Source organism: Cibotium barometz, chromosome 28, assembly GCF_041138505.1.
Source record: "Cibotium barometz isolate CiBa-2024 chromosome 28, ASM4113850v1, whole genome shotgun sequence".
NCBI lineage: Eukaryota > Viridiplantae > Streptophyta > Polypodiopsida > Cyatheales > Cibotiaceae > Cibotium > Cibotium barometz.
The window spans coordinates 39,648,166-39,926,133 of record NC_141073.1 but is presented as its reverse complement, the minus strand read 5'-3'; the positions used below and the strand labels follow the sequence as shown (position 1 = coordinate 39,926,133).

The window sequence follows — 277,968 nt, the reverse complement described above, 5'->3', positions numbered from 1 at the left end:
TAGGCATACATGTGATCATCCAAGTATGCATGCTCACTATACATATGGCAATCTCCATCATCAAGCATAAAGCATGCATCATCATAATCATCCCCATCCCCATGATGGATGGTAGTAAAATTATAATCTAGCAAACCCTCCATAGGTATGACTCTCTCTATGTCATCCTTTTATGTAATAAGCTTAGCACCTATCAATCTGTCACATCATGTACAAGGAGAGTCGAGATACACATCACGGAAACAAGAAACATCTCCAATAGGTGTGTGCAAGGCATCACTATAATGCATAACACTCTGATCAATCATCATGTGCATAACTATCACCACATGTGACCTATGTAAGGTACAATCCTCTAGACCATCATAAACATGATCCCCATCAAGACTAGGCTCCGATAAGGCATCCACACATGAAGCAGTCGCATAGAGATCACAATCATAAACTTTCCACTCTAAGCTTAAAAAGGCATCATAAACTAGATTCACGAATGTAGTTAGTTCATGGACCATCCTTCAAAGCATCCATAAGTGAATCCCTAGTATGGCTGTCCACACCAATTAATGTATGTGTAACACCTACCATAGGCTGTTCAAAAGAAAACTTGTCCACACTATGAGTATCACACATGTCCACATCATGAGCATCACACAAAGTAGATGTACAACTATTCAATCTCTTGTAAACATAGGCATCCCTCTCTTCCGCAAAGTCATCATGCCCATAGATACATGCATCAATAGAAGGTGTAGTGCCTAAAGAAAAACCATCCTCCTCCATAACACATATGGATTCCATCATCTCATGCATATCCATATCTCTTCAGGATGACTCCATATCAACCCAATGAAAAGATAAGTAACCATAAGAAACTTGGTACCAATCCACATGTGAACAAGCTATAAATTTCCAGCCATCACAAAGCTCATCATTGGCTCACAACAATGAGCGGCTACATCAACAAATATGGATGTTTCCAAACAGAGGGAGGAAAAGATCTATGCATATCGGAACAAAATCGGCACATGATATAATGTCCAAAACTTCTTGCACTTGAGTGTATGGTTTCCCGATCACTTGCTTTTTTAGAATTTTCAGCAAGTGTGTTGAACCTAAGGATACCCTCAATGAACTCACACATAATCATAGTACATGCAATGACCAAAAGGTTGAGTAAGCATGTAACCTCTTTTATCCCTTTTGATATTCAAATATTTCAACATGATTTGAAGCATTTGATCCCAAATAAAGAATAAAGTATAGCCAAGAATGGGTACTACCAACTCATTCATTTCCATCTTCCTTAGCTCAACAAACTTGCCCTTGTGATTGACCCTTTGGGTATACATGCGCACAAGTCCCATCAACACCATGATCTCATCAAGACCAATGTACTCATAAATTTCCAAAATACTTTAAGATACTTGCATGAAATCTTTTTGTAATATTTGCACAAAACCCTCTATACTTTCCTTCTCTTTAATGTTGGGAACAAAGAAGGAAAGATACCAATATCTCTCCATATAACTAGATAGAGAGTCCTGATTTGAGAATACCATGCATCGATCTCTAAAGCACTTTTTCCTTGGGTGGTCACAAAGTATTACACAACATCATATGCCAAATTCAGTCAATCCCAATTATAGTTGTGCATTTCCTTCAACCACCAAGATCTAGCTCTTCCTTTGAAATTAGGAGTCGCTTTCTTCACTTTGGCAAGCTCGCCATAAGGAAAGGCATGAAAAAAGGCATCCCAATTACAAATCTAATCCTTGAGTCCCATGATGCAAGTGAGTCTTTCACCATCAAATGCAAACAATATTTGTGCAAATTGCTCTCCTCTTTTGAACCATTAAGTACTCACTTGAGTAGATACCATATAATCAAGAAAAGCTTGCACTTTCATTGATTCCGACAACCTTGTATGCTCTCCTTTTTTGAACCATTAAGTACTCACTTGAGTAGATACCATATAATCAAGAAAAGCTTGCACTTTCATTGATTCCGACAACCTTGTATGCAAAAGTCCATACATCATGGAAAATATAAATCTTGATTTTGCATCATAATGTTTCATAATACTTATGGCTTCAAAAGCATATTGTCCTTTGTCTTGACTCTCAATATTGATAAAGGCCTTTGATAGGCATTTCTATCCATTGCCTTTGAAAATGAAAAATCTCCGGTTGGCCTTGCTTGAGAGAAGCCTTGTCCATTTACACCATATATGCTTGAAGAAGGTTACTTGGTTGGTAAAAACATTGCTTCTTGCTTACATGTCATCAAAATACTCTTCATCAATATCCTCATCAATCGAGTTTATAAGATCACTCTCAATTGGGTTCCAATCACCATTGCTAAGAGTAACCTCATAGGAAGAATCGTAGCCACCTGCGTTGAGATTCAACTTCATCCAATCATCATTGCTATGAGTGATCTCATAGGAAGAATCATAGCCAATTTGATTTTTGTAAGTATAATAATCTTCCATATCTTCCGAATTCCCTTGAAAATCATACTCACATTAATCATCCTCCACACATGTTGAATCTTCATGATTGCCTTGATTCTCATTGGAAGTATCCTCTTCAATAATGCAATCTTCCTTATCTGTGGTATAACTTCCATTGCAAATAATATCATTAGTATAATATTAATCTTCATCTCCATAATAGATTTCATCAACCTCACTATCATAATCATCCATGACTCTCAAATAGTATACCGAACGCAAAATTGGTCAACTATGCCCCTAGTACAAGATTTAATCAACTATGCCCCTAGTACAAGATTTAATCAAAGTTGTGATTCCAAAATCTGATTGACGAGGTTGAAAATGCCCCTAGTACAAGATTTAATCAAAGTTGTGATTCCAAAATCTGATTGACGAGGTTGAAAGCTTGTCATGAAGCTTATGGGATAAGGATTGAAGCACAATGATTGCTTTCAAAACATCCATAAACCCTCTTGACTGAATTAGGGTTTAGCACTCTACTCGATGAGATCAAAAACTACCAAAACACCAAATAAGCCCTATTTTGCTCAAATGGACTCCAAATTTGATGACTTTAGTTTTTCACATCTGCAATTGAGAGAATAAAGTGTGTGCCACCCTAGATCCCACTTTGGATGAGCGCTTTACCTCTCTGCTTTTACGATTTGTGTCGCACGGCCATTTTCTACTACACCACTCAAATGAATCCCAATTTGTGTGATCTTTGGGTCATTGGAATGCTCTTGATGATTAGATCAATGATGCGTGAAAATAGATCTAAAAAGTCAAGTGTCCTCTGTTAACCAAAGTTGACTAGTGGAAAAGTCAACTGCCTTTGAGTTGACCGGTCAAACAGTCTCCGAACCAGACATGTTTGGGCTTGATGGTAATATCTTAATATGTAATTTCATGCTATATGATAACTTCTCCACAAACTCAAAGCATTTATGACTGGGCCAAGGTTTTGTCTGCCCCAAAATAGTGCGGTGGAAAATGCCAAAGTTCACCACCTTTGCAAATTCTGATTCAGGAGTTCTAATGCTTGTTAGAAATCTCTTTAATAGTTCTATCCAACACTCCAAACCCCTTCAAAACATCCTGCACCATTTGTGACTGAATTAAGCTTTTCTACACTACTTATGTGTAGTCAAAATTGTCCACTAGTCTCCAATGCATCAAGCTTGACCACAAATGATCTTACCAATGTCAAATAGCATGTATTTACTCAAGATAAGCATTTGGCATTATATTTTAAAGAGATTTCGGCATGACCTTTAGGAAATTTCTACCAAATCTCAATCCAAAATTGACCACAAATAATGCCCAAGCATAGGTAATATGCATGTACCCAACAATTATAATCGTTTCCACTTTGATTGTGCCATTGCTTTGCTCCAAATGCAATTACGAAATTAATGATTATCGCTGAAGCGTGTTCTCTTATCCAAGCTCTTCCAACCCTTTTACCCAAGTTTACAATCCAAGGACAAAGGTTTGGGCCATTTCTTCATCACCATGTACCTAATCCCTCACTGTACCACTTTACCAACGCCCTCATGACACGGTGAGTTTAAGACACACTCTCCTTAGCCTCTTCTCCTTATTGCCGAGGTACCCTCACCACATATCTAGCTTTCAACTTATGCAAGAATCAAATGAAAGCTTAGGATGGATGAGAGTGTAGATAACTTACAATTGAATGCATGAAGTCATGCTATACAAAACCATGTCATATATCATACGATTCCCCTTTTGGTCCATAACATGATCCATGTAATGTAGCACTCCAATAACCTCCCCAACATCAGCCATATGCCTTTACCATGGCATCCATATGAGTATAGGCAATTTAATGAATAACCATCATTGCATAAGCATCGAGTATATGTGTCCATTAACATCCCAAACATGTTAGAAGCTTTGAACATCATGAAATCCAATTGTAATGGCATTTGGTACCCAAGAATAACATCAAAGAGCCAACAAATAGCATAGGCCTCTTGCTAAATGTTCATGTACCTCTTGCTAATGTTCATGTACACCACATTTGACAATCCATATGGCCATGGATGCTTTTAAAATAGCATATGAGATTGCCCAAGCTTCATACAACCATGCATTTATTTAAGGCATGAATTCACTCCAATGGCATGCTAATAGGTCAATGTTTGCCAAAAATGGTTCAAATGAAGGCATGGATGAACATTAAGCCATCAATGGAAATTTCCAGATCGTATGCATGCTTAATGGCAATGGAAATTGATTTACGATGCAAGAAATTAGGGTTTCAAGCAAAAACCCAAAATCAACGAAGAGGTTAAATCATGGATTAATCATCATTAGAGACTTAATCAAGAATTCTATTCCCATGAGACTTTAAGCACAGCCCGTTTTTCTCTTCATTTAAGCAAAATTAGTGCTAATCATCACATTTAGCCATTATACATCTTCTTTCATGGGAATAAGACATGGCAATGCAAAGCATTATAGCAAATGAAGAGCTTAGGGTTTGCAAACAACCGGGATAGAGGCAGCGCAGCTCACGACAGTTTATGGATAGAAAAACGTCGATGGCACCCTTTCCAGCCCATTGAGGCACCAATCTTCAACATTAAACCCATGCTTAAGGGGATATGGCCTTGAAACATTGCTCAAAAAGCTGATGGCAGAGTTGTGAAGATCTCTTGAAGAATCCAGTCATAAACAACGTCGTTCGCAGCCATTGAGCATCTATCTTGATCATAGGAGTCTCCACAATGTCTACTTATGCTTTCAAGATGAGAAAACAAGCTCCAATTCTTCCCTAGAATCAAAAATGTGAGAGAGAAATTGGGGAATAAAATGTGCAGGTCCACACCACGTAAACCCTGTCCATTGCCCACTCACTTTGCCCAAAATGTGTCCGCTTGTCAAAAACTTGTCCAATGGCTCAAATTTGAGATAAATTATGTCGAAATGCCATGGCCAGCAATCGCCCTAAATTTTAGCATCAACATGAGTGATTCCTCTATGTTTGTACCAAAATTTCAAGAAAATTTTGGAAAATTTCAAGAAACTCAAGAAAGATCAAGAAAATTAAGAAATCCAAAAAATTCTCAAATTTTCTTGAAATCAAGATGAAAATGGATCAAAAACTAAGCTCTAATACCACTTCAAGAAGGAGACCCACTCATTACATGGAGCAGACAACACCATCCTAGAATCTCATGTGGCAGAAGCTCACCATGGATGCTTGCTCTCAAGGCAAGAAGATAACCATATGGTCATGTATCAAAGATATCCAAAAAGGTGTACAAACTATCTCATAAGTGACTTATATAGTCACTTACTCCTAGGACCTTTCACACTTGTTTCCTACGAACCCAAGTCTATGCCCCATATCATGTCCCTAATCCCTCATCCTACATGTGCACATAGTTTCCTACACTACAGTTTAACAGCAAGAATATTGATGTGGTTCTTGGAAAATAAGGAGACAGACAACGCGACGAGAGAAAAGCGTGCTCATTTCAAACCATTTTCAAGATTTTTTATAGTGTGCTAGTAGCCCGTCTAGTAGCTGGGTTAGTAGAGCGGAGCCAAAATGCCAAGCGAGTATCACACTAAGAAAAAAATCAAAGAGCAATTAAAGTACACATAGTTATAGGGCACTACGTGCCTAGCTACTAACCCATCAATCTTGCCCAGCTATGCCTCCTTTGTGTTGTAGTGTATGAAGATGTATAATATATATAACTCATTTACTCTACTTCAAAATGTCTAGACATGTTTATTGAACTCAATAAACCCCCTAGAGAACAACCATATAGCTAACACATGTCTGATATCTTACGATGCGCAAATAGACGCTCGGGGAGAAATTTTAAAAAACATACATACGCATGCATAGACACGTTTATAGATGCAATTATAAAGGTGTTTGTAGACGCGCAAATAGACGCTTCTTGAACAGACGGACGCGTATATAGACGCGTTTATAGACGCGCTACAAAATATTTTTAAATTTTGTGTGCTTGAACAGAATGCTGTATATGTTGTGTATGCTATGTAGTTACAGGAATCCCATTTCCACATTGTGTAATTCAATTCTTACACGCAACCGCATTTTAATTAGCACTCTTGCAAGCACGTCTATAGCTGACATTAATTACAATTCCAAATAAAACATTACAACTCCAAAACGTTTAGTTAGAAGGCATTAATTGATAGCTCAAAAAGTGCTTGTATGTACATATAGCACGAAGCTAAGCCACGTCCTGTGGCTTCAAGTACCAAAAATAAGAGGAGTGTATATACAAGAGGCACGAAGCCAAGCCAATGGGCTAAGTACAAAAAAGAGTAGCTAGCACTACTCCTCGCTCCCTTCTCCGCCTCCTTCTTCCTCGTCTTCTTCCTCATCTTCTTGTGCAGGGTCTTGTAAACAAGGGACAACATATATCAATGTATGAAAAATCAAATCTTATTTATAATATTGACATTATTTAATTACTTTCAAATACCTCGGGGGACTCTCCAGTAGCCCGGATATACTGCTCCTCAGTAATCAACCCATCATTTTAGAAGTGCCTCCATATATCTCCTCTGTGATGGTGGTGGTGGTAGGCTGTCTCGACAGGAGTAGGGTACCTACCCACGATATCAAGCTGCTGCAAGATGACACAATTTGCGGAGGGGTTAGTACAAAGAAACAACCTCCTAATAAACTACATAAACAATATAATTTGAGATCGATACTTACAAACTAGGCCTCCCATGATTCAACACCTCCTGTTCCAAAATGCACGCTTCCATATTGCTCCATTTGGATCCTTCGTGCCTCCACGTGCTTTAGACTGGGTTCCTCCTTCGCTGACTTCATTGCTTTCTTCCACTCACGCTTGTGAGCGGTGTGGGGCAAGCCCCTTGGTGGTTGACCTCCTTGGAGCTTGGCAAGCTCCGCTGGTGCATGCCTCTTAAGCGAAGATCTTTTATTGCTAAGTATCGAAAAAATCTTTGACTTGGCCCATTTATCTGTGAACTGAACATTGGAGGGGTTAGGATACCTAGAGCGAACAGCAACGAGGGTCTCATCAGCCAACCTCTTTGGTTGATCTTTGTAGAGTGAATAAAGCAATCTCTGTAATTGTTAGCAATTACAGAGCGCATGAAGGCCATGTCCTTCCCCCGTGCATCCATCAAGATGCCTCTTGTCTGAGTGATGTCATAGTAGATCGTACCATCACCTGGAGGCACGTTCTCGTCCCCACCACTACCCCTCCCGAAGCACTGTGCCATGCATCCCCCACCGCTCTCCCTGCTACTACGCCTACTACTGTGTCGTGTCGAGCTAGTACGCTGGCCACCTGTAGCTGGAGAACCAAGTCTCGACTGCACGAGAGTACGTTGACAACTCTGCGAGGCAGAAGGGCCTCCTGACGGCATGGGGAAAGGGGCATAGGACGGCATGGGGGAAGGGCCTCGGCTATGTAGCCGGCTGGGCTGTGTTGACTCCACTGGGGTAATCTCAAAAGGTGTGGGGTTGGGTGGTTTGGAGTCTGTAGTGCCGACTCCTGGGGGGTGTTTAGAGTACCCGTCATGTAGCCGTATAACTCCCCATGACTGGGAGGGTGCCCCAAAAGGTTATATAAGTCCCGAAAGATGGTTTCCCAAAGATCAGGTGCGCTTGAAGAGCTTCCTAGCCACATGATGAACTGGAAAAAAGAAAAAAAGAAGATTACTGTGATGAACTGAGAAGAGAAAAAGAAGAGAAAAAGAGAGAAAAAGAGAGTAGAAAAGGCATGCATAGCGGGGATAAAAGAGAAAAGGCATGCATAGCGGGGATAAAAGAGAGGAGAAAGGAGAGGAAAAGAGAGGAGAAAAAGAGGGGATAAAAGAGAGAAAAAGAGAGGAGAATAGAGGAAAAGAGAGGAGAAAAAAAGAGAGAAAAAGAGAGGAGATAAGAGAGAAAAAGAGAGACGAAAAGAGAAGGAAAGAGAGGATAAAAGAGAGAAGGAAAAAGGGAGGAAAATATAGAGTGCAATCCATTTTTTCAATCATGCTTTCCCTTTCCATCATTCATGCAATCCCCTTCTTCAATCATGCAATCCCTTTCCATCTTTCATGCAATCCCTTTCTTCATTCATGCAATCACTTATTTCCATGAAAGGAGAGGAAAAGATAGGAGAAAGGAGAGGAAAAGAGAGGAGAAAAAGTGGGGATAAAAGAGAGGAGAAAGGAGAGGAAAAGAGAGGAGAAAAAAATACAGAAAAAGAGAGGAGAGGAAAAAAAAGATAGAAAAAACACAGCGTCTATCTTCGCGTATAGCAGCATGTCTATAGACGCGGCTACTTGTTTCCAACACAGAGTAGACGCATCTATAGACGCGCTCTTAGATGCACTTTTAGACGTTCTCTCAGATGCGTTGACTCTGACAGACATACTATTCTAAAAACTCGAAAAGTACATGCGCCCGACGCGCCCGACACAAAAGCACAACAGCTGTACCAAAAACATTCATTTCAAAGAGAGAAAAGGATGAATCCAAAGAGAGCAACTTTCAAAGAAGATCAACCCTAAAGAGACTTACCCTTGATAGAGGTATGGAAGCTTCTTGTCCTTCTTCAAAGCTGCTTCTCTTTCTTCTCTTCCTTGTTCACCCTTTGCTTCTGTTTCTTCTCTTCCTTGTTCACTCTCTTCTCTTGTGTGCTTGGAGATGATTGTGTAAGCATGGAGATAAGTGTGGGTGCTTGAAGATAAGTGTGGATGCTAGGCTGTGGATCTGTTAATAACAAAGCAAGCCCGTTAAAAGTATGTGAAGAAAAGCAAGCGCGCTAAAAGTAGGTTTGAAAATGAAAATTGCATCTATAGGCGCGTCTAATGTCGCGTCTAATATCACATCTAAAACTGCATCTGTTCTGTGTAGTGCACGTGTATACACGCATCTAAATGAGCATTTAATTACACGTTTACAGCACGGTTTAGACGCGCACCACACAGAATAGACGCGGTTTTAAACGGGGTATTAGACGCGCCACAGAGTTTTTAGATTAAATATTTGATACAAGAGCAAATTTTTTTGGGTTGTTTATTTGTAGGATGTCTTCATCTTCAACAAGTAGCTCCAGTGAGGATGAATCCCTCCATATCCACCATCGCGAAATGTGGTTAGAGCAAAAAATCAAATGTATGTGTGATTGATGTCGAGGAAACATGTATCGTGCACGCAGGATTACATTCAATCACATCTCAAAGTATGGAGAATGGGATGCGACTGTAAACCTAGTAAGTGTTAAAGAGTTAAGGTTGATTGAGATACCTATGGGTGTTCATATGTTTGAGTTATGATCCTGTTTTAATTTGATACAGGATGCAATGCCACACCCGCATATGTTGCCCTATGCTCGTCGTGAGGAGGCAAAGCGTCGGCGATATGAGGTGGGATCTTCAGGAGGGACCGTTACGGATGCATGGAGTGATGGTGATAGTAGCCCTCCGCCATCACCTCATGAAGCCGTGGAGGAGGAGGTGTTTGATGATATGGTGCGGGATTTATATGTCCATCAATCCGAAGGGAGGGATGATAGCATGGAGCAGGACAATCTTTTTACTGCAACATCGACTGCACTGTTTGAGGGGTGCACATTCTCTGTTCTACGTGCCTCCCTTGAGTTACTAAACTTGCAAACCATCTATGGATGGATGATAGCATGGAGCAGGACGATCTTTTTACTGCAACATCGACTGCACTGTTTGAGGGGTGCACATTCTCTGTTCTACGTACCTCCCTTGAGTTACTAAACTTGCAAACCATCTATGGATGGATGATAGCATGGAGCAGGATGATCTTTTTACCGCAACATCGACTGCACTGTTTAAGGGGTGCACATTCTCTGTTCTACGTGCCTCCCTTGAGTTACTAAACTTGCAAACCATCTATAGATGGAACATTGCTCCATCTATGGATGGAGCAATGCAAGTTTGAATGCATTACTCAAGTAAGCTTTAAAGTCTATTTTGCAAACATGGTGAATTATGCTAGTGGGTCAATTACTCGAATGCTTTTCCTCATTTATGGTCTTCACGTGCAGGCTATTGTGTAAAATGCTTCCAAGGGAGAATAATTTACCGACCTCAAGAGATATGGCAAGGCAACATGTGACCTCTCTTGGAGGATTAGATTATAAGCGCATCCATGCATGCGTCAACGATTGCGTTTTGTTTCGTGGACTACATAAGGATGCAAGAGAGTGTCCTACTTGTGGAGAGGCAAGATATAGAGCAGATCTCAAAACTTTGGACGTGCCTCGTAAGGTTCTGCGACATTTTCCCATAATCCCTCGCATCCAACATATGTTCAAGTGCAAATCCATTGCAGAGCTCATGTCATGGCATTCCTCCCATCGTCAACCGATGGCAATTGGAGAACTCCCGTAGACACTCTTGCGTGGAAACATATTGAAGACACATGGCCAAGCTTCAAGGAAGAACCTAGGAGCTTGAGACTTGGATTGGGTATGGACGATGTGAACCCATTTGGTCTCAAAAGCACCTCTTACAGTGTATGGCCACAGTGTATGGCCAGTGATATTGGTGAATTATAATCTTCCACCCTCTATGGCGATTAAGAAAGGACATGTTATGTTATCCCTTCTAATTCCAGGGAAACATAAAGTCAAAAATCCTGATGTTTATTGATTGACGAGCTAGAGATACTTTGGAGAGGTATCGAGGTGCATGATGTGAGCAGGCCTCCCTCGTCTCACGAGACTTCAACTGCAGATTAAGCAATCTTGATGTGGACGATGCATGACTTCCCAGGCTATGGCGAGTGTTCAGGTAAGCATTGCACTTCTAATTATGAGTAGGCAAAGGATGTGGCACCCTAAACCCACCTTGAACTCTTAATTGCGTCTATTGTTCAGGTCTCACTACATCAGGTTACCATGCATGTCCTGTTTGTGGTCCTTCGCTTGTTGCCTCACGGGCAAACGCATTGAATAAGGTCATCTATGAGAATCACCATCGATTTCTCCCACCTGATCATCCTAGATATGTTGCCCCTTGGAATGAAGTCCTCCCACAATCACTCACACAGCGGGAGATTGGATGAGAAATTGGGACGGTTCCACGACTCCTCCACCACTTGGCATGAGCCGGTAAGGGTTTGTAACTATTGTGTGCTATATTGGCTAGAAATAAAGATTGCCCGCTACTAACACCAGCTTTTGTTTAGATACTCCATCTTTTATCGTTTACCGTATTGGTCCCACCTCAAGATCAATCACCTGCTTGATCCCATGCATATCTTCAAGAATGTGGCATCTACCATTTGGGAACATTTGAATGGGACACGAGATTCCGTAGTAGACATAAGGGAGGATCTACGTACCATAGGGAGGATGCGTGAAGCTTGGCCACAAGAGAGACCAAATGGGCGTGTTTTTTTACCTCGTGCACCGTGGAGGTTATCAAAGCTAGAGATGGTGGCGGTGAAGCGTGCTATTACTAGAATTCGTACTCCCACTGGATGCATGAGGTGTTTGAAGGGGGCCTTTACAAAGAGCAAGAAAAGAGGTGTAGAGCAATTATATGGCTTGAAATCTCATGATTGGCACAAGATGCTCCAAGTAAGTATTTTATGTGCATAATATCTTTTTCCTTTCAAATTTGTGAGTGTATTAGAAGCAACTAATCAACCATTCCTCGTGTGTTTAGTTCATACTACCTACTAGCATTTCTCGTAGTGCATCAAAGGACGTGAAAGATTGTATTTACAAGATGGGCGAGCTTGTGAGGTACTTTACATGATGATACAAAATGCATGCAAGGTGTTCATATTGCTAATATGGTGTAATTTTTCATTTCTAGGTATGTGAGCTCAAAGGAAATAGATCCCACCACGCTTGAGAATGCTCGAGTTATGTCAGTGGAGGTGGTTTGTTTAGTGGAGGAGACATTTCCACGTTCTATTCTCACAAGCCAACTACATCTCATAGTGCATTTGGTGGATGAGATTGCTATATGCGGTACTATACATGCACGATGGTTGTTCTTCCTCGAGCACTTCATGAAGACCTTGAAGGGTTTTGTGAGAGAAAATGCAAGACCCGAAGATAGCATGGTCGAGGGTTGGTTGGTACAAGAGTCACTTGTAAATATTTCTGAGTTTCTTGTTGATGTGGATAGCTCTCTCCCACGACTATGGAGAGATGATGAAGACCTAAGGATGACCTCTATTGTGCTGCCTCAAGGGAAAGGATGCAACAAAGTACTCCTTCTCCCTGCTAAGTGGCTTTGTAAAGATGTCTGCCACCTGCTCATCAGTCTTCACATACTGAAGATCAACTGTACCATCCAGCACCTTTTCTCTGACAAAGTGATAATGGACCTCTATGTGTTTGGTCCTCGCATGAAACACTGGATTCTTGGCCAACTGTATACTGCTCATGTTGTCACAATGAATGACAACTTTGCCATTAATAGGCTCACATAAATCTGCCAAGAGACCCTTTAACCATACTGCCTCACAAGTAGCAATGGCTGCACCCCTGTACTCAGCCTCTGTACTAGATAGAGCAACTGTAGGTTGCTTCTTGCTACTCCAACTCACCACGGCACTTCCAAGTGTAAAAGCATATCCACTAGTAGACCGCCTGTCATATGCGCTACCTGCCCAATCAGCATCTGTGTAGCCATGTATGTCCAAGCTTTTACCACTCTCATAAAGTAGACCATAATGTGTTGTGGTCTTCACATATCTCATGATGCGTCTCACTGCATCCAAATGTGGTTTTCTGGGGCTCTGCATAAACTGGCTTACTAGCCCCACAGCATAACTCAAATCCGGGCGTGTGATAGTCATGTATATGAGACTACCAACCATCTTCCTGTACATAGAAGGATCATCCAATTCCTCGCCATAATCAGCTCGCAACTTCACATTTTGCTCCAATGGTGTACTCATAGGCTTACACCCTGTCATGCCATACTTTGCCAACATATCCAATGCATATTGCGCTGTACTACCCATGTACCTGCATGATCTTTGACCACTTCAATTCCAAGAAAGTATCTCAACTCACCAAGGTCTTTCATGTCAAATTGCCCACTCAAAGCTTTCTTGACATGCATCACATCTGCACCATGATCACCTGTGATAATCAAGTCATCCACATAGATGACGAGTAAAACAATCCCATGCTCTGTCTTCTTCACATAGAGTGAAGAATCTGCTGTAGAAATCTGAAAACCAAGTGAGATAAGATATCTGCTCATCTTATCACTCCAAGCACGAGGTGCTTGCTTCAGACCATACAATGCCTTTTTCAATCTGCATACGTGAGTGGGATATCTAGGGTGGACATACCCTTCTGGCTGTGCCATGTACACTTCCTCTTGTAGATCTCCATTTAGAAATGCATTCTTGACATCCATTTGATGCATTTCCCAGCCATTAGCTGTAGCCATAGCAATGACTGCTCTCACTGTGCCCATCTTAGCCACTGGACTAAAGGTTTCATCATAGTCCAAACCTTGGGTCTGTGCATAACCCTTTGCTACCAATCTCACTTTATGTCTCTCAATAGAACCATCAGATTTGCACTTCACTTTGTAAACCCATTTACATCCAATAATATTCTTGTTCTTTGGTAATGCAACCAAGTCCCATGTGTCATTATGGACCAATGCGTCCATCTCTACATCCATTGCTTTCTCCCATACATGCTCTCCAATAGCCTCTGTATAGCATGTAGGTTCCACATGCTTCACCATAGATGTCATATATGCATAGTGCATAGCAAAATCTCGATATGTCAATCTGTCAACGGGATATCTGACTCTCTGGGATCTCCGCAATGCTTGCGGGTCACTCTGAACACCTGTAACTCTAGCATGTGGTGGCACATATCTATCCTGCCTAGCACCAGGTGTGCGTAAAACAGGTATGCCAAGCTCCTCATCCAAACTCTCAGAACTAGATGACTCATAACCTGTGATTCCAATTCCTTCGACTTTATTCTTGCCTTTATCCATAGCACTACTCCCAGTGCTCACACTCTCATGCCTCAAACGTCCTGACCATGGACGTACACTGCTACTCTCAGCTTCTGTTGCTGGCCCAGACATAGTAGTAGAACTAGAACTTGCTTGTGATGGCAAGTTCACATGCACATCAGCCTCAAGTGACTCAATGACTCCCTCATCTTTTGCTTTGTACCAACTAGCAAGCTCATCAAACACTACATCTCGTGAGATGACCACTTGTCTAGTTTGTGGATTATAACATTTGTATGCCTTTTGATCCTATGCATATCCAACAAATACACATTTCTCTGCCTTAGGATCCAACTTCCTTCTTCTTTCATTAGGCACATGTACATAAGCTATGCATCCAAAAACTTTAAGGTGTCCAATGTCTGGCCTATAACCTGTAAGCCGCATCTCTGGCATGCTTCCATGAATGGCTGCTGTAGGTGTTTTGTTCAATATATATACTGCAGTAGCACATGCTTCTGTCCAATAGTAATCTGGCATGCTCTTTTCATTGAGCATCGCTCTTGCCACTTCACATATGACTCTATTCTTTCTCTCAGCCACACCATTTTGCTGAGGTGTATACCTGCAAGTCAATTGTCTTCTTATTCCATGCTTCCTCAAGAAATGCTCAAAAGCCTTTGAGGTGTATTCACCACCTCCATCTGTCCTCAAACATTTAATCCAACAGCCATATTGCTTTTCTGCAAAAGCTTTGAAATCCATGAACTTTTCCAACACTTCACTCTTCTCTTTGAGAAAGTATATCCATGTCATCCTGCTGAAATCATCTATGAATGTAACATAGTATAAACTGCCTTTGATAGATGGGTTTTGTGCAGGACCCCATACATCACTATGTACGATCTCAAGTGGCCTGCGACTCATATTTCCTTCTCTAGGAAACCTCAATCTTGCCTACTTTCCAAACTGACAGGCTTCACAAACATGTATATTTCCATCATATTTGAATCTAGGCAATCCACTGACAATGTCTCTTGTTTGCATGTTCTTTAATCTCTGTATATTGACATGTCCAATCCTCTTATGCCACATATCAATGTCCTGTACCACATTCCTGCTTTTGGAGAACATGGCTGATTTTAGCTCAGGAATTCCAGCATCCAGCTTAAACAATCTGCCTTCTTTCTTGCCTTTAGCAATGACTCTACATCCATGTTTAAAGTCCTCAACGAAGCAACCATGCTCGTTGAACCTAACCTGTAATCCCTGTTCCACCATTTGGGCATTGGATGGTCCTGGCATGTCCGGCTCAATGAGCCAATCATCTCTAGACTCCCTTGCTCTGGAAAGCTTTGATAAGTCTAAGAACTCGCTTTTAGAGAGCTCCCCTAATTTGTCTACATTCTCTGGATGATAGGTGACTTCGTAGCGAACACCATCTCCACCCATGTACATGTTACCCTGGTCATTGACTAGAGGTGCTCTATCAAGTTCTGAGAAAAAGTCTGCGATCTTAACAAGATACCGTTGTTGTGGATCCCTAAAGATCTCAGCTCCTTGAGCATTCGTATAGACATATTGAAGTCTCACATTGAGTGGTAACCCCATGGTGTCGGCTTCAAATGGATTAAAAGATCTAGTGGGTGTCCTATTTGGGGCTAAGGGATGACTATTTGACGGCCCTAGATTGTCCATGGACAATGAGCTAGTTGTTCTGGAAAGGGTATCAGATTGGGATTCGGAAAAGGTTTCAGCAATATCTGCCAAATTTCCTACCGATTGGGTCCCACTTTCCTGCGTAGGTACTCTAGAAGGTGCCCTAGGTCCTATGGCAGTGTCTATATGACGTCCCGACCGCAAGTGCATAAGGTCCAATTTTAAGTTTTTTTTTGGTTTTTGTTTTGTTTTTTGTTTTTGTTTTTTTTTTGTATAATTGTAACTAACCTGAATATGTGTGTAACTATCTATCCTATTTTTTTATTTTTTATTTATATATTTTTTTATTTTTTACTAATTACACAAAATTACTAATTATGCACAAAATTACAAAAAATTAAAAAGATGCAAGTTACACTAATTATGTAAAAAATTTATAAAAATTTTAAAAAAATAAAAAATTACAAAATATGCAAAAAATGTGGACTCCTAAAATTACAGATTTTTTTTTCTTTCTTTCTTTCTTTTCTTTTTAAAAAAAAATTATTTTTATTGTTTATTTTTTTTATTTTTTTATTTTTTTTAAAATGCAAACAACATAAAAATTAACAAAAAAATAAAAAATAACAAATAACAAATTAAAAAATAACAAAATAACATACTAACCTTTTTTCCTGGCGCTTTCTCTGCGGATTCACCGGGCTCTTCACGACGTGACTCCTTATCTGCAGCCAGTCGTCCTTCACTCTTCACCTTCGGCGGTTACCTAGCCACCACCGCCTTCAATGGCTTTCACGTTCTTCGGCCACTTCGCCTTCTACACGGCCACCTCTTTCGCCTGCAGCCGCCTCTTTTGGCCACTTCGCACCCAGGCGCCCTCCACGCCGGCCACTACCTTCGCCTGTCTCTCGCCGGCCAGTTGCCTACACGCCGGCCACACGGCCTCAGATGCAACCGCATGGGCTACCACCTTCGCAGCTGCCGTCGGTCGGTCACCTTCACGCCGGCCACTACCTTCGCCTGTCTCTCGCCGGCCCAAGCTCTCACCACCCGACTACTCGTCGCCGGCCCCTTCACCTAAGTCGCCGGCCTTGCCCTTCGTTTTTTTTTTCCCTTCAGCCACCTAACCGCTGACGCCAACCACATCTTCGCCTCTACAGCCACCGCCTCCTTCACACTTCGCTGCCGTCTGCTACTGCCACCAGGCCTCTCTGGCCTTCGCTCGTCTCCATAGCTGTGCTTTTGCTGACGCCTGCTGCTGCGGACCCTCACCTCCTTGCGGCCTTCGCCGCCTTGACCTTCGCTGCCCGGCCTCTGCTGCGAGCTTAAGCTTTCTTTTGCTTTCGCTGATGCCTGCTGCGCACCCGCCGACCACCTTAGCCTTAGATGTAGCCGGCTACTCTTCTTGCTGTCGTCTTTGATGCTTTTGTCTGCTACAGCCACCTTCCACACCCCTTCTTCGCAACCGCCTCTCTCCACGCGGCCGCCTTCCACTGCTGCAGCCGGCTAGTCAACTTCACTGTTGATCAGCCTTTGCAGTTGCCTCCACTTCCTTCGCCACCAGCAGCTCTTCACCAACGCCTGCAGAAGCTGCAGTACCGCCTTTTCTCGCTTGCGCTTCTTTTATTTCTTTTATTATTTTTTACTAATTACATGTTAGCGAAAAGCATGAAAGCATGAAATGACAAAAAACAATGAAGGTAAGCATAATGAACGGTACTTGAAAAAGCATAAGAGCAATAAAACATAAAAAACAATGCGGGAGAAACCTCAACCGCTCAATGGGTTTTTCTTATCCTAACCTTATTCACTCACAACGGGATCGCACACCTGAACTTAACCTAATCACTCAATGGTTTTGCAACCAAAAGAGGAAATAGCGGTGGTTTCCACACACTCTCAACCGGATTTGAGTCTTCTCCCCGGCAACGGCGCCAATGGAGAGACGGAAAACTCTCTCACTTGTAGCAAGAGTAGCATGATCCACGTGTAGCTCAATCCAATGGGATTTGCATCCCTTTCGGAGCTAGGGATTCAACCCGTACCGGTGCACAAAAGCTTATCCACAAATGGAGAGAATGCTAAGAATACTACTACTATTGACATAGACTTAACACACACACAAGCTCAATCTTGCCATTGCTCACTCACTCATCATCCCACTCATTCATGCATCCAATATAAGAAGAAAGCTAAGCTAGTGCATACACAAGCTCAAAGCATACTTCATTCTCAAGCACTTACTTCCCTAGCATGCACACAAACCTTGAAGCTATCAACAAGAAACATGCACACTAGAGAATAGACATGAGAAGAGAGACAAACATCATATCATTGCATGGAATTAAAAAAAAGAACATTGCTCTTATAATAATGTAGATGGGGAGAGAGAAGAGCTTGCACCTCTATGGAAAAAGAGGGAGAGCTAGTCTCAAGAGAGCTCAAACATGAGTTTAGCCCAATGTGTCCATAAGCTCTCAAATGAGCCACTTTTTATACAAAAACTCTAAAACTCCCAAAACTTCCCATGTGGGATTATTCTTAAGCCTACTCCCACACTCATCTACAACTTGGAACTCTTTACAAGAGCCCTAAATAAGCCCGTCACGCAACAGTAGATGTCCAGTTTGAGAGACTAAATGCCCAATCTTCATCTGTGTACCCATATAGCTCCAATGGTACACCTACTACATAAAACAATACATAATCACTAGTGGCCCTCAAATACCGAAGTGTGCTCGTTGCACACTTTCAAGATGTGTTTTGCATGCAACCTGCATAAACCGGCTCTGTAAGCCAACAATGTAACTCAAATCTAGTGCGTTGATCGTGACATAGACCAAACTCCCACAATCTTCCTGTACATAGTGGGGTCCTCCAACACATAAAATGCATCTGCACACTGAGCTTGCCATTTTGATCTAATGGCACCGATATTTTCTTACAACCACCCATCCCATACTTGGACAACATGTCTAATACATATTGTCTCTGTGCTGGTGACAGCCAAATACCATGAGGTGTGTGAATGACCTCAATGCCCAAAAGTAGTACAAATCTCCCAAATCCTTCATGTCAAACTTCCTTTTGAGAAGACTTTTCACATAATCTCTTCTAAGTTGTCACCCTCAATAGTAAGATCATCTACATAGATGGTGATGATCATAATACCCTTATCACTCTTGCGCACATACAAAGAGTGATCTGCATCTACCATATGAAAATCGATAGTGACAAGATACTTAGCAATCTTATCATGCCATGCTTGTGGACCTTGCTTCAGCCCATACAAGGCCTTACGAAGCTTACATATATACTCTGGGTGACCTTTATCCTAAAAACTAGGTGGCTAATCCATATACACTTTTTCTTGCAAGTCACCATGCAAGAACACATTTTTAACATCCACTTGATGTAAAAACTAGCTTTTATCTGTAGCCACCGCAATCACAACTCTCAAAGTTGCCATGTTTGCAACTGGGAAAAACATTCTCATAATCAATCCCATGTGTTTGTGTATATCCTTTGGCTACCAATCTAGCCTTATACCTGCTTATGCTACCATCATTGTTATGTTTCACCTTATACAGCCACTTACATCTAATAGCTTTCTTGCCTTCAGTCAATGGCACTAAATCCCATCACTGTTATGTTTCACCTTATACACCCACTCACATTTAATAGCTTTCTTGCCTTCCAAGGCAGTGGTACTAAATCCCAAGTCTCAGTTCCATACAATGCAACCATTTCTTTATCCATGGATTTCTCCCAATCTAAATTCCCAACAGCTTCTTCAAAACATGTGGGTTCAACATCTTGCACAACTTTAGCCATATATGCATAATGATGAGCAACATAACCATCATATGTCAACCTATCAACAATTTTTCTGAATCTCCCTAACCTGCGTTGTCCATGATCACTACTTAGCATTTTTGCAGCTTCTCTTTCCTTTATTACATAAATTTTCTAATAGTTGGAATCCCAAGCTTATCATCAAGGCTCTGCTCCGAGCCACTAGACTCTCCATCAACATAAGAATCCCCATAGAAATGTCGGGCATACCAAGAGGCTCACCAACTTTCTCTTTGTCTTTCCGTATTATACCAATTGCATTTTTCAGGATTGGTATTTTGATGTAGCCTTCCACTCTATGGTTTATCAATAGAACCAACATAAGAGGACTCTCCAAGTCCACTCAATGACTGTGATTGTTGACTTGCATTTTGTGCAATCACATTTCTAGTTACATCAACCCCAACAACATCTTTTTCAACAGCATACCAGCTATCATTTCATTAAACACAGCATCCGTGCTTACCCCCTCAACTCACGTGTAGTAGGGTTATAGCATCTATATCCCTTTTTCTCAAGAGATTATCCAATAAACACACATTTTTCATCCTTTGGAGATGAGCTTTAGATCCAGCTTCGTACGCAACTCATCTGGCACATGCACATATGCAATACATCCAAAAACTTTCAAGTGAGAAAAATCAAATTTCTTGCCCCATTGAATTTCTCCTCTGGCATTACATCATGTATGGTTGTAGTAGGAGTCCTGTTCATGATATAAACTACTATAGAAACAGCTTCATCCCAATAGCTATACGACATATTCTTCTCTGTCTTATCAATGCTCGTGCTATCTCTACAATGTGCGTGTTTTTTTGCTCAACAACTCCATTTTTTTGCGGAGTGTATCTACATGTAAACTGTCTCTAAATGCCATTCTTCTGCAAGAAATCAAAGAACTCATTCGAGAAGTACTCTCCCCATCCATCTGATCTTAGGCACTTTACCTGCTTCCCTATCTGCTTTTCAGCCATCACTCTGAAATTTTGAAAATGAGTGAAAACTTTGTGTCATCATCCACACTTGGTCGTGCCATTGCCTCATGAAGGCCATATGTCTGGACATGCTCAATTGTTATACGACGTTGTCATATATATTGGCTCTTGTATCGATCACACAACGAATTGTTTCTCTCGACCATGACTCGGAACCGACTTCCAGTCCTTTATGATCACTGTCAAACATCTTTAACCTGGCCAAAACTCATTTAGGTTTTCTCTGCTGCACAACAAAAACAACATCGTTTTTTCGTTGCCCAACAGTAAAATATTGTTGCTCAGTAGAGCGACATTTCGCTGCTAAGTGGTGACCATTGTGACTCCCACTTAAATCATCGCCAAACGGGTGTAATTACCTACCTGCTTCCCCTATCCTGCACATGCACAGGCTACCCCTGTAGCCTAACTATTCCTCCCACCACACCTCTTTTCTCAAGGTTTTTGCATCAATTAACTCTCCCTCTCCAAGGTAAGCCCTCTTTCTTGCTTTCTTTAAGCTTTAATGGAAAGCTTCAATATTTACATTATTCCAAGCTTTCATGGAAAGTTTGTTCATAGCTCAATGTGAGCTTTTCTTCCCCTTCCTCTCATCTCTTTCCCCTTTCTCCCTTCCCCTCTCTTTTCTCTCCCATTTCCTAACTCTGGCCTAATGCATAGAGCTCTAATAGAGAGCTTTGATGGAGAGCTCTCCATCAAAGCTTTCTATTAAGCATTCTATGCATAATAGAGAGCTTTGATGGAGAGCTCTCCATCAAAGCTTTCTATTAAGCATTCTATGCATAGAGCTAGGGTTTAGGGTTAACATAAACTAATTTTTTCATTCACTTATGCATTATGAGTAGGGTTTAGGGTACTCACCTCTTTTTTCTCTTGTTCTTCTTGGTTGCTATAGGTGTCACTTTTTTATTTATTATGTTTCTTTTTTTGTAGGTTTATTCAAGTGAACAAATGTTTGGGCATAGGCTCTCATATGGTAAGCCCTCTTTCTTGATTTTGGCTTATGCTTCTTATCTTTGTGTTTTGCATCCTTGGGTGCCGGGGATTACGGTTAGGTCAATAGGCCTCTTGCAATAGGGTAATGCATAGCCCTTATGCATAATCCCTATGCAATAGGTTTATGCATAGCCTTATGCATAGGGATTATACATAACCCCTTGAAATAGGTTTATGCTGCATAGCCTTATGCATAATCCCTATGCAATAGGTTTATGCATAGCCTTATGCATAGGGATTATACATAACCCCTTGAAATAGGTTTATGCTGCATAGGCTTATGCATAGGGCTTATGCAATAGGGTTTATGCAAAAGCCTTATGCATAGGTTTATGCATAGCCTCATACATAGGGATTATGGATAAGCCCTATGTAATAGGTTTATGCATAGCCTTATGCATAAGGCTTATGCAATATCCTTATGCATAAGCCCTATGCATAGCCTATTGCATAAGCTTTATGTATAAGCCCTATTATGCATAAGCTTTATGCAATAGGGCCTATTTACATAAGCCTTATGCATAGGCCTTATACATAGGCCTTGCATAAGGCCTATTTCATAATATGTTAAAATGAACTTATTTTATGATTTTTTATGATAATCGTTTGTAGGTCTATTCAAGTGAACAGCCACCAAGGATTTAGGCCACGGGCGGCTCATAACGGATTCGACTACAAGAGGTAAGCCCTCTTTTTTCATTCTTTGTTTATGCTTATTCTCTTTGTGTTTTTTCACCCTTGGGTGTGCTAGGGATTAGGGTATAGTGCCTATGCATAGGTTAAGCGAATGTTTTGATTTATTATGATAATATTTTGTAGGTTATTCAAGTGAACAACCACCAAAGGGTTCCAGACACGTAGTGGTTCATACAGATTCGGCTAGAAGACGTAAGCTCTCTTTTTTCATTCTTTGTTTATGCTTCTTATCGTGTTTTTGCACCCTTAGATGTCGGGGATTAGGTTTAGGTCAAGAGCCTACGGTTCCTATGCATAGGCTATGCATACAGATCAGGCAAGAAGAGGGAAGTTCTATTTTTTGCACCCTTGGATATGTCGGGGATTAGGTTTAGGTCAAGAGCCTATGGTCCCTATGCATAGGCTATGCATACGGATCAGGCAAGAAGAGGGAAGTCCTCTTTTTTCATCCTTTATTTATTCTTCTTCTCTTTGTGTTTTTGCACCCTTGGGTGTCGGGGGTTAGGTTTAGGTCAAGAGCCTATGGCCCCTATGCATAGGCTATGCATAGATTATGCATACGCTATGTTTAGGGTATGCAGGCTATGCATAAGATATATACATAAGCTATGCATAGGCTATGCATAGGCTATGCATAAGATATGAATAGGGTATGCATAGGCTATGCATATGGTATGCATAAGCTGTGCATAGGGTATGAATAGGCTATGCAGCATAAGGTATGCATGGGTTATGCATAGGTTATGCATAGGCTATGCATAGGGTATGTGTGGATGCATACGCGAGGCATACACTTGGATGAGTCCGTTTTGGGGACTCAAGCAGATGAGGTAAGCGAGGCATACACTTGGATGAGTCCATTTTGGGGACTCAAGTAGATGAGGTAAGCGAGCCTAAACTATTCTCTTTTCTACATCTAATTGTATTTTAATGCCCTTGCTTACCTTGCTCTTGATGGCATGTATGTAGGATGAAGGGGAAGATGAACATAAGGATTCTCATTATGAGTATGAAACAATAGAAGCAAGTGAAGAGGATGAGGAAGACAATGATGATGAGGAAGACAATGATGATGATGAGGAAGACAATGATGATGATAACTCGAAATCCGATGAGGATTCCGGTTAGATACCTCTTCATTGTAAAAATTTAATGTATATATGGCCAAAGCCCCAACACTTTGTGAAATATAATAAAATTTGGGCTCAATTTCATTCTCCACAATCTATGTGTTTCTTGTGTTTGTGTTTGTGTCATAAAACTGAAACTATGACTCTGTTTTAATTTTAAAAACAAGCTCGGGCAGACTGGGGAGTGCAGACTCCCCAGTCCCTTAGCTCTTTTTTTGCTGTGTAGAGCAACGAACCCGTTGTAATGAAAATGGTAGTGTTTCTAGCAGCAAAAATAGCTCAACATCTTCCTACCCTTCTAATTATAAAAACATTGCTATTTTTGCTCTGCTACACCGTCATTGTGTTGTAGTGAGATTGATATCATTCTTTTTTCCAAGAGGTAAATAACTACTAGAATCTAATTTGACCTAAAAAAGATGTTAATGCATTACCATACTAATGTATATCTCCCTCTCCACACACACATATATATGTATGTATACATGTGTATATGTATATATATATATATATATGTATGTATGTATGTATGTATGTATGTGTGTGTGTGTGTGTCTGTATGTATGTATGTATAATGTATGTATACATACATACATATATATATGTGTGTGTGTGTGTATGTATACATATATACGTGTATACATGCATATTAGCATACACACACACACACATGTACATATACATATACATACATACATACATATATGTATATATATATATATACACACACACACACACACACACACACACACACACACACACACACACATATACACACACACACATATATATACATACATATACATATACATATACATATGTACACACACACACACGCATGCATATATATGTATATGTATGCCTATATGTGTGTGTATGTGTGTGTGTGTGTGCAGATTTGATGGCTATCTCTCTCCAACGTTGTATATATGTGTGTGTGTATTGTGTGCACGTGTGTGTGTGTAGGCACACACACACACACACACACACATATGTATGTATGTACGTATGTATGTATGTAAGTATATAAATATACATGTGTGTGTGTGTATACACACTCATACAATATACATTTACAATATTGGGGAGGAGATTAAAGTAGCAACATACACATAGATACAAGCAAGGAGATATATAGAGAAGCATAACACTCAAAGTATATTAATGAGAATAAGTAAAGTACAAGTGAAGTGTCATGAGATAAGGTCACTTACACACACTCATAAGAGAACGCACATATGCTCAAGGGAAAAAACACATAGAGTAAAAAAGTTATCATGCCCATTATTAGCCTGCGTCCACATATCACTACCATATAAATAGCTAACCGCCGTAACTTGACGATGCTTATAAACATTAAAATTGTAATGTGCCATTGTATACTTACATGCTTTGAAAACACGGTTCCATTTTAGGTCATGGCCTTCAGTTCCATCTTGGCAAACAACATCATGGTTTTGTGAGCCCACATGTAGTGGTACTCATCTTGCATGTAGCCCCGTCGGGCTACATTCAACTTGGATTAGAGAGAGCATTGCATAATATTTTATTAAGTATATAACAAAATTAGAGATCTTCACTTACAAAGTATGAACAAAAGCGTTGGCACCACCAATACCAAGATGAGATGACTCCAAAACCTTCCAATCATGCTTCAGTTACCTCTCAACACTGATGCTTGAACTTATTGGGAGTCTCACATAGCTCAACCTCCTTAACCTTCTTTCAGCCAATTGAGTGGAGTGAAGGAAGCTTCAATTTTTCCTCCCAAATGTTATCACAAACCTCACATCGGCGGTGGCTCATGAGTTCCCTCGTATGTGTAAGGTTCCTACTAAACTTGTCTCTCTCATATGGCATAGGAAACTCTCTGTAGAGCTTCTCATCATTGTCCTTAGTGGAATGTGTTAACCCAATTCTAGGGTTAACAAGATATACCACCATTATCTTACAACAAGGAGTCACAATAGATACATCATACACCAAAGGGTCATACATCAAGATATGAAGTAATAATGTCCAAAGCTACAACTTGGATGGGCGTCGTAATGGTGTGACGGAGTATTTATTGGCAATTCCCGCTTCAAGAGCATGTGGTAGCAAGTTAGGATGAAGTCCTAAGTGATGTAATTCATACATATATTATGAGAGTAGTCATTGTAATAGCATTAGGCCTCTTATGAGCCTAAAGTGCCCGGCTAGCCACAATTTAAGTAAGTGTGAACACTTATGGCCATGTATATAAAAGTGAATATCTCTCATAATACAACATACTCTCCCATTATGCAATTGAGTCTTTATCTTCCTAGTGAGTGTGTGTGAGTGAAGTGAGGTGAGGGACGAGCACCCGGAGTGTAATGTGGTGGGGTGAACGCTCACGGAGGCGTGTTGGAATTGCTTCTCAAGGAGTTATAGAGCTTGCAGACCTCAAGGGTTACGCTCGGCCATTGGAAAGATCCTCAACGATAGTTGCGGTTCACCAAGTAATCTCTTGTTGGATACATGTGTTTCAAGGGGGATTAGGGTGAGCCATAACATTTTTGGTGCCACTGCCAGGGAGCTATCCCTTAGCTTTTTCCATTGTGTTTTCTCTAATCTACGCATTACCCATTACCCATTGCCAATTATCTTGATTAATGGCTTCCCATGAAAAAGATTTGGATTTGATGTGGTGATTTGTGTAGCTCTCTTTTTTGTTTTTGTAAAGAATGCTTTTTGCTTAATTTTTAGCCTAAATTGTTATTTTTGTTGTTGTTATTGTGGTTTTTCATGTTCTTAGGGCTTGCACATAGTTTGTATTAGGCTTAGTTTAATCCTTCAAAAAATTTCTTAAAACCATAAAAAAACCCTTGAATTCGATTAATTTCTCTTAATGGACTGGTTTTTGTCATCAAGGGTCATTAATCTTGTTCCAAGAGGATTATAAATTAGAAAATGTGTTAATTGGGATCTAAATTGATCATGTGAGTAGTCGAAATTAGTGTGTTTGATTGTTTTGAGAGCATCTAGATGCATCAAAACACCTAATTATATCAATTGGAGAATTTTGACTCTCTTTGCTTCATTTTGCCTTAAAAGATGAGACCAAAATTAAGAGTCTAATTAATCTCCTATTTTAGATTAATTTACACATTTGTTGATACACATAGATTAGTATTCCCTTGCTCTATCCAATGATGTGCTCAATTGTGTGAGTTAATTAGGGATTAGTGGTTAATTAGAGTCCTTCATTAGTGTAAAAGAGAGAAAGATTAGTGAAAGGATTAATCTTTGATTAATTTATAATCACTTTTTTACATAACTCATTAATACTAATGAGCATTCAATGCATAGATGCTCTTGAGTTGTCAAATTGTCCATTTTGGGAGGTCGTTTATGAAGGGTGTAAGGGGTGTCATAAAAAGGTTGACTTTTTTGATTCCCCTTACCTTTTTGGGAAAATGCCAATATCTCCTTAAATTTAAATTCAAAAAAATCCCCCCCAAACATGGAAATTCGTATTTCCCACTAGACTCAAAGAAAATTAAAAAAATTAAAAATTTATTTCTTTTCTAAAAAAAAAAACTTGTGAGACAAGCCTTTGATGGCCGAGAGTTTCACGGTTCTAAGCCATTTTACGGAATTATTCTCCACACAATTACATTTCATGGAACTCCATTTCACGGAATTACCCTTCATGGAATTCCATTTGACGGAATTACATTTCACAGAACTACTCCATTTCACGGAATTACACTTCACGGAATTCCATTTCATGGAATTACCCTTCATGGAATTCCATTTCACGAAATTACTCGTCAACGGAATTCCATTTCACGAAATTATCCCACGGAATTCCATTTCACAGAATTAGCCCATTTCACGAAAAGCGTTTCACGACCAAGCATTTCACAACTAAGAGTTTCATGGCCAAGCGTTTCACGACCAAGCCTTTCACGGCCAAGCCTTTCACGGATTAAGGGTCTCACGCTTTAAGACCTCATGCCATTAAAAAAAAACACACCCCTGTTGGGAGGCTCGTATCTCCTAAGCCGCATATCCGATAAAGGCGCTCTAGGGCTCATTAGACAGCTGACATCGAGCTCTTGAACTTTGGTCTTGGTGGTCTGAAGTCAAGATCGATTGTTTTTGCCTCCAACCAGTAGCCTCAAAATTCGACCCAAAAATCGAGGTAAAAAACAACCTGAAAAGCACGAAAACTCGTAAAAAACAATGCGGAGTCGACATCGAACCATATTCAGGATACTTTTTAAGGGCCTAAATGACAAAGTCTCGAATGACTCAGCGAGACAAAGTTATAGTACTCCAAAAATACTGTAACTCTCATATACCGAGTTTTTCAAAATTCCTTTAAGAACACCCTAAAAAATGTTTTGCGAAACCAGAAACAAATTCCAAAAAAAAATCATCTTGAGACAATGATGGAAAATAGGTTTTAGACCTCTTCTTCCATCTGGGAAGTTACTAGCATGCACTTTTTCTAGAAAAATATCTCTAAAGAGGTCATTCACGTGGTTATAACGCCTAAGCTAATTAAGGAGAACGAACACCCGTTTGACCCAATGAAGAGAACACCAGGCCTCTTGAGGCTATAAAGGGCTATGAGAAAATATATAAAAAGTAAATTTAAAAAAACACATGTGTGCTTGCTCATTAAGGAGCAATTACGCAATAAAAAATGGCAACGATAGAGGGATTGCCCGGAATCACACAAGGACTAAACCCAATGGCTTATCTCTTCAAGCCATTTAGATCTATGCCGTAAATGCACCTTCCAATACCATTGTCCAGGCCTATAACAAGAGTGTCGTCAGGTTCTACACCCCTTGTCACTTCAATTCCATCGGGCTTTGGTCCCTTACATAACATTCCCACCAATCTTATAGGTACCAACCCTTTTCAACCCCTTGATGCCCACACCTTAGATATACTGACTAGTCTCGGAAGGGGGATTGCCCAAGGACTCAGTGAGTCTCTCCCAAGAAGAGCACTCACATACGGCCTTAGTGACTCATACATAAATACGTCGTACAGATTTCCAAAATTACGGGCAAATACAATGGAATAACAAACCCTGTTCAATTCATTCAAATGTTTAAACAGAGATGTGAAGCCTTTGGAAATCCCAATTGTCCCACCAAGATACATGCGTTAAACTTATTCTTAGAGGGAAAGGCTAGTTGATGGTTCATCACATTGATGCCGACAATCAAGACCAACTTTAGAACCTTGAAAATAGCCTTTATCCATGGCATCTCTAGACAACGTGATCAATGGAGTGCAGCAAAAGAACTTTATTCAATTGAGCGTAAACCAAATGAATCCATTAGAGACTTTATCCTATGGATAAAACTCTTGGACTCACGATATGATTAATGGAAAAAATGAAACGATTTTCAATTGAACTAGTCTCACAAAATATAACTCTTAACATCTTAAATGTACAAAATGGAAAATTATCCACGGTACCCTTGAATGTGCTTACACGCTTACAATTCAAGGCATGAGAAATGGTCAAAAAGAATGAAAAAGACAATACCTCCAATACCTCAACATGGGTAGAAGAACATGCTTTAAAGTAGAACCCAAAACAAGAAACAAAACCTTCTAAACCTAAGAAAAACAAGTGATAACAAACTATCGAAGCCAAAGTTGAATTAAAGGAAATGTAAAAGGAGCCTATGAAGGACATAAACCCAAAAGGGGACATAAACACAAAAGAGCCAAAAGATACACATGATGTAGAAGAATCCACATCAAAAGCCACCACACAAACCACAAAACCCACATGTGTGACACAGGATACAAAAGCCCAAAAGAAAATTTGATCTCGTCGCATGGACAAACATAATGAAAAGCTAACAATCCAAATAAAGTCAGAGAATGAAACAAGTTCTAGTACATCATTTAGTGAGGATGAATTTTGTTGAAAGTAACACTTTGATAATCAAAAAATTCCCAATATGCATCTTTCTATGCATAGAAATTAATTCTAATGAAAATAACACTTTTATAATAAAATATTTCTAATATGCATTTTTCTATGCGAATAAAAATAATGAGGATGAAATAATTTTTGACTCCTCACTAAGTGTACTTCACATACCAAAATGAAGAAACTAGAATGCACCCAAACCACCCCAAATAGAAAATCGTGATCATATGACATATGCGGGACGTAAAAAGCAAGCTCAGGAGAGCATGCTTAGCTTGGTTGAGTGTCTTACAGGATCACCAATTGTGATTGAGCCTAATAATACCAAACCTTAAAAGAAACCAAAATACAAAACCCAGAGAAGTACCTCTTACCCTTTCAAGAGGAAGACATACTCTTTATAGAGGAGTCATTTGAACATAATGCACAAATTATGCGGTTAATAAAGCATGTGAGGAATTCACTAATTCCCTTACAAAATTAAAGCAATCTCTCAAAACATCATTTGGAGGAATGCTCTTCTCTCATGGTGGTGAAGCCAGCATTACATCAGCACTTACACCTTTAAGGGATCAGCATGAGTTATGCCAAGACATAAAGAGCTCCATAAAATAGGACTGTCAGGATTTGCAAGTTTCCAAACTGACCTCATTTCGAATTGTCAGAGGGCCAAGTGTGCCAGTGTACGCATTGGGAACTCTTGAAAAAGATGAGAGCCAAAAGGAGGATGAAAGTGAGTGAGAATATGAAACAGAAATGGGATCTGAAGCTGAAACAAAAACTGAAACATCCATGGTTCCTCTAGAAGATTCTATCATGGTATGGCTATATTTCCCTACACGCAATGATATTAAGCGCAAACGTGTGTTGATTAGCCCTCAAGCTAGTCATAACATCATGACAATTAACACTTGGGTGTCATTTGGACAACCTAAACTTAATTGCTATTATGGGAGAACGAGACCATAGAGGAGCTGGAACTTCCAACATATCTTACTAAAAAAGATCCCTAGGATTTTGGTTGGATTAGAAATTTTAAATAAAATCACCACAGCTCAAGCACAGCTTTATCCAACATGAGAACACAATCTCATGATCCTCGAGCTATGAGATTTGTTACGTCAACCGACACTCACGGCTCATCCTGAAAGAATTCCCTTTACATGACTTGAACATGCCATGTTTGGGGTACTTTGAACATACAATGTATATTGAAACTAAACCCCATACAAGTTTTTTGTGGTTGAGTATGTGTTGGAAGCAGATTTGATCTTGGGGCATAAATGGACTATTACTCCCCAAGCACCACTATGCTTTGCTAGCGATAGATTCATCATGATGGTCGACAAAAAGATGACAATACCATATTGCAAGGAAGAGGATCCAACTTTAATGGATTTCTATGATGCTGAATGCAAAAAGTTACAAGCCTCTTTCACAGAAGCCCCTCTACACAATGACCAACCATCTGCCAATGATCGACTTTGATAAAGCATCTACTCCTTCAACCCTATGCTCACCAACAAAGTTTGATGCCAAAACCTCGTTATCAATAGCCATTCTTGAAGAAATTTCCCTAGCGCAACCATCTATCTATAACAAGGAACTCAAAGGAAAAGCCCTGGAGCCTATGCCTCTTCATCGACATACCCCACCAAACAAAACAACCGCATGCTTGAAAGCCTCATCATCGACAGTAACTCCACAAGAGACTCTAGCCTCATCATCGTCAACAATGGCCATGAGTCTCAAATCTGCAGCCTCCTCAGTGCCAAGCAATGTGAAAGAGGGCCCCAAACCTTCTGTATCACCCAAAAAGAACACTCCACTAAGATAGCCAAGATCAAGGTATCTTAATGATATTAAAATGTGGGTGTAAAAGCAGCTATTTGTAGCCCAAGGCTACTATGAAGGTGCCAATCAAATTTGGGTTCCTCAAGAGTCAAAGCCTCTTCCTCAATGTAGAACTCAAAGGCCAAGGAAAAAGAAATGTACTCCATAACACCGTCCACAAACGCCTATGCAAGTTCCTCAAAGAACTCCACAAAGTCATCAAGTGTAGGTACCAAAAATATTACCGCAAGCACAAGGGTACTACCAAAGTAATTCCCAAACTTGGATTCCCAAATGCATCACAAAGTCCCCTAAGCTTGCACAAACAAGGAAACCTGAGCACCAAGGCCATTTGCCCCACCAATTTATAATGTTCATCAAAAAGATGGGTGCCTATGCATGTGCTTCAAGAATACTATGATGGTAATCCCATCATATGGTTGCCAAAATCGAACAACGTGAAGACACCCTGCCACCCACTGACTTCAACCTCAACATCTTCACCTAAAGTTTGACAAGAATGGAGGCCCAAGAAACACCAAGTAAGTCACTCAACCACTTTCGTGCATTTAGCACCTACACAAGAGCTTGTGTATTCAAACAACCCCAATGGTAACCAACCAGCAGTCTTATCATCACTGCCTCGACAATATGTCAGCTAAAAATTCATGAATCAATTCCCACTTCTGCAAAACGGAGACTTATGAGTGCAGCAAAGACAAACTCACAATGCTCTTGTCACCCCTCTAGATGTGAAGCATAAGTGCACAAGTACCTGTTGCTCGCACGTCATGCCCTAGCTAACCCATAGAATCATTTCAAATAAAAAACCATTGAGATAAAAAACTGCAACTTCATGGGGTAACAACCGGTAATTTTATGGCCTGCACTTCCATAGCCTTAGACCATTTCACGGAATTACCCTTCACAAAATTACCCTTTCATGGCCTGCACTTTCAGAGAAACAGCATTTCACGGGATTAACTTTCACGGGCTTAGACCATTTCACAGAATATCCATTCACGACCAAAAAATTTGCAATCTCACGAGTTCAAGTCTCTCACGAATTAATATTCTCACGGCTTAAGAACTTGTACTTTTTGGATTTAAGCCATATCCTGGATTAAGCCATCTCACACATTAACACTTTCCCGATGATCTTCAATAGCCATTATATGTTTGTTAAGCTTATAGCTTACTATTCATTTGGCTAAATTAATGTACCACCTACTCCATGAGTACATATCCATACTCATGCATTGGAGAACATTTGCAGCAAAGCCTCACCATCGACAACTTCCAGGTACATCTCTAGATGGGGTGGCCATGGTGGGAAAAAGCGTCGTCAATGGTACAACCTATTGCCTAGAATTTTTCTTCAAATTCCAAACCTCTCCAAACGACAAAACCATCTTCACAAATCAATGATCTTTAGTCTTAGTAAAGATATCTATATTAGCCTTGCAAGTTGACGTAATTCTTTCAATCCTTAGTAAAGATATCTATATTAGCCTTGCAAGTTGACGTAATTCTTTCAATCCTCCCCAACAAGTGGCAACTTAACCACAGAGCAGTTCAATAAGAGTGTATATATGACTCAATTCTTGTACTTCATGTATATCTCCTTCATAAGAGCACTTAAATATACATCAAAACATAAAAAACACATGGGTAGAAGAAAGCGGGAATAGATCCTACTCAACAATATTTGACAAGAATCCTGCCATTTGACAAGAATCCTACCACACAAAGGGACATCATTGAAGGCCAATTTCTTCAAATGATGAATGTTACTTCAATGAATCAAATGAGGAACTGAGAAATCACCATCTCATTCTGATGATTAAGTCTACGTTCCTTCGGATCCTTCCTTCTCTTCTCTCCCATTATTAACATCTCTTAGTATTTCCACTAACACAAATCACATGTAACCTTGCTTATGATTGCCAAAAACAAAGTGACAAAAAAAAGGCTCACACAAATATAAAAATGTAATAATTCGTAAAAAAAAATCCCACCCCCACCCCGTTAGAAATTCCCAATAAACCACTAACCTTTTCATTCACTAACTAGCTTTTCTTATTCCTTCCGGAGGGACAAAGATCATTAATCAACATCAAAGCCATCGATAAAGCTTGTCCATTCTCCCCACACAAAGGTCTTCAACGCGATCATGCGAGGATGCGACCACCATCAGGAAGGGGGGGATGTTAACCCAATTCTAGGGTTAACAAGTTCTACTGCCATTATCTCTCGTCAAGGAGTCACGATAGATACACCAAAGGATGCGATCATCCTCACGAGGGCGCGATCACCATCAGGAAGGGGGGGATGTTAACACAATTCTAGGGTTAACAAGATCTGCTGCCATTATCTTACATCAATGAGTCATGGTAGATACACCAAAGGGTCATACATTCAAGATATGAAGAAATAGTGTCCAAAGCTACAACTTGGACGGGCGCTCATAATGGTGTGATAGAGTATTTATGGTGATTTCCGCTTCAAGAGCATGTGGTAGCAAGTTAGGATGAAGTCCTCAAGTGATGTACTTCATGGATATATTATGAGAGTAGTCATTATAATATCATTAGGCCTCTTATGAGCCTAAAGTTCCCGGCTAGCCACAATTTAAGTGAGTGTGAATACTTATGGCCTTGTATGAAAGTGAATATCTCTCATAATACAACATACTCTCCCATTGTGTAATTGAGTCTTGATCTTGCTAATCCTCTTGCTAATCTCTCTCCCTAATGCATGCTAATGAGTGTGTGAGAGTGAAGTGAGGTGAGAGGAGGGACAAGCACCTGTAGTGCAACGCGGCGGCGTGACAATGCTCGCACGAGGTGTGGTGGAATTGCTTCTCAGGGAGTTGTAGAGCTTGGAGACCTCAAGGGTTACGATACAAGGCCTTATCAAGCTTACATATATACTCTGGGTGAACTTTATCCTAAAAACTAGGTGGCTGATCCATATACACTTTTTCTTTGTAGGTTAACATACAAGAACACATTTCTAACATCCATCTGATGTAAAAACCAGCTTTTATCTGAAGCTACACAACTGGGAAAAATTTTCTCATAATTAATCCCATATGTTTGTGTATATCCTTTGGCTACCAATCTAGCCTTGTACTTGCTTATACTACCATCACTGTTATGTTTCACCTTATATACCCACTTACATATAATAGCTTTCTTGCCTTTAGGAAATGGCACTAAATCCCATCAATGTTATGTTTCACCTTATACACCCACTCACATTTAATAGCTTTCTTGCCTTCAAGCAATGCCACCAAATCCCAAGTCTCATTTCCATACAATGCAGCCATTTCTTTATCCATGAAATTCTCCCAATCTAAATTCCCAATAGCTTCTTCAAAACATGTGGATTCAACATCTTGAACATAACCATCATATGTCAACCTATCAACAACTTTTCTGAATCTCCCTAACCTGCATTGTCCATGATCACTACTTAGCATTTTTGCAACTTCTCTTTCCTTTCATAAATTTTCTAATAGCTGGAGTCCCAAGCTCATCATCAAGGCTCTGCTCCGAGCCACTAGACTCTCCATCTCCGCAAAAATGTCGGGCATACCAAGAGGCTCACCAACTTTCTCTTTGCCTTTTCGTATTATACCAATTGCATTTTCAGGATTGGTATTTTGACGTAGCCTTCCACTCTATGGTCTATCAATAGAACCAACACAAGAGGACTCTCCAAGTCCACTCAATGACTATGATTGCTAACTTGCATTCTGTGCAATCACATTTCCAATTACATGAACCCCAATAGTATCTTTTCAACAGTATACCAGCTATCATTTCATCAAACACAACATTTTCGCTTACCCTCAACTCAGGCGTAGTAGGGTTATAGCATCTATATCTCTTTTTCTCAAGGGAGTATCCAATAACACACATTTTTCATTCTTTGGATGAGCTTTGGATCTAGCTTCATACGCAACTTATCTGGCACGTGCACATATGCAATACATCCAAAAACTTTCAAGTGAGACAAATCAGATTTCTTGCCACTGAATTTCTCCTCTGGCATTACATCATGTATGGTTGGTATAGTAGGAGTCCTGTTCATGATATAAACTAATATAGAAACAACTTCATCCTAATAGCTATATGGCATATTCTTCTCTTTCATCCCAAAAGCTATATGGCATATTCTTCTCTTTCATCAATGCTCATGCTATCTCTACAATGTGTCTATTTTTCCGCTCAATAACTCCATTTTGTTGTGGTGTGTATCTACATGTAAACTGTCTCTGAATGCCATTTTTCTACAAAAGAAATCAAAGAATGCATTCGAGAAGTACTCTCCCCCTCCATCTGATCTTAGGCACTTCACGTGCTTCCCTGTCTGCTTTTCAGCCATCACTCTAAAATTTTAAAAATGAGTGAAAACTTCACTCTTCTCCTTCATGAAATACACCCACACTTTCCTCATGTGGTCATCAATGAATGTTACATAATACCTACAGCCACCCATGGGCGTAGTTTTTGCAGGATCCCATACATCTAAATGCACAACATCTAGTACATTCCTGCTCACATTTCTGTCATGTGAAAATACATACTTTGTCAGCTTTCTAAATTGACATGCTTCACACACTACAATAAAACACCATGCTTAACATCGCTTTCCTAACGTCACACCCAACCATGTACTCAAATAACAAAAGAATCTAGCAGTTTTTTTCTCCATATGATGGGAGACGTTAAATGTCAGGACAAAATGACATTTTTATTGGCGTTTAACGTCATACTATTTACGTAAACATATTTACGTCACTAATAACGTCGTAGCAAAGTGCTTTTTCAATAAATTTTACGAGAGATTCAATTTTTTTTCTTCTTATGACGTTTTACGTCACTAAAGTTAAGTAACTTTTAACATCAAAATGTTTATTACATGTAGATTAATTTTTTAAAATTTTAGTGACATTAAACGTCACTCCAAATAGTGATGTTTACAGTCACTTCAACTTTTCATGAATTGGTGACGTTGAACATTGTTTGTTTTATGAAGAAAACCTGCCATAAGAGCCCCCTGCTTGAATTCAGGAATCACAGTTCTCTATTTGCTGTACTTTTCTTTGCTCTTGTTGCATTATGCTTACCTAAGTGCTGTATCCTATTTGCTAGGGTTTACCTCTTGGTTGCCGAGAGTTTGTCTCTCTTCTCTTTCACATATTATTTTGCCAATACTCTTTCTCACATGGACCCAAGAAAAAAACTTTTGCTTGTTCTTCTCACCCAAATCTTGCAAGACTTAGGGCTTGATGGAGACACATTAAGAGATTCATTGACAGCTATGCAAGATGCCACTATCAAAGAGATCCAAGCATCAGTAGACATGATGAGAGAGAGGCTAATCACAAGGGAAGCTCCCTTGACCATACGGGAATTAGAAAGAGTCGGAGATGCACCTCCAACAAGTGGAAAAGGCAAAGCGGTGGTTATAAAGGAGCAACAAAAGAAGAAGCTTTGACCTAAACGATTGTAAGTTCTCTTTTTATGTAAATTTATTGATTTAATTATTTTTTCATGCATAATGAAGTACATGTATGGTTTTCTATACATGCACATATAACATAAGCAAAAGCTTATGTATGTATTGGCTTATCAGGCTATGATTGATTTGTATTACTTTTTATGCTTATGCATATATAGCATAAGCATAAGCTTGTGTATGTATGTGCTTATGAGGCTATGCATGTTTATGCACAAGCATAAGCTTATGCATATACATGAGCTAAAGCTTTTGTACATGCATATACATGCATTGTTCTTTAGAGTATCCATATTGCTTTTTTATTGCTTAGGAGGCTATGTATGTATATGCACAAGCCTTGCCCGGATGGTCGAGCTCTATAGATTCCAATCCCATTGTCATGACACGGTAGCTACCGGCAATTGTCAGTAGCACCCAGGAGCTAATGGCATGCACCGAGAGCTCCCAATGTCAGCTACCGGCATGCTTAGGGAGCACCCGGCATGCATTGGGAACTTCTGGTGCATGCCATTAGCTCCCAGGTGCTACTTGCGCTTGCCGATAGCTATCCGCGTGCTTAGGTAGCACACAACATATTTTGGGAGGTCCGAGTGCATGCCGGTAGCTACCGGCATGCTTGAGTGATATGTGTTTTTATTTACTATTAAAGCATGCATTAAGAGCGACCATCATGCATTGATAGCTCTATTGGCATGCTTAGGTATCTATCAGCATGCTTAGCTAGGACCATCATGCATTGACAGCTCTATTGGCATGCTTCGATAGCACCCGGCATGCTTAGGTATCTATCGGCATGCTTAGCTAGGATCCCACACTCATTGGGAGTGCCAAATGCATCCTTAGGTTGTACCGGCATGCTTAGCTAGGACCCCGCATGCATTGGAAGCTCCAAGTGCATGCTGTTAGCTACCAATAAGTGTCAGTAGCACCCGAGAGCTAATGGCATGCATCAAAAGCTCCCAATGCATGCTAGTAACTACTGGCATGTTTAAGTAGCACCCCGCATACATTGAGAGCTTCGAGTGCATGCCAGTAGCTACTGGGGTTCTTAGGTCACACTGGGTATGCATTGGGAAGTCTAAGTGCATGCTAATAGCTTTTGCCATGCTTAGGTAGCACCCTGCATGCATTGGGAGCTTCTAGTGCATGCCGATAGCTATCGGCATGCTTCGGTAGCACCCGGCATGCATTGGGAGGTCCCGGTGCATGCTGATAGCTATCGACATGATATTTTTCAGAATATTTTATCATGGGAGTGAATCCAATTAATTGTGTGATGCATGGTTCATATCTGAAGCATGGTAGTGTGAATGATTTGCATTTGTTATTTAGGGTTATTTTTGTGAGTGATTCCAAAGTAAGTGTGATCTAACATTTTGGACTATGTTGAGTATAGATCATGAGTTTGGAACAACCAAGGTGGACATTGGACGAGATTATCTAGCCGAGCACATGTGTGCTAAATACTTGATTTTGTATGATTTGGCCCATTGTACATATATTGGGTAATGTTTATTTTTTATGAGATGCTTTAAAAGCATTGGACTAAGGTTCAATTTTGTAAAATACCAATTTTGAAAAAGCTATGCTATTTATGACTCCAAGGGAAAATATCGCGTGTGGGAGTGGAGCCACACACGTCGGAGGGAGGAGGGAGATTGCACCCAATCTTGTGTTCTTTGATTTTGATGTTTTTGTTTTATGCTATGGTGATGATGGTTTATTTCTTGTATTATTCAATTTGTGAAATATTCTAATCTCCATGTACCATGGTCCTGTAACATTGCAAAAGGCAACAAAGTGAGCAGAATGTTTATAGTGAATGTAAATATGCCTGAATTAGTGATGTAATGTTTGCAAATGGATTAGGAGTTTTTGCAAATATAGAAATTTGGCATAAGAGAATTGGGCATGTAAATATGCAAAGAATTGTTAGAAAACATGGGAGCTCAAGGATGGATTGAGCACATGATTAGAGCAAGGATTAAGAACTAGGAAGCAAGACTATGCTTAAGCATGGCTAGATTAGCTAAAGACAAATCATATGAGCATAGTGACAATGTGAATAAGACAAAAACTAAAGTATATTCTTCATTAGATGAGGAGCCTTTAAATAGGCTGAAGTACAAAAGGACTAAGAAGGAGATTAGGATCTAATCCTAATCAAGATGCTTATCACTTGCCTAGAAGTGAGCACCAAAGCCTAGAGTAATGAGCAAGAAGTAGAGATTCTTCACCACTAAGGCATATAAAAAAGCTGAAAATAGGACCATCCAAAAAGGAGCTACTAACCCTTAGAGAAATAATCTGCTAAGGTCCAAATCTAAAGTCAAGCTACTAAACCTTAGAGAAATAATCTACTAAGGTCCACTACTAAAGCCATGTAGAGGGGCCATAAATTCCAATACCCTCCCTGGACCTCAACATGGCCTGAAAATAAGGCAAGAGCGTCCAAGAAGTGTGAAGGAATACCAAAATACCCGCCCATGTTCCAAACACTAAAACTATGGGACTAACCAAAAAGATTTGCCCTCCCAAGAGGCAAATGTCTAAAACGTTACATGAGGTACATCATGTGGTGCTCAGAGGTAACCATACAAAAGTCCCACTACTACTACTAAGAAAGTTACATGAGCTACATCATGTGGTGCTCAGAGGTAACATACATCAAAAAAGACTTCAAAAAGCCCAATCAGAATCAATAGAAGCAAAATTTGCTTCTTCTTCCTTTGTCAAAACTTCTTTTTCCTCAACCAAGTGTGCTTTATACTTCTTTTTAAAGCAAAAATTCTCTGAATGATCTTTAAGACCACAAAAACTGCATATCATCTTCAACCTGCATGTGTCAACTTTGTGTCTTGACTTTCCACAATGGGAGCAGGATACTTTTGATTTGCCTACTACCATTGCATTGTCAACTTGAAAGATTTGGCTTTCTTCACGGCTTTAATATATTTGACATACTTTGCATTGTTGGACTCACATGAAGAAGGCATGTTGAGCTTACAAAAAAAAAAGTGATTAATATCCACTAATCACTCATTAGTGATTAAGTTCACTATTTTGAAAAACCAAAAAACTGGGCCACCTTGGAGTGAAAGAATGGATGCCTTTCAACATTTTCAAAAAAGCTTCAACATGCTTCAATAGCAATGTGTCCACATGATAATCATCACCCTAAACACTTGATTAAGCAAAGAAATCATTAGTTAATCTCTGTTTTGACCAAAGTTCCTTTTGTAGTTGCCACAGTGCTAGAGGAGCTACAAGCAAACATTTTCAGCCAGATCTGATGCTACACGTGTGTTTGCCATGCCCAAAAACCCCTAGGGCTAAGAGGAATTAGATCAATTCGTGGTGATTGGCTCAATTTTCGCAAAAAGCCAAAATTTTTCCTTCAGGATGGCGATGGCGATTCCGCCTGTTTTGTGAGCATCGTTTTGCTTCGAGCCTCCACATAGAGGGTTGCCTAGGGGTTTAGCTTGAAGCCCCTAAGAGGGCTTGATCATTGTTGAAGTGGTTTGTGCACAGCAAGGCAATGTTCAACTGTGGGTGCAGATGGGCTATGGTGAGAAGAGGTAAAAGTGACTTAATTAATGAGGGATGATTAGCAAATGAGATTAGGGACTACACACAGCTTGAGGGTTACTTACACAGCTCTGATACCATGTTAGAAAACATGGGAGCTCAAGGATGGATTGAGCACATGATTAGAGCAAGGATTAAGAACTAGGAAGTAAGACTATGCTTAAGCATGGCTAGATTAGCTAAGGACAAATCATATGAGCATAATGATTGTGTGAATAAGGCAAAAACTAAAGTATATTCTTCATTAGATGAGGAGCCTTTAAATAGACTGAAGTACAAAAGGATTAAGGAGGAGATTAGGATCTAATCCTAATCAAGATGCTTATCACTTGCCTAGAAGTGAGCACCCAAAGCCTAGAGTAATGAGCAAGAAGTAGAGATTCTCCACTAAGGCATATAAAAAAGCTGAAAATAGGACCATCCAAAAAGGAGCTACTAACCCTTAGAGAAATAATCTGCTAAGGTCCAAATCTAAATTCAAGCTACTAAACCTTAGAGAAATAATCTACTAAGGTCCACTACTAAAGCCATATAGAGGGGACATAAATTCCAATAATAATGAAGTCTATATAGACTAAAGAAATTGTGACAGGGCTGCCTAAGTTTAAGGTTGATGGTATGAAAAAAGTATGTCACTATTACAAGAAACGAGGGGTCTAAGTGTCACTCCAAACGTCTCCCATGTAAGTGTAAAACTTGCGCGAGTTACGGGCGTCATTAGGATGACGCATCAAACACGTTGCTCAATGTCATCCTAAACGTCACTTTTTATGATGTTTAATGTCATAATGAAGAGTGACGTTAAGTGTCACAAAAGTGACACTTGGAGTGACACTAAATGTCAATTTTGTGACACTAGGAGTGACGTTTAGTGTCACAAAAGTGACACTTAGAGTGACACTAAACGTCACTCCTAGTGTCACAAAAGTGACGTTTAATGTCACTCAAAATCCCGTTTTGTGTGACATTAAACGTCATGTATATTATTATTTTTGTGACATAAAACGTCACTCCATTTCACCGTAAGTACAAATGACGTTATGTTTAACAATCATAAACGGCTCTATTCCCGCATAAAATCTTCTTCTTTGCTCTCTCTCTCTCTCTCTCTCTCTCTCTCTCTCTCTCTCTCTTTGTGGCTAATTCATTTTATGCATATCTTTGGTGCTCACACTTGGTGATTTGCGTATTGTGATTTACAAGGAGGATATCAACAAACACATAGGTTAGTCATCAATGTTAATGCCAAGCTTCAGTTATGTTAATTAAAATTTGTTTAAATATTCAATAACCTTGTATGTAGAAGAGACTCAATATTACAATAATGATCAATATATATGTGTATACGTGCGTGCGCTTTCAAAACGCATCATCTGGATGCAAGTATAAAATATATTATAAGTAGAGAAAAATATATGTAAAAAAGGCATCATCATGAGGTAAGTACAAAATATATAAGTAAGGAAAAATAAACATGTGTACAAAATGCATCATCATGATGCACGATACAAAGTAGAGAGAGTAAATACATCTACAAAATGCATCGACATGATGCAAGATACAAAGTATGGATAAATACATCTAGAGAAAGCATCATTCGTGATGCAAGATACAAAATGTAGTACAGATTAATACATTGACTACAAAATACATCATTCATGATGCAAGATACAAAATGTAGTAGAGTCCTATACTAGTGATACTCCTCTACCAGATCCATCTGACTCTGCATCATCAACCTCCACGATCATTCTCTCCATGGCTTGCCTCATCTTGACCCAAAGATTCTCCTCCAGTTTTCTACAATGACACATTATGATATTTAACATCAAATATTTACTATATATATATATATATATATATATATATATATATATTTGATTAATCATAATTAAAAGTTAATCCATGATTAAAAATTAATCCCTATTAAGAGGAGTTCACCCGCAGGAGAGGAAAATAGAACGAAAAATGAGAATTGAGAGGCGACGAGGGTCCCACGCACACGGGAGAGCATTCCATGCATCAATACGCGGCCCCTACTGCATTTTAGTAGAAAATTGGCAAAAATTCAATCGCATACCCGCGGAAAAACGCGCAAAAATGTATAAATAAATACATTTTTAACCATAAAAATGCTCAAAAATTTTCTAAAAAACTAGGAAAAAATTCCTAAAATTTCTAGAAATTTAGGGAATCCGTTCTACCAAAAATATCCACAGTAGAATATGCGGTATGTTTTAAAAATTTCCATTAATGCTTATTTTAAACCATAAAAAATAGGAAAAAATAGCATTTAAACTCACGAAATTTCCTCGCAACGTCGATTCGTTCATTGAAAAGTAGTAACACGCCTTCCAATCGCCATATCAACGATCCACGTGGAGCAAATCATCAACACAAATCAATTAAAAAAATATTTTTTCTTAGTAAATATTAAAAGTTACTTTAAAAAAATACCAAAAATTGTAATAAAAAAGAAGAATCAACAACACTTAACTAGAAATTACTCTGATACCACTGTTAAAATCCTAAGATCTCTCTAGATAATTGTTATGCATAAACATGCATAAATCAGGCATAAACTCATCCACTCGACCATCCCCGAGCCCAAGGGATGCATAATACATGAATTATAATGAAGTACATCGTACCTTTACCTTGATGTCCCATACCATCAAGAGGTATAACTCCAATCCAGTAGCATGTAGCTATAGTGTGAAATGGTAGGTGAGTAGTTATGATCCTCTACACAAGATAACATAACATAACCTAGCCTCAAGATAACATCAAGAGACCATAGCCTGAGTATCAAGATAACATAGCCTTGGCCTCCCAAGCCTCAAGCCTCCTCTTGAGTGTGCCTCATGCCCCTATTATATAAGAGGGCCCTCAAGTGACTCTTAACTCTCCATTTCCCATGTGTGACCCTTAGATGCCTGACCCTAACCTTGACCCTTAAGTTTAGTCCTAACCCATGCTCCAGTAGAGCTTGTTCCCATGCTCACAAGCCTAATGTGGGTTAGCCTCCTAGAGAGTGAAGAATTTGCTGAAGAAACCTGAAATCCAATGGAGATAAGATATCAGCTTATCTTATCACTCTTAGCACAAGGTGCTTACTTCAGACCATATAATGCTTTCTTTAACTTGCATACATGAGTGGGGTACCTCGGGTGTACATATCCTTATGGCTGTGCCATATAAACTTCCTCTTGTAAATCACCATTTAGAAATGCATTTTTCACATCCATTTGATGCATTTCCCAATCATTTGTTACAGGTGTAGCAATGGCTGCTCTCTCACTGTTCCCATCTTTGCAACTGGACTAAATGTTTCATCATAGTCTAAGCCTTGGGTTTATGCATAACCCTTAGCTACCAGCCGCACTTTATGGCACTCAATGGAACCATCTCTGATTTGCATTTCACCTTATAAACCCAGTTGCAACCAATGACATTCTTGCCTTTTGGTAAGGCAACCAAATCCCAAGTTTCATTATATGGACCAATGCATCCATCTCAACATCCATTGTCTTCCCCCATACATGCTTCCCAATAGCTTCTGCATAGCATGTAGGTTCCACATGCTTCACCAAAGAGGTCATATATCCGTAATGCATAGCAAAGTCACGATATATCAATTTGTCAACTAGATACCTAACCCTTTGGGATCTCCACAATGCATGCGGATCACTCTGAACACCTGTCACTCTAGCATGTGGAGGCACATATCTATCCTACCTTGCACCTGGTGTGCGTAAAACTGGTATTCCAAGTTCCTCATCGAAACTTTCTGAACTTGACGGCTCATAACCTGTAATGCCAATTCCTTCAACCTCCTTTTTTTAGTGCTCACACTATCATGTCTCAAGCATCCTGACCATGGACGTATACTGCTACTCTCAGACTCTACTGGCCCAGACATAGAAATAGAACTTGTTTGTGGCAAGTTCACATGCACATCAGCATCAATGGAATCAATGACACCCTCATTCTTTGCCTTGTACCAACTAGCAAGTTCATTAAACACCACATCTCATGAAATAAGCACTTGCCTAGTATGTGGATTGTAACATTCATATGCCTTGCGATCCTGTGCATACCCAACAAAAATGCACTTTTCTGCCTTAGGATCTAGCTTCTTCCTTCTCTCATCTAGCACATGCACATAAGCTATGCTACCAAACACTTTGAGGTGTCCAATATCTCGCCTAAAACCTATAAGACGCATCATAGTAGCTGTGGGTGTCTTATTAAGTGCATACACCGCTGTGGCACACGCTTCTGCCCAATAATAGTATGGCATGCTATTTTCATTGAGCATTGCCCTAGCCACATCACCAATGACTCTATGTAACACCATTTTGCTGAGGTGTGTACCTGCAAGTTAACTGCGTTCTTATGCCATTCTTTCTCAAGAAGTTCTCAAAAGCATGTGAGGTGTATTCACCACCTCCATCTGTCCTCAAACATTTTATCCAAGAGCCATACTACTTCTCTGCAAAAACTTTGAAGTCCATAAACTTTCCCAACAATTCCCAACACTTCACTCTTCTCTTTGAGAAAGTAAATCCAAGTCATTCTTCTGAAATCATCAATGAATGTCAGGACCCCATACATCACTATGAACAATCTCAAGTGGCATGCTACTCATGTTGCCTTCTTTAGGAAATGGCAACCTTGCTTGCTTTCCAAACTGGCACGTCACATACATGCATACTCCCATCATACTTGAATCTAGTCAGCCCACCAACAATACCTCTTGCTTGCCTGCATGTTCTTTAACTTTTGTATGTTCACATGTCCAATCCTTTTATGCCACATTTCAATGTCTTGTAACACATTTTGGCTTTTAGAGAAAATAGCTGATTTCAACTCAGGAATCCCAACATCCAATTTAAATAACTTGCCTTCTTTCTTGCATTTGGTAATGACTCTACATCCACTTTTGAAATCCTCAATGAAGAAACCATGCTTGTTGAAACGAACCTATAAACCTTGCTCAACCATTTGACCAACTGAGGCCAAACTCTTTGTAATAGAAGGCACATATAAGATGTGTGACATAGACTTCATTTCACCATTGTGCATCACCAATGGCACACTCCCAACATGAGTGATAGCATGCTGAGAATCATCACCTGTCGCCACATAGCCTTTCCCATCCATTGGCTTCATATGTTTAAACCATTCGCCATGACAAAGTCATATGGTTTGATGCTGTAGAGTCCATATACCAAGTGTCATCACTGTCACCATGTGTCATCATAGACCCCACAACATGTTTCATGGCAAACAAATGATTTGCACTACTATCATGACTGCTTGATGCAAAATTTCCACCATGTTGTGCTCCAAAATTTCCACTATTTACATAATTTCCACCATGTTGTGCTCTACCCCCTCTTAAATCATTTTGTTTGCGGTAATAGTCACGTGCCATATGACCAAACTTTCCACAATAATGGCATTCCACATTTTGCATAGATGCTTGTTGGCCTTGCCAACGTCCTCTTCCACGAGGATTACCTCTACCTCTTTGAGGTGTATATCCACAACCACCTTTAGCACCATATGAAGGTTGAAAATTCTATTGTGGTGACCTATCCTGCCATCCACGACCAACACCACGACCTCGTGATGCAAATATCCACCTGCCTCTAGATCTCCTTTGTGAATAGAAAGCCTGATTCCTAGCATGATCATCATGGCTAGTAGATGCATCATAAAAAGGGTCACTGAGTTTGATTTCCTCAACAAGCAAGAGTTAAACCAACTCATCAAAATCTCGTAAACCTATACTCTGAGCAGAGATAGATGTATCAAAAGACTTGTACTCCTTGCGAAGACCACGCAAGGCAACGTCGGGGCATTGATAGTTGCCAATGCATCTGCATCCTTCTTAATCTCTTGTACATAATCATGAATACTCCTTCCTTTCCGCTTCACATTGTGAATCTGTTGTCTCAAACAACTAAGACTTACGAGCACTAGTATGTGTATCAAATAGCTTTACCAAAGTATCCTATGCATCCTTGGGATTCTCAGCATCATGTATATGTATGCGTATAGCATCCGAGATACATATAGACAAGTAATGCAAAATTTTATATGCTCTCTCTGACCATTGTTTATGAGCTACAACTTGTTGTTGTGTAGGTTTTCGGGGTAGATGTGGCTCGGGCTCCGCACATGTAACAAGGTTCCAAATCCTTTTCCTTTTAGAAAGCTTTTGATCCTGTACTTCCATGCCTGGAAGTTCTTTCTATCCAACATCTCACCCACAATCTGTACTAGGTTGTCTGACATATTTGCTTAATGCAAATGCACCTTCTACACACGTTCAATCCTGAAAATGAGCCTTCCTCAGCTCAACCACACTCTAATAAGTGTCCCAGATACTCCAAAGTACTCAACCAACTTCACTGTTGATGTAGAAAATCACACTGAGCGCATTCAAATTGAACTAGCATATGTAGTCCAAAATACCCTATTTTGGTGCACTTTCTAAGGCTTCCAAATGCTTTAAATTATAATATAATGGTTCAATCAAGTGTGGATAACTTGCATTGATACTCGAAAAAGCTCAATGTTGCATATTAACACCAACCAAGGTGCATACATACCAGAAATATCAAATTTCCTTCTCTGTTTTGAGAAAAACCAATAAAACCAATAGGAAAAGTGCTCTAATTTCTTCAATTCTTGTCCAAATTGAGGGAACATGCATTCATTAGCTTAGCAATGATGTCTACTAACTCCATGTAAAAGTAATTAGACCAATTTTAAAAATTGAGGGAGTAATTAATCGATTAACGTCCCTCTGTTTCTCTAATCACAATTTACAGCATTCTTAATCAACTCATAATTGGCTCTCAAATACATAATTTCTCCAACAAACCACGTAGCATCCTTCTCCTTAGTGTGTATCACAGTATTGCTAAGAAAACTGTGTAGGTAATCAATCACCCAAGCTAAAATTAGACCTCAACCATGTAAAAAGAGGTAAAATCTGCTCTGTTTTAGCCTCCAAGCTGCGTCACCTACAATTAAGGAAAATTGAAGGCTTATGTGTGGCTAATGATGGTATATGGGAGTTGCCAACACCCCTAGGCATGCACCCAACCCACCAATCTTATGCTTTTTGCAAAAAACCAGCTCCAATTGCATAAAAAATGAGCCTCTATTCACTGTTTTGTGAGGGCTTCAAAACAAAAATTTTCCAATCACTTCAATGCATCACACTTGCTCCAAAATCAATCTAGGGCTTGCACATGAGTTTCCAACACATTTCCATTGCCATATACATGAATCTTTACCAGATTTGCAACCATTTGCATCATACATTCACCACTATCAAGCAAGGTGGTAAGGAAAGAATGGTTTTCAAGGCCAATATATAGGCGTGAGGCGGAGATGAAAGGATTTTTGCTTTGGACGATGCATGACTATCTCTCAGGTTCTCAAAGTGCTCAAGTACCTGCTTGAACCTTATATGCATAAGTCTTTAACCTTTAAACTTTAAGTTTACATCTCTATCTCAATCATCTCAATTTTTTAATAGGTTTGGCAACCTCTCGACATCATGCATATCAAATTATGGACCATCACCTGTTTCTGAAAGACCCTCTACACTTAAGAAGGTGGTTTATGATAAACATCATCGATTTCTCCGTCCACATCCCAAGTATCATCCACATGATGTCTCACCACTTGTGATGAGAGATAGAGATTGGTTTGAGGCATGGAGAAGCACTCCCAATCCACCACCCAATGGGATGTCTAGAAACTCAATCTTCTTTCAACTTCCATATTGGTGTAACATGAAGATAAATCATCTCTTAGATCCCATGCAGATTTTCAAGAATGTGGCAACAAATATTTGGGACCATTTAATTGGTAAACGAGACACAAAGGGTGCAAGGGATGACTTACAAAACATTGGATGCCTTCAAAGTGCATGGCCAATTGAAAGTGAGCGTGGCAACATAGTCCTACCAAAAAAGGCACCATGGTACTAACTAAGAGGGAGCACAATAAGGTGAAAAGTGTGATTGCCTCTTTTCGTAATACACAAAGGCGGGAGTAATGCATTCATTGAAGAGTGCCTTCACAAAGACCAAAAAGAAAGGAGAGGAACAATTATATGGTCTCAAGACACATGATTGGCACACAAGATATTACAGGTGTATAAATATTCGCTTATTAATTTTCTCTTTGTGGTTCATAATTTTCTCTTTGTGGTTCATAATTTGTAAGCTCATATACTAACTTTCATTTTTCTCTATGCATAGTTTATTCTTCTAATTGCTATAGTTGGTTGTGGAGACAAGAAGCTGAGAGAGGCTATTTTACAAAATGGGAAGCTTGGTGAGGTATGAATATTCTCTTCAATTCACTAAGTTATATTGCTTATTTAGTATTCTCATGCGCTCACAAGTTATGTATCGGTATAGTGCACATGGTTGCTATGTATGTAGGTACATATCCTTAAAGGAGATAGATCCTACATCCATTGAGATGGCTCAATGTTATTAAGATGGATTCTATATCCATTGAGATGGCTTGTCTCAATGTTATTGAGATAGATTCCACATCCATTGAGATGGCTCGTCTCTCAATATTATTGAGGTAGTGTGTATCGAGGATAGCTTTCCCAGAACAATTCTCATTATAGCCAATTGCATCTTGTGGGGTGCATTTGGTTGATGAAGTGGCGTTGTGTGGTGTTGTTCATGTTTAATGGATGTTTTTCCTTGAAAGCTTCATGAAAACCTTAAAGGACTTTGTGAGACAACGAGCAAGGTCATAAGCAAGCATGGCAAAGGGATGGTTGATCCAAGAGTCTCTTATGTATATCTCAAAACATCTATCTTGCATAAATCCTTCCATGCCAAGACTGTGGAGCAATGAGGAGGATGATCCCCGACTAATCACTAATGTGCCTCAGGGAAAAGGAAGGCAACGAAGACTGGATGAAGCATTACGCCACAAGGTGAATACATTCTGCATTCTAAATAGTCCCATCATGGAGAAGTGGATTGGGAGATATAAGGATGCAATCAATAGATGAAAGGATGAGAGAAGAGCTTTCAGAAGAGCAAATAGACGCTTGCCATTCCCGCCTGGTTTGGAACCTCTACCAAATGTGATCAATATAGAATGTCTTCGTATGGCAATATCAATGTCATCGCAAAATGGAGAGAGGATCACAAGAGAAGAGCATGAGTATGCAAGAGAATGTCACCCTCAAGTAAGTACATTCTTCATCCTTATCTCACGTATATACTTTGTTTAATGCACTATACTAAATGTCATGCTTTTGTTTAATGTTAGAATAAACTATATAATGCAATATGGTCAGAGGGAAGGCACTTTTGCATGGATAGTGTGGATTTAAAAAAAACATATTTTATTGTGGTGTGATGGCAACTTTTGAGCAAGAAAGTCAAACTAGTAGACATGTTACCAATGTCATAGAGGACAATCTTGAGTATTGTGGAACTATTCAGGATATTCTTAAGGTTAGATTTAGAGCATTTAGTTCATTCATCTTTGATGTCAAATGGTTCAAGGTGATATATAGAGGTGCTCAAGCAATCGTGAGAAGAAACATCCGAATGCGTTCTTTCAAATTGATTCCACCAAGTTTTGGAATGATGAGAAAGATACTTTTTTACTACCTCAACACTCTCAATAGGTTAGTAACCCAACCAATTCCAAATTAAATCTTGATGTAGTATAATAAAAGTGTAACCCCTTTGCTTTGTGATATTAGGTTGTGTTTTATGTTGATCGAATTGATCCAAAGTGCTGGTTTGTTATACAAGTTCCCCCCCATGTTCAAAACATATCTTTCAAGATCAAGATATGGAGGCCAAATCTTTGGATGAGGTGTAATTACTAATTGGCTCATTGGAAGAAGACGTTAAGAAAACATTTTGGAGGGACCCAATCAAGAGCATGAGCAACATCAATCCGAAGAAGATGATGAGTCACCTATCCATCATGACAATGTTTCATTGGATCATGATAGTGATATTGATATTGATATTGATATGGAACCCCATCGTTTCATTAAGCTTCCATCGTTTCATTGATATGGAACCCCATTGTTTCATTGAGCTTCCATTAGATATAGGCATTGATGAAGTAACACATATGGATTTATTACAAGATGGGATAGATTCATGATCTTGACATTGTTTCACTTCTTAAAAGTTTTCAACAAATTATCTTTTTTTTTTCTCGAAACATGGGTCCAAGCATTCTAATGGATATTTTTTTAAAACCATACATCATTTTTTGTGTGTATGTGATATGTATTTTTAAAATTCAGCATCCAACAACTCTCTCGAATTTCATGCAGCAAAAATATCAATGTAATTTTGCTGCTATTTTTGTTGTACAACAACAAAGTTACAGTATACCAGTGAAATTTTGCTGCTATAGGTGCTGCCCACCACCAGACAAAATTTCGCTACTACTAGAAGCGCTGTTGAGCAACGAATGGAATCCCTGACATCCTAACAAAATAAACTTTGCTAAAAAATGTTGCTATGCCCCCAACGTGTTGTAGTGTCTATTTGGAAAAAGAATGCAATTGGCCACTTGGATTCTAGTAGTTATACCTCTTAGAAAAAAGAATGACATTTGGTGAATTCAGTACTTGAAACTAATGATTAAATCAATAAAAGCACATAGGTGTTCAATTCAATGAAACCAATGATAATTAGTGAATTCAATATGTGAAACCATTGTTCAAATCAAGCACAGATGCGGTTGTAAAGGTATATGAATAGACAGTTAGCAATTATTGAGCTTTTTCTTGTAATGGTGAACCCTGTATAATCAATAGAGTTTATTGCTTGTAAGAGGGAAATAAAATATAGTTTTCTTTTTGGAAAATATATTTCGATACTATAATCGTATTTATGTATATAGGTTCCCAAGTAGACTATATCTTTGAGGTTTTTTTTCAATCCCAAAAAGTATGAGGCAAGAACAAAACCTTTAGTACCCATTTTAAAAGAAAAGATAAGGATAACTCTTTACTTTTTATGGTTTATTGTGTTCTTGTATTTTAGTTTTCAAGTTTAGAATATATGTACTTTTGCTTTGAATTAACTTTTTTTCAAACCATCACCAAGAAAGAGTGAAAGATCTACCATTGAAGGCCATATACCATAATTTCCCTCCACAAACAAGATAGGCACAAAAAATATGGCACAACAAACAAGGGTGACCCGCCAATAGTCCATGAGCAAAAATCTCAACATAAGCAATCCGAAAATGCTTGATAATGACTCAAGTACAAAAGATGAAGATGGACAAACATAATCAAAAGATTGTGACATATTCTCTTTGTCTGCCCCAAAGCAAACAACTTCTTGTAGCTTGATTCATATACGAAGTGAATTCGTTAGCTGTAGACACTGTCTTAAAGTTGCTTGCGGGTAGGTACTTGTAGCTTATTAAGAAAATGTGAAATACCTTGCTTTTTCAAAAGATTCATAAAAAAAGATTTCAGCTTGTGCACATGAAATGAACCGTGGACTAGGATGTAGCATCAAAAAATAAATAAAAAAGAGAAGAAGATATTTATTCTTCTATTATAGACTCAATAAGAAGGTAAGTTGGGCAAAGAGAGAAATGCATGATTCTGTGTGAATGTTGAATTCTCATATTCTCAAAATCATTATGTTTATCTTTTATCTAAGGGCAAGAAAAAAACTATTTTATGATTTTTCATATATAATAAGTTTCTTTAACATCAAAAGGTTTTTCCATTTACCATTTTTAAAAGGTATATCCCCCCATCCTGTTAGGATAACATAAGGGTGGCTCAAAGCTTGCAAGGTACATAGACGTTGTTGCATATTTTATGTTTATCACATGATTTGAAACCACACATTTACCTTGTCCCCTTGTTCTTTGTTGTTGTAAAGGAAGCCTTTAATAAATGCCCTAGACCTACAAGGTTAATTAAAATGAAGATACATAGATATTTTCACTTTTGAAGGTGTCCGATAAAGCTATCATAGATTGGTTGTAATACTACTTTGAAAATCCATCTATACCCACAATATGGTATAACTTTTAGGCTTCTATGCCCATCTTTTTTTTTTTGGTAAAGATTTAATTTTCTAAACAAACTCTCCTTTTTTCCCCTTTAGTCTAGACGTGTTTGAAAGACCAAAAAATAAGGAAAATAGTTTTTCGAAAACATACACACTAGTAGGATCGAAAGTTAAAACGTATGAAATTTGTCAAAATTACATTATCTATGTCTCTTTATTAACTACAATTTACTCCTGCTCCACCGAGCCAACGAGATCAAAGAGAAAGGATGATTTTTGGATTTTTAAATTTAAAATAAAGGTATAATTTTTCATCCTTAGGTCACGTTTAGAAAAGTTTTTATATATATATAAAGAAACTGGCTGGAATTAGAAAGAACAACACGGCGTGTATTTTTTATTGTACCCGAAAGGGGGAGAGAAAAGTATTTTTGTATTCTAAGGCCCAGCCCGAAACGAGCGTATTGCTACTCTAAATTTAGAAATGCACGGCTACGTGTAGCTCGATTTGAAGGGTGATGTACGTTAGTGGCGTACCTTAGTGCCACTGTGTGGTGACTGGACCATGCCACGTTCAGAAACTTTTCGCTGGTTGGCCAGGGCAGGCTATAGGATAGGGTATTCACAATTACAGAGAGACTTTTGGGTACTCAAGAGAGGGGTTGTTGCAACTTATTGGAGACCTGTCGCCCGTACTGTGTATACCCCAAAATACGAGCTTTGCCTGTGCCTGTGAGTGTGGGAGTTTATAAGTAACGTCCTTGGGTGGGTGAACACATGTGATGAGCTGTTCGTCTCCTAACACACACACACAGTGGAGGACTACAGGAGTGTCCGGACGCAAAAGAAAGCTGTGGCGGTGGACACTGCACAGAGACTGAAAGCGGGGGGCAAGCCGAGACACTGCCGTTTAGGTTTTTGAAGGGGCAACCGGCAGAACACGGAAAGGGGAGGGTGGCGATGGAAAGCGACGCTGGCAGTGGGTTGAGCTGAACGTGTTAGGCTTTGAGGAGAGCTTTGGAAAGGGAAGGGTGGTGATGGAAAGCGACGGTGCGGGCCGTGCGGCAGTGGGTTGAGCTGAACGTGTTAGGCTTTGAGGAGAGCTTTGGTTGCTATCAGCCCATCGTGACCAGATCCTTCCCTTTCTTGAGAGAGACATTGGCGTGGACAGTACATTGGGTGCGCGGACACACCAGAAACATCATCGGGCCTTCTATTTATAATCACCTCAGTGCGTGTCCTCTCCTTTAAATAGGCAATTTTGCAATCTTAGTAAAACTACGCGGACTCCACGCTGCAACATTGGGCAGGCCCCGTCTCCATCACCACCAGACCGCCAGCTGCCGTCGTCACCACCACAGACTCCACTCCCGGAGAACACAAGTCTTCCACCATTAGCCAATTGTTGGGCAGCCATTAGCCAATCCTATATTCAACTGCGAGCTTGTGAACTCTATCCTCTTAGCTCTCCTAGCACAGCTTTGTGACACCCGCAAGGCCGACATGTCGCCCGCCATCGTAGATACCACTACTTCCGACATGGAGCACACCGCTGCAGCCGCCATGGCCCCTCCCCTGCAGCTTCTGGCTGAACCCAGTCTGGAAAACAGCCAATCGTCGAGGCGGCTGTCCTTACCCCAGTGCCGCGGCAGCATCCCCATCCGTCGGATCGAGAACCGCACCAGCCGCCAGGTGACCTTCTCCAAGCGCCGCAACGGACTACTCAAGAAGGCTTATGAGCTCTCCGTTCTCTGCGATGCGGAGGTGGGCGTCCTGGTCTTCTCCGCCACTGGAAAGCTCTCCGAGTTCGCGAGCTCCAGGTAGGCCTTCGGTAGTGCGCCTCTTTTGAACCGTCGATTATATCTTGAACTAAAGAGTATCTTTAAACACCATTGGGAGCACAAGCTTAAGTAAGCAGTCATCCCTACAATATATAGGGAGTACAAGCTTAAGTAAGCAGTTAACTACAATATCCCTTTCACTCAGCGCGGTAAGACAATTAGATTTTCCTCCTCCACAGCGATAATGCTAGCTACTAGGTTCAGCGCGGACTATAAATCTAGCTGTGCAGCAAAACCATTATTGACAATTTTATTTGCGAACTCTTCTTCAGTCGTGAGCGCGGTCCAGTAGGAGTATTAGTACGAAGGGGAGAGAAACCTATGAGCAAGTCGTCCCGCAGCACTCCCCTTCCGCGCTGCGCCAGGCCCTCTGTTGCCTGAGTTTGGAAATTGCAACGCTCTGACAGGGCCCTTGCTACTCCGGAAAGGACCGCACGCCTAACACCGCCTATGATGTAACCTCAAAACCACCAGTTTGGCCCCAGAATCAGAATGACTGCACATGTGAACATGGATCGCGGTTTTCAAGGTGGGATTGATTGACAAGTAGTTTCTTAGACTCTCTATGATGCCTTAAGTTAAGCTGCTAGGATTGTTTCTTATGTATTAGGGTGGTGTTCTCTTTACTTGCTGTGAGTGCTCTCTCCTTGAAATTTCATCTTTTATGTCGTGCAATTGTGTCTTTTAAAAAAAAAGAGAGTTCTACCTAGGGGAAGACTTCAATACCTCTTTATACATCTTCCTAAATTTGTCAACGTAATATTTATAGTTAAATTAACTATAATTCAACGGGCCAACCCTCAAGGGGTGCGACCCTCCGATAGCCTATAAAGGGGTGCGACCCTCCGATATAGCTTATACGCTGTTTTTTTCCTAGAAGGGTGTATTTATGTGCCGTGTGCTGCCGTAGACATCGAACTTGGCCTCTAACCTTTAGGCATAGAACTCAGGTTGTCATCATGAAACTAACGGTTCTACCGGTTGAGCTACCTCACGTTTCATGACGGTTCTACTAGTTGAGCTACCAGACAGATCGAATTCGGGTTCTCATCGTAAAACTGACGGTTCTACCAGTTGAGCTACACGTCCGTTGGATATAACTTTTAAGCATTGAACTTGGGTCCTCATTGTGAAACTGACGATTGTACCAGTTGAGTTACACCACTGTTCGAAAAAAACTATTTTCCCAAAAAGTAAAAAACCTTCATCTAAAAATTGTGAAATTATTTATAAAGAAAATTTTCAAATTTTGAAGGTTTTTGTTCTACAACCCCTCAAAATATGCAAGTTTTTGTACCCTTAAGTTTCAAATTTGAAGGTAATTTTAAAAATCCGCAAGTGCAAATTACACTATACCCGGGTTTTTTTCGAACACTGAGTTACACGCCTATGGTGTATAACCTTTAGGCATCGAACCTGGGTCCTCATGATGAAACTGACCATAATTTGTACCAGTAGAACTACTCACCCATCAGTAACCTATAGACTTCTCTAACACTGATTAATTCAAGAAAAATACAATCGTATTTCAGACTACATCGTCTCATCCTCTCTCTACTCTCCTGTGGATACTGTGTGTCTCGTATTAAGTACGTTTTGAATATGTTACATGGTATCATATGCGTAACAGCCCTTTGTACCCTGGGATCAGAAAACACCACAACTTGGACACCCGCCTACAACACATTATCAATATAGATAGCATCATTTCGCTAGGACGATATGACACATTGTAATGCTTTGGCGAGCATAACTAGCAGACCCAACAACAACTCAACGATGCCTACAATTATACCTGATAATCAACGTAGTAGCTTGCTGCCCCAACCGCAACGAATTGAAGAGGAGCACTAGGAGCCACTGCTTCGAAGCTTCATACAAAGATCTTGCATAACCAATGTCTATGTTCAATATAGATGTAAAAGAAAAAGGAAAATCTCAAGAAAACAACATGGAAAGACAAAGACGCTCGTGATCCAAAATATGGTACTAAGATTCAAAAAGAATAATATCAAATAAAATTAAATTTAAACTTCAAAAAAATTAAAATCAGAAGGGGGAGTTGTCCACAAGATTTAATAATTAAATTAATTATAACTCAACGGGAGTTGTCCGATAGCTGGCGGGCTTCTTAACATTGTAATCAATTCAACGAAATACAATGGTATTCCAGTACCTAGTCTCATCATCTCTCTGCTCTCTTGTGCATACTCTGCATCTTGTATTAAGTATTAAGCACGTTTTGGATAGTTTATAAAATTTACATGCATGGGATTGTCAAGAGCTTCTTCAGTGATGACCAAAAAAAAAAAAACTTTTTGAGAGTGACAAAGAGAGAGAGTGAGAGATAGAAGATAGCAGGTAAACTAGAGATTATAACACGGTGGCTTCTCCTTATGTACCAAGAGTAGTTATTCCAAAAAATTCAAATATAAGTTTTAACTTTAGGTAGTGAAAGGATCTCAATTGATAAGAAAGCAACCACAATGCTTATTTAATAGACAGCTTACTATTTTTCAAATGGGACCAAGTATGCTTGTAGAAGTAGCTAGATGTGCAAACATTGCATTGATTCTTGCTCCACCATAACATGTAATAAATATCACTTCACAAAAGCTCGTTGCTAAGTGTCTTCAATCTTTTCAAATGAACTAGGTAGCTATTGATAAAGTTTGGGAGCTTTGTAAAAAGTAATATAGTTTAAACTCAATCACAAAGTAAAGAACTAAGTTGAAAATGCAATAGAATCAATGTTCTAACTAAAATAGGTATTAAAAATAATTAGTCACGATAATGAGGTACAACACAATGGACGCTTGTCTCAATCATAGTTGGCTAGACTTGAGGAGCTACCTAATCACCAAAATGAACACAAGATTGAGAACCTTAAACGACACACTCAATGAGCAATGCAAAAGGCTAATCTTCCATAATGGTTTACTAAGAATGCATCAAAATAAAGATATAACCATTCCAATATGGGTTCAAAATATTTCTTAGTTAATTAATTAGTTGAGAGAATAGAACCTAACAATGTAAACCTTACGTTGCAAGGATTACATTGTAATGTAAACCTTACACTGTAAAAACATGAGATTATGTGGGGCGTGAGGAAAAAAGTTAAAATTTGAAGACATCTCTAGATTCTTCATAACTGCCTCAAAATGCTAATAAAAAGAACGACTCTGCAATGGGCATTTGAGGTTGTGGCCTCCAGCGTGCGAGAGAAAAAGAGAGAGAGCGTGATCTTCATCCGAACATTTTTTTTCCCTGTGTTCTGCTTATTTTTTTTCGCTGGGTTTGGCCTGCGTCTCGCTTTGTTTTGATGTCTAGGGACTAAGGTTTTAACCTTAGGGCAATAATATATTAATTAGTTCCCATAAGGGCGCTAATTAATATGTTTTTGCTAGGCCCGAATATGGGAGTAAAAACACTATCTATCTATTCAATCTCTCTAATACAACGTATGGCTCACAAAGACATTGGTGGTTATTATATAGTGAGAAGATAAGGTAGCATTCAAATTAGACCACCACCACCACTCTTATCACCTTATCCATAAAAGTAACCTTGAGTTATGTTCATAGTCCATGGTTACCTAATCCTTGATTTATACCTACCAAAGATTAAAACAACCTCCACCAAGGTTCTCCATACAACACACGAGGTTCTTCATACAACACATGATGGAGATCGACATTATTGTCAACACCTTTCCTTGATCTCCACATGATGTGTACTAAGAGGTGAAAATCCACGAAGGACTTTGACTATGACTTACATTTTTAAAAATACACTCGCGTAAAATCACAAGGATACCACAACAAATGTTTTTAAAATGAACAGACCTCGGTGTAGTTTGCCTGCAAAGATGACTTCTCTATATCCTTGTCTTTTTATTTATTTTTATCCTCTTCGTCTTTCTTCCTTTTTAAATAATCTTTACAAGCAATATCTAAAAGGTTTTTGCATCTTTTTATTCGATCATGAAAGCTTTGGTCACTTGCACATGGTGGAGTTATATACTAATGAAGATATACTTACCTGAATCCTTGTTTTTGCCAAGTTCAAGGAGGATGCCACTAAGACAAGGGTTAAGTTGGATTGATTTGCAATGACTAGCACACAATGCTTATAGAAAGGTGCCATACTAGATAGTAGTACAAAAATTATCTTTTCCTCATTCATATTGACCCCAACTCGAGTAAGTTGGTCAATAAGGCTCCTAATGTTGCTAATATGAGTAGCAACAACATTGATCTTTTCATATTTTTTCACCCTATAATGCAAAGACTACTTTGAAGAGTTGAGTCTTGTCCATGCTGTATTTCAGCCTTTGGAAGAGTTCACTTAAGGAATTTGACCATGATGAAAGAGATGTCTTTTTTAAAGGCAAGCCCAGTTTTCTAGTTCTTAGAATCATTGGTAGTTGGTGCACCCTATGTTCCATTGACAATGTCCAACATATTCCTATTAATTAAATACATCTCCATTTTAATTCTTCAAGTATGAAACTTGGATCCCTCAAATTTTTGAGATTGATGAAAGTACCCTTGCATAGTGGTAGTCATATTGCACACATAGTATAAGGGAACCCTTTATAGTTAGAGCGTTATACAATGAGATATGAAAAAGTGAACTGACCCTCCATACTCAGTGAAGTAAGTTATTTGCAAGGCTTAGTAAGTTATTGTCGAGAGTTAAATTGCATCAATGTGATGAGCTATGGTAATCAAATGCAAGGATCAACATGATTAGCAAGTATTACAAGGTGATTAAGATGAGATTAGTACACAATTAATCTAATAGCTTAATGTAGGCATGGATACTCAAAAACCAATAATTTCTCATTAGGCCAATGTTCCAATTTATAGATTTTACATCCACAAGATACCAAGCATCTAATCCCACTGATTTCTCTTTGATTTGTGTTACCTTCCCTACATTTGGGTGCACCTTTTCTTAGAAGCTTTCCACACCCCTATATTCACTCATGCTACTCTTGATTCTCTCATTCAGTAGATTCTTCCCACCTTTTCACTGGTACCCACTCAATTACAAACTCCCTTTTATAGCTAAGGGCTTGTTGCCGCACACACCCATTCACTTGCGTATTTCAACACCTCCCCTCAAGTGAATAATTCTAGCATACCTGAATCTTATACCAAGTTTCCCTCTTACTTGGTAGCCTGGGACCAGTGCCTCAAGTCCCTAACTGATAGTCTTTGACATTCTCTCTCTATGTGTCCAAGGCTACTACAAGTGCTTGTGACCTTGACTAAAGTGCTCAAACATATATCTACCACATGGCCTATATCGGTGGCTCAAAGGTGGTTTTACTCTATTAGGGTAGGTTACATTAGGTTGTGGGGTTTCTCTCTTTTTCTCTTAGAAAAGATGTCCTAACTCCTCTACCTTAGGAGTATCCAAGAAGTTTGTCGATGCCGATCCTTCTTCATTTAATTTGCTATAGCAATCTCTAGCCATGTGTTCTAGCTTCCCACAGTTGTGGCAAGTGAAGGTCCTTCCTTCTCCCCTACCTCTTCCTCGTCCTCGTGTGAGGCCTCTGTAGGCATGTCTCTGTAGGCATATGCTCACTTATGGTAGTGCTATGTGTGAACAAGGCTTAACCAAGGGCACCTTTTTCCATGTGGTTTTTTTCCTTGGACATCAAGTGTGAAAGGACACTCTAACATATAATATTTTGTACTTCTATATTACATGGATGTGGCACACATGCAAGGGTTGACTTGCATTTTGTGGATACCACACTTTTGGCTCTCTCTCTCTCATTTCTGTGTGTGAGCTTCTCTACCCTCCTGCACCTAACCCTAATGTGCAGGTTTGTGTGTGTGAGTGTGTGAGTCCAACATCCAACAATTGGTATCAGAGCTGGGAGCTGGGAGCTGGCCCTGAAAATCTACCGCTGGAAGAAAACCTGTAGATTTTTGTCGTTCTACGGAGTTCCATCGCCATCCGTTCGACAGTTCCGTCGTCGTCCGTTTCCTCCGCCAGGTCCGGCCACCAGAAGCCGAGGCGGCACTAGTGGTGGGGAGCCCACCACCGCCACTCAGCCCACTGGTGGCACCTCCCTCTCCAGCCGACGGCAATAGTGCTGCTCGAAGCGCCTCCGCCCGTCAGCGCTCCGTTCCGACCGCCCAGAGCTGCACCGTCACAGCTCCGTCCCAACCGCCCACAGCCGCACTCGTCTGCTGCCTCTGGTCCATTCCGTCTGTTGGTAGCCGCCCTGCCGTCGCTTCTCCGTTCTGGCTGACGTCCTTCGGTCAGTGCTCCATTCCGGTCGCCGACAGCAGCCACGCCGTCCGCTGCTCCGAGCTCCGAACGTGACGCCCGCTGGCTATCATCGACGCGACACCATTCGCTGCTTCGTTACAATAGCCGTCGCCTCCGTCTGCACCTGGCCCCTCCTCTGACTGGCCCGACACCTGCGCAGCGCCCGCCTCTGGCTGCACTTGCCTTGCCCGACACCTGGCGCTGCCCCGCACCTCCGCCTGCCTCGTCAGCTCTGCGCGTCCTCGTCAACACCCAACAATTGGTAAATAAAATAAAAATAAGGTTGCAGGCATTCTGGAGCAGGTTCAGCAATCTCTTGGGATTTGCTAAAGGTTACCCTCTGCCATAAAAATTGCAGGTGGTGCCATTCAGTTTGTTTGGTTTGGAATTTGGGGGTTTTCGAAATTGAGGTCAAAATCAATAAATTGAACCTCTTTCATTTGTAAAAATTTGGGACTTTTGTGAAAATTGGCCAATTAGATGCACATTGAAGCGATTGGAGTGCATAAAAATTGGGAATTTTCAGATTGGAGCATGTAATTGGGCATTACAGCTGTAATTTGTCGCGTATGTTTACACATTGTGTGTAATTGGACAATTTGGTGCAGGTTTACACTTGCTTTGGTTTACAGACATACATTTGCACAGGACATTTGGTTGCCTGGCAGTACACATTGGTGCTTGGTTTGCTTGCAGGTATATTTTGTTGACATGGCACAGAATGCTACAGATGTATTTGGTGTGCTCACCCAGGAGGACAAGTTGGATGGATCTAACTACTCCCTCTGGAGTTTCATGATCCGTAATTTGCTGGTAGCCAAAGGGCTTTGGGGCATCGTGTGTGGTGATGACACATGCCCACTTACCATACAGCCAGCCACGCCTCAAAGGGGAGGTGCTCAAAAAGCTCCTAATGTAAAACCTGCTCTCCCACACAAGAGCAGAAGAGATGAGACTCTAGAGATGCACAGGCCATGTCATTAATAGCCCTTTCAATGAAAAGGACTATTATTTCGCACATTTGTTCTTGCAAGACATCGAAGCTTGCATGGGACACATTGGAAGCAATGTATCAGGTACACAACGAGGCAAGAGTTGCCTACTTGAAGAGGCAATTGGATCTTCTTTCTATGGATGAGGGTGACTCCATGGCAGATCATCTCACCAAAGTGAAAGATTTGCAGGAACAATTGCTCAACATTGATGAGGTTATCCCAGACAGACAGATGGTCACCAACACTCGTCATTCTTTACCGCCTTCCTACTTGGGCTTTCACACCTCTCTCAACCTCTCAATGAGAGGAGGTGGTGATCTTGTCACTTTTGAAGAGCTCGTGGGTTTACTCTTGCAGGAAGAGAAAACAAGAGCAAACTTATCGAGCAACTGTGGTGGTGGAGACAAGGCATTTACAACCAAGGATAAGGGTAAAGCAAAGAGATTTAAGCATGGGGGACAACAGTCTAGCAAGGCTAGTCATGGAAAGTCCTCTTCTAGTGGTGAAAAGTCTGACAAAGGGGATGCAAACAAGCCCAAAAAGAAGGGCAAATGTCACTACTACCATAAGCCTGGACACTACATGAGTGAATGTAGGAAACGGATTGCAAAAGAGAAAAGGAAAGAAGCAGGCAATGGAGTAGTAGCAGACTCTTCTGACAAAGCACAGCAATCAGCTAATGTAATCCAAGAAGAGCACTTTTTTGGTCACATGCACTAGTGGCACACTAAGTGCTTCAGACACTGATATGTCTTGCATTGCATTTGACAGATAGAATGCATCATGGTATTTTGATAGTGGTGCTTCGAGCCACATCACTTCATGCAAAGATGTATTTCAGCACTTGGTTTATGCTTTAAATGGCCGCACTGTATCATGTGCAGATCATACCACATATCCAGTAAAGGGAATTGAAAATGTCATACTTATTGCAGCCCATAGTGTCAATATATGTATGAAAAATGTATTATATGTTCCAGGGATAAAGAAAATCTGCTCTCCGTCTCAGCCATAAACGACCAAGGTTTAAAGGTTGAATTTGAAGACGGGAAGTGTTTGGTAAAAGACCCATCAAAGGGTTATGAAATAGTCACTTCTGGAACACGATACAAAGGCTTGTATAAGCTGGACAGCTATGACAAGCGTACTTATGATGCAAATACAGTGGCTGCCCACACTCCTCCTATGCATGATGCAGAGCTATGGCATGCTCGTTTTGGGCATGTAAATTTTTAGAGATTGATGCTTTTGCAGAAGCATCATATGGTTGATAATATGCTGCCTCTTGAGTCTCCACCAAGACATGTATATGAGGGGTGTATTTTGGGAAAGATGCAACGAAAACCATTCCCTAAAGATGGACCTGTTAGAGCTGAAAGTAAATTACAACTCATACATAGTGATGTATGTGATCCAATGCGGACACCATCCATAGGGGGCATCTTTACTTCGTCACATTCATTGATGACTACTCCAGGTTTGCTTGGGCTTACTCCTTGAAAGAGAAAGCAGATGTGTTTACATGCTTTCGACACTTTGTAGCAATGGCTGAAAATATGTGTGGATGTAAAGTCCAAACACTCTGCTCAGATAGAGGTGGAGAATACATGTCAAATGCATTCATGGATTATATGCTTCAAAAGGGCATCAAACACCAATGTACTGTGCCTTATACACCGCAGCAGAATGGTGTAGCTGAAAGGAAAAATAGATCTCTCATGGAGATGGCAAGATGCATGGTGAAAGCACAAAAGTTGCCTCACAAATTTTGGATGGAAGCTATAATGTGTTCGGAGTTGTTTTGGCACGTGCATATGCCAAACACCCAAATGTACGCATATAATCCACTGTTGGCTTTCGGGTATACCAAGCCTCAAATGGTGTTATGGTTTTCAAAGCTAGATGACAAAGCAATTAAATGCATTTTTGTGGGCTATAGCAATGAGAGAAAAGGATACCATCTTTATAATCCAACTACATGAAGGATTTTTGTAAGTAGAGATGTGGTATTTGCTGAAAATTCAGAACAGCCCATGGACAGCTTGTATAAAAGCAATGATATAGGCATACAAGACATGTTTGATGGACTTTTACCCATTGCAATTAGGGGGAATTCAGATCAGCCAGTCCCAACACAAGAAAATCCTCATGTAGAACATGTGGAACAACCAGCCATTTCGCCCCCTTCTATGGAAGAAGTGAAAGTTCTTGTCAGGGAAGAGCAAACAGCCATAGACACAGCCAAGTCAGTGCCAAGATGGTTGCTGAAAACTTTACAAGAAAGCAAACTTGCAGCTCCATTCATAGGTAGAACAAGGACTAGTTCCAGCCATGCTTTGAATATACATCGTGGTGGGGAGTCTGCATTAGCAATGGGTGGTCTCTTTGATTCAGAAGAGCCTTCTTCTTATGAAGAAGCACATGAGAATGAGCATTGGTTGCAAGCTATGCAAGCTGAAATTTCTTCTATCATGAAGAACAATACATGGGATCTTGTGGAATTGCCTAAAGGCAAGCATGTCATTGAAACAAAGTGGGTGTACAAAGTCAAAAGAAAGTCTGATGGTACTATTGACAGGTACATAGCAAGACTTGTGGCTAAAGGCTACTCCCAGAAAGAGAATAGATTATGAAGAGACTTTTACTCCTACTTCGAGAATGACCACAATAAGATCAGTGATTGCATTGGCTACACATAAAGGATGGAAAGTGCATCAAAACTGCATTCTTAAATGGGGATTTACAGGAGGAAGTATATGTAAATCAGCCCATTGGTTTTGTAGTTCCTGGTGAGGAACATAAAGTATGTAGGTTACACAAAGCATTGTATGGGTTAAAGCAAGCTGCAAGAGCTTGGTATGATAAGATACATGCTCATCTAACCAGCCAAGGTTATGAGAATAGTCCAGCTAAAAGCACATTGTATGTGAAGAAAGCCGATGCCGATATTCTCATAGTCATCTTGTATGTAGATGACATGCTCATTACAGGTACTATAGCAAAGCACAAATTTCAGATTTCAAAGCTGATTTGAAAGCTGAATTTGATATGTCAGATTTGGGGCCTTTACACTACTATCTCGACATACAGTTTATGCATACAGATGATGGCATTGTTATGCAGCAAACTAAGTACATAAAACGTTTGCTAAAAAGGTTTCACATGGATGAATGTAAGCCCATTTCTACTCCAGTAGAACTAGGTGTATGGCTTACTATGCATGATATTGGAGAGCCTTTTGAGGCCGGCATTTACAGCCAGGCAGGCAGTGGGATGCCCCATTTCTACTCCGGTAGAACAAGGTGTACGGCTTACTATGCATGATATTGGAGAGCCTTTTGAGGTCGGCATTTACAGCCAGGCAGTGGGATGCCTCATTTACTTGTGTAACATGAGGCCAGACATATCTTTTGGGGTGTCTTTGTTGAGCAAATTCATGCACAACCCAGGGACAAAGCATTGGCAAGCAGTCAAATGCATTTTTCGTCATCTTAAGGGTACCCTAGATCTTGGTTTGTTCTATCCCAGGCGAGGCAGCTTGCAGCTTTATGCATACATTGATTCAGATTGGGCTGCTGATTATGATACCAGGCAATCTACCAGTGGGAATTGTTTTTTTCTTGGCAGTTCATGCATATCTTGGTTGAGTAAAAAGCAACCCATTGTTGCTACATCTACTTGTGAGGCTGAGTACAGGGCAGTCTTCACAGCTACAGTAGATTGTGTATGGTTGAGGAGACTATGGCTGATCTTCGTGAGTGTCAGCAGACACCCACCACCATTCTCACACTAATAGCTGTGGCACGAAATCCAGTATTTCATGCTCGTACCAAAAGCACATTGAGATTCATTATCACTATGTCAGAGAGAGACTACATGCAAGGGAGATCAGTTTATCTTACTGCCCTACACAGGATAATGTTGCAGATCTATTCACAAAGGCTTTACCTCAAGAAAAGTTTGAAGCTTTCCGCAAAGCTTTGGGCTTACTCTCATACAGAGAGTGATCTGTTACCTTGTACAGGTTCACACTTCCACTACAGGGGGGATTTGTAGGCATATGCTCACTTATGGTAGTGCTATGTGTGAATAGGGCTTAACCAAGGGCACTTTTTTCCATGTGGTTTTTCCCCTTGGACATCAAGTGTGAAAGGACACTCTAACATATAATATTTTGTACTTCTATATTATATGGATGTGGCACAAATGCAAGGGTTGACTTGCATTTTGTGGATACCACACTTTTGGCTCTCTCTCTCTCATTTTGTGTGTGAGCTTCTCTACCTTGCACCTAACCCTAATGTGCAGGTTTGTGTGTGTGAGTGTGTGAGTCCAACACCCAACAGCCTCCTCGAGTGGTGTAGAATGCTTTCTCCTCTTGAGTTGTTGGTTCCAATCCTTTCTTCTCTTTAACCTTGTTCTCTTGCTCTAGTAGAGCTCCTTCTATCTCACGCAGCTTCAAATATGCTACATTCTTTAAGGTTGCCACAATGTTCTCATACTCTCCCTTGTCCACACTCTTTAGAAGCATTGCTAGTGCCTCGTTATCTTTTACTTTCTTCCCAATGGTTGCAAGTTGTTGCTTAATGATTTTGTATTTGTTCAAGTGTGGTTAGAGGTTCACTTTCCTTCATGTTAAATTTGTAGAATTTCATTAGTAGATTTATCTTTGAACTCTTTGCGTGAGTGCCAAATAATTTGTTAAGTTCATCCATGCATCTTTAGCTTGTCACTGTATCCCTGCAATGTGGTGAATGATTTCATCATTTAAGGTAAGTGCAATGTACCCTAATGCTTTCTCACTTCTGTTCTTCAACTCATTCTCCCCACTTTTCAGTGGACATTCATCTCTTCCCTTAATTAGCTTCTTCCTCATGAGCAAATACATGGTCTTTGTTTACCATGTATGGAACTGGTCCCTGTTGAGCTTAGCTATTTCTTGTGCATTGCTCATGATGATGTGAAGGGGGTCTTACCTCTTGATCTAAATCAAGATTCAAGGGTAGTGTCTACCCTTTTACAACTCTATTTTGGTGTTAAATGATGATTACAACCGATTTACAAGCAATACACCAAAAATTGCATAAAGCCAAGGATAATTGATTTTTGTACTAGATGGTTGGGATATCAAACCAACTTCAAATTGTAATCTAAAGTAATAGAGATCGGTATTCGATACCCAATGGTAAATTCGAATCATCAATTGCACCAAAATATAATGATTAGTTTTAATTAATCACTAATTAGTGAAATTAATCTCTTGTTTTGTGTGCAAACAATAGAGTGTACGGGGAGGCTAGATCTGGTGCCTTAGAGTTCAAACAAGATCAAATCCTTTCAAGATGCATCAATATCAGGTAGTCTAGTAGAGGATCAAGCCCAAAAACAAAAGATTTGACCAAACATTGAATGCTTAATTCCCTGTTTTACCAAAGTCACTTGCAGATTTGATGTAATGCTTGATGTAGCTTCTTCTTAATGAATTTCAAGATTCTAAGGCCACCAGAATATCCAGAGCACCCAAAAACCCCTTGGGCTAGCTCCATTCCTCCCAATTCTAAGGATTGAAGGCAAATTTACAGTTTTACTCAGAAAAACAAGCGTCGACGATTTTGCGAATTTCTGCAGCTCCCAGTGGTAATTTGACGTGCTAACACAGCAGGCTAATGCGTGGGCAAGATGGCAAGGTGTGGCTAACAGATTTTAGCCTAATTTAAGGGCTGGAGGGAGATCAAGCTGGGGTGCAGAGAATAGTTAAAAGAAGACTGAAAATGGGATTAACTTTTAATCTATAATTAGTAAAGTAATTAGGCTTAAATATTAGTTGAATCCTAAGCTATAACTTTGATACTAAGTTGAATTGCAATAATGTGATGAGCTATGGCGGATCAGATGATGCAAGAATCAACATGATTAGCAAAGGTGATTAAGATGAGATTAGTGCACAATTAATCTAATAGCTTAATGTAGGCATGGATATTCAAAAACCAACAATTTCTCATTAGGACAATGTCTCAATCTATAGATTTTACATCCACAAGATGCCAAGTATCTAATCACACTGATTTCTCGTTGATTTATGCCACCTCCGTCTACATCTGGGCGTCTACATCTGGGATACCTTTTCCTAGAATATTTCCACACCCCTATATTCACTCATGCTACCCTTGATTCTCTCATTCACTATATTCTTCTCACCTTTTCACTGTTACCCACTCAATTATAGACTCCCTTTTACAGTCTCTAGCTAAGGGCTTGTTCCCACACACACCCATTTACTTGCATATTTCAAGAAGGCTCTCTAAATTAAGTTCTTTGCAAGTGAATTAATGCTCCACATTGAGTGAAGTAAGTTATTTGCAAGGCTCATCAAAATATACTTTACCATATAGATTAGGTTGGTGTCCAAATAATAAGAAAATTTAAGTATCCTTGCCCAATGTGAGTAGTGTAGTATCCTTGCCCAATGTGAGTAGTGTACAATAGTATCTCTTTTTTTGTGATTTTCTTGGATTTATATATTGTTTAATCAACTTTGTGATCGGATGAATATAATGAGTCTACTAATTTTGGCCTTACTCATACACTTTCACACAACATAGGAGTATCCTTTATAATAGAGGATCACAAGACACATAGCCGCAACACGTTTAGGAGAGATACCTTTTATCACATGTAGGGAATGAAACCACAATTTGATTCCACCAAGCTGATGAAAGGGACTCTTCTTCATAGGGGCATGTGAAATCCCTCTTAAAATACACAAGGTATTATTTGAAACACAATAACCCAGGAAACATTTAGTAGACTGATATAGGTTGCAGCTCAAAAAAGAAGCTGTAATCAATGCTACCATATCGTCCTATGGTTGTCACCATCGTTATCTTCCAGTTAAAAGCTTCTAATGCATATTATGTTGAGAAGATCTACATTATTGAATTGCTAAAAATAAGTGTACCATTTTGGTTACGTGTTGGATGATGAGTGCTCAGCCACATTTATCACCTAGATTGTTGCTTACCTACAAATGCTCGACTTGTCCATCGTTTGGTCATGACTATGGTCGCCCCAATAGTAATCATTTCACAAAATTCACTCATTTTTTTATTCATCTATAATATTATAAAGAGAGATATTAAACCACCATGAATACATAATTATAATGTTATTTTAACGTACATACCTTGAGAAGTAATTAACAGTTATTAGGAACCCAACAATAGTTATTTGCTTTGTTTTGTGTTGACATGGAAAGTTTGCTATAGTTGTCTTAAAAAAATGTATTACGATGTTTATATTTGAGGTATTTTTGTTTATCCTTTGGTCACTTTCGAATTCTATCTAGATTTTGAATTAAAGTGGCTTAAAATAGGGTGTTTTTAACATAGTTCTTGCTTGATCATAGCACATGTAATTTAATCTTATTATCTGTGAATGTAGATACTAAAAAACGACTATACTTGTTACTTAATGTAAAATCACAAGTATTTAATATTATTGAAGTGTATAGATGTCTAAATTTTGATTCATATGGATTTTCAAACTTGAATCATTAAGATAATCTCTTAGTTTCAATTTCCCATGTGTTTTTTCTATCTTATTGAAAACGTAAATGTTGAAAATCATATATTATTTGCTTTTAAGAAATGGGGACTTTTTAGAATCGTTTTGTTTCTCTTTGTCTATTGATTTTGCATAACTACTTCATAACATGACATGGTTTATCTTTACTACATGTCTAGGATGTCAAACTTGATAGAAAGATACCAAGAGTATGCAACAATTGACACACCATCCAAACAATGTCTACTTCAAGGTGTCGAGGTAGGTGAAACTGTCGTGCTCAAATACTTCATTTTGTTATGCATCCATTAGTGACAAAAGAGAATCTAAACTTAATTTTACTTAGTTTCTCTCTTACCTTCATTGAAATTAAGAGTTTTATATTTGTTAAGAATGTTTGCATGAATACACAAGTGTAGATAAACGTATGTGCATTTGTTTACGTGGGTGTATGTGTTTTTACTTGCACATCTTTGTCAACTTTTTCTATAAATGGTTTTTAATAAATATTCAAACTCATTTGAACTTATAAATACCATTTAAAAAATATAGTAGTAACATTATATATTGTTTTTATGTCTAAATAATATGATAGCTTCACCTAGATAATATAATCTAACTTCGTTTGTAATTACTTCTTAAACTATACTATTGGTATGCTATCTATTCTTTACATTATTATGATGAAAATTACCATGTTCATTTATTTATAATAATACATTATGATGCCAATGAACATTTCATTTATTTGTAATGTTTACTACTATAATTTAAAATGAGTCACCTTACATGAACCAACTATAAAGTTAGCAAAACTATAGTAATTTTAATATTGGGTATAAAATAATTAAGTAAACTACAATGATATTATTGCTATGTAAAATCTCTAATGCTTGCAAGATATTTTCTAGTTGAAAAGATTATAAAGTTAATAAATTGTGTATAATTAGAGGAATTCTTTACTTAGCCTACACTATTTTTGGCTACTATGCATCTTATATTACATTGAAAAGAAAACAAATCCTAGAATTGACAAAAAATTGATACATGATTCTGTTACTTTTGTTCCATCAAAGACACGGATTTTATAGAGCATATAAAAGGAAGGAGGATTATAAATCAAGTATTATTTTGCTTGAGTGGACAAGTTTTATGTTAATATGACTAGGTGTCCTTGTCTAAACTAGATAGTATTTAGGTAGGCTTGTGGTAGAGAGACTATGCGAATAAGAGTACTAAGGATAAAGTGCTAGTGGCTTAAAAGGCTAACCACATTGGGTTATATCATTGGTTGAAGGATCTTAAGAGGTTAAAAATAAGGTGAAAATTTTGAGGTTGTAAGTGAAATGTATTTAGTGGTAAGGAGGCAAAGAGTATTTGACGCAGTTAAAGTTGTTTACATGCTCTAAGTATGTAGTCGTGGTGGATAAATACAAACATATGAACTTTGTGTACACTACATATAGGTTCAATTTTTTGTTTGCTAAAATATATAAGCAATTTTTTTTGATATAGTCAAGGCTTCGTTAAGAAGAAAGGTTTTTCTATTATAAGAAAATAAAAGAGTGCATAATGATGAAAATGGAAGATGTAATGAGAATATTTCACCAACTATATAATTTGATAGTCCAAGTGTCAAGCTATACTAAATACCAATTGTAAAGAGATGATGGTGCTCTATGTCCTTAAAAATAATCAACCCATGAACCATTGTTGATATCCACCCTTTTAAAGAAGAAAGTCTCATCATCAATTTTCCTTTGCACTAGATCCATCCTTATCATTGGCACTCTCCCCAAACAATGAAACCTATACTTTTCAAATGTATCCCAAACCTCCATGTTGGAAGCTATAGCTTCTACATCTCAAATATCTCAACCCTTAAGACTTTCCCTTATACTTAAAATCCTTTAGATTTGTAACAAAGTGAAATGATCTCATATGAATAATGGGTCCAAGGCCAATGTATCATGTCCCTGGACAACACTTATGATAGTGTGAAGGGGGTGGTCATGTATATATGTCAAATAGGTCATATTTGGGGTACCTTTTGATAACCATCATAATACAAGTCAATTACTCACTTTTCTCTCTAAGACTCTGGACATATACAAAATGCCTCTAAGCGGTTTTAGGCTTTGTAGCCTTGGCCTTGGCCTCCTTAGTCTTGGCATCCTCAGCCTTGGCCTCCTCCTTCGGCTCGGTCTCCTTTGTTGTTGGCGCCCTATCTACCCTGTCCTTGCCCTTGCCTACAAATGGAAGCTTCCTCTTTGCCTTGCCCTTGGTTCCCTTCTCAGGGACTCCTTGTTTAAAGTTGAAATGCTTCATAGGAGAATGAAACAACATCTTTTTTTTCTTCTTTGATGCACTAGTGCTACCCGCAACTGGTGGAAGTGGCGAGTCAGGGTCATCAGGTGTAATTGCATTGTTGAGGATAATGCTTATTGACTTTGCCCCCGCACACTCCACAGCAAGAACGCGTCTGAGTGAACAGACTCCAAAACAACATAAAAGTTAATTAGATTAATGCGGAATCTCTCATGAAATGAATATAGAGAAATTATATTACAATGACATAAGAAACTTACATGGCTGTCAAAATTAGTATACTTGGAAAGGAGGAACTTCCAGACATTTGCGACTACGTGCCAGCCACAAGAGTGCGAATCCTTTAGCATAGGAATGAGTTGGTTGAGAAATTTCTACTCTATATCCTTTTTCAATTCAGGACATAGAGTTTCAATCAATGCAACCGCTCTCTTACTACATGCCCTACAGTCAACGATATAAAGTAAGAATGACTTATAATCAACAATTAGGAAGCAAGAAGCAAACGATATAAAGTATAATGACTTACAATTTAGACTGTCTGTGCATTCCGAGAAGGCTATTCAAAAAATTATCCAGCAGTTCACCACATTACACTACAAGAGACGGGGCCATTATCCCACGTTTTTTTCGACGCTTTAGAACTAAGCTTAAAATCTCTTAAATGTCAAAATACCTGTCAAAAAAAGCATCAAAATAGAAATGTTGAAATAAGCACCAAAATAAGCATCGAAACAAGAGTCGAAAAAAGTAATTTTACCACACATTCTTCAACAGTATTTTCGACGACTATCTCGATTTATAATTTGACTACTATTTCGACGGTTGTTTCGACTGCAATTTGGACGTGTATTTCGACACTTATTTCGACTGTCATTTAGATGCTATCTTCGATGGGATGCAAGAAACTTTCGGCGCTGTTTTCGACGGATGCACGAAACTTTCAACGCTATTTTTGACGAATACAAGAAACTTTCGACGCTTATTTCAACGCGTGCAGGTATTAATCTTTTTTTTGGCATAATGGTGCATTCAGATGCAGTCTTGTAGCTGGATGCACCATTATGCCAAATTTATAGAGTACCAAAGGTAAGTGTACTTTGATGTGAAGAACGAAGCAAATTTGTTGAAAACGTTAGAGAGAGTACCATAACGTTTTCGACATTACAAAGTAGGTACACAATTCACACGTGCAAACAATGGCCAAATTATATTGCAAGATGTGAAATTTACATATCAAGCTCTGACAAGATAAGCCAAAATTAAAATTTACATATCAAGCTCTGACGAGATAAACCAAAATTTGCATACAATCTATACAAGCCCAAACAAAGATGTGAGCTGACCAAAATGTGTATGTACAAGGGGAAAGACATGGGCAGGGCCACTCTATGCGGAGCCCTCACTCAGGATCAGGCATTGGTTCCTGCAAAAACCATACAAGATGCTTTTTTTGGTATACCAAAAGAACGATCCAACATGACAAGGCAAAGCAAGTATACAAATCATAAGGTTAAGGCTTTTTGTACTTACTATATCTACAATGCGCCCCCAATTGAGGTTGGTACCTTCTTGCTCAAGCTTCTCCAAAAGAAAGTATCTGTTATGGCGGCGAGCAATGTCCTCTTCTCCCGTTGCCAGTTGACCAACCACTTGATTCTAAAAGTACCAAAACAACAAGATAAGCGTTGATACTTATAAAGTAGACATAACATCAAATGAAACATACAAGATAAATGTTGATACTTACAAAGTAGACATGGAATGCGTCCCAACCGTCACTTCCAAGGTGAGAGCTTCCTACGCTCTTCATTCGGGCTTTGGCCGCATCCTCTTGTTGCTTGTAGCGTTGGGGATTTTGAGCATGCTTTTGCCTCTTCTCATTCCAATCCTAGGTGCTCATGTACCAAGGTTTCTCACCCCGTGCCTTCACTCTCCTAGTCACATCCCCGGCAATGTTTCATGACGTCCATCATGTGGTCCTTTATCCACCTTCTTATGGGGACGACATCACTACTACCGGTCAGCTTGTACTCATCCTTGATTTGATTTACGACTCTATCTTTCTTGTCTTTATCCAACTTTGGCCATAAAGTCATAAAGTCAATTGCAAAGACAATGTGGCAAAGCTCATGGATGCAACTCTTCATCTCTTTTCCGTTATTATCCAAAATCACATTGCTATTAACAATTGTGTAAAATTTCTCTCCATTGGTGGGTGTGGGCTATGTGTCGAAACGTCGCGAAGGATGCTCACGTGGGGGCGTAGACCCATCCGTGCCCCCACTTGGACAACAACTGCCTCCACCTCCACTACTCGAGCGTTGTGCTCTGCGAGTGGACGAGCAACCTGAGAGAGGGGTTCTAGCAACTCTTTGTGGGGTTTCTACAGGTGAACTAGGATTATCGGTGGTGGTGCTCGATGGTGCAGCTGAAGTGCCCGCTCCTCTCCCAAAATATTGTTGTACCATCGCTCTTTGCTCGAGCGTGGCTTGTGTTAAAAAACCCATGAACTGGTTAGGCAACATGGCATATGGAGAGAAGGATGGAGAGTAAGCCGGTGTCTCATCTGGAGTGCGAGACATATTTCTACACACACATAACAAAGCCCACATGGACACTTTAATAAGAGCATACACATGAATTATCCCTCAACATTCATTATGCATAAAGCATTATGCATAAAGCTATGCATGAGGCTTATGCATAAAGCACTATGCATAAAAGCATTATGCATAAAGCTTAATGCTTTATGCATAGTGCATAATGCATAAAGCATTATGCATAAAGCTTATGCATGAGGCCTTATGCATAAAGCTATGCATGAGGCTTATGCATAAAGCATGAATGAGCATTATGCATAATGCTTATGCACAAATCTACAAAACAAATCCCGAGCACCCAAGGGTGAAATAATAATAGAGGAAAGAGAGGAAAGATAGAAAAGCACTTACCTCTTTATCATGATGAAAGAGAGGATTAGAGGACCTACAAAACCAACAAAAGGGTAAGGAAAGAATTAGTAATGCATACATACAAAAGCTTATGCATGAGGCCTTATACATAAAGCTTATAGCATTATGCATGAGGCTTTTGCATAAAGCATTATGCATGAGGCTTTTGCATAAAGCACTATGCAAGCCACGCTATCCTAAACTAAACCGTATCCCGGCACTATGCATTAAGCATGCATGCATAGAGCTTAATTCATGCATTAAGCTCTATGAATAGAGCTTAATCTATGCATATATCTCTATGTATTATGAATGCATGCATAGAGCTTAATGCATGCATTAAGCTCTATCCGCATAGAGCTTAATCTATGCATATATCTCTATGCATTATGAATGCATGCATAGAGCTTAATCTATGTATTAAGCTATATGAATAGAGCTTAATGCATAGATTAAGCTCTATGCATAGAGGACCTATAAAACAAAACCCTTCTTTTTTTTGGTAGATAAAAATACAGGAAAGAGAGAAAGGAATTCACCTCTTTTTGGTGAAGTTTATAGAGAGGATTAGAAGACCTACAAAACAAAACAAAAAGTTGAGAAAAGAATTAGTATTACAAAACCCTAAAAGTGTGAATAGCATGGATACACAAGGAGGTTTATTCTTCAACACACACACACCAATTTAGCAACCAAGAGGAGAGGAGAGGAGAGGGGAGGGCAGGGCAGGGCAGGGAGGGCAAAGAAGGAGATGGAGAAGAGCTTGGGAGAGAGAAAGAACCTACAAAACAAACGAGAAAGCCAAAAAACAAAAAAATTACTCATAATTACACACAGACATTTTACATCACATGTACATGTAACCAAGAGGAGATGGGAGTGAGGGAAAAGGAGGCATACTTGGTGAGGAAGCAAAACACATGCGCACGAAAAAAAAGCAGAAAAAAGAGAGGTTCTGTTTTACTATAAAAACCTGCACCGTCGATATATGCGTCAAAATAAGCGTGGAAAAATGCGTCGAAAAGTACATGGAAAATAGCGTGGAAATAGGAGTCAAAAAAATAAAATTTCCATGCTCTTTTCGATAGTTATTTCGATGATCTTTTGGATGCTTATTTCGATGATCGTTACTTTTTATTCAAATTTAAAATCTGTCCAGATCTTGCGCATCCCCGACATTTCAAATTACCTACCACTGACTACCACCCTCCACAAATACTTAAGGTTGGATTCCCCTCCAAAAATAAGCATGCGTTCTCATTTTGCAAATCAATATGGAAACTATGGACGATGCCACACCCTTAAATTTTGTTGAATTAGAGGAGAAGACACTTTGCCCATGTACTCGTTGCAAATACCAAGTGGCTCGATGTCGACGAATTTGCAATGATCATAAAAAAATGAAGAATATTTTCGGTGGAGCGATTGGAACATCTAATTAGTGGCAATGTGCGCTTCAACAATGACAAACCAGTGGATATCCGGCCTGAAACGATGGACCAAATGAGGTGATCCAACAACCCGAGGAACTTAAGGTAGACTCGAAGTAAATACTAGAACATGACATGGATGACATGATAAATGCCTTACACAATGGAATAGAAGATCGAGGTTTGGAACACAAAGGGATAGAAGAAAATACACGTGTGAAATACGCTTCCTAAGAAGAGAAACAACTACGCATGCTTGCTCATCTTCCACTATATCGTGGAGCACATGTGTCTGTTTTACATGCTTGCCTATCCATATTGAATTTGCAACGAGCGTATCAAAACTTTTTGCATAAGTGATAATATCATATGCAATTAGTGAGTTATGTACCTTTATATACATTTTCTTAGCCTGACTATTTTGTGTAACAATTTATTGAAACATCAAATATTGCCAGAAGATAATGAGATGCCATTGGACTGTAGTCAAGCAAAAGCAATGTTGCACTCAATTGGCATGGACTACAACACACACCATGCTTGTCCAAATGATTGCATTCTTTATGGACAAGAATGTACCAATGCAGTACAATGTCCGCATTGTGGTACATCGAGATATAGACAAGATGTCCAAGGAGAAAGGGTACCAACAAAAGTTTTATGACACTTTCCTATCATCCCTCGGATTAAAATAATGTTCAAGTGCAAATCCATTGTAGGATTGATGACTTGGCACCGTAACATTGGGTCCATGGATGGTGTTATGCGTGTGCCCGCAGATTCCCTTACATAGAAGCACATTGAAGAGAGAAGTGGGTAGCCTTTCAGGAGGAGGCTTGTTAAGGCTTTCTTATGTAATTCTTAGACCTTAGTCAAAGGGCTTGGGGGTTAGTTACGTGTGGATGTACCCTTAGGAATGTGAATCGAGTAGTTATTACCCTGACAGTTGTATCTAGAGAGAGAGAGATGGAACGTTGATTCTGATCGCTAATGAATGAAGGAGAAGTTCTGCTATGTCTTTGCTCAGTGTTTTATTATGTCTTTCTTGATGTTTGTGCAATCATTATGCTGTCGTGATGAATCAGAGTCTGCACTCCGATGTGCTCTGAGTGGTGTTGAGAGATGTATTATTTATTAATGCCTTGTACAGAACCTTTTAGAGGGCCATGTACACATTGGCGATCCTGCGGGTTCGAATGCCCCTCGAATGCCCTGAGGTCTGGGAGGATACGACTTATTCAGAGGACCACTAGCCTTGGATGTCTGAAGATAATTCGGGGAATTCAAGAAGATATTATACAAGGTCAAGGGCCAGAGATGCTGACGTTGCTTTAACAGGCAGAAATGATGATGAAGAAGGTGATGATTATGATTCAGATTATGAAGTTCCTCCGGGAACAAGTGTAGCATTGGAAACTGTTTTGGAAGAAGATGTAGAGGAGGAAACATTGGATCAAGAAGCAAAGGAGATTGATGATGAGGAAGAAGTACATGATCAGTTTGTGGATGCTCTTCAAGGAGAAGGGATTCCGACAGGTTCAGTACAATCTGAATCTGATTTGGGTATTCCAATTTTAAATAATGATTCAAATGCTAATGCAAAAGTAGGAAGTGTTGAGGATGCTCAAAATCCACCAGTATTCTCAAGCACTTTCAGGACATTTCTTGGGGAAACCTTGTTGAATAGAGTTATTAGGGGAAGTAGTAGGACAAGGTTGCAGTTTGAACCATTACCAGTCTTAGCAAGAAGGCCAGTTAGAGGGGCAGCAATGAATCCTCAAAATCCACCAGCACAGAACCCAAAGGTGAGATCAGCAAAGTTCAGGGGAAAATCCAAGGAGGACCCTGACTGCCATGTAGCCCAATTCCAAACAAGGTGGGAGGCTAGTGGCTATGACACACTTTATGGGGGAGAGGTGAAGAAGAGGCAGTTTGCTGCTACCTTAGAAGGCTCAGCAATGGATTGGTTTAGCCAATATGGTTTGGGACATTTTGGAAACTTTGATGCTTTGAGAGATAGTTTTCTTGCCAGGTTCAGAAGGGAGAAAACAGCCAATGACATCATAAATAAAATTAAAGATCTTCAACAAAAAGAAATGCTAGTAGAGGACTATGCTCAGAAGTTCAGGGTTCTCTCTCGAACATTGGAAGGAGATGATAGGCTTTCCAATGAGATGTTAGCTTCTTATTTCTTGAATGGATTAAGGAACACAATCAGATCAGCAGTGGCTAATGTAGACATTGCTGCAGGTTTTGATGCTTTGGTGCAAGCAACAGTAAGAGTAGAAAAGAGATTGGGTGTTACTAAGAAGAAACAAAAGAAAAAGAGGTCTGATTCAGACCTGGAATTTGACTCTGATGGAGACATAGACTCAGAGAGCTCTGATGATAATTTAGAATATAATAGTGACTCACATTCAGATGATGAATCAACTAGCCAGAAAAGGAAAAAGAAGAAGAAATCTTCAAAGTCCAAAGATAAGGGCAAAAAGAAGAAGAAATGATTGGATGATGAACAACTATTAAAGAGGCTTAAAGCATTGAAGTATGCCTCAGTATTAACAAATGATAGATCAGTGTGTCAGATATGCTCAAAGGAAGGACATTTAGCAACCAATTGCTGGTATAACCCAAATTTCAGAGGAAGAGTTCCCCTCGGTGTACAAAGGTCAAAGAAGCAGTAGAACTAAACTTCATCTAATCAAGTTTTCCCTGCTCAAGCTAGAGGACCAAATAGACAGTTCAGATCACAGCCTAGACAAACATGGCAATCAAATTTTAGAGGAGAATTGAAGTGCACTTATTGTGACAAAGAGGGTAATAGACAGGGTTGAGTTATGGTGCAAGCATAGGACAGAGAGGGGTATCCCAATTGTAAGGTACCCTGTAGCAGATCAAAATCAGAGAGGAAAGATGCAGCAAAACCAACAAATAACACAGTTAAATGCAGTGACAGTGATAGAGGACCAGTTTCAGAGTAACTCTGATATGGTTGAGAATGTTGCTTGTGATTGTTCTGGATGTGTAGTCCATGCAAATGATAAGGATGGGAAACAACAAGTTCCTGCCTTGGCACTGACAAGAGCTGCAAAGTTGAATAAAGGTCCAATTCAATGGGCAGATCAGGAGAAAGTTAGAAGCAAGGTTCAGAGGAAGTTGGACAAGAAGAAGCCAGCTTTGGAAGAACTAATGTTAGAACAAATTGAAGGGGTTTGTGAAGAACAAGGACAGGACAAAGGAGAAGAGGAAATTTCTATGGTTGACTCACTCTATGAAGCTCTGTTACATTCAAAAATTCAGATTTCTCTTGACCAATTGTTGACATTAGTACCAGGATTCAGAGATTTGCTGTTTCAAAGAATTCTTCAGAGAAAAGGTGTTGATTCACCTCAAAGTAATTTTTTAATGAGTAATATTGTTCAGGTGAAAGATATTGATTTCAAAGTAATTTTTTAATGAGTAATATTGTTCAGGTGAAAGATATTGATTTCAAAGTTCGTGCCATATCAGTCACATATCAGGGCCAGCCCATACATGGAGTTCTTTTGGATGGTGGATCAGGAGTTAATATACTTCCTGAGTCAGTTTATATTCAATTTGGGAGCCAAAAGTTGCATCCAGCACCTTTTCAGGTAAAAATGGCTGATCAGAGGAGATTACAACCTTTAGGTTTGCTAAAAAACCAGGAGATCTTCATTGCAGGATTGAAGTTTATGGTCAACTTTGTAGTACTCAGAATGCAATCAGGGAACTTGGCTTACCCAATGCTCCTTGGAAGACCTTGGTTCAGGCAGGCTAAGTTACAGGAAGATTGGGGAGCTAATATGGTGATCTTGAAACAGGGGAACCAGAAACAGACTTTACCCATGACATCTACTATATTTATGCCAAAGGAGCAAAGAGCTTTGTGGGCACAAGGCATACACCTGGCAGATGAAGTAGAAGATGATGAAGAAGAGGAATATTTGAAGGCCAATCCAGCAGTTGTCCCAGTGTTTGATATAAATGTGATGACTATTTTGGGAGATTATGAGGATTGTTTTGCTGTAGCTGCAGAAGAGGAAAGAGACCAGCAATTACAGGATATTCAAACAGGGATTGAGATGACTAAGGAACAGTTCAGAGTTCTATAGCAATAGGAGAGCAAAGATATGAAAACAGTATGAAGAAATCAGCTAGAGTTATGGAGGATGATCTGAATGAATGGAATTTGGGAACAGAGAATGACCCTAAAGTTGTCAAAGTTAGTGTTTATGTGGAAGGAGAATTTAAAGACAATCTTTTGAAATTATCAATGGAATACAAGGATATTTTTGCATGGGAATATTCAGATATGAAGGGGATTGATCCTGCATTTTATTCCCATAGGATTAATTTAAAGCAAGATGCTAAGCCTGTTATCCAACAGAGGTACACAATGAATCCCAATTATGCAAAGCAGGTTAAAGATGAAATTGACAAGCTGCTCAGGGTGGGATTCATTAAGCCTGTACATGAAGCAACATGGCTATCTCCAATTGTAGTAGTCCCCAAGAAAAATGGAAGAAGCAGAGTTTGTGTTGATTATAGAAAGCTCAATGCAGCCACAATCACAGATCCTTTTCCATTACCTTTTGCAGATTCTCTGCTAGATTCAGTTTGCAGGGCATCAAATGTATAGTTTTCTGGATGGGTTCTCAAGATATAATCAAATCAAGATACACCCTGATGATGAACACAAAACAGCCTTCATTACAGAGTGGGGAGCATTTGTGTTCACAGTAATGAGCTTTGGATTAAAAAATGGACCACCAGCTTTCTCAGAGGTGGCAAGTAGAGTGTTTGAGCCCTATTTTTCTTCTTTTATGAGGGTATTTATGGATGATTTCTATGTGTTTGGATCCAAAGAGATGCATTTGGAGCACTTGAGGAAAGGTTTTGAGAGATGCAGGAAGTATGGTATGTCATTGAATCCATACAAATGTGCAATAGCAGTTAAAAGAGGAGTTTTGTTGGGCCACATAAATTCAGAGGAAGCTATACAGGTGGATCCAAGAAAAATTCAGAGCATCATAAAGTCCAAGAGCCCAGTGAATCTGAAGGAAACATCTAGGTTTGTGGGTTAGATCAAGTGGCACAGTAGACATTTAAGATATTTGTCAGATGTATGTGCACCCTTGTCACATTTAACCAAGAAAAGAGTAGAATTCAGGTGGTCAGAGGCCCAAGAAAAGGCATTTCAGACTTTAAAGAAGATGATGGTGGTAGCTCCAATTTTACAGCCTCTTGATTGGTCTTTACCATTCCATGTATTTGTTGATGCTTTAGACATTGCAGTAGGAGCTGTTCTTATGCAGGCAAAAATCAAAAATTGGTTTAGACCTGTCTACTATATGCAAGTAGAATGCTTACTTCAGTTGAGAGGAATTACTCAGTTACAGAGAGAGAAGCTTTGGGCATGGTGTTCTCTTTACAGAAATTTCGACATTATCTCTTGGCTAACAAAGTCTTCTTCCATGTTGACCATCAAGCTCTGTTATTTCTTGTGAAGAAACCACAGTTGACAGGAAGGTTAGCAAGATGGATGTTGTTGCAAGAATTTGACTTTGTGATAGTACATACTCCAGGGAATTAGCATGTTGTGGCAGATTATTTAAGCAGACTTGAACGTAAAGAAGATGCGGCAGGAGTTAATGATTATTTCCCTGACTTTGATCTGTTTGTTGTTCAGAGTTGGAGCTCTGACTCCTTTTATGATCAAATGTTGTTGTTTCTCACTGATGGGTTGTTACCAGTAGAGATGAGTGTGGATCAAATAAGGAAGTTTGTGCTGAAAAGCAAACTATTTTTAGTCATTGCTGGAGCATTGTATAGAAAGGGGATAGATCAGATAATAAGAAGATTTGTTCCTGATTTTGAACAAGCAGTAGTGGTACAAGAGGCACATGCAGGGTTGTCTGGAGGTCATTTCTCAGGGGAAATAACAGGAAAGAAGATTTTACAATCAGGTCTGTGGTGGCCAACAGTTTTGAAGGATGCTCACACATATGCCAAGGAATGTTTGGTTTGTCAGAGCGAGTGGGCCAACCCAATTCTAAAGATAGGATGTCAGACCACCCTGTGCTACCTTTAGATCCATTTCAGAAATGGGGATTAGATTTTGTGGATCCTATTAAACCAAAAAGCAAGACAGGTAAGAGTTATGTTCTAGTGGCTATAGATTACTGTACTAAATGGGTGGAAGCAGTGGCTCTCAGAGATAATAAAGCAGCTAGTGTGGCCAAATTCTTGTATAGTAACATCATGACAAGGTTTGGATGTCCTATTGAGCTTGTTAGTGATCAGGGAACACACTTCTTGAATGATGTTATCAGAGAGCTGACTCAAACCCATATGATTTTGGATCAGAAGTCCACTCCCTATCATCCTCAGGCAAATGGACAGGCTGAGAGTTCAAACAAAATCCTGCTTAAAATCATCAAGAAGATTGTTCAGGATAACAAGTCTAATTGGGATATGAAATTGGACTCAACTCTATGGTCATTTTGAACAGCTTTTAAAGTAACCACACTGGAATGACTCCTTTTAGGCTTGTTTATGGGTTAGAAGCAGTAGTACCCATGGAGTTTGTGGTGCCTATCTTGAGAGTTGCTGCAGAAAGCAGACTCCCACTCAGAGAATCTCTGATCTATAGACAACACAATCTGAATCAGTTGGAGGAAGACAGAGTAATGAGTGCTTATGTTTCAGAGATTATTCAAAAAAGGAGACAAGCTTGGGTAAATAGGAATGTCAAGTTCAAAGTCTTCAAAGTGGGAGATTGGGTCATGCTTTACAATTCCAAGTTGGGCCACACCCAGGGAAGTTGAGGCTCAGGTACATTGGGCCCTACAAAATTGAAAAAGACTTAGGGCAAGGAACCTTCATGCTTTCAGATGCCTTTGGAACATTGGTACCAAAGGGGATAAATGGGTTTAGACTTAAGCCATTTGTGGGCACTCCCCCTATAGTTCAGAGTACATGTTCAGATCAGGGCGGCGGAGTAAAAGATCAGAGAACAGAGGAAATTCAGAGCTTGTGTGTGGATCAGAGTCCGCTTGGATTTTTAAATTTGAACGGTGGGGAATACATTTCGCACGAGTCGGCTGTCAATTGGCTTGATTTAACTTTTTGTCTGACATTATTTACGGTAATGGCCGACGTGATGCATGAGAATCCCTATAAACGCGCACTAGTGAGGGGACGGCACATGCACGAATTCATCGAGCCCATTCTAGCAATGTATGGAAGGGGAGATTGCGAGAGGTGACATCTGCGTTTCATTCTTCTTCTCTTTGTTCTGCTTATTTCCCTACTCACATGCCCCGTAGTTCTCCCACTAGGCCGGACCTTCTTGCCCTGAATACAGCTAGGCAGAGGTTAGCCATGGTGAAGGGTAAGCAGCCTATGCAACAAGGGCGACCTAAGGCGGAGACCACATCAGTTTGACGGTCCTTGCGAGAGCATTCAGCGCCAAGCAAAGAAGTGGAGCAGTGTTTTAGCTCAGATTCTGAAGAGACGGAGCAACTGGAGGAGACTTCTATGAAGGACATTGCTACTGCTCTGGGTAGCCTGATGGAGAACTTTGCACCTTTTAAGTACAGCATGGATTTGGAGAACTTTGCACCTTTTAAGTATAGCATGGATTTGGAGAATAACGCAAACATTCAGTGGCGTACTTCAATTGGGTTGATCGGGTATGCAAAGTTAGCCTGGGCTGAGTGGCAAGGCAATATATATGCTCCCACACAGCTAGCTTTGGTGAGAAAGGCAAAGGGAGTACTCAAAGGAGGTACAAGGATAACCCCAACTCTGATTTCTCAGCTATTTGAATTACCTTTTAACCCAGGTTTAAAAGCTTTGAATTTAGTTTGCGATGAGGATATGGAGAGAGAATTTGGGAATCCTGTGGGCTCCAGGCATTATTATCATTTGAAGATAGTAGAAGCCGCCAGGAAGCAGCAATTGCGATGGTTTATGGAGCGTGTTCTTTTACTCCAGAAGGTTGATTATATGTCAAAGGAATCTTATACCCCTTTAGCTGCAACAGCAGAGGCAGGAGTAGATGTGGATTGGGTCACTGTGGTACATCAGAGGATTATGATTGAAGTGGGAGAGAAGGATAAAAGGAGAGCAGTTAGTAAGAGCAGGCTAGGCCCTTTCCTTAAAGCCTTATTTGATTATGACTCTTTTCAAACAGCTATACCTGCAAAGCCTGTGGACCCTAGACTCTCTTCACATACAGTGGCTCTGACTCTGAAGAGGAAACTTAGGGATAGACAGCTGACAGAGGAGGAGCAGAAAGTAGTAGGGTGTGTCTTTTGGAGGTAGGTTATAGTTTGGAAGAGGCTACAACTTCTGTGTTGCAGTCTGGGATAGATGATGAAGATGAACCATTTTTAGGGACAAGTCTCTCGGATAGGGCAATCTTTGACTCTTTCTCAAACAAAGTTGGCAAAGAAGATGCAGTTGGGTGAAAAGGAATATGTGGCAGGAGGCAGCAAAAGATCTGATCTTTTGAAGATGCAAGGGATGCCTTCGAAGGTGACTCCGTTGGCAGTTAAACTTGGTTCAGAGCAATCTTGGACTCTCACTTCAGAAAATGTGGGAGATACTCTTGAAGTTCTGAAGAAGTTTTGTCTACGGCAAGTTGAAAAGATTAGGGAATATAAAAAATAGAGCTTATGTGGAAGAGCAGTTGCAGAAGGCTAATGATCAATTTAGACAAATGCTTGTAGAAAAAGCTCAAGAAGTTGAATTGTTGCAGAATCAGATTAAAACTCTGAATGCTGAAATGGCTGAGTTGAAAGTTTTTTCAGCTAAGGAGATCTCTGAAAACAGACTAGTCAGTTGGTTAAGAATAGATTGTCTCTGAAGTTGTTTGAAGAATGGACAACATCTTTGAAGGATAGTGTAGAGTCAGAGATGCAAAGACTTCTTGAAAGACAGGTGGAGCTTGAAATAGAGAATAGGATGCTTCTAAATAGATTGGAACCCTTAGAACAGATGAAGGAGCAAATATTAAGTGAGCATGAGGAACTGTTTGTAGGAGGTGTTCTGGTCTCTGAAGCAGATCTTTGAAGCAGATGTGGGGAGAATCAAATCAGAAATGATTCAACAAGGATCAGTGATATGGAAAGAGATGAGAGAAAGAATTGGGTAGTTTGTTTTCAAGCCTTATCAGAACCTCAAAGGCATTGTGAACACAATGGAGCAAGAGGTGAATTTGAAGCGCATTGCTCAACTGGAAGCTGAGGTGGTACAGCTTGTAGCTGAAAAGTCCAAAATTCAGAGCAAGGTGGATGAAACAGAGGATATGCTGGAATATAAGACGCCGAGTGGTTTTACTCTGAAAAGCACAATCAGACCAGAGGAGTCTCATATGATGGGGATAGAAAGTCCAAGTTCTAATCCTTTTAAGCTTGTTAAGTTGAAATCATCTGCAGGGAAGCTGAAGAAGATTAGAGCCCTTTTTCAGACACATGAAGAAGGAGTAGGTGCTGCTAAAGGACAAACATCTGGAGCTGTTCAGACAAAGAGCTCTGATGACCACGTGGGCTTATTGATGGGTATAGATAAAGCTTTACCAGATGATGAAGACCCTGAGGCACTGATCAACATTGCAAAGGAGGTTCAAATGGATGTGGAAGCACAGCAGGAGCAGGACTTAGCGATTCAGACTGACTAACTAGGTCAGGCATAGTGATGCTCGGAATGTTTCCACAGTGTTTTTCAACACTACAAAAAAAAAAAACAGACAAACACTAGGCATTTTCTTTTTAGGGAAATTTTATTTTGTTCTAGACACTCTCTTTACATGATCAGAGATCTACTGCAGGAATCAGATTTTGCTGATCAGGGATTGATGGGTTCAGGTCAAATTTTTGGGAAAAAATTTAGCCACTAGGCTGTGCCAAGTGTTAAGGCTTTCTTATGTAATTCTTAGACCTTAGTCAAAGGGCTTGGGGGTTAGTTACATGTGGATGTACCCTTTGGGATCTGAATCGAGTAGTTATTACCCTAACATTTGTATCTAGAGAGAGAGAGATGGAACGTTGATTCTGATCGCTAATGAATGAAGGAGAAGTTTTGCTATGTCTTTGCTCAGTGTTTTATTATGTCTTTTTTGATGTTTGTGCAATCATTATGCTGTCGCGATGAATCAGAGTCTGCGCTCTGATGTGTCTGAGTGGTGTTGAGAGATGTATTATTTATTAATGCCTTGTACAAAACCTTTTAGAGGGCCATGTACAAGGCTCGCCATATTCGACTGGGACTAGCGATGGATGGAGTGAATCCATTTGGGCTACAAAGTTCATCATGGAGTACATGGCCTCTTTATCTAGTTAACTATAATCTTCAACCATGGCTAGCGATAAAAAAAGGACATCTTTTATTGTCTTTGATAGTTCCTGGAAAGTACAAAAGGTGAAGAACATGGATGTGTATTTAGCCCCTTTAGTTGAGGAGCTTCGTGTTCTATGGGAGGGCATTGAAGTTCATGATATTTTTAAGAGGTTTGGACAATGTGCGCTAACATTGAGAGGAATACTTATATGGACTATGCATGATTGGCCTGACTATGGAGAGTGCTTAGGTAATATTGTAGCTTGTTAACATATTATGTTAAGTCATGATTGTCATTCAAACTTACCTGCTACAATCTTTTTTGATATTCTATAGGGCTTTCAGTGTTAGGGTATAATGAATGTCCATTATGTGGGCCACAACTTGAGGCTCGATACTCAAAGTCTATGAAGAAGATAGTATACGAGGGCCACAAGAAGTATCTCCCAGTGGACCATCCTTTGCGTGAGGGATTTCTAGGGAGGTCTCCTTGCATATGGAAGAGCAGTGATTGGAGGACCTTATAGGAGCTTGATCCAACCTGTACACCTCTGAGAATGAAGCGTCTATCCATTTTCCATCAACTTCCATACTGGAATGACCTTCTAGTGAACCATCTTCTTGACCTAATGCACATTTTCAAGAATATAGCTGAGGTGCTTTGGAAAACCATCACAAAAGAAAAGGAGAGTAAGACACAACAAGATGATTTTACAAAGGTTCAACGCATGCACCACTTATGGGCCCAAAATAGAGCAGATGGATAGGTGAAGCTACCAAAAGCACCTTGGGTCATGACAAAGGATGAGCAACGGCACATGTAAAGAAGTACATTAGTGAGTTTCGTACCCCTACACAATGCATGCATTGCTTGAAGGGAGCATTTACAACGGACGATGAGCTTAGTGGCTTGAAGAGTCATGATTGGCACAAATTCTTGCAATTCGTGCTTCCTATAGCCATAAAGGATTGCCTCAATAATGACATTAGAGCAACAATTTATAAAATTGGTGCAATGGTACGTTGGATATCAAGGAAAGAGATTAGTAGAGACACAGTGGAAGAAGCACACGATTAAACTCCATTGAGACTATTATAATGGCTGAGATATACTTCCCAACAAGTATTTTAACCATTCAATTGCACTTTCTAGTTCATGTGGTTGATGAAGTTGCTATGGCTGGGGTTGTCCATAGCCGATGGATGTTTTTCTTGAAGAGAATTATGAAGACACTTAAGGGATTTCTTCGTCATTCAAAGAGCTCGTTCTGAAGGTAGTATGGCAGCGAGATGACTTGTTCAGGAATCACTTGTATATATAACTGAATTGCTCAGTACGTCTGATCTCGATATGCCAAGATTATGGACACAAGAAGAAGATGATCAACTAGTTGGGGAAGAGCCACAAGGGAAAGGCCTTGTGAGAACAATGGATGTAGCATTGCGTGAGAAGATCAATAAATTTTTCATCTATGGAGAAATGGATCGAGAGATATAACTTGGTGAAGGCTGAAAGGGACCAAGCCCGTTTGAAGGAGTCAAACAACTTGCACACTACCGTACCCAATAGAACTTGCACTTCTTCCAGATTTTCCTTCTAATATATGGCTCGAGCAAACCATACTACAAGCTAAACGCAATGGTGAATACATAAGTGATGAGGAGGAGGACCTTGCATATGGTTGTGATTTCCATGTATGTGCGTTAGAGATATCTATGCATTGTCTTTTATGTTGTGATTTCGTGAATTTATACAATAAAAGTACTTATTTATTGTGCTTACATACTATTGTAAGTTTGGGGCAATTTGGTCATGTGGACGTTACTTTCGAGTAGAAGGAATAGATAAAAAGAGAACAACATTTGATTGTGGTGTGAAGGCTAATTTCATGCAAGAAAGTCATTCAAGTGCAAGTGATGGCAATACTGACGTAGGCATGCAAGAAAGTCATTCAAGTGCAAGTGATGGCAATACTGACGTAGGCATGCTAGATTATTGTGGAACAATCCAAGATATTATCAAGGTTGGATCCAAAAAGTTTGATATGTTCATTTTTGATGTGAAATGGTTCAAGTTGGTAACTCAAGGGGCGCAAGTAAATGTACACAAAGACAAGTGTGGATTTCTTCAAGTAGTAGATCGCACAAAGATATGGACTGACCAAAAGGGACACATTTGTGCTACCAGAGCACTGTGAGCAAGTCATCTTTGTGGAAGATCCAGCAAATCATAAATGGTTGTTTGTGATCTAAATAAATCCACGTGGAAAACAAATATTTGAAGAGGTGAAAATAGTAGTTGACTATTTGCGAGATGCTGAGGAACTCCCCCTCAGATCATGTGATGTTTGAGAATACACCACTAGCACCTATTGAACAACGAGAAGAACAAGAACAAGACATACTACTTGAGGAAGTAGGTGAGGCTCAAACGGGATTAGGATCGGATGAAGGTGTACTCATTGAGCAAATACATCTTCAACGAGAAACAAACACTAGAGATAATCGAGAAGAAGAAGAGATTCAAACTAAGTATGATCATGATGCATCGATAGCTCTCATGGCTAGAGCTAGAAGAGAATGACGACATGGATGAATTACCTTCTACTACTACAAGACAACTAATTCCACCAATTGACAACAAATGATGGAGTATCTCTAGAAATAGATTTATTTGAAGCCATGGATCTCGCTAAGGACGAGCAAGTTGATGATGAACGTTAATTTCATTGTAAAATAGAGCACTTTCTTAATTGCACCTTAGTGATGAGGAGGAGGAGCTAGCATTTTTTCTCCTCAAAGAGCGTGACGACCTAGAAATCGAGGTAAAAAACTACCTGAAAAGCACGAAAACTCGTAAAAAACAGTGTGGAGTCGACGCCGAGCCATATTCAGGATACTTTTTGAGGGTCTAAACGACAAAGTCTCGAAGGACTCAGGGAGACAAAGTTATAGTACTCCAAAAATACTACAACTCTCTTACACAGAGTTTTTAAAAATTCCTTTAAGAACACCCTAAAAAATGTTTTGTGAAACCAGAAACAAATTCTCAAAAAAAAAATCATCTTAAGACAATGATGGAAAATAGGTTTTAGGACCTCTTCTTTCATCTGGGAAGTTACTAGCGTGCACTTTTTCTAGAAAAATATATCTAAAGAGGTCATTCACGTGGTTATAGCACCTAAGCTAATTAAGGAGAATGAACACCCATTTGACCCAACGAAGAGAACGCCATGCCTCTTGAGGCTGTAAAGGGCTATGAGAAAATATAAAAAGTAAATTTAAAAAAAACACGTGTGCTTGCTCATTAAGGAGCAATTACACAATCAAACATGGCAATGACAGAGGGATTGCTCGGAATCACACAAGGACTAAACCCAATGGCTTATCTCTTCAAGACATTGAGATCTATGCCGAAAATGCACCTCCCAATACCATTGGCCATGCCTATAACAAGAGTGTCATCAGGTTCTACACCCCTTGTCACTTCAATTCCATCGGGCTTTGGTCCCTTACATAACATTCCCACCAATCTTATAGGTACCAACCCTTTTCAACCCCTTGATGCCCACACCTTAGATATACTGACTAGTCTCGGAAAGGGGGATGCCTAATGACTCAGTGAGTCTCTCCCAAGAAGAGCACTCACATACGGCCTTAGTGACTCATACATAAATATGTTGTACAGATTTTCAAAATTATGGGCAAAATCAACGGAATAACAAACCCTGTTCAATTCATTCAAATGTTTAAACAGAGATGTGAAGCCTTTGGAAATCCCAATCATCCCACCAAGATACATGTGTTGAACTTATGCTTAGAGAGAAAGGCTAGTCGATGGTTCATCACATTGATGCCGGCAATCAAGACCAACTTCAGAACCTTGAAAATAGCCTTTATCCATGGCTTTTCTAGACAAGGTGATGAATGGAGTGCAGCAAAAGAACTTTATTCAATTGAGCGTAAACCAAATGAATCCATTAGAGACTTTATCCTATGGATAAAACTCTTGGACTCACGATGTGATTAATGGGAAAAATGAAATGATTTTCAATTGAAGAGATGTTTCATGATGGGCTTAAAGAATAACAGCTTACACAACTTGATCATTGTATCCAATCCGAAAACATTCGATCAATGTTATAACAAAGCAATACGTTTAGATGACAACATGTTGGAAGATGATCTTGTTACTACGAGGTGTTCCTCATCTAAACCAAGTGAAGCAATGGCAAAAGAAAGATCGATCTCGGAATTATCATTTCTAGAATTTTATCCAGCCTTGCTTAAAACCAAACATTCTTAAAAATTTAAATTAACATCTCTAAGAGAGGATGAGATCCCTAAAAACCAAACATCCTTAATGCCTCTACAAGTGAGGAATGAAATGCCTTGTGTTGAGTGCAATCACTACGACCATCCCAATCCCCATTGTGCATACAAGAATGCACCTATTTTTCTATACTACATATATTGTAAAACCTTTAATCATGATACCAAAAAGTCTCCCACTTCATCCACAATTGACTCAAAACCTCCATCTCCGGTGCACCAAACATAAACAGTCCAAAGGGTAGAAACTACTCAAGAAGCGGTTAATCGAACACTTCACTGTTTCTATTGTCGTGGACCTCACAAAGTGACAGACTGTATAGTTTGAAATACTTCCATGCCCATAGTCACTGACATTCTGTAAACCATGTGTGAACGATGTGGCATTGATCACATGCTCCAGGATTTCCCAAGATAAGTTGCTTCAATGCAACTAGTCTCACAAAATATAACTCTTAACATCTTAAAAGTACAAAATGGAAAATTATCCAGGGTACCCTTGAATGTGCTTACACGCTTACAAGTCAAGGCATGAGAAATGGTCAAAAAGAATGAAAAAGACAATACCTCAACATGGGTAGAAGAACATGCTTTAAAGTAGAACCCAAAACAAGAAACAAAACCTTCTAAACCCAAGAAAAACAAGTGATAACAAACTATCGAAACCAAAGTTGAATTAAAGGAAATGTAAAAGGAGCCTCTGAAGGACATAAACCCAAAAGGGGACATAAACACAAAAGAGCCAAAAGATACACATGATGTAGAAGAATCCACATCAAAAGATACACATGATGTAGAAGAATCCACATCAAAAGCCACCACACAAACCACAACACCCACACGTGTGATACATGATACAAAAGCGTAAAAGAAAATTTGATCTCGTCGCATGGGCAATCATAATGAAAAGATGACAATCCAAATAAAGTCAGAAAAATGAAACAAGTTCTAGTACATCACTTAGTGAGGATGAAATAATTTCTGATCACTAAGTGTACTTCACATACCAATGAAGAAACTAGAACGCACCCAAAGCACCCCAAATAGAAAATCGTGATCATATAACATATGCGGGATGCAAAAAGCAAGCTCAGGAGAGCATGCTTAGCTTGGTTGAGTGTTTTACAGGATCACCAATTGTGATTGAGCCTAATAATACCAAACCTTTAAAAAAAAAACAAAATACAAAACCTAGAGAAGTACCTCTTACCCTTTCAAGAGGAAGACATACTCTCTATAGAAGAGTCATTTGAGACATAATGCACAAATTATGCGATCAATAAATCACATGAGGAATTCACTAATTCTCTTACAAAATTAAAGCAATCTCTCAAAACATCATTTGAAGGAATGCTCTTCTCTCATGTGGTTAAGCCAACATTACATCAACACTTGCAGCTTTAAGGGATCAGCATGAGTTATGCCAAGACATAAAGAGCTCCATAGAATAGGACTGTCAGGATTTGCAAGTTTCCAAACTGACCTCATTTCGAATTGTCAGAGGGCCAAGTGTGCCAGTGTATGCATTAGGAACTCTTGAAAAAGATGAGAGACAAAAGGAGGATGAAAGTGAGTGGGAATATGAAACAAAAATGGGATCTGAAGCTAAAACAAAAACTGAAACATCCATGGTTCCTCTAGAAGATTCTATCATGGTATGGTTATATTTCCCTACACGTAATGACATTAAGCGCAAACATGTGTTGATTAGCCCTCTAGCTAGTCGTAACATCATGACAATTAACACTTGGGTGTCATTGGGACAACCTAAAGTTAATTGCTATTATGGGAGAACGAGACCATAGAGGAGCTAGAACTTCCAACATATCTTACTGAAAAAGATCCCTAGGATTTTGGTTCGATTAGAAATTTTAAATAAAATCACCAACAACTCAAGCACAGCTTTATCCAACATGAGAACACAATCTCATGACCCTCGAGCTATGGGATTTGTTACGTCAACCGACACTAACGGCTCATCATCCTGAAAGAATTCCCTTTACACAAGACTTGAACATGCCATGTTTGGGGTACTTTGAACATACAATGTATATTGAAACTAAACCCCTTAATTAAAAGTTTTTTGTGGTTGACTATGTGTTGGAAGCAGATTTGATCTTGGGGCATAAATGGACTATTGCTCCCCAAGCACCACTGTGCTTTGCTAGCGATAGATTCATCATGATGGTCGACAAAAAGATGACAATACCATATTGCAAGGAAGAGGATCCAACTTTAATGGATTTCTATGATGCTGAATACAAAAAGTTACAAGCCTCTTCACAGAAGCCCCTCTACACAATGACCTACCATCTGCATCAACGATCAACTCCGATAAAGCATCTACTCCTTCAACCCTATCCTCACCAACAAAGTTCGATGCCAAAACCCCGTTATCATTAGCCATTCTTGAAGAAGTTCCCCCAACACAACCATCTATCTATAACAAGGAACTCAAAGGAAAAGCCCCGGAGCCTATGCCTCTTCATCGACATACCCCACCAAACGAAACAACCGCGTGCTCGAAAGCCTCATCATGGACAGTAACTCCACAAGAGACTCTAGCCTCATCATCGTTCAACAATGGCCATGAGTCTCAAATCTAAAGCCTCCTCAGTGCCAACCAATGTGAAGGAGGGCCCCAAACCTTCTGTATATCAACCAAAAAGAACACTCCACCAAGATAGCCAAGATCAAGGTATCTTAATGATATCAAAATGTGGGTGTAAAAGTAGCTACTTGTAGCCCAAGGCTACTATGAAGGTGCCAATCAAATTTGGGTTCCTCGATAGTCAAAGCCTCTTCCTCAATGCAGCACTCAAAGGCCAAGGAAAAAGAAATGTACTCCATAACACCGTCCACAAATGCCTATGCAAGTTTCTCAAAGAACTCCACGAAGTCATCAAGTGTAGGTACCAAAAATATTACCGCCCGCAAGCACAAGGGTACTACCAAAGTAATTCCAAAACTTGGATTCCCAAATGCATCACGAAGTCCCCTAAGCTTGCACAAACAAGGAAACCTGAGCACCAAGCGCATCAGCCCCACCAATTTATAATGTTCATTAAAAAAATGGGTGCCTATGCATGTGCTTCAAGGATACTATGATGGTAATCCCATCATATGGTTGCCAAAATCAAACAACGTGAAGACACCCTGCCACTGACTTCAACCTCAACAGCTTCACCTAAAGCTCGACAAGAATGGAGGCCCAAGAAACACCAAGTAAGTCACTCAACCACTCTCGTGCATTCAGCACCTACACCACAAGAGCTTGTGTATTCAAACAACCCCAATGGTAACCAACCAGCAGTCTTATCACTGTCTCGACAATATGTCAGCCAAAAATTCATGAATCAATTCCCACGTCTGCAAACGGAGACTTATGAGTGCAGCAAAGACAAACTCACAATGCTCTTGTTAACCCTCTGGATATGAAGCATAAGTGCACAAGTACCTGTTGCTTGCATGTCATGCCCTAGCTAACCCATAGAATCATTTCAAATAAAAAACCATCGAGATCAAAACCTACAACTTCACGGGGTCACAACCTGTAATTTCATGGTCTGCACTTTCATAGCCTTACACCAATTCACGGAATTACCCTTCACGGAATTACCCTTTTATGGCCTGCACTTTCACAGAAACAACATTTCATGGGATTAACTTTCATGGGCTTAGACCATTTCACAGAATATCCATTCACGGCCAAAAAACCTGCAATCTCAGGAGTTCAAGTCTCTCACAAATTAATATTCTCACGGCTGAAGAACTTGTACTTTTTGGATTTAAGCCATATCAGGGATTAAGCCATCTCACACATTAACACTTTTCCCAATAATCTTCAATAGCCATTATATGTTTGTTAAGCTTATAGCTTACTATTCATTTGGCTAAATTAATGAACCACCTACTCCATGAGTACATATCCATACTCATGCATTGGAGAACATTTGCACCAAAGCCTCACCATCGATAACTTCCAGGTACATCTCTGGATGGGGCGGCCATGGTGGGAAAAAGCGTGGTCAATGGTACAACCTATTGCCTAGAATTTTCCTTCAAATTCCAAACCTCTCCAAACGACAAAATCATCTTCACAAATCAATGATATTTAATCCTTAGTAAAGATATCTATATTAGCCTTGCAAGTGGACGTAATTCTTTCAATCCTCCCCAACAAGTGGCAACTTAACCACAGAGCAGTTCAATAAGAGTCTATATATGACTCAATTCTTGTACTTCATGTATATCTGCTTCATAAGAGCACTTAAATATACATCAAAACATAAAAAACACATGGGTAGTAGAAGAAAGCGGGAATAGGTCCTACAACTCAACAACATTTGAGAAGAATCCTGCCACACAAAGGGACATCATTGAAGGCCAATTTCTTCAAATGATGAATGTCACTTCAATGAATCAAATGAGGAACTGAGAAATCACCATCTCATTTTGATGATTAAGTCTACGTTTCTCCGGATCCTTCCTTCTCTTCTCTCCCATTATTAACCTCTTAGTATTTCCACTAACACAAATCACATGTAACCTTGCTTATGATTGCCAAAAACAAAGTGACAAAAAAGGCTCACACATATATAAAAATGCAATAATTCGTAAAAAAATCCCACCCCCACCCCGTTAGGAATTTCCAATAAACCACTAACCTTTTCATTCACTAACTAGCTTTTCTTATTCCTTCCGGAGGGACAAAGATCATTGAGCGTTAATTAACATCAAAGCCATCAACAAAGCTTGTCCATTCTCCCACACAAAGGTCTTCAACGCGATCACGAGGATGCGATCGCCACATCAGGAAGGGGGGGATGTTAACCCAATTCTAGGGTTAACAAGATCTACTGCCATTATCTTACATCAAGGAGTCACGATAGCTACACCAAAGGATGCGATCACGAGGGCGCGATTGCCATCAGGAAGGGGGGGATGTTAACACAATTCTAGGGTTAACAAGATCTGCGGCCATTATCTTACATCAAGGAGTCATGGTAGATACACCAAAGGGACATACATTCAAGATATGAAGCAATAGTGTCCAAAGCTACAACTTGGACGGGCGCTTGTAATGGTGCGATGGAGTATTTATGGTGATTCCCGCTTCAAGAGCATGTGGTAGCAAGTTAGGATGAAGTCCTAAGTGATGTATTTCATGGATATATTATGAGAGTAGTCATTATAATATCATTAGGCCTCTTATGAGCCTAAAGTTCTTGGCTAGCCACAGTTTAAGTGAGTGTGAACACTTATGGCCATGTATGAAAGTGAATATCTCTCATAATACAACATACTCTCCCGTTGTGTAATTGAGTCTTGATCTTGCTAATCCTCTTGCTAATATCTCTCCCTAATGCATGCTAATGAGTGTGTGAGAGTGAAGTGAGGTGAGAGGAGAGACAAGCACCTATAGTGCAATGCGGCGGGGTGACAATGCTCGCGGGAGGTGTGGTGGAATTGCTTCTCAGGGAGTTGTAGAGCTTGGAGACCTCAAGGGTTACGAGCTCAACCATTGGAAAGATCCTCATACGACAATTGTGGTTCACGAGGTAATCTCTTGTTGGATGTGTTTCAAGGGGGATTAGGGTGAGCCATAACAGAATGGTGTGTCCACTTAGCGAGGAAATTGTGACCAAAACACACTGAGAAAATCTGATGCATATGCATCATTACCAGGAAAATCCTCTCATCCTTGATGTTGGATCCATTATTAAAGAGATTCAATGAGTACAGCGGCATGTGAGGTGTGGCGAGACTATGAGCATAGGGAGATTTATCATGAGGAGTGACATTGCTTGGAGTAGGGCCTAGAGGGGTGTTCATTGGAGTATGATGTGAAGTAGGGAGAGTACAATCATTAGAGAACAATCCGAAGCAGGGGTGGGTGCACGACTACGACATGGTGGTGTTGTGTAACCACATTAGCACCACCACCACCACCACCACAACAACAACCATTGCCAACCACCACCAGTAAAACCACACAACAACAACCATCACCACCATAAAAACCAACACCACCACCACCACTACAATGATAATTATGAGATGAGGATCATCATAAGCTATGATGCTCCAAAGCATTGGTCCCCATAGTGGGGCTGGAAGGAGCAATTTAGGAAAGCTCTTACATGGCTATCTCATGCTACTTAGGAGTGTTTATTTTGTAGGCTTTGAAAATTTCCACCCAGCTTTGAAAATTTTATAGGCTTTGAAAATTTCCACCTAGCTTTTAGCTCAGCTATTGGCCTAGCTAGAACTGGGTCTATGTAGTCGGTAGGTTTACAACAAAAAAACAGGGGTTTCCCTTGCTCGCACTCTAGAAACTGATTTTGAACATAGCAGTAGTGGTACAAGAGGCACATGCAGGGTTGTCTGGAGGTAATTTCGCAGGGGAAATGACAGGAAAGAAGATTTTACAATCAGGTCTATGGTGGCCAATAGTTTTGAAGGATGCTCACACATATGCCAAGGAATGTTTGGTTTGTCAGCAAGTGGGCCAACCCAATTCTAAAGATAGGATGTCAGACCACCCTGTGCTACCTTTAGATCCATTTCAAAAATGGGGATTAGATTTTGTGGATCCTATTAAACCAAAAAGCAAGACAGGTAAGAGTTATGTTCTGGTGGCTACAGATTACTATACTAAATGGGTGGAAGCACTGACTCTCAGAGATAATAAAGCAGCTAGTGTGGCCAAATTCTTGTATAGTAACATCATGACAAGGTTTGGATGTCCCATTGAGCTTGTCAGTGATCAGGGAACACACTTCTTGAATGATGTTATCAGAGAGCTGACTCAAAGCCATATGATTTTGCATAAGAAGTCCACTCCCTATCATCCTCAGGCAAATGGACAGGCTGAGAGTTCAAACAAAATCTTGCTTAAAATCATGAAGAAGATTGTTCAGGACAACAAGTCTGATTGGGATATGAAATTGGACTCAGCTCTATGGTCATTTCGAACAGCTTTTAAACCACTGGAATGACTCCTTTTAGGCTTGTTTATGGGTTAGAAGCAGTAGTACCCATGGAGTTTGTGGTGCCTAGCTTGAGAGTTGCTGCAGAAAGCAGACTCCCACTCAGAGAATCTCTGATCTATAGACAGCACAATCTGAATCAGTTGGAGGAAGACAGAGCAATGAGTGCTTATGTTTCAGAGATTATTCAAAAAAGGAGACAAGCTTGGGTAAATAGGAATGTCAAGTTCAAAGTCTTCAAAGTGGGAGATTGGGTCATGCTTTACAATTCCAAGTTAGGGCCACACCCAGGGAAGTTGAGGCTCAGGTACATTGGGCCCTACAGAATTGAAAAAGACTTAGGGCAAGGAACCTTCATGCTTTCAGATGCCTTTGGAACATTGGTACCAAAGGGGGTAAATGGGTTTAGACTTAAGCCATTTGTGGGCACTCCCCCTGTAGTTCAGAGTACATGTTCAGATCAGGGTAGAGTAAAAGATCAGAGAACAGAGGAAATTCAGAGCTTGTGTGTGGATCAGAGTCCGCTTGGATTTTTAAATTTAACGGTGGGGAATACATTTCGCACGAGTTGGCTGTCAATTGGCTTGATTTAACTTTTTGTCTGACATTATTTACAGTAATGGTCGACGTGATGCATGAGAATCCCTATAAACGCGCACTAGTGAGGGGACGGCACATGCACGAATTCATCGAGCCCATTCTAACAGTGTATGGAAGGGGAGATTACAAGAGGTGACATCTGCATTTCATTCTTCTTCTCTTTGTTCTGCTTATTTCCCTACTCACATGCCCCGAGCAGTGTTTTAGCTCGGATTCTGAAGAGACGGAGCAACAGGAGGAGACTTCTATGAAGGATATTTCTATTGTTGTGGGTAGCCTGATGGAGAACTTTGCACCTTTTAAGTACAGCATGGATTTGGAGAATAACGCAAACATTCAGTGGCGTACTTCAATTGGGTTGATCGGGTATGCAAAGTTAGCCTGGGCTGAGTGGCAAGACAATATATATGCTCCCACACAGCTAGCTTTGGTGAGAAAGGCAGAGGGAGTACTCAAAGGAGGTACAAGGATAACCCCAGCTCTGATTTCTCAGCTATTTGAATTACCTTAGTTTGGAAGCTTTGAATTTAGTTTGTGATGAGGATATGGAGAGAGAATTTGGGAATCCTGTGGGCTCCGGGCATTATTATCGTTTGAAGATAGTAGAAGCCGCCAAGAAGCAGCAATTGCGATGGTTTATGGAGCGTGTTCTTTTACTCCAGAAGGTTGATTATATGTCAAAGGAATCTTATACCCCTTTAGCTGCAGAGCAGAGGCAGGAGTAGATGTGGATTGGGCGACTGTGGTACATCAGAGGATTATGATTGAAGTGGGAGAGAAGGATAAAAGGAGAGCAGTTAGTAAGAGCAGGCTAGGCCCTTTCCTTAAAGCCTTATTTGATTATGACTCTTTTCAAACAGCTATACCTGCAAAGCCTGTGGACCCTAGACTCTCTTCACATACAGTGGCTCTGACTCTGAAGAGGAAACTTAGGGATAGACAGCTGACAGAGGAGGAGTTGAAAGTAGTAGGGTGTGTCTTTTGGAGGTAGGTTATAGTTTGGAAGAGGCTACAACTTCTGTGTTGCAGTCTGGGATAGATGATGAAGATGAACCATTTTTAGGGACAAGTCTCTGGGATAGGGCAATCTTCGACTCTTTCTCAAACAAAGTTGGCAAAGAAGATGCAGTTGGGTGAAAAGGAATATGTGGCAGGAGGCAGCAAAAGATCTGATCTTTTGAAGATGCAAGGGATGCCTTCGCAGGTGTCCGTTGGCAGTTAAATTTGGTTCAGAGCAGTCTTGGACTCTCACTTCAGAAAATGTGGGAGATACTCTTGAAGTTCTGAAGAAGTTTTGTCTACAGCAAGTTGAAAAGATTAGGGAATATCAAAATAGAGCTTATGTGGAAGAGGAGTTGCAGAAGGCTAATGATCAATTTAGACAAATGCTTTTAGAAAAAGCTCAAGAAGTTGAATTGTTGCAGAATCAGATTAAAACTCTGAATGCTGAAATGGATGAGTTGAAAGTTTCTTCAGCTAAGGAGATCTCTGAATAGACTAGTCAGTTGGTTAAGAATAGATTGTCTCTGAAGTTGTTTGAAGAATGGACAACATCTTTGAAGGATAGTGTAGAGTCAGAGATGCAAAGACTTCTTGAAAGACAGGTGGAGCTCGAAATAGAGAATAGGATGCTTCTAAATAGATTGGAACCCTTAGAACAGATGAAGGAGCAAATATTAAGTGAGCATGAGGAACTGTCTGTAGGAGGTGTTCTGGTCTCTAAAGCAGATCTCTGAAGCAGATGTGGGGAGAATCAAATCAGAAATGATTCAACAAGGATCAGTGATATGGAAAGAGATCAGAGAAAGAATTGGGTAGTTTGTTTTCAAGCCTTATCAGAACCTCAAAGGCGTTGTGAACACAATGGAGCAAGAGGTGAATTTGAAGCGCATTGCTCAACTGGAAGCTGAGGTGGTACAGCTTATAGCTGAAAAGTCCAAATTTCAGAGCAAGGTGGATGAAACAGAGGATATGCTGGAATATAAGACGCCGAGTGGTTTTGCTCTGAAAAGCACAATCAGACTAGAGGAGTCTCATATGATGGGGATAGAAAGTCCAAGTTCTAATCCTCTTAAGCTTGTTAAGTTGAAATCATCTGCAGGGAAGCTGAAGAAGATTAGAGCCCTTTTTCAGACACATGAAGAAGGAGTAGGTGCTGCTAAAGGATAAACATCTGGAGCTGTTCAGACAAAGAGCTCTGATGACCACGTGGGCTTGTTGATGGGTATGGATAAAGCTTTACCAGATGATGAAGACCCTGAGGCAGTGATCAACATTGCAAAGGAGGTTCAAATGGATGTGGAAGCACAACAGGAGCAGGTCTTAGCGATTCAGACTGACCAACTAGGTCAGGCATAGTGATGCTCGGAATGTTTCAAAAAAAAAACAGACAAACACTAGGCATTTTCTTTTTAGGGAAATTTTATTTTGTTCTAGACACTCTCTTTACATGATCAGAGATCTACTGCAGAAATCAGATTTTGCTGATCAGGGATTGATGGGTTCAGGTCAAATTTTTGGGGAAAAATTTAGCCACTAGGCTGTGCCAAGTGTTAAGGCTTTCTTATGTAATTCTTAGACCTTAGTCAAAGGGCTTGGGGGTTAGTTACGTGTGGATGTACCCTTTGGGATCTGAACCGAGTAGTTATTACCCTGACATTTGTATCTAGAGAGAGAGAGATGGAACGTTGATTCTGATCGCTAATGAATGAAGGAGAAGTTTTGCTATGTCTTTGCTCAGTGTTTTATTATGTCTTTCTTGATGTTTGTGCAATCATTATGCTGTCGCGATGAATCAGAGTCTGCGCTCTGATGTGCTCTGAGTGGTGTTGAGAGATGTATTATTTATTAATGTCTTGTAGTACAGAACCTTTTAGAGGGCCATGTACAAGGCTCGCCATATTCGACTGGGACTAGTGATGGATGGAGTGAATCCATTTGGTCTACGAAGTTCATCATGGAGTACATGGCCTCTTTATCTAGTTAATTATAATCTTCAACCATGGCTAGCGATAAAAAAAGGACATCTTTTATTGTCTTTGATAGTTCCTGGAAAGTACAAAAGGTGAAGAACATGGATGTGTATTTAGCCCCTTTAGTTGAGGAGCTTCGTGTTCTATGGGAGGGCATTGAAGTTCATGATATTTTCAAGAGGTTTGGACAATGTGCGCTAACATTGAGAGGAATACTTATATGGACTATGCATGATTGGCCTGACTATGGAGAGTGCTTAGGTAATATTGTAGCTTGTTAACATATTATGTTAAGTCATGATTGTCATCCAAACTTACCTGCTACAATCTTTTTTGATATTCTATAGGGCTTTCAGTGTTAGGGTATAATGAATGTCCATTATGTGGGCCTCAACTTGAGGCTCGATACTCAAAGTCTATGAAGAAGATAGTATACGAGGGCCACAAGAAGTATCTCCCAGTGGACCATCCTTTGCGTGAGGGATTTCTAGGGAGGTCTCCTTGCATATGGAAGAGCAGTGATTGGAGGACCTTATAGGAGCTTGATCCAACCTGTACACCTCTGAGAATGAAGCGTCTATCCATTTTCCATCAACTTCCATACTGGAATGACCTTCTAGTGAACCATCTTCTTGACCTAATGCACATTTTCAAGAATATAGCTGAGGTGCTTTGGAAAACCATCACAAAAGAAAAGGAGAGTAAGACACAACAAGATGATTTTACAAAGGTTCAACGCATGCACCACTTATGGGCCCAAAATAGAGCAGATGGATAGGTGAAGCTACCAAAAGCACCTTGGGTCATGACAAAGGATGAGCAACGGCACATGTAAAGAAGTACATTAGTGAGTTTCGTACCCCTACACGATGCATGCATTGCTTGAAGGGAGCATTTACAACGGACAATGAGCTTAGTGGCTTGAAGAGTCATGATTGGCACAAATTCTTGTAATTCGTGCTTCTTATAGCCATAAAGGATTGCCTCAATAATGACATTAGAGCAACAATTTATAAAATCGGTGTACTCATTGAGCAAATACATCTTGAACGAGAAATAAACACTAGAGATAATCGAGAAGAAGAAGAGATCCAAACTAAGTATGATCATGATGCATCGATAGCTCTCATGGCTAGAGCTAGAAGAGAATGACGACATGGATGAATTACCTTCTACTACTACAAAACAACTGATTCCACCAATTGACAACAATGATAGAGTATTTCTAGAAATAGATTTATTTGAAGCCATGGATCTCGCTAAGGACGAGCAAGTTGATCATCAACGTTAATTTCATTGTAAAATAGAGCACTTTCTTAATTGCACCTTAGTGATGAGGAGGAGGAGCTAGCATTTTTTCTCCTCAAAGAGCGTGACGACCTAGAAATCGAGGTAAAAAACTACCTGAAAAGCACAAAAACTCGTAAAAAACAGTGGAGTCGACGCCGAGCCATATTCAGGATACTTTTTGAGGGTCTAAACGACAAAGTCTTGAATGACTCAGGGAGACAAGTTATAGTACTCCAAAAATACTACAACTCTCTTATACAGAGTTTTTCAAAATTCCTTTAAGAACACCCTAAAAAATGTTTTGCGAAACTAGAAACAAATTCTCAAAAAAAAAATCGTCTTGAGACAATGTTGGAAAATAGGTTTTAGGACCTCTTCTTTCATTTGGGAAGTTACTAGTGTGCACTTTTTCTAGAAAAATATATCTAAAGAGGTCATTCACGTGGTTATAGCGCCTAAGCTAATTAAGGAGAACGAACACCCATTTGACCCAACGAAGAGAACGCCAAGCCTCTTGAGGCTGTAAAGGGCTATGAGAAAATATAAAAAGTAGATTTAAAAAAAACACATGTGTGCTTGCTCATTAAGGAGCAATTACGCAATCAAACATGGCAATGACAGAGGGATTGCTCGAAATCACACAACGACTAAACCCAATGGCTTATCTCTTCAAGACATTGAGATCTATGCCGAAAATGCACCTCCCAATACCATTGGCCATGCCTATAACAAGAGTGTCGTCAGGTTCTACACCCCTTGTCACTTCAATTCCATCGGGCTTTGGTCCCTTACATAACATTCCCACCAATCTTATAGGTACCAACCCTTTTCAATCCCTTGATGCCCACACCTTAGATATACTGACTAGTCTTGGAAAGGGGGTTGCCTAATGACTCAGTGAGTCTCTCCCAAGAAGAGCAGTCACATACGGCCTTAGTGACTCATACATAAATACGTCGTACAGATTTCCAAAATTATGGGCAAAAATAACGGAATAACAAACCCTGTTCAATTCATTCAAATGTTTAAACAGAGATGTGAAGCCTTTGGAAATCCCAATTGTCCCACCAAGATACATGCGTTGAACTTATGCTTAGAGAGAAAGGCTAGTCGATGGTTCATCACATTGATGCCGGCAATCAAGACCAACTTCAGAACCTTGAAAATAGCCTTTATCCATGGCTTTTCTAGACAAGGTGATCAATGGAGTGCAGCAAAAGAACTTTATTCAATTGAGTGTAAACCAAATCAATCCATTAGAGATTTTATCCTATGGATAAAACTCTTGGACTCACGATGTGATTAATGGGAAAAATGAAATGATTTTCAATTGAAGAGATGTTTCATGATGGGCTTAAAGAATAACAGCTTACACAACTTGATCATTTTATCCAATCCGAAAACATTCGATCAATGTTATAACAAAGCAATACGTTTAGATGACAACATGTTGGAAGATGATCTTGTTACTACGAGGTGTTCCTCATCTAAACCAAGTGAAGCAATGGCAAAAGAAAGATCGATCTCGGAATGATCATTTCTAGAATTTTATCTAGCCTTGCTTAAAACCAAACATTCTTAAAAATTTAAATTAACATCTCTAAGAGAGGATGAGATCCTTAAAAACCAAACATCCTTAATGCCTCTACAAGTGAGGAATGAAATGCCTTGTGTTAAATGCAATCACTACGACCATCCCAATCCCCATTGTGCATACAGGAATGCACCTATTTTTCTATACTAGATATATTGTAAAACCTTTAATCATGATACCAAAAAGTCTCCCACTTCATCCACAATTGACTCAAAACCTTCATCTCCGGTGCACCAAACATAAACAGTCCAAAGGGTAGAAACTACTCAAGAAGCGGTTAATCGAACACTTCACTGTTTCTATTGTCGTGGACCTCACAAAGTGACAGACTGTATAGTTTGAAATACTTCCATGCCCATAGTCACTGACATTCTGTAAACCATGTGTGAACGATGTGGCATTGATCACATGCTCCAGGATTTCCCAAGATAAGTTGCTTCAATGCAACTAGTCTCACAAAATATAACTCTTAACATCTTAAAAGTACAAAATGAAAAATTATCCAGGGTACCCTTGAATGTGCTTACACGCTTACAAGTCAAGGCATGAGAAATGGTCAAAAAGAATGAAAAAGACAATACCTCAACATGGGTAGAAGAACATGCTTTAAAGTAGAACCCAAAACAAGAAACAAAACCTTCTAAACCCAAGAAAAACAAGTGATAACAAACTATCGAAACCAAAGTTGAATTAAAGGAAATGTAAAAGGAGCCTCTGAAGGATATAAACCCAAAAGGGGACATAAACACAAAAGAGCCAAAAGATACACATGATGTAGAAGAATCCACATCAAAAGCCACCACACAAACCACAACACCCACACGTGTGATACATGATACAAAAGCGCAAAAGAAAATTTGATCTCGTCGCATGGGCAATCATAATGAAAAGATGACAATCGAAATAAAGTCAGAAAAATGAAACAAGTTCTAGTACATCACTTAGTGAGGATGAAATAATTTCTGATCACTAAGTGTACTTCACATACCAATGAAGAAACTAGAACGCACCCAAAGCACCCCAAATAGAAAATCGTGATCATATAGCATATGCGGGATGCAAAAAGCAAGCTCAGGAGAGCATGCTTAGCTTGGTTGAGTGTTTTACAGGATCACCAATTGTGATTGAGCCTAATAATACCAAACCTTAAAAAAAAAAACAAAATACAAAACCCAGAGAAGTACCTTTTACCCTTTCAAGAGGAAGACATACTCTCTATAGAAGAGTCATTTGAGACATAATGCACAAATTATGCCATCAATAAAGCACGTGAGGAATTCACTAATTCCCTTACAGAATTAAAGCAATCTCTCAAAACATCATTTGGAGGAATGCTCTTCTCTCATGTGGTTAAGCCAACATTACATCAGCACTTGCACCTTTAAGGGATCAGCATGAGTTATGCCAAGACATAAAGAGCTCCATAGAATAGGACTGTCAGGATTTGCAAGCTTCCAAACTGACCTCATTTTGAATTGTCAGAGGGCCAAGTGTGCCAGTGTATGCATTGGGAACTCTTGAAAAAGATGAGAGACAAAAGGAGGATGAAAGTGAGTGGGAATATGAAACAAAAATGGGATCTGAAGCTAAAACAAAAACTGAAACATCCATGGTTCCTCTAGAAGATTCTATCATGGTATGGTTATATTTTCCTACACGCAATGACATTAAGTGCAAACGTGTGTTGATTAGCCCTCCAGCTAGTCGTAACATCATGACAATTAACACTTGGGTGTCATTGGGACAACCTAAACTTAATTGCTATTATGGGAGAACGAGACCATAGAGGAGCTAGAACTTCCAACATATCTTACTGAAAAAGATCCCTAGGATTTTGGTTCGATTAGAAATTTTAACTAAAATCACCAACAACTCAAGCACAGCTTTATCCAACATGAGAACACAATCTCATGACCCTCGAGCTATGGGATTTGTTACGTCAACCGACACTCACGGCTCATCATCCTGAAAGAATTCCCTTTACACAAGACTTGAACATGCCATGTTTGGGGTACTTTGAACATACAATTTATATTGAAACTAAACCCCTTAATTAAAAGTTTTTTGTGGTTGACTATGTGTTGGAAGCAGATTTGATCTTGGGGCATAAATGGACTATTGCTCCCCAAGCACCACTGTGCTTTGCTAACGATAGATTCATCATGATGGTCGACAAAAAGATGACGATACCATATTGCAAGGAAGAGGATCCAACTTTAATGGATTTCTATGATGCTGAATACAAAAAGTTACAAGCCTCTTCACAGAAGCCCCTCTACATAATGACCTACCATCTGCATCAACGATCAACTCCGATAAAGCATCTACTCCTTCAACCCTATCCTCACCAACAAAGTTCGATGCCAAAACCCCATTATCAATAGCCATTCTTAAAGAAGTTCCCCCAACACAACCATCTATCTATAACAAGGAACTCAAAGGAAAAGCCCCGGAGCCTATGCCTCTTCATCGACATACCCCACCAAACGAAACAACTGCGTGCTCGAAAGCCTCATCATGGACAGTAACTCCACAAGAGACTCTAGCCTCATCATCGTTCAACAATGGCCATGAGTCTCAAATTTGAAGCCTCCTCAGTGCCAACCAATGTGAAGGAGGGTCCCAAACCTTCTGTATCAACCAAAAAGAACACTCCACCAAGATAGCCAAGATCAAGGTATCTTAATGATATCAAAATGTGGGTGTAAAAGCAGCTACTTGTAGCCCAAGGCTACTATGAAGGTGCCAATCAAATTTGGATTCCTCGATAGTCAAAGCCTCTTCCTCAATGTAGCACTCAAAGGCCAAGGAAAAAGAAATGTACTCCATAACACCGTCCACAAACGCCTATGCAAGTTCCTCAAAGAACTCCACGACGTCATCAAGTGTAGGTACCAAAAATATTACCGCAAGCACAAGGGTACTACCAAGCACAAGGGTACTACCAAAGTAATTCCAAAACTTGGATTCCCAAATGCATCACAAAGTCCCCTAAGCTTGCACAAACAAGGAAACCTGAGCACCAAGCGCATCAGCCCCACCAATTTATAATGTTCATCAAAATAATGGGTGCCTATGCAGGTGCTTCAAGGATACTATGATGGTAATCCCATCATATGGTTGCCAAAATCAAACAACGTGAAGACACCCTACCACTGACTTCAACCTCAACAGCTTCACCTAAAGTTCGACACGAATGGAGGCCCAAGAAACACCAAGTAAGTCACTCAACCACTCTCGTGCATTCAGCACCTACACCACAAGAGCTTGTGTATTCAAACAACCCCAATGGTAACCAACCAGCAGTCTTATCACTGTCTCGACAATATGTCAGCCAAAAATTCATGAATCAATTCCCACGTCTGCAAAACGGAGACTTATGAGTGTAGCAAAGACAAACTCACAATGCTCTTGTTAACCCTCTGGATATGAAGCATAAGTGCACAAGTACCTGTTGCTTGCACGTCATGCCCTAGCTAGCCCATAGAATCATGCCCTAGCTAGCCCATAGAATCATTTTAAATAAAAAACCATCGAGATCAAAACCAACTTCACGGGGTCACAACCTGTAATTTCATGGTCTGCACTTTCATAGTCTTACACCATTTCACGGAATTACCCTTCACGGAATTACCCTTTTATGGCCTGCACTTTCACATAAACAACATTTCATGGGATTAACTTTCACGAGCTTAGACCATTTCATAGAATATCCATTCACGGCCAAAAAACCTGCAATCTCAGGAGTTCAAGTCTCTCACAAATTAATATTCTCACGGCTTAAGAACTTGTACTTTTTGGATTTAAGCCATATCAGGGATTAAGCCATCTCACACATTAACACTTTTCCCAATGATCTTCAATAGCCATTATATGTTTGTTAAGCTTATAGCTTACTATTCATTTGGCTAAATTAATGAACCACCTACTCCATGAGTACATATCCATACTCATGCATTGGAGAAGATTTGCACCAAAGCCTCACCATCGACAACTTCCAGGTACATCTCTGGATGGGGCGGCCATGGTGGGAAAAAGCGTGGTCAATGGTACAATCTATTGCCTAGAATTTTCCTTCAAATTCCAAACCTCTCCAAACGACAAAATCATCTTCACAAATCAATGATATTTAATCCTTAGTAAAGATATCTATATTAGCCTTGCAAGTTGACGTAATTCTTTCAATCCTCCCCAACAAGTGGCAACTTAACCACAGAGCAGCTCAATAAGAGTCTATATATGACTCAATTCTTGTACTTCATGTATATCTGCTTCATAAGAGCACTTAAATATACATCAAAACATAAAAAACACATGGGTAGTAGAAGAAAGCGGGAATAGGTCCTACAACTCAACAACATTTGAGAAGAATCCTGCCACACAAAGGGACATCATTGAAGGCCAATTTCTTCAAATGATGAATGTCACTTCAATGAATCAAATGAGGAACTGAGAAATCACCATCTCATTTTGATGATTAAGTCTACGTTTCTCCGGATCCTTGCTTCTCTTCTCTCCCATTATTAACATCTCTTAGTATTTCCACTAACACAAATCACATGTAACCTTGCTTATGATTGCCAAAAACAAAGTGACAAAAAAAAGGCTCACACATATATAAAAATGTAATAATTTGCAAAAAAATCCCACCCCCACCCCGTTAGGAATTTCCAATAAACCACTAACCTTTTCATTCACTAACTAGCTTTTCTTATTCCTTCCGGAGGGACAAAGATCATTGAGCATTAATTAACATCAAAGCCATCAACAAAGCTTGTCCATTCTCCCCACACAAAGGTCTTCAACGCGATCACGAGGATGCGATCGCCACATCAGGAAGGGGGGGATGTTAACCCAATTCTAGGGTTAACAAGATCTACTGCCATTATCTTACATCAAGGAGTCACGATAGATACACCAAAGGATGCGATCACGAGGGCGCGATCGCCATCAGGAAGGGGGGAATGTTAACACAATTCTAGGGTTAACAAGATCTGCTGCCATTATCTTACATCAAGGAGTCATGGTAGATACACCAAAGGGACATATATTCAAGATATGAAGCAATAGTGTCCACAGCTACAACTTGGACGGGCGCTTGTAATGGTGCGATGGAGTATTTATGGTGATTCCCGCTTCAAGAGCATGTGGTAGCAAGTTAGGATGAAGTCCTAAGTGATGTATTTCATGGATATATTATGAGAGTAGTCATTATAATATCATTAGGCCTCTTATGAGCCTAAAGTTCCTGGCTAGCCACAGTTTAAGTGAGTGTGAACACTTATGGCCATGTATGAAAGTGAATATCTCTCATAATACAACATACTCTCCCGTTGTGTAACTGAGTCTTGATCTTGCTAATCCTCTTGCTAATATCTCTCCCTAATGCATGCTAATGAGTGTGTGAGAGTGAAGTGAGGTGAGAGGAGAGACAAGCACCTGTAGTGCAACGCGACGGGGTGACAATGCTCGCGGGAGGTGTGGTGGAATTGCTTCTCAGGGAGTTGTAGAGCTTGGAGACCTCAAGGGTTACGAGCTCAGCCATTGGAAAGATCCTCATACGACAATTGTGGTTCACAAGGTAATCTCTTGTTGGATGTGTTTCAAGGGGGATTAGGGTGAGCCATAACAGAATGGTGTGTCCACTTAGCGAGGAAATTGTGACCAAAACACACTGAGAAAATCTGATGCATATGCATCATTACCAGGAAAATCCTCTCATCCTTGATGTTGGATCCATTATTAAAGAGATTCAATGAGTACAGCGGCATGTGTGGTGTGGCGAGACTATGAGCATAGGGAGATTTATCATGAGGAGTGACATTGCTTGGAGTAGGGCCTAGAGGGGTGTTCATTGGAGTATGATGTGAAGTAGGGCCTAGAGGGGTGTTCATTGGAGTATGATGTGAAGTAGGGAGAGTACAATCATTAGAGAACAATCCGAAGCAGGGGTGGGTGCACGACTACGACATGGTGGTGTTGTGTAACCACATTAGCACCACCACCACCACCACCACAACAACAACCATTGCCAACCACCACCAGTAAAACCACACAACAACAACCATCACCACCATAAAAACCAACACCACCACCACCACTACAATGATAATTATGAGATGAGGATCATCACAAGCTATGATGCTCCAAAGCATTGGTCCCCATAGTGGGGTTGGAAGGAGCAATTTAGGAAAGCTCTTACATGGCTATCTCATGCTACTTAGGAGTGTTTATTTTGTAGGCTTTGAAAATTTCCACCCAGCTTTGAAAATTTTATAGGCTTTGAAAATTTCCACCTAGCTTTTAGCTCAGCTATTGGCCTAGCTAGAACCGGGTCTATGTAGTCGGTAGGTTTACAACAAAAAAACAGGGGTTTCCCTTGCTCGCACTCTAGAAACTACATTGCATGATGCAAGGGAGCCTACTATTTTTTTTCTTGTGCATGTGCAAGTGTGCAAGTGAAGGTTATTGAGAAACAAGGGTACCATGTACATTGGTACATGATGATTATTTCTAATCCTACACTAATCTAGTGATTAAGCTAATCTAAGGTGGGTGACATCTAAGCATAAACATGATGATTAATTGCTAAACTAACTAAGGAGGAGACTTAAGCACAAATAGGTTACAAGATTGAGACTTGTACTCATATAGTGGCTTAAGAGCTTTATTCATATTTCATTCTTGAAATGCCTCCCTTTTATATGACAAGGTACATCCTTGGGATTGCACGTCAATGTGGGATAATTCCCCTTGCTCTTGCTTGGCTACTCATCCTCACTCCCTACCTTTTCCTTGTGCTCAATGGTACCACATTTTTTAAACACCCCCTTTGGTACCATTTTTTAAGGCTACTGCAAGGTGGTTAGATGCAAGTTTTATAACATATTTTCATCCCCCTCATTTCTAACTTGGCTAGGTAACTCAGAGGCTCTTTGGCTTGGTTACTCTCTAGCTTAAAGGTTACTTTAGATATGGTCGGGTTAACTTTCACTCCCCCAGGGTACTACTTTGGCTACTCTTTGGTGGCTAAGTATGGTTAAAACATATTAATTTGCCTACTCATTTGGTGGCTTTTACAACATATGATCTAGGTTAGGGTAGTGGTTGGTAGCTTCTTTGTTTCTTAATGTTATTACTTGGTTGAGATCTCCTTGCTTTTTCTTGATGAAAATCCCTTGTTGTTGCTACCTTTGTAATGTGGTCACTCCGTGCATTTGTTCTATTAGCATGCTTAGGAAAGTGTTGTGTATCCTTGCTTTGGTTATGCACATGTGAGTACCCATTCATGCTAATGAGGTGCTTTGCCCGTGTGTATGTCTCTTCCCTAATGAGCTTCTCAATGCTTGATGCCATGTCTGTGTTTGTCATTTAAGAAAGGTCTTACCTATTGATCTCTTTTGAGTATCAATGGCAATGTCTACTTCTCATACATTTTGGCAAATAGACTTAAATTTAAAGCTTAATGCAATGTGGATGATGTAAAATGTAAACAATTTTTATTTTGATGCTTGAAATGTGATGAACAATGCTTAATCCCAAATTCTACAGCTCTTGGACACTCTTAGCAATTCTGTACTAGCTCTTCAAATCCTTCCCATCAATATCAAATGATGTGATTTGATGTTGAATTAAGGCTAATATACCCCAATGAATCTAATTTAACCTTCAATTAACCTAAGTTTTGTTAATTATCCCTTTAATGAGATTAATGCTATAAAATATGATTAGCAAGCTTTATTTTGGAGGCTTCAATTGATCTTGTGAAGGGTAAAGTTAATTGGGGCTTTTTCATAAGCTTGTTTTCTTTGGTAGATTGATAGTAGCAGGATTTATTTTGGAGGCTTCAATTGAGCTTGTGGAGGAGGGTAAAGTAAATTGGGGTTTTTTTCATAAGCTTGTTGTCTTTCGTAGATTGATAGTCCCCAAGCTCACAAACCACTTCAATGATGTTTCAAATTGACTTACTGAAGCAATTTGTATTGGTTATTCATTGACTCTGGCGCAACCAAAGAATAGTTTGAGCCGAGGTTTGAGTTTTGGGTATCTTAAGCTATGCCTAAGCTTGCCCTTCGGCCAATTTTAAGTCTACAATGAGAATGGCATAGCTTTCCCTAATAAGAGGGCTTGGGTCAACTTTAAGTCTACATTGAGAATGGCATAAAAGATCAGCTATATGCTTTGCACTGAATTCAGGCTGGAAGCAGCATTTTGCGCGGTGATTCCTCCATAGGCTAGGGTCACCTAGGAGTGGGTAAGAGGCTCCTAAAATATGAGAGCCAATGGTGCCTTGCACACTAAGAATCTACCTTGACGAATTTCAGCCACAAAGGAGATGAGAGGATAAGGTTATAATTAGTACCTTAATGATATGGTTAGTGCAAATGATGTTCTAGATAGATAATACTAATGAGAAGCTCAAGGAGAGAGGCAAGGCTCTGATACCATGTTGAGAAACAAGGATACCATGTGCATGGCTATGGTGACTAGTACTAATCTTACACTAATCTAGTGATTAAGCTAATCTAAGGTGGGTGATGCCTAAGCATAAACATCATGACTAACTGCTAAACTAATTAAGAAAGAGACTAAAGCACAATTAAGTTACAAGATTGAGACTTGTACTCATATAGAGGCTTAAGAGCTTGCTTTATATTTTATTGCTTAAAATGGCCCCCTTTTATATGAGGACATACATCCTTGGGCTTGTACATCAATGTGGGATAATTCCCTTTTCTCTTGCTTGGCTACTCATTCTCACTCCATGGTTTTTCCTTGTGGTGGTCAATGGCATGACATTTCTCAACAAAGGTGAAGACAACAAATTTGCATAAGATTGAGGCCAAAGCATAGAAAAATAAAAAATAACTATTTTATATACAAGAAAAACATCGAGAAAATAAAGATAACTATTTTGTAGAAGATTGAGGCTAAATCATAGATTTTATTACTTTATTGCTTTCAAGGTTGAGACCGCACCATCGAGAAATTAAAGATAAATATTTTGCACAAGGTTGAGGCTAAAACAAAGATTTTATTGCTTAATCATTGGCAATCTACATCTCAAATTGTAGCAAAGAAAGATTAATCCCTTATCATAGGAAAAAAATAAAATAATAACATAATAAGGTGAATAATCATCGATTTTAAACAAACATATAAGTTAGGGCTACCCAAGGCAGCCCTCTACGCATGCCTATATGCATGCCATAAACATGGGATACATATAGAGGGTATCCCTAAGGGTAGTCCTAATGCATAGAGGGGAGTCCACTAGAAATTAGAGATACCCTTGGGGTTTCCCTCTATGCATGCCTAGGTATGCTCTCTATTCATGCCCTTTATGTATTAGGGCTATCTGTGGAAGCCCTCTCTAAATGGCTACATATGGCATGCATAGAGGGTACCTCAAGAAACCCTAAGGGAATCCCTCAATGCATTAGGGCTACCCATGGTAGCCATTTATGCATGCCCTTGATTTAAAAAAAAACTTAAAAAATGTAGAAAAGAAACTAGAGAAAAAAATAGAACACCAATTTGTGCTTGGTGTATCTTGGGATGCCCGAGGACACATTGGATAGTGTGCATAGCCACCTACAAAAAAGGGGGAAAAAAAGAAAGCAATTGCATGAGGGTATTCCATTCTCCATTTAAGGAAAAAAAGAAAGCAATTGCATGAGGGTATTCCATTCTCCATTTAAGAAAAAACAAAAATAGGAAAGAGAGAGAAAGGCGGGTACCTGACACAGAGAAGTGTATACCTAACAATAGAGAAACCTATAACACATCACAAAAAATACAATTGAATAAAAGAACATTAGTATTCTAAAATAAAAGAAGAAGAAAAGAATATGTAACTAGAAAATCATTGAGAAGAAGAAAAGAATATGTAACTAGAAAATCAAGTCTCTTGTATCTAAGCTAATTCATCTTGATGTCTAATTATACGTAAGTGCATTTTAATTAGCACACTCATTATGAGTTTTCTTCATTTCTATCCACTGTAGATTAGTGATATCATTAGTGTAAGATAAGTATATCATTAGGTAGATGACTTATCATTAGGAGAGCTTGATCCATGATTCTCAACATGGTATCAGAACTAGGGTGACGCTCTACATTAGCTTAAGTGATTATAGGATTACTTTCTTTTCTAGTTAGGGTTTATGAGTTTGTTCTTCCTTTCTCCACATTTAGGGTTTCATTAGTGTGAGAGAAAGCGTGTTTGTTGTATAGAAGTAAGAAACAACAAGCCTTTTTGGAGAGAAGTGCCTAGTGTGAAGCTATGAAGTGGCAAACAAGACCTTCATCCTCACTGCCAAAACTTGGAGCATTGCGAAGAAGCTGCCATAAGAAGGAGGTTTAGAAGCATAAAGAGTCACATAGCCGACAACTTTTTGCCCTCGGCTCCCCCCCCCCCTCTCTCTCTCTCTCTTTATCTATCTCTTTCTCTCTGATCATCTCTCTCTCTAGCTCTATCGCTCTCTTTATCTATCTCTTTCTCTGTGATCATCTCTCTCTCTAGCTCTCTCGCTCTCTCTCATAGACACATATGCTTGCAACAAAGAGGTAGAAAGAGAAGGCTAAAACACACCCCAGGATGGGAACTAGTAAATATTATATATAAATTTAATTTTTTTTAAGAAAAATTTCGACTGTTATTTCGACGCTTATTCCGCCGACTTTTTCCACGCATGTTTCAAATGTTATTTCGACGCATTTTTCCATGCCTATTTGGATGCCTATTTGTATGCCTATTTCGATGACGCGACCAGGCGTGGAAACTAAGCGTCGAAAAATAACAGGCGACCAGGCGTGGAAACTAAGCGTCGAAAAATAACGATTCTCTTGTAGTGTTAATTAAACAAGGAGACCAGTGCCCTCTGAAATTAAGAAAGTAAACAAAAAATATAAGAAACCTAACACATGCAACTAATAATTTAAATTCCATCAACATCTTAAAATACAAAGAAAATACATACTTCTCTATATATGGCAGCACAACAAAGCAGGTACCCAGACTAACTCCTTAGAAATAAGGAGCAAGGTCCTCTTCAGACCTCGATGGGTCAATTAGGATAGTTGATACCAAAGGATAAAAAATATATACTTGCTTTGCCTGGTCTGGTAAAAGCTCTTTCAACAGTGCCCTGCAGATTGAATTAAAAACTTTAGAAAAGGGAAAAAGAAATCAAAATAAGGAAGCATTCAAAAAAAGGTGAAGAGTACACACCTTAAACAAGTAAGCACAATACTGTCATTGATCTCCCTATTCTTTTCAACGAGTATATAAACATCCGTTGGAGCGATATGGAGGTACTCCTCGTGCTCGACAGTGTACGAGATAGTATGTCATTATTCTCTGTCTCCAACTCTAGAAGGTTTTCTGCCAATACATCCCTAACAAAATTCTCTTCTAAAACTGTCTCCTTTCCCTTCAAATCTGCTCCCTTTACCAGCCTCTTCCAACTTTGTGGACCTGGTGTTGTCACCTCTTCAATCACCACCTTGTCGAAAGTCCTCTTCCTCTTCAAAGTAGGAGGAATGAAGAGGATTTCTACTGCCTTCCTATCCCTGAATGGCAAAGGTTGCATGAACGTATCATACCTATACCTAACTCTGCTTACTAGTGTCATGTCCTTGTCCATTAGTGTGATACTCCTAGCATGGGCAGCACAAATGTTACTATCATTCAATAGGTCTATAAGAAGTCCTCGCATGACTCTTGAAGACATGCAATGGCACTACTTTGCCATTTAAAGTAACTTCCTCGGTGTACCTATGACATCATCGGCAACTAGAACTCTCACCACTTGGTCAATCCATCTAGGCTCACCTAGTACTTCACTCAGGGGCCTTTTCAATAGTTCCTAGCTTATAGTACCTAGGAGCATAATCAAGATTTTTTCATAAAATCCATATTCCATTCATTCCTTCCTCTGCGTACCTATGGCATCATTGGCAACCAGAATGCTCACCACCTGGTCACTCAGGGGCCTGTTCAATAGTTCCTAGCTCATAGTACCTAGGAGTATAATCTCATAAAATCCATATGGACTCTTCGTTGAAGATTAGCTAGATCAACCAACAAGATCCATTTATCAAAAAGAGCCATGAACTCATCCATTTGAAGACCAGCAAGGCCAATCAACTAGATCCATGCCTGTGTTCAGAAAACAACTCCAACTCATTTTCTTCCTTGACGGACGTGTGGATCCTCAGTGACTTAAACTGTATGGTGAGTACTCTCTAGGCTCCTTTGCCAGGTGAGCTAGTGCTTTACTCATAGACCGCTTCCTTGGTCCCTCATCCATTGTACCGGAAGCTCACCATTTTAACTGAACTGAGGTTGGTCAAGACCTTGGCCGGCCTTGCTACCATGCAAGACGTCCTTCTTTGACTCTATGTCAGCTATTGCAACAGTTTTCACTTAGGTCCCCACCATGACCTCATTCCATAAGATAGTCAAAATGCTTCCCCAACATTCTTGACGTAAAACAATCTTTAAAAAATAGGTTTCACATACAAATACGATTTCCAAACAAAATTCCTATCTTTCCATATCATTCCTCATCATTTCTCTTTAGATGCTCTCTTAACGATCCGCCAGGGTGAGCCATCTCATATTCGATATCATTTCATCATTCATTATTTCTCTTTGGATGCTCTCTTTACAATCCGCTAGGGTGAGTCATCCCATATTCCACATCATTTTATATTATTTCTCATTAATTCACATCATCCCACATTATTCCACATCATTCCACACACCACCCCACATTATTCCACACATCAATCCACATCAATCCACATCATTCCACATCATTCCACATCACTCCACATCAATCCACATCACTCCACACATCAATCCACATCACTCCACACATCAATCCACACAAACCACATCAATCCACATCAATTCTCATCAATTCATATCAACTTCATCAATTCATATCAACTTCATCAATCCACATCAACCACACCAATTCATATCAATCCACACATCAACCCACATCAATTCACATCAACCTCATCAATCCACATCAACCACACCAATTCACATCAATCCACACATCAATCCATATAAATCCACATCAATCCACATCACTCCACATCAATCCACATCAATCTACATCAATTCACATCAATCCATATCAACCCACATCAATTCACATCAATCCACATCAATCCACATCAATTCACATCAACCTCATCAATCCACATCAACCACACCAATTCACATCAATCCACACATCAATCCATATCAACCCACATCAATTCACATCAATCCACATCACTCCGCATCAATCCACATCATTCCACACATCAATCCATAACAATCCACATCAATCCACATCAATTCAAAATCAACCTCATCAATCCACATCAATCCATATCAACCACACCAATTCACATCAATCCACATCAACTCACATCAAATCACATCAAATCACATCAACCTCATCAATCGACATCAATCCACACATTCCACACATCACTACACATCAATCCATATCACTCCACACATTAATCCACATCAATCACATCATTTCACATCAATCCACATCAATCCACATCATTCCACATCAATCCACATCAACCCACATCAATTCACATCAATTCACATCAATCCACATCAATTCACATCAACCTCATCAATCGACATCAATCCACATCAACCACACAAATTCACATGAATCCACATCAACCCACATCAATTCACATCAACCTCATCAATCCACATCAATTCACACATTACAGACATCACTACATCACTCCACATCATTCCACACCTCAATCCAATTTTCACAAAAAAGATGGTCTTTTTTCGCTTTCAGCAAATCAGGTTTGATTATCAACTTCCTTGATGTAGTTATTAGAATTATTATTCCACAATCAACCAGGTTAAAAGTACATTTACTCTACTTTTTATACTAATAAAACTTTTTAAGTCTCGGCCATTACACTTGGCTTAGTCAAAGGTAACTTTTTCTCGACTTAATTCAATTAAGTCTAAATTTTTTATCCTTTCAAGACTTCCAAAATCCTTTTCCAGGGAATCTAGGAATAGGTAAGTCACAAGCATTTACATTCATGCAACTAAGCATGTTTCTGGTCTTTTTCTGAGAAATCCTTTTCCCATTCTAGAGTGTACTTAAGATTCTTTTCTCGAGATTCTAGATGTATACTTCAATTTTTTAAAAGTTAAATATGTTCATGATTCCTCTTTCTGATTAAAATTTATCCATGTTTTCTCGATGCATTTCTATGAATATTTTCACATTCTTTTCTCAATATTCGTAAAATAAAATATGCTCAATATTCTTCTTTTTGAATAAAAGATTTATGCATACGATCTTATGGGATTTATAAAATTAATTATACCCGTAATTCCTCTTTCAGCATAAAACATTTATGCACACATACTAATTCATTTTTATCTAAATGAATTATATTTATAATCCTTTTCATACTTCTCATAAATTGAATGAATCTAGAAAATTTGTGCATAACCTTCTTTATTTTTCTAGTAAATGAATAATGCTAAAAACTCCACTTTTAGCATAAAATTTATTATGCATAAATTCATCTTCTAATGAGATGAAAATACAAAGGAATGGGGGTCTATTAATAGGTGAGGGAGGCCACCAACTAAGTTCAACTGGGATCTAGAGGCTTTCACCTTCAGTTTGATCCAATTTGGACAAGTTTTAGACTAGTTATGCCAGTTTTAGACTAGTTATGCGAGTTTTTGATCTAGTTTGGGAGAGGAGGAATGAGAGATGAAATATCCAACCACTTTTATGATTTTTTTGAATAAAAAATGACCTCCTTGATGTGATTTCTAGGTGCCTCCTTGATGAGGGGGTTTCTCTCTCTCCTGAGGTGTCAAAATTTACATTTTTATACTAAAGTATCAGTACTAGTCAACTCTTCATCTTATGTGTGAATTTACTCATTTTTTAGAAATTTTCTTTTATTCTTGCATTTTCTTTATTCAAAAAATTAGATTAATCATTTAGGCCCATCAGAACACTCTTTGAAACTTAATCCATAATTTTCTGAAAATAGGTATCCCTAGGCTAAGGTGTCCTATATACATATTCAATTAATTTCTAATGCATATTGGAAAACTCTTTTTTAAACTCCTATTTCAGGGGATCACTTCCTATTGACTCAAAGAAAGTACTTATCTAAAAATATTTCAAATTTGTATTATCTCTCTCTAGACCAAAACAGGGTCAAACAAGCTCTTTTTCTATTTTTGAAGGAGGGGGGAATGACTACAAGAGACTGAAGGGGAGGTTCTTTCATCTTTACATCATCAAAAGCTAGAGGGAGAAATCTTACAATAAAGGCCTGCCTTCCTTCTGGTAAAACAGTGCACATTCAATGCCCAGGACAAGGTCGCTTATATCCATTGGGTGTGACACTATCTCAAGCTTTCATGTTTTTTCAACCACACTTCAAACAACCGCTCAACTGGAGACCCTACGATAGCATTACTAGCTTGGTCATCCAAGCCATAAGGTCCTCCGTGAGATGCAGTCTCATCACATGGCCACATGATTTAACTTCAAACTTACACCAATCGACTTATGTGAAGGCTGCATATATGGCAAAGCTCAAAACCAAAAATTTTCTCTCACGAACCAAAACTCATTCTCCACTTCAGTTAGTTCATTTAGATGTCTATGGTCCCACGAGCCTACATTCTCTTACCAGATCTAAATACTTCATAAAATTCATTGATGATTATACTAGATATACTCTAGTGTCTTTCTTTGCAGACAAATCCACGGTCTTGGATCACTTCAAAGCTTATCAACACCTCGTGGAGAATCAGCTGGGCAAAAAGATCAAGGCGCTCCACACCAACAATGGTGGAGAATACGTCTCCAACAACTAGCAGCTGTGCTAGAGGCCTTTCACTATACTGTGAAAGCTTCTTGGTCAAATTGCAATGGTTGTTTTTGCTCTTTGTTGGCCACATCGATGCTCTGTTTAACCTACTCAATCATGGTAGATCCCATTGGAACCGAGAGACAAAGAAGAAGACGAAGTTGATCCTCCATTGCATCCTTGCTTAAGCTTTTGGTGTAATGCTAGCTTGACCCTAGGAGACAACAGCTTTTGAGAAGAGACTTTCTTGGAAGCATACATAGAAAGGGCCCGTGATGGATGCAAGCAGTGAAGGTGACAACGGAATGATCTTGCATGTGTTGTGGGAGCACACATGCAATTCTGTTTCTTGAAATTAGAATCTTCTAGAAAAGATTTTGTGCTAAGAAGAGATCAAATGACATTACTGTTTCTATGGCAGACCAAAAGGGAAACTATTGCTCCTCCACCATAGCCACTGGTCAAAACGGCCACACATTTGAAATTGCTGAGAAGAAAAATGACCAATAATTGCCAAGGCCAAATGGATGCAACCACTATCAAAACACCAAGGTGCTTGTTTGGAAGATGAAGGAAAGAGGGACTCTACAAGGCACTTGGGAGAGGAGTGTGAAAATCAAGCACCTGGGAGGAGGAGTGTGAAAATCAAGCAAAGAAAAGTGAGGAGTTTTAGGTTCCTAGTGTACTCATGCAGAAACGGAAGCAAAAGAAGAGTTTTTAAGGAGTTTCACATTTTTTGGTATGTTCATGCACAAAGGAAAGCAGCAGCAACAACAACCTCCTCTTCTTCTTATAGTTGATCTTTTCATCGTGGTTCGACAACACTTGAGAGGGTAGTTGCATCTTCCAAAGTTTCAAGTTTTTGGTTTGCTTATGTGCTAAGGGAAGCATCAGCAACAACCAATGGCCTCTTCTTCTTCTCGTAGTTGATCTTGTCATGGTTGCAGCAAGTGAAGCACTCTTTATTGCTCTACTAGTTGTGCCTCTTTTCTAAAAAGACAAAAATTGGCATAGGTCATGCTTAGTGGATGTCCATCAAAGTAATCTTTGGCACCTAAGCAAATGGCAGATGTCATGCTTACTCATGTCATGGATGGCATTCAAATGCAAGCAATGGAGGAGGGTATAGGTGGTTTTTATCATGATGCAAATGTTTTGCAAAATGTTATACCACATAATACAAATGCCTTGCAATATGTGGTTCCACAAGAGGGAAATGATTTTGTACATGTAGTCCAAGATGGGACAATCCCTTATGTGCAAGATGTGGAAATTAGGGCATCATCACATGCCAAGGAAATGGTTACACATGCATCTATGCATGGTAAAAGTGCAAATGGAGGGATAGGTCTACAAGATGCAAATGCAACGGCACATTTGCAAGATGTGAGTGGTCATATTCCCAATGTGACCATGCCTATGCCTTCCCATGTACCAAGGCAAGAAGGAAATGTTGGGACAACCATGAATCAATATTTCATTTACAGTTGCTTACATGAAAAAGAAAAAAGGCATGATGTTTCAAATGCAAAGCTCTTTGCATTCCATGGTGCAACTACAAATGGGATTCAAGGATATAATGTGTGGGTTTGGGCAACAACTAGCACAAATGATTGGGAAAAAGATTGAAAGCATGTGCGCCAACAGTCCCATATTCCATGAGAATGCTACTCAATGAAGAGGGAAACGAGCTATGGAAGTGGAGAATATTCTTGGTTCTTTAAGTGTGGGACAAATGGCATCTAAAGGGGCAGTCCAACATGGTTTTGGTAGTAGCTCATGGGTTCCGCAAGGGCTACATATATCTCCTCTCCTCAAAGAGAGGATGGAAATGACCATGTGTTACTTAGAGGTCTGCATAATGATGCTATTGCATATGGATTCGGTGTACCCAATGATGGTGATACACATGACCATGTGTTGCCTAGAGGTGTGCACAATCATGGTGTTGCATATGGATTTGGTTATGCAAGTTTATTGCCTAATGTGGATGGATTGAATCATGAAGACATTCATGTACTTGGAGATGAGAATGTACATGAAAACTCACATGCTCATGTTCATGATGTGTATCATGCAAATCGAAGAGGTGAAATGCATGCCATGACAAATACAAAGGATAAGATTGTGCTATCTAATTTCAAAGGGATTGGTGCTTCCATTGATGATCTTGATGAATCGATTAGTAAAATGGAAGATTACTTCTTCTTGAATCCTAGGGAAGATAGGGCCAAAGTGCAGTTTGCAACTTTACAACTTGAAGCAGGGATTTAATATTCACGTGATCACAAGATTTTTTGTGATAATAACACATGTGAACAAGTTATTCACATGTTCTCATGTTACCATTCACAAAATAACAGGTCACTTGCCATTTGGGAACCCCTTAAAAGCTTGGCTACACATGGGAATAAGCTATTCACATGTTCTCATGTTACCATCTTCACATAATAGTAGGTCAGTGGCTCGGGGGGGTCACTATATGTAAATCCTCTATATCACGTGCGTTCAAGGCCTATTTAAAAAGTCCCTTATCTATGAATTTTTTAGTGAATATAATGTATCCTTTCCTATTCAAATCTGTAATTTTTTTAAAAAATACAATAAATAAATCCCCTCTGTAAATATATTTCTGTAAGTTTTAAATATTTAAAATGTCCTTCTGTTGAACCCACGTGATACTTACATATTTATACGAGTGACCCCCCCGAGGTCAGTGGCCACCTAAGAAGATTTTTTATGCCCGACAAAGATAAATTTTTTAGGCCCTTGTGAAAGCTTTGTGAATATAACATGTGATCACAAGATTTTTTGTGTTATTAACATGTTCACATGTTCTCATTTACGTCAGTGAAATCCCTGACTTGAAGACTATGCACATACTTGGCGGAAAAGCTTACAAAAGAATGGTTGTGTTTTCAATACATGGGCTGATTTCAAAAATGGAATGCTTGACACATTCTCTTACAATCTTGAGAAGTAAAGAATGGTTGGAAATTGGTATGATCTTGACCAAAAAGGCAAAAGGGTGAAGGAGTATTGCATGTAGTTTTTGAAGCTTCGCATCCATGTGAATGGGGTAGATGAGCACTACAAGACAGACAAGTTCGTTCATGGGTTGCAACCATGCATAAGGGCTGATGTTAGTCCTCAAATTCCAAATAATTTTTTTGATGCCATGACTTTGGCTGATGTATATGAGCCCAAATACCATCATGGGTCTAATCATAGCACTCCTAGATCCTCTTCCAAAGTTTCAACTATGGATCATACTAGTGGAGGGACATCCTATTCTCCTTCAACTTTAAAAATACCCGTGTATCCCACTTATTTGTCTTTGGACAGAAAAGACACGTGAACCTCTTGTAACCAAAAGCCTTATCATGTGAATGATGTTATGATCATAAGCTTTCAAAGCATATTCAACCCACAACATCAAGCAATGACTTATGACATTTTCATCACTTTGTTTTACAAAACCAGAAGATTATAGCATACTTTATTATGATTTTTGCATCGTATCCATGAGGAATATTTCTTTAACTCCATCATGTACAACTCTAAATAAAATTCTTATATAACACGTGGCTCATGAGTAATACTTAAATAATCCAAAGGCAATCACCTCTCTTTGGATCAATGCCTACTTTCAATGCTGAGTTTGAATTGTTTCTTCATAAATATTTCTTCATGAGTAGACAAAAGAACCTGGACCTAAAATGGGATGGCAAAAAAAAAAAAACTAAGTCATTCTTTCTTGCATGGTAGAATTAAAAACATCTTGGATGAATCTCGATCAAAAACATTTGATATCATTGTTAGAATATTTGATAACTACTACTCATAAACTAAAGTAAAGTACACAAGAATCTCTGTCAAAAATGTATGACATCATTGTTAAATTATTTGATAATTGCTACTCATAAATTTGACCAAAATTTAGTATCTCTTCTTAAAAATATTCATTGATCTCAATAAAGAGATTTTGACTTTATGCTTGGAGCCTAATTCTAGTTGTTATTGGTATCCTAAGAGCAAGCCATTAAATTTTGATGTTGTGAAAAAATCATATATCTACAAACCAAAAATTATTTATATCTACAAAACCTAAAAGCATGAATACACCACAGTAACTATTAAAATAAAATTCCATAGTGATAATAAAGTTCTATCAATAGTTCTAGTCAAATAGTGCTAAATAAGCAACTAATAAAACTAGCACAACAACTAAGCTAGATTATGCTCTTATTTTGTTTCTCATGGTTGTGTGCTTTGTTACTAACTTTTCATTGTTTCAACCAAAATATAGCATCATTAAATATTCAATTCCTTGGAAAAGTAGTGATGGATTGCTTCACACATGAAAATAGTTTCCAACCAAAATATAGCATCATTAAATATTCATTTCCCTGGAAAAGTAGTGATGGATTGCTTCACACATGAAAATATATGATATGTATGGTCCTGCCATAGAATTCAAAATCAAACATAAGAGGCAAAGAAAATATAAAGAGGAGAGAAAGAATTCTCAAAATAAAATAAATATCAAGGTAAAGAAAGTCACAATTTTGCATCAATGCAACCTTTAAGCATATTAATATCCAAGAAATGTCTCATCAAGATTCAACTACTCCTTGTCAATCTTACTCCTGTTCTCCTCACCATAAGCATTTGTGTCGAATATATTTTGCACATACATATTTAAACTATAGCGGAGTCTCTAGTTGCAACATTATCTACATCTTCATTGACTCACCATGAACCACAAATGTTACTCAGAACAAAAAGGAGAGCCTTTTTCATTAATCTAGTTAGAATGGAATGTTCCATTAATATATATCAACTAATGATATATTTGAAATGACATGCTTAATTGTAGTAGGGATTTCTTGATCACGTCATCATCACATTATGAATGTGTATTTACCATGTTGTAAGCTTTCATCTCCTTATGTTGTATTCATATATTTTTCTTATTTATGTAATATATTGAGTTACTCTTATTTTGTTCTCTCTTACTCTTTGAATATATATGTGTGGATATGTTTAGATTGCATTCTTATCTTATTTTCTTCTGTAAGGGTCTCGCGTCATGTTCCAAGGCGTACTTAGTGATAGAGCTTGATATTTTATGTAGGCCACACAATTCTCTACCTAAAACATTCAGATCTAGCATGCTATTGGATACCCATGGTATACTTCCATCCAAGAAACCTCTCTTGATCACCAAATCCTTGTTATCCATATATACCCATGGATAAAAGAGAAATCAAGAAAATAAAACTCTTAAATGCATTGACATATTTACTAGAAGATTATAAACTAATAATTTTGAATAATAATATGAGAGTTTATAATGTTTTTCTTGTAGAAGGTTTAGTATGGAGATAAAAGTGGAATAAGAAGTAAATAGTCTTAGTATGCAATCAAACCAAATAGGTGTAAAAGAAGAAAGAAGAAAAAAAATAGAAATAAAGCTTTTCAGAAACATTTATTTATAGTTGTATATGATATACAAAATAAAACATACATCTAATATTTGTTAATACTTGGATATATAGCATATATAAACATAAATAATAGAGCACGATCTTTCATAGTATGAAGATAATACTCTTTTATATAACTTCTTTAGTGTTTTTAATGTTTTTCTTGTAGAAGGTTTAGTATGGAGATAAAAGTGGAATAAGAAGTAAATATTCTTAGTATGCAATCAAACCAAATAGGTGTAAAAAAAGAAAGAAGAAAAAAAATAGAAATAAAACTTTTTAGAAACATTTATTTATAGTTGTATATGATATATAAAATAAAACATACATCTAATATTTGTTATTACTTGGATATATAGCATATATAAACATAAATAATAGAGCACGATCTTTCATAGTATGAAGATGATACTCTTTTATATAACTTCTTTAGTGGCTTACATAAATCTACACAAAGACTAAACCACATTAAGATGACTTCATCAACTTTATAATTTGCACGCTCATAACTTGTTCTAGCATTTTTACATGCATGATGACTCTTCAAGCGAGTAGATATGATTAATGTTCTTATGAGTGGAAATAATTAGTATTTTTATGATAAAATTATCTTTTAAGAAAAATATAAAAAAGAAATTCAAACTAGGAAAAGATCTTAAGCTATTCATTGATGTAAAATTTTAAGTGAAAAAAGACTCATACTTTTGTCATTTTTTCTTTAATACTTAATAGAAGTTATGTAAAGAAACATAGTATTTTATAGCTGGTTTGTATGTAGAATGTTTATTAATATTTTAGTAAGAATAAATAAAATAATCTAGAATAATATTTTTAATTAAAGGATTGATCATTCATTAATTGATTTATTTATAAATAATAAATATATTTTTGATAAATATATTTATTATTTATTATTTATTATTTTATATATAAAATTTGATAAATAATATTACATAAAAATATTTGAATCGTAAAAGAAATGTTAAAGATGTAGGATATGATGTCATTACCACCATTTTTTTTATCATCACACAAATATAAGTCAAGATCAATCAGGTTTGATGTTTCTATAGAGATCTAAAATATTTATAATAAATTATTTTTTATAGATATTAAAATTTTCATAATTGAGTTGGATCCTATTTGAGCTTTGTTTTGTTTTAAATCTTAGTACTTGAACGAAAAACTCTATTTAATGTTAAGATTGAAAGGAATTTCATAGCTTATATTTTATATATTAGTTTTTTAATAATAAAATATTAATAAAATATAGAACTTAAAGAAATCATACATTGTTAATTATTGAATCACTAAAATAATCTATATACTATCACAGTCACTATAGGTCAACATAAGCCAGTTTGATGTTTTTATAAAGATATAAAATATTTTTATGAAATTAGTTTTTAGAGATATTCTAGTTTTCATAATTGAGTTGGATTATCTTTGAACCTCGTTTTGTTTTAAATCCTAGCACTCGAATAAAAAACTCTATTTAATGTTAAGATTAAAAGAACTTTCATAGCTTATATTTTATATATTGGACTTTTAATAATCAACTCATGACAAAAAAAATGTAGAGCTTAAAGAAATCATGCATCATTAATTATTGCATCACTAAAATAATCTATATTTATCAAAACCAAGAAGATATTTTAGTAATTTATTATGGAGTAAAACCTAAACAAGATAATTCTTTCAAAATCAAGAAGACATTTCATTGATTCCTTATAGAATAAAATTTAAACAAGATATATAGTATTTTTTATAAGGTGATTTAAATTTCTTCTAAATCTACTTTTAAAAAGAAGATATAGCTCGTTTATAAAAACACATAGATTGAAAGGATTTATTTTTTAAAAACTATAACCAGTTATAATTCTTTTATTTGAACATTGATAAGAAAAAACATAAAAATATATATATATATAAATTTAATTAGTTTTATATTGACAAGTTCTATTTTGGACTATATATATGTGTGTATTTTTATTATGTTTTCATTGACTCAATATTAACCATAGTTATGTTGTATACCAAGAATATTAATCATAACAAAAAAGGGAGTCTTTTTTATTAATCTAGTTAGAATAGAATATTCCATCAATATATATCAAGAAATCATATATTTGAAATGTTAGGCTTCATTGTAGTAGGAAATTTTTCATCACCATATCATCCTCACATTATGAATGTGTCATATGCTAATATAATGTGTATATACTAGTTATTATTGTTTTTTGTTTTCTTACGGATCAATATATCCATGGTATCATTGCACCACTCATGGTCTTATAGATCCTTTGGGGTATTTTGCTTATGTTGTCTATCTTTCAATATACATCTATTCGATTCACTCTCCTTGTAATTCTAAACATAACAAGCATATTGGAGCTTCAAGTGCAACCACATGAGGATACTCTTTGTAGACGTCTCTATTTTTTTTTCTTTCTTTTTATTTCTTTTGTATTATCTATTCTTGAAATCGTAGACATAGCAAGAAAATTAGATCTTGGAGAAACCACATGAATGAGCTTTGAATCCTATCATTGCACATCTTTTTGATTCTCTCTTTTTGTAATTCTAAAGATAATAAGCAGATTAGAGCTTTAAGCAATCACATAAGCTTACTCTCTAGCACCCACATGAATTTAATTTTTTTATCTTGCTCTATTTTTTAAATGGAGTTATAGCTCGTTTATACAAATACATGGATTGGAAGGATTGAAATAATTTTAACTATAAAGAGTTATAATACTTTTATTTGGACATAAATAAGAAAACGTGTTAAAACCTGTAACATTAGTATATAAACTTAATTAGTTTAAAATTGGCACGTATTTTGGACTATATATATGTGTGTATGTATTTTTTATGCCATGACTTTGGCTGATGTATATGAGCCCAAATATCATCATGGGTCTTATCATAGCACTCCTAAATCCTCTTCCAAAGTTTCAACTATGGATCATACTAGTGGAGGGACATCCTATTCTCCTTCTTTAACTTCAAGTATACCTGTGTATCCCACTTTTTTGTCTTTGGCCAGCATGCAAGATCAAAGGGGACTGCATTGGGTGTGGAATTTGAGGACAAAATCTCTCTCATAAGAGGGAATTGATGTAAGAGAGTGGGACACAAGTTAGTTAGTGTGGGTGGACATAGTGGCTAGTTGGGGGCAGACACACTTTAATAAGTGTGGACGAACATGGATAAGTTTCTATGTATGTCACCTTTTGGTAGTGTGTACATATAGTTTTGGGACATAATACGCTTTTGGAGATTTGATCTCCTTCATCCTTCAAGGTTTCATGGCTTTCTTCATGGACATGTGTAGACTCCATTCTTGAGGATTGAACTATGTGGTACTTTGGGCCTAGGGTACCCCGTGTGGACTCTGGTTAAGTGTCTAAATCTTATCCTTCACAAATCCCTTCCTTACAACTATCAACTTCATCCCTAAGATGGAAACACCACAAAAAATTGCATCCAAAAGATACAATACCAAAAGAGCTCGTCTCATCTAGGGTTTATGCTTTAACTTCAACAATAACATCAACCGTAAGTCTATTCTACACATATAACTTGGAGTTAATAAAAGTGTCAACAATGTCAATAATGCAAGTTGTAGTGTATAAAATCTTGCATTCAATTTTAAGATGAAGTGGAATCCACTCATACTTAAAAAGGCTATACAAACTTAACACATCTCCATAACAAGTCGAATCATTAAAGAGAGTCTTCAAAGAGTACTAAACTATTTAACACCTACATAGAAGATACAACTAGAATATACAAGTAATTTGGTTCTAAATAATGGCAATAGACAAAAGAATTAGCTCCTCCTAGCAAGGGGAAAAATGAAAAAGAAGCAAAGGCACGTGAACTTCTTGTAACCAAACGCCTTATCATGTCAATGATGTTATGATCATAAGCTTTCAAAGGATATTCAATCCACAACATCAAGCAACGACTTATGACATTTTCATCACTTTGTTTTACAAAACCAAAAGATTATAGCATACTTTATTATGGTTTTTGCATCATATCCATGAGGAATATTTCTTTAACTCCAGCATGTACAACTCTGAATAAAATTCTTATATAACACATGGCTCATGAGTAATACTTAAATAATCCAAAGGCAATCACCTCTTTTTGGATCAATGCCTGTCTCAATGCCGAGTTTAAATTGTTTCTTCACAAATATTTCTTCATGAGTAGACAAAAGAACCTGGAACTAAAATGGGATGGCAAAAAAAAAACTAAGTCATTCTTTCTTGCATGGTGGAATTAAAAACATCTTGGAAGTATAGAATAATTTTCTTTAAAAAGCTAGAGTACACATGAATCTCCATCAAAAACATTTGATATCATTGTTAGATTATTTGATAACTACTACTCATAAGCTAAAGTAAAGTACACAAGAATCTTTGTCGAAAATGTTTGACATCATTGTTAAATTATTTGATAATTTCTACTCATAAATTTGACCAAAATTTAGTATCTCTTCTTATAAATATTCATTGATCTCAATAAACAGATTTTGACTTTATTCTTGGAGCCTAATTCTAGTTGTTATTGGTATCCTAAGAGCAAGCCATAAAATTTTGATGTTGTAAAAAAATCATATATCTACAAACCAAAAATTATTTATATCTACAAAACCTAAAAGCATGAATACACCACAATAACTATTAAAACGAAATTCCATAGTGATAATAAAGTACTATCAATAGTTATAGTCAAATAGTGCTAAATAAGTAACTAATAAAACTAGCACAACAACTAAGCTAGATCATGCTCTTATTTTGTTTCTCATGGTTGTGTGCTTGTTACTCCAAAATGTCCACTCATCATTTGATTTACTAACTTTTCATTGTTTCCAACCAAAATATAGCATCATTAAATATTCATTTCCTTGGAGAAGTAGTGATGGATTGCTTCACGCATGAAAATATATGATATGTATGGTCCTGCCATAGAATTCAAAATCAAACATAAGAGGCAAAGAAAATATAAAGAGGAGAGAAAGAATTCTCAAAATAAAATAAATATTGAGGCAAAGAAAGTCACAATTTTGCATCAATGCCAACCTTTAAGCATATTAATATCCAAGAAATGTCTCATCAAGATTCAACTACTCCTTGTGAATCTTACTCCTTCTGTTCACCATAAGCATTTGTGTCTCATATATTTTGCACATACATATTTAAACTATAGTGGAGTCTCTAGTTGTTGCAACATTATCTACATCTTCATTGACTCACCACCATGAACCACAAATGTTACTCATCAGAAAAAAAAGGGGAGCCTTTTTCATTAATCTAGTTGGAATGTAATGTTCCATTAATATATATCAACCAACGATATATTTGAAATGACATGCTTAATTGTAGTAGGGATTTCTTGATCACGTCATCATCACATTATGAATGTGTATTTACCATGTTGTAAGCTTTCATCTCCTTATGTTGTATTCATATATTTTTCTTCTTTATTTAATATATTGAGTTACTCTTATTTTTTTCTCTCTTACTCTTTGAATATATATGTGTGGATATTTTTAGATTGTATTCTTATAACTAGTGAATTATTAATGAATTCACAATTCTTGGCTTAGGTGAAGTAGAGTAACAATGCATTAAACATTGTTGGGTCTAGCATTATGTTCCAAGGCGTACTTAGTGATAGAGCTTGATATTTTATGTAGGCCACACAATTCTCTACCTAAAACATTCAGATCTAGCATGCTATTGGATACCCATGGTATACTTCCATTCAAGGAACCTCTCTTGATCACCAAATTAGTATTGGTTCAGGGAGGGCATTACCACTATAAGGTAACATGCTAGTAACATGTGTATATACTAGTTATAGTTGTTTTAACTTCTCTGATGGGTCAATATATCCATGGTATCATTGTACCACTCATGGTTTTATAGATCCTTTTGGGTATTTTGGTTATGTTTTTTTAATTTGATTGTATATCTTTTCGATTCACTCTCCTTGTAATTCTAAACATAACAAGCATATTGGAGCTTTGAGAGAAGACACATGAGCTTACTCTTTGTTGATGTATCTATTTTTTTTTATTTTTATTTATTCTCTATTATTGCAATCCTATACATAGTAAGCAAATTGGATCTTGGAGCAACCACATGATCTTTGAATCCTTTCATTGTAAATCTTTTGGATTCTCTTTATTTGTAATCTAAACATAACAAGCAGATTGGAGCTTTGAGCAGCCACATAAGCTTGATCTTTGTAGATGTTAATATTTATTTCTTTTTTTAAAAAAACAATTCTCTTCTTGTTATCCTAGACATAGAAAACATATTTGATCTTGGAGCAAGCACATAAGCTTTCAGTCCTAGCACAAGTTAAAAGCAAACACCCTTAGTTTGTATTCACTCAAATAGGTGTACAATAGGATAAAAGAGAAATTAAGAAAATAAAACTCTTAAATGCATTGATATAATTTACTAGAAGATTATAAACTAATAATTTTGAATAATAATATGAGATTAGTCATAGAGTTTATAATGTTTTTCTTGTAGAAGGTTTAGTATGGAGATAAAAGTGGAACAAGAAGTAAACAGTCTTAGTATACAATCAAACCAAATAGGTGTACAAGAAGAAAGAAGGAAAAAAATAGAAATAAAACTTTTTAAAAACATTTATTTATAGTTATATATGATATATAAAATAAAACATACATCTAATATTTGTTAATACTTGGATATATAACATATATAAACATAAATAATAGAGAATGATCTTTCATAGTATGAAGATGATACTTATTTATATAACTTTTTTAGTGGCTTACATAAATCTACACAAAGACTAAACCATATTAAGATGACTTCACCAACTTTATAATTTGCAAGCTCATAACTTGTTCTAGCATTCTTACATGCGTGATAACTCTTCAAGCGAGTAGATATTATTAATGTTCTTATGAGTAGAAATAATTAATATTTTTATGATAAAATTATCTTTTAAGAAAAATGCAAAAAAGAAATTCAAACTAAGAAAATATCTTTAGCTATTGATTGATGTAAAGTTTTAAGTGAAAAAAAGACTCATACTTTTGTCATTTTTTCTATAACGTTTAATAGAAGTTATGTAAAGAAACATGGTATTTTATAGTTGGTTTCTATGTAGAATGTTTATTAATATTTTAGTAAGAATAAATAAAATAATCTAGAATAATATTTTTAATTAAAGGATTAATCATTCATTAATTGATTTATTTATAAATAATAAATATATTTTTGATAAATATATTTATTATTTATAATAAATTATTTTATATATTAAATTTGATAAATAATGTTATATCAAAATATTTGGATCCTAAAAGAAATGTTAAAGATGTAGGATATGATGTCATTACCACCATTTTTTTTATCATCACACAAATATAAGTCAAGATCAATGAGTTTGATGTTTCTATAGAGATATAAAATATTTAGAATAAATTAGTTTTTATAGATATTTAAATTTTCATAATAGAGTTGGATCCTATTTAAGCTTTGTTTTGTTTTAAATCTTAGTACTTGAACAAAAAACTCTATTTAATGTTAAGATTGAAAGGAATTTTATAACTTATATTTTATATATTAGTTTTTTAATAATAAAATAATAATAAAATATAGAACTTAAAGAAATCATACATTGTTAATTATTGAATCACTAAAATAATCTATATACTATCACAGTCACTATAGGTCAACATAAACCAGTTTGATGTTTTTATAGAGATATAAAATATTTATAATAAATTAGTTTTTAGAGATATTTTAATTTTCATAATTGAGTTGGATCATCTTTGAGCCTTGTTCTGTTTTAAATCCTAGCACTTGAATGAAAAACTCTATTTAATGTTAAGATTAAAAAAACTTTCATATCTTATATTTTATATATTGGACTTTCAATAATCAACTCATGACAAAAAAAATATAGAGCTTAAAGAAATCATGCATCATTAATTATTGCATCTCTATAATAAATTATATTTATCAGATATTTAGTGATTTATTATGGAGTAAAACCTAAACAAGATAACTCTTTTAAAATCAAGAAGACATTTCATTGATTCCTTATAGAATAAAATTTAAACAAGATATATAGTATTTTTTATAAGGTGATTAAATTTATTTTAAATCTTTTTTTAAAAAGGAGATATAGCTCGTTTATAAAAATACATAGATTGAAAGGATTTATTTTTTTAAAACTATAACTAGTTATAATTCTTTTATTTAAACATGGATAAGAAAAAACATAAAAATATATTATATATAAATTTAATTAGTTTGAAATTGATAAGGTCTTCTTTGTACTATATATATGTGTGTATTTTTATTATGTTTTCAGTGACTGAATATTAACCATAGTTATGTTGTATACCAAGAATATTACTCATTTTCTTATTAATCAATATATACATGGTATCATTGCACCACTCATGGTTTTATAGATCCTTTGGGGTATTTTGCTTATGTTGTCTATCTTTCAATATATATCTATTCGATTCACTCTCCGTGTAATTCTAAACATAACAAGCATATTGGAGCTTCGAGTGCAACCACATGAGCATACTCTTTGTAGACGTCTCTATTTCTTTTTTTCTTTCTTTTTATTTCTTTTGTATTCTCTATTCTTGAAATCCTAGACATAGCAAGAAAATTAGATCTTGGAGAAACCACATGAGCTTTGAATCCTATCATTGTACATCTTTTTGATTCTCTCTATTTGTAATTCTAAAGTTAATAAGCATATTAGAGCTTTAAGCAACCACATACGCTTACTCTCTAGCACCCACATGAATTTAATTTTTTTTATCTTGCTCTATTTTTTAAATGGAGTTATAGCTTGTTTATACAAATACATGGATTGGAAGGATTGAAAGAATTTTAACTATAAAGAGTTATAATTCTTTTATTTGGACATAGATAAGAAAACCTCTAAAAAATATTACATGGAACATTAATATAAAAACTTAATTAGTTTTAAATTGGCACGTATTTTGGACTATATATATGTGTGTATGTATTTTTTAAACTTCTTCATTGACTCACCATAAACCATAGTTATGTTAGATTAGAAGAATGTTACTTATAACAAAACAAAAAAGGAACATTTTTCATTAATCTAGTTAGAATGGAATGTTCCATTCATATATATCAAGCAATTATATATTTGAAATATTAAGCTTCATTTTAGTAGGAATCTCTTCATTACACTACAAGGAAAAGCGACCATAGGCGCGTTTTGACAACGTGGTTTAAAATGTTACGGCGCATTTATAAGCGCGTCTACTGACAGGCGTCTATATGCGCTTCTATATCAGTATAGACGTGTGTATAGTCTCTATTATAAATACGTTGTGGAATTTATAAATATTCTAGAGAGCTGCTTGTGCAGATTTACAGCTGCATTTTCTGCACAAGCAGCTCTCTCGTTTAAGGTTTTTCTTACTTGTACATAAAGGAATAAAGATTAGCAAAGATATCAACATAAAAACTTAAATTAAAGATAGATATTCACAAAAAGATTTGTGAACACACTTTGAATATTGATTAAAGAAGACGAGAAATTACATTTTATATCCAAAAATTTATCCATACATGATCGTAGCCACATAAGACTTGAATAAAAACATAGATACATAAGAAGATGAAAAATTTCATCTTATATCCAAGAAGTTATCCATACATGATGTTAGCCACATCATGAGGCTTGAAAAAGAAACATAGTTGCATAAACCAAAACTATACATGAAGAAAAACCAGCGGGCGACTACTTAGAGGAGTCGTCACTCTCCGAGTCATGTTGTCCTTCTTCTTATCCACCTTGTGCCTACACAAAGTAAAAATATATACAAATAAAAATAAAAAGTATTATAAAGGTTGAAACATGTTTTGTAAATTAAAATAAAAAGTATTACTTGCATTGGTGTTCTCCTTGCTCGATTATATTGTTCGTCGAGATGATCCCTTTATCGTGAGATGAAGGTAATCACATGTATCTCCTCTACTGTGGCAATGATGGTAGCTAGTCTTTGCTCAGGTAGGATCTCTATCCACAATGTCACGTGACATCATAAGACAAACATTATAACACAACTCAAATAGAGAGAATACAAAGAAAAGACATGAAGTTGCACTATACATACAAACTCGGCCTTCCATGATGCACGACCTCCAGATCCAAAGTGCGATGATCCATATCACTTCATTTGTATTTGCCACGCTTCTCTTTGTTTGTTGGTTCACTACTTCTTCTAAGAGCTCCTTCTTAACCCACTCGCCCTTATAACTAGTAGATGGCTTACCGTGTCCATTTTGACCGGCATCTATTCGGGTTTTCTCGTCCTTTGCATGTCTCCTTATTACTAGAGACCTTCTATTCTTATATATATCTTTGATTTTGTGTCATGCCCATCTACTATTAAACCTTTGTGGTCGTGAGGATTAGGATACTTCTTGTGGACAGCTTTAAATGTAATCATCCACTAGGCTCTCCCTTTGCTGCTTAAAATGTATAAAACAGTCTTTATAGTGTGCAAAAACTACTTTAGCGCAAGTAGTTTACCACCTCTTTCCCACGAGAGTCATTAAATATGCCACCCATATCTATGATATCATAATATGATATATCAACATGATGTGGTGGTGACTCTGACGAACTATCCCCACCCCCAAAGCATTGCCCTAGGCACCCTCTATCTCCTCTATCTCCTCTACCTTCACTCTCAGTGCTAGTGCAGCATGAGGTACGACCGCCACTATCTCCACAACTACCCTCCCTACACGAGACGATGACTGCCACTCTCATGAGAGCCATGATAACTGTGAGGTGTCACATCTCCTGAAGGTGGAGGTGTAGGAGATGCTGTAGTACTAATTGGGGCTAACGGATGAAGGGTGAATGTAAAGGCAAGTGAAGTGTCTAGCAAGGGTAAAGTTCTTGGCGAGGGATGCCAACTTCTCGGGAGTGGGAGTATAGACAAAGATGCCCTCTACCTCCCTACTAGCAAATTGTCATTGAGACTCGATGAGAGCCTCAACCTGTAGGTATATGGGACAAGAGGACGAGGACCCATGCCACATCTATACAAACAAAGAAAATATTAAAAAAATATTATGCAAGCCTTATGCAAGCTAGAGAAGCCTTATATAAGCATTATGTTTAAAGTACTATGCATAAGCTTAAAAAACTATGCATTATTTTTAAAGCAGTATGCGTTATGCAAGCCGTTATGCAAGCCTTGCATAAAGCATTATGCATAAATCATGAATGAGGCCTTATGTATAAAGCTTATGCATAAGGCTTATGCATAAAGCACTATGCATAAGGCCTTAAGCATGAGGCCTTAAGCATAAAACTATGCATAAGGCCTTATGCATAAAGCTTATGCATGAGGGCTTATGCATAAAGCATGCATGAGCATTATTCATAAAGCATTATGCATAAAGCTTATACGCAAACCTACAAAACAAGTCCCCAACACCCAAGAATGCAATAATAATAGAAGAAAGAGAGGAAGATATGAAAGCACTTACCTCTTTTTCATGATGTTGAAAGAGAGGATTAGAGGACCTACAAAACCAACAAAAAGGCGAGAAAAAGATTAGTAATGCATACATACAAAAGCTTATGCAAGCTATGCCGGTATACAAGTCCCTTGCAAGCCCTAAGCCTTATGCAATCTATGCTAAAGCTTACGCATAAAGCATGCATGATGCCTTATGCATAAAGCTTTAAGCATAATGCTTTAGGCCATGAGGCCTTATGCATAATAAAGCTTTAAGCATAATGCTTTATGCATAAAGCTTAGGCCTAAAGCATTATGCATAAGGCTTATGCATAAAGCACTATGTGCCATAAGGCCTTAAGAATAAAACTATGCACAAGGCCTTATGCATAAAGCTTATGAATAAAGCATGCATGAGGCCTTATGCATAAAGCCTATGCATGTATAAAGATATGCATAAGGCCTTATGCATAAAGCTATGCATGAGGCTTATGCATAAAGCATGCATGAGCATTATGCATAAAACACGCATAAAGCTTATGCGTAAACCTACAAAACAAATCCCCAGCACCCAAGGGTGCAATAATAATAGAGGAAAGAGAGGAAAGAGAGGAAAGCACTTACCTCTTTTTCGTGATGTTAAAAGAGAGGATTAGAGGAACTACAAAACCAACAAAAGGGTGAGGAAAGGATTAGTAATGCATACATACAAAAGTTTATGCAAGCTATGCTGCTATGCAAGCCTTATGCAAACTATGCCGCTATGCAAGCCTTATGCAAACTATGCTAAAGCTTATGCATAAAGCATGCATGAGGCCTTATGCATAATGCTTTATGCATGAGGCCTTTTGCATAATAAGGCTTTAATCATAATGCTTTATACATGAGGCCTTATGCATAAAGCATGATGCATAAGGCTTATGCATAAAGCACTATGCATAAAAGCATGATGCATAAGGCTTATGCATAAAGCACTATGCATAAGGTCTTAAAAGCATGAGGCCTTAAGCATAAAACTATGTATGAGGCCTTATGCATAAAGCATGCATGAGGCCTTATGAATAAATCCTATGCATAAAGCTATGCATGAGGCCTTATGCATAAGCTATGCATGAGGCTTATGCATAAAGTTTATGCGCAAACCTACTAAACAAATTCGCAGCATCCAAGGGTGCAGTAATAATAGAGGAAAGAGAGGAAAGATAGAAAAGCACTTACCTCTTTTTCGTAATGTTGAAAGAGAGGATTAAAGGACCTACAAAACCAAAAAAAGGGTGATGAAAGGATTAGTAATGCATACATACAAAAGCTTATGCAAGATATGCTAAAGCTTATGTAAGCTATGCCGCTATGCAAGCCTTATGCAAACTATGCCGCTATGCAAGCCTTATGCAAGCTATGCTAGATCTTATGCATAAAGCATGCATGAGGCCTTATGCATAAAGCATTAGGCTTATGAATAAATCATGCATAAGGCCTTATGCATAAAGCTATGCATGAGGCTTATGCATAAAGCTATAAGCCTAAACTATGCATGAGGCTTATGCATAAAGCACTATATAAGCCTAAACTAAAACGTACCCTGGCACTATGCATTAAGAATGCATACATAGGGCTTTTTGCATGCATAGATTAATATCTATGCATAGAGCTGAATGCATGCATAGAGCTTAATCTATGCATAGATCTCTATGCATTATGGACGCATGCATAGATCTTAATCTATACATTAAGCTCTACGAATAGAGCTTAATGCATAGATTAAGATATATGATTAGAACTCTATTCATAGATTAAGCTCTATGCATAGTGGACCTACAAAACAAAAACCCACTTGGTAGATAAAAATAGAGGAAAGAGAATATAAAACGATAGGAAAGAAGGAAAGATAGGAAAGCACTTACCTCTTTTTGGTGATGTTGAAAGAGAAGATTAGAAGAGCTACAAAACTAACAAAAGTGTGCGTAAAGGATTACCTTGTGAGGAATCGTCCTTGGGAGGAGACTTTCGATTACCTTGTAAGGAATCCTCCTTGGGAAGAGACTTGGGAGGAGACAAGTGAGATAGAGATTACCTTGTGAGGAGACTTGGGAGGAGACAAGTGAGATAGAGATTACCTTGTGAGGAATCGTCCTTTTTGGGAGGAGACTTGGGAGGAGACAAGTGAGATAGAGATTACCTTGTGAGGAATCGTCCTTGTTTGGGAGGAGACTTTCGATTACCTTGTAAGGAATCCTCCTTGGGAAGAGACTTGGGAGGAGACTTTGTGAGGAGAGGACAAAGGGTGAGGTGCATCCATCATGTGGAAGAGAGGGTTGCAAAAACTTAGGGTTATGTACAGCAGAGGGAGTAGAGGGGAAGCGAAATAGTTACGGCACCGACGCGGGATTATTCGATTTTTTTTAAAACAGAGTGCATCTATATTGATATAGACGTGCTTATATACGCGCTTATAGATGCGCATATAGCCGTACATATATCTACGCATATAGCCGTGCATATAGTTGTGTAAATAGCCGCGTAAACCCCGCCACATCGCAAATTCGCCCATGGTCCCTCTCTTTCTTCCATCTCTCTCTAGTTTCTGCGGCTATGTTCTCATTCTCTTGTAGTGTCAACACGTCATCATCACATTATGAATATGTATTTATCATGTTATAAGTTTTCATCTCCTCATGTTGTATTCATATAATTTTCTCCTATATATTTATCATGTTATAAGTTTTCATCTCCTCTTTGAACATGTATGTGTGGATATGTTTATGTGTGTAAGCAATCCCATCCATTAGATTGTATGCTTATCTTATTTTCTTCTCTATTTATCTAGCCTCATGTCCCAAAGGGGTCCTTAGTGATAGAGATTGATCTTTTATGTAGGCCACACAATCCTCTACCTACTAAAAGATTCAAATCTAAAATATTTTCGATTCACTCTCCTTGTAATTTCTTTTTTATTCTCTTCTTTTTTGCAATCCTAGACATAGCAAGTTGATTGGATCTTGGAGCAACCACATGAGCTTGTTTTAGCAATATTATATGTGAGTAGACATGATTAATATTCTTATGATCCAATTATATTTTTTGAATAATTTTGAAAAAGAAATTTGTACTAGGGAAAGATCTTTTGCTATTCATTGTTGATATGACTTTAAATGAAAAAAAGGATTTTTTATTTAGTCATACTTTTGTCATTTTTTGTTTTAACATTCAATAGAAATTATGTAAAGAAACATTGCATCATATAGTTGGTTTGGATGAAGATGATTTTGTAATAGTTTAGTAAAAATAAATAAAATAATATAAAAATGATTTTAATCAGAGGATTAATCATTCATTATTTAAATTTTTAATGATTCAATGTAAAAATAATAATAAATATTTTTATAAATATATTGATTAATTATTTATATATATTTATGTATTAAAATATTCTATATATGAAATGTTATAAGGTATTCTAACATATTAATATATTTATAAAAATATAAAATATTTATAATAAACTAGTTTTAGAGATATATAGTATTGGTTTGCTTTAATGTTTCAGAATAGAGATGGATCATCTTTGAGCCTTGTTTTGTTTTAAATCCTAATACTTGAAAGAAAGTTACTAGTCTTATTAACCTAGAAAATATGAATTAAGTAAATATTAGTAAAGATGAAAGAGATTTGTTTATGATTAGGAAAGAAAGGATAATTTTTATTAAGAGAGTGATTATCAAGATTCATAAGAGATTAGGCCTCATATTCAATTATATACTAGGCTATCCTTTCACACTACACTTATTAATGTCCATGGGCATGCCCAACTCTATTCCTAACCTTTGGTCCCTTTCACATCCCCTTCATTCTTTGGCCTTGGATCCAAATTAACTTAAGTCCTTCAAATAAAGAAGCATCTAGATTAGCCTTAAATTAGTCTAATTAGCTTAGATTAGGATGATTATCCTAGGTTTAGAGAAAGTGAGAGTAATTGACTTGTATTATGTGATGATTATCAAAAGGTTCCGATGACATTGGCCCATATTCACTTATTATAATATACTAGGCTAGACTTTCACAATACACTTATTAATGTCCATGGACATACCCAAGCCTAGTTTTAACCCTTGGCCCCTTTCACATTCCCTTCATCCCTTGGTCTTAGACCCAAATTAAGTTGAGTCCCTTTTTAATTTGTTATAAACCATCCCCACCCAAGAGGTTTTATCTTTAAAACCTTAGGTATACATGTACAAACTTGCATGGATGAAGTATACCATCAAGGACTCATGTCAAGTAGAGATTAATAGACTTGTATTATGATTATTATCAAAAGGTTACCGTGATATTAGCCCATATTCACTTATATACTAGGCCACACTTTCACAGTACACTTATTAATTTCCATGAACATGCCCAAATTCATTCCTAACCCTTGGTCCTTCACATTCCCTTCATTTCTTGGCCTTGGGTCCAAATTAACTTGAGTCCCTTTTTACTTTGTTATTACAAACCATCCCCACCCAAGAGGTTTCTTCCTCAAAACCTTAGGTATACATGTACAAACTTTCATGGATGAAGCATACCATCAAGGACTCATGTCAAGTAGCATGGTCACCCATGTATGTTGGAGCCAAATAGACTGTATGGTTGCAAACTATCCATAAATCCCTCAAATCAAGACACATCATGCACTTCATAATGGCATATGCATTTCATGAAGATTCCATGCATTTTACAACCCAAAACCAAAAGGCATAGGGCTGTCCAAACAGTGATTTTTAGAAATTCTAGCACAACCAATTGTTTCTTCAAAGGTAGCCAAAGGATAACCTATAAAAATCTTTGCTCTCCCGGATCAAAAGTTAAACCATGAGACCAACAATCAAGCCTCCTCAAGCACAAGTAGCCACCTGGATCAAAAGGATAGTTACTATAATTTCCAACCCACACAACTTGGCTATCACATATACCGGGGTCGAAAGAAAAGCATACCAGTATATTTATAAATCCGGAGCATAAATTTGTAATATACCACGTGAAAAAGCATTTCCATCATCTAAAGGCAATACACCAAAACCATGGCTTGCCACATAGTCTTGCACTATGCATCTCATATGACAAGTGATGCATCCAAAAGTGAATACCCCAATCTCATAAACCATAGAATCACTTTGGAAATCTAAAAGAGCACACCTAAAACTCTATGTCTATAAAAAAGTGGAATGGTCTCATATGAATAATGGGCTGAAGGCCAATTAAACATTGCCCATGAACAACACTTATGAGAGTGTAAAATGGGGGTCATATATATAGGTCTCATACACTATATTTTTGATACCTTTTTGATAATCAAGCTACACAAGCCTTTGCTTTCTCTTCATGTTCTAATCTTAGGTTAATCTCTCATGTTTATCTTCATCTTACGCTAATGAGGATCAATCCAGATTTCCACTTTATTTCATTGGTATCAGAGCCATGTCTTTAATCTGATTTTTCTAAAATTTTCTTAATTTCTTGCATTTTCTTGGATTTCTTGGTTTTCTTGATCAAGAAGTGGGCAGTGGTAATCTGGATTGGATGAAATTGATTTCTAATGAGCATATTTGCAAGGTTTTGGGATCATGGGCTGGCTGGGGATCCAAATCTGAGGCGGTTGCTCCAAAATTTGAAAGCAGGGATCTTAATTGGGAGAAAGATTAGTGTTAATCTTGATTACTTCTCTTAATCAAAATTATTTCCTCTATGTTGCCTTCTTTGTGCTTGTTCTTTTTGATGGCTATGGAACCTTGCATGTCCTAAATTTGTTGCCATTACTTTAATCTTGAGATTAGCCATGACTAGAGCTTCATAACAAGTATGATCTTGCACACCTGATCATAATTTTAACACTGGAGGTAGCTGCCAATTATGTTGTATTTTTCTCATCAATCAAAGACAATCTCATGGCCATTGCTAGGCTAATCTTAAGCCTAAGCTTATTCTAGGACACATGGAGGATTAAGGGGTTGATTGAAGCATGATTCAAAGGCTCTGAGGAGCCGTGGAAGCCGAGCACCATTTCCTAGAAGAGGGAGCTTAAAGAAGGTTTACAATGGGAACAACTAGCTTTCTCAAAGATGTAAGACAAGTCTCACTCCATTGATGTTGCATTTCTTCTTCTTTTTTCATGGTTGGGAGCTCATGAAGAAATGAGGGTGTTCTCATTAAATTTTTCAAAAATTTCTTCAAGGATCCTTTTATTCACACTTGGCTACACTTACAAATAGTTAAATTCTTGAGTAAGTACGAGGTTTCTTCAATTTCCTTCACTTCTTGAATCCCATGGGAGAATTAGGGTTTGTAACCAAACTTTTGAGAAATTTTCTCAATATTTCTCTTAATCCTTCTTAGGTATATACACATAAGTGATCGATTTGTGCATCGGTGAGGGGTTTCAAGTGCAATTTCCTCTTTTTATAATTTTGAAACTTCTTAAAAATTAGGGTTTATGAATGTGTTTCATGAAATCCATAGCATTCATTGTCTTCATTAAGCCTTTCTCTATCCTCCTATATCACTTTTTCATCAAAATCAATTGGGGATTAGGGTTTATTGGAGAAACAAGGTTTTAGAGAAAGAGCCCTACAATTAGGGTTGCTTGGGTTTTATCTTCAATATGCATGCATGGACACATGCCCATAGAACTCATTGGTCATGTGATGCATTGATTTCATTAGGGGAAATTACATATACCAAAATAAAGGGATCATTGAATTCAAATTACCCTTTTCTTTTGGGGTTTCTTTGTGCAATTGGCATTGTTTTGTTTTCATATGAAGATAAGTTTGAAGACATCAAGAATCTTAAGTGTATTCCCAAATAACCTCTTCTACGGTATTAGCTTTGTATGTTGGATAATCATGGCATGCAACTATAAGTGTCGATTGTAAGTGGATTACCTTCAAGTTCATGTTTCAGAACTCACACACACTTGTACTCACATCTCAATTCTTAGTAATCAAGTGATGTGTGAGGGTACCTCCACATTTGGAGGAGAACCCGTTGGGGAGCATGTCTTGAATCCACCTTGCTATGAGTGCCTTGGAAAAGAGGTAAGGTGGAGGATTAGGTACCGGTGGTGAAGAAATGGCCCCAACTTGTGCTTAGTTTTGATTTGGGTATGAGGGTGGAAAGAGCTTGGTTGGGCGGTCCCCAAGCTTCAACGCTCTTCATGGCTTTTGAGTGCCTATTGTGGACGCATCTTATTGGGCAAGCAGGGAATTCAGTATTGCAAGTGATTTTGTTTGATTTGATCTTGAGATTTGATTGCCAAAACAAAGGAGGTGTTGCCAATTTTTTTGCAAAAAAACTTATGCAAGACACTTGAGGTTACATGTGGATGCCAAGTTTCAAATTGATGAGATTCATGCCTTCAAATAAGGTCTAAGACATTGCCAATGCAAAAGGGAAGTGAGGATTGATTTGGAGAGAAGTTTGACAGTTTTCTACTATGGCACTAAACCCTAATTAAATCCAAGGGATTTAGGGATACTTCCAAGGTTTGCATAGCCTTATTCTACTCTCCAAGGGCTACGTTTGGAGCCCTCAAGTGTTCGATTCGGACTCTGTTTACTTCTTCAATTGGCAAGATTAACCTTCGGACAAGAAGGCTACCCAGTAAAAAACATCACATCATTTTGGCAAAGTGATCATAGGGCTAGGTTCCCCATACCCCTAATCTTCCTATCTAGCCTTATATCTTACCATTCGGACATAGGAGCCATCTGCTATATCCATTTTTCCATTGGACACCCTATTTTTGCAAAAATTAGGGTTTTGGACTAAACCTATTTTGTCACCATAGCTAGATAGTACACTCTTCCCTTATTCCAAAAAACTAAAAAACTTCAAAATTTGGATCCCATTTGCTTGGTTAAAGTGGTAATCTACTCATCGGTTGACTTTTCAAAGAAGTCAAAATAGAGGGTACCTATGCATTGACCGTGGTCAAAGTGATCATACACGGGTGTTCTACACATCATTTCCTCTCCATAGAGCTAAAGATCTTGTAAATCAAAGTTCGGGGAACATATCCAACTTGAAATTTGTCATTTTTCAATGGCATCCAAGTCAAAGGTCAAGGCTACTTTCAAGGAGGTAGTGGAGCATGAGGGTGGTGTTCTGGAAACAAGGCAAGATGTTCAAGAGCATGTGCAAGGAAATGTTGATTTGCATCAAGGGTGAAACTTACCTCAAGGGTCCATGGAGAATCTAGGGATTGTGCAATGGAGAAGATGTATCTTGACTAACACAACACTATGAGTCAAATGCTAAAGCTTATAAAGAGACTTGGTCAAAAATCTCAAGATGTTGCAAGTGAGGAAAAATTCTTAACCGCTTGGATCAAAGCTTTGAAGCCATGTATCCAAATTTCAGAAAGGTTAGTGACACCTTGCATGATGGATTTATTGAGATGAAGGAAGGAATCAATACCTTAAGGCAGGAATTGGAAAAGGGAAAGGAAGTTCTCAACGAGCCAATGGGATCTCAAGCATTGGGACCCCAACCTCTTGGATCTACCATGGGAGCTTTGAATGCAAATGCTTCACAACTACCTCAAGCTAATCTTCATCAACTTGAATCGAGCCACGGGCCTCTAAGATGTACCAAGGTGGAGCAAGCACATTTGGAATGCCGATGCAACAAGGTGGTTATGGGATGCCTATGAAATCAAGTGGAAATAATGCTCCAAATATTCTTATGGGAATGCTAATATGGCAAGTACATCGGGGCATAGGTTATCTCCAATGCAAGGGAGAAGTTTGGAAAGAGGAAAAGGTATTCCATTAGGTAAACCACCTCCATTTAGAAATTGGAATGCTTCTCAAGTTTGCGAGATCGTCATTCCAATGACTTGGGTGGCCGTTTCATCAATTATTTGGGGCAAGTCATGATTTTTCAATGGTTCGGGACCCCATCACATTAGGCCACCTCAATTCAATGACATAGGTGCTTCTCATCCAAGAGCACATGATCGTCATAGAGATGATGATGAGGAGTTCAAAGGTGTTAAAGATAAGATTACTTTCACTAAGTTCAAAGGAGAGGGTTCATCGAATGATGATTTTGAAGAATGGATTGACAAGATGAAGCTTTAATTTCAACTTAGCCCTCGTAGTGATAGGGCCAAGGTTTTGTTTGCTACTTTGCATCTAGAAGGTTATGCCCATGCATGGTGGTGGCACTTGAATGCTTATGGTTATTTGATCACTACTTGGGATGATTTCAATCTTGAAATGAGGAGAGCCTTTGTTTTAGTCCTTAATAGATCAAGGATGATTGAGAAATGGGATGATCTCACTCAAATGAGCAATGTCAAGGACTATATGCACAAGTTTATGAAGTTTTCACTTCATGTGAAAGGTTTGCGTGAGGAGTACAAATTGAGGAAGGGCTGCAAAATAAAATCAAGGTTTATGTGGATGCTGAAAGGCCCGACACCATCAAGGAAGCCATACTTCTCGCGGAGATTTATGAGGCAAAATATACACATGCTAGTGGATCAAGACATGGAGTTAGGGCTGATAAATGACATTTCAACTTTTGGCAAATATGCTAGTGGAGTTGCTTTTCACACGGGAGTTAGGGCTGATATTGGCACTTCAACTTTGGGCAAATCGTCAAGTGGAGTTGTTCATCAAACAAGTCCTCCTAGATTTCCAACCGTCTATGAAAGAGGTGGAAGAGGAAATTTCAGATTTGGTAACACTCTTTCTCGACCTCCACATGGTTATGGGAAAGCAAGTTGATGCAAAAGCATCTAACAAGAGCAAGGTTTTGGGAGAAGATTGTATTAATGATCTTTATGAAAAGGGTTTATGATACAAATGTGGTAACAAGTGGAACAAGGATCATTGGAAGGTTTGTAAGGCCAAGAAGATGGCCCTAAGCATGATTCTCACCGAACCTTGCCATGAGGACCTTAAGGAGGATGTGGATGAGTATGAGGAGTACTATGAAGATGCCAATAATGAAGTTGAGGATGTAGAGAAGGATGATGAATTTCCCTTTGATCGGGAGGATTAAAGAAGGAAAATGTTGACTATGATGATGGGTTACTAATGCGTATGTGTATTGATCATAACAAAGACAATATGGCTACTCTATGCAATATCTCAAGTGATGCCTATGATGTTGGTTGCAAAGGAGCCAATACATCAAGATTGAAGGCATGCATTAATGGAAGGGTGACACATGTTTTGATTGATATTTGAAGTACACATAGCTTTATCAACACCAAATCCATGTGCAGTCTCAAATTACAGCTCGTAGCTTTATCTTTGTGGCATAAAGTTCAAGTTGCTAATGGAGCAAATCTGGATTGCACAATGGTATGCAAGAATGTGAGGTTGATTTTTACCAATGATTATACTTGCAAGGCTGATTTACTTGTATTGGATATGGATCCCATTGACATTGTTTTGGGATGTGATTGGTTGGAAACTCTTGGGTTGTTTCAAATGAATTTACAGCAAGGATATATGCCTTTTATGCATGGAAACCATGAGGTTATATTGACCGAAACTCATGTGCCTAGTATCAAGATGATCAATGCCACACAACTCAAGAGGGAGATAAAGAAGATGGGGTGCATATATGTTTTACAGCTTTGCAAGAGGAGGGAAATGAACACAAGGGTGAAGTTATGCATAAAGGTATGAAGGAATTATTGAAGGAGTATGAGGATGTGTTCCAAATGCCAAAGTGCTTGTCGCCAACAAAAAGGGAGGTGGATCATGGGATAGAGCTTGAACCGCATACCAAACCCGACCATCAACAAGCCAACTTATAGATTGTCAAAAGTAGAGAAGGATGAAGTGGCAAGCAAGTGCAAGAGCTTATGGATATGGGATGGGTTACTCCTATTCAATCACCTTTTGCATCACCCATACTCCTAGTCAAGAAGAAGGATGGCACTCTTCGCATCATGTGCATAGATTATAGGGATTTAAACAAATCTACAATCAAGAATAGATTTCCCATTCCACGAATTGATGACTTTGTTGATGAGCTGAAAGGTGCACGTTTTTTCTCCAAGATTGATTTGAGATCGGGCTATCACCAATTGAGAATCAAGGAAGGTGATGATGAGTACAAAACAGCATTTCGGATCGAGAGGGGTCTCTACCATTATTTGGTTATGCCGTTTGGGTTGTGCAATGCACCCAAAAACATTTCAAGCTCTAATGAACAAGGCGCTTGGAACTTTCCTTTATAAATGGGTGCTTGTATTCTTTGATGATATCTTGATATATAGCAAAGGGGAGAAGGAGAACTTGGTGCATGTAAGGGCTCTTTTGGATGCCTCAAGAGCCAACAACTTATATGCAAAGGAGAGTAAATGTACATTTTTTGGACAAAAGGTTGAGTATCTTGGTCACATAATGAGCAAAGAAGGCATTATGGTGGACCCTAAGAAGGTTGAGTGTGTTAAGAATTTGCCCACACCAACAAATACCACTCAATTAAGGGGATTCTTAGGCTTGTCATCATTCTATAAGAGGTTCATTATTAAGAGGTATACTCATATTGCCACACCTCTCACCGGACAAGCTTAAGAAAGAGGGTTTATTTCGGGATGCTATAGCTGATAAGAGCTTTCAGAAGCTCAAGGAGATGCTCACATCAGCCCCTATACTTGTATGCATGGACTTCTCAAAGCCCTTCGTGGTCTAAGAAGCCGTTTTTGTTCTGACAAGAACATGGAGTGATTGCTTTTGAGAGTCGAAAACTTGATGAGAAGAAAATGGTTATGCATGTCTATGATAAAGAGATGTTGGCAATACTTCTTGCAATAAATAAGTGACATCATTACTTGTATGGGAGTCATTTCTTTATAAAGAGTGATTATAGAGTGCTTCAATACTTCTTGTCTCAACCTATACTCTCTCCCAGCCAAACAAGGTGGGTGGCTACATTGCAAAATTATGACTTTGAGATCTCTTACATGAAGGAGAAAGAGAATGTTGTGGTGGGGATGCATTGTCAGCATATGGTCATGTAGATGCATGGCAATTTTGGAGGTACATAAAGATTAGATTTTGAATATCAAGGAAGAGTACCTATTGGATGAGAAAGTGGCACCATTGTGGCATAAATTATAGCAAAGATCCCATGATGATTTGCTACATTTTGAACTTCGTAATGGACTCATCTACTACAAAGGCAAAGTCTACCTTGTGCCTACTTCAAGCTATAGGAAGAGGGTGTTAGAAGAAATGCATTCTTCTCCATTGTCGGGGAAGATGGGGCTGTTTAAGACCTTTGAAAAGGTGTGGAAGAGGTTTTATTGGAAGGGAATGTGGAAAGATGTGTATACTTTTGTGACAAGTTTCTTGTCTTGTCATCAACAAAACAAAGATCCCACACATAAGCCCGATGGTTTGCTTCAGCCTTTGCCTATTCTCGATGGCAAATGGACACACATTTCTATGGATTTCATCACGGGGCTTCCTCATACAAGGAGGGGATGGGATATCATATATGTGGTGGTAGACCGCTTGACAAAAGTGGCGCATTTTATTCCTTCCAAGGTCAAATTTACAGCATCTATGGTTGCAAAACAATTTGTGGATCATGTGTTCAAGTTGCATGGAGTGCCACAACAAATTGTTAGTGACTGAGATATGAAGTTTATAAGTTCATTTTGGAAGACATTGTTAGAGATCATGGGGACTGTTTTGACACCTAGCACTGCATATCATCCCGAAGCCGACGGGCAAACCTAGAGGGTGAACAAGTGGGTGAAAACTACTTAAGGCACTATTGTCATGATACACAAGCTATTTGGGATGAGTGGTTTTTGCTTGCAGAGTTTGCTCATAAATTGGAATGGTCTCATATGAATAATGGGCCCAAGGCCAATTGATCATATCCATAGACAACACTGATGATAGTGTGAAATGGGAGTCATGTATATAGGTCTCATACGCCATAATTTTGATAGCTTTTTGATTATCAAGCTACACAAGCCTTTGCTTTCTTTTCATGTTCTAATCTTAGGTTGATATCTCATGTTTATCTTAATCTCAGGATCAATCTAGATTACCACTTTCTTTCAATGTTCATATGATCTTTAGTGTCATCCTCAAAATTCCCTTAAAGATATCCACTACAAAGCATAGAACATGCATCCTCATAATGAATATCTTCATTGTTAAGGCTACCATCATCCACATCTTCATAGACATCCTATTACAGGACCATGGTACATGGAGATTAAATTATTCCACAAATTACATAATAAAAGAAATAAACTATAACATCATAGCATAAATCAAGATCATGAAAATCAAAGAACACTAGATTGGGTGCAATCTCCTCCCCGACGTATGTGGCTCTAATCCCACACGCGGTATGTAAATCATATTAATAAATTTAGCCCTTGGAGCCATAAATAGCATACGTTTTTCAAAATTGAGCTTTTTATGAAATTATACCTTAGTCTAATGCTTTTAAAGCATCTCATCAAAAATAAACCTTGCCCAACATATGTCAATGGGCCAACCCATAAAAAATCAAATATTTAGCACACATGTGCTTGGCTAGATAATCTCGTCCAATGTCCACCTTGGTTGTCATGAACTCATGATCTATACTCAACATAGTCCACAATGTTAAATCAAAATTTCTTTGAAATCGCTCACAAAAATTAATTCTAACAAATGGAAATCATTCACTACCGTGCTTCACACATAATTATTTGGATTCACTCCCATGATAAAATATTCTGAAAAATCTCACTCCCGTGATAGTCCTCCCGTTTGAGAAAACAACTATCCTCGGTTATAACTATCAGCACACAACATGAGCACAACATGAGTGATCAAATACATTAATTGTTCCCACATTAGATTCACTCACAATGTCATTGTGTATTTAAGTGGATTCACTCCCACATGTCCTCACACGCATCACACGTGTCTTAAAGGTGATTGGAGTCACTCATCTCACAGAACCTTTACATGCATCACACATGTATTAGAGTTGATCGGATTCACTCACAACAATCAAACTCTGACATTGGATACACTCACAATGTTTTTATACACGTCACACGTATTCACAATGTTTTCACACATGTCACAGCTGGTTGGATTCACTCACAATCAACTAGGATCACCCTCATCAAGAATTAATTCAAAAGAGTTGATTGGATTCAGTCACAATCAAACTCACATTTCTTACATGCGTCACACATGTCACAGTTGGTTGGATTCACTTACAACCATATTAATCACACTTAGGTCACCAAAGATATTCTTTTCACTTATTGGATCACCCAATAATAAATTAATTACCGTAACATTTCCTCTTGTTTGGGTTGCAATTGACCTCAATTGCATATTTAATTAGCAAGTGATGAAGAGAGTTAAAATATAAATCTGTCTCACAGATAGAATCTGTCTCAAAACTAGATTGTGATAAGTTATCTATCATATAGATAAATATCACTTAGATTATCTTTCTCGGACATCAAAAGAGTATCCTTCACATATACTAACATGAGTATCTTTCACAGACACCAACACAAGTATCTTTCACACAGACATCAATACAAGTATCTCAGACACCTGGTTATCCTTACTTGAAATAATAATAATAATAATTTGAAGAAAGTGTTTTAAATGAGGTGTTAAATCTTGAAGGTTGAATGTGAAATAACAATAAGTTACATACAATCTTCGGTGATCAGTCGAAAAACATATGTGCAACATATGTACTTCAAGTCTTGATAGTGAATGGTCGAATATGTATTTTCTTCCACATATAGAAAGTACATATCAATTATTGAACTATCTTGAACAATAAATTTGAATTTTAAGTGTAGTTTTTTAATTAAAAAAATAAAAAATAAAATTAAAGAATGCGTAAGTAGGTGGTTGTTGATAGATTGCCATTGTAGAAGAAACAAATAAAATATTATGGAAATATAAAAATAAAATAGAAAAGGTAGTAAACTTATATGACTCCCGTGTATTTGGAAAGAAAGGTTGATGAAGTGCTCAAAGTCGATGGTGTCGAATCGAATAATAAGAATAATAATCCAATAATGGCGTGATGCCGACAATTTGAAAAAAAAATGCCATTCAAAACCTCTTCGAAAAATCTTCTGAAATTTTGTTGAAAAATAACGTCGAGAATATTTTGCAAGGGGCTTCTAAATAATATGAGGAAGTTCCAATAATTTTTGCAATCTTGAAATTTGTGAATTTTTTTCTAATAGTTGTGAAGTGTCTTTCTCCTTGATATCTTTGAAAGCTTTTGAGCCATAAATACATATATACATATATATGTGTGTGTGTGTAAGGCTTGTATAAAGGATCCCCACAACTACCAAAAGGGTGTAATATCCAGCCTTTAGTAGAGTTAAGCTTTTGAAATCTTATGGCAATAATAAGCTTTTAAGATGACCAAAAGCTTTAAAACTAAGCTTTAATTCAAAGCTTAGTGAAGCCTTGAAATAAACTTATTTAAAGCTTGTAAAAAGCTTCACAGCTCGCAACCTGCCAACACTCAGCGCGCTGCCACCACACGCATTAGAAGAAGAAGGCCACCGTTGTGCCATCTAGCCGGTGGAGAAAGAGAGGAGAGAATTGAAAATTCAGGCTGTAGGCGCTCTCGCCGGCTCAATCGGAGAGAAAGGATGGGAAGGAAATTTTTTAATTGGGAAAGGAAATTTTTTAATTGGGAAATTATATATAATGAGAAAGAAAATTTCTTGGCTCTTTAAAAATTAACCCACCAGCGCACTGTTATTTTTGGAGAAGAGGCGAAGAAATTTTTTGAGAGCCCTTCATTGTGCAATTTGACCACAAGGCAAGCTTAGAAATTCTTAGATGAGACCCATAACCTCCTCAAAGAGCTAATTTAATCCATAAGGATAGATTATGGAGAGGATTTGCATTGACTAAGGTGGTTCTGGGAGAAGAAGGCTAGTTTTGGGAATCCATGGATGGTTTTCTTCAAAAAGGGCTTTCTTCTTAGCCCTTGATCCAAATCTTGATCTAATGGTCCACAAAATTCACATAACCCTACCTTATTTTGCCCAAATTTATCTCTTGGATTCAAGGGCTAGAATTTGTTGTATTTTGAATTTGAAGGCTCTGGACAAGAATAGAGTTCATTCAAAAGTCCAAGGAAGGCTTTGGACAAGGATAGAGTTCATTTGTTGTATTTTGAATTTGTTGAAAAGCCTTCAACTTTGCTCCAAGCCAGTAATCTTTGAGTAAAAATCAATTTCTTGATTTTTTTCAACTCTCCAGGACCCAAATTCAATTCTTGAATTTGTTGTGCTCTGATACCACTATTACAGGACCATGGTACATGAAGATTAGATTATTCCATAAATTAAATAATAAAAGAAATAAACCATAACATCATAGCATAAATCAAGAGAATGAAAATCAAAGAATACAAGATTGGGTGCAATCTCCCTCCCCCACCCTCCCGGCGACATATGTGGCTCCACTCCCACACGCGGTATTTAAATCATTATAATAAATGTAGCCCTTGGAGCTAATAATAGCATAATTTTTTCCAAAACTAGGCTTTTTACAAAATTGATCCTTAGTCAATGCTTGTAAAGCATCTCATCATAAATAAACCTTGCCCAACATATGTCAATGGGCCAACCCATACAAAGTCAAATATTTAGCACACATGTGCTTGGCTAGATGATCTCGTCCAATGTCCACCTTGGTTGTCTCGAACTCATGATCTATATTCAATATAGTCCACAATGTTAGATCATAATTTCTTTGGAATCACTCACAAAAATTAATTCTAACAAATGGAAATCGTTCACTACCATGCTTCACACATGAACCATGCATCACATATAATTATATGGATTCACTCCTGTTGATAAAATATTCTGAAAAATCTCACTCCCGTGATACATTCTTGTCCTCGTGAATGAATGGTAGTACCATGATCATCAACATCAACCACCCACATATTATTACCACATGTGTAAACAATCTTATCATGAGAAAATTCTTCTTTACTTGTATCATGATCTAAGCCTTCATAGTCAAATAATTGACAATCATATATCTTCCAAACTAGACTTAAAAATGGATCATACAACGCATTCTCATGAACCTTCCATGAGCCACTCAATGCATCACCCAATTCATGATCATCCAAAGCATGGTCATCATGTGTATCACCAACAAATAAGTCATCATACCATTCTTCATTAACAAACAAGTACTTAACTAGAATTTCATCAATGACCATGTTATCACAATCTCTTGGCATCATAGCATGAGCTGAAAATTCCTTAATTAAAGCACTTAAGAAAGCTGTCCAATCATATCCATCAATAGCTTGCGTATCCCCTTTGACCATGGATACATTGGTAACTTGTTGAGAAAGATTCAGCAACAAAGTATCTTCATCTTCTTGTTGTTGTCCAGAAACTACAGCAAGAATACCCTCCAATTAAACATTCATATGTGTGCATAAGGGTCCACATAGTCACACTCCGTACATCGGTCAAGTGTAAAAGTGAACGGAGATCCTCCATTGCTTTGGGAAAAATCCAAATCTAGTAACATCGAGTGTATAATAGGTCTTCTATCCCCAATCAAAGTAATAGGGAAACCAAGAGTCAGCACGAACAATTCACATACATTGAGCCTTCTTATTTTGGCTTCACTTCTAGTATCTTCACCATCAAACATTGTGAAATGCCTTTCTCCAATCACTCCTTTTGAATAGAAGAGTGTTTGATAATGTGACTCATTGATAGACAAGGGTGAAGGGCATCTTTGATTACACATATGCATTGAAGAGGAACCATACATAGGCATACTTGATCCATTTGTATCAACGTGATGCATAGGCATAACAAATGCTTGTTGCATTGAATATGGAGTTAAGTTCCTCTTTTCAAGCATAGATCCATGACTTTGATCACCATAATATATACTAGATTGAAGAGCATGTAATGTTTTGCACGTGTTGAACCCACAAAAGGCTTACCATCTCGTGGTCCATTTGCTTAAAATGTATTTGGTGCATAAATATGCAACATTGCTTAAAATGTATTTGCCAAGTTCTTTTTCCAAGCTAGATAATCCACATCTTGATCAAAGCATTGGACTTATCTACTATGAGTTGGAAATTTTGGTCCATTCTATCAAAGCATTGGACTTATCTACTATGCGTTAGAAATTTTGGTCCATTCTATCAAGCATGTTTTGCACATGAAGTGTATCATTGTGTTCATATTATTGGCCCCAATCATAGGACCATCCATAGGCCTACGGAGCATACTTGTTCCACCTTGATGTATCAATGGTGGCAGACGCATCTTGTCTTTTCAATGAGTAGAGCCATGATTCCCATCAACATGGTGCATACTAGCTTGAGGAGTATGTAATGCATTTGCATGTGCAGGTCCCAAAAAAGATCTATAAGCTTGTGGCCCCATTGGTGGAAAAGTGTTAGGTGCATATGGATGCAACATAGGTCTACTACAAGCTTGTGATCCCTTCATGCAACTCCTTTATGATAGAGTCACACTTGGCCACCATGGACTGAAATCTTTGGTCCATCCTTTCGATCATAGTTTGCATGAGATACATTATATTGTTCATGTTCATGTCCTCGTCTTCTTTAGGTATTTGTGGAATGTTTTCATCTGGATGCAACCCCTCATTGATATTGCCACTAATTTCTTCTTGCATAGTTCCTTGAACATCCTGATTTGGTTCTTGTCTTGCTTCCGATATGTCCCCTTCATACTCAAGAGCTTCCTTGTAGTTCCCCTTATTGAGTTTGGTCTGCGGCATATCATCTCAATTGATCTAAAGACTTTTGAAAGGGTTTAAAAACTTCAAATTTCATGGTATTTCTCTATGGATAGCTAATGATGTGAGCTAACACAATATGCAAAGATAAAACATTTCCAAATGAGGCAATTACTCTCTATTTTAGGATTTATGAAGTACTATTGAAAATGAAAAGTTGACTTTAGGATGATAAAAATTGCAACAACTACCTCTTGGGTTCAAGAGTAAGCACCAAAAGCTGAGGTTGCAAAAACCTCACATGCGGTTCACTTCCAGGAAAATGTTACAGTGATTTGCGGATTCTTCCGAGTCGTCCAGAAGTAGTCTGCAGGTGCTGGAGGGATCCACAAAGCCTTAACAGCAGTGGTGAGCAATCAGGAGGCAATGACTGGGATGAACTCTTGCAAGCACCACTTCAGATCAAGTTGGGATAATTACTTAAGCTTGCTCCAAATTTTCACCATTCCCTGTTGACAACCGCTGATGTGGGTAAGGTGTTCCCCATAGTGGCTGTGCGATTGAAGCTCAGGAAGAACCAGTCCTCCCTGACATCCTGGTGACAGACATACGCATTCTGTAGATTTCGGTGGTTCATCATGGGACTGTATCAAGTTCTGATTGATGGTGGTGCAGGTGTTAATATTGCAACGTAGTCGACTTGTGAGACGATGGGATGGTTGGAATGGGAACCAGCTCCGTTTTTGGTGCGGATGGCTGACCACCGAGTTCATTCTCTGGGCATTTTGAAAGGAATAGTGATTGAGGTTGCAGGGATTTCATTTGTGATGTCTTTTGTGGTCCTCAGTATGGAAGACTCCAATCAGGAGTGTAATCTCTTGTTTGGCCGTCCATGGTTACGGTAGGCCAAGGTGCCGCACAATTGGGAACACAATCACATGACTGTTTGGCAGGGTCAGAAAAAAGTGAAGTTCGCATTACGGGAGCACCGTCGGCTGAATAGTGCGGTCATTGGCAGAAACAGTAAATATGGCTGAAGGCTTGGATGAAGATGAAGAGGAGTAATTTTTGCGACCTAATGCAGATTTGGTTCCACTATGTGTGGTGGATGTAGCATGCATTTCTGCAGAGTATGCGGTGGTACGGATGGTGGCTCCTATGCCACAGAAGATCCTCAGGGAGCTATTTCTTGGTGTGGATGGTCATTTCCTAGATGATATTGAGCTGAAAGAAATTTTGGAACAAGAAAGAGCTTTTGAGGCGCAAATGAGTAAGGTTACCAAAGTCGAAGAAGATGCTCTAGAGACAATATTTCTAGGAAAAGATAAGGGATCCAAACCAGTGAGAAAGTCAATAGTTTACTTTGGGGATGATAAGTTTCGGGAGGCTCTGGTGGATCTTTTGACAGAATTAATGGATGTCTTTGCATGGGATTACTCAGACATAAAGGGCCTAGATCCTAAGTTTTATCAACATCGCATTCATATAAAGCCAGATGTAATTCCTTCAAGAGACAATAGCGGAGAATGAATCCCCATGTTGCAAAGCAAGTTAAAGAAGAGATGGCTTTCTCCTACGAGTTGGATTCATTGCTCCAATAGAGAATCCATAGTGGATTTCTCCAATCGTAATCGTGCCCAAGAAGAATAAGAAGATACGCATCTGTGTGGTGTCGATTACAGGAAACTTACTGGGCGGCTACTGTTCGAGATCTTTTTCCCTTACCATACATGGATACCATCTTGGATGATGTGGCAGGCCATGAGATGTATTCATTTCTTGATGGATTTAGTGGATACAGTCAGATTCGTATGGCACTAGAGGATCAAGCTAAGACAACATTCATCATAGTTTAGGGTGTGTTTGTGTGTACAGTGATGTGGTTTGGCTTGAGGAAGGAATGCTTTTCTGACTTAATAGACCAATCTATTTAGTGAGGAAGTTTCGGCATTATCTACTGGGCATTAACTATGTCTCACTGTGTATAATTGTTTTTGTATTCAATTAGCATTATAAGTCACCTTTCCAATTAATGTTGTATGCTAAGAGGGTAATCATTCTCATATTACTATGCTGATGTGAAGTACGTGATACACTCATAGTCCTCTTCATCATCGTTCTCATCAAATTCACTCAGAAGGTTCTCATAGTCCTCTTCATCATCCTTCTTATCAAATTCACCCAAATGCTTGAAGACTTAAGGATGGTATATGACTAGTAAGAAATAGTGATTAGGGTTTTGAACACCTTTATAGAAAGATTCATGGAGATGTAATGAGCTAAACCTCATGATCCATGGAGCTTGGAGGCCTCCGTGTGTAGACAGCCTTTGTAATGAGTTTCTAGGAAGTAAAACACAGTTGACAAACCCACGACGCTGCAAGCGGCAATCGTATTTCTTATATACTTTCCCAAAAAAAATTGAAAAAATTTCATAAGCAGATGGCCATGGACCAAATTTTTTTTCTTCCACACCCAATTTCACCATGTCCAGGGTGATCTTTTGAAGTAAAATTTGCCCAAAATCTCATGAAAATTGATCAATTCTCACCTATTTGATGCTTGGTTTGCTTTCAAGCTCACCATAGCTTGGGTTCTTAACATCGACTCGAACACTCCTCGAACATCGTCCATGATTGCACCAAAATGTTTCAAGAAAAGTTGAGAAGAATTAAGAAGATCAAGCTCTGACACCAATGAAAGAAAGTACCTAGCTTGATTATCCTAGATTAGCTGAAAAACATGGACTAATAAAAGATTATTAAAGATTAGCCTATGATTAGGGAAAAATGGATAATTTTTATTAGGAAAGTGATTATCAAGACTCATAAGAGAAAAGATCCCATATTTATTTATATACTAGGTCACCCTTTCACACTACACTTATTAATGTCCATGGACACGCCCAAATATAGTCTTAACCCTTTCACACTACACTTATTAATGTCCATGGACACTTATTAATGTCCATGGACACGCCCAAATATAGTCTTAACCCTTAGCTTCTTTCACATCCCCTTCATCCCTTGGCCTTGGTCCTAAATTGACTTAAGTTCCTTTTACTTTGTTTTTACATCACTTGAATGAAAAAACCTTTTTAATGTTAAGATTGAAAGAAATTTCATAGCCTATATTTTATATATTAGACTTTGGATAAAAAAACTCATAGGAATAAAAATGTAGAACTTAAAGAAATGTTTACGTCCTTTATTATTGAATCACTAAAGTAATCCATATTGATCGATCATTATCAAAACTGAGAAGACATTTCATTAATTTCTTATGGAGTAAAACCAAAACAAGATATATAGTATTTTTTATAAGGTGATATAATTTCTAAATGGAGATATAGCTCGTTTATAAAAACACATGGATTCAAAGGACTGAAAGAATTATAAAAACACATGGATTCAAAGGACTGAAAGAATTATAACTATTTATAATTCTTTTTTTTACATAGATAAGAATAACTATAAAACATGTAACATAGAACATTATTATATAAATTTAGCTAGTTTTGTATTGGTACATTGTATTTTGGACTATATGTATATGTGTATGTATTTTTATCACATCTTCATTCTCTCACCATGAGCCATAGTTATTTTTTATTATAAGAATGTTACTAATAACAAAAAACTTTTTCAATAGTATAGTTGGAATGGAATGTTCCATCAATATATATCAAGTAATCATATATTTAAAATGTTAGGCTTCATTGTAGTAGGGATTTCCTCATCACCACGTCATGAGGACATTATGAATGTGTATTTACCATGTTGTATGCTTTCATCTCCTCATGTTGTATTCACAAAATTTTTTCATTTTAATAATAGATTTAGTCTTCTTTTGTTCTCTCTTAGTCTTTAAACATGTATGTGGATATGTTTATGTGTAACTAATCCCATCCATTAGATTCTATGCTTATCTTATTTTCTTCTCTGTTGATCTAGCCTTATGTCCCAAAAGGGTCCTTAGTGATAGAGCTTGATCTTTTATGTAGGCCACACAATTCTCTACCTAAAAGATTCAGATCTAGGATGCTATTGGATACCCAATATGACATACTTCCATTCAAGAAACCTCTCTTGGTCCCCAGATTAATATTGGTGAGGGTGGGCATTACCATTATAGGGTAATATCATATGTATATACTAGTTATAGTTCCTTTCCCTTTTCTTATGGGTCAATATATCCATGGTATCATTGTATTACTCATGGTATTATAGATTGTTTTGGGTATTTTGCTTATGTTTTATTTCTTTCATTGTACATATTTTTGATTCACTCTCCTTGTAATTTTAAACATAACAACCATATTGGAGTTTCGAGAGAAACCACATGAGATTACTCTTTGTAGAAATATTTATTTATTTATTTTCTTTCTTATTCTCTATTCTTGCAATCCTAGACATAACAAGGAAATTGAATCTTGGAGCAACCACATGATCTTTGAATCCTAATAAGTGCATAAGAAGAAAGAAGAGAAATCATCGAAAAAAAACTCTCCAAACTACTAAAGAAGCATTTATTTATAGATATATATGATATATGACAAAAAACATACATCCAATATTTGTTACTACTTGGATATAACATACATAAACATAAATATTAGATTACCATCTTTCTATAGTATTAATATGATACTTATTTATATATACTTCTTTAGTGGCCTACATAAATCCATATAAGGGATAAGCCATATCAAGATCAGTTTGTTAGGGGAATTCCCAGGGATTTCCTAGCCACTGTGTTGTTTGTTGGTATCTCTTCCTTGAAGGTTGGTCATCATGACTTAAACAAGTTGAATATTTTCAAACTCATAACTTCTTTTAGCATTCTTACATGTGTAATGACTGTTGAAGTGAGTAGATATGATCAATATTTTTATGAGTAAACCTGATTAATATTCAACTCATAACTTGTTTTAGTATTCTTATATGTGTAATGACTCTTCAAGTGAGTAGACATGATTAACATTCTTATGATAAAAAGGAAATTCATACCAGGGAAAGATCTTGAGCTACTTGATTGACGTAAAACTTTAAGTGCAAAAAGAGATTCTCAAATTATTCATACTTTTGTTATTTTTGTTTTAACATTCAATAAAAGTTATGGAAAGAAACAAGGCATTGTATAGTTGGTTTGTATATAGATGCTTAAAAAATATTTTAGTTAAAAAATAAAAATTTTTTGAATTAAAAGATTAATCATTCATTAATTTATATTTTATGATCTAATTTAATAATAGTAAAAAATATTTTTGATAAATATGTATATTAATTATTTATATATATCTATATAATAAATATATAAATATATTATATATAATAAATATAACAATAGAAATGTATAAATATATTTATATATATCTATATATAAAAAATATAAACATAAATATTATGAATTATTTATATTTTTAAAAAATTAATAATATTTATAATTAATTAATTTTTAAAGATATTTAGTATTATTTAATTGAAATTTTTGTAATTGAGTTAGATCATCTTCTTTGAACCTTTTTTTGTTTTAAATCCTTGTACATTAATGAAGAACCCTCTTTAATGTTAAGATTGAAAAAACTTTCATAACCTTTATTTTATATATTAAAATTTAGATAAAAAATCATAAGAATAAAAAAATATAAAACTTAAAGAAATCTTTACATCTTTAATTATTTAATCCCTAAAGTAATCCTTTTTAATCGATAATTATCAAAATCGAGAAGACATTTCATTGATTTCTTATGGAGTAAAACCTAAACAAGATATATAGTATTTCTTGTAAGGTGACTTATTTTCTAATCTTGCTTAATTTTTAAATGGAGATATACCTCATTTATACAAATATATGGATTGAGAGGATTGAAATAATTAAACTAGTTATTATTCTTTTATTTTAATATGGATAAGAAAAAATTTAAAAAAAATTATAACATAGAACATTAGTATATAAATTTAGTTTGTTTTAAATTGAGTCGTATTTTGGACCATATGTATTTGTATGTTTGTATTTTTATCATTTTTATAAGAGAAAACCTTTTAAAATATGGTAAGATGATTTGTATAATCACTCCTCCAAACATACGATATGATGTGAGAAAATTAGTTAGATAATATTGTTTGAATGGACACCAAAATAGTCATTGTATACAAATATATGAATCACATGAGTTAATCGGTATGATATCGTAATATTTTGCATTATACATTGTATACAAGGGTTGTATTACTATGCCGCCTTAAAAGTATGTGTATAAGTATATTAGAGGGTCCTAAAATGCCCAAAAATATATATAAGGGATTTTTATATAGAGCCATTAACTTACGTGATAGTAGGGTTTCTCAAAGAGTGAACTTACTTGATAGTAGGATTTCTCAAAGACTGTAAACTTACGTGATAGTAGGATTTCTCAAAGAGTGAACTTACTTGATAGTAGGATTTCTCAAAGAGTGTGAACTTACATGATAGTAGGATTTCTCAAAGAGTGTGAACTTACATGATAGTAGGATTTCTCAAAGAGTGTGAACTTACGTGATAGTAGGATTTCTTAAAGAGTGATTTACCTCAAATAAAAGTAAATGAACAAGGATAATATGGAGGTCCAAGAATGGTATTGTAAGATAATTGGATTGTTTTTGTGGATTTAACACATTGAGAATACTCATTTTGGCATAAAATTTATATAATTTGGGTACAATTGTTAAAACATTATATATAAACTATGTAGCTTTCTTTCTAAAAGTGATAAAATAATTAAAGTACTTGTGCTAAATTTGATCGATATTAAAAAAAATAGCATTTTATATTCATAAGTTGTGTATAAAAAAAGAAATATACATTTTTTTGGAAAACATAGCAAAGATGTAAAAAAAACCACTAAATTATAACTTTGTTATTGGTTGATAAATCTTGAAGCATAAAGTGAAATATCTTTCAATAAATGTGTGATATTTTCAATGTAAATATTAAATATTTAGTTTTTTTGATATTTTCTAGTTATTGAAAAAAAAATATTTATTTTATAAAGCTTCTATTTGATATGTTTGGTTCTTAAAAGATAGATAATGAGTTTTTGTGTATTATTTTTCATAAAATAGAATTTTCATAGTTAAAAGAAAGTACTTTAAGCCCATAAATAATTTAACAATGATCTCACTTAGGATTAACATAGATGTGTGATGTATTTCTAAGTATTAAAGTCATGAGTTATAATATCTTCACAACAACCATTGATGTCATCTAAAGAAATATGATTATTTGTATGTGGTGTAAATTACGATTATTGCTTTAATCAAGTGATAGTATTATGTATATTTTTATTTGAGTGGTAATACATGACTTCTAACATTTTTGACTATATATAATAATAATAGACTATATACTTGATTTTATGTAACAAAGTGAAAAGTCTTATGTCTATTTAGGACCAAGGCCAAGAATAAGTGTATGTAAAAGGTTCAAGGGCTAGAGAATAGGATGGCTATTCTTCTTGTGGGAGGTTGACATGAACCTATTTGATTGATTGCAAAGTATCAAACATAAAGCCTAAAATAGAATAAATGATTGTCTACACACAAGCGTGAGTACATGCTTACTCTCTTGGTGTATTTTTAATTGCTTGAAATAAATTTTGGGGCTCAAAGTAGTGTCCTTTTACAAATATGTGGAGTTCTTAAAAAATAGCTTAATCTTAAAAAATAGCTTGCTTTATTTTTGGATGTGTGAGTTAATCTACTAAAAAATAGATGTGAACTTAAAACCATATAAAAAGTATGCACAAGGGAGATTTCACATGTCAATAAATATATATACATCATCAATAAATAAGAATGATGCTTAAAATAAAATAATGAGAGTTGTATATCACAAAATTAAATAATATTCATTGACACTCAAAATCAATTATCTCAAAATATTCTTGACCATACCACCACCTCTCTTCTATTATCCAATCCAGGGACCTACACTTATATCAACTATATCAACTATGTTGATCAATTAATAAAATAATTGATAAAAATACAAATAACCATACAAAACTTATAACATGAAGATGATGCAACCAATACTTCCATGCATGTACGGATAAAATAACCATACAAAACTATGTCAATGAATTAATAGAAGAATTGATTAAAATGCATAACATCAAGAAGATGCAATCAATACTCTCATGCATGTATGGATTCACTTACGTACATGTAAAGTAGGCTACGATCACTCGGATTTGGAAAGGAGTAACAATCTAAACTCGTCTAAGAGAATTCATAAATAATAAGGAACATGGGATTATAAATATTCTTCCATGAATTAACTTCTAATAACATGCCCGAGGGGTGATAACAAAATCATAAATAAACATCATGGGTAAGTAAGAACATAAGATGCAATCATAAACATGCCCTCAATTGTCATGAAATCATAAATAAACATCATGGACAATTAAGAACATAAGATGTAATCAAGGATGGATAGATAACGAGGACATGATCAAGTAACCATTGAGAATCTCTAATGGGGTAGCCTTTATTATTAACTAGATTATATTTATGATAAATATTACCTTTTCTTGTTATTGTTTGCTTATGGTCTATAATGATTTTTGGTTCGTCGGTCTCAGAATCTTAGTCCAATAATGGACAATCATCATAGTCTGAATAGATTGGAAGAGGGTCTCTAAATGGTTAGTAATAGACTATAACATGAGTTTGTCGATGTGATGGAGTATCTAGATGACAAGCATTATGGGCCATAAAATCTAGGGGATAATTTAACGATCGGGTGTCTTTACACTTTTGAGTCTTATTTTCTCTACATGAAGCCAAATATAATCACCTTCATGAGTGAAAAGTGATTGCCTTACATTTCTTATTTGCTTAATTTTGGCATATTATGTTTCAGATTTAGCTATAGCTTCAAATACTTATTAAAGTATACGGGTATGGTGTCTAGTGAAATAATTAGCTGTAGAGACAATATGTGAAAGTCGAGAAGCCCGTGTCAATAATTTCTTACTATACATGACTTCAAAAGCAGCTTTCCTTATAGAAGAGTGGTGTAGTATTGTAAGTAATTTGTAGCAAATGTAGATATTGGTCCTAAGTATCTAGTGTAGAAATAGTATAGGACTTTAATAAATTTAGAATGATACTATTAGTTACTTTGATTTAGCCATTGCTTTTGGGATGGAAAGTAGACGTGAAATCAATTTAGATTCAAGATGTGAAAATAAAGCAAGCCATCAATGATTACACAATCTAGAGTCACGATGCGATACAAAAACTTTAGGTAAATCATGATGTGTGAAGATATTTTTAATAAAAATATGTATATAGCTTGTGAAGCAGACAATGTCTTTTTAGATGCAATAAAATATGCTTGCTTAATAAATCTATCAACAATTGTCCAAAGAATATCATTTCGTGCAAAAGTAACAAGTAAACCACTAATGAAATCCATAGAAATTTCTTCCCAAGGACCATTAAGAATAAGTAATGGCACAAGTAAACCATTTTTTTTTTCATAATTTTGCTTGACTCGTTGACAAACAAGACATTGAGAAATAAAGTTAGAAACATTATTTTCTAGTTAGACCAATAAAAATATCCTATAGTGCTTTTATAGTATTTATACCTTTATGAATAATGTAAGGATAATTATCTAAATTAAAGAATTATTCATAAACGCTTTTCAAAGAAAAGGAATCCATTATGGTATGAATAATTAGCAATTGGTAAATAGTTTAGAATGCAGTTTCAACCATATATCATGAAATTAAGGATCATTCACATATGTATCACACATAGCATTACTGTAATGCATGTCAAGAACATAAATATTTGTAATGGAAGGATATCTACTTAATACAACAGCTATAACATTTTCTTTTTCTCGTTGATATTAAATGAGGGGATGAAAATTTTCAATAAATAATGTCCATTTAATATGATGATCGGATATCAAAGGTTAGGAAAGCAGATGTCATGTAATTTATATACTTTATTGATCAGTTTTAATGAGAAACTCAGAATCCTTTAAATAATGTCTCTATATATGAAGGGCATGCATAATAAGAATAAGTTATTTATTATAAGTATTGTATTTAGTTTTACAGGGCTTGAGCTTATGACTTGCATATACAAGAGGATAACCATTCTCCATAAGAATTGCATTAGTACATGATTCATATGCATCAGTGGATGTCAAGGAAGAAAGGTATAGAAAACCTAGTTAATTTAAGGACTGGGTATTTGTCAGAATATGCTTATGGGTATTTGTTAGAATATGCTTACGTATGTCAAAGGATTTTTGTTGATATTCATTCCAATGATAGAAAATAATCGGCTTGCGAAGAAGTATAGTTGAAGGTAATGCAATCAAAGAAAAAATTCGAATAAATTTTCTATAATAATTGTAAAGATCTAGAAAAGAATGAGCCTCAGTAACATTCTTTGGAGTAGGCCAAGTCTTAATAATGTGAGTTTCTTTTTGGAATCTACTCTAATACCTTTAGCTAATAAGACAATGTGACCTATATATATATATATTTTTAAAGAATGCACTTTTCTCTAGATTTACAAACAATTGATTTTCGTGAAGACAAATGTTAGATGTTGTTTGTGCTTTTCTTCATTTTGACTCAAAATGTTAGATGTTGTTTGTGCTTTTCTTCATTTTGACTGAAAATAAGAATGTCATCAAAGAAAAGAATGGCAAAGTATTAGTGTTTCAAGAAAATGTGTTTCATCATTCTACTAAATGTGGCAGATGCATTGGTAAGACCAAAAGACAGCAAGAAATTTATAGTGACCTGATAGAGTGCAAAAAAGAGTCTTGTAAATATTCAAAGTATGCATACGAATCTAATCATATATAGATTTTAAATATATGTTACTAAATACACATGCACCATGTAGCTTATCTAACAAATCATCAACACAAGGAATAAGATACCTGCTTTTAATAATTATTTTATTCACATCCCTTTAATCAATGCATATGCAATATGTTTTATTCTTTTTTTGAACTAAGAGTATTGGGGCACCAAAAGAAGAACTACCAGGTCATATGCGTCCATGGTCTTTATTTGTCATTGTATTTCTTTTTGTTGAATTTGATTTTGTCTATAACGGGCCTTATGAGGTGCTTGACTACTAGGGAGAATCTCAATTATATGGTCTTTTGGATAAGACATAGGTAGTTCTGGGATTATTTCATCGGTAAAAGGTTCTTTGCATTGATCTAGAAAAATTTCTTGACTATATGACAATCTATGGTCAGTTGCTTCAATTTCATTCACATAAATCATGTAAGCTTTATCTTGTTTCCTTACACATGTTTATCCTGAGTGTGATTAAAAAATGGATAAAGTTCATGTGTGACCTCACTCTATGAAGAGTTAGATTTTCATTTTGATGTGTGATTCACATTATATGTATGTCATAGTCAATTTGAGGATTGAACTGATGATGATGACATAGCATGCCTAACATGATATCGCTAGTGTGCAAAGGTGCAATTAGGAAATTTGTTTTCTCTTTATAAGGACCAATAACAATTTCTAATTGCCTGATTCCCTTAGTAACATTATAATATGTACCTTGGAATGTAGATTTAACCTTATAACGTGTTGAGTGTATCTCTAATTGCAATTTCTTAATAACACATGTAGGAAAACAATCATGTGAACTACCATCATCATGTAACATAGTAATATCATAAATATTAATTTTACTCTTAATTTTAAGCAATAAATAAAATGAAATAGAACCACTTGGCACATCTCTTTAGTTGGGATACCATCATCATCATGTAGCATATCTTTGGACCAATCTGGAGCATAGTCACATCCTTAAGCACCTCTTCGATGTTGTGAACTTAAGCAACGTACAGTTTGGAAGTCTTCTAACATCGAGAAGCAAAGTGTCGGATTTGGTTATAGTTGTAGTATATAGGTCAAGTTTTCTTTGTAAAACTAGTATTGTGACTAATAGGCTTGGGTTGATTTTACATTACTTTGATCATTAGTAGTCTTTATAATTTGATTGGAATTTGTGTATACATTACTAAGTTCTACCTAAGGTTGAAGCTTGAGGTTTTGTTGATTTTTGGATAAAGAAGTATTAAATTGATGAGAGAGTTTATATAAACCTCTTTTGTGTTCTACATCATAAGCTAAAGAAAGAGCTTTATCAACAAGTGAAGTAGGTCCGAACATGTTCACCTCTGCTTGAATAGTCTCTTCGAGTATAGATTCATAAACAACGTTAAATTGTATCCTTAAGCATGCAAAGTTAAAGTAGAGTTTTTTAAAATTTCCTCATGTATTGGGGTATCGTCTGATGGTCGGGACATAGTCAAAGTGTCCCATAATGACAAGCTTTAAGAGTAAACTTCGGTGGCAAAAACTTGAGTTCTCTTTGTGTTGAAATTTTGCTAAGTAGTTTGTTTGTCATGGCTATTACAAAGAACATTCCACAATAATGATGCACGATTAACCATTTGCTTGGTGATATATTTTATCTTATCCCTTTCTGAAAAGGTCTCCTTAGAAAAATAATCATCCAATTGACTTAACCCCATGAAAGCATAAGACAAGTATTCTTTTTTGCCATTAAATTTGATAAAAACAAAAGTACAATGGCTAATGTTATTGTCATTTCTTGTTTGTCAAGCATTGAAAGTAGCCTTGATGATCTTGGTGATACGTGTGTCTTCAAAATGAGGAGTAGAGAACTCATTACCAACAACAAGTCATTGTTCGAGGACAAGGAGCTTATATTGTTCATCTTAGATTAGTTTCTCAAGAAGTTGAATACAATCTTCAAAAGTCAGTTGTGGAAGTGGATAATTAGAAAATTCACCATCCCAAGTATTAGCATCTTCATTGGTGGTGTTGTCGTTGATAGGTTGGTTGAAATAGGCACCCAAATCCTTTGGTTGGAGATTAAGAGGCTTGAATCCATTTGGTTCTATGGCTAGAAAGTTGGCCAATTGCTTGCAAAAATTGTTAATTTTTAAAAAAACTTCAAGGAAATTTTGGGGTGTAAAATAATGATTTAGAAACACAAAAAGCACTCTGGATTTTTTTTGAAGAGAAAAAAACTGCAAGGCTATGATTGGGTTGTGGGCAGGGGAGTTAAAAAAATTTGAGAACTTGATAGGTTTGAAAACAAATTTAGATAAGCTTTATAAGGCTTAAATTTTTTTAGCATTTAAAGCTTATGGCATAAAGCTTCTATTGATGGCCTCGCTAGTGCACAAAAAAAAGGAAAAGAAGTAATTTAGAAAGAAGAAGGGTGTCAACGTGCGCCATTGGAAGAGGAAAATAGAGATGAATTTGAAACAAAGATCAAGATAAAAGTGGAATTGAAGCCTCCAAGATGAGATAAATTGATCTATAGTGTTAGATCCAGTAGAGGGAAAGAAAATGAAAAAACCAATTTTGGATTTTTGGTGGTTTGACAAGTGGTTATCTACCTTTCTTTAACTTATGGGTTAAAGAAACATGGATTTTGTTTACCCAACAAAAACAAACTTTCTTTTAAATCTTTGATTTTTTCCTAGACCTTTAAATGTTCATGGGAAGCATGTTGATGATAAAGGAGCCAACAAGAGCAAGGTCATTGGTGAAGATCACATCAACAACTTGAAGGACAAGGAATTGTGCTTCAAGTGTAGTGAGACAAATGGTACCAGACTCATTGGAAGGTTTGAAAATCCAAGAAGATGACATTAAGCATGATCCTCACCGAGTCTTGCAATGATGAAGGCACAAAAGAAGATGTGGACAAGTATGAGGATTGCTTTGAAGATGCCAACAATGAAGTTGAAGATGTAGAGTATGATAGTCAATTTATTTTTGATTTAAGTGGTTCAAAGAAGAGATAAGTTGATTGTGATGATGGATTACTATTGCCTATGCATGTTTGTTATGGCCACTTTGTGCAATATGTCTAGTGATGCCTATGTTGGTTGTAAGAGTGTAAGTGCATTAAGGCTTAAGGCATGCATAAATGGAAGGGTGGTGCATGTTTTGTTGATAGCATGAGCATACTTAGCTTCATCAATATAAAATCTATGTACACTCTCAAATGATTGCCCATAGATCTACCCTCGTGGCATAAAGTTCAAATGGCTAATGGTGGGGAAAAGATGGATTTCACATTGGTCACAAGTGATTACACTTGCAAGGCTAATTTGTATTGGGACATGGGTACCATTCACATTATATTGGGTTGTGATTGTATTGGCTATTGTTGGGTCTTTCATAATGAACTTATAGCTTAGATATAAGAGTTTTATGGATGGTAAATAAAGAGATTACATTCACTGGAAGTCATATGCCAAGGATGAAGTTGATTAACTCCACATAACTCAAGGGAGAGATCAAGAGTATGGGATGCATATACATGTTACAACTTTGTAAAAAACAAGACAATATTAAGGATAAAGAAATGCATGAAGTCATGAAATGGTTACTTAATGAGTATGAAGTATTCCAAATTCCCAAGTGTTTGTCCCCAAGGAGAGGTTATCAAAGGTTGAAAAATATTAGGTGTGGCAAAGCAAGTAAAAGAGCTCATTGATATCAAGGAATTGGTCTCTCCTCCTAGTTAATCACCCTTTATATCTCCTATAATTTTAGTCAAGAAGAAAGACTACACCTTTAGGATGTGTGTAATAAAGCAAAAAGAGGCATAATACTAGTTTGGTAGCTCAACATGACATAAATATGTCTTTTCACGGGTTTGCTAAAAATATTATATTCTATGGAGTGGTATTTTAGCATTTCTCTTCTAACGAATGTCTTCATGAATGTGGCAAACCTTTGGAATTTAGTTAGATGATAAAAATAGTCCTGAATATAATTAATAAATCACCATAAGAAACTTTCAAAATTGCATTGATAATAAAACAACATATATGAATCCTTGTTTATATTTGGATCATCTAGTGAGAAAATAGTGTTTATTATTTTATAAAATGACTAGATTTCACTTAAATACTCATGAGATATTTAAAAATACATGAAGTAGTCTCGTATCCTATAGTAATAAATATAGTTCAAAATTTGTAAAATTTTGTAAAAAACAAAGTTCCTAAAAGGATAGATGTATATGTGACTGGCTCTCACAAAATGCACCAGCAAGTCATAACATTGTACAAAACATTTGTGTAATATTTGGTCCTAGTTTATGATTGTTTGATTAGCTATAAAAATTCTCAAAGTTAATTTTTTTGAGACAGCTAAATATCTTAGATTTTTCATTAAGACCTAAATTTTAAAGTTCTAATTAATTTTTGAGCCTAAGCTGGATCATATCACACTATATATATGTTTGTGAAGCACTAATATTAGTTTCGTTATAGGACAAAAAAGTGTTTGTGGATATATTTATGTCTATGTCCTCTTTATTGACCAACTTTATGAAATTATTTAGAAAACACAGATAGTGAAAATCAAAGGTTTTCTTTTTTCATATCATCATGTATATAGTGAAACAAAATGAGATTTCTGGGGATCACAATAGTTATCTCTAGAATTTTTAATTTCATAAGAATTTATAAGCCAAATTACAATCATAATAGAGAGTTGTTTGGAATATATTTGGATCAAAGGCTTTAATTGGCCAATTTCTCATTGCTTTCTAAAGTTTTTTGGTTGTGCATTCCTTCACAAACACATATATAGTGTAATACAATTCAGCTTACTAAGCCTTAAAAATCAATTAGAACTCCCAAGGTCTTAATAAAAATTCTAAGGTATTTAGCTGTCTCAAAAAATGTTAACTTTGAGGATTTTTACAGTTAGTCAATCATAGACTAGGACCGAATCTTGTACACATGTTTTGTACAATGTTATACTTTTCTCATGTATTTTGTGAGAGCCAATCACATATACACCTATCCTTTTAAGCACTTTTTTTAAGACAAAAGTTTATAAATTTTAAACCATATTTATTACTATAGAATAAGAGACTACCTTCGACATTTTTCAACATCTCATAAGTCTTTAAGTTGAATATCTAGTCATTTTATATAATCATAAACACTATTTTGATAAGTTTCTCACTAGATGATCCAAATATAAGCAAGGATCCATATAAGTTATTTTGTTATTAATGCAGTTTTAAAAGTTGAGACCATCAATTTATCTTCTAACTAAATTGAAATATTTAGAAATGTATTCTTGACCAATTACTTTAGTGGAGACATTGATTTATTAGTATAACTAAAGTAAATCACCATATAAGCTCACATTATTGTCGTATTTTGGGTGTCAAAGACTCAACAACTAAAAAACGATTCCAAAAGGTAAATATAATTTAATTAATTATCAATATAATAATTTTTTTGTTATGAGAAGTTTGTTTCTAATCTCTTAAATACTATGTAAAGTTTAAGAGAAATTTATAATGAGTCAAGATCATTATTTTCTTGCATGTAGGAACTAACTTTGTAAATTAGTAACCTGTTTGGATTATAGTGCTAGATATACCTATACTTATGGTGATTTATCAATTGTATTTAAGGTTATTTTTTTATCTTTTTAATAATTTTCTAAGGTTTTTCACATTCATGAAGACATGACCTAGAAGAGAAATATTAAAATACTGCTCTCATTCACAAGATATGAATTTTTTAGCAAACCCTTGAAAAGATATATTTATGTCCTGCTCAGTTACCAAAATAGTGTTAATACACATTCAAAAACTTTGAAAAGCAATGAGAAATTGGCTAAATAAAGTCTTTGATCAAAATATACTCCAAAAAACTATGAATTATGACTGCACTTTAGCCCATAAATTCTTACGAAACAAGAAGCTATAATATCTTCCACGAGGTCAAGGTATGATAGAAAGTAGGAAGGGGGGACTTATGCTAATATCATTACTTTTATCCTCTATGTTTTGCTCCCCAACAAATTTCATGTCCATATCAAGAGGGACAAGAGACTTTGATACCATGTTAGAAAGTGAATGATGAGATTGCAATGCTAATGATGTTAATGACTTAGATTGTGAAGCACAAACACACATAAGCATACACAATGCTAGTGAAATAAGTGAATAGATGCACCAAGAATATAAGAGACTAGATAATAAATATCACGGATAGAAATGGTAAGCAATGAACACCATGTTTGACCTCCCAGCCAACAAGCTCTTCCAACCCCCTTACTCAAGTTTGAGATCCAAGAGCAAGGGCTTGGGCCAAGTCTTCACCACCATAGTACATAATCCCCCACCATACAAATTTACCATGGCACTCATGGCACGATGAGTTCAAGAAACACTCTCCTTGGCCTCTTATCCTTTTTGGCAAGGTACCTTCACCACATATGTAGCTTTCTAGTTATGCAAGAATCAAATGAAAGATTAGAAATAGATGAGAGTAAAGATAACTTACAAATTTCATTTATAGATGCATGCCAAATCATTACAACTGATAAGCATAACTTTCAATGTGTCCCGGTATCAAATCTTTCACCAAAGGCGTAAGGAACTACATGAAACCCAACCATTTGAGTCAAAACATATCTCCTATGCACCATTATGTATACATTGTGCCGTAACCAACTCCAAATTCACCCCAATGCACGATTAATCTTAGCTATGTGAATCCATTATTGCCAAAAGAGTTACCAATTTGATGCAGACTTAAGTGCAAAAACCACCAATGAAAATATAAGCATGTATGTGGCTTCCATAGCCATCGAAAAACTTACCAAAGTCTCAAGATTCAAGAAATCAAGCAATGAAGCCCTATTATAATGATTTCTTGCTCAATAAGGGTAATGGATGAAGCCAACCTTGTCAATATGATGAGATTCAATATTAGGGTAATATAGACTAATATTTCTTAGTTTCTTGATGAAAATCAATAAAAGACCATGGAAATCAATCCATAGATCAATGGAAGCTCACTAATGTATCAAAAGCCTTTACGATAAAGAGTAATTGAAGAACTTGGAGAGCCATTCTCATCATTGCTAAGCTCCATAAGCAATCAAATGATTAATGTGATCAATACCATCAATGTACTCACAAGATTTTCCATGCAATCTGCAGCCGAGGTCGTGTCTAAATCGTGCTTGAAATTCGTAGATATCCGCCTTCAATATAATCTTAAAACCCAAGAAGTGACTATCTTTTGGATAATCCTAATAAGCTTTTCTAAGCTTAAAGCCATGCATTGGCTAAGCTAAGATGGACTCAATCGCACCAGAGACAGACTAAATCGCTCCTGAGATCTCCAAAAATCTCCCTTCGATGATTGAATCTTAAATCCCAGGAAAACGCCATCTTTTGGCTAATGAAAGATTTGTTAATCCTTAAGCCATACATTGGCTAAGAAAAGATGGTGTATTTAGCTCTTAATCAGTCCCCAAAAATGCACATCAACGGCACCGTGTGACGGGAAAATTTCATCAACTAAATCTTCCATTGGATAGCTTGTTGTGAAGATCATCCCCTCTCAAGACTAAACCCTAAGGTATCGCAAAGATTTAGCCAAGGATTGAAGCTCTAATCACTCCAAGATCAATCATGGAGAAGGAGGAAAAGAAAATACGTTTTTGGATTAGCGCTAATCAAGATTAGCAATCTTTTCTCCAATTTCGGTCATGTGATTTGAAATTAGGAGTGGCTCCCTCAAACTTTATCCTCAGCCAACCCATGGCCCCAAAACTTAGTAAAAATGAATCAAAATGATCAAATTCACTCAATCAAGATCACCATGTCCCAGTTCTAATTCAAGAAAATCAAGAAATCCAAGAATTTTTGAAATTTTCTTGAAACCAAGATGAGAGTGGATCAAAAAATAAACTCTGATACTAATTAAAGAAATGAGTATCTAGATTAGCCTTGGATTAGCCTAAATTAGAATGATTAGTGTAGGTTTAGAGAGAAGAGAGAATAATTGACTTGTATATTGATGATTATCAAAAGGTTCCCATAACATTGGCCCATATTCACTTATATACTAGGCCACCCTTTCACACTACACTTATTAATGTCCATGGACATGCCCCACCCTAGTCCTAGCCCTTGGACCCTTTCACATCCCCCTTCATCCCTTGGCCTTGGCTCCAAATTGACTTGAGTCCTTTTTTACTTTGTTACAAAAGAAGTATAGAAATGGGATTAGGTACATAAAGTGAAGACATGTCCTCAACATTGCTATCAGACTCTAAACTTTGGTAAGGAGTGAGAAGACTTGGTCAGGAGCTCGACAAGCTAGAGTATTCCTTCAACATATCACAAGTGGTAAATGGACAAATGCAATTGGACAATTGTGTATGTCTTGCCAATGGATAGTGGATGCAATTTTTCATTTAAGATTTGGTTGGAATTGCAAAGAAGATTATGCCCATTTCTTTTTCAAAATACATATATAATGCTTATGAATTGAGTTGGGTCTACTTTAATACATACTACCTAATGCTTATGAATTTAGTTGGGTCTACTCCAATACATACCTAATACTTAAGAATTCAATTAGTTCTACTCAAATACATACCTAAAGTTTCTGAATAACACTTCTGATGCATTGGAGAAATGGTAAATGCAATTAGGATGCACTATGTCAGTTTTTGGGACATTTTGACTATGTTCTATAGGACTGACCACAAAACCTTAATCAATCAAAACTGGTTGGGACTATTTTGTGAGTGTTTGCATAGATTTTTAGTACTCTCTAAGAGGTACATCTAGATCCATTAAGCTCTGAAATTTTGGTACTATTTGATATCCCAACTGGCAAGGTCAATCATGAGTAGAAACCCCAATTCATTTGTAGCCTATTTTTTACCTTGCCCAAGTGTTCAGATATTTTGAGAGTAGTCCCTTGGAGCTTCAAGAAGATTCATTGAACTTCTCGATCCATTACTCTTTGGTTGGTCAAAAGTTTTGAAAAAGTCAAAAAATAATATACACTTACCCTTTGACTTTGATCAAATCCTCTTGGGAGAAGTACTAGCCTGATTGGGAGACCTAGAGATTGTATTTTAAGCTAGAATTTGATTTTCATGTTTTCCAACATGTGTAATTACAATTTTTGTCATCATATACATTTTTCCATCTCCGCAATTGTTAATAAATCCAATCAGAAGTGGGGTTTTAGTCATTTTGGGCACACTCTATTTCTACCTTTAGTTGTCTAGCCCTAATCCCACTTTACAATCATCTTGTAACCATGGCTTAGAGCCTCTACAAAAGTTAACCTTGTGAGTTAAAATTAACTTGCAAGTTCTAGTCAACCATTTGACCGATAAAAAATAGATTTTTAGTAACATTAGGTTTGTGTAATATAAATGCTTGACACAACTTGATGGCATCTTGATAGACACTTTGCCAATGTGTGATCAAATGTGATGTATCATCATCCATGGATATGTAAAGTGAATTCTTCATTGGCTCCATGTTTCAAAACTACTCTCCATGAGTTGTCATGTGGTTTGAAGCCCTTATATCTTTCAATTATTCATTGGCTCTATATTTCAAAACTACTCTCCATGAGTTGTCATGTGGTTTGAAGCCCTTAATGTGTGATCAAATGTGATGTATCATCATCCATGAATATGCAAAGTGAATTCTTCATTGGCTCCATGTTTCAAAACTACTCTCCATGGTAGACTGCATATTTGGTTAAATATTCATCCAAACCAAAGTTGTAGCTCAAAGAGATCAGTAAGGATCTCTAAGGATTAAATATTGTATGCTTAAGATCAAGAATATTTTGCACCAACAGTGATCCATTAGAGTGTCTTTGTTGGGGATTAAGCTGACATAGTCTTGGTCACATGACATGGGCTAGGTAAGATTTAAAAACCATTTAAAAACTCTAGCTCAGTTAGAAGTAAACATTCCAACCTTAAGGAGTTGATTTCCCCCCTCGTATTTGAGAAGAGGGGTTGACAAATGTTGTACAAGCTAGGGCATCAACCTAACAAGACTTTATCATGGAGAACAGAGGTAGAGAGGTGGCAAGTCTAGAAGAGGCCAATTAGGAATATAATCTAGAAGGTATAATTGACAACATATAGGATAGTTAAATAGCAAGGGCATCAACATTTGAGGAGATGGGATTGACAAATGTTGTACAAGCTAGGACATCAACATAACAAGACTTTATCATGGAGAACAAAGGTATAGAAGTGGCAAGTCCATACAAGGCCAAAGAGGAATATACTATAGAAGGTATAATTAACAACATATAGGATAGTTAAACACATCAAAGAAAATGTCATTAAGTTGGTCAGAATAAGGGTAAACCAAGCTCTAGATCTAGGGGGACATACAAATGTGGAGGGAGGTACAAAAACCAACCCCAAAATGCTAGAAATTACAATTATTAGAATTTAAGACAAAAAATGGCTTGAAAAATGGTAAGATAGTTCTACAAGGTAGTTATGCATCTTCTTGGTAGAAGAAAGATGCAAGCAAGAATGAATATTTGTTTGTTGTGATTCATGTAATGAGTGACATGTATGTAGCTAGCTAGGATGAATAATTGAAAGATATAAGGGCTTCAAACCACACGACAACAAGCTTCCTTGAGAGTGGCTACTTAGGACCAAATGGGTGCAAAGGTAGTTGGTGGTTGTCCCATAAGCAAGCCTCATAACTTAGGCTTACTCATTTAAAAGTTCTGTTTACTTTGTTGCCTTATCTCCTACACATTGCAACAAGTGTGGTACTCTCTTTCTTCTACTATTATCTATTCTTTAGGCTTCCATTTTAGTCTAAAATCCAAACTCTTAGCACTTCTCATTAATCTAGATCCTAGTAATTTCTAGAATTTTATAGATCACTAAATTTCCAAACTCTCTTTCTTTTACCATTATCCACTTGTTTGGGCTTCCATTTTAGTCTAAAATCCAAACTCTACACACTTCTCATTGGATATAGATGTCTTGCTACATTCTATGGTTTATGTTAGTTATCACACGATAAATATTTATCCATTCTAATTAATTTAATGTTTACAATATTCCACATAGCTTCTTGCTTTTAAATAATACTATGTTTTGTAAGAGGATACAACATATGGTGTATGCGAGAAACACGAATAATAAGTATAATCTTTGATAGCACAAACTTTTTAATTCATATGGCACTAATATAGAGATAAAAAACCATAGCATGTTATTTATTCCATAAAATAGTTAGTAAAACTTGACACCCATATGTTCTTTTTATAGAAGCTTTGATGGTTGATCTCAAACTAATAAGAAAAAACTGTATAGGAATAGAAGCTATGGAGTTAATAAATGGTGATGGTCAATGTACTATAAGCAGCTCGGGAGGTTCCTAGTACCTATACATAGATTTGAATGCATAGGTTGACCATGACTAGACCTTGTTGGTCCATAATCATAGTTGGTGCCATTGCTTTTGGTGTTTTACGAGTTCATTAAAAACTACTAGATAATACCTCATAATGCTTGCATCTTTCATGTCTATTCAAGCTGATCCTTATAAATGGTGTCTGAGAGTTACGTATGTGTACCATGTTTGTGGATTATAGTTATAAAACATCAGCCCACTCTAGCATGTTGTCTATTTGGTTATGTGTCTTGTCTTGTTTAAGCCCTCATTGCACCATTTTGTCTCCTAGCCCATTTTTGTGTATGCGTATAGAGAATATTTTCTCAACCACTTATTTCTATTATAATAAGGATTGTATAAACAAGGATATTGAGAATAGTTTCTAAACCATGTATCTTTATTATAACAAGGATTATATAAATATGAACAGTGCTTGAGAATTACTATATAAATCTCTAGGCATTGATATCCAATAGCCCTTTCTACAAAATGTTGTTACACACATCGTCTGTCCACAGGGGGCAATTTTTAACGTTTCAAATCAATTTATAAAAATCATTTATTATTTTAGAGGTTGAAGGTCCCTCTTAAGGCCTTGATTTGTATGGTATTTTTTAGAGTAAAATATGGGTAATAGTGCACAATGAGGCATGAAAGAAGTTGGTCGATGCAACCAATTACGAGTGATGATTTGAAATATGTAAAAGGGATTCTAGGGAGGTCCACACGTAAACATAAGTGAGAAGAATATGTGTTGAGGGGATTAGTATGTAAAGCTTGGTGATTTGAAGCTAATCTAAATGAGGTTCTATAATAGTGATCCAAGAGTTTGCAAGCTCTATTAAGGCTCATACTATTATCGCATAGCTTTTACATAAAACTAAGAGGTTGATAGAAGTGAAAATCTTGTGTGCCTAAAGGAGACTCATTTAAACCTAATTAAATTATAAAATCCAAGTATTAGAAGCATAGAATCTAGTTCATTATGTTTTCTTTTTCTTTTTTGACTATTAATCAATCAAACAACCAAGAGAAAAAAAATAGATTATGTATGCTACTGTGAATCCTATGCTGCAGATAGAGGGATAGGAGTCTCATAGTAATCTAAACTTACATGTTCTTTTATTTATTAAGGCATAAAAATACTGACCATGTGAGTGATCTCCTATAATTATTTTTACAAATTTAAAGATCTAAATAAAATACTATTTTGAAATCCATGTAACATTCTTTTATATTCGCTAGGAAGCCTGGTCATTAGACCATGCACAATGTTTGAATAATAAATCTACTACTTGTTAACTAACATTTATATATGATATCTAATTCATTATAAATTATTCTTATTAGGTACATGTTTCAAACGTTCTTAATTAAATACAATAAACTCTCTTAGGTCTCTTCTTATGTCTCCTACATGCCATATTAGTGCTAGTGAAAACATTTTCTTTCTTGAAATCTTTAAAGTATAAGGAAAGATGTAAAAAATTATCTTCAATTTTCAAAGACATCAAATGGTAAATTATATTTTACCTTTAAAGATGATATGTAAATAATACATGTTTTTAGCACTCCTAACCACACATTTCTTGAAATTTGTACATGTAAATTACAAAATTCTAGTAGTACATATTATTGTTGATCAAATTTTTTTCAGAAAGGAGTTACATTTTTTTTAAAAGTAAAAGTTTTTTTTAAAAGAAAAACAATAAAGCTTGAGTATGTTTTTGTGATATTATCTTGTTTTATACGGTTTACATTCAATATGAACATTTTGTTTCAAATGCAATATGGTTAAAATGTTGTAAAAAACACATTGTACATGTGGAAAGCATATATAAGGTATGCATCGCTCTTTTCAAAAATTGACTAATGAAATATTTTTAATTAATATAAAATCATAATAATACTCAATTAAAATGCTTAATTTATAGATATTTAGTCATTTAATGAACTAGGTGGCCATTTATTATCAATAAAAACAATACCATTCAGCAAAAAATAATAGCAAAGCCTTATATGGGATCATCAAATTCTTATTTGATCTTTAAACACTCTATGAATATAGTAGCATGAGTTTTTTTTAAATGTAGTATGTTCACATTTTTAGATAGAATAACCTTCAAGTCTTGGTTTGATTTTATTTATATTTGAAATAGTATTGGAGACATGAAGTTCTTCTTCTAAGGGAGCAAATATGCTACCTAAAGAATCTACAAAGGTACCCAAATATCTTTCATAGATTTAAAACTCATCATGTATTAATTGATTTTTTTCCCTCAAGGAGTTTTGACAATTGTTTTTAAAAACTTCACAGCTACATGCTGGGTGAGAATCTCACATCCTTGAAGCTCAATGAGGTTGAAAGGATCGAAAATGGACTTGATATTGCACTTAACAAGATCAGAGCCAAGAAGGTAAGCATTTTCAACATTTTACTATAGGTTTTCTATGGATGAGATGTGGAAAAAAATGTTTTTCATAATAAAAGCTTCATATTTACATGTTTTATAATGTAGGTGCAACTATTGCAAGTAGAAGCTCAAGAAAGACATGAAAGGGTAAGCTTTATTTATACATTTAATAGGTATTCTCATGTACATAAAATGATAAACATTCTTCATAGTTAGAAACAACATTATTTTTTGAAAGGAGGCAATGCTAAGTTTATTGAAACAAAATAAAAATAAAACATAGTAAAAACAAGGACTAACTACATTGTTAAATGTTTTCTTTTATTTTTCGCAATTGTGGAGAATGTGATCCACTATGCGGAGTCATGTACAATAGGTTCACATGGAGTTTGGGAGTAGGAGTTGCACATATTTTTGTGTTCTTCTGGGGGCTAAAGTCCTTAAGGTTTATTTAGGTGTAAATACATTTTTGTTTATGGTGGATGTGAAGCTAAAGGAAAGCTAGTAATTGAGGCGGAGGAAATTCTAGGGGTTCCAAACATACATAAATGGTTTATTGAAAGAAACAAATCCTTGTTTAGGAGAGGCATAAAGGGAAGAAAAGAGTAGGTCTTAGCGAAAGAATTGCTGGACTCACCATCAAGGAAGATCTCCTTGCATTAATAGAGGGTAAGTATTTTAAAGCAAGGAGTTGTGAACTTTTGGCTAGGGAATATGGTCATGAGGACTACCTTTTACATGAGGAGAGAGTCATGACGTATTAGACATGAGGAGAGAGTCATGATGTATTAGACATGAGGAGAATCTTTTTTTCCATATAATTAGAAGCTTGAGAACAGAGTAGGACTTTCCATGAGAAAAGAAGAAGAAAAACAATTTGGAGGCTACATTCTTTCTCGATCATGAAGAAGGAGATATAGACATTTTCTTTTGTCACAATCAAGGAAGATTTCCTTGCATGAATGTTGCTTTTCTAATACTTGTTTGTAAGAAAGGAGTATCAAAGGTGAGGGTAGGATTTAAATTTGTAAACCTACCTTGGATTTCAAAGTCTTTAAATTTAAAGGCTTGTAAGGTAACAAAGCATTATGCATGAAAGCCTACTTTGGATGGTAATAACTCCTTAATTTAAGCTTTGAAAGTGTTATTCGAAAATAAGGATGTGGTATACAAAAAGATGTATCTATCATTGTCTTTGGTGCTTACTTGGCTACATGCATATTACATTGAAGACATGATATATTTATTCATATATCATTAAAGCTATCATGTCTTCAATGTAATATGCATGTAGCCAGGTAAGAACCAAAGACAGTGATAGTAATACAAGATTTTCTCCACTTTTAGACTCTTATTCATATATCAAGGTATAATATTTCCTTCTCATTTATATTACATTAAATATATCATGTCTTTAATGTAACATGCACAAAGTAGCCAAGTCAACACCAAATACAATTATAGTAATACAAGGAATCCTTCTCTTCTAGAGTCATGGGTTGTTGTAAGATCAGGGTGTCTAGTTTATGATGCAGTGGGACAATGCTTAGAGAGGAGATTTTGGGGGACAAGGTACCTCAAAAGGTACCTCAAATGAGATCAAGTAACTAATAGAAAATACACATGCACTCAAATTAACCTAATATAACTTAAATTAATACAAATTATTCTAATTAATTAAAATTAATAAAAAATATGATAAAATGATAAAAAAATGATCTTTCTATACTTAGAGTGATCCATGCAAGAAAGATGCATCTATATTAATCTAGATTAATCTTGGATTATCCTAATTAACCTTGACCTAAGAAAATCTAAGAAAATTAACACTATGCAATATTGAGTGATCTTCCATTACCTTGCTTAGAGAGTCTACAGTTTCAAATATTAATCCTTTAAGCTCCTATTTCTTCAAGATCAAACTCTAGATTATCAAATATGAGTTCTTGGAAAAAGCATTGCAAGAAGTAGGTTGTTGTGCATAAAATCAAGGTTGTTGTGCAAAGTTTTTAAATTGTTGTGCAGAGTTCAGATTGTTGTGCAAAGTTTTCAATTTACTATGTAGAATATTCAGATAACTATCTAGAGTTCTCAAATTTCTATTACAAAGTTATAGAGTGCTGTGCTGAGTGCAGATTTATAGCAATTTTGAACAGATTTGAGTGCAAATTTTTAAGGAAAGTGCAGAAAATTCAAATTTCTTCAAATTTAGTACAAGAAATAATGCTAGTGAGTTACTTTCAACCCTAATCTTATGCTAAAGTTGATTTACTTGGAATTTGTATAAGATCTTTACATTCTGTTCAAGAAAACTTCAATATCAAGTTTTATTTAGTCATCATAAATGTATAAGAAGTGGAGACAGAAGTGAATCTTGGTGTGTTGGAGTGCAAGTGCACATCTTGCAAGATTCTTGATAGGTAAGCCAATTTGATGTAAATCTTGATTTATGCAAGTTAATATTGATACAAACAAGGCATCCATGGCTTGAGGTTGACAAATTTGTAAAAAGATGATGTATGCATATCAAAGATGATGTATGCAAGGCATAAGCTGAAGTATGCAAGGCATAAGATGAAGTATGCATGCACTATTGAGTGGAAATTTGCTGCTCAACTATTTGTTGATACTTATAAAGTCCCACTTGGAGCTGAACTTAGTCCTCTGGCCATAGCCACTGTGCTTCGTACACCAAAGGACATTGTGGTTGTGTTGGCAGTTGGAGAAAAAGACTACCAACAACCATTAATTGGTTGGGAGCCATAAGGAATTGCAACAAGCTAGGCATCACAAAGAGTGTTCTTCTAACCTAGCTGGCCAAGGTGGCAAACACTTAAATCCTATCTACATAAATAGCAATCGCTAAGGTGTCACTTGCAACCAAACTAAGCATTCAAATTAGAGGAGAACCACATTTCACAGAGATCTGAAGGTAGCATATTTGTGAAAGTGTGAAGAGAGCATTTGCTCTCTATAGAAGGAGAGGTATCCATATAAGGAGAGCTACCTATAGAAGCGGCAATGTAGCAATGATAAGCATTATGGTTTACTAAACCCGTTAAAGACCATAATAGGGCACCACAATTGTTCAAACAAGAGGCTATGAATTCTCATAACCTATAACAACAAAGGAAAGGGAAAGAGGCTATGTAATGCCCAAAATCACAAGAAGGAAGCACAAGCTCCCCAAGAGAACCTCTCAACGCAGCCAATAGCAGCATCATCGATGATGCAGCCAATAGCAGCATCATCCAGCTCTCTTGGAGGAGCTCTTAGCACAGCTTCTCATTCCTTCTTTACGTACTTCAGAGGTCTAGAGCAACACTATTCCTCAACATCCCAAGTAAGATTGCTTAATAGTTAAGAGAGCCGCTTGCTCTCACCATCAACACAACAGTAGAGCGACTCTTGTGGTTGTGGCCAACTCCTCCTTCGCAAGGAATGCAAAGTGCATCATTACACCTTCATTTCACACTTTTCCTCATTTACCTTACTTTTCTTGGGATCAAGGGGCAGTTCATGCGTAGAGTGGTCCGCATGAATTTGGGTTATCACATGCGATGATTGAGTTTGTTCACATGCGGCATGCCTTGAGTCTCAAGAAGGTTATTTGTACACATTGAGTCGATTTGGTGTATTTGGGGAGTGTTCACCATGCACCCTACGCTGTGGTTTGGATTTGCATAATTTTGAAAACTTATGTGGTGATTCCTACACGATTTTGGATCTTGTTTCACATTTGGGATTTTCTTTTAGCCTTTATTCACATGCTTAGTGCTTTGTAAGTGTGTATTAGGAAATTTTTGGACCCAAAAAGGACCTCCTAAGGATTCCTAATTTTAAGGGATTAGAGCTTAAGAAGCTGGGCTTAAGGGAGACAAAAGCTATGATGACCCCTATTTTTTGCCTTGCCACATCAGCCATACCCCCTAGTTTTACTTTTTAAAGAGAATATTCTCATACTCTCTCTTACTTTTTGACTTTTCTCATACTTTTTGAATTTTTTATCTTCACTCTCTACAAATTGAATCTTTCTTATTAGTTTGAAATCTCCTTTCTCATTAACTCCCACCATATCTCCCTTCCACAACAGAGCAAAATATTCTCGTATTTAGGTGGGCCCAAAGAGAAAAAAAATTTAATTTTTAATTTTTTTACATTTTGAGGTGAAAAAAACACCACCAAACCAATATGTATGAATTTTTTATCTTCACTATCTACAAATTGAATCTTTCTTACCAGTTTGAAATCTCCTTTCTCATTAACTCCCACCATATCTCCCTTCCACATCAGCAAAACATTCTCGTATTTAGGTGGACCCCAAAAAGTGAAAATTTTTATTTTTTTTATTTTTTTACATTTTGAGATGGAAAAAATAGCACCCAACCAATATGTATGTTGAAAATAATTTTCTCCCTCCAAAAAGCTTTGTAATTCAAGGGTCACATCAAAAGCCTATTAGGAGCCAATACATCCATAACTAACTGTCAAGTCCCCACAACCTCATAAAAATAACTAACTCTCAGAAACCACTACATCCATGAGATCTCGAAATTGTGGGGACCCCAAAAATTATTGTTTTTTAATTTTTCTCATAAATGTAATTTATTGATGAAAAACTCCATGTTTGTATATTTGTGTATCAAAAATATCATTTTCTACTTAGAAAAACAGATTTGTGTTAAACCTCCCCCAACAACAAACCTTTAACACCAAAGTTTTAACAATCTCTCTCACTCACTCTCTCTCTCTCTCTCTCTCTCTCTCTCTCTCTCTCTCTCTCTCTCCCCTTTGAGGATCTCTTTGCTTTAGCTTCTTCCTCTGCTTAGCTATGGAGCCTTTGCAAGTTGTGTCTGTATCCTCTTATGAAGCTAGAAAACAGAAGGTTGATTTCCACATTCGTATTCCTGAAGAGTATGACAGCTCTAAAAAAACCCATCCTTCTGATGCACAATCTGTCCAAGCTTGTAGGATAGCTAAGGAGAAAAATGTAGATCTTTGGGTTGATGGGCGTCTCTATCCAATTGACCCTCCATTAAGAGCAAGCCCTCCTTTCCGTGATTTATCATCTTTTATGCAATTTGTTGGTGAAGGAGAGCTTGGCTTACTAGGATACTACAGAAGATTGACTACAAGTGAAGCTTGGCAAACCCATATTCGCCAATCTCAATTTACAAGAATCACAATTCAGTCTTTTACAATGTTAAGAAGGACCTAAAACATCATCAGATAAAATGAAAGAGATCCTCGCAGAGAATGTGGAGAAGGATGCAAAGATTCAAAGGCTATAGTAACTTATCAAACGACTCAAAGTAACACCAAATGGTGCTCGTGAACGCAAAAAGACATTGGCTCTGGTATAGAATCTCTTGCGTTTAACGGTGGAGCACGGAAGAAAAGGATTCGTGCAACAAAGTAAGTAACATAAACTTTCATTATGCACTGATTTAAACAAAATAGTCATGATTTGTGTTCTGCCAGGAATTTTTTGCAAGAGGTGTGTAGTTCTAAACGAAGAGGGATGGAAGGATTTGGTCAAAGCTATCTGAATACCAAGGATATTCTCTCAATTATTACTGACTCTCATCATCCTAAAATACGCCAAGCTATTGTCAACAATGTGGTGAGCGAGATTACCACCTCCTTCGATTCTTGATTAATTCAACATGCTTGTGATGCGGCTAGAATGAGCATGATGCGGCTTGTGATGCGGCTAGAATCAGCATGAAAGGGTACAAAGCAATCCGTCAGGTTGTAAAAGATGCATTTCTAAGACAAGGAATCACTGGCACTTTATTTCGTACACTCAAGGTGATTCACAATGTCAAGCGTATCAATAATGATGATGTGCAGTGAGCTATAGGACAGTTTTATCACGTTGAGGACACACTAACATTAGACATAGGGTCAAGCAGAAAGAAAATCAAGACAACAAGTACAGAGTTTTACTATGATGTTTACAATAACATCTTTGTTCATATTGAGAGACTAAAACAAGCTATGGTGAAGTTCTATGGTCTTTCTCCAGAAGGTGAGAACTTGCAATTGCTACTATTCATGTTTTTTAATAAAAAATGAAGACGATTATTTTGTCTTGAATATTATAAATTACCATTTATTTACAGTTTTGGGGAGTACACTTTCATTTGTACTCAAGCTAGATGAGTGCCAAATTGTGAAAGGTCGAAAGTTGGAACGTATGAGAATTACGCTCATGAATGAGGCCATGATATGTGCATGGGAAAAGACTACCAAACCAAGTTTTAGTGTGTAATTTGAGAAAGAGTTCTGGTGGCTTGGTGCATTCAAGGTATCAGGAGACACATGAGGTATTGACATGGATGTTTGAAAGGACTCCCTGGATAACATATGTAATTAAAAAGCAAATTGATGGTCAACTTTTAGATGTAGAAAACATAGGAAAGTTCAAGGTGGATTGGCATCTTGGGAGAGATTTGAAGAAAATTAAATGCATGATGGGTTGTGCTCAAGGCGTGACATCAAGATGGCCTTGTCCATACTGCAATGCTCAGATTGATATTCCTAAACAGAAAAAGACAAATGGAAGAGATCTGCAGAAGGTTGGCTCTGTTGGGAAGGATACCTCGAAAGGTCCCAAGAAAGGGAAGAAGAAACAGGAAGATGCAGTAGTTCCAACCACGTCAAGTGATGATGAAGATGAGAAACAACCAAATGAAAGATGGTGGAAGATGTCATGTCTCCTGATATGCTAGGAGAACCAAACAGGAATTCAAATTGGACCCTCATGATTAATTTTCCACTAAAGAATATTCACTTTTGCACACTTCATGCATTCATGAGAATATTGGATTGATTGCTTGAGTGCCATATCGATTATGCATTCACAATGCCTACACAAGAGAAGAAAGTTGCAACCCTTGGTAAATTAGAGCATCTTTTGAATTCTGTAGGCTCTCATGGCGAAAACGTGAAAATTGAAGTGAATAAGCAGGCCTCTGGTATGTCATACGAGGTTTCTCAAAAGGTCTCCATGACTGGAGCAAAGACAAGGAGATTTTTGGAGAAGCCAGCAAACATAGAGAATTCAAAGAAGACTTAGGGACTCTGGAGAGTTCTGTGTGCAATCACCACAAATGTAGATTGTCCAATGCTAGCTCTTGTAAATATGCGCAAACAGCTTTGGATAAATTTCAATAACATGGTTTGCATTATGAATCAAAGTAGCACAAGTGCCCAAGAGAACGAGCATCATTCCAACAACATATCGTAGAATTCACCAAAAGTGTGCTAGGTGCTTGGGGAGAGAGTAAAGTAACACACTATATGGTAAGTTGTACAATAAAAAAATAAACTAGTGTTTTAACCTGGACTTTTTCTAATTAAATTCTATTGTCATGTATACAACACATAGCTTATGCACATGGTGCATATTTCATGAACAAGTATGGATCGCTCGACATGTGGAGTACCCAAGGGATGGAGAAATCACATTATAAAGCAAGAGGGGTTTATTTCAAAAATATAAGACATGGAGGTGGAGCTTCTGTAGGAGGAACACGTACAAACTATCTACAAGAGATGTTCAATTGGTTTTATCATATAACCTTTGGAAAGGTATTGGTTAGGGAGCGGGCCCAACAATCTAAGCTTGCTCAAGAGGCATGCAAGGCTGCAAAAAGTCATGCTTGGCTTCAATGGTTGTAGACTAATGCTCGCCACCATAGGCATGGTGCTTGGCATGCAGGAATGAGCAGACAACGGAGGCATTGGGTTGTGCACGCACCAGCACAAATCTAGATGTAATAAGGCTAAGAAAATAAGTTTAGTTAGGTTTTTTTTTGCCCTTAAAAAAAACTATTAATAGTTCCTTCTCTCACTTCATTTTCATTTCACTTTTTTAGAGAGTTTGAGCTCAAGATCTACGTAGGCACCCACATAAGGACACCAGCACATCACCACAATAGCACAATAGGCATAGTTATACATGGATATGGCACACACCAAGAACATCGCACGTGTTACCATGCCTTCACAAAACACAGTGCAAGGCACCCAACGACCACATACTGGCAACACCACGGAAGAGAGTGACCCCTTGGATTCTAGGACACACCCAATGGGATTACTAGAGTCCAACCCTCCTCCCACAGCAACACCAACGCACACACATGCATGCTCTTCTAGTGGGAGTAAGCGTGTGAAGAAGACCCCACAATGCAGCCACCCCAGAGATCAAGACAGAGAGGCCGATGATGAACAGTTCGATTGAGTTGGTGAAAACATTCCTACATTGTGCAGCACCACAGGTGGCAAGACCCTACTACCAGGACAGGGTCCCCTACCTACCTGAGAGGAACTTGATACACAAGTACCACAGCAGCAAGAGGAGGATGATTCAGACTACGAGAGAGACCAACAAGAGGTTCCTACAACTCCGTGCAAGCGTAGAAAGGTCAATTTCTTCACGCCAAGGAAGTCCCAACCTCGCCAACGTACCAACACAACACAGAGCTCCAAGGAGAAGGATACGCCAAGGGCATAGGGCTCTACAAGAAATCAAGTTTTATCAGAGGAACACTGAGTTGCTGAGATAAGAAGAGCCCCTTTTGCTCGCACAGTGAAGGAGATTCTCCAACGATATAGAATAGAGTTCCGTGTGCAGGGGATTGCCCTTGAAGCATTGCAAGAAGCCTCTGAGGCTTACCTTGTTGGGCTTTTTGAAGACACCAACCTCCTTGAAATACATGCAAAGAGGATTACCATTTCTACCAAGGACATGCAACTAGCTTGGTGTATTTGAGAGACGAGCGAGACATGATCTAGAGATCTTAGATGTTAACCTTCTTTTTGAAGCAACTCTTTTGTTTCAAACCCACCTTTGTAAAACAAGCCTATCTGGCTTTCATTTATAACCTTCTAATAATTAAAATTTTAAGTTTCTCTTACAATGTCTCAATGTCATCATGTTTGTTTAACATGGAGTGTCTATAATGTGCCAGTTTGTTACCCAAGGCATTAGAAATGCTCCTGGAGGACTGAAAAAGCTGTGCTAGAACATTGCGAATTTGGCCTCTGCAAAACGAGACGATGTACGCTAAAAATTTGCACTGTTCTGGCACTTCTTCCCTAGCCACTCAGTATCATTTCTGATGTATTCATAATGAAGTTGAGTACACTAATTTTGAGAAACAGTAGTTTACAAAATAAAAACACCTTTAATCATGTGTAAAAATACATTGTTTATCATCCAATGCATCAGAATTTCTCCTGGAGGACTGGGGAAACTATGCCAGAACAGTGTGAATTTAGGCTCTCGGCGGCAATGCAAGCTCAAAACTTTCATTGTTCTGGCACTTCTTCCCTAGCCACTCAGGATCATTTTCTGATGCATTTATAATGAAGTTGAGTAATCTAATTGTAAGAAACAGTAGTTTACAAGATAAAAACACCTTTAATCATATGTAAAAATACATTCTTTATCATCCAATGCATCAGAATTGCTCCTAGAGGACTGGGGAAGCTATACCATAACAATGCGAATTTAGGCTCTTTAGTGGCGATGCAGGCTCAAATGTCGCACTGTTCTGGCACTGCTCCCCTAGCCACTCACGATCATTTCTGATGCATTTATAATGAAGTTGAGTACATTGATTATGAAAAACAGTAACTTACAAGATAAAAACACCTTTAATCATGTGTAAAAATACATTGTTTGTCATCCAATGCATTAGAATTGCTCCTGGAGGACTGGGAAAGCTATGCCATAACAGTGCGAATTTAAGCTCTAGAGTAGCGATGCAGGCTCAAAATTCACACTATTCTCGCACTGCTCCCCCAACCACTCAAGATTATTTCTAATGCATTTATAATGAAGTTGAGTACATTGATTATGAAAAACAGTAATTTACAAGATAAAAACACCTTTAATCATGTGTAAAAATACATTATTTGTTTTCCAATGCTTCAAAATTGCTCCTAAAGGGCTGGGAAAGCTATGCCAGAACAATGCAAATTTGGGCTCTACAGCAGCAGTGCTGCTAGGCTCAAAATTCGCACTGTTCTGGCACTGCTCCCCCAGGCTCCCAGGGTCATTTCTGATGCATTTACAAAAAAATTGATGGTACAAACTAGAAAAAATGATGATATACTTCATGAAAATAAGTTTGCAAAAACTGTATTGTATTCATAATAAGAAGTGATACATCATCTTTACAAAAGCTTTCTTACAATATTGAGCTTCCTTCTCTTGTTATTGGGCAGAGTGTGCTCAAGGAGTGATTGGGCTATGTCTTGAGGATCCTCTATGCCTATGCTTTTGGCTATAGCTATATGAACAAGAAGCTTACCCCTAAATCCAGAACCAAAAACATCGAAGACGAGGAATTTTTTAATCAAAACTATACATTTGGTGCTCTGTGTCATAGAGGCTACACAGAGCACCTCAGAGAGGACTTTCAAAAAGAAGAGAGTAAAGGTAGATTCAAGGGTGTGGTCCCTGTGGATAATGGTGATGCCATCCCACAGGAAGCCCACCAAGATAGTACCCCAGGGTAGCATCATGTCTATGGACCTTGGCCTAGTCTCTCTGCTGCCGCCGCATCTCCCAGCAAATGCGTCAATTTCAACCACCCTCTGAAAATCAAAATATTTTCCTATACATAATTATAAATGTTTCTAAGTTCTAAAAGGTGGATTATTACCTCTTGCTCAATGTCTTCTTTTGCAAAAGTGCTGGTGGACGGAGAGATCAATCGAGGACTTAGCCTCATCCTTTTTAGGTGCTTTGGTCTCCTCCATCACTCCAGCAGCAAGGGTATCCTTTTGAGCCTCTAGCTTATCTTAGAAGGTTGTGAATTCCTCCTCTCAAACTAGGGCTTGCTACGTAGTCTTAACCACAGTTTCCTTGACCACCAAAGCAACTGTCTCTACGATAGATTCTCCAAGGGGTAATAGAACACTATCTAGGTGAGGACCGAGGTTGGACGTATCAAGGTCCACCTCACATCGCGTGCATATAATGCCCAAGCATTCATTCATTCTCAAGCCAGCTACCTTTTCACCTTCCACCACAATGGTGCTCAAGAGATTGATCTCAAGCTCTGGCAGCACCTTGCTCTCCTCATGTGGGGAAGATGGCCCCGCATCTTCTACTACAACGGGTTGTTTAGCTGGAGATTGTGCACCCTCTGGAAAGTGCTCTGATGATGCAAGCTGCTCTTCCACACCAGCACTTGTTCCTACTACCTTCACTTCCTTGTCATCCCTCAAATACCGTGCCAACTGCAATGCAGGCATCTCTACCTCCTCATTCGGTAAAATGAGGAACGCAAAAGTGACGAGCCACGAGAGGAACCTAGTTCCTAAATTGTCCTTCCCCAACCTCTTCACCTCCCTGCTTATTGAAGGTACATTAAGCTCCTGCGGGGATGCACATTTCAATGAAGCGTTCAAGGTGTTGGATGTAGGGGCGGGGATATTGTTGAATGTACTTAAGCAGCTCAACAGGCACCCATCGATCATTGGGATGATGGGAAAAGGAGATGGAGTGGGAAGCTAAGTATTTCTCCATGTATGCAATCTGTCTCATAATGTTGGGACGCAAGGGCGAGCAACTTTTCAAAGTCGACTTCACGAGCGAACATGACAAAGAGCTCGCTCTTGCTCGCCCACGGGGTGGTGGAAAGGAACTCACAGAAGTTATCAAAGTGGATAGCCATGTGAATGCAAAGAGATAGTGTGAGCTTGTGCTTGGTTTCTATCGCGTGAAAATGAGAAAGAAGGCACCTTTGGCTATTTATAGTTAAAATTTAAAGTTTGGCCTTTTCATACTAGACTACTAGACAAAAAAATCACAATTTGCAAAAATATTAAGATTTCAATTAGATAAAGATTGGTTAAAAAAGAGCCTGCTGAAAAATTACAAGTATGTCATCTAATCTAAAATTATTGTGACATTTACTTCATGTTGATCTCCATCTTTTTGTTGACTTGAAAGCTCGTCATTGCCTTCACCTCGATCTTGAAACTCTTGCCCCTCACGTGCATCAGAACAACAGAGGCTATTTTCCCATATACCCAGTTCATCTTCAAGCTCTTCCACATGCCTACTATGTGTTGGTAGGGCTATGCACCTTGCTACTGAAAATTCTAGGTCTCCCATTTGCCAAGATTCTGATACCATGGTTGTCTCCTCCTTATGTTTCTCAATCTGTAAAAATATAGAAAGTGGCACAATAACCAGAAAGTGTAAGGGTTAATTCTAGACATGTAGTGGAATCGGATATACCTTTCTCATCAACTTAAAACTTAACTCTTCCACATTGTCAAAGCCCATGATGCTAAAGTGTTGATGCAAGTCTGCTAGGCTCCAATGCTTGCTTCCTTCCACTCGCTCAATCCATCCATTTTGCATCATCACAGCTACCTCAATAGGCACAATTTCTTCTTCTAAGGCTTGAAGTGGGATCCATGTCGCGTGCTTTTGCATCCATCATTGGTAGTGCAGATGCATGCAAAAAATAGAGTGTGCCTTCAAGAACTTGAAAGACACTCTAGAATCTACTACATTGCACTTGTACACATCCCCTTGATGTGACCCCTCATTAACCTCCCAATCCTCTCCTAGTGATCCTTGAATGAGGTCAGACCGTACCTCCACAAATATACATTGTTTTTGTTAGGTGCATTGATGTGACCCCTCATTAACCTCCCAATCCTCTCCTAGTAATCCTTTAATGAGGTCAGACCACCGTACCTCCTTACAAATATACATTGTTTTTGTTAGGTGCATTGGCATGGAATTGAACATGTGCACAAAAACATGTAAAGGACAAAACCAATTTAGTCCTATTGACCTAGATTCCTCTAAAAACTTGAGTGATGTCTTGATATCACTTATCATCTTTAACTTTAACTATAAGATGGTCCAAGCATCAGGTTTGGGCCATTCGGGATTGTTAAGAAGGGGGTTGGGGATCTCTTCTAGCTTGCCAAATAAACCTGGTTTTTTATCTACAAAATATGAGTGAGAAAAGAAAAAGATATTATTCTGTACAAGATCACTTGGGCTTTGAGATACAAACATTGCCTCTCCAGTGGATGCATGCATAGCATAGAAAACTCCAGTGAGGCTTTGGAGTGGTTGTTCCTCAACATAATTAGAGGAAAAAATATTTACAGAGAGACATAAGAAAATGGATAATCATAAGAAAATTTGAAACAAAAAATCCAATATTAGCATATTGTTAAAGCCGTGTTTATATTACACTGACAATTTGAAGGAAACCTTGGTCGTTGGCCTTGAATGTACAGGTCTCCCAAGGGTATACACATGTTGCACTATGGCAACTAGTCCTTCCTTCTTAGTATGCTTGAAGCCTTGTAGCCGCCCTTCCAATGATGTAGCATATTCCCCAGTTGTTGACGCACTCGATGTAGTCCCTTAGAGCTTGGCTGCATGTAGACCCAAGCCCCAACCCTGAATCTTGTTGGAACCGAAACTCCATTCTCATCTCTTGTGTTATACAGCACAAACTCTTCCACCTTCTCCCTATGTCTTCTCACATTACTAGAAGAGGCCATGGTGTGGTAAGGAAGAGAAGAAGGGAAAAGAAAAGCTTGTTTTACAACAGAGGAGCAGAGAGGAGAGAAAGTTCAGGGTTTTCAGTGCAACAATGGAAAGCTTAAAAGAGAGTTAGAGTTTGAGAACCTAGATTAAACTAAAGAGAGGGATAGAGTTTTTGCAACAATGGAGAGAGAGGGAGCTTGAGAGAGAGACAGAGGGAGATTGAGAGTGAGGGAGATCTTGAGAGGGATGGAGTCTCTGTAGCAATGGAGAGCTTAGAAAAGGAATAAAGAGGGAGAGGGAGCTTGAGACTGAGGGAGCTTGAGGAGGAGAGAGAGAGCTTGAGAGGTATGGACTTTCTACAGCAATGGAGAGCTTGAGATATGGAGTTTTTGTAGCAGTAATGGAGAGCTTAGAAGAGGAAGAAAGAGGTTCAAAATGAGCTTTCCAAACCTAGAGTATGTTGGGGAGAGTTTGAGAGAGAAAACACACTTTTGAAAAAAAAAATTAAAAATTTTTAATTTTTATTAGTTGGGATTCCTCGTACGTAGTACCATTGTAAGAAACTAGGGTTGGCCACTCAAGGCATGGAGTGACAACATGGGTGTGGGTCACCATCCTAACATCTCATAAGAGAGAAGTCCACCATTAAATCTTGGGCATAAGAGCTCCAAGAAAGGTAATAGTCAAAATGATCAATAATGTGTGTATAATGCCCATGAGCCCTTTGTATCATATATCCCAAGTCCCCCAACGTCACACAAGTAAATGACCGTAAGCCCAAGAGCCTAGGCCCCATTCCCCATGTGCATGTAACACCAAATCTACTTTGTTACAGACCATCTTCTCCTACAATGATTTCATCCTTGAAATCAAAGGGTGGTCATGCACAAACATATATAAGAGGCTATATACAAAAACCAAAAAATGTACTCATGGCCTAGATGTATTCTCCATCAAAAACATGTCCACAATGCGCGTACGGATGAAATGGAAAGGATAGGAGGGTGTCATTGACAGTGAGGCTAATGATAATGATGCTTGGATTGAATGGAAATCCAACACATGCCTGACCCATGACCATATCAATCCTGCATCCTCATGGTGATCAAATGGATGATGTAATGGACCACATCCATCAATGAGATACATCCAATGTCCCCCTGGGTCAAAAGAATAATGTACCTATGCATAAGACCCTGTGGATACATGATAGTCCATATAGAACCACCCACTCGGATCATATGCGAATACATCATGCTCAAAAGTGAATGCTTAATAGACTATGTCTGTGTCAATGCATAGGCATGCATGAGCATCAAAAGAGAATGCCTCATACTCACAACATGCTCCATCAAATGTGAATCCATGTCCTCGTTGCATCCATCACTATGCATAGGTCCATAGGCATGATCCACATTACAAGTGACTACCTGAGCATAATCCATATGTACCAAGGCCTAATCCTCATCACTATCTATATAACCCTTGTAGAGGTCACAATCATAGACTCTCCACTCATCTCTCAAGAAAGGGTCATAGACTAGGCTCCCATAGAATCTCCATGAAGTATCCAATAGCTTCTCACTACTAGATTCATGAATAGCCCCATCATTGATGTCATCCATATCATTAATGTCATCCACATGCTTACTAAAATTATAGGAATCATCCTCATCATACGTAGCATTTGTATGCATACTACCGTAATCCACATTAACATAGATGCTCTCCTCATCACTAGTAATAATGGTAATTGAGTCACCAACAACTGCAAAGCATCATCATCAAGATGCCTAATGTCACCATCATCATCAAGATGCCTAATGTCACCATGATGAAGAATGCATGTCTTCACCATATTTGTAATCCCCATCCTCATGTGCATGGCATATGTCAAATGCATCCTTATAGGCATGTGCATCATCACATGAATCATCATTCCATTTATCAAACACAATTGCATGCACATGCAAAATATCCTCAATGATCACGTCTTCCTGATCTCGTAGCATCATATCATAAGCTGAAAATGTATCCACTAAAGAACTTATGAAAGTAATCCAAGCATTTCCATTTTCAACTTATGGAAGTAATCCAAGCATTTCCATTTTCAACTTATGTATTCGCATTGGCCATGAACACATCGGTTATGTCTTGGCGAGAGAAAACCGGCATCGAGATCTCCTCATTCAAAAATTATAGTACTTAGTGTCTCATGCACTTCAACACCCACAATGTGTGCATAAAGACCCACATAGTCATACTCTATGCAATGAACAAAAGATTAAGTGACCGAGTAGCCTCTTTTATCATTCTTGATATCCAAATCTTTCAAAATGAGCTGAAGCATTCCATCCCCATTCAAACATTGGCTTTGATACCAATGCAAGAATCAAGGTGAAGCAAATAGCATGTGCATTGGCATGTATCTTGACATTCCAAAGCATAGAGATGGCTTGAAGAAGCATCAAATGGTTCCAATGGTGTATGGGTTTGATAAGAAAACACTCTCAAGCTTGAGAAGCACAGCTTGATCAATGGTCCATTTGAAACATTAGCTTGCTTAATGGAACCATTAATGAGCCTAATGGTGATTGGACAAGGCAAAGGTCTCCTGGAAGTTGTATGCTTGTCAATGGTTGAAGCAAAAGCCTTATTAATAAAGATTTGTAAGGCACAAATTTACTTGTTTTTTTTCCTCTTCTCCACCATGCTCCAAAACCACCAAGAAAAGCTCCAAATAGCTCAAGAAAGGAAGAAATGGACCATTGATTAGTATTAGTAGGTATCAATGTCAAGGATTAAAGCATAAAGGATGACATTAATGCAAAATAAACTCCTGCCTTAGTGTAAATTGCCGCTAGCTTGTAGGCACTCTTCTTGCATTTGTTTTGATGAAGCTCTATAATGAGTGTAAGTACTAGTCATGGCTAAGAGTTAAAGACTGCATTTCGCCAGACCGTGGACAACAGCCAAACAGGATTGAGATTCACACCATTGCTAACATTTGAGGCTTCAAATGGTACTTAAGCCTTAGCTAAGCCTAGCTAAGCTTTAGCAAGGGAAGCCCCTAATGTCGGTTACCGCAAATCTCTGCAGAAAAATGACTATTGAAAATGCAAAGATAGCCATGACCTTAACGTGGAATGCAAGCTAGCGAAACGTGTAGCTCAAATAGGATTGAGATTCACACCATTGCTAACATTTGAGGCTTCAAATGGTACTTAAGCCTTAGCTAAACCTAGCTAAGCTTTATCAAGGGAAGCCCCTAATGTCGATTACCACAAATCTCTGCAAAAAGATGACTGTTGAAAATGCAAAGATAGCCATGACCTTAACGTGGAATGCAAGCTTCATTGTGCTCTATGTAAAGAGAAAACGCATTACAATCAAAACCCTAATGTTTGGGCATCAAAATTGATGGAGGCAAGATTTGTTCCAAGAATTAAGTAAGGGTGAGGGAGAATGGAAAAATATTTTGCTTAACATTCCCTAATCAAGATTAGTGAATTAATGATTCCCTTTTCCCAAATTTGGTCCCAAATTTCAAATTTGATGAAGCTATCCCCAAATTTGATCCACCATAACCCATAGTCCCCAAAATCTCATGAAAATGTGAATGAAAAGGATAAAATAAACTCAAGTAGAATCACCATATTCCCATTTCTTGATCAATAAAATTAAGAAACTCAAGATAAACTCAAAAATTTCAAAAAACAAATCAAGAAAATGGATCAATTCAAAGCACTGATACCAAACTAGCATTGGCCACTTAAGGCATGGAGGGAAAAAAAGGGTGTGGGTCACCATTCTAAAATCTCATAAGGGAGAAGTCCACCATGAAAGCTTGGGCATGAGAGCTCCAAGAAAGGTAATAGTTAAAATGATTAACAATGTGTGTACAATGCCCATGAGCCCTATGTATCATAAATCCCAAGGCCCCCAAAGGCACACAAGTAAATGAACCTAAGCCCAAGTGCCTAGGCCCCATCCCCCATGTGCATGTAACACTAAATCTACTTTGTTACAACCATGGGTTACCCGTGATGATCAGATTATACAACACTTTTACACCGACGTTGGGAATACATTTGAGACATCTAGACTTTGACCATCGGATCTTTCATCATCTATTTCACGTGATGAGAAGATAGTTCATTCACACCATAGATGGAGGGTGGAGTTGCAAAGTTTATTGTCTATACATGTTCGTCATCTATGGGATGAGAGAGATTAGCGCATTCAGTGATGGTCATTGAGATATTCCTTGGAGGCAGCCAGATGGATCGGTTTTTCTTAGTTGGGATGACTCTTATGGTTTCTTATTTGAGTGTCCTACATTTTTTAGTAGCCATGATTATATTCCTGAGGATGTATACTGCATCGACATCAGCTCAGATGATGATGATGTATCATGGCCACATACCTATGTTGATGTATCTTGCACACATACACATGATGATATTAATGTATCACACATATACACATGATGATATTGATGTATATCACACACACATGATGATATTGATACACGTGCACATGTTGCCATTAACACATATGCACATGGATGATGTATGTGATAGTGATAGTGAGAGTGATGTGTGTGAGTTAGATCATGTGCACATGATGTTGATGGGAGGGATGGCAACACGCATGCCAAGCATTGTGATTGATGATATGCCTGTCTTTCAGCGGATCATAGTGATGCATTAGGAGATAATGATACATTACACTATCATGGGGATCCGCTCTTGACTAGTGATGCATCTATTGCGGTGTGTGAGATTGGGATGATGATACTTCACATGTTGATGAGCATACAATAGTGCATGAGGAGCATAGACCTGAGTTTCTAGTACTAGATGAGTCGGGCTACTCTTTTAGATCCTCTATTCAGGGTGATATCTATGATTCTATCTCTACTCCTAGTTCTCATAACTCTCATAGCATACCTCGCAGCATTTACTTGGGTTTAGAGCATATACTTGGGCAGTTAGGCATTGCACATTAGCATAGTGATGATTTTGATGAGGTGAGGCTTTATACGAGAAATAGGATTATGCATATGGATCTAGAGAGCTTTGCATTTGATCTAGAAATATCCTTAGATCCTATATTGTTGGAGAAAGATTTATCATGGGATATAAGTCACACAGGGGCATCATTGATGGAGATAGACCATGTTTACGAGGATGGCCTTGGAGGCCTTGGAGATGTCGTAGATGATGATTTAGCGGATGATACCATTCATCTTTCGTGTGAGGATACCTCTTCATTTTTTAGTGATGATTATGATGATGCTAATGAGTATATTGATATCTTAGATCATCATACACACATAGAGGGTTTTGCACATGAGGTGGTAGTGCATGGTTTGGCTCATGTCCATATACCTAGTGATGTAGTGGATCATATTTTTGACATTTTGGGTGATGCTACATGGGATGATAGAATTGATTCTTTCTTACCCTTGCATGATGCCGACCTTGAGATATGTTCTTTTGGATCCTATAGATGTCGACACGAGCCTATGTTCTTTGGATTTAGGACATCTTCATTTGGATGCCTTCTTTGCCACTTGAAGGGCATAGTTTTTAGATATATGGCTCAAAATTGAGATGCATCTATGAAATATCTCAGTCTTGGCCTCCACGATCGCTCTTTTATGCCAAGACCATTTGACATTCTGGCTAGGAGTTTCAAGCTTTTTTGGTGGATAGCTTTCGTGTGCCAGATTTACATTGTGATCATGAGGATGGACATACGAGTTTTCCTTTCGACCTTGGAGCTACTATTTCTTTGGAGTTGAGCTTTCCTTTTGATCTAGGAGTTACTACCATCTCAGTGTTGACGGTTCGGGATGTATACCATACATGTCATTTTGATCTTGGAGGATACTTGACTACCTTTGTCATTGATAGTGGTTCCTTATCCTCTCCACTTGCACCAGATTATCATGGGACCACTACCTTAGATTTTGCATGCCTCGAATTTCGTTTTGCTCCAAAGGGTTGCATAGATACCCTCATCATCGACGGGATACCCTTTATCCTTTTCATTTAACTCTGGGAGTCATATAATTCATGTATGGGTCTTCCACTACATCAACATTCAGTTATGGATGTGATTTTTTGCTTTTGTACATAACCACTTGTATATGTCTTTTCTTGGGCATGACCATGCTTCCATTTGGAGGACAAAATCATGTTAGGAGGGGATGGTTTGTAACAAAGTGTTCTTAGGATGCACATGCACATGGGATGAACCTAGGCACATGGGCTTAGGGTCATTTACATGTGGGATTAGGACACATGGACCTTGGGACTATAAAAGGCATGTGCTCTAGGAGTATGGGACCTTTTCTAACATCTTGTGATGCTCATTATACTTACTTTTCATATTATTTAGTGTTAATCTTCTTAGTGTTCCTTAATTCAAGGCTAATTAAGATAATCCAAGATTAATCTAAGTTAATCTAGATGCATCTTTTTTGCATTGATATTAGAGATCTTGGCTTAGATCCTTGCTTAGGTAGTGATTAGTGATAATCATTTTCAAATTACTGTTAATCTAGTTTTGCAGAACACAGTATCTTGATCACAATTAGTGGTAATCGTTTTCGAAGTTGGTTTTTACACACTTTTTACATTTGCTAATTTCTTGTTTTGACAATATTAGTGAGCATTCCAAGCGTTGTGATTGATGATATGCCTATGTCGACTTACCTTTCAACGGATCATAGTGATGCATTACGAGATAGTGATACATTAGATTATCATGGGAATCAACTCTTGACTACTAGTGATGCATCCATTGCGATGTGTGAGATTCCGGATGGTAATACTTCACATGTTGATGAGCATACGATAGTACATGAGGAGCATAGACCTAAGTTTCTAGTACTAGACGAGTCACGTTACTAAAATCTGTAAACCCTAATTTTAAAAATCAAGAATTTTTTTAAGAAAATCAAGATCAAGAAATCAAATAGTAAAGTGGATTAAAGTTTTAAAAATAATGATTAATATAAATTCAAAAATAATTAACACAAATTTCATTGCTAATCTTGACAAAAAAAATTAACAAATCTGAATACTGTGTAAAAATCAACTTCGAAAATGATTAACAATAATTATAATCAAGATAATGCATTCTAAAAAATTAAATTAACAATAATCTAAAAATAAATATCACTAATCATTACTTAAGCAAAGATCTAAGCTAAGAGCTTTGATACTAATGCAAGAACAGTACATCTAGATTAACCTAGATAAGCCTTGGATTATCCTAATTAATCTTAGATTAAGAAAATCTAAAAATATTAGTACTAAGCAATATGGAAAGTAAGCGTAATGAGTATCATAAAATGTCAAAAAAGGTCCAATACTCCTAAAGAATATGCCTTTTATAGTACCAAGGCCCATGTGTCCTAATCCCACATGTAAATGACCCTAATCCCATGTAAATGACCCTAATCCCATGTGCCTAGGCCTATCCCATGTGCATGTGCATCCTAAGAACACTTTGCTACAATCCAGATTTTTTCATAGATGCACCATTACAAGTACAATAGTCCCTATGGGTTTTATATGATTTATATCAAAAATGTAGTTTTACTAATTAGATTATTAATATTTGCAAGCCTTCTAATAGCCTGGAAGAATTCTAAAAAAGAAATCATTAAAAATCCAACCATTGGATTTGCAATTTTGATTAACAACCACATTCAACTAATGTCTCACTAACAACCACATTCAACTAATGTCTCACTATCTACCACTCTTTCGATCTACAAGATTGAGCATTTTAAGTGGCAGTTATTATGGGTGCAAAAATGGCATGTATTATAACACATTGAAGACCTTGAAATATTTAAAGAAAATAGACAAATAGCTTAAATTATTTTTTAAATCAAGTTAAGCTCTATATTATGTGAAGATCTAAGATCCAAAGTGGGAATCTCAAATGAGTTTATATGTAAAAGATATTAGCATTTTATGAAATCTGTCCAAATTTGAGATGTGTATACATTGCATTTGTACCTAAGGAAATGAGGAGTTTTAACTATCTAATGCTTAATCAGATTATGCAACTATATTCCCAACTTTGCATGTGACGTTCCAAAAAAGCCCTTGAAAGGAAATTCCTTCATTAACTAGGAGAGATTGGCCACTAAAGGTAAACAAATACTTGTTTTTTTAAGGTTTACAGGATGCTTGGGTGGACAAAACTTGGCACCTTGATCCTACAACCACCCTCCTATTCATATTAAGACATAATATTTCCTTATCATAGTTCTCTATGGACTCCTTCTAGTCGAGAAGTACCATGTTTAGCTTCATGAGTTTACGTGGCACTATGATCACTAGATTGATGAAATTCATGGATCAAACTCCCTAATGACAATCAACTATCTAATTAAATCCTAATCTTAATCTAATTAACATGTGATTAATGCTAAGCTAAGCTAGGGTGGGTGATACCTAATAACAAATATAATGAATGAATTAAACTAATTTAGCTTAAGATTCAAGCTCAAGCTCAATTAGGTTACAAGATTGAGACTTGTACTCATAGAGAGGCTTGAGAGCTTGCTATATTTTGCATTGTGCTTGAAATGGTCCTCCTTTATATGAGGAGAGTACAATAAAGCTATGATAGCTCATGTGGGATAACTTGACTAGGTTACTTGACACTCTAGCATCACTCATTTCAACACCCCCCCTTGATGCTAGATTGGGTATAATTTTTAGGCTTTCACTTTTCCTCTCTCCCCCCTTGTGCTAGGATACTTTGGCCTTTATACTACTTTCGCTATGAATTTCAGCTTGAGTGCATCATATGGCCTCATCAAGATTTTGAGTGATGAGGCCCAATGCTTTGTTATTTTGAAGTGGCTCAACCTCCACTTCTTCATCCTCAATAAGGTGCCAAAGCTCCTTATGCATAAGCAAGTACATGGTCTTGCTTTGCCATGTGTAAAACCCATCAGCATTAAACCTTGAAACAACCTCAACACATTCCATACTGAGGTCTTACTAGCAAGCTTTTGTTTTGCTTTGTTAATAGTGTCTAATCTTGTACAAATTTGTAGTTAAAACGTGTTGATTCTCTTAAAATGATTGGATGAGAGGGTCTTACCACGAGTTTGTGTGAGAACAAATATTATGGCAGTGTCTTTTACTCTCTTGAGAGCTTGAATGCATTAGAGTGGTTAAGATTTAATGCAAGAGAGTGGAATGCTTTTGAATGGCAATGACAAAACCTCAAGGCTTAAATAATTTCCAACTTTTCAAACTTGAAGCTCTAATTTACTAACCACTTTCTAATCACTTAATGATTGTAATTAGTATGCTTAATCCTTGTGATTAGAGAGGACCAAAGTTGGAGGATGAAATTGGGCTTATAGGAAGCAAGGTTGATGGGTCTTTTGTATTAGCTATACTATATTTGATGGTAATCAAAGGCCCAATCAACTAATTAAGTCAATTTGGGGTGCAAATTGTGGATTTCATGTTGTCCTGCTGGTTTTTTTGACTTCCCAGCTTGTACACTAAAGTATTTGATATGGGATTTGGACTCTAAAGGTCTTGTACCATGTATTAGCTTTAGATAGAAGGTCTTGGCCTAATTGTATGCACAGACAGTGAATGAACAAAAAACTAGTCTGGCATTTAGCGCTAAAATCGAGCGATTTAGGGCAAAATTGACGAAGAGCTCTTGGCTATGCTTTATCCTAGTGTTGAGAAAGAGTTTTGAAAAGTTTCTTAGCTAATGGAGGAGAGAATGAGAAATGGTGAGCATTTGAATTTTGGACCACACATAGAAGAGTTGGATAGGATTAGGGTTAGTAGACAGTTAAGCTAGTAATGAAGAGATTAGACTAATATGAGTTAAAGCTAAGTTAATGGAGAGCTTAAACCAAGCTTTGATACCATGATGAAATTCATGGATCAAGCTCCCTAATGACAATCAACTATCTAATTAGATCCTAATCTTAATCTAATTAACATGTGATTAGTACTAAGCTAAGCTAGGGTGGGTGATACCTAATTCCAAACATAATGAATGAACTAAACTAATTTAGCTTAGGACTCAAGCTCAATTAGATTACAAGATTGAGACTTGTACTTATAGTAGAGAGGCCTGAGAGCTTGCTACATTTTGAATTTCTTGAAATGGTTCTCTTTTATATGAGGAGAGTATAACAAAGCTACGATAGTTCATGTGGGATAACTTGGCTAGGTGACTTGGCACTCTAACATCACTCATTTCAACATAGATTAGGTATTTCATACCAGGTTCATATCTCGAGAGGAGAAAACCTTACCAATGGCTCTCTATGCTATTGAAGTATCTTGATTAAATAATGCAATTCTATAGCAACATGTGATCCACGGTTAACTTTGTAGATGTGAACCTCCTTTTGATTGGCATGTATAGATGATCCACTCTGTGTATTGAAGATGCCCATATGTATATCAGCCAATATTTGTAAATGGTCATTATTTTCTCTCCTCTTAATATTAGACTCCTTAATCTTTCGGTTTCATCATTTGTTTATATCTTTAACTAGCCTCCCTGTGTGTGTAGTTGATGCTACTTTTTAAATCCTTTCTAGTTGTAAGAAATCATAAACATTACCATTCTCATTTTAAGTAGATCCTATAGCTATGGATTTGTAAGCTGTGTACTATAACTACTACAGTCTCCCAGAGTGTCCCTTTACTAGTGATAGACATTAGCTCCTTCCACTCTACCATAGGCTCCCTAAATGGATATGGCATGTATGTACATAGAGCTCTTATGCCACAGGAAAGGTGCAAGGAACGACTAGATGTCGTGGGGCTTTGCTTAATCTCACTTGGGAGTACAAATAGCTTAAACGAGAAGCTAATTTACCATGGCCTCACACAAAAAATGCAAATGGAGGTGTGTCACTCACCTCATTGAATGTTGGTTGCTGGGATTCTTGTGGCTGTCGTCGTTGCAGGAGCACCCAAGAGTTCCACTTCACCACCGCTATCACACTCCAATGAAAGCTCGACCCACCTCTCACTCAATTTCTCTCACCCATATACAATCACACATACACAATGTAATATGCATGTAGCTCTATGCATAAGGTATTATTCATAAGCTTAAAGCATGCATAAGCTTTAAACGTATATTAAACCTTATCGATATAGCTCTATTCATGGTTTAGTCTCTATGCATTAATATTTATGCATAATCACTGAGACCTAAACCCAGCACCCAAGGGTTAAATAAACATAAACATTCAATTAATACAAAAAAAAAGAGGGCTTAACTATTTATTGTCAAGCTAAAGGAGAGGATTAGTGCAAGATCTATAAAATATCAAATCAGAAAAAGTGATTAGTAACACATCTAATGAACTCTACCTACAAACAATAAGAGACATAGAAAATACAAATACATATTAAGAATGCTCACAAAGAGAAGAAGGCGAAGAAGCTAAAAGAATGTTAGTACTTTAAACTTTAATCATCATGTCATTATGTACTCTATTAATCATTAGAGTTAAGCATAAGAGAAGAATACCTTCATTAGGTCACACCATAGCCGTGTAGTGATGAGTAAGGAGAAAGAGAAGGTGGAAGAGGAAGAGGAAGGAATTACAAATGCATGGGATAGAGGTAGATTGATAGAGTAGATGGAACCGTTGCAGTTCTTCAAAGAAAGGAGTAGAGGAAATAGTTTGGGAGGGAAAAAAACTACGTCAGCGATTTCGTACAGGTTTGAAAAGTGTAAGAAAACACACACACATAAGAGAGAGTAAGACATGAGAGAGATGGATGGCTAAATTTTCTTCTATCTTCTTTTCTTGTCTAGAACCATATGAATAAAAGGATAAGATTACATACTATAAGGAAAAGTACTCTCCTACAATACCATACAATGATCGGTCCATATTGTGAACTCGATTATATGAGATGACACGATAACTATGCCATAACTCTAGTACTCTAAAGTGTGGAAGTCACACAGCTTATTACCTACTAGCCGTATATCAAACATAATCTCACAAACTACATCAGTGGCATAAGTGCGGAAGCTATCACCTAGGAGGGTCATCAATGTTTGTAGTAGTAGTTGAGCTTGATATCTCAACATGGGATTCAACTCATCCTACTATGGCATGGGTACCCTATTAAGGCTAAGAGATAGCTTCAAGAGGGTCCCCACTCACTTCTACTCACCTTAATGTGTCATCGAGATCTTTTTAATGACCAATTTCATAACCATTGAGGTCTCCAAGCTCAACACCACCATGGGTACTGTTAGACATTTACATTAATTTAGTCCGAGGCAATTAGGCCTAGACCGGAAATTATTCGTGTGTGCACGAGCTACGGACCTTGGGCCCACTAGGCCCTTGCCCGTGCACACACGAATAATTTCCGGTCTAGGCCTAATTGCCTCGGACTAAATTAATGTAAATGTCTAACAGGTACCTTACCATCCACCTTCTTCCACAAGAATTATCACACCGTCATGTCACACTACGGACACTACTTCATCCTCCCACCTCACATAGCTCATACACACTCAATAGCATGCATTAGAGATAAGATTAGAGAGAGATTTAGTAAGAGGGAAAGCTCAATTGCACAGTGGGAGAGTGTTCTTGCATTATGAGACAAATTACCTTACACATGGTCCTAAGTGTTCACACACACTTAATTTATGGTTGGGTAGGTACCCAAAGCTTCTATTTGGAATATTGCTTATACATTGCTTCATCTCATAATACATTGATGCATTACAACACTAGGAAGCACATCCTAGCTCTCTACCACATGCTCTTGGAGTCGAAAGCACCATTATCCGTGCCAAACCTTTATAGACACCAACCAAGTTTAGGTTTTGGACACGCCATTGTTCCATGACTTGTTTGTAAAAGATTTTGGTGTGTCCATTCTTGAAATTTGATATAGATTCTTCATGCTTTAAGAATAAATCATAGGTATGATTTTGAGAACCATTGTGATGAAACTTTCATGAAATTAAAGAAAAATGACTTATATCTCGAGTGTTAGGATAATAAAGAAAGACATATGCTTATATGGTTACACATTTGAGTAGACATCAACCTTCATGTAATTCTCTAGGTTTTTTGAAATCACATCCGTGATTATTGAAGAATCATAGTGACGAAAATCTTCTTGTATTTACATCAAATGATGATTGATATGTATTAACCTATTCGACATGGTTTGCATACATTGTGATATGGATAAATTCGCGTGATTATGCAAAGATAAGAATCATCAGCATGATTCTTTGAAGAATCACGATGATAATAGTGCAGTATACTTAGCGGAGAGAGCTTCAATAGTTTAGAAATGATGAGAAAATATTAAAATACAATGCACTTTCACACTTGCACATTTGGATGAATATTTTTTGGTGTGATTCTTGCAACTCATGAAGTGATTGTAGAATATTCATTTGGAGTCTCATTTGAAAGGAATGTACATGATTTGAAAGAATTTAGACACATTTGGCAACCGAGTTTTTTTAGCATGATTAACTAATCACAACAATGTTGGCATGCTTTTTCATGATGTGGCACATGGCATGATTTGAAAATCCCAACAACGCAGACGATGATGTACATAGCATGTGTAGCATCCATGTGTGTGCAAATGATTGAGCTTGGTGATCTCTTGTTGGTGTGATTATCGATCAAGTGCTACCTAAAAATCATGGCGTAACCCTTGTGGCATGTGACTGCATACTAATTCCTAAACGCCATGTGTTCATGGCATAGTCACAAGGAATGTGCAATTTTAGACTAGGGAATGTTGGGGATGGCATCATCTTCCCCTTCCCATTCTCGTCCCATGTCACTCTATAGTCACAGAGGGAATGGCCATTCTCGATCTTCTCCATCCTCATTCCCCATCCCCATTTTGTGTCCCATGTGACTGGTTCACGGCAAAATCACACCGCTACCAAACCTTATGTGATTTCTAATATAGAGGATGAAGCATACTCCTTCATGCTTATGTATCCCTTTTTATACCATTCCTTGAAATTGTTTTGATCTTTAGCAAGCATGATTGTGGAATCACAGGCGTGATTCTTTTAAAAGTTGTGGTGAGTATTGCCAAAGTCAATTACCTTTACACTCCTTCCAATGATGATTCACCAAATTATGTTTGTGGGATATTCTTGTGGTATTCTAGCTTTTTAGGTAGTGGTTCTTGTGGCTCCCTGGCATTTACTTTACCACCATGTGAGAAACAGGTTCTTGTCTCTACCTCCATTTTTAGGAGAGTATGTTCTTATGTCAACTGTGTTGGTTAAAAGAGTGAGTTCTTGTAGATGATCTATGGAAAATGTCCAATTACATCCCTTCATTGGATGAAGTGATAGGCCACCACTCTTGGTGTGTGCAAGTAGAGTTATCCATGTGTCTAGATTGTTTGTGCTTTTGTCTCCACATGAGATAATTATTTTCGGCTCATTGAATTGAAGTTGATGTGAAACTTGATTAATCTTGAAAGCTTTAGGCACCATGTGATGGTATTGCCCTTATAGTATTCCTGAGCTTGAAATAGGTTTGTGGGTACCTATCATTGATGAAGTCTTAGGTATCGAGCACGATACATTGGTTTTGATGGATTCTCCATTTTGGTGTAGACTTCTTCTTGGGTGCATACCTATTGTTCTTGGCTATATAGCTCTTCTTTGGGACCATGGTTTTTACTTTTTAGGATCCAAACTTGGGTTTCACCTTCATGATAGCCTTGGGCTTGTAATAATACTCTTAGAATCCATATTTCCTTTAGTAGCATTCTCTTGTGTGTTTCCTTTGGATGCCATGGTTGAGATTGTCTTGTTTTCTTCTTGTCAGGCCTTTGAGTTTCTCCATGTGAATGCTATTTGGTTCGAATAGGTAGCCGAATAGGATTGCTATCATTACCATTAAAGGATAACATCAAGCTTTGTGAAAAACTGCATAAGTTAAAGGCAACACATTAGACAACTAGCGAAAGATGTTCCGACCAAACTAATAACTACAATTCGGACAGAGAAACATACAGAAGTGAAGACAACAAAAAAAAAAGAGAACCAATTCCACCACCTTACTGATCAAACAACCTTCTTGGAGATTCTAATTAAGGATTTTATAACTTATCTTAGGGCTCCATCTAGTCCTTTATCATGGTACATCAGAGTTTTAGAGATGAAGCAAGAAAGCAAGAATTATATCTTCATCTAACACCAATTTAGGTGATTTAAACCTTAAAAGATCATGCTTCTAAACCTTAACCTTCTTTTAAGAGGTAGCATTAATATCTTACGTAAGTTTATAGATAATCTTGAGATAAAAAATTAGTTTAGTTTTGGTTTCAACATAATATTGTTAAGATTATGCTTAAACCAATAAACATAATTTTCCATTTAGCAAACCAAATTTAATCTTAGGCCTATTTCCACACCTTTTCATTTTTGTGAATGTGGTTCAATCCCTTGGGACTTGAGTCTCCATTAGAAATCAACAAGAGATTTTTAATTAGATGGTTAGGTTCTTTCTAAGTTATGCAATTCTCCAAATTTCCTCCCCAAAGTTTATAACCTTATAGTTTCTTTAGTTTTAAAGAAATTTTATTATCTTTAAAGTAAGTCTTAGATGCCCAATGAAACCCTCTTGTTAAGATATAGTTCTTATTTGAAGATATATGCTCACACACCCAAATATACTTTTCATCACTTATCAATATCTCACAATATTCTATGTAATCATCCACCAATTCATATGCAACAATTTATCTACCTTGAAAAAAGACCGAATCCGTACTTAAAACAATGTTACTACTTATAAACTAATGTATAGAACCTTACCCTCATTTCTATGAGTAAGGTATGAGCCATGTAGGTCAACCCCCTAATAGAACTTCAACTCTTAAATCCACATATCTTTACCTAGTTTACCACACATCCAAGTTATATGTCAAAAGCATGTAGCACAATTTGCATCTTTGTATTAAGTTTTATAATATGATATGGATTCATGACGTTGGGTATTGGAGGATAGACTTGAGTAACTCCCTTGACACCTGCTATCTATTTTTGTTTCCATTTTTAAAAATTTTGGTTGGGTACATGAGGTTAAGCCTAGGGATGTCTGTAAGCTAGCTCTTTGAACTATATTATTCCTCATGGGCTTTACTAGTAAAGCTATGACCTTAATACTAGTTATGTAATATGACATAAATATTTATGTGGACATATTTACGTCCTCGTATTACTGACCAACTTTATGGAAATATTTGGAACACATGGATAGTGTAAATCAAAGGATTCCTTTTTGCATATCATCAAATATATAGCGAAGGAAAATTGAGATTTTTTGGAATCACATTAGTTACCTCTAGGATTTTTAATTCCGTAGGAATTTATAGACTACATTACAATCCTAATATAGAGCTGGTTGGGCTATGTTTGGATCAAAGGCTTTAATTAGCCAATATACCTATATAATCCATCTTAGGCTTAAAAATTGATTAAAACCCCAAAATTTAGATCTTAATGAAAACTCTAATGTCTTCAGGTATCTCAAAAAAACACTTGGATTTTTATATCTAATCAAATAATCATTAACTAGGACTAAATCTTGCACACATGTTCCATAGAATGTTATGCTTTATTGGTGGATTTTGTGAGAGCCAATCACATATACACCTAACCTTCTAAGGACTTTATTTTAGACAAAAGTTTACGAATTTTGTACCATATTTATTAGTATAGAATAATAGACTACATCACATATTTTTAGACATCTCAAAAGGATTTAAATGGAATATCTAGTCATTTATATAATAATAAACACTATTTCCATAAGTTTGTCATCACTAGATAACCCAAATATAAGAAAGGGTTCATATACATTATTTTTTTATCAATGAAGTTTTGAATGTTGAGACTATCACCTTGTTTTTTAACTAAATTGAAAAGTTTAGATATAAATTCTTAACCGATTACTTTAGTGAAGACATTGATTTATTAGTATGGACAAAGCAAATCACAATATATGCTCACACTATTGTCATTTTTTAGCTCTCAAACACTCAATTAAAAGATATTCTAAGAAAAAAATTCACTTAAATTAATTACTAATGCAATATATTTTTCTGTCATGAAAATCTCTCTCAACTACTATGTAAGGCTTAGGAGAAATTAAGAATGAGTCGAGATAATTTTTTTCTTACATGTGTAAATTTTTCAAATTATAATGTTGCATGTACCTCTACTTGTGGTAAATTATTAAATATATTTAAGGTTATTTTTATCATTTGTTAAGTCACCTTAATAACCTAAATAGATGAAATAATTTGAGCGCAAATTTCTCAAGTAACAATCGTGGAGAATTTTTGTTTCTTAGGCTAAAAATGTGTGATCTTTAGATATCAAATTCACTTGTAATCAGCTTAGGCAATTAGCCTAGATCATGTAGTCACCTTAATAATATTAATCAATGAAATTATTTTGGTTTGATTTTATCAAGAAACTTAGAGCATGAATATTTGGAAGATGGTCATGCATAAAAAAATTGAGATAGTTATGGCCATGAAAAAATATGATTTTCACCTCAAAATCTTTTCAGGATAATAAGAGGATAACAGTTTAGACATAGGAATTTATATTTTTTGTAAGGCAATCCGTTAAATCAAGGGATGTTTTTTAGGACCTTTTATTGCCATGAATTTCTATGTTTATCACGATCGTAAAGTAATAGTTTACTTCTAAGCTCTACTTTTCTCCCTTTTTTTACATTAAGTAAGATACAATCATTCCCTTGTAATAGTTTACTTCTAAGCTCTACTTTTCCCTCTTCTTTCTTGCTTGTATGCCACTGAATATTGTTTGCTTGAAGGATGCATCATGTGAGATAGGTTTGATTATAGGTTATCCTCCATTCATTCTTTGCCTTCTGTGAGAGAGAACCATTGAGAAGGACTATCTCTTGTTGCCCCCATCTAGGCATAGAGAGAGCTCTCTTAACCCCTTTTGTAAAAGGAGCATTGGGTGTGACAAAAAAATTGAGGACACAATGGACAAGCTAGCACACCGACATATGGAAGTTGTAGATTACTCTTAGATAAGACCCAACAACACATGCTTCGGGAAGGCTAAGGTCATCTTTTGACTTCAACACATTTCTACATTTTTGTGTCCAGTCTCCATCATGATACTCTCTTATCCACCTCCACCCTCTGGTTGCACTTCCTCTCCTCTATTTTGTGCATGTACATAAAAAGAGAGACCTATTATCAACACAAAGACTAATAACAAGACCTTCCTGAATTTTAGAGGGTAAGAAATTGTTCCTACAATTCTAGATGCATAAGAATTTGATATATAAACACGATAAAATTATAATAATATATCAAAGTTTAAAGATCGTAAATTTCAAGATGTAACAACTTAGATTAAGCCTCCAATAAATAAGATAAATGACTCTACTCTTGTTTGAAAAAGTAGTTTAAATGAAAGATGATTGAGATAAGGTCTGCCATAAGAAGTCTTGCCAAAGATATCAACTAGCTTGTGATTAGATTATCAGTACAAGAAATAGGGGAGAATATCCACATTTTTATCCTCATAAAAATTAAAAGATAGAGATTTAAATAATGATATTTTTCAATTATAAATGTGATTATTAGCATGGCTATGGGGCTATAAGTTTACAACTATGGGGTTCTTGTTAGACTGGATCCCACATTTATAAACTCATCTATAATCGCATTTATAATTGTGATTATAGTCAAGTTTTAATCTCATTTTAATCATATTTTAATATTATATATGATCTTTTTCATTATATATAGTTTTTTAAATTAAATTTCAATACATATTATTAAGATCAAGAGTACATTAAGAAAATAAAGATCTCAATCACATTTTAGAGTATAGGAAAAAATTGCATTTGATATCAAACATACCAAAAGTACATTTATGATATATAGATATATCAAAAAGCCAAATTCGATCGTTAAGCATATGTTTTAAATTTAAAAAAAACTATCCTTGAGGTGGGCCTGAATGGAGGCGTAAATGGAAATATTGATGTAAAAGTGGCGGTGTGGGTAGATGGGAATGTCGATGGAAAGAATGAACATGAATGGGAGATTGTAGGCTTGAGGTGGGCATGAACGGAGGTGTAAATGGAAATACCAATGGAAAAGTGGTGGGGTGGGTACATGGGAATACTGATGGAGGTTAGAAGGAGATGGTATATATGGGGGCGTGAGATTGCAACCAACTTCCAACATGAATTTGGCCCCATTTCTTTGATAACATCTATCAAATGCCTCATGCGTGGCAAAGACTATGTAAGGGATCGTCACATGAGCTCCTTATGGAAAGGGATAAAAGTTAAACACACATGCATAGAGTAACGCATGGAGAGCTCTATCGATCAAAAGAGAGCTCTGTCCATGCATAGAGCACTTTATGTAGGGAGTGCTCTATAAGAGCGCTATGCCATAGATAGAGCTCATGAGAGTTTTATGCATGCATAGAGAGATCTAGCTATGCATATGTCAGTCTATGCATACATAAAAACTCATGCATATAGAGCTCAAAGAGAGTCGTACGCATACATAGAAGAGATATGCATGTATAAGTGCACTCTGTGGATGCATAGAGAGATATATCCATGCATAAGAGCACTCTATGCATGCATAGAGCTCATAGTCCCTTGGGACGGAGGGGACGGACCCTTGGAACGGGGGGACGCCATCCCGGGAACATTGTGGGACAAGGACGGATAGATGTCCCCAATTGGGCGTCCCTCACAAGGGACGGCATTCCGGGGACGGATCCAAGAGGGGACAGTTGTGGGGGATTGCTGCATAGGAACACCTGCAGGTTACTGTTTGGGCAATGGTCACATTTTTTACCTTTTTTTTGGCCGTTTGGGAGGGGCTTTTCATGGGCCTTTAGCCTTGGCCCATAGGCCTTGAGCCTTTGAGGCTTTGGGCCTTGGCCTCTCTCTTGCCTCCCTCCCTATAAGAAGACACACACACACACACTCCCTCTCACACTTCAAGCTTTAGCTTCACACACACACACTCTCTCTCTCCCCCTCAAGCGGCAAGCCTCAAGGACCAAGGTCTCAAGTTTCAAGCTCTCACACAAGCAAGCTGTAGCCTCTCAAGACACACTTTCCCTCACACACACTCTCTCTCAAGCTTCACACACACACACACACACACACACACCCACCCACCCCTCCTCACACTCAAGTTCTCCCTCAACTTTCAAGGCTCAAGCCTCTCTCTCTCTCTCTCTCTCTCTCTCTCTCTCTCTCTCTCTCTCTCTCTCGCTATCAAGTGATAAGGAGGCATCCATCATCCATGGCATCCTCCTCGTGGCAGTGGCTCTTCAAGTTCCAACTACCCATAGAAGGACGACGAGATGAACATGGTGGGATGAGGTCAATCACACCCCATCCTGTCATGGAGGTGGTGCACAGCCATGGACATGCAAGATTTGCCCGTATAGGCGAGTGGGTGGTACTGACAAAGTAATTTTTAAGTGCCGTTCCTACCCCCGTCCTTGTTCCCTACATATGGCCGTCCCCCGTCTCGTCCCCGTCCTCGTCCCCATCCCCTGTTACCGTCCCCCATCCCTTGTGACTATGATAGAGCTTCATGTGTGCCTTATGCATTCGAGCTCTATGCAAAAGGTAGAGTCGTCGTAAAAATGCAGATTTCTTTGAGTAGAGATGCTTGGTTGTTTATTTGTTGGATCTTAGAGGATTATGCATATAGAGCCCATATACAAACGTCTAGAGCACTACCTTATGTATTTAAGCTCTATGCATAAGGTAGATTCCTTGTAAATATATAGATTTTCTTGAGTAGAGATGGAGACTCCCCTCTAAGAGAGAAAAGCTCAGTAGCCATAGAGACTCCCCTCCAAGAGAGGAGAGCTAAAACCCAAGGCATTTCACAATCATTTTCAAGTACACGAGGATGACAACATCGACTAGGGATCCTGAGAGGCATGACCAGTACCACTAACCCATCTAAGAGGCCGTGCCACCACTCTATATTACCTCGTGGAGCATCTCAACCCTCTAGAGTCACATTTGACCATGTTTGTCACCTATAGCGCACTCCACATCCGTATGCTCTTGATCCAAGATTTCCCTCTACATGGTAGCTCCACATTAGGGAGGAGATCCTTAAGCATGACATGTTCCCACTATCAGTAGAGACACTTTTCTACTAGTAGTAGACATGGCAAGTCTCTAGTAGAATACATGAGGATGCAAAGTCCCATTGCTAGACAGGATTTTAGGCAAAGCCCATGAGAGCATTGATGATTAAATGGGTCATTTTGAAGGTCCGTAGGGCATTACATAGTGTTCTGAAGTGATTTGGAGGCTCTAAAGTTACGGAGGGTGGTTATTATTGCTCTTCTTCTTTTTGTTTTGGCAGGAAGCCGCGCTTTGGGAAGCGAATAATCAGCTAAAACGCAAGGTAAGAAGATATGGTTGTGTATGTAGACTTGTAGTTAGTTGGTAGCGCCACAACAACCTGGTTTCATGGCCTGTATAGCTTGCGGAGGCCATTCAAGAGCGTCCGAGTCATAGCAGCTCGTCCTCCACGCACTTTAGAGTAGCAGCAGTCCCTCCCAGTCGTCATGCGTCAGGGGGAGCTCCAAAATCAGTCCAAGAAGATTATGCCGTCTCTTTGCAGCTTGGGTACGTCTTTTGATTCACTTTCGATTACATCCTGCAGCGCCCAAAGACATTGTGTTTCTAACATCTCACGACGCCATTTTGTCTGCATGCTTGTAGGTTGGAACTGTTTCCAAGCAATACCGAGTAATACCACACGCTATCCTCATAGAATACGTGGTACCAAGAACAAGGCAGAGACGAAGAGAGTGCTTTCTGTAGCATGCTATAGAAAAGCTTCTTAGACGCGTAGTACCACAGTATTCTTCTTGCAGGATATGCTTTTACTTTGTGACTACTATAAAGGGAATATAAACACAACAAGAGCAATTAAGAAAACAGCGTAGTCATATGCTTCTACTTTGTGACTACTATAAAGGGAATATAAACAAGAGCATGCGTAGACTTGAAAGTTTACAGAAGAACTTTAAACTTTTTCTAACTCTCTCGTCTGTGTTTAAAGAGGAACTTTAAACTATTTCTAACTCTCTAGTCCCCTCTATGTTTAAAAGAGGAACTTTCTTCTCGTCATCTTGTCTTCCAATTAACTGTTTGCGAAAGGTGTTCTCAACTCATCTAAAAGCTGTAACTTGAAATTTCGAAATTTCCAGCTAGTATGAAAGAGTTGCTTGATCATCGTCATGTTATGTGTGAAAGCCTCCCTTATATATATAAATAGCCTTGAAGAAGAGCTTCCAATTTTTCTAGTGGTGATTGTCTTAATAGGATATTGATATACTTCTTACTTGTTGATAAAGTCAAGCAAACCACCTCACTTCAATTTGGAGCCCCTAAGAATACTACATTACAACTTACATGACTTTCCTTACCTTTGGGTTATTACGTGAATAAAATTTTAACTCGATGTTGTAACCTTGGAGGATAGAATTTTTGCTTCTTTGATCCTAATTAGTTCTCACATCAACTTGCTACAAAGCGTGACTTAAGGCCTATGCTCTGATACCATGTAAGAAACTACAAATTATGTGAATGCAGAGAACAAGAACTCAACACGAGAGAGAGAGAGAGAGAGAGAGAGAGAGAGAGAATAATTACTAATTGAAAATTCAACACATGAGAGAAAAAATAATAATTATTGATTGAAAACAAAAACTCAACACAAGGGAGATGGAGAATAATTACTAATTGAAAATTAACACAATAGAGATGGAAAATAATTATTTGTTGAAAACAAAAACTCAACACAAGGGAGATGGAGAATTATTATTGATTGAAAATGATAACTCACCACAAGGGAGATGGAGAATAATTACTAATTGAAAATCTTTTCACGCAGCTCGAGTCCTCCATTCATGTGCGCTCCTATGATGGAGCCTAGGTGGCAATCCACAAATACACAAAGACAAAGAACAATAATCATTTAGAAAGATAATATGAGAGTTGCCACACTCATCTATTTATAGTAGCTAGGGTTGGTTGTCAACCTATGTTATAATTTGACCGAGTCCATGCACCCCATGTTAAGCTGGACTCAACCGATCACGTCACTCCATAAGGGTGGAGCTTCTATACATATCAAGTCATTCTGGCACCTATTTGGGCCTTGCAACTTGAGGATAGTGTGTTCTAAAATGATCTTTGTGAGATCCCTCCCTCTCTGAAATAAGTCATATCATCATTTTCTTTTACATGACACTTATATGTCGTAAAAATTGACACTTATATGCACGGCACAAATAGCCGAGCATATAGTCGCGTAAATAGCTGCGCTCTGTTATAAATTTTTTTTGAATAATCCCGCGTCGACGCCACAACTATTTTTGCTTCCCCTCTGCTCCCTCTGTTGTACATCATAACCCTAAGTTTTTGCAACTCTCTCTTCCTCATGATGGCTGCACCTCACCCTTTGTCCTCTCCTCACAAAGTCTCCTCTCAAGTCTCCTAGGGTTCCTTATAAGGTAATCGAAAGTCTCCTCCCAATGACAATTCCTCACAAGGTATTCTCTATCCCACTTGTCTCTCCCACCTCTTCATATATACATAGTTTTTTAATGGTATGTTTAGAATTAAGGTTTTTGATTGATATTCCCTTCTCTCTCTTTCTCTCTCTATCATGCATAAGCTTCTTATGTTTAAAATTTTTGAATGGTATTCTCTTCTCTCTCTCTCTCTCTCTCTCTCTCTCTCTCTTATGCATAAGAGGCTTATGCATAAGAAACCTCTTACGCGGAAGCTTCTTATGCATAAGAGGCTTATACTTAAACCTCCTTATGCATATGATATATACCTCCTTGTGTATCCATGCTATTCACACTTTTAAGATTTTGTATTACTAATTCTTTTCTCAACTTTTTGTTTTGTTTTGTAAGTCTTTTAATCCTCTCTTTCAACTTCACCAAAAAGAGATAAATGCTTTTCTCTCTTTCCTCTTTTTGATTTTGTATGTATGCATCAAGTTCTTAGGGCTTTTGTATGCATGCATTACTAATCTTTTTTTTGGTTTTGTAAGTCTTCTAATATTCTCTTTCAACATCACCAAAAAGAGGTACGTGCTTTCCTATCTTTCCTCGCTTTCCTATCTTTTTATTCTCTCTTTCTTCTATTTTTATCTACCAAAAAGAGGGATTTTATTTTGTAAGTCCTCTATGCATAGAGCTTAATCTATAAATAGAGCTCTAATCATAGAGCTTAATCTATGCATTAAGCTCTATTCGTAGAGCTTAATGCATAGATTAAGCTCTATGCATGCATTCATAATGCATAGAGATCTATGCATAGATTAAGCTCTATGCATAAATGCATGCATAGAGCTTAATCTATGCATGCATTAAGCTCTACGCATCATGCTTAATGCATAGTGCCAAGGTATGGTTTAGTTTACGCTAGCATAGGTTACATAGTGCTTTATGCATAAGCCTTATGCATCAGGCCTCATGCATAGGCTTTATGCATAAGACCTCATGCATGCTTTATCCATAAGGCCTCATGCATAGCTTTATGCATAAGACCTCATGCAAGCTTTAATATAGCGACATAGGTTGCATAGGGCTTGCATAGCGACATAGCTTGTATAAGCTTTAGCATAGCCATAGCTTACATAAGCTTTTGTATATATGCATTACTACTCCTTTCATCAACCTTTTACAGGTCCTCTAATCCTTTCTTTCAACATCACGAAAAAGACGTAAGTTCTTTTCTATCTTTCCTCTATTATTATTACACCCTTGCTGGGGATTTGTTTTGTAGGTTTGCGCATAAGCTTTATGCATAATGCTCATGCATGCTTTATGCATAAAGCTTTATGCATAATACTTTATATATAAGCCTCATGCATAGCTTTATGTATAAGGCCTCATGCATGCTTTATGCATAAGGCCTCATGCATAGTTTTATGCTTAAAGCCTTATACATAGTGCTTTATACATGAGCCTTATGCATAATGCTTTATGCATAAGACCTCATGCATAAAGCATTATTCTTAAAGCTTTATTATGCATAAGGACTCATGCATAAAGCATTATGCTTAAAGCTTTATGAATAAGCTTTAGCATAGCTTGTATAAGACTTGGGGCTTGCACGGGGCTTGCATGGCGGCATAGCTGGCATAAGCTTTTGTATGTATGCATTACTAATATTTTCCTCACCCTTTTGTTGGTTTTCTAGGTCCTCTAATTCGCCATCATGAAAAAGAGGTAAGTTCTTTCATATCTTTCCTCTCTTTCCTTTATTATTACTGCACCCTTGGGTGCTAGGGATTTATTCTGTAGGTTTTCACATAAGCTTTATGCATAATGCTCATACATGCTTTATATGCATAATTCTTTATGCATAAGGCCTCATACATAAGCTTTATGCATAAGCCCTCATGCATAAGGCCTTAAGGCCTTATGCCTCATGCATGGCTTTATGCTTAAGGCCTCAGGCTTAAGGCCTTATGTATAGTGCTTTATGCATAAGCCTTATGTATAAGGCCTCAATTGACTTAAAAGTCGGGGAAGTATTCATTTAAAAATATTTTCTTAATATTTGATTATTTTTTGTGTTTTGTGAGGAATGAGATGATTCCCAAGGTCAATTGACTTAAAGAGTCGATAAGTCTTCATTTCATTTTTATTTTTATTTTGTATAGATTTGGCATGGGTCCACATTCTCTTATCCCACAGATCCATAAGTTGAGGATCTCATCGAGTCTCAACAACAATTTTATAGAGAGGTAGAATACATCTTTGGCTATACTCCCACTCTCACGCAGTTGGTAGCCTATGCATCAGGCACTGCTTGACCATCAGGCTCCCATCAGGTCCCACCCACAGCCCAACAGAGTCCCTTTCTAGGCACTTTACCCTTGCCAGGTATTTCACCTACCTTTACATTCACCCCTCATCCATCAGCCCCAGTCAATGCTTCAGCATCTCCTACACCTCCACCTTCAAGAGATGTCACACCTCACAGTTATCATGGCTCTCATGAGAGTAGTCGTAGAAATAGTGGCGGTTGTACCTCACGCCGCTCTAGCACTGAGAGTGGAGGTAGAGGAGACAAAGGATGCCTAGGGCAGTGCTATGGGGGTGGGGATAGTTCTTCAGAGTCACCACCACATCATGGTGATATATCATATTATGATATCACAGATGTGGGTGGAATAGTTGATGACTCTTGTGGTGGGAAGAAGGTGGTAAACTACTTGCACCAAGTAGTTTTTACACACTATAAAGACTGCTTTATACATTTTAAGCAGCTAAAAGGGAGAGCCTAGTGGGATGATTGCACTAAAGCTATCCCTAGGAAGTATCCTAATCCTCACGACCAAAGGTATAGCAGTAGATGGGCATGACACAAAATCAAAGACATACTTAAGAATAAGAGGTCTCTAGTAAGGAAACATGAAAAGGAGAAGAAAGCCTAAATAGATGTCGATCAAAATGGACATGTTAAGTCATCTATTGCTCATAAGGGCGACTGGAAGAAAGCCAAGAAGGATCTCTTAGAAGAAGTAGTGAAACAATAAGAAAGAGAAGCGCGGTGAATACAAATGGAGTGATACGGATCGTCGCACTTCGCATATGGAGGTCGTGCATCATGAGAGGCCGAGTTTGTATGTATAGTGCAACTTCATGTCTTTTCTTTGTATGCTCTCTATTTGAGTTGTGTTATAATTGTTGTAATGTTTTTCTTGTGATGTAACATGACATTGTGGGTAGAGATCCTACCCCAACAGAGACTGGCTACCATCGTCGCCGCAGTAGAGGAGATACATGGGATTACCTTCACGATGAAGGGATCATCTCCGACGAACAATTCAATCGAGCAAAGAGAACACCAATGCAAGTAATACTTTTTATTTCTATTTACAAAACATATTTTGACCTTTTTAATACTTTCTATTTTTATTTATATATATCTTCACTTGTGTAGGCACAAGGTGGACAAGAAGACTCGGAGAGTGATGACCCCTCTGAGTAGTCGCCCGCTAGTTTTTCTTCATGTATAGTTTTGGTTTATGCAACCATGTTTCTTTTTGAAGCCTTATGTGGCTCTATCAGCACGTCTATACTACATAATAGATGCGCTTATAGACGTGCATATAAACGCATTTATAACCTCTATTATAGACACACTTATATCCTCTATTATAGACACACTTATATCCTCTATTATTGACGCGTGTCGATACATGTGCTTATAAACTCGCCCATAACATTTTAACATTTTAAACCACGTTGTCAAAACGTGCCTACGGTCGCTTTTTCTTGTAGTGCACTTCTAGGTACCTTTGGGTTGATTTTTAGAGCTAGAGAAGAGCATCCTATCCTCATGGTTGAAAAATGAGCCTACTTTCATACTCCTTGGTGGTTACTTTTGTCATTACAAAGTCTCCATTTTGCTATTTATTGTCTACTACTACTATCCCATCCACTTTTGGGTACCTTTGAATTAGTTTTTAGAGCTAGAGAGCAACATTCTTCTCCCCCAAAGTCAATTGTGTGTGTTGTAGGTAAACATTCTCCTAAGGATGGAGCTTCTAAATATATCGTGTCATTTGGGCACATGTTTTGGGTCTTAAAGCATGAGGATAGTATTTTCCAAAATGAGCTCTATAAGGTTCCTTCTTCTCTTAAATAAGTGATATCAATCATTTCTTTTACAAGGGACTTATATTTTAAAATTAACCTTGTGAATTTTTCTTAGGTAGTAGCAAGATAGAGAATTTCTTAAGATGTGCATTATAAGGAGATATAATAATACTTTTTTATTTGAAGATTGAGAGATAGATAAGATAGATATAATAGTGGATATTTTTAAAAGTCTATCACTACAAGAGAATCATTGTTTTTCGACGCTTAGTTTCCATGCCTGGTTGCGTCATCAACATGTGCGTCGAAATAGACATCAAAATATGCTTGAAAAAAGGTGTGAAAATACCTGTCAAAATATACGTGGAAACAGGCGTCGAAATGTATGTCAAAACAGCAGTCAAAATTTATTATTATTATTAAATGAATTTATATATAATATTTGATAGTTCCTATCCTGGGATGTGTTTTGGCCTTCTCTTTCTACCACTTTGCAAGCATATGTGTCTATGAGAGAGAGAGAGAGAGGGGGGGTCAAGGAAGAGAGAAGGGTATAACTTCCATCATGCTCTTTGAAGGATAAAAAATGCTAGCTCCTCCTCCTCATCACTAAGGTGCAATTAAGAAAGTTCTTTATTTTACAATGAAATTAAAGCTCATTTCATCAACTTACTCATCCTCGAGATCCATGGCTCCAAATAAATCTATTTCTAGAAATACTCCATCATTGTTGTCAATTGATGGAACCATTTGTCTTCTAGTAGTAGAAGGTAATTCATCCATGTCGTCATCCTCTTCTAGCTCTAGCATGAGAGCTGACGATGCATCCTGATCATACTCAGCTTGAATCTCTTCTTCTTCTAGATTATCTCTAGTGTCTGTTTCTCGTTCAAGATGTATTTGCTCAATGAGTACACCTTCATCCGATCTTAATCCCGTATGAGCCTCACCTACTTCCTCAACTAGTGTGTTTTCTTCTTATTCTTCTTGTTGTTCAATAGGTGCTAGTGGTGTATACTCAACCATCACATGATCTGGAGGGGAGTTCCTCAGCATCTGCAAATAGTCAACTGCTATTTTCACCTCTTCAACTATTTGTTTTCCACGTGGATTTATTTGGATCACAAACAACCATTTATGATCTATTAGGTCTTCCACAATGATGACTTGCTCAGAGTGCTCTAGTAACACAAATGTGTCCCTTTGGTCAGTCCATATCTTTGTGCAATCTACTTGAAGAAATCCACACTTATCTTTGCGTACAATTACTTGCGCCCCCCTTGAGTTACCAACTTGAACCATTTCACATCAAAAATGAACATATCAAACTTTATGAATCCAACCTTAATAATATCTTGGATTGTTCCACAATAATCTAGCATGCCTACTCCAGTATTGCCATCACTTGCACTTGAACGACTTTCTTGCATAAAATTAGTCTTCACACTACAATCAAATGTTGTTCTCTTTTTATCTATTCCTTCTACTTGAAAGTGACGTCCGCGTGACCAAATTGCCCCAAACTTACGATACTGCAAGCACAATAAATAAGTTCTTTTATTATATAGGCTATGGACCCCTTCGAGATATCCATCTCAACCTCTAACTCCACATCCGTGCATTGAATATCATCTCCATAGGTAACCTCATCACATCGAGAAGATTATCCTCAAAGTAATTCTTGTTAGTATCTTCCGTTTGCAAGGGATGCTTATCCACTAACTCCATGTTATCTGTCGCTACACGAATAGACCTATAGGATCATCTACGGACAGGGAAACATCAATTGCTATGTTAATGGGAGCATCCCCGGTCCCTCGTGAGCCCAAAAGAGATTACATCATATTAGTTCTCGGGCGATCACTGGTTGATGAATATAATCAAGCTCTGTCTTGGATAGGATGGACACAGAAGACAACATATGAGAAAACCTCCTAATCCACCTAATGACAGCAAACTACACCCATTAGCCATGCTGGAATCGGATTTTCAAGTTTTATTTTTTGATTTTTTATTTTACAAAAAAATGTGATAAATAAATAAATAATAAGAGAAATTAAAACTAGCTACCCGAGTCCTAGAGTGTGTAGACTGTTAGAGATGTCGTCTCATCGATGTCACTGTGGATGTGCCGATGGTCAATGCATTATGGCGTCGACGACAATCTCCGATACACTGGAGTGAGGCTACTTGAAGGGACTACCACCAACACTCTACGACCTGGTAGATGGAGAGAGAGAGAGAGAGAGAGAGAGAGAGAGAACTCCTAAGGTTGCACATACAAATAGAGAGAGAAAGAAAGACTAGGTCTTCTCCTTCCCGACGATTGAATAGCAAAGAGAGAAAAATATGCGCTTTCTTCCTCCTCCTTGGCTGCAGGCCGAGTTACTCCCCCCTCTGGTGGTTGTGCTAACGTAATGAATGAGGTTTGGCATTCAAAGAGAGCTAGAGATATGTGTGAGAGATTGAGTATCTCTTGCTCTTGCACTTGCTTCTTTGATCCAACTCCCACGCTTTCTTACTTCTTGTGCTTAGAGAAGGTGAGCGCTTGAGGCGACTGTGAGCTTGCTCCCCATACTTGATGTAGCCTCTCCAAGTGCTAGATGTGACAGACTCCTTGCTGTTGTGTATACAAGAGAGAGAGATGCGTTGTTGTCTCGACCTGTAGAGCTATGTCTCCCCACACCGTGCTGTAGTTGTCATATGACATAAACTAGTACAAAAACTCAAGAGTCATGAAAAATGAACACTGAACATGCCATAAATAAGAGTCTGTGGCCCACGGCCTACAATAGGAAATACAAAAAAGTGTGTTATAACCATTGACTTTTCACAACACTAAGTACAAAAAGGTCTACAGTCTAGACTCTAGTCCTCCTCCTCAGAGAAATCACTAGGGGAAGGAATGCCCTTGCTAGAGGTGCTTCCATCATCAGAGGCCAACCCAAAACTACCCTCACTAAGGACATTGCCCTCATTATCGTACTCGGGCTCTTTGATGCTTGCAATAGGCACATCCTCTTCTTCAGCAATAGGTGCTAAAGTGCTCCTCGAAGTCCACGGAGCCACGCCTCACATATGTAGCTACTGGGGTCGAAGTAGGACGTCGAACAGTGCATCCGTGACCTCCCACTCGTGTGCCACCTTTAGCTACGCGACCTCTACGAGTACAAGAATCTCGATGGTCAATCTCCTCTAGCTCCCTATAGAGATCGGCATATATGGCCTCCTCATCTAGATCTCACTCCTTGTGGACACTCTTAAGAGTGTCCACTGTCAACTTGAACTTGTCGACATTCACCTGAAAAAAAGTTCAAACATTTATAAATTATTAGACTTTAGTCATGCATTTATAAATCGTTTTTAATGAGTTGAACTTTGAACTCTCGAGATCTCTACCTGTTTGGAGATCTCCATGTCATGCATCTTCTCCACCATGCACATGTTAGCATGGCAATATACAAGCCGCTCTAACGGCATGGTGCTGAGATGCATAGCTGTTGAACGGCTTGGGCCTCATCTGCACTAGTCACCAACTCCTCTCTTAGCCGTGCAACGAAATCCAGGGAGACCACGATCATCTGGAGCTTTGGTTGCACATGATATATCCGCTCTAAGAGAATCCACATGTAGGCAAACCGCGTGGAAGAGGAATTCCTTCGCTCCAAGTCACTTTGCTTGCGAAACATAGTGAGCACCTTTACCTTCTTTGTGAAGAAATTAACAATGGATAGGCGTTGTGTAACCATCCTCTTCACCCACTCTAGCTTCCCCACATCCTCCATGAGTAGGTCTAGACAATGGGAGGTAGAAGGAGTCCATACAATGGATGGGAACTCCGCCTAGCTACCAAGTGTCCCATTTTGCTGCAATTGGATGCATTGTCCGTGTTGACTTGAATAACATTTTCATGTCCGACCTACAAGTAACACAATGGCAATTTGGCAAATGCAACTGGCAATTGCAATGACATTCTTAAAAGTTGAAAGCTTGAACATAGTACATAGTACATACCTCTATGATGACTTGCTGGATGTGACGATAGATAAAGTCCCCTGATGTTTTTTTGCCCCGTCTTTCTGGTATCCACGGCGCATAAGCAGTATGTGCCAAGAGCGCATGAAACAAGGATGTTCATGATACCTCTCTTCTTACAATCAATCAATCCATCGGAGAGGATAGAGCAACCATACTTCACCCATCCTTCCCCCAAGGGTGTGAGTTTGTCATTGATCCTTTGCCTCTCGTCATCAAGCGCGTTGGTGCGCATTTCATGGTAGGTGATACCATGCCATTCATCATGGGATGGCCCCACCTCCGATAGGTTTGTCACCGGTGGTGGTGTATACGGAAAAGTCTCATGCTTGTCCTTTCCTCAAGACCTCATTGCCAAAGTGGCAAAGTATAAAGAGAGAGAGAGCTTGAGAGAGGGAAAGAGAGTTTGAGAGAGAGGGATAGAGCCTAGAGGGAGAGGCTAGAGCCTAGCCTCTAGGTACTAGGTAGTAGGCCCTAGTGGGCGGGACTCGCGAGAGGGAGAGGTAGGGGGGAGAGAGAGAGAGAGAGAGAGAGAGTGAGAGTGAGAGAGAGAGATCTTGAGAGCTTGAGCCTTGACTCTTGAGCTTAAGCCTTGAGAGAGAGAGAGAGAGAGAGAGAGAGAGAGCTTGGGGCTTGAGGCTTGAGCCTTTAAGGCTTAAGGCTTAAGCCTTGAGAGAGAGAGAGAGAGAGAGAGAGAGATCGATCCTCAGCCTTGAGAGAGAGATAGAGAGATTGAGAGAGCTTGAGAGCTTGAGCCTTGAATGATGAGAGAGGGAGAGACCTTGAGAGCTCTTATACAAGGGCCAAGACTCAAGCATGAAGGTGAAAGCCTAAAGGGATCCAAAGGCCAAGGGCCATGTGGTCCATGGCACATCTGACATGCCCAAATTCCAAGGGCCCAACCACTACAACAAACGGGCGAAAGACACGAAAAAACGGGCGCAAAAAAAGAAAACAAATGGCAATTTTTCGAGATCCGTTTTGTAGCTGTCTGGTATGGTACGGTACCAAATCCAAGTTGTTTTGCTGGACTCAAACGTCTACCGACCTGAAAGATATTTTGTATCCGTTTTACTTTGCTCGTTTCGTCCCGTCCCGTGCTTTATGTACCTGTGCTCTAGTACATGTCCTGCATGCAACTATGGAAAGAAGTGAGAGAAATTTCAAACTTGGGACCCATAAATGAGAAATCCAAAGCGAAGGAAGGTTTTACTACCATAAAAGAGAAGGATAACCTAGCAAGAGTGGCAGGCGAAGTAGAGGACCATCTGTACACTAAAAATGATATTAAGCAGATGATCAATCACCGTGCATTCCTACAAGACATGGAACTTCTGATTCTGCAAAGACGTAACGAAGGCGACTAATAGTGAGCCACTCCAAGGTACAAAGGCAGGACCATCCCATGGACCAGAAATACCTAGAAGAGCGAATACAAGAAGGAGACGAGATCTAGGAAGGGGGGGAGAATTTCCTCAAAGGCCAAGGATGAATCCAACCATGGACATTAATACACCCACAAGGACAAATCTGCTAAATATGGTAGCAGAGATGAGCCAAGGAATGGTCAAAGAACTAGGCACTGCTTGATAATCCCGACCCTCCTAGATGAAACCACATATCATTTCCAAACTCATCCAAAAATTCTGTGGGGATGGAGATCCTATCCAACATGTACAGATTTTTGAATCCACATGTGAAACCTGCGGGCTTGTTAGTGATGTGACAATAATTCATGCCTTCTCACTGACCTTGTAACGAAAAGCTCAACAGTGGTTCCAAACCCTCAAGCCTGAGGATAAGGTTAACATCACAAGACTCAAGAACGTTTTTGCGTCCAATTGTGCCTGAAAGGGGTGACAAATGAAGTCCTGTAGCACAGTGACATAATATCAAACAAAAGAAAGTTGAGTCCATAAGAGACTACATGTCTTGTCTTAAGCACTTAAATTCGAGATGCAAACTTTGGGAGAGGTTAACTCACGATCAGTTATTGCCTTGCTTTCGGAGAGGGGTTAGAGACCACAAAATTCATGATTACCTGTGGCACTAGCCTGACCTGCTACTCTTGATGCATGTTGCAAACTGAAAATTGAATATGAAAATAATATGCTGAAATTTCCGCACCCAGAAGATGTCAAAACATCTTTAGCTACTACGACTTTGCATATCTTGAGTCACCAATTACAAATTGGAACTCGAAGCAAGCAAGTCAGGAATATGACGGTGGATGAGCTTAGTAATTCCATATTAAAGAGATTGAAAGTAAAGGAGAGAAGAGAAATATCTCGGTATGGGCATAATCATCTTTACCCCCACAAGGAATTGGTGTGGTGCTCTATGTGTAGACTGAATCACACTACCACGGAGTGTCCACAGTTAAGAGCAAGGACATTACTCTATTGGGCCCACTGTGTAAAATTAGAAAATCATGACACTTCAATATGCAGATATCCAAGATTTCAAAATGTTACACAACTACCAGTACTTAGAGCCCCATTGGCTTTACCTGTGCTACCTAACTCTTCCTACTTATCTAGGGGGATGTTTCGGGTACAAGACGCTTCACCTTTGCCACCACCAGTTTTAGTACCACAACCACCGTAGGCTAAAATCAATCAAGTATTGATTGAAGAGGTGTCAAAAGATGTTGATATGGTGCGTGAAGAAGAACTTAGCGGAGAGTAGTACGAGGAAACGATGAGGTCACACCTGAATATTACGTCCTACAGAATAACATGCCAGTACTTGTATTTCAAACCACGGTACAATGGAAAGGCAAGGAAATGAACTCGAACCTGAGAAGAGGACTGCTACAATGTTTTGGTTGCGGAGAGCTGCATCGAGTCGTTGAGTGCCCAAACAAGAATATAGTTCATATACACCAACCCCAACAAGTGGCGGCTATGGCCAATGACATGCCAATACTGACCTATACTAAATGTGGGATTGATCATTTGATCAAGGATTGTCCATACCACACAAGTGGCTTGATTTCTACTGCCAATCAGGCCACCATCTAGACCATTAGTGTACAACCGGGATGTATCACACCACTCAACATCCTAATAAGAGCTCAAGCTCAATTAGGAGACAAGGGAAAGAATCGAGCGGATATGACTGTTTCTAGAACTGACTGAAGAAGAGTGAAAAAAGTGGGTAAGGGTGACACAAGGGTCACAATCCAAGATGGATTTGAAGAAGACACAATTGACACCGGATCCACCCAATCAAGGGGAGAGGGGGATCAAAGGATCAATAACAAGGGACCGGACCAAGAAGAGCAAAGGGAGCAACCAACAACTCTTAAAGGGGTCAGTGAATACTCCAATGTCGACAAGGAAATAAGAAAGCTCGAAGACGCGAGGGTGCCAACGGCTTCATGAAGCCAAGCTAAGGGCTAATCAGGTGACGGATAAAATTTATCCACAAAATGAGCCAACCAAGGAAAGGGAATTAGACATGCCTACCCCGAATCCGGAAGAAACACAAGAGGGTTCCCAAGAAAACACACTGTCCAAATGTTGGAGGAAAATGTGTTGGGAGAGTCCATCCATTCTTTCCCGATGGAGGAATACGAGGCACATATATGGAGAGAACCCTCTATCTCCAAAGAACCTAGAGACATAGGAATTCTCGTGGTTATGACTACATTCTATGACATTTCCATTGCATTTTTTTAGGGCCAAAATGAAAAGAGGTGTGGAGGAAACTTCAAGAACATTGCCCCCTGCACTTATCAGCTACCCAGAAACATGGCACTCTTGTGCATGCTCCCTTCCAGGACCCTTTGTCATATCCCTCATCAGCCACCCCTACTTCAACCGATCCCTGTCGAACCTCAAGGTCATTTGTCGACTACGTAATGGCTAAGCCTAGGATTATGAGGGACTCACTGCCCAGCACATCTCACATGCCGATGATACCCTCGCTCCCCTACTAGCTAACATGTTCAATAGAGCCCTTTGTGAAGGATTTTCACCCTCTTGGTCCACCAACACCATCACCCTCATCCTCAAAGTAGGATATCCACTTGATCCTAATAATTGAAGGATGATCATGATTGGCCACACATTGGCCAAACTCTATGGATTGGTGCTAGAGGCAGAGCTCAGTTCATTTGCAGAGAGACAGAGATGCAGAGCCTCAGGACAACCAAGCTTTGGGAGGAGCTACTATATCTTTGACCACATCTTCACCCTTTGTGCCATCATCGAGGAGGGTAGAGCACAACATCAACGAATTTACTACCACTTTGTGGATCTCCAAGAATCTTTTGATAATGTACCCCAATCCCGCCTCTTACACCATGTATAATACATAGGAGTCCCATCTAATATGGCGTAGAGCATCATCGCTCTCTATGAGTCCGTCACCAAACGAGTGAGAGGCCCAGGCGGTACATCATGGGAGATTTCTAGCACTATTAGGGTGAAATAGGATTGTCTTCTATCACCCACTCTTTTTGCCCTATACATTGATAAGATTTCCAGCTTTATTGATGGATTCAATGGGGCTGGTCCCACACTAGCAGGCATACTGATCCACATACTACTTCATGCAAAAGACATCATCGTCCTTTGAGATTCAACCAAGGGGCTTAGTTGGATGCCTTACATGACTTCTGCACTTAACGAGACCTCTCTGTTAACCTTGGTAAAACCAAGGTAATGGTCTTCAATACTTACCACCCCTTCACATGCAGATGGAGATTCACATACAAAGGGGATCTTGTGGAGTTTTTCTCATCCTACGTCTACCTTGGTATCACTTTCAGTGGCCCACTACAAAGTGACATGAGGATATGCATCCTTGAGCTTACTTGAGAAGTAGTGCATCCGGGTACATTTTCAAGAGCCGAGGACAAAGGGTTGTCTTTTTGGCACCCTCCTCACACCAGCCTTGATGTATGGATCAACCTTTTAGGGGCCATATGTTTTCGATGAGGATTTGTGGAGAGTTGAGAGGCCCCACGTCATGATGTTCTCCCATATGATCCGCAACAAACCATCAATCCCACACCAGATCATTCAGGCAAAGTTTGTTGTAGCCTTAACGGTAGTGGATACACTCTTCCAAACAATCGCATACCTCCACTGCATCAACCACATGGATCCCCACAGGTACCCGAGGCTATCCCTAGAGTCTTGAAGACATGTAGCACTTGAGGGCCACTCTAGAGTATCGTATTGCGCTCCACGTGTATATCCATCAAACATTAGGGAAAACCATGCACAAAGTGGTCAAGGGGCTAGTTCGCATGGCTAAGCAAGGGGTACTCATGCTTCTAAAGCTTCGGGAAATAAGCATGTGCATAAAAATTATATAGAGAAGCAAATACATGTACGATAACCTTCTTGAGGTAAAGAGAACATGCACGAGGATGACCCAATTGAATTTGAAACCAGAGATTACGTACATCAAAAGGCAGTTGTATTCTAGAAAAGAAGAGCTCAAGATGCTGTATGATAACCTAAAGGTTCACAGGCTTACAGAGGCCACAAAGACCAAGTCTATGGTGGCATGAACTATGGATTCTTTGGTGAAGAATTTGGGTATGAACCCCCGAGAGATAGCCCTCAACTACCTTATATGCATTAGAGATTTGGAGAAATATAATGCGGGAGATTTGTGTGAAAGAACCCCTACATGGGGAGATAGGTAATGCTATGTCTCACAGGATTAAGTCGGATGCCCACAAATATTAGGCTTCCGTGACTTCCAAGCAAGCCTTTGCATAGGTCATTGTTTCATAGAGAAAATGTCTCCATGCTACATGTTTCTTTTTAGGGTCTTATTATGCATGCACCTCCTATTGCCCTATTGGATAAGGGGAAGACAAAGCTAGAAGATGAGGATCACCATGCCAAGACGCTTAACGAATTTAAAGTAGGTGACAAATCTATAAAGTTTGAATCCTATCATGGTGATTATGATGCAATCAAGGTAATGGCTTTTATATCCCAATCTAACATTGGCTTTAGCGATGCACAATTCTCAAGATTCACCATGTAGGAATGTTTCTGAAGGGCATGGCGAGAACACAAAATATACAAACCAAGGATGCCTCTCAGAAAAAGCACGAGTTTCACCTCACTCCTAAGAAAATGGATCAATATGTCAAGGAGGGTAAATTCCTCTCATGTGATAGCAAAGATCACATGTACTGTGAGTTTCCTAAGCATAAGGGTAAGGACAATCAAAAGCAACAAAAGGAAAATATGCATGCCATTCCTGATGTACAAGGGAATACCAAATATGAAAATAAAGGGAGAATGGTTTACAAAGCTTGTGGATAGCTCACAAGGATCAGCTTGCACACTTACGTTTGATGATTGTGCCACATCTAACTTCATTTCTATGGAGATGGCATACACATTGAACATTGATGTAGGGAACATGGGACCCCATATTGAGGCAGAGGCCGCCTTTATGGGCACATGTGATCCCTATTTTTGAAAACTTGTGCATACACATCCATGGTTATCTTGATCATGATAATTTCTTGGTTCCACCATTGCACGGATGTGCTGTATACCAGGCATCACCAAATAGAGCCACACAAGCAGTATTAAACCAAGAGAAAACCAATAGAATTACTTTTATCGTCGATAAGGCCCGCACGCATGTTATTGATGTTGGCCAAGAGGAAAACTCCATCCCAATTATATCTTATGTTCAAATAATAAAGAAACAAAAAAGAGTGTTTCTTTGTACTTGATTTTTGTACGTGAAAATGTTAAAAAATGATGATATACAGGTAGACACTCTTATGAGTGATTGGCTGGAAATTTTAGATGCATTCAAAAACTATTTTGGAGATGCATTGCTAGGAGAGTTACCTCTTGAGAGACCCGAGGATGACCGCATCAATTTGGTGTTGCGGGTAGCTCCCCACCACAAATATATCCACATATAGGGTAAGCAAGGCATAGCAAGACAAGATTATGAAATAGGTTATGGAGCAATTACACTAAGGTTTGGTTCAGCCAAGCTCTTCACCATATTGCTCAGTAGTCTTGCTAGTATAAAAGAGGGATGGTTTCTTTTGTATGTGTGGATTACGAGGCTTTAAATAAGATCTTTCAAGAACCGGTTTCCAATCCTGTGCCTAAATAACATCCTTAATAAACTTGATGAGTGTGCATGTTTCAGCTACATTCACCTTAAGAGTTGTCACCAAGTGCATGTGGGACTACAAGATGTACACAAAATGGCATTCAAGATGTTGTTTAGGTTATATTGTTTGGCCCCACAAATATCCCGACCATGTTCAATAGAATGATGGATCACATTTTTCTTGAGAATAAAAAAATAACATGTTTTTTTAATGATATCTTGGTATTTTCCAAGAATGAGCAAGAACATCGCCTATGTTTGGCCATTTGTTTAAAGAGCTTCATAACCACAAGCTCTTCATCAATGCAAAAAAGAGTGATTTATTCTTTTCTGAGATTCACGATTTGGGACACATTATATCAAAGGATGACATCAGGATGGATCCTGCAAAGATCGAAGCCATTCAAAATTGGCATGAGCTATTTTTCGTACATGAAGTAGGAAGCTTTGTGGGTTTATGCTCATATTACATACATTTTATTAGGCACTTTTCATGGACGTCTTTGCCATTGCATGAGTTAACTAAAAAGAATGTTATTCATCCCAGATTTTCAAAGTCCCTTGTATGTAGAGTGTTATACATCCAAAATTTGCATTTGGTTTATCCTAAATCAAGGACATGGTGTAGCTCATGAAATATTTGGTTTGAATGATGCAAGTCTTTCTTTGGGATATATGAGAAGGAATTGTTGGCTATATAAGTCATGCCTTGATTATTTGGAAACTACTTATGGTGAGGACATATCATCAAAGCCTAAGGTACCTCATTTTAGATTTTGCACTCCAAGAAAGAAGAATATGGTGGCACATGCATTGTCTAAAAAGCCATATGTAGGCATAGTGTTAGTTGCCTCACATGGAGACTTGGTAGATTCACCTAAAAATATGTTTAAGTATAGCACGTGATTTCTAATGAAGGGATTTTTAATTCAAATTTTTAAGATAAATTTACAAAAATACATTTACATAAGGGGTTTTTTAATAGATTTTGCAAGAAAACCTGTGCATCCATAAAGAAAAAGGGATTATTTTATTCATAAAATTTTCACAAGGGTTTTTTTAATACCCCTTGAACACACATGATACAAAGGGTTTCTTAGTAGTGCACCGCCTAAGCATGGGGACTTGTCTACCATACGTGGATTCTAGCATACTGATGCTGATTTTTGGACTTATATGGATTGATTTAGTGGTTGGACATGCACATGCCTCTTATATGATCAAACAAGGGTATCTCATGAAGACTTACTGTCTATGTGATATGTCAAACATGAAGCAAAAGTTCATTTATGAGTGCCATGCTCCTCCATATTTAGGACATAGAGGTATCATACCTATTACACACATGATTGAGTGCTATTTATTCTGGCCAAGTATGTGCAAGGATATTGAGGCGTATATATATGCATGTATCACATGCCAAAAGGTCATGTTTGATGGGAAAAAATCTCCAAGTTTTACTTCAGCCCATTGCCTATTCTCTCATAGTCATGGAAAAGTATTACAATGGACTTCACTATGGATTTGCCGTGTACTCAGCAAGGCGATAATACTATTTGGACCATTGTTAATAGGTTTAGCAAGCATGGACACTTCTTGTCGATCAAGAAGACCATTAAGTGTGAGCATGTGGTCAAGAAATCTATGGCACAAGTGTTCAAACACCATGGTATGCCAAAGTCCATTGTAGAGGATAGACATCCTAGGACTATTTGGAGAGCTCTTTTTGACAATATGGGTATTAAGTTGGACTTCTCGTGGCTTTTCACCCACAAATAGCTGGGCAAAGTGAGCTACAAATTCAAATATGTTGGATCTCATAAAATGCTATGTTGCAGATCAAAAAATAGCTTTGGGAGAAATATTTACCATTGGTAGAGTCTATAAATAACAACAAAGCGCATGCCTCCATGATAAAGGACCCATTTGACATTATTTACAACAAGGTGATATTTCCACCTATCCTACACAATGAGAGATCTTTGTAACTGATGAGTATGTTAAAAATATTGATGTTGCCTTTACACATGCAAACAACCATTGCTCATTCATGGGATAAGCAAAATAGGATTATCGACAAACATAGAAGAGAGATGGACATCAAAGAGAATGATTGGGTATTGTTAAAATTTGATAAAGTAAGACACTGTAAGGAGCTAGGAAAGGAGGGAGCATGTCCTAAGCTCTATTCCAGGTATTAAAAACCTTTTAAGGTGATCAAGAAAATCAATCAAGTTTTTTTCTCGCTTATATTGCCTGATCATTGGAGGATTTACAATGCCTTTCAAGTGAGTCTATTGCGGACGTATATGGGGCAAGATCCAAAAGAGCATGTCACAAAAGAGCCACCATAGGTTGATGAGCTAGAGAATGCTCTTCAACCTGGGCAGATTAGGTTTCACAAGGAGAGAAAGCTACCTATCCATAAGATATCCAAGCGATACCTTGTGAAGTTCAAGAACTATTTGCCTATCAACTTAAAATGGGTTGATGAAGACTACGTCAAAGATTACCCATAGCTTCTTCAAGCATAATTGGAGGCTTTTTAGTTAAGGTCAACTGTTTTGAAGCCATAGGGATGTCACCATTTGGCTGCCCAAGTGGCTTTTCCCTATTTTGTGCCAAGGTATGGGAGGTCACGAAGCTTTGTGTTGCCTATACTGAGGCCACGACTTGCATCACCTAGCAGAGGCTAGGCCTCATGCCACCCACACTATGGCTAGGACATGGAACCTACTATCAAAGATACCAATTTATTCTTTCCACTAAGCTAATTCCATGCTTAGAAAGACCTGCTATTTACATGCTTCAAGAATAGGAGATATAACCATTACATAATGTAAATGCATGCATCTCTGCCTATTTGAAATTGTATTCACGTAACTTGTTTTCGTATGACTACCTGCTATGGCAGGTTGAGTTCACAAGCACGGGATGCCCACTCATGAATCATGTGAATGCCCTGTATTCTGCCATGGTTTGTGCTATGTGAACAAGTGGTAAGTATTCATTTAAACCTTTGTTTATTTCTCTAAGACTTTATTACCTTATCAATTCACATTCTTTTAAGTTGGACACAAGCCATTGGCCAATGCTTGGGACCCAAGGACCAAGGTATGGCCTATCCAAGTCTTGGGCACCCTCTTATCCCATTAAAATCCATTCGTGGGATGAGGGGAAAGCTTATAGAGGTGCCCAACTTCATTATAGAGATATCCTATAGACAATGGAGCCTTTTTCACCCCCTTCCAGGGGCCTCTCCCACTACTCTCTCTCTCTCTCTCTCTCTCTCTCTCTCTCTCACACACACACACACACACACATTGAAGGATGGTGCATCTTTTGTTTACCCCGCTTCGTAAGTTGACTATTTCTTGTACATCAATGTGTACCTATTATACTTACTATAGCTATCTTATGGTACCTACTCTATCTCACTGTAAACATATTGTACTTGCTATAGTTTCCTATGGTGCTTGATGTAGCTGAATGTGTACTTGTTGTACATCTTTTAGCTTCCTATAGTACCTACTTTACTTCATTGTGTAGTAACCTACTATACCTATTATACCTAACTATGCACTTGGTATACCTGTTGTAGTCAACTATTGTACTTGTACATGACTGTGTGCCTGTTATACCTACCAAAACCCTAACTATACTTACAAGTATAAGTTGAAACCCTAACTATACTTGCAACTACATGTAAAAAATTTACCTATACTTATAAGTACATTTAGAGTATAGGCTCAAACCCAAATTGTACCTCTAAGAATATGATGAAACCTCAATATACTTGTAAAGTACAAGTTGAAACCCTAACTACACGTACAAGTACAAACTCAATTCTAATTATACCTATAGGTACATACTGAAAACCCTACAACACCTACAAGTACCTGCTCAATGTCATCCTACATGTGTAGTGCTGAATGTATGTGCTCTTAACCAACACCAGGTGTACCTGTTTGAGTACCTCCTATTGACACCGCGCACAAGTACATGTTCATGTACTTGTATCTATTCGCATACGTATACCTCTTTGTGTAATTGTACCAGGGAGGACTGAGCTACATTCTCTATGAGGGTGAGCCAAGATCTGGTATGAGCGCTTGCTTGTGCATGGTCTCAAAATGACAATTTCCCATTCACTTCCCTCTAGCTGTATGACATTGGTGGTTGGACTATTTAGACTCATTCGATGAGTTTGGCATTGATAAACTACTATAGCACACTTCTGTTTGGGTAATTTGTCTTGAAGCTTGCACTGCCTTAGATTTTTTTACCGGAAAGCCCTTGAAACTTTGTACAAATTTAAATACTTCAATGATATACTTCATGAAGTGTTGAGAGAGGGGTCAACCTGTTCTTGACCCCTCAATGGTGGTGTACTATACAATGCTTATCTCTTTTAGAGATTATCTTGTGCAATGATGTATCATTTAGTTATGTGTAATGTCCCTTTGACATATCAAGTGTGACACGCATATGGTTCACAAGATGGTTCCCAAGAATGTTCAAACCCTACTTGGTGTAGTTTCAAATCATGTTATGAATTTTTGAGTTGCAGCCAAGGCTCAAACGTGAAGCCATCTCAATTAGATTAGGGATTTAATTTACCTCAATGGGACCTAGTTAGACCTAAATTTTAATAAGCGGACACAAATGGACCAAATATTATCTTACTTAAACAAGAACTTATTTTAATTAAGCTTAATTATACGTAACTTCATCTTAGTTTTTAGAAACAATTTTATCATAATTAAGCTTGACTTGATTCACTCTTATCATAATTAGACTAATTTGAATCCAATTGTGTCTTAATTAGACTAAACATTTATCCCAATTAAGTCTAGTTAGACGGAGTTCTACCTAGATATTGGGCATAATGGAAAAATGATTGTCATAAAAGAGATTCCTTAATAGAGTTAGATGTAGCATGCATGCTAAGGTTTGAGCTTAAACGTGTAGTATTAACTTATCTGAAGGCCTTGAAGTAGACATATAAGAGTTTGGAGAAGACATTAATAAACCACAAGCTAACATCTTTATAATCCTCTTCATCAAGTTTCTTTAATTTAAACTTCTTCAAAATAGGTAAGAAACATGATTTTCATATGCTTTTTAAATGTATTTCTAAAGATAGTGTCACTATAGGTATGAGACTTGATTTTCATATGCTTTCTAAATGTATTTCTAAAGATAGTGTCACTATAGGCATGCTATTATAGCTCTACTAAAAGTAATAAGTTTAGCTAGAATTTATCAAAGTTCTTTTCAAGAACTCCTTTTATAAGAGTCTAGTGAGAGGTCTAACAGACTAAGTGACTCATGGTGTCCTCATGGATCTCCATCCTTTTGGAATGTTCTTATATTGAAAATGCTTTTGAATCACTTTATTGAATAAGGATTGTGTTCTTGTAGAAACGCTTTTCACATCTCCTTACGTAATTCAAGTCTTTGTATAAACGATCTCCTAGACTTGCTTATAACATAAATCCATTATGAATAGCTTTATGCAATGGAGGTCTCAAGGCATTCTTCTTGACCTCCGTATGAAAGGTTTTATGGACATCCTTATCGTATCAAGGTCTTGAGAAGGTTCGTATAAGCCTATGAACATATGATCATAAAGATATATTGTGTCACTAACATAGAGTCAAAAGTTTGTGGATTGTCCCTTTTGAAAAATCACACTAAGTTCAAAAATCAAGTCATTCTTGAAAACTAGAATGCAAAAATTCAAATACATGTAGGTATTCTTTGTTTTAGCAAGAAATAACTCAGATTTTTCATCATGACTAATGTTATATATTCATGGTGTTTCAAACCTTCAAAATAAGACCTAGTTTGAGTCTTTTTCTTCAAAATAAGACCTAATTTGAGTCTTTTTGTTCAAAAGAGATATTTCAAAGAAACTTTTCATAAGAAATACATTTTAAAAAAATCATAATAACTATGTTTTTATATTCATGGTCTTTTAAATCTTTAAACTATGACCTAGTTTGAGTATTTTTCTTCAAAAGAGAAATTTAAAGAAACTTTTTATAAGAAATCATAAAAACCTTGCACCCTTTCCACCCATCTAATTGATTTAAAAGACAACATATGGAAAAAGCCAATTAAAAAACATAGTGACACCCTAAAGCAAGATTTTTCTATGATTACATGACATAACTCATGATTGCAAAACAATGTACACATACAAACTTCTTGCTATAATTTCAATAAAGAAACTAAATGAATATTTGATAACTACTTTAAAAAATATTATTACGAAAAAATGATGGCCAAAAAAATTATGTTTGAGATTGGCAAAGTGATACTCTAAAAATCACTAGGTTCACAAGTTCTCCTCTAAGATTGCCACAATATTGGAGGTGGGGTGGATGCCTCCTCTCTCATAAATGAATTGTCTCACAATATTATTATTAAGATTATTTATTATTATACAACTCACATGCAAATAAAGTGATAATAGTTATGATCTTGTTTTTAGAGTGCCACCTTCATGCCATCATGAGTGAGTCTCTTCACATGATGAAGCGGGTTGGCCTTTGGCTCGCTACTGGATTCCAAAACAAGTGTTCATGATGCAGGACTAGTTTTCGACCATTAGTTGGACTTTGGTGGAAATCCTACCATTACCAAGGTGTACTAGCTTGGTGTCCTTTAACTTAGCTAAATAGGTCACCTCATGCAGTAATAAGTTATTACAATATTAGATAATTTGGAAAAATCTCACTTTGGGAATTAACTTTTCAATATAATTTTAGCCAATCTTCAGCATACTAGCTCCAAATTTGTTAGAGATTTTAGATTTAGATTCGATTCTTAAAGATCTTTCCAATGATATGTCACATGAAAGGGTTTTGATAAAATCTTGGATAGGTTTACCATGATCCCATTTTTCAAATGAAAATAGGATTTTTTCCAAATTATTTAATATGGTGTTAACTACGAATAGGACCCTATACTAGTCTAACCCAACAGTGGCCAGTGTGGTCCAAAGCCACCAATGACGGGATGCAAGCCACATGCATTCTCAAACATACTAAAACAAAGCCATTGGTCAATCATCAATGGTTTACGTGGAAACAAGCCCTAGGATAAGTGTCCAATTCCTACCATTGAAAGTCAAAATTAGCATTCACCGTTATTGCAGTTGGTACAGTAGGAAGAAAGGAGTGTGAGTCTCTAGGTGATGGGTTCAAATCTCCCTCTATGCAAGCAAATGGTGGCATCTAAAATTTCCAGCAAAAAAAAAAGAGAGAAAAAAAAAGAGAGTCGAATTGGGATTTTGATTGGGCTTTGGCACTCGGCAACCAAATATTACCCGATGGTGGTCAAAGAGTTGGCTCAAGCCTCACTTGAACCTACCCCGTAACGGCCGCGAGTTCCAACCTTGAAATTACCTCGTTGGGGAAAACTAATTTTCCTATTGCGACTGAGTCTCCAAGCTTTTATTTCTGGGATTTCAACGGGAATGAAAACAAAGATCCACAGATAGAAAGAGAAAGAAAAAGAAAAAAATGCGAACCTGCTTGAGGCAAGACATATATATTTATATATGCAAGGAAGACCTGGAACTTGCGAGCCGGAGAGGATGATGGCGCCACCGCTTGAAACTGAAGTCGGCGCTAGCAAAGGCTGCTGGATCCTTTGCATGGCGATCTTGGTCAGCTTATCATTAGGATCTCTTTGTTTACTGGGCTTCTTCCCCATCATCAGCGTAAGCAGCTTCAGGTTGGCGGGCGGCCGCCTTTCTGCGATGTAGCTCCTGGGCGGCGACGCCCTCTTTGACCACGTGTGGCCGCGAGACACAGACTAGCTAGATGTAGAATGTAGATGTTACTGAAAACAGTTCCAAAATGAAGCCACAGAGAGCAGATGATTTAGAAGCAGGAGAGCCTTTTTTTGGTGTCTGATTAACGGAGGGTTTACGAACATGAGACTCGAGAATCGAGAGGATAAGGCCCTCGATTTTCGAGAACTGGAATCGTGGGAAATGAATGCGCCCGCTGATGATGATGGGCTGGTGCACACTAGATTCGTAGCGCCCTTTCCCAAAGGTGTGACTCGTGTGGACTGGTGTCGTCCCAACGCCATCTCTGTCGTACTCTCTCTCAGCGCACTGCCCTGTCTGCCTAATGCGCAGTGGACGGCTTGAAAACTATGTGTCTACAGTCTGCTGGCCCGGTGTACCGTGTTTGTGCGCGCGTGAGAGAGAGAAAGAGTGAGTAAATGTCTAGAGAGAGAAAGAGACACAGAGATGTTCTGTGCAGTCCGTATTGTGCTAACGTTTCTTTATACTTCATATACCGCGCCTCAGCTTTTCATCCATGTTTACTGGGTAACTAGGCTCTATGTTGCAGGAACAGTCCACTAACAGGCGCATCGTATTAGAGGGATTTGAACTAATGCAATGTGTCATCACAAATCTAGGCCGCATAGCCTCACCACTAAGTAGCACTTGTTGACCGTCAAAGTTTCAAGCCAACGCACAATTTGGGTAGGGCAATTTCTCTCCAAAAACCCGTCGGGTATACAGAGTTTTTAGTGGGTGAGCCTAAAGGCAAGTCCCACAGTACCTAGGCTCCCTCGGGAGTTCTTGGTCGCTGTCATGCCCAATCTCTGTGTCTTCCGGGGTCATGCCCTCAGGAAGTAGTGAAACCGTCATCACGATCGAGGCAACGAAGCTAATGACAAAAGCATTTCTCTGTTCGAGTCTCAAAAACGAACGTGTTCGTCTCTGACCACGGCTTGAAAAACAAAAACAAAACTTGACCGTCAAAGTAAAGTGAGGGGATCTACAGTGGCAGTCGTTTCGGTGAGGCAGGTTGAATCTAAGCCGTATGATGGACGACTGCAGTTTTTTTGGGAAGGTTCAACGTCGTGAGCCGGGTTCAAAACCTTGCGTCCTCCTTCCAAAGCATTTTTGTGCCCTTACGACTTCGAAATTTTTCTAAGTCCCCAAGCCAAGATGGGGTTGTAAACCCGGCCCCACATTTTTCTAAACCTGCCACGCCGGGAAAAAAGCTCGTTGCAGCAGTCTATCGTTGACGGCCAAAAAATGACCAGAATCTGAACGGCCAGTTATTATTTTTTTTGTAAACCCTGGCCAATTTTTTTTGTAAACCCAATCATATACATTTGTTAACCTGGCCATGCTGGAAAAATGCTCGTTGATGGGCCAAACTATCGCAGACGGCCAAAAAATGGCTAGAATCTGTGCTCCTTAGATGGCCAGAATTATGCCCCTACACCAATGGCTAGGAAATGTTTTCGATGACCGGGAACCCTTTTCAGATGGTTAGGTGGGCCACGTTTACAAATTTGTAAACCCGGACCTGCCGCCAAATCGAACGAGAGATCTGGCCTTGATTTTCGTGCTAAGGGCTCCCTACCCTTGATCCCTTTGCTTCACTTTGTTTGCTGACGTGTGTGATATAGTACTAAGGGCCGTAGACGAGTGTGTGGAGAGATAGTGTGTGGGGGGGGGAAGGGGGGGGAGAGAAATAGAGAAAGAGAAAGAGATTAAGATCCGGTGCTAATCCCAATCCAAGACGAGGCACAGAGGGCGCACTGTGTATCGGCAGCATACAAAAATTTCACCTTTTCGTCCTATTTACTATTTACATGTATTTTCCTTTGAAATCAAAGTTACTTGAAGGATTGCTTGAAAGTTGAGAACATCGTAGCTAAGTGCTTAGTCCAACTTCATTGGAAATCAATATCCAAATCCACTTATAGACCCACATATAAAAGAAATTATCGGATTTGGAAATGCCCCATTGTACTAGATGCACAATGAGAACCTGGGTTCGAAGCCTAGGGGCTACAAGATAGACGGTGTCAGGCATTTTTCTGAAAGATATTTTGGGCTTGTGTACATACGTGTGCATGGCAGGTGTGGAGAGTTTGGTTTTGAATGCGTTGCCAGGTGTACAGGGTGGACGGATTTGCTGTGGGCTTGTGCAGGCCTGTCCGGAACGTAGTTCATTTGAGATGGTATCAGCTGCTCGGTCATTGGAAATGTGTGCGCGTCAAAGAAAATGAGCGGGCCTCGTGGTTTGTGTTTGAAGTGTATGAAGGCATGGGCAATTTATAGGTGAAAGGGCCTGGTGTTGCCTTGAGCATGGTGTGAAATGGAAAGCATTGAGGAGGCCATCTTCTAGGCTTTAGGGAAAAGAAAAAAAATTAAAAAAAAGATAATATTGACATGGCCGCCAATGTGAAAGGCCACATGGCTGTTTGTCTTGCAGCCAGCGTAGCTGCCAACATGCGCAATCTAGAAGCTGGCGAGGAGAGGAAGAAAAGGAAGGCCGCCTTGTAGAAGGTGGGGGCTCTCGGGCATAGCCGCAGATACACAGAGAAGGGGAGGTCGCCCTAGGAGAGAAGCTGCAGCAGTGGGACAGGCTGGCGGCGTGGACGAGAACGTCCACGCCGCGGATACACAGAGAAGGGGAGGTCGCCCAGGAGAGAAGCTGCAGCAGTGGGACAGGCTGGCGGCGTGGACGAGAACGTCCCTGGTGAGGTGGTGTTGGCGGTGGTTGGAGCCCCCTGTGGCAACCACGTGTGCGTGGGTTCGTGTGAGGTAGGTGTAGCTGCTGTAGGCGTGGAGAGCAGTAGCAAAAAGGTGCCGTGCGTCAAGGTGCAAGGTTGGCGTGGAGGCGCAAAGGATAGCGAAATGGTGTTGACGGGAACCTCCCTTGTGAAGTGCAGGGCGAGTGATGGCCTCTGTGAGCACAAGGTGGCTGACAGGGCAAGACAAGAAGGCGAGTGGCTGGTGTAAAGGGCGACTGGAGACGTCGACGTATAGCCGACGGTGACTGGAGCAGCGAGGCAGAATCGCCGTGAAGAGGGTGATGACGTGTGGAGGCAGCCAGAGAGCTGCTGGCGTCAAAGGCAACAGGGCAGGTGGCTGGTGAGCGTGGAGACGCAAGGAGCTGTAGAGGGGAGTTGCATCGACTGTATTTGAGAGGGAGCCGTCTTGGTCAAGGGTGACGGGCTAGTAAGCTGAAGGCATGCGTGGAGGTGGTCAGCGCAGAGCATGGGTGAGTGCCTTTGAGGTGTTGGCACAACAGAGGAAGAGTTGGATGTGCAGTTTGCAGGTGCAGCTGGATGGAAGCAAAGGGGACAGGCAAAGGGTGGCTGGTGTGGGCCACTAGGTGAAGCCGGAAGTGGAAGCTGCCGTGAAGAGTTGGGTTTAGGACAGTGGACAGCGTGAACGGGTGTCGATTGGAAGAGGGGACAGTGTTGCTGCTTGGTGGTGGGGCCGGTAACATTGCAGAGAAAGAGAGGAAGTGGCTGGCAGAGAATCAGCACAGAGAGAGAGAGAGAGAGAGAGAGAGAGAGAGTGGTGTTTGGCTAGCTGCTGCTGGCGACACATACAAAAGTGATGGGTCGCAGAGAGAGTTGAGGGTTAGCTGGTGGGGCGCCCTCTGAAGAGTGAGTGGTCGGGTTCATTCTGGTGTGATTGGCACAGCATGCAAGCGAGAGGTTCGCGGTGATTGGGGATGTGGTGTATCCTCGGTAGTGACAGGTCAAAGTGTTGAGGTCGTGTGGTTGCAGAGGCTTGGTCGTCAGACGCAAGGTTGAATCCCAGAGGTGGTGTGGCCGTGGTGGAATTCCCTTGGCAGTAAATCCAGGCCTGAGTGTTTGTGAGTTGTGTGAGTAAGGCTTCTGTGTCGGGAGAAGCTTGTATGAAGTGTTTTCACTGGGAATATATTGCTGGGTGTTTACCTTGTCTATGGTGTCCCTGTTTTATGCTGTCTATCTGGCGTGGGTGGTGTGGTGAACTGAGAGAAGTGTTCCAGCCGGTGGCTGGTGGTGCCTCCGTTCGTGTTTGTGTTTCTAAGTTTGGGAGGTGAAGGGCTATAGAGGCAGTGGTCTTTCTTTCTTTTTTTCACCTCACATTCTTCTGGTACCCCCAGTGAGGTTAACTCTGGTGTTGTTCTTTGCCTAGAAGGGTGTATGTTCCACTGAGGAGAGCTCAGGGATTGTTACAGATTGTCATGATGTGGTCTTATCCGGAATTTCATGGCAGGAAGGGTGAGGATGTGTGTGACTTTTTGGAGCAAATGGAGTTGGCATGCATTAGCAATCATGTGACAGATGAAGAGCAGGTTCTGAGGCTGATAAAGATTTTCTTGAAGGGAGATGCCCAAAGCTGGCTTAAGGATTTTGAAGTACAGGATGCGGCATATGAGGTACATGGTGTTTTGACCTTAGACAGGTTGAAAGAAGGCCTTTTGGAGCATTTTCAGCAAGTGGAGGATTCTAGTGTGCTTTGGCAGGAGTTGAGCATCTTGAAGCAGGTCCATGCGCAATCACTGGACGATTTTGTGAAGGTATTTACATGTTTGTGGGGTAAGTGGTGTATGACATTAAAGCAGGAAGTTCCTCCTATGTTTCTGAAGAAGAGCTTGTTTATTGATGGTCTGCTACCCCATTTAAAGGTCAGGGTTGAGTTGAAGAATCCCAAGTCATTTGATGATGCAATTAGGGCTGCTAGGGAAAAGGAAGGCAAGGTTTTGAAGCAGATGGAGATGGGTATTTATCCGTATGAAGGTGTTGTGTCTGCAAGGGATAAGCAGGTAAATTTGGTTGGGGTGGATAAGAGTCCTATGCAAAGTTTGATTAGACAGGAACCTCAAAGGCCGATACAGGTGCAAAGGGGGATGTTTCATATGCCTTCTGATTTTTTTCCAAAGTCTTTAAAGCAGGTGAAGGTGGATGAGAAGCAGGTGAAGGAGACAAGTGAAGATGAGGAGTTGCCAGTGGATTCTTCTATGGATTTGGACGTCATAGCTGCTCATGACAGTGATTTGGAAGGTTCTATTGGAGATCATTCGGATCTGGATGATACGCATGCACATGGAAGCAAAGAGGATGGTGTCTTGGGATTGGCTGATGATAAGAAAGAAGAGGAGCTGGATACGAAATGCTTTGAGGATGATTCTTTGTCAGATTCTACAAGGGAGGAGGATGGGGTAGAGACTTGTGATGAAATGAAGATGGTTTGCAATGCAGATGTGGAGAGCATGGAGGAAGATTCCATTATTATGGATTTTCTTGGACAGCTTGATGGTGGTCTGATACCTGTGATGAATGGTGTGGATGTTTTTCCAATAAGTTTCCTATGTTATGTAAAATCTTTCATTGAGATTTCTATGAAGATTAGGGTTTTGTATATGCTTTCTATTAAGGTTATCCACACATACAAGCCTCATATGGTAGGAGATCTCTCCCTGTTATGTTTCCTCTCATGCTTTTACATGTTATAGGGTTTGTAAGTTTTAGGATTTGTTATTTTTTCTCCCCTCTATAGATAGCATAGCTCTTCTCAAGAGGTAGCCATATGCCTTAGCCTCATGGATGAGGCTAGTGCATAAAGCTTATGCGTTAGCCATAAGCACTAGCCTCATACATAAGGGTAGTGCATAAACCTCATACAAGAGCCTTATGCATTGCCAAATGCATAAGCCTCATGCATAAGGTTTATGCATGAGACTTGTACATAAAGCCTTATGCATAAGCCTAATGTACAAAGCTTATGCATTAGCGATAAGTGTCTATGCATAGCCTTATATATAAGTTATACATGAGGCTTATGCATCAACATCATGTATAAAGCCATATGTACAAGCCTTATGTATAAAGCTTATGCATATGGCTAATGCATAAGTGGGTACATAGGCTTTATGCATAAGCCTCATGCATAAGCTGCATACATGAGGCTTATGTATAAGGTCCATACATGAGGTTTATGCATGAGGCTTATGCATAGCTTTATGCAGGCTAGGAATGCATAGCCTTGTGCAAGCTATGAATGCAGGCTAGGAATGCATAGCCTTGTGCAAGTTATGAATGCTGTGCGTAAGCCTTGTGCATAGTATGCATACAGCCTATGCATGAGCTTTATGCATAAGATTTATGCTTTAGCCGAGTGCTACCTAGGCATGTGGGTAGCTATTGCAATGGACCGGACCGGAAGCTCCCATTACATGCCGGGTGCTACCTAATAGCTCCCGGTGCATGCCAGTAACTAGCGGCATACTTAGGCAACACATAGCATGTATTGGGTAGCTACCTAAGCATGCCGATATCTAACCAATGCATGCTAGGTGTTACCTAAGTATGCCGCTAGCTTCCTGCATGCATCCAGAGCTCCCAATGCATGCTTAGGGTAGCTATCGGTATGCTTAGATAGCTACCCAATGCATGTTAGGTGTTGCCTAAGTACTCCACTAGCTACCGGCATGCACCGGGAGCTTCCAATGCATGCTAGGTGTTCACTAAGTATGCTGGTAGCTATCGGCATGGATCGGGAGCTCCTAATGTATGTCAGATGCTACCTAGGCATGCCTGTAGCTTCCAATGTTGTTTTTTGCTATTGAACGGCAATTTTTCACAGCGATCTTATTGCTACAAAAATAGCACGGTTTCTAGTAGTAAAATAGGCCCCACATCTTTGTATTCTTCTAGTTATAAAAGCACTGCTATTTTCGCTGCTATACCCTCATTCTATTGTAGTGGGAAAACAATAATCATGAGGCCATGCATAGCTATTCCTAGCTCTACTCTTCATACTAGCAATTAAGTAAACTACCAAGCATAAAATTTTGGCTAGACTCTCTTCCTTGAGCTATCCTTTATACTTGCAATTAAGTAAACTACCAAGTGTGTTTTTTAGCTCTACTCTTCATACTTGTAATTAATTAAACTACCAAGTGTTTTTTTTGCCTAGACTCTCTTCCTTGAGCTATCCTTCATCCAAACACCTCAAGCACTCACTCTAACTTAAAGAAAGGAAGTACCATAATAAAATCTCTTAGAAGAAGAACTGGGAATTTTTATGGGGTCTTAGAATACCTTTGAAAGCCCAAATCTTTTTGTGGAGGGTATGCATGTGGGTTCTTCCTCTGGGCTGCAAGCTGGTGCACATAACATTACCTCAAGGGTTTTAACTATGTGTGGATCAATAATAGAGGATGGTCACAACATGATTTTTGTGGATATCCTACCATCAGGGGGCTGTGGAGTAAGATAGACAACTGGTTGTTTGCTAACTTAGGTATAAGGGGCTCTTGGGGAGACTAGAAAACTAACTAGATCAGAGGGGGCAATTGATGTGGTTCAAGGAACTATCTGGTTTTTTAGAAGGGCTTAAGGCAGGGATTAGATGCTATTGAGTTGATGCATATTTGTGTCCAATACTACTGGCATGTATACTATTTGAATAAAATGAATGATAACACATTTGTGGAGTTGGTACATTCATCACATGATGGAATAAGATGAACCATTTTCAAGATGTTGGGATAGGTGCACGTACTAGGGGAACCTAATAAAGTCATGACATGTTGTAGGTATAATCAAGGAAATATTTGAAGGAGTTGGTGACACTCAAAAATAGAAGAGCTAGATTGCCAAATTTTGGGCCTAAAACACAAAGGTGGTACTTGAAGGAGAAACAACCTGTACACATTTCCTGGCAATGATAGAGAACCCATTGGGATAGAGGCCTAATGTAAAGATATGGAACAAGAAGGAGGCGATGAAGGAGAAGACCCCCAAGGGCTTCCCCAATGAGATTGTGCTAGTGGTGGCTAGTATGTAACTGGGATACCATATTAGATGGGATCAATCATATTTTGTGTGGGAGGATGAGAGGTGGGACCCGATTTGTGGGTTGTTAAAAATATTGAAGAGTTATATTAGTGGTTTTTTGTTTTTGCTAAGATTTGATCTGTTCCTATGGCATATGTAAAAGGTGGCTGCTATATATGTAAAAGGTGGCTGCTATATATGTGGTTGGTTAGAATTTTAATATAAATATATATATTTTTTATTTAAAAAAACTCTCTTCCCCGAGCTATCCTTCATCTAGTGTTACACATGTATCAAACACTTCAAACACCCACTTTAAATTGAAGAAAGGAAGTTCATAATTAGTGGGAAAAAATAAAGAAAGATCTATCTCAATCCATAGAAACAACATAATTTCTTTGAAAAGTTATTTCATTATTCATAAGTGGTTTGTAACAAGACACATCAATACTCTACTTTTTGTGCATATCCCTATCATAGTGGTAGAATTAGGAGTCTTTTAAAAAAAAAGTTTAATACCTCGATCAAGGCTCTAAAAGAGCAACCAGGTTACGATTTTTTTCCTCAAACTCATTCCGCTTGTCTTCTCAAAGATGTGGTATTTCTCTTCGTGCTTAGCTTGTTCGTGCTACCTATACATTATTTTTAAAAATAATAATTTTCCTATATGTTTCTTTATTTTTTACAAGTTTGATCTCTTAGGTTTTAGTGTTGCATTGCAACCATTAAAGCAACCAAGTTATCCATGGGTAAGTGACTCCCTTTTGCATCCCCTTTTCTTATCATATTTATGGTTATGTTGTACCTCGAGGGGGTGCTTGGGAGTTTTTTTAAAAAGGCTTGGGAGAATTCATAAGGCATTCGTGCTTTCATAACTTTCATGCTATCCTTACATGCAACACCATATTAGATAATTTGGGAAAAATCCCATTCCCATTTGAAAAATGGGATCAAGGTGAACCTATCCAAGATTTTGTTAAAAACCCCTCATGTGACATATCGTTGGAAAGATATTTAAAAATAGAATCTAAATCTACAATCTCTGACAAATTTGGAGTTAATATGATCAAGATATGGCCAAAACTGTATTGAAAAGTTGATTCCCAAAGTGTGAGATTTTTCCCAAATTATCTAATATTGTCTTATGCATCCATACACTCGTTATGCATAAGAGTCTATTACATAGACTTATGCATAAATTCTAGTACATAGTCTTTTGCATAAGACTTTATGCGTAGTCTTATGCATAAAGTTTATTGCATAGTCTAGAGTCTATGCATAGTCTTCTGCATAAAGGTCTATACATAGTCTTGTACATAAGAGTCTATTCATGGTCTTATACATAAGAATCTATCTATAGTCTTATGAATGAGACTCTATGCTCCAAGTCTATGTACAAGGCTATTTTCATATAGTCTTATGCATAGGATCTTGTGCATAGTCCTGTGCATAAGACTTTATGCTCGAAGTCTATGTACAATACTATTTACATATAGTCTTAGGCATAAAATCTTGTGTATAGGCATATGCATAGGCTATATTATTTAATGTTAATGCTAAAGTTTTCTTATTTATTTTGATTCTTTGTTTCTAGGTTGTCTTTGACGCTTATAAGCAAGTAAGTTTATCACAAGCAAAGCTATCCACAAGTAAGCCTTAAATACTTCATAGACTTAAACATACAAATTGATGCACCCACGGGCGCTATGGGAGCTTTCTTTTTAACATACTTTTTATATTAGACTCTATTGCATAGTCTATGTATAGAGTTTTTGCATGGTCTTATAAATGAAGTCTATGTATAGTCTTCTAATGCATTTCTATGCATAGTCTTATGAATTGACTCTCTCTGCATAGGGTATCTTCTTTGTTAATGATAATGTTTTCTTGTTTATTTTGGTTCTTTGTTTTTAGGTTACCTTTGAAGCTTAGAAGTAAGAAAGATCTCCACAAGAAAATAAGCTCCCCATGGGTAAGCCTTAAACACACCATATTTTCTTGTGATGCACCCCCGTGGGTGCTATGGGAGCATTGTTTTATTTATTTTATGTACTATTTTTTTGACTCTATTACTACATAGTCTATGCATAGCCTTATACATAGAGTCTATGCATAGCCTTATTCATAGACTCTATTGTATAGTCTTATGCATAGACTATTCATTTTCCACTCCAGACATCATCTTATGAATAGACTATATTACATAGTCAATGTATAAAGTCTATGTACAATCTTATGTATTGAGTATATGTGCAGTATTATGCATAGACTCTATGCATAGGATGCCCTATTTGTTAATGCTAATGTTTTATTGGTTAGTTTGTTTCTTTTTTTCTAGGTTTTCTTTAAAACTTAGTATAGCAAACTCTCCACAAGCAAGAAAACCCACCATGGGTGCTAAGGGAGCATTTGTTTCATTTGTTTTACTCATGATGTTCCTCAGGGGGTTCACCTCTAAGAAATTTTATGTATCATGTGTGTGGGATATTTAAAAAACCCCTTACACTTACATACTTTTATGAATAAAATGACCCCTTTTTCTTTATAAACTTATGGTTTTTGTTTTCAAATTGGTTTAAAAAACCCCTCATCTAAATATAATTCTATAACTTTGTTAAAAGAAATACACCCCTCTATATGAAGTCACGTGCAAAACTTACATATTTTTAGGTGAGCCCCATGAGTGATGTTCTTTGTGCATAGCCTTATGCATGGAGTGATGTTCTCTATGCATAGTCTTATGCATGGACTCTATGCATAGAGTTCACAATTAAGACTGTATGTATGTCTACATAGTCTTATGCATGGACTCTGTGCATAGAGTTCTCAATTAAAATTGTGTGTAAGTATACATAAGTCTATGCTCTAGATCTATGAATTATCTTATCCATAGACTCTATTGCATAGTCTTATGCATGGTGTTTGTTCCAAAGTCTAATGCATAGTCTTATACATAGAGTATTGCGCATAGCTTCTATTCTTTGTATCTCATACATAGATTCTATTGTATAGTATTATGCGTAGAGTTTATGCATAGTCTTCTAGTCTTATGCATTAAAGTCTATGTATGAGACTCTGCATAAGACTTTATGCTCTGAGTCAATGCAAAGCATTTTTCTCTGAATCAACGCAAAGCATCTATGCATAAGACTCTATGCATAGTCTTTTGTATATTCTCTTTGCTTAGAATCTTATACATTGACTCTAATGCATACTTTATGCACAAGGTACTTTACATAAGGCTTGCCAGAAAATATGTGATCTAGCATCCATAATTATTACAAACCCTTATGGGATCTCCTTACTGGTACCTTAGATTAAGTGGTCCAAGATACTTTACATAAGGCTTGTTAGAAAATATATGATCTAGCATCCATCCTTAGTGAAAACCCTTGTGGAAAATCCTTAAGGAAAATCCTTGTGATACCTTAGAATAAGTGGTCTAAGGTTATATGGCTCTTAGTGAAAACTCTTAGTGAAAAATCCTTGTGATACCTTAGAATAAGTGGTCTAAGGTTATATGGCTCTTGTTTTACTTAATTACTGTGTGTAGGTCAAGTAGGTGGCTCCGCGATTCTATAGCCATAACCTTTTAGGTGAGTGAGGTGAGAGATCTTAGGAGAGATGGAGTGATTCTAGGCCTCTAGGTGCCTCCTCCTCATGAGTCTATATAAACAAGCTCTTTGATTGATTCACTAATTATGTGGAGATAGTAGAGTGCATAATTCGTGTAATTGCTTAATGCTTAATCTACTGAGTGGTCCTTTGTGGAAATACTCTCTTCGTTAGCATTTGTTTATGATTATGTTTATGGGCTATTTCTTGAGCACATACCATTACTCTTGAATATCATTCATTTATGTTTGTGTATCTTGTTCATGTTTTGAGCACATTGATGATAGCTTAAAGATAATTTTGATCACTCACAATTGAAATCTTGCACATTATCTCTTTGTGATCAAGCTCTCATTATTTCTTTTAACATGGTATCGGAGCTTCCCTTCTTGGGAGCTTCTTATATGTGAGAATTGCTAGGGTATGGTTGAGTGATTTGTTCACTAGCTTCCATTTCAACACATTTTGTGTGAAAGATTCATTTGTGCATTTGTTGTTTTTTTTGTGCAGATTCATTGCTTCTTGAGTGATGCTTTGAAGCATTAAGAAAGCCAATAATCTTAATTTCTTAGTAAAGCATTACTTTGTGACATGCATTCACCTCTATGCATGTGCAAGTGTCATACGTACACTACAATAAATGAAGAGCACAACCGTGTCAAGAGTTGCATAAATTTAAAAGAATCAATATATGGAAAAAAATGGTCATGTGGCTATGAACACGGCTACGAGAATGCACCTATAGTCACGCATTTAACTGCATGTATAACAACGTGTACAACATTGTATGTATCTGCCTATATAGCTACGTATATAGCCACCATGGACTATTTGCCAAAAAAAAAACAAGGATAGATGGGTGGGATTTGTGGGGATATGTGTCCCCACATCTCTCCCCCATTCTGTCCTTATTTTTTTATCACATTATTTAAACATTAGTTAATGACATTTGTTTTAGAATACTTAAACACTTAAAGCACAAAAAATAATTACAATAAGCCAAAAATATCATGGATTATATTGCCAATTACAAATTACATAGTTCATAACACCTGAATCCTAAACTAGATTTTGTTGAGCTCGTTGCACTAAATCGACAAAGCTCAGCGGCACAAGTAGTTATTTCTTTCGTTGTGAAAGAGATAATACTATTCTCTCTCCACTCTGTGATTTCTTTGGAAAGCTTCTCTTAGGCTTTGTTGATGGCATCTTGAGTGCACCCACCATGCTCTTTATGCCACGAACAAGATCTATGACATATTGCTTTCTACGAAGCACAGTGTTGTATGCATTTTCATCATTTTGGTATGTGACCAACAATAACATGTTATTGATTATCTTCATGAATGTTTTTGGTCTAGCCATTATTGAAAATAAACATGTACAAATGTATTTCATTGATTAAGAATCAATGGATGCAGATGCTTAAAAACATTATTGCAAATTCTTTATGGCTTATTGCATATGCTTAATACATAAATCTTTTTGCATCAAGCATATGCATTAAGTTAAGATTTATGAAATGCATATGCATAAGTGGCATAGACTAGTGCTTTCTTGTATATACTCATAAATGTTTTCTCTACATGATGTAAAATTTTTTGAGTTCTCATCATCATCACTAAATGCTTTCCACTTCGTTCTCCCACTACAAGAGAAGGCCCTATTAGCAGCATTTATTTGCAGTGTTCTACGTTATGCTACTATAAGCACCACTCAGCGGTGCTGAAAATGTGTCGCTATTAACATCGTCATTTGGTGCTAGTTAAACGTCGCTATAAGTGTCGCTCAATGGCGTTGTAAAAATGCTACTATAAGCGCCGTTGAATAACGCTGGGAAAAAACAGAGTGTTGAAATTGATTGAAAATGAAAACTTGAAATAAATTATCACCCAGAAAGCTTGACAAGCATCCAAATATTATTGAAATAAAACAACAAAATCATCAAATAGTTATACAAACTGATCAATGTGTACATATCCTATGATAATATATATTTGATTTATACCATCATCAAATCCATCTTGTAGTAAATCCATGCATCAATATAAGGAAAAGCGACTGTAGGCGCGTTTATATACGCATTTTAACAACGTGGTTTAAAATGTTACGAGCACGTTTATAAGCGTATCTAAAATCATATCTACCGATAGGTGTCTATAGACGTGTCTATATGGGCATCTATAGATGCGCCTATAACAAACCTACAAAACAAATCCCCAGCACCCACGGGTGCAATAATAATAAAGGAAAGAGAGAAAAGCACTTACCTTTTTTCGTGATGTTGAAAGAGAGGATTAGAGGACCTACAAATTCGACAAAAGGGTGAGGAAACGATTAGTAATGCATACATACAAAAGCTTATGCAAGCTATGCTAAAGCTTATGCAAGCTATGTCGTTATACAAGCCTTATGCAAACTATGCCACTATGTAAGCCTTATGTAAGCTATGCTAAAGCTTATGCATAAAGCATGCATGAGGCCTTATATGCATATAGCTTTAAGCATAATGCTTTATGCATGAGGCGTTATGCATAAAGCATGCATGAGGCCTTATGCATAAAGCCTATGCATAAAGCATGCATGAGGCCTTATGCATAAAGCTATGCATGAGGCTTATGCATAAAGCACTATGCAAGCCACGCTAGCCTAAACTAAACCGTACCTCGGCACTATGCATTAAGTATGCATGCATAGAGCTTAATGCATGCATAGAGGTCTATGCATAGAGCTTAATCTATGCATTGAGCTCTACGAATAGATCTTAATGCATAGATTAAGCTCTATGATTAGAGCTCTATTCATAGATTAAGCTATGTGCATAGAGGACCTACAAAACAAAACTCCCCTTCTTGGTAGATAAAAATGGAGGAAAGAGATGATAAAAAGATAAGAAAGAGAGGAAAGATAAGAAAGCACTTACCTCTTTTTGGTGATGTTGAAAGAGGAGATTAGAAGACCTACAAAACCAACAAAAGAGTGAGGAAAGGATTAGTAATGCATACATATAAAAGCCCTAAGAACCTTATGCATACATACAAAATCGAAAAGATTAAGCTCTATGCATAGAGCTCATTGCATAGAGCTTAATCTATGCATAGATCTCTATAATACATTATGAATGCATGCATAGAGCTTAATCTATGCATTAAGCTCTACGAATAGAGCTTAATTCATAGATTATGCTCTATGATTAGAGCTCTATTCATAGATTAAGCTCTATGACTAGTCTGACTAGAGCTCTATTCATAGATTAAGCTCTATGCATAGAGGACCTACAAAACAAAACCTCTCTTTTTGGTAGATAAAAATAGATGAAAGAGAGGATAAAAAGATAGGAAAGAGAGGAAAGATAGGAAAGCACTTACCTCTTTTTGGTGATATTGAAAGAGAAGAATAGAAGACCTACAAAACCAACAAAATGGTGAGGAAAGGATTAGTAATGCATACATACAAAAGCCCTAAGAACCTAATGCATACATACAAAATTGAAAAGAGAGGAAAGAGAGAAAAGCATTTACCTCTTTTTGGTGAAGTTGAAAGAGAGGATTATAAGACCTACAAAACAAAACAAAAATTTGAGAAACGAGTTAGTAATATAAAATCCTAAAAGTGTGAATAGCATGGATACACAAGGAGGTTTAAGCCTTATGTATAAGGAGGTTTAAGTATAAGCCTCTTATGCATAAGACTCTTAGGCTTATGCATAAGAAAGAGAGAGAGAGAGAAAGAGAGAGAGAGAGAGAGAGAGAAGAGAATACCATTCAAACATTTTAAATATAAGAAGCTTATGTATCAGAGACAGATAAAGAGAGAGTGAAGAGAATACCAATCAAAAACCCTAATTCTAAACATACTATTCAAAAACCATGAATATATAAAGAGGTGGGAGAGACAAGTGGGATAGAGATTACCTTGTGGGGAATCGTCCTTGGGAGAAGACTTGAGAGAGGAGACTTTGTGAGGAGAGGACAAAGGGTGAGGTGCAGCCATCATGAGGAAGAGGTATAGTACATGGAGCAAAGGGGAGGGAAGCGAAGTAAAAATAGTTGCGACGTTGACATGGGCAAGATTATTCAAAAATTTTTTTAACAGAGGGCATCTAATTGGAGTCTATAGACACGTCTATATGCGCGTCTATATCATATAGACACGCTTATAGACGTGCTTATAGATGCACCTATAGATGTGCCTATAGACACACCTATAGACGTGCATATAGGCATGTTGTTCCAAGGGAACACTCATGGGAACACGGATTATGGAAGGAGGCCGGAAGCAATTAATGCGAGAGAGCAGGATTGTAGCCATGGAAACATAAAGACGCACATAATTTTTTCATATTTTTGTGCCGAAGTGCAATGTAAATCGTTTTAGGCCAATGTGGGTTCTAAATGAGAGTTCTAAGTGTATTAAGCAAGGCTCACTTATGGGGTTGTCCGCTCATGTATAAAAGAGGCCTAGGGTTAGGGTTAGTGACATCTCTATAAAAGAGATGTTAGCTAAAGAAAAGGGACGTTTTTGGCCAATCTCATAAGCTATTGAGTGAAGCTCTTGGGCTCTCAAGCTATGGCAACTCTCTAACTCTCTCTCTATTGTACTCTAATGAGCATCAAGCTCCAATGAGTATAGCTCCACTTGTTTCTCTTAATCTGTTTTAGCATCATTGAAGTAGATTAATCTATGATTAGTTGAATGCTTCTTTCTTTCTCTTGTGTATGCTGCATGCTTGTAGTGTGTGTGTGTAGTCTCCATTGATGCAAGCTCTTGCCCACTTCATTGGCAATGAGTTATTCATGAATAGACTCTCTCTATGAGCTTGTGGGTTTGTGAATGTTACATTCTATGCTTGCTTAAGCTTGTGGGTTAGTAGATGCACGCTTCTGGGTTTGCTGGCATGAGGGAAAGCTAAGATTTAATCAATGTTTGAATGGGATTAAGAGATTGCCATGCTTTGCTTGTTCTCTTGATTAGTGTAGTGGATTTAAGGTATTGAGAGATTGATTAAGTTGTTGAATGGTTAAATCGTCAATTGGTGGTTCATGTATGTGAGCTCTCCCTCAAGGGATATGCCTTCATGCACTAATCGGGTCGAGTCCTCGGATTGACGTTGTGTTTCTTAACACATTTGTTGATCGGTAGTACTCTATGAGCACTATATTGCACGGTAGAGAGAACCGCTCTACAATGGCGCCGCTGCCGAGGAGCAAGTGCCTACATTAGTTGAGCACCATACACACACTACCACTCCTTCTTAAGCTCCAATCGGTTGCAAAAGTGTTGGATAGGAGAGCAGGCTTTGGGACTAATTTTGGTACTTATTGACACTAATCTGTTGTTAAATTCTCTTTATTTGTCTTGCAATTTGAGTGCGATTGGCTGGCTACGCTTATGCGCTTGAGGTCAGGACAAGGATTCAACACACGGGAAGGATTGGACGGGAAGGATTGGAGGTAGGCGCTAAACCTGCTAATTTCAATTTGTGTGCGAAAGAGAGAGGCCTGTTTTTGCATTTTTGTCATTCTGTTTGAGGATAATTTTTACAGTTTCAGTTTTCTGCATGTTCATTTTATTTTCTGTTCTTAGCTTAGTTTAGTTTTCTGCATCTTTAATTTTGTGCATTTTAAATGTCTGTTAAAATTGCATTTTAGTTCTCTGTTAAACTTGTACCTGTAGAGAAACTGAAATGTGTACACACACATGAAGATTGAACATTTTGAATTCCCTGTAAATCTCACAGCTGCACACACATTGAGTTTCCTACCATACGCATTGAATTCGCTGCAAATCTCACAGCTACACACGCATTGAGTTCACTGCACACGCACTTCAAAAAAGAAAAAATAATAATAATAAAAGAAGGCGACTGTGCGTGAACAGCACACCGCGCGGAGAGACCCACACACCGTACCATAAAGACCGCCACTGCAGCGGCGGATAAGGGGGTGCAAAAAATAAATAAATAAATAAATAAATAAATAAATTTTCTGCCGCAAAAAATTGGGAGGTTATCTAACTTTTCGAGAGGAGTTAAAAAACACCCATCGTCGAAATTTCGGTCCCGGAACCATTTTCCCATAGTGAATCAGTATGGGAAACTGGTAAATTTTAGGCCATTTTTTATCCTAAAAAATACACTATTTTTTTAGCCTAATGTGTTCGAGGGGGTTCAAAATGGGTTCTGGCAAAGTTTGAGCCAACTTGAAAATTTTTGGATTTTTTTGAAAAAAAAAACCTTAAAATTTGGCCTTATGCACTTGCAGTCGGGGCGTCATATAGACACTGCCATAGGGTCTAGGGCACCTTCTAGAGTACTTACGTAGGAAAGTGGGACCCAATCGGTAGGAAATTTGGTAGATATTGCCAAAACCTTTTCTGAATCCCAATCTGATACCCTTTCTAGGACAACTAGCTCATTGTCTATGGACAATCTAGGGCCGTCAAATAGTCATCCCTTATCCCCAAATAGGACACCCACAAGATCTTTTAATCCATTTAAAGCCGACACTATAGTGTTACCACTCAATGTGAGACTTCAATATGTCTACACGAATGCTCAAGGAGCTGAGATCTTTAGGGATCCACAACAACGGTATCTCGTTAAGATTGCAGACTTTTTCTCAGAACTTGATAGAGCACCTCTAGTCAATGACCAAGGTAACATGTACATGGGTGGAGATGGTGTTCTACGAAATCACCTATTATCTAAAGAATGTAGACAAATTAGGAGAGCTCTCTAAGAGTGAGTTCCTAGATTTATCAAAGCCTTCTGGAGCAAGGGAGTCTAGAGATGATTGGCTCATTGAGCCGGACATGCCTGGACCATCCAATGCCTAGTCCTCAAAGCCATCCATAGATGATTTACTTTTTGTAGATCTAAATTTGGAAAGGGACAGGAAAGGCAAGAGCAAAATGGATCAGGGGGCTGAGAACCAATGGGAGTTTATACGACAAATTCCAGTGACAAAGGTCTTTCAGGATGACCCACTTCAAGAGATCTATAAGGAATCTTTAGAAGGATATTATGCCACAACTAAATTGCCAGAGCTAGATCTTCCTCTAGCACTTGTGGTGGTAGTCCAGAAGCTTGCAGGATACAAGAACCGAATTGTTGATAAATGGGCCAATGAATACCGAACCTTAGATTGGAAGGAGATTCGTGAGCTCACGTGGAGAGGACAACCATTATTCATGGAAGTGTTCTCAACTAATACAGCTAAACCAGGAGAGACAGCCTTTCTTGGAGAAATTGTTGCTCCTCCCCTACGAGAGTTCACTAGAGAGGGACCCTCAACATCAAAGTGGACCACTACAAGTAACCCAACTCTAGTACTAAGATATTATCCTACACCAAAAGTGCGACCATAGATCATGAAAAGATGCAGGGGGGAAGAGAGCTTGAGCTCTTGCAAGCACACACACACACTCACAAAACCCTAATAGAGAACACACAAGGTGAGAGGCTGAAAATCTTCTTCTTCTCTACTCAACACTCAACACACCATATACAAGATAAGAGTACACACAATATGAAAGGTACTCAACCAAATACATACACGGGTTCTCTATAATGTGAACCCGACTAAATGAGCTGGCGCTATAACTATGCCAGTCTCTAGAGTGGCTGTCACACAGCCTGTCATCCCACTGGCCGCATATCACCCAAGATCTCACCAACCATGCCAGTGGTGTAAGTGCGGGGCCTATCCCCCAGGCGGGTCATCAGTGTCCACCGCCTCACTAGAGCTCGATATCTCAACACTCCCCCTCGAGCTCAACTCCATCTCATGTACACCAAGCGAAGCCCTGAATCTGCGGAGCTTCTCTGTACCCAATGCTTTGGTGAAGATGTCAGCTACCTGATCCTCTGTGCTGACATAAACAAGGTCAAGGTCTCCTGCCAAGACCTTCTCTCTGACGAAGTGGTAGTGGACCTCTATGTGCTTCGTACGAGCATGAAAGACTGGGTTCCTGGCCAACTGTATACTGCTAATGTTGTCACAGAAAATGACAACTTGTCTATCCACTGATAGACCCAAATCTGCAAGTAGCTTTCTCAACCAAGCTACCTCACATGCTGCCATAGCAGCTCCTCTGTACTCGGCCTCTGTACTCGATAGAGCAACCGTAGGCTGCTTCTTGCTGCTCCAAGTCACAGCAGCACTCCCCAAAGAAAACATGAATCCACTGGTAGATCTTCTGTCTGAGATACTACCAGCCCAATCAGCATCTGTGTACCCATGTACACATATCTCTGTCCCAGTCTCATAGAATAGTCCACACTGTAAAGTAGACTTCACATACCTCAGTATGCGTCTCACTGCATCCAAATGTGGTTTCCGTGGAACCTACATAAACTGACTCACCAACCCAACAGCATAGCTCAAATCTGGTCTGGTGATCGTCATGTAGATCAAACTTCCTACTATGCTCCTGTACATAGTAGGATCCTCCAAGATCTCTCCTGAATCTACACTCAACTTGCCATTCTGATCCAATGGCACAGAAATAGGCTTACAGCCTGTCATACCATACTTGGACAACATGTCCAAACCATACTGTCTCTGCAGTAATCCAATACCATGTGGTGACCTAATCACCTCAATGCCCAAGAAATATCTGAGCTCCCCCAGATCCTTCATCTCGAACTTCTGTCTAAGCAAGATCTTTACATCAAGGATCTCTGCATCATGGTCCCCCGTAATGATCAAGTCATCTACATAGATGACAACAAGCACAACCCCTCTATCACCATGTCTCACATACAATGAGAAATCTGCATTGGCTACATGAAAGCCAATAGTGACAAGATATTCAGAAATCTTGTCAGACCATGCTCTTGGTGCTTGCTTTAAGCCATACAAGGCTTTCTTCAACCTGCAAACATGCTCGGGGTGACCCTCATCCTCATAACCAGGTGGCTGCAACATATACACCTCTTCTTGCAAATCCCCATGCAAGAATGCATTCTTTACATCCATCTGATGTAAAGACCATTTCTTTGACGCAGCCACTGCTATCACAACTCTCACCGTTGCCATCTTGGCAACTGGGCTGAAAGTTTCCTCATAATCAATCCCATATGTCTGCGCATATCCTTTGGCTACCAATCTAGCCTTGTACCTGTTTATGCTTCCATCACTGTTATGTTTAACTTTGTACACCCACTTGCATCCAATGGCTTTCTTGCCTTCTGGCAATTGCACTAAATCCCAAGTTTCATTTCCATATAGTGCATCCATCTCCTCATCCATAGCTTTCTCCCAACACACATTTCCAACAGCCTCATCAATGCATGTGGGCTCAACAACCTGCACAACCTTTGCCATATATGCATAGTGATGTGCCACATAACCATCATATGTAAATCTCTGCACAGGGTTCTTCACTCTCCCTGATCTTCGCAGCTTCTCATTCATGGCTTCCATAGCCTTCTTTACACCAGGTGTTCTCATAGCTGGGATCCCAAGCTCCTCATCAAGACTCATATCTGAGCCACTAGACTCTCCATCAACATGAGAATGCCCTGCAGAAATGTCAGGCATACCAAGGGGCTCAACCACTTTCTCTTTTCCTTTACGTGATGTACTAATCACATTTGCAGGGCTGGTATTATGATGCAGCCTGCCACTCCATGGTCTATCAACAGACCCAGTAGATGAGGACTCTCCTGGTCCACTCAAAGACTGTGATTGCTGACCTGCATTCTGTGCAACCACACTTCCACTCACATCAGCCCCAACAGTTTCTTTTTCAGCAGCATACCAGCTGCTCATCTCATCAAACACAACATCCCTGCTTACCCTCAGCTCACGTGTAGCAGGGTTATAACACCTGTATCCCTTTTGCTCAAGGGAATATCCAATAAACACACATTTTTCAGCTTTCGGATCCAGCTTAGTTCTCAGCTCATCTGGCACATGCACATATGCAATGCATCCAAAGACTTTCAGATGAGACAAATCTGGTTTTCTGCCAGTAAACCTCTCCTCTGGAGTTACATCATGTATGGCTGCAGTTGGAGTCCTGTTCATGATATATACTGCTGTAGAAACAGCCTCAGCCCAATAGCAATGCGGCATATTCTTCTCTTCCATCAATGCTCGCGCAATCTCAGCAATGTGCCTGTTTTTCCGCTCAGCAACTCCATTTTGCTGCGGAGTGTATCTGCATGTGTACTGTCTCCGAATACCATTCTTCTTCAAATATTCAGAGAACTCATTGGAGAAGTACTCTCCCCCTCCATCTGACCTTAGGCACTTTACATATTTCCCTGTTTGCTTTTCAACCAAAACTCTGAAATTCTGAAAGTGAGTGAACACCTCACTCTTCTCCTTCATGAAATATACCCACACTTTTCTTGTGTGGTCATCAATGAAAGTGACATAGTACCTGCAGCCTCCCATAGACATGGTCTTCGTAGGACCCCATACATCTGAATGCACAACATCTAGTGCATTTCTGCTCACATATCTGTTACGTGGAAACACATGCTTTGTTTGCTTCCCAAATTGGCATGCTTCACAAATTTTCTGCATACCTTCCACTTTAAATTTTGGCAGCCCTGTTACAATTCCTTTTGTCTGCATAGACTTCAATCTCTGCACATTCACATGACCAATCCTTTTATGCCATATGTCTGTGTCTGCAACAACTCCTGAACCATTTGCAAACATCGCAGCACTCATTTCAGGCATGTCTACATCCAACGTAAACATTCTGCCCACTCTGTTGCCTTTTGCAACCAACCTGCACTTGTCTTTGAAATCTTCAACATAACACCCATCAGGGTTAAACCGAACCTGCAACCCCTGCTCAATCATCTGGCCAACTGAAACCAGATTCTTTGTTATGTTCGGTACATGAAGTACATCTGCAAGGTACTTCACTTTGCCATCCTGCATAGATAATGGCACATCTCCAACGTGGGCAATTGGATGAGCAGTGTCATCCCCTGTTTCCACAAAACCTGGTCTTTCCGGGTTCTTCATCTCCTTGAACCACTCCCCATGACTCGTCATGTGGTTCGAAGCGCCTGAATCCACATACCATACATTATCTTTTTGTGCTGCATCAACATTTTCAGACATGGCATTCACAACATGCTGCATAACAAACAACCTTTCATTGTCCTCATTATTTCTGCTTGAGGATGCATAGTTGTTTTGCTGCACTTTCCCATTTTGCATGTCAGCCTGCTTCTTATAACATTCTGACTGCACATGTCCTGGCTTACCACAATAGTAGCATTCACGTGCATCATTATATTGTCTTTGCCAATTTCCACGGCCTCTTTGACTCCCCCTGCCTCTGAATTTGCCTCTTCCACCTGCGTGTTGTTGTTGTTGTTGATTCTGGGACTGTTGTTGTTGTTGCTGCTGCTGGCCGTAATTCTGATTACCTGTTCGGCCACCTCCTTGACCGCGTCCACGGCCTCCTCTACCTCGTCCTCTTCCTGAACTCGTGTAGAAGGCCTGTTGCTCTGAACTGTTTTTGCTTTGTGAAGACTGTTGGTCTTCACCCAAGTTCTTCTCTTCGATAATCAGCATAGACACCAAATCTGTAAAGTTGGGAATGTTTTCCCGAGTCTGGATAGACGTCTTAAACGCCTTGTATTGTGGCCCGAGACCACGTAGACAGACTTCCACCTTGTCATCATCATCTACTGACACACCAATAGATGCAAGGGATTCCACAATGCCCTTTATCTTCAATGCATAGTCATTCACAGACATGCTCTTTTTCTCCACAGTATGAAGTTCATTCTTCAACTGTATCTTACGTGCCTTGGTATTTGTTTCATAAAGCTTTACCAAGGTGTCCCACGCCTCCTTGGGGGACTTGGCATCCTGAATGTGCCCAATCATGGTGTCCTGTATACTAATGGAAAGCCAATACATTACTTTCCTGGCTCCTTGGTTCCAATCTTTAAACTCTTTCACATCTGCAGCAGTCGGATTTATATCCGGTATCTCCGGTGCCTCTTCATGTTCACCTTCTATGTAGTCCCAATAGCCTTTTCCCATCAGGAAATTTGTCAACCTGAACCTCCAAGCATGGAAGTTATTTTTGTCAAGCTTCTCAGCCACAATCTGTGTTATGCCATCATTAGACATCTTACCAAACACAATTTTACCAGAAACTACACTCTGGTTTTTCCTGCACAAACTGTATTTTCTGCACAGCGGTACTGCTATCCACTCAAATGTCACAACCAGTGATCTCAATGCACATACATACACCCAATGGCAACTGTAGACCTCTTTGCAGCACCCACAGTGTCTGCACAGTCAATCTGTCTTCCTGCAGTACTTGAAACAGAGTTCTGCAGAGAATAGATGACTTACCCGCAGTGCTTGAAATCGCCTGCTTTCTGAAGAACGGAGGTCCAGACGCGCCCGAAACGCGTTTTCGGCCCAAAAATGCAGTCCGAAGGACTGCATAGTTGCCCTATAGCTTCACTCCCGCGAAGAAAGCTCCTCAATCGGAGATCGTTTGCCGGTGCCTCCCGTAGAGCTCCCGACAAGGGTGTAGTCACCAACACAATAGGGAAGAGTAGTTGTAGCTCTTACCCTCGTACCGCTTCTTGTGGTTCTCTTGCTTGCAGCTCAGCCCTTAGCACGAACCAGGCTCTGATACCATGAAAAGATGCAGGGGGGAAGAGAGCTTGAGCTCTTGCAAGCACACACACACACTCACAAAACCCTAATAGAGAACACACAAGGTGAGAGGCTGAAAATCTTCTTCTTCTCTACTCAACACTCAACACACCATATACAAGATAAGAGTACACACAATATGAAAGGTACTCAACCAAATACATACACGGGTTCTCTATAATGTGAACCCGACTAAATGAGCTGGCGCTATAACTATGCCAGTCTCTAGAGTGGCTGTCACACAGCCTGTCATCCCACTGGCCGCATATCACCCAAGATCTCACCAACCATGCCAGTGGTGTAAGTGCGGGGCCTATCCCCCAGGCGGGTCATCAGTGTCCACCGCCTCACTAGAGCTCGATATCTCAACAGATCACACCACAACAACGTTTCTCTCACTATGACAATCGGAGGGTAGGGGAGTCAACTCGGCCTACCATAAATGCACCTCCTAAAATGCGGGTAACAGGATCTTTGGAGAGGGTTGGTGAGGCAGGTAATAGGGGACCCACACCAATTCGGGATGCATATGGACCACCTTACCAAAGAGAGGAACCACTGGTAGTGAGAGGCCGTAGGCCTGATGATGAGTATTCAAGACGAGTAAGGCCATCAACTCTTCAGAAACTGGTAAAGAAGTACGAAGGGTCTGGAGATCCATATGACCATGTAGCAGCATTTAGGCAAGCAGTTCGAGCTGAGCAAGTGACTGACAAGCATACGCAAATTGAAGGATTTGGGCTCACTCTTGAGAGAAAGGCCCTTGCTTGGTTTCAGGCACTAGAGGCTTCAGACAAATCTTCTTTACGAGTTTTGGAAGAGAGATTCATTGCTGCTTTTTCCTTGATGGGGATTCAGCATGACACAGTAGCAAACATCTACTCTTTCAAGCAAGGCGAGACTGAGAGTGTTAGAGACTGTGTAAATAGGATGAAGCAGTACATTAATCGTTGCCCAGAAGATGAGAAGCCCACCTAGAGTCGATTAATTTCTGTCTTCTTAAAAGGACTCAAAAATTCAACACTGCACACACATCTCTACGCAAAGAAGCATACAAATTTCAATGAGTGTTTCCATGATGCTATGGATTTCACAGATAACTTCAAATTCCAAGATGGTACTGGCCCTGAGGTGCAACCTAGAGATTAGTGGGGTGATGACCAAAGTTCAGGGTCTAACACACTAGTAAATCCAGATCAGATAGCTAACCTAGTACTAAGGAGATTGGGACAAACCTATCGCCCACCCATGCAGCCACAACAACAGCAGCAGGCGAATGAGGGGTGTACTACCTACAGGTCCTCATCTTTGTGGAGCATGTGGCGGTAACCATAAAACCGAAGAATGTAAATACCTTTTCTCCTCTAGTCACAAACCAACCCACAAAGAAGTGGTGCCAGGCCTGTGCTTGGAATTTTACCCACACCACGCAGGAATGTACTCGCATTGCAAGAATGAGACAAGAGCGTGAGCAGCAAAGGGGTGCAGCAGCTCCACAAATTCATCAACAGTATACTAATTTTGAACGTAAGCCACCGCCGATACCATAAGAGCAAGCACGACCTGTACTTGGAGCTCAACCTCCTGCTCCTGGGACTGCTCCTGTGAGGTTTGTTGACCACGACAATTCAAATATGTGTAGAGACTTGGTAAACCCAAGCTATGTGGAGGAGGAATTTGCATCATATTCATCCAAGGAAAATCTCTTTGAAAGTCCCGCATATCCAAGCCAAGCACTGGAGCCTCAACCGGGGGAGCAAAATTCTTTGATGTTACTAGGCGGCTACCAACCTAGGACTCGAGGCCCCTCAGGTCAATGGCAGCAAAGGAAAGTAGAAGCCAAACTAATGGGCCCCTGTTATGAGTGCGGAGAACCCCATTGGGCTTGTGATTGTCCACATCGCCTAAGGCAAGCAGCTCGATCCAATACAACAGTACCACAGTTTTCACCAATTCAAAGATATTGCCTAGGGTGTTGTGTAGAACACTTTCCAAAGGATTGTTTGCTGAAACCACATGAGGAAGGCACCTCTCAACCAAAGGTTTCACTCAACTTTGTAGGGGCAGTTCCATCGCCACCTTCATCAGAGAATGAGGATGTCGTGCCACTTAGAGTCATGACTAGATCACAAACACGAAATGCCAAAATGCAGACTGATGAGACACCTCGAACTAGGGATGCAAAGGCAAATCTAGTGGACAAGACCCTACATTCCAATAGAAAAAGGACCACTAGGAGGAAAAAGAACCGCAACAAGCAAACTAAGAGTGCATCCATTAGTTCTCAAGAAGTCTCTAAACAAAACATGAAGGATCAAGCTTTTACATCCCAAGAAGTGCATGAGGAGCATCAACCTCAACCTGGGCCTAGTGCTAAACAAGATGAGGCTAGTACAACCGAGGATAGTTCAGGGGGTTCTATTTTTTTGGATAAGGTGAATGAGACTCTAGACGCCATCATTGATGCTTATAGAAGTCGTATTGCAGCTTTATCTGAGCTACCCAAGAAGCTTCAAGAATACCCAAACCCTCGTGAGTGAGGAGAAGATCAATCTAGCTGTACATCAGCAACTCATTAGGGAAGCTCAATCAATACTTGAGGGCCCACCTCCACCTATCCCTCGGGGCCCCACCTCTCTTCAGCCAACATTAGAAACCATACCAGAAGTGTCATCAAGCTGGGAAATGAAAAGTGAGCTGATCTCACAAGCTCATAGCAAGAAGTCTGCACCAATTGACACCCCATTGAAAGAAGGCATTCTACCACCACCTAGTCTTGCCTTCCCATGCAATGATGAAGTTATTGATGCTAACGAGGACATGGCAAATGAGATGTGGACAGTAGTTCATGAGAAAGTTAATATTATTTCACCTCCATTCTCTGAAGTGGATTTTACCAGGGACATAGAATACAACTTTAGACACCCAAGCATCCAGGAGGAAGTTCAAACAATTGTTTCTCCTAGAAGTAAGCATACAATGAAAACCTTACCATCTTATTTGGGAGAATATGAGAACTGTTGTCAAACCTTGAGGATACCCTCCATGCATAGAAGGTTGACAAAGGAGATGGATATGGGTATCGTGCAAGCTATTTTGTCAGCACCAGCGGCTTGTACCTTACCTTTGCTTGATTTGATAAAGCTTCGACCAGAGTTGTGGAATGATATTGCCACATGTTTGTCAGAGCAGGTATTGCTACAAAAGGGTCACCATCAATGTACTATACACCCTGAGACAAAGCATGTTATGCCAGTTACTATCAACAAAGTAGGAAAATTTTGTGAGGACGATCAGGGAAATGCTACCCTCCCATTAGAAGTACGAAAAGTAGCTTTAACTACAATACTTGATAGTGGTGCAGGAGTGGGCATTGTGAAAAGGTCCATTTGGGAAAAGTGAGACAAACCAGCTATTAGGAGTACAAGGATGCACTTGCAGCTAGCAGATGGAAGCTTAGAACATCCCATTGGGCTGCTAGAGAATATATTGGTCACCACATGTGGGATTGAATATGAGCACACATTTGCAGTAGTGGATTTTGGAAAGCATCCAAACTATGAAGTGATATTGGGTAGACCATTCATGCGACAATTTCAAATGATTCAATATTGGGGATACAATTATTTGTACCTCTGACATGATTCTTTCATCACAAGGGTCAACCTAAAGAATCACTCATATCGTGATGTAACGCGATCTCCAATAGATGAGTTTGATTCTGCTTCATCTGAGGGCTCAAGAGTTACATTGTCAGATGAGCGAGAAGATCTGTGGATGTGTGGAGCCTCATGTAAGGATTTCAACACTGAGAGACTTAAGGGTAATCGAAGTGTATCAGATGAGGCATACATTCCACAACCCTTCCCTGAGTACTTAATTGATCCCCTAGAATGGAGTCATGTCCTTGCAACATTATCAACATGTGCTTTACCTAAGCCAATTCAATTTTGTGACTCAGATGGATATGACATTATTCCTATACGAATGGTACAACCACGTGACCTTCTAGATGATTTGTACTATGGGGATGCATCCACAACAGCACTGCATGTAGAGGAAGTCTCAGTGGAGGATTCAACACTCGAATCGTCTAATGATGATGATAAGGAAGATGGATGGGACTCTGATTTTGATGATGATGTGATAATCCCCGAGGAAGAGTTAGGAAAGGCACGCCTACTCTTGAGAGGAAGGGAGGTTCAAGTAGAGATCCCTCGAAGCCGACCTAAGCGTAAATACTGCAAGAGCCATAAGAGAATCCGTAAACAAGATGAGAGGGAACGACGTGAGAGAATACAAAAAGAAAACGAGGAGTTTAAGAATGAACACTCTCAACCACCACCTCACTTCTCAGGAAAGAATGGATATCTATACTATATCCAAGCACAAGATAGTATCAAAGACCAAGTAAAACGATCAGATGGATTCCAACCAGGAGAAAAGCTAAAAACTGTTAGCAATAATTGTAAAAAAACAAAGAGACCAAAACAAAAACTCAAGTCTCAAACCGATTCAAAAGAGAGTGTCGGAAGTGCAAAGATAACTGTTGAACAAAAAACTCTGATGCAAGATTGCAAAAGAGAGCTCAAAACCGCATGGTCTTGAATTAGTGATGACTCAAGTGGACAAGAACAAGGTCTCAATGTTCCCCCTAACTTCACATAGTACACTCTTCAAGATTGGAAGATTGTTCTTCAACAGCCCATGCGACAAAAGGAAAGCGTGCCAGGAGTTTCATATGATGGTCCAGAAGATGCAAAAAAAATTGATATTGCTGAGCCAGGAAAAGAGCCTCGCTATGTGTGGATTGCCACAGACTTGTCCTTAGATGAGGAGAAGTTATTAATTCAAACAATAAAGGAGTATCGCGATGTTTTTGCTTGGAGTTATAAAGATCTCAAAGGAGTTGATCCAAGCATATGTCAGCATACAATTCCATTGCGAGAGGATGCAAAGCCTTCCAAGCAACGTCCTTATACTTACAATGAAAATTTTGCACGAAAGATAAAAGAAGAAATAGACAAGCTCTTAGAGGCAAAATTTATCTATAAGATTGAACACACTGAATGGGTCTCCCATATTGTAGTGGTGCCCAAGAAAAATGGAAAACTTTGAGTATGTGTAAACCTCAAGAAGGTAAATGCAGCTACTGTACGTGATCATTACCCACTTCCAATCACGGATCATGTTTTGGAACGTGTTGCAGGGAAAAAGGCATATAGTTTCTTGGATGGATTCTCTGGTTACAATCAAGTGTCAATTGATCTAAAGGATCAACACAAGACAGCCTTTGCTACTGAAGATGGTATCTTTGCCTATTGCCATTTGGTCTAACAAATGCACCTGCAACCTTTCAGCGGTTAATGAGTCATGTATTCAAGGAGTACCTTAGGCTATTTCTTGAGATCTTCATGGATGATTTATGTGTTCACTCACAAGAGCGTGATGATCATATAGAACACCTTAGACTTGTATTTCAAAAGTGTCAAGTTCATCGTATATGTTTGAATCCTGACAAGTGCAAATTCATGGTAAGACAAGGGAAAATTTTGGGCCATATTGTTTCTCGCAATGGTATCTCAACATATATGGATAAAATTGATGTCATTGTCTCATTACCTCAGCCTATCAATCCTTAAGGGGTACAAATTTTCATGGGACATTGTGGCTATTATCGTCGATTCATCTACATGTACGCTGTCCTAGCCAGACCATTATATGCTCTTCTTGTAAAGTTTAATTGGACTGACGAGTGTGAGGAATCCTTTGAAAAGTTGAAGCAAGCATTAGTGTCTACACCCATCTTACGGGCACCAGATTGGAACCAATCTTTCATGTCCATATTGATGCTTCAAACTATGCAATTGGATGTATTTTGGCTCAATCGGGAGAACATAATAAGGATTTCCCAATCTCATATGCTAGTTGACAGTTGAACAATGCTGAGAAGAATTATACCACAAAAGAAAGAGAAGGTTTGTCCATGATATATGCAGTGAAAAAGTTTCGCCATTACCTTTTGGCAAACAAATTTATATTTTTTGTGGACCATCAAGCACTGCTATATTTGGTGAATAAGCCTTGTGCAACTGGAAGGATTGTGAGGTGGTTTGTCATCCTTCTTGAGTTTGATTTTGAAGTGGCAGTCCGAAAAGGAACAACTCATCTTAGGGCAGATCATTTGTCTCGAATCACCTTTGGAGAAGCTCCTATGGGTGTGGATGATGATATGTTAGATTCAACACTTTTCCTTGTAGAGATAGCTCCTAAATGGTCTGAACCCATCTTAGAAATTTTGACAAGTGGGCAGATACAACTAGCGGGTCCTAATGTGGAACTATGGCGACCATTCAAGTTAATCTCAGGGAGATTATATCGTCAGGGTAATGATGGAGTGTTGCTAAGCACACGCGCTTTTGCCAAATGGGGTATTGATTTTGTCGGTCCCATTAAACCTCCAGCTCGTCACACGCATGCCGAATATATTATAGTCGCAACTGACTATTTGACCAAATGGGTAGAGACAAAGGCTACAGTCAAAAATGATGCCAGAACCACAACCAAGTTCTTGTATGAATACGTGTTTACACGCTATGGCTTACCTATTGAAATCGTTAGTGATCAAGGTGTGCACTTTGTGAATGAGGTCATAGAGTTTTTACTTCAAGAATTTATGGTAATTCACAAGCGTTTTGCACCCTATCATTCCCAGACCAATGGTCAAGCTGAGAGTACTAACAATATTCTCTGCACAGCACTCACAAAGATTGTTGAGAGACATAGGACTAATTGGGAGCAAAAGTTGCACTCAGTTCTTTGGGCGTATAGAACAGCCTATAAAACATCTGTGGGCACAACCCCATTTGAGCTTGCTTTTGGGCTAGATGCAATTCTTCCCATTGAATTTCTTGTACCTACTCTACGAGTTGCTAAATAATTGGACTGGACTGGTCATCATGAGCTTTCTCAACGCATTGATGAATTGGAAAAGCTCCGCTTATTGGCGGTAATGGGGATGTATGCTAAGAAGAGGAGACAAAAGAAATGGTATGATCGAAATGTAACAACTGGGCGATTCAAAAAAGGGGACCTTGTGCTCTTGTACACACTTAAGAAGCATAAGCGAAAGCTCAAGAAACGTGGCCTAGGAACGTTTGTGATTAATGAACTTACTCCTAGTGGTGCAGTGCGTTTAGAGACACTAGAAGGTGAGCAAATGCCTAACTTCATTAATGGAAGTCGTCTCAAGAAATACAATGAACCATTAATTGAAGCCATGCTTCAACAAATGCATACCGCCCACACACGGAAAGAAGCACATGACCTACTTAAACCCCAGGCTCAAGAAGAAGCTAAAGCTAGAGTTGCAAAAGCCAAGGAGCGTCACAAGGCTTCTGTGTTGACCTTACAGTTGGCTACTGATGAACAATATGTCGATCCTTTCAATATTCACATGTGTCTTCATCTTCATGAGACTACCTACTTTGTCTCTGCCTTAATTGACTCTGGTGCAGATTATAATGTTCTCTCATTTGACACATGGGTAGCCTTGGGACAACCAACACTTGTGCACATTCCTATTGACTTACGAAGCTTCTCAGGTGAAGATAACCCTATAGAGAAAAAATGTGTCATTATGATATCCATTCAGGATCACTAGATGTCAGTTCCCTTTTATGTGGCTAGTAAGTCCAAGGCAGTGGTAGAGGTTGTTCTTGGTCGATCATGGTTAAGTGCTACCAATTGTTCATTAGATTGGAAGAATAGACAATACAAATTGCAAATTGATTCTGATTGCATCTTGGGATCTGTTGCTCCACGAGTTTTATCATGTCAAAAGGGTGGTAGTTCTACCTTACACAACCCACTTTCAACATCTGCTCTTCAAGCTCCAAGACAAATGATGTGGATAATCGATGAGTCCTGAAGTGAGGGCCATGGCTGGCATGTTCCAACTACTCTAGTCACTGCTGAAAGAAGGCCAGGCAAAAAGGAATCGTCAATTTGGCTACCCAAAGATGCGTACAAACTTGTACCATCTAGCCTAGTTGTTGCTAAACCTCCTAAAAAGCATATCTTTTCCAAGCCTAAGCCTCAAATTGTTACTCATTGGGTCCCAAAGCATGTTCTTAAAGCACAAGGCTATTATGAGGGTGCAATAGCACTTTGGCTTCCCAAATGCCATGGTTTGCTAGAGCCAGAAGAGTGTATCAATAAGATTCCAAAAGCCACTCTTGGTTTTTCATATCAGTGGGTGCAAAGGGAATCAACACAACCTCTTCAAGATGGCCCGATAGATGGTTGTAATAACACCTACAAATCTACTTGTGTTGACCTTCCCCAAACATGTATTGAATCACCAGTTGTCCCAACTTCTCCTTGTTACACACTTCCACCATCAACTTGTGTACCTAAGACAAATCCAACTTTACACAAGTCTCCTTTGAGCGTAGATTCTAGCACTTCACTGCCTAAATCCTCTTATCTTGCTCAAATTCCTTGACAATTGCTATCCTTCCCACCTCTTAACAAGGACATACCCAAAACCAAAGGTAAGGCATTAACACTACAATTGAAGCTCTTTGGTAGATCAGCGTTTGAATAGTCTCACTTTTACTAATGTGGTTCCTTCTCCCATTACAGGATTGTGTTCTTTTTGAGATGATCTTATCTACATTGTTTTTGATAGGGATTGTAATGATGGATATGAGTGTATAAAGTTTGAAGTTTCTAAATTTCATTATTCTACGCCCAGATACCTCCTGATGGATACTTGGCGAGATACATGTCCACCATGCATTGACCCTGATAGTACTCAACCTGAACATCACGGGGGTAATAGTGCTCCTCCTTTTCAAACTCATTCTAGGTACTTTTATGCTCCCTTAGGTGAAATTTGCTGTGGGCATCACTTTGTCACTTTATTCTATCAACAGCATCATCCATTTCCACATTGTCAAGAGTGTGCATGACTCGTATTAGGGGAAGCTTCACACATTTGTTGGCTATGCCGCTCTTGCTTTCGACGATATGGCACGGGTTTAATGAAATAAATTGTGGGAACTACACCCCAACGCCATAACCTTCTTGATATGAGAGTACCAGAACGAGGACCAAATCAACGTAGATTACCTGAGGAGGTTCAAGCACAACAATGGAGGGATACATGCATAAATGACTTGGAACCACCTATCTTGCAAGCCCTTCTTTCCCCAGCCTCAACATGTCAATTTTGGATCACTATGAGCACCTATATTGAGCAATTCCAAAATCGGCATTGTCTGCTTAACCTTCCCATAGAACCAATGCCATATTTTAGCGAGGAAGCACTCCTTCCTCTACCACCTTCTCCAGAGGCCGGCTTTTGTACAGGGTTGTCCTTGCATCCTGAAGTGATTGATACAATCTTTCAGAAGTGGACACAGATCCACAGCCAGTGCAAGGATAAGCTCATTAACTCCACAATAAGATCAACAAGCTAGGGCACTTTTCTCCCACTGGGTTTTTTCCCTCGGCTATATTCTGTGATTGACACCAATAACAAATTTTATTCTTTTCTTTTCTTGTTTGTTAATAAGACATTTTGCAGAGATCTCAGCTAAACAATTAGGATCTCTTGGTCGTCCAGATGAAACACAACCTAAAAGAAAGAACCACAAAATATTTACAAGAAATATATACAATGCCTTCCTTCTATCTAGAGATTCATCAAAATTGAAAATCAAGTGTAAACATGTTCACAATGTTGTGGTAGAATGTATGTGTCTCTTGAATCTTGCCATATTTAGTTGATTCAGATGTAAAAAATCTTCTTAGATGGTTTTGAATGGTTGCTTGAGTACCTCTATATACCACTTTGAATCACTTAACATCAAAGATGAACACTTTGAGAGATCTAAATCCAACCTCCAAGATGTGTTCAATTGTTGTATAACATTCAAGTTTCTTTGTTATAATATTATTATCTCTTCTACTAGCTCGACTTTCTTGGTCAAAACTTGGTATTACACCACAATTATATGTGATTCTCTTGGAGTACACATGTTGTTGAGTGTGAAAATGTTGACCTTCTCACCACATTACATTATGCACTTTATATTGCAACCCAATAAAAAAACTTTAATATAGCTTATATGTAAGTAATTTAGTATTCAACACTATATATCTTAGCAAAACAGCTTTATGTACATGGTAGTCACATCCCTTTTCATACTCTCATTCTTCTCTTGTAATCTCCTCTCCCGTCCTTTCGGGTTGCTCTAGGGCATCTCTAAGCCATTCAATACTGCAATACTTTGGAGGAGCCTTTAGGTTGGGTGGGTATGCCATGTGCCTTTGTGTTGATCTCTTAAATACTTTTCTCTCCTTTATCGTTACCTTTCTTGCATCTTCATATTTCTCAATCCACTTTTCCATCAGAGAAGTGTTAAGTAGACAAAATGTAATAACCTTTTTGCACATGGGCTCATCCATCTTTCAAATGCTTCCTTTTCCATGTGGCACATGTGACACCATTCGTTCATTCTCATCGCTATGCATGAATCTAGGCATAGATGGATCAATTTGATTCAAATATTCAGAGATATATAACAAGGTCTCTTGCACACACCATGCTTCTGGCATGCTTCCTTCTGGGTTTACCCTTTGCCTCACAAATCCCTTCAAGGTTTTCATGAAGCATTCAAGAAAGAACATCCACCAGCTACTATGAACAATGCCACATATAGCCACCTCATCCACCAAATGTACTAGAAGGTGAAATTGAGTTGTGAGTATACTTCTTGGAAAGCTTTCTTCAATCATACACACCGCCTCAATTAACTAAACTCAAGCCTTCTCAATGGAATTAGCATGAATCTCCTTTGACACTATCCACCTATTCAACAAAAGAATAAATGATAAATTAAAGAATAATAGATAATTTCAAAGCTATATGTTATACACCAAATGCACAAATCTATAGTTTTTATGGGAAATCACCTTGCTACTCCATCTAATTTATAGATGGCATTTCGAGCTTTCCCTTCTCCACACCCGCCAATTGATATTGGAACTATAAACTAGTGAAATTAGTTTTTGAAAACAAGAAAAGATCAATATAGAGTCCACACAACATGAACTAAGGAGTGCAAAAAAAAAAGATATAGTTATGTATGTACCTGCATCATCTTGTGTCAATCATGTGATTTGAGAACATACAATTTGAGAACATACAATTGATATTGGAACTATAAACTAGTGAAATGAGTTTTTGAAAACAAGAAAAGATCAACATAGAGTCCACACGACATGAACTAAGGAGTGCAAAAAAAAAAGATATAGTTATGTATGTACCTACATCATCTCGTGCCAATCATGTGATTTGAGAACATACAATTGATGCCCATCCTTCTTTTTTGTTATTGTGTAAATGCACCCTTTAATGAATGCATTACAATGGTTAGTGTACGAAAATATGAAATTTGATTCTTGACATTCCTTTCCTCTTGCCTTGTCAACCTCCATGGTGCCTTTGGTAAAACCACCTTGCCATTGACTACCCTTGGCCATGCATTTTCTATGCATCGATATCCTTTAGGTCATTCCTCATTGCATGGGTGTCTCTTTTTCCAATTAGATGGCCCCAAATCATTGATGCTACATTCTTAGAAATGTGCATTGGATCCAAAAGATGATTTATTCCAAACTTCGTCCCATATGGTAGACTATAAAAGATTGCGTACCTTTTCATGCCCGCGGGTGTTGTGGTGGGAGTCATCCTCCATCTCTCGTCCCACTCTCCATCCCTCCACCTTCCCTCCAATGGCATTGTAGGAGGTGAATGTCACATGGCCTCCCACTCTTCACCTCTCATCAAAATCGGAGAAACCTCTGATGGAGCATAATTTGGGTGGTTTGGAGGAAGAAATCAATGATGTTCATCATACACCACTATATTTAGTGCATGTGCTTGTTTGGAAACACGTGATGGACCACAAATTGGATATACATTATATCCTATAGTTCTGAGACTTACGAAATTGGCATGTAAGAATTGAAAGTTAATAGACAGTACAATACATTAAAGTTATAAATGAATCATTTGTGCATGCTTAGAAAAGAATCAATTTATGAGTACAACGTATTTAAAAACTCCGTATAGTTTGAAAAATCATGCATAGTCCACATCAAGATACCCTTGTCCATTGCATTGTGGCATGAAATTGGATCATCAGAAACATCATGCACCCTTATGCCTCTCCATAATTTCTCAAGCTTATCAATCAAAGGCTCATGGTATACATCCATATACTTTACCTTGTGCTTCCTGGGCAGCACAAGACGTGCAAGCATCACATGACCCTTCATGATGGACATCCATGGAGCAATATTGTAATTCACAACAATGGGCCATGATGGAGACATAAATCCAAAAGGGTTTACCCCATCCATACCTAATCGAAGCCATAAATTACGGGGCTTATCTTTGAACTCTAGCCATCCATCTTCAACGTGAGCCCAAGTCGGTGAGTCAACAGGAATCCTCATCATGCCATCAGTTGAACGATGGTTAACATACCATGTCATTAACTTAGCAAGGATTGATACCGGAACTTATGTTGAATGCAAGGTATAATAGGAAAGTTCCTCAATACCTTTTGTGTAATTTTTGCACCCTATAAATGCTTCTCGTAAACGATCTTCTCCATAAATTGGACATTGCATGACATTGGCAAAGGAACCTCTGAATATTATACAATTATTATGATATACATGAATTCGAGGTGTAATCCATACCAAGATTGGAAAGTATTCTTTGAGCATCACTTCTTCTTTGCAAGC

General features: G+C 38.2%; 1 protein-coding gene across 1 annotated transcript; it reads left to right on the top strand.

Annotated features, from left to right (window-relative positions):
* The first annotated feature begins 54,162 nt into the window (after positions 1 to 54,162).
* On the top strand, positions 54,163 to 216,597 carry LOC147622818 (agamous-like MADS-box protein AGL11). The gene is made up of 8 exons (XM_086822702.1): positions 54,163 to 54,583; positions 69,636 to 69,717; positions 180,535 to 180,596; positions 180,693 to 180,792; positions 180,895 to 180,936; positions 215,824 to 215,865; positions 215,944 to 216,089; positions 216,186 to 216,597. Exons 1-8 carry the CDS (start codon positions 54,267 to 54,269, stop codon positions 216,214 to 216,216), a joined length of 822 nt encoding a protein of 273 aa, XP_086678828.1. The 5' UTR covers positions 54,163 to 54,266; the 3' UTR covers positions 216,217 to 216,597.
* The last annotated feature ends 61,371 nt before the right edge of the window (positions 216,598 to 277,968 follow it).

What these genes read in the sequence shown, in the direction of transcription:
- LOC147622818 (XM_086822702.1), top strand. Translation starts at nt 54,267, where the DNA reads ATGTCGCCCGCCATCGTAGATACCACTACTTCCGACATGGAGCACACC. An exon ending in ACAAGATCAGAGCCAAGAAG is followed by an intron (nt 180,793 to 180,894) that starts GTAAGCATTTTC and finishes TTTATAATGTAG; the next exon opens with GTGCAACTATTGCAAGTAGA. An exon ending in GCCGTCTCTTTGCAGCTTGG is followed by an intron (nt 216,090 to 216,185) that starts GTACGTCTTTTG and finishes GCATGCTTGTAG; the next exon opens with GTTGGAACTGTTTCCAAGCA.